Genomic DNA, 243,793 nt, shown 5'->3' with positions numbered 1-243,793 from the left:
CTCGAGTTAGGACGAGTAACTCGTCCTTTCTTAGAATGGGCTCAAGGCGTCCTAACATATTTGGATACAGAATTGAATCCGTTAGGATTAATCCTATCTCGAGTTAGGACGAGTAACTCGTCCTTTCTTAGAATGGGTTCAAAGCGTCCTAACATATTCGGATACAGAATTTAACTTGTCGTATGTCCTAAGACTAATCCTAAGTTAGGAGAGAGTTTGATAAAATCGACGGTTGGTCACATAAAGAGCAGGTACTTGTCTTTGACAATCACCAACAATGTACATGTGCCTTAAAGACTCACTAGGTTTTGAAGCATGAACAAATCTGTTAAAACAATCTAGCAGATGAGTGTGGCGATGTTTTTCATACCCAATTCATAAACAACTATTCCAATATTGGCTTTTAAAATGTTATAAAACTAAATAAAATCTCAAACTTATTAAACTTATATTATATTAAAAAAATGAAAGACGAACATTTTGGCAACTAAAAACACAACATGTTTCTTTACAAGAAAACACTGGGTTTTAGGGTGTCATTTTTCAAAGATTTGAAAAAAGACAGAACGAGTAAAACTAACAGAACGGTGACTACCTGAGATGAAAAAACAAAGATCTTTCATGATACAAAATAATGTTCAAAGTAATGAATCTTTACATTTCATATGGGGCTTCTGTCAACAAAGGATACTAACTTAAAGCTCAAATCCTCACCAACACCCTGTATTTGTTATTAGAGAAACTGTCTTTAATTTAATTTTTGTTTGCTTATTAATTTTAATTGTCACTTGAAAAAAATTAACAGGGACTTTGAAAACCCACCAGATGGATAACACTTAATTTAGAGCTAATAAAATTTTGGTAATAATTATGAACATGTCTATTTAAATTGTGTATTTTAGGTGAATGGAGCCTGTAGTTTTGAATACAAGCTGAATATGCACCATCAGTATGGGTGGTACTCGTACAATTGTAACAAATTAATAATTACCAGATTTCCTTGCAGTGGGTGAATTGGTCGGAGGGAACCTAATTTTCATACAAAGGAAAACAAATCACTTTTAATAAATGTCATTTTCTTATGACAACAAAAAAGAAAGTGGTTGAACAAAAGCAGGGGAATATATGTATCACCCAGGGATTGTAAAGATACAAGAAGTCCCCCAATAATCTTCTCTGTGAAGGTAGATAAAAATTTCAAGTTATTATCAAAACTAAGCAGGACTATTTGTTATCAGAACTAACCACGACCAACTGTTATCAGACCAAAGCACGACTAGTTCTTCTCAGAACTAAGCTAGAATAGTTCTTATCAGAAGTAAGTAGGACTAAGCAGGACAAGTTCTTATAAGAACTAAAGCTAGAATAGTTCTTATCAGAAGTAAGTATGACTAGTTCTTTCCAGAACCAGAACCAGTTCTTATCAGAGCTAAGCAGGACTAGTTCTTATTAAGCTAGAAAAGTTGTGATCAGAAATAAGTAGGACTAGTTCTTTGCAGAACTAGATCTTATCAGAAATAAGCAGGACTATTTCTCATCAGAACTAAGCACGACTAGTTCTTATCAGAAGTAAGTATGACTAGTTCTTTCCAGAACCAGAACCAGTTATTATAAGCTAGAATAGTTCTTATCAGAAGTAGGACTAGTTCTTTGCAGAAGTAATTCTTATCAGAACTAAGCAGGACTAGTTCTTATATAAGCTAGAATAGTTCTGATCAGAAATAAGTAGGACTAGTTCTTTGCAGAACTAGATCTTATCAGAACTAAGCAGGACTATCTTCAACAGACTTGAGCATCAGGACTAGTTCTTATCTGACCTATGTTAGACTAGTTCTTATCCAAACTGAATTCTACTAATAAAAGTTGATGAAACACATGTTACCACCACAAATCGAAAACCATATGAAAAAGAGCATGCAAAACGGCATTTTAAAACCTATTTGGATGTTAAATGTGTATGTGTATTTACCCTTCAAATTGAGCTAAGATTGCAAGACTGTTATAACGGTAATTCCCTGTGCATTATACTCACTAGGAGTCTGTACAATATTGTTAACACCAAGTCATGCGGGTAAACTCGCTAAAAAAATACTGAGGTATGAATCAAAAGGGATTAAAACTTACTAAAACAAATGCCCAATTGAAATAAATATTAAGGACTTGTAATAACTAGTCCAAGTCAAGTACATGTTATAACCTACACCCTCAAGTTTCCAGTTTTTGTTTATCTTTAGAAACACCTACCACCGACACCCATCTTGACAGATGATTTTAGAAAGTGCGCATAAATTACCTTGAATTAATAAATATTCATGACCCACAGAACATGAATATTTATACTCACCCTAATACAATAATAGCTACCCTGATATCATGCAGCGTCAACAAAGTCTCTTTTTTTTACTCGTCTAAATATCAATAATGCATCCACGCTAAAATGTAGTCCTGCTTAATCACATATCTAATACTTAAGGCCCGCATAGTAAAAACAACAACAACAACAATAATAATAAAAAAACATCTTCAATGCAAAAAATTGCAGCACATCTTAAAAAATAATTCCTACATGTATAACTAAGTTGTACTTATATTTAAAGTATAATAAAATATATACACAGACAATTTGTACATGGTTTTTGGAACTGAATTCATCTGCGTTTTGTCCCCATAATAAAAAGGACAGGTATGTACATGTACAATGTCGACTTACACCGGTGACAGTCTTTAATAAGTGCGTTTGAGCCAATGATAGCCATAATAATGTCATTGCGGTAAACATGTTAACACCAGTTATATTACAGCTAGTTACCAACTGTTACTAGTTGGTAACTCAGTAGCACTTAGTACATGTAGTTACCATGTAACTTCTAGCATTAACCATGTAACTCTAAGAAGTTACCAAGTAACATGGTAACACTAAATAGTTACCAAGTAACGTAGCAGTTACCAAGACACTAGAGGGTAACTATGTCACACCAATTTAGTTATGAAGTACATTGTAACACAAGTGGGTTACTACGTAACACCTTTAAGTAACTAATTAACACTTATTAGTTACCAAGTTACACTAGTGAGTAATGTAGCTAATTTAAAGTAAAACTAATCGGTTACCAAGTAAAACTAGACTCGTTAGCACAGTAGTAAATTGCAGGTTAGATTTGTGTGTAATATAAACTTATAGCACTACACAAGACGTTACTTGCTTTCATTATTCCACAACGAATAAACTGGCAATAGTTTATCATTCCTTTTTTTTTTACAGGCCACTCAATACTGTTATATTATGACAATGCTTTGCATGTTTTGTGTTGCTTAAAATTCCCCTATCCTCCCACAACACTTTATAAAACTTCACAGTACAACTAGTCCCTCCATATAACATTTAGAACCACCCTAAGCGGGTTACACTAGATTATTTCTGACCATCAAATACTCGTCAATACCATCTCTTCTATGGTAAATGTTAAGTCACACTGACTTTCGTCCACAGCCATTGCGCTTAACTGAAAGCGGTTCCGAAGCCAACATCTGAGATTTCTTTCACATCTTAAATATGAAAGATGGGACCTTTTGATTATTCTTCTTCGTAAATTTCAAAAGTTTTGTCTGCATTTGTGGACGACTCTCCTGCAATGAATCACATTAATCCTCATTGTTAATCCATGTCCTAATCCCCTAATCTCATCTATCCTGTTCTTCATCCGAGCTGGCTCTAAATCTGACCTCCGACCCCCTGGAGTCTTCTTTAATCTCTTTCAATTCTTCTTCTTCTACTTCCTCCTCTATCCGCTCATCGTCCTCCCCTTTATCGTCGGAATTCCTCTCCTCAGAGTCTTCTCTAATTGGTGCCATCCCGCCTTCATCCTTACCGTCCTTCTTGTCTTCCCGTCTCTTGGCGTCGTCCTCTTCCTTTAAGACTTTGATCCAGTGGTCGTGATTCTCCTTGAGATGCTTGGTCAAGATGCTGACCATCTTCCGCTGCTTGTTCTTACCACTCTTCAAGCGGAGCTTGGACTCCACTGCAAGAAATAAAACAAATAAAGAAATCACACAAATTAATAGACCCTTCCCCTGAAACGTGTAAAGTGCACATAGCGCATATTCACTAACATTTTGGTTGGCAACATTGCGCTGTTTTATATGTTGCTAATGGCGGCTTAGCACAGATGCCATTGTGCGTCTGCTTAGTGCACATCTCTATGGCATTTGCCAACCAACAAGGTCTGTATGCATGCGTGAATGTAATTAGCATATTTCATAAGAAAGGTCTATTAAACAGATGTAACATTTGCATAAGGAATAAAGAACATTTTATTTGGTTTAACCCATACATTGATCTTTGTTAAGCACTCAGTAATTTCCAGTTTCCTGTGAGTGAAACAAAATCCACAGGCATATTACTTGGATGGGATATGAACCCACGACCTTTGTTTCCAGAGCAGTTGTCTTACCACTAAACCAGCGAGATTGCCTGGTAGCTAGATGCAGTTCAAATCCTATATTCATGGGTTCCAATCCCAGCCTAGTAATATGATGGGATTTTTTCCAAAGGAATTTGACAAGTCCAAGTATAGAGCGCTTACATGTATCAGACATTTGTGTACGAGTTAAACCAAATAATATAAATGGGTTTGACATACATGTACTGGGCTAGGCTTTACCAATCACTTGCCCTCGCCCTCTGATATAAATAACAAACAGTCAAACACTTCTCTGATCGAGGATTCGAATCCCACTCGAGTAATATGGCTGTGATTTTTTTTTTCACAGAACTCGGGTAAGTCTTGTGTTTTCTTTCTTCTGTATAGTATTTTATGTTGTTTGTCTGTCCATAGGTTGAGGCACAAAAGCCTCTGCTTCACCCTAACCTAATTGTTGTCCTACTTCAAGCATGCTTTAAACTTCCTAATATATAACTATCTAAAAATCATTGTAAACTTTCATATTCTAAGATACTAAGTTAAGTAATACTGTAAACTTCTCATAATTTGAATATAATTATCAAACTTTGTAAAATGTGTAAGTGTACATGTAGGGCAGCAGAGAAACAAATGTGTGCAAATACAACACAATACAGGCAAACAGTGCTAACACACATCGGTGTATACATGTAGGTAAAAACCTAAATGAATATTCTTTATCCCCCGTGCAAATTTAACATCTTTACAATTTCTCTGATTCGTCAAACCATTGGTTGTTACTTTCCCAGCCCTCCAATTAACCCACTACGCCAACAATATAATGTCGTGGTGCCCTGTGCTTTCGCTGTGATGCAATTTGCAAAGATCGCAAACAAATTTACATTTTTCTCATAGAAGTGCCCCTTCAAGAGCAGAATTCAAGGCCTGCTTTTAGTATATATTCTCTTGGTTTTAAAAGCAGTGGACACTTTTGGTAATTACTCAAAATAATTGCTACATGTAGCATAAAAACTTACTTGGTAATGAGTAATGGGGAGCTGTTGATAGTATAGAACATTGTGAGAAACAGATCTCTCTGAAGTAATGTACATTACTTTTTCGAGAAAGAAGTATATTTTCCACGAATTTGATTTTGAGACATCAGAATATGATTTTGAGGTCTCGAAATCAAGCATCTAAAAGCACACAACTTTGTGTGATAAGGGTGTTTTTTCTTTCATTATTATCTTGCAACTCCGACGAACAATTGAGCTCAAATTGTTACAGAATTGTTATTTTGTGCATATGTTGGAGATACACCAAGTGAGAAGACGGGTCTTTGACAATTACCAATAGTGTCCAGTGTCTTTAACTTACTTGGTCCTCCCTCACTTGATGTATCCTCTTCTTCGATGTCATCTCCTTCCTCTTTAATCTCTTGATGGAGCAGTAGACCCAGGGGTGACGTCTCTTCCTTAGACTCTGCCTTCTCACCTGTCAATCAAAAACACAGTGAGTCACAGACCTTAGTAACGGTCCAATCAACCGGTAACCGCGAACAAGGAATTAAAGGTGTTATACAGGATCGGTAGAGCTGATGAAACAGTCCCAGACAGTGCTCATGTTTTTCGTCATCAACCATTTTGAACCATTTCACCTGACGTCATCATCAGAATAATCTTGGATGCACCATTTGGTGGGCAATGTCACTGTGCGTTATTTAGTTAAGTGCGCATTTAGGCGACACAGCGTTTACACGTAAACCTACATATATTGCCCACCGAAATGGTGAGCGTGTGCAAGGGGTCAATACATGAATAACAATCCAGTGAAAATTTGTCCTTAATCCCTGGTGTGAGTCTGGAGAAAAAGTGAAAACTATACATCATATTCAGATTGTAATTACATTGTCCTTAATTTTGGTTGTAACAACAAAATTCAGCTCAGAGAGGTTTGCTGTAACATCATGTGAAAATCTCTTTTGAGTTGTGTCGGTTCCGAAAAGAATCGGTAGTTGACATCTCTTTGAAAATCTCTTTTGATGAGTACATGTACATGTAGTATGTTGGATCTGAAACAGAGTGGGTTGTTGACAGTGGGTTGTTGACAGAACCAACACTACTCATCAAAAGAGGATATCACATGGTGTTACTGCAAACCTCTCTTACTTATACTTCAACCACGCAAAGTTTCAAATCTTACATAAAAAACAACTATTTTTTTTCTTCTATTTGTTTAGGCTTTCAGATACAGTTTTCCCCAATATGACATCATTTCAGAGGGAGATGTTTCACAGAAAAAAAAGTTCCACATCTACATTATGGACTTCATAATCAGTAAGCTTTCAGACTAACAAGGAGTAATGATTTGAATCCCTACCAATCCCATATATTACCTTTAAACATGCCGCAGGAGAGTAATACATGCTGGTTACTAAGTTCAGTTATAGGTGACCATGGATACAACAAAATTGGATAAATCAAAGGTGATTATTTAACCTTGTTCATTGAGTACATGGAATGGTTGCCATAGGAATGACCGATTTCTCCCAATGGAGATTTTACCGAGCACCAAATCAAAGAGCCTGCTGTATGTCAATTGAGCGTGTTTACATGGAGTGGCCTAGTTCCTGTTTTTCTAAGGGGAGGTGGGTAATCAAAATACGTTTTGTTCCACTTTGGCGTCGTTCTGGTGAAAAAATAGATCCTCATGCGTCTGCTCAAGAAGGAGACTCGAAAAAGAAGTAGGCATTAGCTTTAAAAGCTAAAAACTAACAGTGGCTAAAGTTGTTCACTCCATGGACTAAAATATGGTTTCCACCTTAAGTTCAGTTTGCAATTCTCAAAGTCAACTTTGTTCTTTTTTCTGAACGGCCTCAACTCAACTATTGAAAGTGTGACTTAATGGGTTTTGAAACCTTTTGTAGATCAAGTTTTTGGCCATGACATGAATCTGTACTCCTTGTGAATGAAGATGTATGTAATACAATTTACCTATGGCAGTTTCAGCTTCATTAGTAGCAATTTTTTTGAGAATAAAAAGTGAAAATCACACAGCAATGTTTTCAGGAGAGGTGCTTAGTCCCGTTGTACATGCTAAAATAGTTTTGAGCAATTTCCTGCTAAATAAAAAGGAGAAGGATACCAATTTTACAAATGGTACATTTGAAATGGTATTTGGCCAGTTACCTTTTTTTCTGCTGAACATAAAAAAGTAGCTAAGCACAACAAAATACGCCTACCAGAATAAGTTTACCAACCAAAATACTAACTAACATGTACTATCTGTTGCTGATAGCCTGCTTATTTTTGCTGAGCAGACTTTTTTTAACAGTTTTTTCTACTTAAGGCCAAGTCACACTGCAGCAAAACAATCACGATCACGACGCAAAGAGATTGCATTCTATTTTGGTTGAATTACTCTACGCAGAAGACGCACACGCTCATTCAACCAATAGAATGCATTCTCTTTGCGTCGAGATCGTTATTGTTTTTGTTATTGCTTCCATGTGACTCAGCCTTTAAGCAGCTCTTCGAAATCGAGCACTGGTGAGAGTTCATAATTACATGTACAGCCACAAGCCTGTTTCGATCATGAAGACAAAGCCCCTGCTCAATCAATCTACATTAAGCCCTGTTCATACGTCCTGCAAATGCGAAACGATTTTTTACACCAGAAGTTCGCAACGAATAGTTCCCATCAGTTGACTTGTGTCAACTCCCGCGAAACATTCGCTGTAAACAGCCATGTGACATCAAAATAATTTGTATCGCATTCACAGGAAGTATGATCCAGGCTTTTTACCTTCATTTTCATCTTCATCCACCCATCTTCCTGGGAGTAAACCGGCCGATCCGTAGGCGTTACAGAGAGGTCCAACAAGATGATTGATGAAACCTTCTTGGAGTTTAGCTAATTGAGGAGCACCTCGGTCCATGTAGGGTGAAACGGGAAGGCCAAGTTTTCTCTCGTCATCACCCTACAAGACAAACAAAAATCTCAAGTGATTACTTTCTACTTTGATAAAAGTCGGATCACTTAAAAAGACCTTATGCCAGTGACGTCATTTAAAAAGACACCCTCGCCTAGAGGTCAAAAGGCCAATTGTTCTTTGGTCAATCCCTTGCATGGCGCATACAAATATGTGCATTTCCATTGTTTCATCATCAGTTTATCTCCAAGATAGCAGTTGAATGATGTCAATGCATAAGGTGTTATGGTGAAATAGACCAACTGTGGGAAAGAGTAGATGGGGGAAATTAGCTAAGCCATTGGTTGATTTGTGGTACTTTCATCTAAGATAGAATAAGGAAACAGCTTAAAGGTTGGGTCACCGTTTGGTTTTGTCAACTACGTAATGTTGATTTATACGCAAGTTTCAGGGTTTCATTAACTCAGAGTCAACCTTTTGTGACTCATGACCACAATTTGAATTTCACCAAGCTCACTCTGGTCTTGGAATTAGACTTGACATCGAGAACACATCTCTGGAAACAGGGTAATCGTACTAATAATAACCATATTTATAACGCGCTTTTTGCCAAAGGATACAAAGCGCCAGGTATAATAACTGCAAGGAGTGGGACGAAGTTTGAGATTTAAGACCTAATCCTTAGCACCATGTAAGGATTTACAAGGTGCTGTGGCGCACTATGCTGCCAATCCAGCCAGGAACACTGGGTGAACCCCTTCCCTTTTCGATAAGTGTACTGGGTTCTTTTACATGCGTTTACACAACACATGGGACCAATTTTTTTACGTCGCATCCGAAGGACAAAGCAATGGTTAAGTGTTTTGCTTAAGGACACAAGTGTCACAGCTGGGAATTTGAACCCACACTCTGCCAATCAGAAACACCAGAGTTTGAATTCGGTGCTCTTAACCGCTCCGCCACGACACTTCCACAAGGTTACCCCTTTACAGTCAGTAATGATGTATGCATGGGTATCATCCACTAGGAGCCTGGCTGGTAGAGCAGAAAGTACTTCCATCCCAACTTTTTAAGAAGCAATTATGTTTAAGCGCCTTTCTCTGATCAAGGGCACAAGTGTCATGACCGAGATTCGAACCTACACACAGTCGCTTGTAACAACACTACAATTTGGGCCCAAACTATACCGCTCAGCTACAACACGGCACAACCCTACCCTTAAGCAGGGGACCTTGTACATTACCTGCTCATAAAATTCCTCAGAGATACCCATTGTCCAGCTAAAGTGAAGATCAAAGGTCTTGGTAGGGCCAGCAATGTCCGCGAGCTTGATGCACATTTGACTGACAAGAAGACGGTCTCCTTCTGATGCCCAGTTGATGCCCGATGCTTCTACATCATTTACCTTGAGATGAAAAATGACATTATCAGGTAAGTCCTCAATGTGTAGAAGAAACATATTGGTATAAGTTTGTTGGCTGGCTCAGGACTACGAGGTCGTTTGTGCACATTGCATAGATTTCATCAAATTGGTTTTGAACATATATTTTTTTGAGCTCCTGGGAAATAGAGTTCATTGATCAGGAGTGGTCTGCAAAGTAATTGTTTGGCGAAAACAAAAACATTCATTTGTGAAGTTGGATTAATTTTTGTAAAACTTATTATTATTTTTAATTAAACACTCTTTTGACTAATACAGCTAAGAAATTGCAACTAAGGAACTTATAGAACATGTAAAAAATGTTTTCCCATTCAGATCAAATTGACAAAACATTAGAACGCCCCAGATGGCACTTTCAATTTAGCATGGTAGGGCAAAACTTCCAAAATGTTTTCCCCCCATCTCCCTTGTTTCAAACAATCCTGTGGGAGGGGGGGGGAGCACTTGCTTATCCGATGAGTTAATTGCTAATTTTTCTGAGTGGCCATGTTGCAAACTAACTGAGACCTAATGTTACGCAAATTCTAGATCTGTGGCTTTTTTTCTGAAACTGAAACATCATCTCAGTTTTCTCTTCATTTGTTTCTCTCGATGGGATTTTTTGTTGATATGGATGTTGAGCGAGGCCCAATTAAGCTTGGGCGATATCGATTTATTTTATTCACGATATATCGCCGACATTATATCGCGATATAATCGTGATTAATTAAATTTGACATTATCAGTCTTCAAACTCCAAGTGAAAGTTGTAGAAGAGACAGTCATAGCATAAGAGAGGTGTTCTAATGACCTATTCTTCTGGTTTTACCATGTTTACTCCAAACCTATGGGGTGCAAGATGTCTCAGCTAGGAAAAACATTGTGATATTGCGATACTTAATTGAAATATCAATATATCGCGATATATCAATATTTCGATTAAAACCAAATCGATCCGATATCGAATTCATTTCCAAACTAATATCGCGATATTCGATAATATCGTGATATCGCCCAAGCTTAGGCCCAATTTCTGTCAGTGATATAACATCCTCCTTGAATAAAAGAGCTAGGGGACTCACTTTGACATTTGGAAGTTTACTCATTAGTTAAAAAGGGTCCAAGAAAGGTCAGAGATTCAAGTCCCACTTAAGTCAATGAATTTGTTTCCAATGTGAAAAGCTGCATGAAGCAATTAGGGTTTAACGAAACAGGGAAGCAACAACATGAGCATCCTTTGCTAAAATATTCCGCTGAATGACGCTAGAAATCAAATCGCTTGTGTATTTCATGGGGGAGTGAAACCTCAGTAGTGGGTGGTAATTGCTTGGTAAATAGCGCTGACTTTAAGAAAACATTTGATGAACTCGGGTTGAGCATTTCTTTGCATAAGTGCGTGAATATAGAAGCATATCATAGGTTGGTTGGTATGGGGGATGTGAATCTTTGCATTGAAATGAACTGGCTCTAGTTTTGCAGAAGCGCATAAAATGGCCAAAATACATAGCTCTTTTTTTTGTTTACTGCATTACACCCATCCTATATCAGAGAGTGGTCCCCCCTTGAACTACATGTATGTATATAGCTATTTCATCAACTCATACATGTACCACTAACTCAATAAGTTTATGGATAATCTAATAATTATGGAATACAATTTGAAGTGAATAAGTTAGGCAAAACACATAGCTCTTTTTATGCCGCATTACGCCCATACTACATGTATGTCAGAGAGTGGTTCCCCCTTTCAGTATAGCCCTTGTCAACTCAAACCACTGAATCAATAAGTTTATTAGTCTTATAATTATGGGATACGACTTGAATGGAAAAGATTTGATGGGATAGTAGTTGAGACCGTTGCACTGTTTTCTGATAATAGGCCGACATGCATGAACCTACAAGACCAGTACATGTACTTTTTAGTTGACATGCATCTGGAAAATGGGAGATTTTTGAGCACGCCGGTTGAACCTGATCTTTTTCACACACGGTACATTTGTAACACCAGTCGAGAGTGCCAGTCAAAAAATGGCAAGCGTGAAACATTAACACACGACTACTCGCACATAATGTTTCATCGTAAGACATTGGGTAGCCTAATATGGCCTCGGGGGGTAGCGGGTGTGCGCACAGTATGCCTCGCACTGCATCATTCAGGCCTTCACAATTGGATTATGGACCCAGTCGCATCGCAACATTTGACGCAATCCTGATTACCTTGGCATTAAATTCCACCAGAAAGTCAAAATGCCTCTTGAGATCGGTGGCTAGGATGAACTCGACGACGAGGAATCGGAAACGTCGGAACTCGGCATCCTCCAGACATGACAGGAAGTTGTACTCTGGCTTGGAGAGGAGGAGACTCCAGGAGGATGCAGCGTGGTGGTTCTCCAAGACGGAGCGGTCATTGTAGAGTATAGCCTGAGGAGATACATTGTACAACATGCATTAACGACCGTTACTTAAAGATCCTGGACACTATTTGGTAATTGTCAAAGACCAGTCTTCTCACTTGGTGTATCTCAACATATGCATGAAACCTGTGAAAATTTGAGCTCAATTGGTCAGCGAAGTTGCGAGATAATAATGAAAGAAAAAAACACCCTTGGCACACGAAGTTGTGTGCTTTCAGATGCTTGATTTCGAGACCTCAAATTCTAAATCCGAGGTCTTGAAATCAAATTCGCAGAAAACAGTTTCTTTCCCACTTCAGAGGGAGCCGTTTCTCACAGAGGGAGCCGTTTCTCACAATGTCTCGTGACCAAGTAAGGTTTTATGCTAATCAATATTTTGAGTAATTACCAATAGTGTCCACTGCCTTAAATTATTTCATGGGCGCTTAAAATATTGGCCAAACATCATCTAAAAAATGTGTTGCTTAGCAGAAATTAGCAGGAGTACCAGTCACAGATTTGCACATGTGACACTGTAACTTGGCTGGTATGTATATCCTTGTAAGCATAGTTTTGTACGGAGCGGTTGTAGAGCATATCTTGAGGAAATACAACCACGCAAATTTTACAAAGCACTCATGGTTAAGTGTCAAGACTGAGACTCGAACCCGCACTCTGCTGATCAGAAACACCGGAGCTTGAATCCGATGCCCTTAGACACGCCACAAATAATAAAAAATTAAAAAGTACATGTACTCAACCTACATTGACATTGTATGATCCAGCCGTAACGGTTATGGATGAAACATACACTTTATGATTGACCCTTTTATATAACGGAAGTAGTGGAAGTCTACGGGTTCTGCAGACGAACAGCTCTTTAGTAGAAAAGGTCAGCGTTTTCAAGTTTCATTGTCCTCCGTTTAGATTTCTATTGATGTTTGGATGGGGAAAGTGTAAACTAATCTGAACAATATTCAATAGAGATGAGAGGTGCAGTCAATATGGTGCATGTTCATGAATATATCTTGATGGCAGGCGAATATCCACATGACATTTTACTCATAAAAGTTCATGCCACACAGAGCTATAGTGAATGATAGCAGATGCAATATCATTGGTAAATACTGAATACATTCATATACTCTTTACGGAGGGAGCAATAGTGTCAGTTCAGAATAATAATATCTGGTCCCAATTTCATGGCTCCGCTTACTATAAGCAAAGAATTAGCGCTTACAAAAGCAAGGAATTATGCGCTTAAGTCAAGAGTTAGTAAGGTGCGTATGCTCCCAAGTTACGAAATGTTCTTTGCTTAAACAGCCAGCGCAGATAATTTATGCTTGCACAGTAAGCAAAGAATGGTGATGCCTAGCAACAAAAACTCTCAGCTAACCAATAAAGGTACATTATTTCCAGCTTCAGTAAGTGCGGATTCTTTGCTTATGGTAAGCAGAGCCATGAAACTGGGCCCATGTTTTTCGAATCTAACCTGAAAAACTACAATTCCCAAATAAATCACACAGCCTTTTGTATCAGATTCTCAGATTATATGTAAATGAATGAGAGGCTTGCGGTAACACCATGTAATGACTATCTCTAATGAGTTGGGGTGGTTCTGAAAAGAGCCGTTGCTTTCAACGCGACGTTTCAATCAGTATACTCTGATCATCTTCTGGAGAAAAGAAGACTCTGACTCATTAAAGATAGTCATTACATGGTGTTACCGCAAACCTTTCCATAGCGTATTCCCGCAAAGTTTCAAATCCTACTTAATCAGAGGTTTGCGCTGGTAACCTACCTGAGGCGCACTTGTTGCTACCAAGAATGCATTAGTCCTTCCAGGGTGGTCGTAGTCATGCATAGCCGATGCTGTGTACAACGCCATTAGTTCTAATGCCGGCAGGTTACCGGCTAAGATACCATAGCTTGAGTCATTGCAGATACTTGCACGTGGGGTTACCGTTGGGGTGTGATGAGATGAAAAACCATCACTATCGTCTGTAACGACAAAACAGTAAAATTCTTAGGTGCTATATAAATTTGGCCTTACAATTAACAAAAATCTAAAACCTGTCTTAGAATATTTCGGTCTGTTCAAGTACCTCCAACTATCTATTTATTATTCATTAACTGGATCAAGTTTTTCATTTGTACAAGTTTTTATACATGTACATGTATGCTTTCTGAACAGTATTATTACACTATGTATTGATTGATGTTGACATAAAATAAATGTATCTGAAATGAAATATCAGCAGATGTGCGCTTTATAAGACATATTAATATAATTATAACATCCTAGATTCAGAGGAAAACTGATTCACCTACGAGCTCTGTCAATCTGATAAAATGTGATAATTCGAGAGTTCTGGCCATCCGCAGCATTACTACGACAAGCGGTTGCACAGCTTGACCTACGAACTTTGACACACACCCTCCAACGTCATTCCTTATTTACTAATGGATGTGTCACCAACACAACCATGAGCTCTAACCTACTTCAGCCTTGAGAGGTCAAGCTTTTCCTTTTGGCCAAATCGGATCCTGAGCATAATCACCAACGTCTGCAGAGATGATTTTCTTTTGGGTAAGGGGGTCGGGGGGGGGGGGGGGGTTACCCAGGGTTCGACAGGAATTTGAGTAATGATGAGTAAATACCCCTACCCTAGGATTGCAGACTGGAAAAACCTGATATTTGTGGATAGAGCTGCATTAACAAATATATATTAAATCTGACAGCATAAGTTAGTGATTTAAAGAAGATTGCAAATGCCTGCAAGTATGAATTCCCTTCAAATAAGAACGACTAGTCAGAATAAATTTCAGCACATGGTGAACCAGTATTATTTTATTACTATTATCATTATTAACTGTCACTTATAGCGCTTTTCCCAAGGGTTGTAGGGCTTTACATTCAATTTGAAAATACACAAAAGAATGATATTAGTGATTGCATTCACTAATTACAATTAAAAATAGTTTCTTGATTAATGTATGACAAGTAGGTCATGTTTGTACAAGATAACCAATAAATTTGAAAAATATCTATGAACAGACTGTGCACCTCTCAAAGGGGATTTAATCTTCGGGAACCATATTAAGCTGTACATGTGCTAATTCTGTTTCTTCAAATAACTTTTAAAGACCCAGGACACTATTGGTAACTGTCAAAGACTAGTCTTCTCAGTTGGTGTATCTCAACGTATGCTTAAAATAACAAACCTGTGAAAATTAAATATTAATAAAAATAAAAAAACACCCTTGTCGCCCCATGGTCACGCAAAGTTGTGTGCTTTTAGATGCTTGATTTCCAGACCTCAAATTCTAAATCTTAGGTCTCAAAATCAAATTCAAGGAAAATTACTTCTTTCTCGAAAACTACATTACTTCAGAGGGAGCTGTTTCTCACAAAGTTTTATACTATCAACAGCTCCCCATTACTCGTAATCAAGAAAGGTTTTATGATAATAATTATTTTGAGTAATTACCAACAGTGTCCACTGCCTGTAACGTATAATGTAGCTTTTATGTGTGGACACTAAAACTGTGCGATAAAAGTATGAAAGTAAAAAAAAAAATTTAAATCAAAAAAGGACAAGACTTGAACACAGTTTCGGGTTATTTGTGTTTAATCAAGAATAAAAAAAACTGAAGGGAAAAATAAAAATAAAAACAATTTCTTGCAAAAATGCCCTGACATTTCAACGCTAGTGGAGATTTTTCTATTTATAGAATTTAAAATGAATTTTTGATTCAATAAAAAATTAGCCTTCGTTTGACTTGTTTTTCTCAATTTCCATATACACACAAAAATTGCACAGTCGATTGCATTACCAAATATAATTGTTTTCTCTCTCTCAACTTCCTTGTGTCTGTTCAGTACAGTGGAAAGTCTGCCATAAATGTTCATGGATTCCTGTGTACAGGTTATCATGGTGGTTTAGAGGATCAAATTCAAGTTCTAGTGGTTAAGTCATCGGAGTGTGGGTTCAAATCCCTTTCATGACACTTGTGTCCTTGAGAGCAAGATGCTTTACTATAATTGCTTCTCTTCACCCGGGGGTATAAATGGATACCTGTGAGGGTAGAGGTTGATATTGTGTATGAAAAAGCCTTCTGAGCACCATGGCAGCCCAAGGCTGTATACTCCACAGGGAGTTGAGTAAGATTACCAGATTATAGGAATGTTATTGGCCCCATGACCAGGGCTCAATTAAAAAGAGCTTACTATGCGATTTCCAATTCATAGCACTGCTAACCCTAAGTGCAGGAAAAGGTGTCCTAACCAGCCATTTCTCACTGTATAAAAATAAGGGAATCAATGAGTGGTGGAGAGGTTTTCAACTAGTGGTTTAATCCCAACGAGGCCTGGTTCTTGATAATTTTACCGAGACGAAGTCGAGGTAACTTATAAAGAACCAGGCCTCGGCGGGTTTAAACCACTAGTTGAAAACCGATTCAACACACTTTGATTCCCATTCATAAATACCTTTTCGGTCAAAAACATCATCACTTTTTGGTCAAAAAGTAAAATAAATGCAAAGTTATAATTGTTAAATGATTTCTTTCAACACAACACCCCTCCAGCTATGAAATGGTAAAGCCCTCCGCCGCCCTCGGGTAAACAACTCCTTATAAGGGAATGCTGTGCGTGTCACGCGTATCGCGTGATGTGGCACAACTGTTTCAGCCGTTGCTCTCGACCAATAGGAATGAAGAAACTGTCTTATAAGAACAGGTGCAAGGTCGCGTGTCACACCCATGAATTAACACTTTTTACCGGTCATGAACACAGATTTATACACACCCACGTGACGCGCTCTCCACCAATAGGAATAGCGAAACTGTCTGAGGTATTTATGAATGAATGATGAAAGAATGTAAAACCCCTGGTTAACACCGAAGCTGGCTGCCTGAGAACCTATAACGTGAGAAATATGATTACGCTTAGAAAAACATTTTCTTATAGTTAAGCAGCGCTGTGAAGGTGACCCCTTGGCAATAATGAAAAGTGTTTTGATAAGTTTTTGTATAATGCGCTATACAAGAACAAGAATTATTATGAGTCAGCGATATTTCTTGAAATCTTACCGCTTCCCTTCCTTGCATGGGGATCCAAGTCTTCAGGATTGACTTGTCTGAAGCCAGGAATCTGCTGTGTTGACATGTAGTAAACAGCATGAAGAACATCTGCTGCATGAATACGATTGTGGTCTGCAAAATGAAACAAACAAATTAATTTAACTCCTAGTTGTCATACAGTAGCAGCGAACGATTTGGTCCAGCTATTTCACATCTTCTATTTCACATGGCAAAATAGTTAGCCAGTGAACGTGTTTTGTGCACACTGAATGCTCATATTGGGTAGCAAATGGTGATTTTTTTAGTAGCAACGAATACTTTTTGAATAGCACTTTGCAAAACTTGAACCTCGCTATTGAAGGGGCACAGCGATGTCTCTTTGGTAAGTGAAGAAATGTAAGCTTGTACAGGAACCTTGCTTTGACTCTATGTAAGTGAATATGGCATTAACTTTGAGCATGCTTTGAGTGAGTATTTCCAGAGATGCCAAGTTCAGAGGCCAGCTATGCATGAGATTTGTCAAACTTTTTTTTTTTTTTTACACACGTGTGCAATATGGCAATGCATTGTCGTTATTTTTTATTTTTTCTCCGGTCTGGCCCCAATGCGTGAGAAAATGGTTGCGGCGCGTGAGAGCGTGAGGCAGACCCCTAATGCGTGAGTCTCACGCCTAATGCGTGAGACTTGGTAGGTCTGTATTTCTGACTGACTATGAGCGACTATGATTTTGACTCTGACCGACTCTGACCGAAAAAGTAAGCGAGTCACAACAGAAGCCATTGCAATTCTTTGGACAGCCTTATAATAACTCAAAAGGTAAGATATAATAAAAGAAATGGATGAAGTGTTGCAATTTTGTTCCTAGTCAGTGGCCCTAATGTATAATGGTAACAGGCATTTTCCAGTTGTGGTATTTCTCTGAGAGACATTTTGCAGTTGTGGTGTTTCCCTGACCACAGTTGAGAAGGTATTCCTTAGAGTTGAGTGATGGGTGTGTGTAAGTGGATCAAACGATTACGAGGTCATAATGCCCTTAAAGTACAGGAGTGGGTAGATACAAGAGCCCTGGCACAAAAGTGTTACCTTTAGTACACTTTGCACTCACAGTACAACCCAGCTTTATACACCTGTTGTGTAGTAGCCCAGTGAGAACAGATCAACATCCATGTAATAATCTATCTAGTAAATGGGGGCAAGATCCCAATATAAAACCTTTTCAAGGCATTATGGAGAGCTTCGATGTGAACCATTTTCTCAGCAGATGACAGGTTTGAGGAGAGATAATAATAACCGTATTTATAACACGCCAAAGGATACAAAGCGCCAGGTATTATTACTGCAAGGAGTGGTACGAAGTTTGAGATATACATGTAAGACCTAATCCTTCAGCACCATGTAATAGTTTACAAGGTGCTGTGGCGCAATATGCTGCAAATCCAGCCAGGAACACCGGGGCGAACCCCTTCTCTTTACGATAAGTGCACTGGGTTCTTTTACATGCGCTTACACAACACATGGGACCAACGGCTTTACGTCCCATCCGAAGGACGAAGCAATGGTTATGTGTCTTGCTTAAGGACACAAGTGTCACGGCTGGGGATTGGAACCCACACTCTGCTGATCAGAAACACCAGAGTTTGAATTCGGTGCTCTTTACCGCTCGGCCACGACACTTCCACGAGATGTAGTGTGACGAGTCTTCCATGCCACAGTTTTGGATTTCTGTGGGGACCATGCCTCCATAAACCAGGGCCAAATTTCATGGGACTGCTTACCGCGGAATTATGTGCTTACCACGGAATTATGTCCTGCCTATGGAAATACAGACTTTAAAGGGTCCTACAGTATCAGAGAATGTTATTTAAGCACTGCCATGACATTTGGACCTTGGGCACAATTTCATTTAGCCTGTAATCACAACAAAATGCTAAGCACAGAGAAGTATTGCTTAGCGGAAACACTGGTTAACAGCCAAAATTACAATAAGTTTGCAATGTTGTGTCCCATTCAATTTTTGCTTAGCAAAGAATTTTCTAAAGCAGTATGTTCTGCTAAACAGCTTTATGGATTTGGGCCCAGGTGTTGTCTTCAATTGCATGTTCGAATCACCCACTTTCCAAAGTGTCTGATTCTCTCATAAACATGTTTTCTTGTCTTTTTGAAGAATAAAGTTTCAGAATGAAGTTCCAAGCTGGTTAATAAAATACGAACACCGCCAAATAGACACAGACTCTATCTCCAAGATAAATCAGAGCAACTTCTTGCTTGGGACAAATAGGATCAAAGTATCTGATACAAAACGAGCAACTGCAAATCTCTCAAATTGAAGTCACAGGTCAATCAGGTCTGTTTCAGGTCTGTTTTCTGAACATTTCCTACGGGAAATCTGGTACAAATGCATTAATAATGAACCAATAGCTTTGGATAATCTATGCAATTACTACAAAGGGTACTGGTAATCAGAATTGCTGTCGAAGAAAAAAGGAAGAAACATGCGGCGAAAAAAAAATAGCCACCGGTGAACGAGAATTGTTTTTCCCTGAACTGTTTTAAATAATTAAGTTCTCCTGACGCAGGAGAATATACAGCAAGTTGAAGACTCACCACGGTGGAATTTTCAATGAATATTTACCTAAAGTGTTATCCCTTCTTCAGAAAACGAAGCGCGGTTATTGGTAACTTTAAATTAAGCCTTTTCGCACAAAGTGATGTAAAAAAGGCTGTTATACTGAAGCTTGAAGTGAAATTGTTCCTTGGGGTTTGGTTCACAATTATCGAGAATGTGTCAAAATAACAAGTCATAAAATTAAGCAACAGATTTGTGACAGAATTTGACAGCCAATAATTATTAAAAGTGGGTAAGATGCTCACAAAGTAAGTTTTCAGAAATGTCCGGGAAACTTAAAGATGTGTTTCCATCTGTTCGGATGTCTTCGTAGGAAACATTTCTTTTCAAAATTGCTAAGAAAAAGTAGTCAGGAGCAAGGGACATTGCAATCTTCTGGGCTAGGTTCAATGGCTGTGCTTACCACACTTACTGCTTAAAGTTAAGTGCTTTACAGGACAGGTGCCGTAAGCAAAGAACATTGTGGTGAAATTAGACCCTGGCTGATAAAGTGTACTAGGGACAAGAATTGACGAATGTGAAATGTTCTGAAAAATGAGTTGTGGTCCTTGGTTCCCCCTTATGCAAGACCCAGAACCTCTAGAAGTTACACTTCAGGAGGTTTACAGACTCTGTGTATCCCCTGAAATACAAAACTACAGGTTTGGACACAATGTGGCAAAACATTCTTTATCCTTTTGGAGACTGCTTTACCTCTTGTAAGAAAATATGAAGACCAACAAAGATTTTGAGAAAAAAACTAAAATCAGGACTTAGAGAACAAGCTCCTGTTCAATACAACATCAAATAAGGGTATCATGTTAAGCCATTTATGAAGCTTTTGAAGCTCTAAGAAATTCAACCCAAGGTTTTGAAATCTACAACCGCCAGATGTTCTTTTGTTTTGAATTCTGACGCTCTTTCTTGCATAAAAAGAAAACGTAATAACTTGAAAACTATTAGTAATCCAATAACCGATTGGCGCTAGACAGACTGGCTATTTGACTGGTGTGAGTCTACAATACATTGAACGGTGGGTAGGCCAGGGCATGGCCACTACGCCAAGAATCAATTGGAAGACAATTTTACGAATAATCAACTAATGGAACATCACGGGTGATTACTATCTCCAGAGACAGGACACTGCCACCAATTATAGCTCATTCAATATCAGGCTATTGCCATGGTAACAACAGAAGGAAAGCTCATTTAAACAAGACGAGGATGGGGTCTACAAATGGTAAAGGTCCCTGATAACAGGCACAAATCTGTTATGATCTGTCACTGGACGGAAGCCAATTTGAAAAACAGTCTTAAAGGCACCAGACTTATTTGGTAATTGTCAATGACCAACATTCTCATTTGGTGTTCCAATGCATAAAATAACAAACCTGTGAAAGTTTGGGCTCAATTGGTTGTCAAAGTTGTGAGATAATAATGAAAGAAAAAACACCCTTGTCGCATGTGGTCATCAAATTTGCCAAATAATAAAGAAGAAAAACACCCTTGATGCATTACTTTGTGTACGTTCAGATGCATAATAAAAGGCTTCAGCTGCTGGAGTCTTTTATTATTTGAATGAGGAATTAACTCTTTCTCACAAACTACGTTCCTTCAGAGGGAGCCATTTCTCACAGTGTTATAGGCTATCACTTATCCTTAATGCTTTAAAGCTATTTTGAGTAATTACCAAAAGTGTCCAGTGCCTTTAAAGGAAACAAGCTGGTGCATCTTTGAAAACCCTGCAATAACCCAAAGATCTTACATGTATACATTATGGCATTAGCCATATAAGCTGTTTCCATTGTTGGTTGTTTATTAATGAATTTGTCAAAGCTGTAACAGCCTTGTCACTGAATAGCCATGATTACCCATGCTGAAAATAAAAGTAACAGCTGGAAATACTGCCAGTTCATAGAGCTGCTTTAAAGGAACACGTTGCCTTGGATCGATCGAGCTGGTCTTTGAAAAGCGTTGTAACCGTTTTTTATTAAATGCATATGGGTAAAAATATGTTGTAAAAGTAGAATACAATGATCCACACAAACATGCCTCGAAATTGCGTGGTTTTCCTTTTACCTCGTCAACTAACACGTCGGCCATTTATGGGGGTCAAAATTTTGACTCCCATAAATGGCCGACCGTGTTAGTTCGCACAGTAGAAGGAAAACCACGCAATTTCGAGGCAAACTTGTGGGGATCACTGTATTCTACTTTTAAAACATCTTTCCAACCATATGCATTATATACAAAACGGTTACAAACGCTTTTGTTTTGACCAACTCGTCCGATCCAAGGCAACGTGCTCCTTTAAGCACCAAAAAACTTAGCGCAGCAACATTATGCTCACCAGATTATGGTTACCAGTCACATTACCATGTCACATGTCAAATTTGTGACTGGTATCCTGCTCAGTTCTGCTAAGCAGGATATAAATTGTTAACCAAAATTGTCTGCTCAAGCAGCACTATGAAATTCGACCCTGGTGTTGGTACTAAAGACAAGCAAAATACTGAAACTTTAAACTCATCAGCGCTTGGAAAAACACACTGAGTAATTCTCTGCGTAACACTCCCAGCCACGCCGCCAACAAAGAGACACATGAAACAGAATTCAAGATACTGTTAAAGTCGGGTGCGCAGAGGGTGTAAATTAAATGAAAAACGATAATGAGACATGACGACTGGGGGGGGGGGGCAGAAATGAATTTGTCAGAATATTGACTTTGATGGCGTGTGTTCGTACTCGTATGTCTGACACCTTGCACGCTGAACCTATTCTTAAAAGGTCACAGTGTGAATTGGGTGACAACTCACTATAGGAGTGTCACGCTTGGATTGTCAGAGGATATCATAACAGATATGATGAAGCTGGATGAGCAGAAACCCCGGAATTGAAGCAGCACAAATTCAACACGAGAATACAGATAATTGAGAAAGTCTCACTGTCACTGGTCAAAATAAGTCCACGTCATTCTTACTTTTGAGTATCTTTCAATACATCGGCAATCTTTTTGGATAGATGGAAAACTTAATGCTTTTATCAAATGGTGTTGGAAAAAAAATATTATGAAGTTTTATATATAAAGTGATAGATATGTTGTTTTTATGGAAGTCAAGCTCATAAAGTTCTTGGGTGACTGTTACGGACCTATTGATGTAAGTCACTTGGCAGCACAAATTTAAAACAATAATAGAGATGATTGAGAAGTATAACCGGTAAAAATAACTCCACGTCATTCTTACTTCTGAGTTTCTTGAAATACATAATCTGCAATTTTTGAACAGAATATGTCTTGTTTTTCTGTTAATTGTTCCGTTTAGTAGCGCCTACTCGTTAGGTATATATGTTGCACTTTACTAGTACATGTGTATCATATTATTATTAAAGGATAAATGGAACTCTTAATGCTTTTACCAATAGTTTTGAAAAGGTGTTTGGGGGAAAAATGGATGACAAAGTTTTATTTATGAAATGGTAGATATACATATATGTATGTTCCTGTGGAAGCAAAGCTCAAAAAGTTGTTTTGGACTATTATGGACGCATACATGAAGGTGTAAGTGGGCCACTCGCCAACATTCCATTTTATTGAAAAAAATAGATCTTGTAATTAATTAATTAATCACCTATAACTGACGTATCACTTCAAGTTAATTAATTGTTAACTAACTAATTTTGTATGTCTTTTGTCGCCATGTCTTTTGTATGTGCTCATTGATCGTGCAATCATTTGTTATATTTTGGTCATTGGTCAGTGTGAATACACTTTTAATTTGTATTATAATTTTGTTTTTGGACTTCTAAAGGTTTGTCTGAAATAAACAAAAATATGTATGTATTGATAAAAACTCTGTATTTTAAACACAATTTGCTGCAATGTTTGAATATTTTTAAAGACACTGGACACTATTGCTAACTGTCAAAGACAAGTCTTCTCACTTGGTGTATCTCAACATATGCATAAAATAACAAACCTGTGAAAATACCCTCTTTTTTTTTCAAGCTAAAATATTTTATGTCTTTAGAGACGAAATTTTGTGACTTGTTTTACTCTTTTTTCTGACCGTGCAATCATTAATTCCGACCGACCACAGTTTGACCTTAGGTCAAAGGTCATACTTACAGGGCAATATCCTGTAGCCATTCTCTAATGCTTGGAAATAGTTCATAAACTCCCGCAATGGAATCGGAAATGTTTCAAAGATGCCGGCTTCTGTGAAGACCTTGTAAGCGATCTGAAAAAAACACAGAAGAGCAATGAGGAAAAAAGTTCAACTTAATATAATTTCTACAAAGATGAAAGAAAGTAAAAAACTAATCAAGCATTTGGCTAGTATAACTTTTAAACACTAATTATTTACTTTCCAACTGATACAAAACACAATTGAAATGATAAAAATAATAATTTGAAAGAGGATTGAAATTAAATGCAAGGAAATGAAGAGAAAAAAAAGAAACATCACAAGAATAACAATTTTACAGTTTGGGGCATCGTATCTCGCTTAAAATATCCAGGAATAAACTATAACGGAAACTGATTTGTACATTTAACAACCAGAGTAACATGCCAGGGCTGGACCAACTAAGCGATCTTGCCCTAAAACTTGCAGTCTCCCTATCTAGCCAGGTTGTATTGTTAAAGGCAGTGGACACTATTGGTGTCCACTGCTCGAAAATTACTCGAAATAATTATAAGCATTAAACCTTATTTGGTAACAAGTAATGTGGAGAGGTTGATAGTATAAAACATTGTGAGAAACGGCTCCCTCTGAAGTAATGTGATTTTCGGGAAAGAAGTAATTTTCCACAAACTTGATTTCGTGACCTCAGAATTAGATTTTGAGGTCTCAAAATCAGGTATCTGAAAGCACACTTTCATTATTATCGTCGCAACTTTGACAACCAATTGAGCTCAAATTTTCACAGGTTTGAGATGCACCAAGTCAGAAGACTGGTCTTTGACAACTACCAATAGTGTCCAATGTGTTAATGTGGGTATGATCCCTGTATACATGTACATGGCAGTTTGGGGTTGAGTAGGTTCTGATTGGCAACCTCATCCAAGGATATTAATAACATAGGAAGACTGCAACATTAGGGCTTAGATGGCTCAGTTGGTAAAGTGCCAGTGTGCATGAAAATCTGGAGATTGTGTCCTTGATAAGAAATTAACATAAGCTGCGTCATGTCCCAATTGTTGGCTACAGAAAAAAGAGGGTGCTATCGGAAGAAGTTTGTAACAGAAAGCCAAACGAGGGACAGAATCTTGAAGGGGGACAGAATCTCCAGCCACACTGCCTGTCTATCCAGAGCTCACAGGTTTAAAACCCCGTTTTTTTTTTTGGGGGGGGGGGTCAACCTAAATTCAATATTCAGGATGTACACACAAAACCTACAGGAGCGAATTATCCAAATGTCTGTGAAAAAAAACAAACATTTTGTATTTCCGCTTTGTAGAGATACAACTTCAGTACAACATTTAGATTCACTGTTGCTTCCTACAGCCATCCATTACACCCTTACCTGGCTAAGGATTTGACCATGTGCTGCGTCTGAGAGCTCGAAGACAGCAAAGTCCCAGTCATCAACTCTCTGTAAATGCTCTCGACATTCCGGTAATGTTGGGTCCCAATCTTCTGAAGGGACGATGGCTGTGTCATCCTGTATGAGTACTTCAGCTGCTCATGAAACAGTTTAATAACAAGAAGAGAAAAAAAATACAAAAATTTCAATTTTTTACTAGAGTCCCGTGATCCCTGAGTTCTTGGCTACGGATCTGGCTGTTGCTAAGGATGTTGCCATGGGAATCCTTTACATCTACAAAGGTTCACACAATGACAAAGCTGCAGCCGCAGTTGCTAGTTTTTGTATAAATCTTCTATTTTGTTATGAGAGATTGCCTAACATCTCAAGAACAGGGCCCAATTTCATAGAGCTGCTAAGCACAAAAATTTGCTTAGCATGAAATTTCTTTCTTGATAAAAACAGGATTACCAACAAAATTTCTATTTGATGCATATTGCTTGTCACTAGTAATCAGCTGTTTGCTTGTCCTGAAAATCGCATGGAAATTTGGTTGGTAATCCTATTGTTACCAAGGAAGAAATTTTCATGCTAAGCAAATTTTCGTGCTTTAGCAGCTCTATGAAATTCGTCCCTGGCCACTTCAAGATGACGGCTGTACTTAACCGATTTGGGCCGTCGACCCAAACCAACTGTCACCAGGGGCAATTTGGTTACCCCCTTCACAGTCCGTAACGATGTAGGCTTGGGTATCATCCACTAGAAGCCTGGCTGGTAGAGCAGAATGTACTACTTTCCCCCAACCCAGTTACAAAAAGCACTTTTTGCGAAACAAAAACTTTTAACCATCTATTGATTTAAATTGAAAATTCCTTCAGTTGCAGATAATTTTACTATGTTGGTTACGAAGAAAGATTTAGCAAGTTTAAAAAGAAGACCTAAAATGTGGTATGTTATGCTTTGTATGCATGGATACAAACTTGTGGCAAGTCAGTTTTTACAGTTATAGTTCTTAATAATAATAATCAAAGTCTTGTATAGCGTCGATATCTGCCAATGCAGGTGCTCATAGCGCTTGCTCAAAAAATCTGCACCCTATAGTCAGCTTAGCTCCAGGTGCACTGCTCGTGATATCTTATAAAAAGTTATAATCATTATGCTTTGTATCAATCTTTGTTTAATCATGGATGGAAGAAAAAGTACTCCTACTGCACGTAGAAAATCAGCAATCTCACTAAAAACTGATATCAACATGAATAACCCTTCAGAAAGTTGATCATTGCCGAAGAGTTTCACTTTTTCCCCCAGACTTACCAAGACCTGGTCAGCTTCATTTGATCCGTTTTGCCCGTCATATTCCTCTGTGGCTATCAGATGCTCACCATCATCTTCAATCACAGTCACATGTTCACTTATTGTAACACTACCCCTCTTCTTAGCAGTTACTGGAGGAGTGCTCGTTCTTTTGCTTTCAGAGTCTGTAAATTGCTCCGAGGGAGAGAAATCTTGGGGGCTCGAGATTAGTTCCTCTGGGCTTTCAACGTCGGTATCTCGATCCGCTGTGTCTTGGTTTTGTTCTGATTCAGGAATGGTTAAAGAAACGAGAGACGTCGAGGAAGGATCTTGATACGATGAATCGTCATCACTCAGCTCCCCTTCCGAGCTCACCGCTAGGTTGCTGTCCAGTGCGTTTAACAAGTTTGCATTGCCATCGTCACCCTGGCCGGCCACACCGAGGGAATGCCGCGGCGCTAGGGACTTGGAGCGTGGCTTCTGTGCCGAGTCAAGAGATAACAGTGGACTCGGAGAGCGCCCTCTTGGGGTGATACCTCCTGTCCCGACTGAGTACGAGCGTCCCTTAGCAGAGCTTGCACTAGACTGCTGCACACTTGGTGATGGGCTACTGCATCTACTACCTGATGGACTGGGGGTAGCCGAGTTATTATTTTCCCTTGTGTGTCTAAATGAAGAGCTACGCGTCCTTAGCGGTTGTGGTTCTAGAGTTGGTAAACCTGAAAGAGATGGGAGGAGAACCAAAGTTAAGATAAACAACAGCATCTTCCAGCAAACTGGTTATGATATGCAGATTTCCGGAAGGTGCGCGTGACGACTGACAATCAAATCAAGAATCATAACATACAGGAGGATCGATCGTGCCGCTGTAAGATTATCTGATTGTACTCCAGAAGGAGCTGGAATCATTTGTAAGTGTCTTATCGGTCATTCGGTCAAGATAAATACCTCGCCTGTAACTCAACCCACATGCTCCTCCTCTCATCCACACCTCGCAGGCAAGACCTGATGTACTAATGGATCAAGTATTTCCGTAATGACTGTTAGCATCACGACTCTCCGTGACAATTGAGACATTTCCAGCAACAAAATCAGTCTGCCAACAAACATAAGTGGAGCAGAGTGCAAACCGTATAAAGACGCATACATTTTCAACTCATTGTAACGTAAGAAAAAGAAGAGAAAAAAAACACCTGCACCTGAAACTTTCAAGAAAGAAAATACCCAAGATTTGTTGCCACTGAATGCCTGGAGAGCATGCTGCACTTTTGGTGTCCGTCGGTTTTCTAGTTTAGGTTTTGTAATTTGGGTGAGTAACACCTGATTGCAGGTAAAGAATGAACCATCGCTTTGAGAGAGAGAGAGAGAGAGAGAGAGAGAGAGAGAGAGAGAGAGAGAGAGAGAGGAAGAGATATGCCCAGCAGCAAGGTAGCTCTATATCTAGACACAAGCGTATCGGTATCAATGCACTACACAGTGAGAATATCAAATGCAGTCCGACATTACACGTTTTTCTTCATTTTTGTTTGTCAACACCTAGCAGGAGGAAAAGTCTCGTTGAAATCTAGCTACTGGGATTTTGTTTTAAATGGCACTTGCATGGTAAACGCTGTAATTAGCCCCTCCCATAAAATATATACTAAGTACATTGTGAATGTCCCAGGTCAAAATTCTAGTTGAACCTAGTAAAACTGTGTTTAGCTGGAACTAGTTGAAAACCAGTTGATAAACTAGTTAAACACAGTTAAAACCAGATTGGTTTAACATGGAAAGTGGACAGACACCAACTGGTTTATAATTTAAACCTAGTTGAACATAGTTAAACCTAGTCCAAACCAGTTGGTTAAATATGGAAAATGGACGAGTTTGGTCACTATCCAGTTGAACCAGTTTGACCCCAGTTAACTGGGTTCAACTGCAAATTTGACCTGGGGTATGCGCACAGACACTGCAAACGCCGCACTAGGTGGGTACACAAATGCGTATGGTAGCAAGGTAGCTCTACAACGATATCTAGGGATGATGAGATGAACAATGGGCAAACACAAACATATCGGTATCAATGCACTGCATAGTGAGAATATCACATGTACAACCGACGATACACGTTTTTCTTCATATTTGTTTATCAACATCAGGCATGATATATGATTTGATTTTTGGGAACCCGGGATAAGCTACTTGTTCATTTGCTATTTCATGCTATTTAATCACAATATTTCTGAATATTCCTAGGGCAAACATCCCCCTCCCCATCCCCAAGATTTACCGTGGTGATTTACCGTGGTGTGAGTTTCAGTCGGCACATTAACTTCATTTTCATTAAAGATCGATTTTAATGTTTTAAATCACCTCTTATGCCAAACATGAATGTCATTTAAACGCCGACTGATCTGCCCCCACAAATATTGGCAAAATGCCAGAACTTGCGTAACTTTTTGCATAGTGTATTTCTAATGAAAGCTTTGGCTAGGGGTTGTTTTAAACTAAGTATCAATGCTTGTCATTCGGGTTTCTGAATAGGTGTTAGAGGGAGGGTATATCTTTGGTGGTACATAATGACCATTAAAACCTCTATGGAAAGAAGCACTCACAGCTGTTGATAATGTATAATATTTTGAGAAGAAAATCCCTTCAAAAGAATTCAAATTATAGATTATTCTTTCTGGATATATATAGCCACTCCAGATTTATGGCAACATCTCAAAAGCGTTACCAATGAAATGTTCACAGGTTAGATTAATTGTATTATTATATGTAAATTAATGTAGGATCAAAACAAACAAATGATTAAAAAATGGAGGTATACCTTGCCTTTAAAGACACTGGAAACTATTGGTAATTGTCAAAGACCAGTCTTCTCACTTAGTGGATCTCAACATATGCATAAAATAACAAACCTGTGAAAATTTGAGCTCAATTGGTTGTTGAAGTTGCGAGATGACAATGAAAGAAAAAACACCCTTGTTACACGGAGTCGTGTGCTTTCAGATGCTTGATTTCGAGACCTCAAATTCTAAATCTGAGGTCTCAAAATCAAATTCATGGAAAATTACTTCTTTCTCGAAAACTACGTCACTTTAGAGGGAGCCGTTTCTCACAATGTTTTATACTATCAACAGCTCTCCTTTACTTGTAACCAAGTTTCGTTTTTATGCTAAACAATATTTTGAGTTATTACCAATAGTGTCCACTGCCTTTAAATCATGTCTTGTCAAAATGACTTAATGTTGTGATTAATAGGAAATAAAACATTCATTTCACCTTGCATCAAGATTTGAAGTTTACCCTCTAAAATCTTGCCCATCCTGCCACGCACGTGCCAAAATGCTAAAATTCCAGGTGACTAATTCAGCTCCTTCTATGTGTCTGATTTCAGAAATCTTTGTCGCTAAAGCACATTCCAGTTTCCCCGAAAGTACTCAATTACTTCCGATTCCGAAGAAACACTTTTAATGTACAGTTCACTCTCATCCGCAGACAATAATCAAAATGGGGGAACATTCTTGGGTAATTTTTTTTTCTTTTCTGGGAAAATCTTTTTGCCCAATTCAAGAAGAGGGAAACAAATATGATAGTGTTGACAGACCTGTAGCTGAGGTAGTCGTTGTCCAAGTAGACGACATTCGTCGTATGAGGCTTGGGGGCAGGCTTCGTCGTAATCTCTGTCAGGGTAAAGAAAAATGTTCACTTGGATTTCTCTTACTACATGGTATCGTACAAACAATTTACTGTTCCATTGAACTTTGACCCTTATCCCATATTCAGAAATGAACAATGTTGATTAAAGGGAAGGTACACGTTTGGTAATTGTCAAAGACCAGTCTTCTCACTCTCACATAAAATAACAAACCTGTGAAAATTTGAGCTAAATTGGTCATCAAAGTTGCGAGAAAATGAGAAAAAACACCCTTGTTGCCGAATTTATGTGCTTTCAGATTGGAATAAAAGACTTCTGGCTAGAAGCCTTTTATTATTTTAGTGAGAAATAACTCTTTCTCAAAATCTATGCTACTTCAGAGGGAGCCGTTTCTCACAATGTTTTGTACTATCAACAGCTCTCCAATGCTCGTTACCAAGTCAGTTTTTAAGTTAATATTTGTTTTGAGTAATTACCAAATGTGTACCTTCCCTTAACTGTTCAATATGATTAACAGCATTTCTTCTTGATTATCAAAGGCTCATAGAAGGTACCTGAAAGGTTCCTTAAGATATCTCAAAGGTTTTTAAATGTTACTCAAAGTACCTCAAAGGTTTTCAAGGTATCTTAAAAGAACCAACAAGGTTTGTCAAGGCGTCTCAAAGCATTGAGAAAGGACCAGGGCTCAATATGTTCTTCAAGGTATCTCAAAGGTGCCGCAAGGGTTTCCTAAGGTGTCTCAAAGGTACCTAAAAGGTTCTTCAGGGTGTCTCAAAGGTACCTTATAGTTTCTTCAAGGTAACTGGAAGGTACCCGAAAGGTTTTTCAAGGTGTCTAAAAAGTTCCTCAAAGGTTCTTCAATGTGTCTCAAAGGTTCAAGGTATATGAAAGGTACCTCAGCTCAGAGCCTCTTCAAGGTTTTTCAAAAGTACCCAGAGGTTTTTCAGGATACCTCAAAAGTACCTCAAAGGTTCTCTCAATTATTCATCAAGGTATCTCAAAGGTATCTCATAGGTACCTCAAAGGATTCTTAAGGTTCCTTAACTATTTGTTAAGGGTGCTTCTCGTCTTTCCAAACCTTTTAAGACAGTTTGCTATTCATTTATACAATACATATTCTGATCCATTACTTCTTGGGAAGATGAGGTTTTATCAAAATCTCCATTGATCTTTTTCATAATATGGCCAAACTGTTCTCAATTAAACAACTCAAGAAAAAGTTTGCTCAGGTACCTTGGGTAATGATAGAGGCCGGTCTCCAACATACGGCGAATCATCAATATCCGATGCTCCGTAGTTACTCTCACTCAATGCCACCAGTGGACTGATCTTGGGCCGTTGCAGCGTGTTGTAGCTGGTTGGTGGACTGAGGAGAGAGCTGACCGTCTTCAAGCCGCTCACGACATTTGGGGGGAGGCTTGAATCCGCCATCATGTCCATAATCAGACCATGGGCCTCCTGCATTACCGCGATGTCTACCACAGAATTGCATACCTAAGAAACAAGGAAAACAATAACTTTGATTGAGTATTTTCATCTTAGTTTTACAACTTTGGGTTGAACAAAGAAAAACTGATTAGAGCGGGATTTGATCCATTGACCTCCAGTCTCCCCATTTTGTCATGTTATCTTTGTTAAGGGTGCCAGTCAGAAGCCATACAACCGTTAACTGCTGTGTAGCCAGAGATCACATCCAAGTTTTTGATACAACCTGGGAAGTAGCCTTGATCAAGGCGCTACAGCCAGCCAGCCGCGACCTGCAAAATCCCAGTCCCCCATCACTGAATTCTGCCAGCGCACCCCCATACATAACACAGTGCATATAATACGTGTACAGCGTATGTACACATACGTACTGTTGAGCCACGTGTAGGAGGTTGAAAGTACAAAGACACGACCGTACTCATGACTACGCTATACTGTTCTCGCTGTATAATGTACTGCACAAACAATGTATACGTTGTTCGTGTATACACTGCGTGCAGTTTTTGTTGCCGAATCGTGCCGCGGATCACCTTCGTTAACCAAAATTAAATGTTAGGTTAGATCTTGGCCAGCTATGGCGCAACTTACCAGTAAACCAAACATCCGTGCAATAAAAAAAAAAAACAACATTTCTATACCACCATCCTTTCTTCCAAGTTGGAAAACAGAAATGCATTGTCACTCATTTCTTTTAAACAGTAAAAGTATCATCGAACATTAGCAATGGAGTTGTACCAAATAGAGTTAAAGAATTGTTAACAAGACACAGAACATAGGCCTACACACAAAGTAGTTTCTGCATAAACAAAAAAAACAGAAGCAAGAGTTGTAACCCTCTGGTTTTATACCGCAACTTAAAAAGAAGATGAAATGAAGCATTTATTTGTACAAGTACTGCATCTCTCACTAGCTACTGTACCCTACAGTCCCCTACACAATGAAACCACCTGCTTCACCTTTAAAGGCAGTGGACACTATTGGTAATTACTCAAAATAGTTATTAGCATAAAACCTTTTTTGAGAACGAGTAATGGGGAGAGGTTGATGGTATAAAACATTGTGAGAAACGGCTCCCTCTGAAGTGCCATAGTTTTCGAGAAAGAAGTAATTTTTTCATGAACTTGATTTAGAGACCTCAGATTTAGAACTTGAGGTCTCGAAATCAACCATCTAAACGCACACAACTTCCTGTGACTAGGGTGGTTTTTTCTTTCATTATTATGTCGCAAGTTTCACAGGTTTGTTATTTTATGCATATATGTTGAGATACATCAACTGTGAGGGCTAGTTTTTGACAATTACCGATAGTGTCCACTGCCTTTAAGAGCCCATTTATACGAGCTCTGTATAATCATCACCATGCACCCAGACATTGATTATCTAATTGAAATTTCCAACTAAGCTTTTTTCAAGAAAAAATGTCAGGAAATATAAAAAGACACAGAAATATAAATGGTTTATTTAAGACCTGTACATGTATATTCTTTGTTAACATGGGAGACATTAGGAAAAGCATCAATACGGTAGTGGATACATAACCTTTTTATTGAACTCTTGCTCTTGTTCAAGCATAAGTAGGTCGTTAGTGGACGTTATGGGCATTTCGCTACAAGCAACTTGCAGTCGTTACGTTTTGTAAAGGGTAACACACAACGTACATGTGTACTTGTACACAGCTTATTCACTACGCTCAAACACTCATTACACCCATACACGCGTACATGTGTACGTAAACCCGCTGAACACTTGGAACACGTCTTTGTGTTTTCCTTGAGAGCTATTCCGGCAAAATGATTAAATGGATTCCAAACCGTTAGTCGCAAGTAAAAGAACGTTCTTATTCTGCACCTAGCGTTTGGTCATCATGATGGAGTACTTAAAGACCAACACTGCACATCATCACCACGGTGATATCACCGCGGTGATAGTGGATTACAATACAAATTGCTGCCCTTTTAAGGCACCAGACACCTTTGGTAATTGTCAAAGACCAGTTTTCTCACTTGGTGTATCCCAATATATGCATAAAATAACAAACCTGTTAAAATTTGGGCTCAATTGGTCATCGAAGTTGGAAGAAAATAATGAAAGAAAAAACACCCTTGTTGCATTACTTTGTGTGCTTCAGTAAGTGAGAAATTACCTATTTCTCAAAACCCAAGCTACTTCAGAGCGAGCTGTTTCACACAATGTTATTATACTTAAAACAGCTCTCCATTGCTCGTAACTGAAGTAAGTTTTTATGGTTACACCTATTTTGAGTAATTACCAATAGTGTCCAGTGCCTTTAATGTGACATTTTAAAAAGCCCCCTTTCTTGTTTGTGTTCACATGGAGATGCATGGCAGCATCTTGTCATGTGGAGCCTGAGATGGGGATGATGTAGGGCACTCTTGTATGTGAATTTGATGCAAAATAAGTCCATTCCCTCCACTTATCTTGATACATACGTGAAGATGTGCGAATACCTACAGGTTATTTAGGCACTTCTCTTCCTCTTTGCATATATGGTAGATGTTAACACAGTTTGAAAGTGAACCATTTTGTTGTTCTGTTCCTTCATTTAAAGGCGGTGGACACTTTTGGTAAATACTCAAAATAATAATTTGGGATAAAACCTTACTTCACAATGAGGAATGGGTAGAGGTTGATAGTAAAAAGCATTGTGAGAAACAGCTCCCTCTGAGGTAATGTAGTTTTCGAGAAAGAATAGTTTTCCAGGAATTTGATTTCAAGACCTCAGAATTAGAAACACACAAATGTATGACCTTCCCTTGGACTAGGAACAAATACCAGCATTCCTAATAATGGCAAACTTTATCTGCATCTGTCTTGACAACATGAAAACTATTCAACATACTTAATGCAGATTGGTTAAAGGCAGTGGACACTATTGGTAATTGTCAAAGACTAGCCTTCACAGTTGGTGTATCTCAACATATGCAGAAAATAACTAAACTGTGAAAATTTGAGCTCAATCGGTCATCGAAGTTGTGAGATAATAATGAAAGAAAAAACACCCTTGTCACACAAAGTTGTGTGCGTTTAGATGGTTGATTTCGAGACCTCAAGTTCTAAACTTGAGGTCTCGAAATCAAATTCGTGGAAAATTGGTCTTTCTCGAAAAACTATGGCATTTCAGAGGGAGCCGTTTCTCACTTTGTTTTCTACCATCAATCTCTCCCCATTACTCGTCACCAAGAAAGGTTTTATGCCAATAATTATTTTGAGTAATTACCAATAGTGTCCACTGCCTTTAATATCCAACAGTGCTACATGTATTACTATCTGCTGAAGACTATAGGCTCATTAGTGCCAATTGTATGGATTTCCTCAAATTGCTTTTGCATATTTTGAAGCTCTTGCTAATTGGAGTTTATTGATTAAGAGTTGGTCTTCAAAGCATTTGTTTTGCAAAGAGAAACATTCATTTACTAAAGTAAAACATTTATTTGTAGAATTCAAACTGATTTGCATTTTTCTTTTAGTGACCTTTTGATCAATATGAGTATGAATCTGCAATTTATGACCTTACTGAGTCGATGACACAAGGATCTCCCTTAAATTACAGTTTTTCATTTAGGTGTCAGTTCTAAACTCTACATCACTTTTTGTGTCTCTGCTGTCCATCTGCTGAGTTCACAAACTATTTGGAGTGTCATATATTTTCAACCTATTTGTCCGCAGAGTGAAACCTGAATCCATTTACACCATTTCAGATGAGATCCTTCTCAATTACCATCACAGACAACTCCCCAAACACCCTAGGATGCAATCCATTCGCACAACGGCGTAACCAAACCCTCTCGCATCCCTCAGCATAAACCGCAAACTGATCCCACGTCTACCCCTTGAAAAACCTCCCTCTTGGGTGCAGTGTCTTACTGGCCCACATCATTAAATGTAGCCCCGGCGCTGCTGCGATTCATGATGACACGAAAGTCCTACTTTTACGGTATTTTTCCAGCGCCGCGCAATCAGGAGCGTTGGCAATTTCCTGCGACTCTAGTAGCCGCTGTTTTCGGCCCGACAAGGAAATGGCGGTTAGGGTTTCAGCAGATTTGATGGCTCGTGATCTAATTGTGTATCCGGACCTTATGGTCTCCCAACTTCATTTTTTTAGGAGATGAAGTGGGTTACATTTCTCTGCTTGACTTACTCAAAGGTTTGGTTGCAAACACATAGGTTTTGTCGATCATGCCATTGACTGACAACTCCACCCCGACCCCCCCCCCCCCCCCACCACAATGGCAATGCTTATAATGGGTTATAATGTACCCATCAAACTGTTCCATTTGTCTACATTTTGACAGCAAAACTGATAGCAATTGCTTCGATTCCTTTATTAGCCAACAGTTTTCTTACAACTCAGGATCTTGTCAACTGGAAATGTCTAAACGACAGACATTCAGCGTGTGGACTTACGTACGCGACTGCCCTTACGCGTACGTCCGCGCTACGAAAACTGTAAGTTCGACTTCATTGATTTACTAAAAAAAAAGTATGTAGCCTTTTAAACATGACGCACATGACGCTCGCAGTTTATGTGCTCATCAGCAGATTGGTCGTTCACATTTGCTCCGTTTTTGGTTCGATGACACATAGAAAAGAACAAATGCACTATCATGCAAATAGCCGTACAATTGCCGTACAAAATTACAAGCTTTTGTATTGGTTTGTACATAAACATGGATGCCCCCACACGACTTCAAAACCTTAGTGCGTGTATAATGGGATGTTAGCGCTCTAGTCAATATATATAGCTCTATGGGTTCAGCAGTTCAGACCATTGCAGGAAAAGCAGCAACTGCTGGTGGTATATACAGATTTCTATGGAAAAACCTCACAAATATCCCTGAAGTATCGGTTTTATTTTGCATGTCTACAATTTCACATCAATCTGACAGCTAGGAGTCTATCGGGAAAGGCATTCAACAGAGAGCTCAGACTTTAATGCCACACTTGTCAATCCTGTACAATCCGCTTCGAGTTAAGATGTCTTGGAGATTTCTTGGATAAGAGAAGCAGTGCTACCCAGGGAACAGTACACCTCTACCTCTCACGAGACTTGGGTAAGGAGTGAACATGTACTCCAGTCAGGAGGGGTGGTGTGTGGGAGTGGGTGTGAGATGCTACATACTTACAAGCACTGGACACTATTGGTAATTGGCTAAGACCAATCTTCTCACTTGGTGTATTTCAACATATGCAAACAATAACAAACCTGTGGAAACTTAAGCTCAAACGGGCGTCAAAGTTGCGAGAGAATAACACCCTTGTCGCACAAGTTGTGTGCTTTCAGATGATTGATTTCGAAACCTCAAAATCTAATTCTTAGGTCTCTAAATTAAACTATAATACTTGAATGAGAAATGACTTCTTTTTCAAAAAATGCGTTCCTTCAGAGGGAGCCCTTTCTCACAATGTTTTATACTATCAACAGCTCTCTATTGATCGTTAACAACAATTATTTTGAGTGATTACCAATAGTGTTCACTGCCTTTAAGATTTTTTCAACAACTGAATTAACTTGTGACAAATTGCACAACCCACCTGAAATAGGAAACTCTTCAAGTAAAAGAGTTTTGTTTTTGTTTTTTCCCCCTTTTTCAGTTTGTTTTTATTGGGGGGGGGGGGTGACTCTTTGAATTCAGATCAACATTTGAAACTTGTAAAAACTGTTTGGTACAATTACACTAAAGTAAAAATTGTAACCATTTTAACATGGGTATACAATAAATTAAAAAAAAACTTAGTAGGAGCCTTGCGCAGAGCCTCAATACACTGTTACAAAATAGCCAAAGAAACAAGAGGGGACAAAACAATGAAGCAAACATATAAAAAACAGGATTTTGTTTATTTGAAGTATATATCGTTTTGGCTCAAATAACTTGTTGAGTGGATACTCTGAAGCCTGACCAAAATCTATCAGATTTCCATAACTCAAACACTCCTTTTTATTTTTTCACAGCAAGATTTTGTTCTACTTCCTTTCTGTTATACACCCTTGACTATAAGTACAACTGATACTGATTCTTGTTTTTTTTTGTAAAATGAAACGTCTGCTTTACTTTAACAGTTGGTTTGATTACAAAAGTGGATACTCAAGTTTTGATTCTTCAAACAAAGGTGAAGCAATCTTTCTTTCAGCCATTGGTAGGATTGCAATTTTGTGCGCACATTTTACATTGTACAAAAAAAGGTCATAAGACAAAACTTCCCTGCAAATATTTGTGAGAGTTGAATAAAACAGCAAAGACAGTTTAGATCTTGCAGGTCTAAAACCTGATGTTTCAAAATAGTGAAAGCTAATAAGAATTGTGTCCAACTTTTTTTTTCTGACTCCGATGAATGATTGAGTACAAAATTTTTCCGGTCACACAAAGTATGAGTACTGGTAATTGACAATAAAGGTGACAGGCTGTATACGGCAGTTGACCGATTATTTTCTTTAAAAATAATTCAGAATCATCTTCTACTACATGTATCTTTGCTTTACAGCCTTTCCGACGGTGTCGTAAAATTTTAATCAAAATTTATTCCCACAATAAATCATTCACGTTCCATTTCCTCCCTACTTCATTCGTTCCGATATTCAGGGATGTAATCATATTTTTTAATTACAACGGATTGTAAGTACATCATGCATACAATAGAGGGAGTATCATAACAGATTCACAGAACAATGGTCTCAAGGTATCAAAATAATTGCTTTTATCTGAATGATTTGAAGTAAAAACGAAACCCTTTACTAACAATTGTTGGGAAATAAGCTGGGGGGGTAGGATATTATCTACAGCTGCTCCCTGTTTGTCACATTCAACCATCCGTTGGCTCCATATGCATGGGTGAGAATCATTGCTGTCAAAAAAGTCTGAAACTTTGGTCGAGATTTTAGCAAGTACACACATGTACATAAATGATGGCATGTTTATAACCCCTGTTTTTCCCCCTGTTCAATTAAATTAAATTAAATTCAATTAAATTCAATAATCATTTATTGCATGATGGCAGTTACACAGACAGGTTAAGGTTATTAACAAGCATGTTATTATGCAGGTGTGAATAATTAATGTCACCAACATGTAATAGGGCCTAAACAACGCAAAAAAAAATCTTCAAAAAATATCAAGAAATCAGCGTTACACAATCATAGCCAACATGTAGGAAAAAAGTGAAGCAAACTAGCTGTATACATTTCAAACAGATTTTAGGAACGGTATCGCGAGAGACAGCAGTTATTGTTACCAGGCAAACTTTTAAAAGTCTGAATTCAGATAAAAGTCTGAATTTTCCCTGCATAAGTGCCTTTAAAAATTCAACTCAAAATGTCTAAGTCTGCACAAAACCGGGGTTTAATTAGCAACGGTTTGTAACCAATGAGATACAACAGGCACTGCAACATTAGCGGGGTTTTCTAAAGGCGAATTGTAATGTAAAGCTTTAAAGGCAGTGGACACTATTGGTAATTGTCAAAGACTAGCCTTCACAATTGGTGTATCTCAACATATGCATAAAATAACTAACCTGTGAAAATTTGAGCTAAATCGGTCATCGAATTTGCGAGATAATAATGAAAGAAAAAAACACCCTTGTCACACAAAGTTGTGTGCGTTTAGATGGTTGATTTCGAGACCTCAAGTTCTAAATGCACTTCAGAGGGAGCCGTTTCTCACAATGTTTTATACTGTCAACCTCTCCCCATTACTAGTCACCAAGAAAGGTTTTATGCTAACAATTATTTTGAGTAATTACCAATAGTGTCCACTGCCTTTAAGCACCCCACTAGGGAAGTCAAATAAAATTGATACTTCAATCAAAATTGATACTTGATCTCAGCGTAAGACATTTCAACTAAAAACAACAGGCGAAAGGGGGAAACATTTGTTTCTCAAGAAGAAACTTTTAACTATTCTGTGCGTTGTCTTGGCTATTCATACGTTGGCTGTTCATGTATGTTTGATGTTATTACTAGAAACAGCTATTGTCACCAGACACTTTCAGTTATTATTTGTTTGTCTCTATAAATTAATGAGAAAACAAAAAATGGAAATTGAAAAAATCTCAGCAACAATCGCTCATGACGGCCAGTGTCTCCACTAATGGATTCAACAATGTTGATGACCAGACCTTCATCACAACACAGTTCATTTCCCACAGAGAGCGGTATCTATTTACAGCCTCAAGAGAAATACACAAACGTGTACAATTCAATCTTGCGGCAGGGGAGTTACATGTAAAGGCACTGGACACGTTTGGTAATATTGTCAAAGACCAGTAAAATCTCACATAATGGTGTATCCCAACTAAATGCATATTACAAACCTGTAAAAAACTTGGGCTCAATTGGTCATCAAATTTGCGAGAATGAAATAATGAATAAACAATAACCTTTTGTTGCATTACTTTGTATGCTTTCAAATGCATAACAAAAGGCTTCAGCTGAGGTCTTTAAATATTTTTTGAGTGAGACTTAACTCTTTCTCAAAAACTAAATTACTTCAGAGGGAGCCCTTACTCACAATATTTTTTACTAGCTCTCATCATCTCCTCATTGCTCGTTACCAAGTAAGTTTTTTATGCTAACAGATATTTTGAGTAATTACAAATAGTGTCCAGTGCCTTAAACACAACACAGTAAATTTGTTCGCTCTTCTCGCTCTCTCTCTACGCAAGTCCCATTAGTTCCCACAGGGCACGCCCTTCGTGCGTTTGAGCTCGCCGCTTTCTATAGGTCGGTCCGACCGCGGTGGCAAAAGGAGTTCATAATTGAAATGTCATCTGTAGGGTGGGATTGAAACTAAACAATACTTCCTATACTTTATATTAAAGAAGACCCATTGTTGGGGTTTTGCCATGTGATGAAGATGACTGTCATCGCTTTTCAAATGAACTTTGAAGAATCTTGTCACTTGCTTAAATACCTTTTGCTGTTTTAACTTAAGTTTTTGCTTTTACTGTTTTACACTAGAAGCGCCTTGAGGTCCTCGCATGAGGTGCTCAATAAATATTTCATTATTATTATTATACTGAGATGTTCTCACACCATGCAGATAGATAAGATGGTACCCCTTCGAGAAAACTGTGAGGATTTCTTCAAGACAAATGATTTGATGACACACCATCGCGTCAGGCATGGAAACATCTCAAGTGATGCTGGAAAATAACCAAAGAGCATGATCCTTTTTCTTAAATTATGGTGAACAATTTCTTTTGATTTTTAAGCTGTTTTTTTTTTTAGGTAATTTTAAAATGTTGAATAAGAAAACCTGAATATTCTTTGCAGTATACGTCAATCACATGCTGTATCTAGGCTACTCAGTGCCTTCCCCTCCCCTCCTCAGTCCAGGCTTATTAACTGGTGGGATGAGAACCAAAAATTTTTGTTATTGTCCAGCACATGTCTCACCAATGAGCTTGCTTGGTTGCTAGAGGCATTTTGCATCCTATATTTAAGCAGTACATGTAGGTGCTGCAACATTTTACGTTAAAGAATCAGTACAACGTACACTGTACATGTACATGGGTATAACAAAACATATTCGTTATTCCGCTTAAAAACTAACATCCGTTAAAAAGAAAAGAAGAACTATGATGGAAGAAAAGGGGACCCTCAAAGTTGAGGAAACCCACACACTCGGTAAAACTTCAAAACTGTTAAAGTTGTGTGGTTTGTAGTAGATTTCCACATTAGATAACCTTTTTTTAAAACAAGGACACTGTGGACATACCAGGCAAGAGCTTTAGATTACACTTGTCAACTGTCCAGACCGCCAGACTTTCCAATTAATTTCCCCAACATTCTCTCACATCCAAACTCCCAAATATTATCAACATGTCCACGAACATTCACCATGGCAAACACACAAAGTGAAGTATTATTGAACATGAATGGTTTATTAAGAGGGTCACAGATGAATCTTTACTGGTGAGAAGGGAAGTGTTTATGATTAATGTGCATTGCTGAGAAAGTGTGTGTTCACTTGGTCTCCAGTAGAATGACGTCAAAACAAGCCGGTCGAGACTCTTGAGACTCCCGGAGTTGATGTTTACATCGGAACGTGCTGGTATTCAAGTAAGATGCATTCAGAGATGTACAAGCCTGAAAGCTAAAACTCTTGAATGTCTAACATTTATTTGTTTAGTATTGTAATACATGGTCAAGAGGGGGGTCTCTCGAAGTATAAATTAAACAAAAATGTTCTTGAGAATCAACTTTTAGTTTTTAGTTTGTTTGAAGCTTTCCTTCAGAGAAGTGATTTGAAGTTTTTAGAAGTTGGAAGAAGCTTGTTAAACTTCCACACTTTAAGAGCCCAATTCGTATGATAACAGATTTCAGTACCTTTGAGTCACACGCGGATCATGATCATACTTCCTGTCATATGCTTATGTTGGGCCTTAAACTTGACACCCACTCACAAACAGGGCCCAATTTCATGGCTCTGCCTACTGCCGAATTCTGTGCTTACGAACACGATTCCCCACTTACGTGCAAGCGCCAAATTTTTGCGCTAGCCTTGTTAGCGTAGAATGCCTTGTTACGTGGAGTACGCACGCGCAGAAGCCAAAGTTCGCCGCTAACCCGTGAAATAGGCTTGCCATAAGCACAGAATTCCCTGCTTCCGTAAGCGCCGATTCTGTGCTTATGGTAAGCAGAGCCATGAAATTGGGCCCTGTTTGCCTCAGTGCAACCATGGAGGTAGGCGCAATGACCGGGCTCAGAGTTCTTATAATATAGACCTTTATCATGGTGCAGCCAGATTAAATTTCTCTCATTGATTTCAATGTAACCAAATCGAGGCTGGAAGAACAAAATAGTCTGGTTCCTATTTGCAAAGTTATTATTAGCATTCATTATTGTTAGTTGACATGAGGAACATGACCAAGATGGAGGCAGCATGATGAAGGTCTATAGTGTGGCTACTCGAGCCTACACACAAACAGTGTACACATGTAGCATCGACTTGCCTCTTTACTATGCCACAAGGAAGCAGGCTTACAGGGCTCTGTATAGGAGCTACTAGAACCTACACAAACAGCGCCACTTTGCCTCTTTAGTCCAATTGGAACACTGTCACAAGGCTCACATGTTATTTAAAAACTAGCTACTGGTGGAACCTACCCACAAACACAGATCAATTTGCCTCTACATGAATGTCTTGGAACACCAGGGAATCAGGGTTCCTATAAAACTATAGCTTCTGGAGTAAAACGCAAACAGTGCCAATTTACCTCTATGGCACTGGAGAAGTGTAAGAAGTGTAAGAAGGGTGTTTTTTCTTTCATTATTCTCTTGCAACTTTGATGACCATTCAACAAAATGTTCACAGATTTGTTATTTGATTCATATTGGATACACCTACATGTAGTGAGAATACTGGTCTTTGACAATTATCAAAAGGCGTCCATAGTACTACATGTAACACAGTTCCAAAGGGAGAATATGTGTCTCTATGCCACATGGAAGACATGGGCTACATGGGCTTACAAGGTTCTTTAAACACTAGGTACTGGAACCAGGTTCAATGGTTCTTTCCATACTACTGTATAGCTAGTATACAATTAACCTCATACAATCTTAAATCACTAAAATTGTGATTGATATAAACAAATTGTTTTTAAACCTGAACAAAAAGCAGTTCCTCTGGTGTTAGTAACACCTTGCACCTAATCTACAACCCAAAGTTAACCCCATTTCCAACTGGACAACCTCTTCTAAATCGTGCTTTACATGTCAGCCTCGTAATCAAAGTTCCCTACAAATCTGTATTCTTCCTTTACAGTAGTCTTCAAGCAAGACATTCTCATGTGGTTACCATGTAGTACGCAGCACTACAACTCAAGTGCACCGGACTCGAGCTTCTGTGTTTCTAATCAGCAGAGTGTGGGTTCGAGTCCCAGGTGTCCTACAGCAAGACACTTAACCATTATTGCTTTGTCCTTCTGATGCGATGTACATGTAAGACTGTGTTTTGTATTGTGTAATGCGCGTTAAAAAAAACCCACAGTTTCACCTATCATACAGTAGGGGTTGCCCCGGTGTTTCTGGCAGTGGCTGCTGAGTGCAATGTAGCACCTTGTAGACCATGGTGTTACATAATTATGCCTCATAACCAATAAACTTCAACTGTTGCTGTTTTGTGAGCAGTTTGTAGGCAATTCAGGTTTATGGAACAGCGCCCTCTAGGGTTTGACTGTGACAGTTCAGTTCAGCCAACACAAAATAACGTCTTGGACCAAGAAAAGGTGTCGAGATTCTCTAACACGGTGACATGTGTGCTTCATTTGTGGTTTCTATAACATCATAGGAATTTACTTTTTCTTGATTTTAACAGAGCCCCATCCTTCCAGAGAGGTTAGAGATAATCACCAAAGCAACTGAAACCCTTTGTGGGAAGTTACCAAATTATCCTTCTGCCTCATGAACTCCGAGATCGGAATAAAATAAGGTTGTAAGGTGCCTGATTGGTGAGTATGGTCCCCAAATGACAAATCAAAGGTGCCAAAACACAGAAACATCCAATCAACAGAGATCTTTTCTATCAAAAGACATTTTGATTTACTTGGTAATAGAGTATCATCTGATCACCCACGATCGAAACAAAATATGGTAGTAAAGTACCTGGTTGGTGCTCAGTTGGTCCCTAAATGGCAAAATCAAAGGTCCCAAATACAGAAATATCAAATAAATGGAGAACTTCTTAAGACATCTCGAGTTGCTAGAGTGTCTCACCCATCAAACGAGAAAACTCCTTGACCAACAAGCAAAACACCAACTGAAAAGGCCTAACACTCCATAAGATCTTCTTTTAAGACATCTTGATTTGCTAGAATGTCTCACCCATCAGACGAGAAAACACCTTGACCAACAAGCAAAACATCAACTGAAAAGGCCTAACACTCCGTGACTGATTTTCCCAATAACATTTTACTCACGCAACGGCACGCCTCAGTCACAAATAACTTCAACTTAGTTTTTTTTTTATTAACACTGAAAGTCAAATGAAGATGGATGCACACAGTTGCTTGGTTTCACCGTACCGGGCTTGATGCGCAAGATTCGATAATGTCCGCCTCATCGTCAGTACCCACAGCGTGTGTACCGGGTAGATATAGCCCCGAGTCATAAATCTCACTTCACATAAACCAAATCATATGTGATAGGTCCTCCAAGCAGGTGAATTCAATTCTTTGTCATAAATACACCCAAACGACTCCAAACAAATTTACCGCTATATTGGCCGTAACTTAATCAAGGCGGGGGGAACGTGGTGTTTTTTTAACGACCGGGGCAGAAAATGTAAATGGTAATTGCTGATTAAATAATAATAAGAACCTCACTTGGTTGTTTTCTTTCTCAATTTATATACTTGAGAAGGAAAGTTTTGATATAATTATGTTTTTACTCTTACACCGGTGGGTGTTAAGTACTGTATACTCCCCTAGGAGTGCTTTCCCCTAGGTCTGAGAAAAGATCCACAGGCAAAAATCCACATGGGCGGGATTCAAACTAAAGTAGTTTTTTCTTTGGTGTCACAAACTCAAAGTTCAATCAATTATAATTGGTGTTTAAATTTGATTGTACAGTTCAGTTTAAATCTTAAGTCTTAAAAACTCTGGATTGGCTATAAAGGGAGATCAAATTCACAAGATTAAAGGTATTTATGTGAAAGTTAAATATAAAATTAGTTTTTTCGTTTTTTTTTCACATTACACCAAATCTTAGGTGATTTTTTAGTCCATGAGGGACCGATACTGAGATAATGAAACCATTGCCTAGGGAAAGATGCAATTGTAAGAATAAGCAGGTTAAAGAGTGCCTGCAGGCGATTTCACAAAACACTAGGAAAAGAGAAGGGGTTCACCCCGGTGTTCCTGGTTGTGGCTGCTTAATGCGCCGTAGCACCTTGTAAAACCCTTATAAGGTGCTAACTAATTGGGTCTCAAAATTCATCACTGCAATAACCTATCTTTCTGAAAGTTTGTATATACTCAGCGCTTTGAGTACCTTGTTTGGTAGATACGTGCGCTATATAAGACTTCAATATTATTGTTATTATTAATCATACCGCGAGTAAGGACGAGTAACTCGTCCTAACTTAGGATGGGTTCAATGCGTCATCGATGGGTTCAACGTTTATGAATACGGAACTTAGCTCATCCTAATTCCTAAGATAAATCCTAAGTTAGGAAGAGTTTTGTGAAATCGACGGCAGGTGTTGACTGAAAATTTTGAAGTCTATCTCATCTCCCTTCCCCCAAAATGTTTACTTCATGACACTAGTTTACTCACTCAATTATTACATGGATGTTTGTTTTTCCAAATTGAACTGTGACACAGTTATAGGATATAACAGTGCATGGATGGCTATGTATTTACATGTTGCACTTTCTTTTTCCACCACTTCTGTGAATTCTTTTAAAGATTCTTGATTCTGACAGTATGGTGGCAGCAAATATGCAAACATGCACTTAAAAGAAGCATTACCCCCAACTCACTTAATTTCTTTCAGAAAAAACCCCTGAACATCTACTTAAAATAAGATAAAAGAGAAGTTGGACAAGAAAAGACTGTGACAGTTAAAAATTGAGAACACGTAGCGGCCAATAAAAACAGATTCAGTATCACTCTCTGGACATTGCTCTTGAGAAAAGGTTAGCAGCCCTTCAAGTGCTTGGCAAACAGCTCCCCAATACCTTCCCCCTCACACTCAACGTGTACCACTTGCTGCTTACTAAATGCCTCTTTGTTAATCAGCTTGTGATTGACACACTCTTTTTGATCATTCAGGGTTTTTTTCTTTCTCGCTTCTCCCGCCTGATGAGGAGTGTCCTGGAGACGGTAGCAGAGAGAGAGAGAAAAAAAATGAAGGTTTCAGAAAAACACGGAGCGGGTGCAAGGCCCCAAGTGGCATGAGAGAGGTGGCGCAGCATGCTTTTGTAATGAGATGTGAAGTTAAGGGTACAGATGGCGCAAATGAAAAACTGATGAGGAAAGCTGTGGTCTGCCGCTCTACACGTAACAGGAGTTGACATTAAGATTGCAAGCGCCTGTCAGGACACACAAAAAATCCGTCCCAACGAGCACAAGATGTGATTGGAATTATATTAATAGTCTAATGATGAGAGTGACAAAAAATTTTGCCAGATGTGAGTTGTGAGTGTTGAGGCGGCTTGTGTAGTTGTCAGGCAAAGTGCCTGAGGCAACAGGGCAACATCTCGGAAATTCCTCAAATCAAATAGAAATACACATCATATGGACAGTCCAAATATTTGGCAAACAAGTGTACACAAGTGTGGATTTTTATTCTATTGGCTAGAAAACTCCTGCTGCGGGAAAAGGTCTGACAAGTTGACGTAGTGCCAACTAAATTGGTTCTTCCTTTTTTTCATATGAATATATTACGTATTATAAACAACTTAAAGTTGTTAAAGGTATTTTGTGCATGGATCTATCCTGGACAAAGTGGCGAATAAGTTGAATATTTTAATTACTCAGATAGTAGAAGAAACAAATAATACAAAAACTCATTCAAAGTTGTGTATGATTAAAGAAGTTAGCTTTATTATGGAAGTAACATTTAAAAAAAAGTTGTGAAGAAAAGAAAACAGTTGCAAGATAGTTCACTTTAAAGGCAGCGGACACTATTGGTAATTACTCAAAATACTTGTCATCACAAAACCTTTCTTTATTACTAGTAATGGGGAGAGGTTGATGGTAAAAAACATTGTGAGAAACAGCTCCCTCTGAAGTGACGTAGTTTTCCAGAAAGAAGTAATTTTCCACGAATTTGATTTCGAGACCTCAAGTTTAGAACTTGAGGTCTCGAAATCAAGCATCAGAAAGCACACAACTTCGTGTGACAAGGGTGTTTTTTCTTTCATTATTATCTCGCAACTTCGACGACCGATTGAGCTCAAATTTTCACAGTTTTTTAAATTTGTTGCATATGTTGAGATACACCAACTGTGAAGACCAGTCTTCGACAATTACCAAAAGTGTCCACTGTCTTCAAAATGATTTTCCATTCCCAGCAAAAGTAACTGCATGGTATTTTTGGTGGTACGCTATCTTTGTTAGCAAGAGTTTTCTGTGCTTTATAAAATTGGGCCCTATTGACTTTGTGCTAAGCAAATTTGGTTTACTAGCCAAGCAGTATACCAAAATCAATGAAAGTTAAAGTACAAATAACAAATTGGTAAATGTCTGCTCCCAGTTAAACTTTCCAGATCTATATTCCTCCCGTTTCCACAACTTGTTTGAATATCCAAGGGCAAGGAACGAAAAGTACACATTACTATTCCATTAAAAGATTTGGGTACTTTTTCAAAATGTCCACAGATTTACATTAAACCTACAGGGTTTGGAGATAATGATAGTAGAAAGCCTCCCTTCAAATATTACTAACTAAGGTTCTGTAGTTTTTGAGAAATGAGTAAAACAAGTTACAAAATAATTTTGTCTCAGTCATGTCAGTGAGACAAAAATTAAATTACCATAATCATAGCATTTACTGGTTAATACATTTTTACATGCTAAAACTGAGACGAAAATGATTTGTTTTATTAATTTCTCAAAAACTACAGCAGCCTCAGTAAGTATAACTTCAAGGAAGCTTTCTACTATCATTATCTTCAAACTGTGTAAGTTTAGTACAAATATGTGGACATTGTGTTTTGTGTTAGGAAAAAGTACATAGACTTTTTAATGTCGGCATCCATCCTACATCAATCCTACTATGATTAATTTCATATTTATTGCTACAGCTGATTGCTTTTCAGAAACCGTTTTTCTTTAAAATTTGAGATGAAAATAAATCAGAACAACCCGTACTGCCTAAAAATAAAAACTCTGATCCAATGTTTTGCATAAGTCATCAACCTGTATATAACACTGTCAAACACGCAGTCCACTCTTTATTATAATCAGGCAGAAGCAACGATAACTCGGAGATGCAAACGATAAATTTTGCTACAGTAATTTCCACGGGAGCGAAACAACAGTTTCGAATTACAGATAAAAACCTGCAAGAGGGATTATCTGTGTGCAATGCATGCGACTCCCATGTGATGGGAAGCTCTCAGTACAAATTTCCTCCACAATTCCCAATTGTAATTACTTCTATTTTAATAATCGCTCTGTTATTCAGTCTGAGCCAGTCTCTGGAACAACGAGACATGGACCTGGCTTTAGGAGAGATGGATAACATCTTATTTACAAGGGATGAGATTTGAAGAATATAACAAATCCTGAAAAACGGCTTAAAGGAACACGTTGCCTTGGATCGGACGAGTTGGTCAAAACAAAAGCGTTTGTAACCGTTTTTATAAAATGCATATGGTTGGAAAGATGTTTTAAAAGTAGAATACAATGATCCACACAAGTTTGCCTCGAAATTGCGTGGTTTTCCTTCTACTGTGCGAACTAACATGGTCGGCCATTTATGGGAGTCAAAATGTTGACCCCCATAAATGGCCGACGTGTTAGTCGACAAGGTAAAAGGAAAACCACGCAATTTCGAGGCATGTTTGTGTGGATCATTGTATTCTACTTTTACAACATCTTTCTACCCATATGCATTTTATAAAAAACGGTTACAAACGCTTTTCAAAAACCAACTCGACCGATCCAAGGCAACGTGTTCCTTTAAGGGACTGATGGGTTCCACTTTATGCTAGCTACAAAACCTCCTAGATGTTATAGACACTGGGCACTATTGGTAATTGTCAGAGACCAGTATTCTCACTTGGTCTATCCCTACATATGCATAAAATAACAAACCTGTGAAATTTTTGTCAAATGGTCATCAAAGATGCAAGAGAATAATGACAGAAAAAACACCCTTGTTGCACACATTTGTGTGGAGAGAGCCATTACTTTAGAGGGAGCCGTTTCTTACAATGTGTTCTACTATCAACAGTTCTCCATTACTCGTTAACAAAAAAAGGAGAGGAATATTATCAACAAGAAAACTGAAAGGCTCGATTCAAGGAGATTTTTAGAAAATCTTAAAATAAAGGAAAATCCTGAGAAAGCGCACACACCTGTTTTAAAGGCAGTGGACACTATTGGTAATTGTCAAAGACTAGCCTTCACAGTTGGTGTATCACAACATATGCATAAAATAACTAAACTGTGAAAATTTGAGCTCAATCGGTCATCGAACTTGCGAGATAATAATGAAAGATGAAAACACCCTTGTCACACGAAGTTGTGTGCGTTTAGATGGTGGATTTCGAGACCTCAAGTTCTAAATCTGAGGTCTCGAAATCAAATTTGTGGAAAATTACTTCTTTCTCAAAAACTATGGCACTTCAGAGGGAGCCGTTTCTCACCATCAACCTCTCCCCATTACTCTTCACCAAGAAAGGTTTTATGCTAATAATTACTTTGAGTAATTACCAATAGTGTCCACTGCCTTTAAGCTTGACAGAGTAGCCCAGTCATTTGGATGCAGTTACATGCCCATCCCCCTCATCCCCCTCCCTCCCCAAATGATGCTTGTTGACTTGACTTAAAGCGATTTAATTCCCCTGTTCCAGCGAGGTGTTAGCTGATGCCTTTTATTATTCAAGACAAACACAATCAGGAGGACTATATTTAAACAAGGGTATAAAGATCAGATTATGTGTTGCTCTTTTTTTATTTTGTTTGAGATGGTTTAAGCGCGGGTCTTAGGATTTTTGTCTGGCAAACAAAGAGTTAAAGAGAATGGGTTCAAAGTTTGAGGGTAAACATGCTTTATAAATAACGCCTTGAATGTGGATATGTGCCCATTACGAGTCTTATTATTATTGTTATTATTTTTATTAAAAGAGTCCCGCTCATATCAGTCAATGTTTACTTCCATTCTATTTCAATAATTTACTTCCAATACAATAAGGTCATATTTAAGGCCATTTATCCATTTAAGGATGAACAGTGCACTAACACATGCCTTCCTGTCAAAAGAACATGAGTTGACACCCACAACTACGGAAATATGAGATCAATTAATGTAGCAACTTAGAGGAAATTACAAGATTCTGTGGTGCATTCGGCAGCCTCTGCCAGAAACACCAGGCCAAGCCCCTTCTCTTTACCAATGAGTGTAACTGGGTCACAGTGCATGACCCAACACAAGACCTGCGGCTTTAGGTCCCATCTGAAGAAAGAAGCAATAATGGTTAAGTGTCTTACATACATGTAAACACAAAAGTGTCAAGACCAGGACTCGAACCTACACTCCACTGATCAGAAACACAACCGCTTGAGTTCAGTGCCCTCAACCGTTCGGCCACCACACGCCATGTGGTAGATGCACACTGTGCGGAGGTGCATTTTTATTTTTTATTAATTTTTATTTTTGTATATAAGTCGCCCAAAACAAGACTAAAAGCCAATCTAGGTTAAGGGCTACAAGGAAGAAAACATAGATATGCAGAAACTCAGTGGAGCTGAAGGTAGGAATTGACATTCCTCTTAAAAGATGGAAGATCATAGGATGAAGGGAAACATGCACCAGGCAAGAAGTTCCAAAGAGATGCAGTACGAGGGAAAAAACTACTGGAGTAGCTCTTTGTTCTACATCTCAGCACAGCCACAGTATAAGGATGAGAACAAGCAGAAAGCCTGGTCTCGCGCTCAAACACCCTGACAGGAGGAATGAGGTTGGATAGACTGGTGGAACATTTACCATGGAAATATCTGTAAAACACACAGAGGCTGGCTACAGACCTTCAGTGAGAAAGGGGTTGCAGTGTAGTTCCTAACTCTAATTCTGCGTCAAGCAAGGTGTCAACACAAGAGCTATAACCTCTCTTGCCCTGTATTTACTCAACAGATCTACAAATCACTATCTACGGAATTGACTGATATAGCTTGATAATTATAGTGAAGTATGTCTTTACTGTACAGCCTTTTCAGATGCTCAAATATTGAAAAACGAAAGTGATGTTTTTCTTGCCTTCGCCAAAACACTAGAAAAAATAAAGGCCTCGCCCATAAAAACTTGCGAGGAAACACAGGATGGGGAGCTTTAAGTAGACAAATTTACACTATGGAAAGCACAAGGTACATGTAGTTTGCAATGAGTACTTGCGGCCTGGTTCCCTCAACACTTCATCTTAATAAACCTTCTAGGGTGTGTACTTAGGTTTGACAGCATAGGGTTAGGTAACTCCATCAGAATCAATGAGGTTGCTGTAACTGCAGCAGATCAACGGATCCTACAGCAAATAAACTTAGAGCTATTTATGGAGGGACGAAAGCAGGGAAGCTGCACATAGTCCCTGGCAGGAATCTCGCTTGAAAATGTCAAGCTTCTACATATTACACTGCTCTTTTCTTTCTTCTTCTTGTGTTGTATTTATTTCTCGATCTATCAATTTATTTATGTATTTATATATTGTTTATCACTTATTGTTTAAAGATTACACTTAATTATCTATCTATTGATTCAATTGTATATTGATTGATTGATTGGTTGACTGATTGATTGATTGATTTATTAATTATTAAATTATATATTTATTTCTCAACTTCTTCATTTATTTATTTATTTAATTCTCAAATTCTATTTATTTATTAATTTACTTATTTAATAAATTATTTATTGGTTTCTTCATCTTTTTTCCTAATTATTTATTAATTAATTTCTTGATTGGTTGATTGATTTTTCCAGTTAGTGGTTGTTACAAATGCATCAGGGAAAAAGAATAATCTTTGAGCTTTGTGTGTTCAGGACTGTATAGGGCCTACTCATTACTTTCCCTGGGTGCTGCAAAATAAATCCATATGCTGCGACACATCTCGGGTGGGATTCAAACCCACAGTACGACCGTTGCCATGCTTGACCAGATGCCTCACCACTAGACCACCCTTGCCAGATAGCTAGGGGCAGTTTGAATCCTATTACAGCATTTCAAACTATCCAGTACATTGAAGAGAAAGCGGGAAAAAATGAAGTTATTCCCTCAGTTTGACAAAATATTGGTTTTAATGAAAAAGATGTTTTACTGTTTCACAAATTTTATTGAACACAGCACACACTGTATGTAAAACAAGAAAAAGTAGTTGTAGCACTTTCTTGTTTTATCTATCAGACTATAAATGTAGGTAGAATTCTAATGATAAGACTAACACAGCTATTTTTTAGAACCTTCTTGTAAATCATTCACACATACACGACTAATCTGTCTCAAGAATAGAACATGTTCCCACACCCTGGACACGTAATGGATCAAGCAGACGGATTTACCGCTCATAAATGTTCAAATTCTTTGTTCGTTCCCAGTCCCCCCAAAACGATTTAGCTCTCAGCTTGCATATTCCATTGAAATGCCGTTGGGGAATGGTTTAAGAGATGTTGAGATGTGATGAAGAGACACAGAAGGGAGCTTGTTGAGAGCTATAACTGTAATGGGTAATGCATGGGGTAAGGTGTGTGAGTCATCCGTCCCATACTGTCCAGGTTTAAGCAATCACCAGACGGGTATCTTGGAAATGTAAAATATTCAAATATGCAAGGTTCTACACCCCAAAAACAACAAGATTGAGTATAGTTCAGGCAAAGACTGCATTGGTAAGAAGACGGTCCAAGTGTACATTAACTGTGTAATTAGAAATGTAGAATATTCAAATATGCAAGATTCTACACCCTAAAACAACAACAAGATTGAGTAGTTCGGGCAAAGACTGCATTGGTAAGAAGACAAACAAAGAGTACATTAACTGTATCTCGGAAACGTAGAATAGTCAAATATGCAAGATTCTCAAATAGTCAAAACACAACAAGATTGAGGGATTGAGGGAGATTGACTAAGGGAGTTGTTCAGTCAAAGATTGCATTAGGAAGGAGATGAACCAAGTGTATATTAACTTTACATACAAACGTTATTAATCATATCCAATATAGCTAGGTCTAAACTTCTGACATGGTTAAATACACAAAGACATTCCAATTACGTTGGTTAAACAATTAAAGCTTGGTTCACATACTTCATGCATAGAGCAAGCCATCAAGCGAACTCTGAAAGGGAAGCAACTTTGCTGGCGTCAAGATTGGAAATTGGCGTGTACTGATTGTTTGTGCCACGCAAATTCACTTTAAATTCACTTTCGCATGAAGTATGAACCACCAGGCTTGTTAAAGGTGGGAGGGAGGGCCCACTTTGATGGCTTTGCCTCTCACATAATGTGCTATATACAGTCGATGGCATCAAATGGTTTTCAAGGTGAAGTAAGCACAGAGTTCTGTGGCAAGGATCAGCATGCGAGTGGGCTTTAAAGGGAAGGTACACGTTAAGTAATTAATCAAAACAAATATTAACTTAAAAACTGACTTTGTTACGAGCATTGGAGAGCTGTTGATAGTATAAAACATTGTGAAAAACGGCTCCCTCTGAAGTAGCATAGATTTTGAGAAAGTCTTTTATTCCTATCTGAAAGCACACACCCTCGTCCAACAAGGGTGTTTTTTTCTCTCATTATTTTCTCCCAACTTCGATGACCAATTGGGCTCAAATTTTCACAGGTTTGTTATTTTATGCTTACGTTGGGATAAACCAAGTGAGAATAACTGGTATTTGACAATTACATAACGTGTACCAATTCCCTTTAAGTCACAAATGATAAGCATCTCTAACACGACAATTACGTCAGAACAACATGTTATTTGTAATTACCTACTGGTGGCCGGTACCCAGTATGCTAAGAACTTGCCTAGTACATCATCTAAACAATGACCAATTTGTCCCTCACATTAAGCGATTGACGTAAGAAACCGCAATCTTGGAGATTAATTCCTCCTGTGCTTACATCAGCCACACAACGGTGATGTCAACTGGTCAATGGGAAAAGGCCAATGGTGAAATATACAGAGCTGGTCATATGCCAGCATTTCCAATTGAAAGGCAATAACAATGGAAATGAGCAGACAAGGGGCGACGCAACTCTCAGAATACTTTGCATAAATGCCTGGGGAGCAATTCTTCCCTCCACATATGAATACTTCAACAACCTGACAACGAGAAAGCCTCAAGTAAGGCTGCAGAAAAAAAGTACAAAATCTTAGGATTCCTTCGCCCCAAAATTAAAATTCTTAACTTGGATGAGACGGCTAAATAAAGAGCTCAGGATGCTGATTTGTAAGCGATATACAATTTAAAAACAAAATGAATGACTGGATGTTGGAAAACATTTAAAGCGACAGACCAAGTTGGATGAATATATTAATAAACATTGTCTTCTAGCTTCAACACTTGAATCGATAAACTCATCCTGTGTCGGTTGAATAAAAACATCGCAAACAGCGCATCACGACACTTGCCTTCTCCAAAAAAACATCTGCCAGCGAAAAACTCCTCTCCGTTTTTCCTCGCGGCAGTGCCCGCATGCCATTAAAAACAGACCACTTCAGATGGACAAAGTGGTGGCTAGGAATGACATGTGCTTCCATACTCGGAGGCAAGTCAGTCCTGAAGGCTTGGTTAGGTTTTCCTACCTTTAAAAAAAAAACATTTTTTTTTTTTACACAAATTTCCCCTCAGTAGAAATATATTGTTAGGATTTTGTCAGTGGTAGCTTTAATTGCTTGTAATGTGTTAATTGATTTTACATTTCATAAAATGTTTAGGGCACAAGAGTGCAGTGAGAGGATTAAAATGTTATATTTTGCATGTTGTTGCAAGTATTTTAATAATAATTGCATAATTTGGGGATTGTTCTTAAAGGAACATTACAGAATTGGTGAGAAACAAAAACCGTGAAGATCACAGATTTACATAAAACTTACACAGTCTAATGATGATGATAGTTAAAAACATCCCTTGAAATATTTCTGTCTGAAATGTCGTATTTGATGAGAAATAAATAATCTAACTTCGCGTTTGGAGTTTATCACTCAGTGAGCGTTTTCTTCATTTTTATTTTGGCATCGATGCAATGCATAAAATTTGTAATCGGTTTTTCACTATTCTCTCGTGACCCAGATGGCCGATCGATCTCAAACTTCTACAGATTTGTCAGTTTATGTATATGGTGAATTTCATAAAGTGCTTACACTGCCAGCAACTGTTTGGTTAGCAAAAACCAATTCTGTAATGTTCCTTTAAAGGAACACGTTGCCTTGGATCGGTCGAGTTGGTCTTTGAAAAGCGTTTGTAACCGTTTTTTATAAAATGCATATGGGTAGAAAGATGTTGTAAAAGTAGAATACAATGATCCACACAAACATGCCTCGAAATTGCGTGGTTTTCCTTTTACCTTGTCGACTAACACGTCGGCCATTTATGGGGGTCAAAATTTTGACTCCCATAAATGGCCGACCATGTTAGTTCGCACAGTAGAAGGAAAACCACGCAATTTCGAGGCAAACTTGTGTGGATCATTGTATTCTACTTTTAAAACATCTTTCCAACCATATGCTTTTTATAAAAAACGGTTACAAACGCTTTTGTTTTGACCAACTCGTCAGATCCAAGGCAACGTGTTCCTTTAATGATCGGTTTGGTGAATACTACAAGAATCATGAAAGAAATCAAGAAGGGACTGAAAACTCAATCCATATAGTGCCCCTGGTGTGATTCGAACCTCAGGGTCCTAGAGGTGGAAGGGGAGCAAAGATACCACGACATAATCCTACCACTTAAGCCTTAACGAAGGCGCTCCAGCCGGTCGCGACCGGCATAATCAGAGTCCCCATTGAATTCCGCCAGCGCACCCCTTACAGAACATAAAGCGTGCATCTCGTTCACTATGTACACGTATGTACATGTACCATCTGTACAGTGTACCTTATGTTGTATGTGAGTACTTTTTTCTAAGTGTAGTTGTTTGAGCCACGCGTATGAGGTTGAAAAACACGACCGTACTCACAACAATATAGAAAGGTTTGACTATCTCTATAAGTTGGTTTCAACTCGACGTTTCAATCAGTATGCTCTGGTCGTCTTCTGGAGAAAGCTTTCTCCAGAAGCCCACATGAGATTTCCCTGCGCATTTCACAAGACGATGGCAGTAATAAACTCGTTACAGCAGTTCAATACTCCCTGTCAGACATTCCATTATGAGATTATCCAAAAAATTTATCTCAAATGAAGCTGGATAATCCGTTGAAAATGGGTTAGAAATGACCCGTTCCTTGCCTCGGTATGATTGTATCTCAACGACTGGCAGGCCCAGGAAACTTAGGTGAAGCTATTCTACCTTTACTCTTCAGGATACGTGCAAAGAAAATCAATCTGTTGCCGTGGGAACACTTTGAATGATGTTTAATCGGAGCGGGAATGATTGAAAATTACACTAGTCATGACAGGGGGGGTACCCTTTACGTCGATACTGATGAGATTAAAATGGAGCCAGTTTGACTTTCGATTTTGGAGTCTAAGAAATGGGGGTAATTATAGTGAACAGTGAATTGAGGAAGAAATTTATTCCCAATCAAAGTCAGAAATCAAGGTCCTTTTGAAAGAGGAATCAAAGGTCTGATGAACTTGGTTTTTTAAACGGTCATATTGGGATCAAGATTGAGTCGTCTTTTTTGAAACATCGGTCTGCGGAAAAGGTTTCCTGTGTCAGTGCAAAAAACTTAAAATTTGACAGAAATGACACACATCGGTGTATGGGTAAAAACCAAAATAAATATTCTTTATCCCCGATGCAAATTTAACATCTATTATATCGTTGCGGTACCCGCTGCCAAAACATAGGATTCGAACTGCCTCTAGCTGCCGGGCAACCTCGGTAGTCTAGTTGGTAAGACACTGCTCTAGAATTGCAAGGGTCGTGGGTTCGAATCCCACCCGAGTAACATGCCTGTGATATTCCCCGACTAAGTTTACAAACTAAACGTCGCCGTTCAACTACCTTAAATGTGGAACATAGACATAGACTTGAAAAAATGGCAAATATCATAGGATGTACATGTAAGCCTGACACAAACTGTCCAAACAAGTCAAATGTCAATCCGATTTTGTAAAATAAAAGAACATGAAATACAACACTCGTAGAAACATTTCTTGAAAGTGAATGACAGCCTTAGAGCAGAAAGATAGAGAGACACAGAGGAGCCCCGGGTGTCAATTGTGCGTTTGGGATTTAACCATATCCGTTACAGTCCCCAGTCATTGTGAATTAATGGCAAATATCCTGTTTGTCTGTTCGAACATGATACGTCCTCAATGTCAGAATTCTTGCTTTAATTTTTCTCCTCAAAATACGAAATGGCATCCAAAACAAGCTATTGAAAGCGGTGTATATTTAATAGATGTACAACATTCTAGCCATTTCTTGGCATAAGTTTAGCATTTAAGTTAGTTGGTGACATTGAAGGATTGATTAAATGTAACTTTATTTGTTGACATATTGCAATAGACTAACTTAAAGTAGATCCTGCGCTCAGATTCTGTTTACATCAGGTTTGTAGGATTTGAAACTTTGCATGGTGGGAGTATAATTAGGTGAGGTCTGTGATAGCACCATGTGTTTTTCTTTTGAGTATAGTGTTATGGTTGATCATTTTAGAGAACATTTATATATATGCATAATCGTCACAAGTCCAGCAGCCGATTTCATAAAACCCAAGGATTAATCCTATCTCGAGTTATGAAGATCAGTAACCCCTCCTAACTTAGGATGGGTTCAATGCATCCTACATCTTTGGAACTGGAACTTTACTCGTCCTAAGTCCTAAGATTAATCCTAAGTTAGGGAGAGTTTAGTGAAATTGATGGCAGACTTTGGCTACTAATGTTGCTTTGTGTACTCTCTTTTTTCTCACTACAAATGTCCACAACAACAATACAAAACCTACAGCCTGTTTGATTTACAAACAATGTAAATAGTATATCAACACGGGAAATATTACAAAATGTCAATAGTGGACAAGACTTTCAATATAACCTGTTTGTTTGAATGAAAGAAGTTCAAATATTGTGGTCATTTGCAGACACTGTGGGCATTTTGGTGCAAGCTGCTTATGGCCACAATGGTCTCTAGAGAGTTAATATCAACAATGACTCCTTGGTCTTTTAAAACAGATTTGAGTATCAAGTGTTTGATACATGCATTATGTGAATGACTCCAGAAGTAATAACACTTCTCATGCTGGGAGGGTTAGTCACGTTTGAGTGCATTACCTTCCTCTGCCTTTACCCTACCTTCACCTAACATTAACTTTTCAAGATGAAATCTTTTTACAGTAGTTAATTTAGATGTTGGAATGAAATACACGAATAGGCATGGGAGAGTCAAGTAGTCCATTGAAAACAAGCTTAACCTTTGCTAATACTCAAATGAGTCGTTTTCAACGTTCGAGGTGTCCATATTTTCATGCTTAGGCCTTTATAAGTGAATACGAGTGTATTACCTCAGCTACGGGGGCATATGGTTCCCATGTGCTGTGTTCTTCAAACCAATCTTCCATGGTATCGCGATCCTCCTTCTGCTGGACCAGGATAACTGGACTGGAGTTGCTAGGAGGACATCTCCCGCCTGACCAGGTGTGTCGACCATTTCGGCGAAAAGCCCTGCGGGACCACTCGGATGGCATGTCTCAGATTGCGGTAACAGCAATGGGAACTGCTATTAAGGCAATGATGAATGAGACCCTGTTTAGCGCGCTGAATTCAGCAGAGGAAATGAGCCCTGTGCATTGGGCACGGGTTTGAAAAAAGTGTCCCTCAAACTGGGCTTTGAGTTAATGCGCGTATCCCTAAAAGGAAATCATCCACAAGTTTGACTTGATGTTACTGGATTTACTTACCCCCCTCCCCTTGCTAGAAAAAAAGATCCTGGATGGATTGTAGCATTAAAGGAAGAGGGGGGGAAGCCCAGTCATTGCGGAACTTTGTATTAAGTGAGGGGGCAGCGGGGATATAACAAAAACAAAAAAACCTTCAACGGGGTGTCAGGACTGTATGAGTGGCGTGCTGGATTGAAAGATGTAGGTTGGGTTTAGCCAAAGAGTTTTAGAGATTTTATCATCGAGTCAACTTCCTGTCCTTCAAGCAGGGAAGGAGGTTAAGATTGATTCTTACCTCATCTTGGCATCTAGGGACCAAGGGGAAAAGAAGAAAAAAGGTTTGCAGACTTTGTGTTACCTCAAAAATGTTGGTGAAGATGATTAATTGTGGTTTTATGCCAACAAATCATAATAGCTGATGATAAGAATTCAGGAGGCTAAACATCATTACTTGCAGCTGGTGAAGCTGAATTGCAAAAGGATGTGGCTTCAATAAGATCGTACCGCAGGCATGAAAGAATGCCTTAGGCAGCCAGCCACATTGACCTTTATGACCACAGAACACAGACAGGAATCAAAAGTGTATTTGATTTCTCTGAAAACCGGAGGGCCCAAAAGTAAGACCTTCATGATAGGAGAGAAAACGTTATGCCCTAGCCAGGAATCGAACCAGGGTCACAACGGTGAGAGGTTAGAATTTTCCACCCATGCGAAAAGGCTGACCACTATACGTACCACCCTCAAGGGAATGGTATGACAGAATGCGTCAATCAGACCCTACTCTCCATGTAGGAACCTTGGAGCATTACAAAACAGATTCAAGAAATGGTTACAAAACAAAAACTACAAGAAGACCTTGTAGAGGATGATTAACAGGAAAGATGGGGGCACCAATTCTAAAGAAACATTCACAGAACTGAGACGCAAGACAATTTCCTTTGGTGCCAATCAACTTTTGGACAACGGGGGACTCAAATTCCCCCTTGAAGATTGGGAGGCAATCTATCCATGCGGCACGCTGCTGCCTGGAGCTACGTGTACACATCCCACATGTCAGGCACACTAGCTACTCGACTGTCTCTTCAAGTAAAATGAATTACACGCACAAGAGAACTGTTGTTGGCAAAGCAACTACACACTTCCACCGATAAACTGGCAACATTAATGTATTACATGTAGTCACAGTGCAGAGAGGTTGGAAAGTGAAGGAAATTGCTACACACTTGAGTGGTTCCAAGCTTCTCCTTGAGCATGTAGTTCAAACTTGGTACTCGCTTGCAATGTGATTAAAGGCAAGTTAGGGAAGATGTACTCTGTAATGCACTTTTGTGATGTAAAGATAAAATAGCTGTTAAAAAGTATTTCAAAACTGGATGGGTTTGCTAGATGTTAAATATGCATCGGGTATAAAGAATATTAATTTGAATTTACCCTTACGTACACCCTGGTGTGTGTTAGCGCTGAATACCTAGTACTCAGTACTCAACACTCAATAACACACATCGGTGTAAGGGTAAGACCATAATTAATATTCTTTATCCCTGATGCAAATTGAACATCTAACATGAACCTTTTTGAGTTTCAAGTTTTGAAATACTTTTTAACAGCTGTTTATCTTGACATCACAAAGTACATCTATTATTTATTAAATTATTGCAGTGCCTGCTGCTCAAACACAGGATTTGAACTGCCTCTAGCTACCAGGCAATCTCTGTAGACTAGTTGGTAAGGCATTGCTCTAGAATTGCAAAGGTCGTTGGTTTGAATCCCACCTGAGTAATGCCTATGATTTCGTTTTCACAGAATTCAGGAACGTACTGAGTAGGCCTAAACAGTGCTAATGCACATCAGTGTAATGGTATACAGCACAAAAATAAATATGAATAGGTTTGCATTTTAACTTTTGAGTCCATCGTTGGGAAAAACAAAATCAAATTAAACAGCTACCTGAGCGGAATGTTTTCAACAGAAATTGTATTTTTACTTGTTTAAAATGCACTTGTTCACCATTTTAATGTAATTTTGATATGTGTACACTTCTGAACTTTTCGTAATTATCGATTAAAAAATCAGGCCCCTACCTAAAGGTTTTTTGAAAAACTAAAAACACTTCTGCCATTGAGAGCGGGCGTCAAAGGACAATGCCGCTGATGTCATTTGTGGGAGTTTGCCTTGTTATACATCCACGCTGCAACAAAGCGGCTTTATCTATGACGTTTTGAGAGTGATTACGTAAAGGGGCTTTTCGCAAATCTCGCAAAAAAAGCTCTGGACAAGGGCATACAAAATGATTGTTTTTTTACACAATTGAAACCTATTTATAATCATGTGACTCGATTTCCTTATTCATCGAAAACATTTTAAGTGGAATTCAGCAAAGTTCACGACTTGACATTTTCGTTCAAGCAGGTCTTTAAGATGGAGACAAAACATATTAGAAGGTAGTAAGGATAGTAGGGTGAATTAGGGGCAAGAGGAAGATAATATTGGATGATTCCAAGGAAGGACAGTGACTCAAGAAGAAGAAAAACCTACAGATGTAGACGGTAATGAACTGATACTGCGAGTTGCAAATTGGCAGCTTATATCGTCTCAATAGGGAGCTAAGATGTTTTTCCCGCTGCAGTTTGCAGACGATTCATTTTATCTTAGATTAATGGAAAGGTTTTTGAACTGTAAGGCCCTATGGAATCAATAAGAAATGACCTTATGACAAACACAAGCGACAATGATGAGTCAGGTGGAAAATACAAACCTGTCAAATGTCAGGGACGTAAAACATCTACAGGGATTTAAAAGCTCAAAAATCTGGCAAAGTGCATCACATTTTGAACATTTTGTGACAAAACAAGAACCTTATTGTGTAGGATAAAACATGTACCTTCAGGATAACATGTACTCTCTAAAAGTAAAAGAGTGAAACACACCACTCTTTACATTTCGAGTTGTCCCTCATATGGCTCTTTAAAAAGAGTGGTGATTATTTCACTCTTTTAGAAGGGTTTCAGTCCAGGACAGAATGAAAAATTACTCAAAAAGATGCAAACTTCAATCTAAAAGAGTGGAAGACCACTCAAAAAAACTGTTGTCCCTCATATAGCTCTCTTCAAAGAGTGCTATTTCACTCCTTTGCATTTAGAGAGTAGGGAGACCTACATGTGACAGCTAAAAAAATTACAACATAAGCTTTTGCTCATATTCTACAATTGTGACCCACTCTGTGAAAATGAGCTCAAATGTCGCCAAATGCAATACTAAGTTATGGACAGTTAAATGAGGGGAAAAAAAAAATAATAATAATCTTTTTAAGATCTTTAGTTGCATGGTTAACCTTTAGAACACTTACTTTTAGGCAATAAAGCTATGAATACAACAATTTTGTGATCATACTTATGTCTACTTTGTATCCTTTTGCACACAATGGTAGTTTAAAATATCATTTTACTTGTAATTCGTTTTTCAACAAAAATGGTGTAGTGGCTAATTTCAAACAGAGTAACTCAGCAACACGATACACCCCAAAACTTATACACATACCAAATTACTGCTGCTGATGTGTTCTTTCCAGCCATGCATATAACTCAATTCCTGGAATTGCCTACATCTGACTCATTTTCACAGAGCGGGTCACATTTGGTCTTTACGGCCCACCCTTAACACTACCAGCAATCTCCCTTAATACTCAAGTCTGCTTGCCAAATGCCAGTTAAAACACCAGTCACACTTCGCTTCAGCAGGTGTTGAAAAGCATCCCTATTTTATTTGAAATATGGACCAATGAAAAAGGTGATGAACTAGTGAAATGACCAAGTTACATAGTCAGCTTTTTCCCATTCGCCTGACGTCGTCATCACAACAACTTTGGTTGCGCCATTTAGGCAGTCAATAGACCGATCCAGTAGGCTCCGCCCACGACGCACGTGTGAGCAAGAACACGTGGGGCTCTCCAATGCCTTTCTGCACAACTCTTCCGCGCGTGCCAAGATACGCGCACGCATGTCGGACCTTAGTGTCGGACCTTCGTTGCGTTAATACGCATTGGGGCGGAGCTTAATATATCGGTCTATTCAATGCTCACCGTTTGTTACACAGTGCAGTGCGCATTTTATGCCACCCTGCGTTTACATGCTTACACGTATATACCTGTTGATTCCAATAATGGTGGCGTGATACAGTAAAACCGTGTGTCACGTACTTGCACAGGGTCAAGAGTAAATTACTAGACAGGCTGACATTTTTTAGTGCTACAATTTAATAGGAAAACCGACTGCCAAATCCCTCCTTTGCGTAATCATCCCTTACTTTATTCCCCCAAATTGATCTTTCCTTACAGGAAGAGATAATTCAGACAATTATTCCAGTAAAGTGCTAGAGATCCAGGGACATGTCAGATTTTATGACATCATCAAAAAATAGCGTCAGTCACTAGTGACTATCGTGGAGTCTGCCTTGGTTGGACTGGTCAATTGGTCAAAGTCAAAGGTATTACCGGTCATAAACCATGAGCTGTTCGATTCACTTCACCCTACCCTCCAGCCACCTGCGAAATCAGCAGGATTAATCCGCCGGAAATGACAAAAGTTTACTACTAAACTATGCAGCTTTTCATCTGTAATAGCTGAGAATTTAGGGCTTAAGTACATTGACCAGACCATATTAACGTCATGCAGCCGATGTCATGTATCCCGGAGAGGGGCAGAAATCACAGCAAAATATGAGCAAGCTACCAAATATTTCCTGACGTTTATTGGAAAAGACAAGCACTGTCGTCTATTGTCTAGGTTTGAACTTGACAAGTTCACTACCATGAAAATAACAATAGTGACCAAACTGACCATTGGTTATATGGCCCCTTTTACAATACCAAGTACAGTAGAGGGTGAATGCAGCCCTCGTGTATCCTGGAGAGCTCGGCAGAAATCACAGCAAAATATAAGCAAGCTACCAAATATTTCCTGATTTTATTGGAAAAGATATGCACTGTCTAGTCTTCATATCTCATTTACTTATTGTCACTCAAAGTAATCTGCGTTCCTGTTCCCACCACTTCACTTTTTCAGATTCAAAGAACTAAACACAGTTGGGGGGGATCGTGCCTTTTCATTCGCAGCAACAAGGATGTGGAATCATCTTCCTCAGAACATCAGGCAATCTACTTCATTAGCAAAATTTCAAAACTTTGCTTAAATCTCATCTTTTTTCAAAGGCCTACTGTATGGCTCTCTGAGCAACAACTGATTGATTGATTGATTGATTGATTGATTGATTGATTGATTGATTGATTATTGTCACTACTATTACAATGACTTCAGTGACCAAACTGACCATAGGTTATGACCCCTTTACAAAACCAAGTACATGAGAGGGTGAATTGCTGTCCATTATTCAGCAAATTGGATCAACCAGGTGGGGGGGGGAATCAGGATGTAAGATGGAGAGAAATTAAATATTCAATTCCAATTGTCGGAACTAAAGATGAGAACAGAATCGCCTTGAGCCACACACAGGCAATGAAGACTATCTGACAGAGCAGATTCGTCATTCTCGAAAGAAAGAAAAAAAACACGACAGCAGTTAAACTTTCAGGACAGTTCAACTTCCGCCATCGGACTACTTCTGTCCAATCATTTAGCAGTGGCTTTTGTCATTCAACTGTTCTACTTTATAGATTTCTTGTTTGGTACTGACGTCAAATATCGCTACTTTTCTGTGGTTTCATTTTGGAAGTCAAACACTGCACATAAAGTTATGGTGTACATCTTTCCTCGCACACATTGCCTAAAATCGGCACTACAATGCATATTGACTACAGAAATAACCCAGTCAAAAACTTTTTTGGAACCTCCTGGGAGCAGACACAAGCCTGGAATTACGGAGAGTCCACAGAGACCATGGCATGAACCCCTTTCTCAGGCATCTGAAAGCACACATTTTATGCAACGAGGGTGTATTTTCTCTCTTTTATTATTTTTTTTGCAAATTTGTTGACTAATTGAGCCCAAATTGTTCACAGGTTTAATGTTTTATGCATATTTTGGGATACACCAAGTGAGAGACTGTCGTTGACAATTAAAAAAAAATATGTCCCGCCTTTAAGGTAGTAAAGAAAAGGTTATGACCAGTAGATAAATGCTACACATTTTTTTGTGTTTCCTTTCATATTGAATGCACTTGAAACATAAATGTTACTGATAATATTAACTGGTCATAAATTTGTGAATTGCATTTTTCTCAATAAGGAATTAAAATGAAAGTGATGAGCACTTCAAATACGTACTAGCATTCACTTAAAATATGATCAGGGTAAATGAAATTTGGAGCACCACTAGCAATATGAAGAGCACATCAATTGTTCCCAGTTTAACATACAGTTGTATGCTTCACAAAAGTGAAAATTCAAAAAAAGTTAAATCTACTCATCTCTTATAAAAAAAGTCGATCGTTTTCATAGATTTTCAACAACCACATGAGACCAATGATCTGCCGACACCAGAGAGAGTTGGTGCCTTTGGATACCGCATTTAAGACTGGCCCCTAAGTCTACGATACGCCCCAGCAGGTCAAATAAATAAGCTTGTCAATCTAATTAGGTGTTCACGCCCGAGCGATCCGGGGCAAACATTACAGGCTGCCGATTCCAACGCCTTGAGAAATTGACTTGCTGATACCCAGTGACAGCAATGTAATGCGCTGGCCGGGGTTTAAACCGGGTGCTTTCTGACGGCCGTCGGAGCACGATTCTTCGTTCTAATTTCAACCCCCTTGTATTTGTTAGGTCTAAATAGAAAAGTCTACACCAGACAATTCATGACAGTTTGACAGGCGTCACACTCAAGCCTAAAGAAAAATTGCTGCCGCCAACAAAGAAAAGGGTGAAAGACACCAATAAAAACACAGACTCTTAAAGGGTGGATGTAATTTCTTGTATAAATATGAACTTAAGATACTTCTTATATACAAAATGTATGTTTTAGCCTCAAGCACTCCATACAATACACCCAACATGACACACAGTCCCTTTCATCTACATTTGTATTTTATTTGCACAAGAGTTCTAGCTTAGAAAAGGAATGTAATTGTGCTATCAATATTGGATATGGGGGGAGGCATAAAAAAGCAAGACTCTTAAAGTGTTGCTGTAATTTCTTGTTCAAATATGAGCTAAAGATACTTCTTATGTGTACTGCGGATATAATGTCTTACACCCACTTAAACACCAACGACAGTCACTTTCGTCTCTAAAACTGTATGTTATGTTCAAAACAGTTCAACGAAATGTAAAGAAATGTAAGCAAATGAGTCTGTATTGAAGTTAACAGTTAACACAAAGACCACTGAATGAAATACATCTGCAAATTTTACGACTTGTTCTCAAAATGCCTCGAAGATAAACTTTCAAATTTATTTCCTGGAAAACTTGCATTGGTCCAACAAAATACATTTTTGATTTTGAGATAAAAGTCCTTCATGGGGACTTGGTCGACAACTGAGCCCAAGACCATGTTCATCAGAAGAAGTCCTCGAGGGAAACGTCGTAGAAGTTGCGAGATAATAATGAAAGAAAAAACACTCTTGTCACACGAAGTTGTGTGCTATCAGATGATTTTCAAGACCTCAAATTCTAAATCTGAGGCCTCGAAATCAAACTCGTTGAAAATTACTTCTTTCTCGAAAACTATGTCACTTCAGAGGGAGCCGTTTCTCACAATGTTTTATACATCAACCTCTCCCTATGATCTCGTTACCAAGTAAGGTTTTATGCTAATAATTATTTTGAGTAATTACCAATAGTGTCCACTGCCTTTAAAGATGCTATGTCAGATTTTTTGCAGATTTGACACAAATTTTGATTTAAATTTCAATAGGTATTTTGAAGGGGGTCGAGAAAGTTACAAGCTTTCATTTGAGCCATTGCTCGAAAAAGTCCGCTAATTATTAGTAGCAGTGAAATAAAGTGCTCAAAATTAAATTGTTGTCATGGTCCCTGACCATTAAAAGTAAAAGTTAAAAAAAATTTGTTAGAGCGGGTGATACTCTTTGACATACCACTCACTCAAAAAAGTCTATTTTCTAAAGTTTGGGGCCAAAAATCTGACATAGCATCTTTCACAAAAAAAGGTACAATCCAAACACGGCTTAAGTCCCTGAGAAACACAGCAGAAGAGAGAGAGAAAGAGTTGAAGATCCCTGACTGCCTGTGAATCTGACACTAAACCTTGACCGATCCCTTCATCATGAGATGATAGCCTGAGTAAATATTGCATGATCCCTTTAATCCCACTAGGTGCATGTAAAGCTACAATGGCGTAGAGTGTCACGGTCCATGTAATTATCAATTTAGTTAATAGCTCATTAAAAGTCCTTGGGTCTTGTAATTCCCTAATTGTGTACCACTTAATCGTGTTCCATGTCTGGTTTACGTGTGTACGTTTTCCCCGGCAAACATGTACACTGTGTGCTTCAGCCCACGCACTATTTGCAGAAGATGTGTTAAAAAAAAAAATTGATACGTTGAAATGGTTTCGCCATGAAACTCAAATGGAAATGCAGAGTATTTGCTAAATCATCATCGATCAACACCTACACTTAATGGAATCTTCAGCAAAACATGCCATCCAGAGGGTACCCCCCCCCCCCTTCAAAATAAATGATGTGCAAAGCTATGTATACAAACCCAATACAAGAGACTTTACGGAATCTAAATCTTCCTTGGTTTAGTGACCACAATCATTTCAAGTTATAGACCATCTGTTGCAGCAATAATAACTTTAAAATTTGCATTTGAAAAGCTTACGTTATACAAATTGCATTCAACTGTAGATTAACCTCACACATAAGGAAATTTTGTCCAAAACTTTTGGCTGATTTTGCAGAAACAGAAATACGGGCATCATTTTGAAGTAAAAAGAAACATCCCTCAGTGTTGAAATAATGTAAACTCAGTGAATAAATTATTTAGTGAACCTTCAACAGACTGCGATGAAAAACAAAATTATAATACCATGATCAACTAAAATTCAGCAATTTTTTTTTAAAGGGGCACGTTTGGTAATCACTTAAAAAATTGGTGGGGGAAAAAACTAAGTAGTGCAGTCATATAAAAAATATATGAATTTTTATGCCCCAAAATTTGAATCTGAGAAGCATTAGGCCCACCGCAGTTACGCTTCTCTTATTGTTTTCTTATTAGGGATTATTCTTCCTGCATGGACATATTCGCTCTGGATTTTCAGTGACATCTCTAAAATGCAACCACCATTTGAAATGAAATTTTCACAGGTCAGTCTTGTTGTAGGCTACTTATCTATATTTATATAGGATTAAAACAATAAAACGGTTCCAGAAACCAAAGGGATACTCTGCCTTTAATGCATACCTTTGATTCAAAAGCATGATATAAGCATGGCAAAAAGTTTAGCATTCCGACCACTGGCTGTTTTCTTGAACATTCCAAGCTAATTTCCATTATGTTCTATATAGCCTGATTCACAGTTGGGACTACATCATTCTAACCACTCCATCGCAGCGTAAGCTGGCACCATTACAATCCTCATTCAAACTTCCCAGGTCTCTAAAATTGAATTAACTCCCTCTCAAACTGTGAGTCACTTCGATGCTCAGGGAGGACTATACGGAGACCACATACTAATTGATAGGCTAAGGAAATAAGGCATGCTGTACAAGTTGTGGACAGCGCCCTCTATGTTCATTGAAGTCGAAGAGCAGATGGTATCCAAAGTGTCTTTCTCTCTCTCATAGATTGGTTGTTTGTGCACAGGTATTGGTTTATGTATACACATGTGCAATGTAAATCATATTTAACTGCGAATCTCCAAAACCATGAAGCCTCCTGAACTGATTGTTATGCCACTATTTTTAACTCGCTCTCGCCACAGATAAGTTTTGCTTCATTGCTTTCGTTAGGGGGTCCATACCCGACAAGCTTTGCTTTTAATGGGCCCCCTCCAACTCCATCACCTTGTGCTCTGTATGTTTTTTTGCTTTGTTTTCCGTAATTTATATTTTGCTTTGCTTGTAAATGTAGTATTATAGTATTACTTCATGTATTATCATTATTCCATTTGCTTGTAAAACATAGTTCTTTATTCACTGCTAACTGTTTTGTTTATTTGTTTGGATTTGGAAATAAAGTAAATTGAATTGAATTGAAAAAAGGTGATGATTGAGGACATGGGCTCAAGGGCAGATCTCTGGCACAATTCACTCCTGACCTGATTGAGAACCATTCATATCCTCTTTGGGAGAAGATATTTTCAATCTGAATGAAAGTATACCACGATCAAGATGGTCAGAGATCAAAATTATACCTCTAAGGTGGAACACAACACTTAAGGTTTGAACTCAATTTAAATCTGAGTGAAAATATACCTCAATCGATGGTTGGGGATACAAATTACCTCAAAGGGACACACCACTTTATATTTTGAAATCAATAAAGAAATATTTTGATGAGGGCCTTTGACATCCTAAAGAATTTGGGTCCCCAGTCTTAATAAAATAATGTATCCTAATTGAGATAGTTTACACAGAAGATTATCTTAACGACACTGGACCCTATTGGCAATTGTCAAAAACCAGTCTTCTCACTTGGTGTATCTATGCATAAAATAACAAACCTGTAAAAATTTGAGCTCAATCGGTCATGGAAGTTGCGAGATAACGAAAGAAAAAACACCCCTGTCACACGACAATGTGTGCTTTCAGATGCTTGACTTCCAGACCTCAATTTCTAAATCTGAGGAAAATACTTCTTTCTCCCTTCAAAGGGAGCCATTTCTCACAATGTTTTATACTATCACCCTCTCCACATTACTAGTTACCAAGTAAGGTTTTATGCTAACAATTATTTTGAGTAATTACCAATAGTGTCCACTGCCTTTAATAATGGAGCCTAGAATATAATTGGGTTTTTACTCTTACCCTTGTCTAGCCTATGCAGGTTAACAGCACAGAGGACTGTCCTGGAGGCAAGCCAGTGGTTATGGAATAAACTTCCCACACCTGTTTTAATTTAAACTGGTCTCACTCCTTTTAAAAACAGGCCCTCAAGACTAATCTTTTCTCTGTTCTGGGTTTCTACTGTCTGCCTTCCCAGCCCACTTTTTCCTCTTAACCTTTTCCATTAATTTACATCCTGTGGTCTTTCATTTATTTTAAATATTTAAATCCAAGGATGGGCAGTTGTAGGCACTTGTGTTCTTTTGGAAGGACACTTAAAGGCACTGGACGTGTTTGGTAATTGTCAAAGACCAGTATTCTCAGTATCCTAACATAAATGCATAAAATAACAAACCTGTGAAAATTTGGGCTCAATTGGTTATTGAATTTGCAAGAAAATAATGAAAGAAAAAACACCCTTGATGCATTACTTTGTGTGCTTTCAGGTGCAAAATATAAGGCTTCAGCTGAAGTCTTGTATTATTTGAGTGCGTGAGAAATTACCTCTTTCTCAAAAACTACGTTACAAATTCAGAGGGAGCCTTTTCTTACAATGTTTTATACTATCAACAGCTTTCCGTTGCTCGTTACCAAGTAAATTTTTCTGCCAACAATTATTTTGAGTAATTACCAATAGTGTCCACTGCCTTTAAACATAATTATCTAGTCCTTTTCGGAGGAGTGTAATCAGCATTAAAGTGCATAAATAAAAGAACCTGAACATTAATTAGAAGTGGAAGAGCCTCTAAGGTTTCTGCTTCACAGAGCAACCACTTAACTTATTCCATCATGCCATCAAAACAAATTAACAAAACAGCAAAAATAAATAACTCAGTCGGTTGCTTGTACATACAAGCCAGATCAAATTTTACCCTGAGTATTATGCATTGGTAAAAATGATGAAATGAATCTAAATTATAAATATTATGGTAATTAGGAGAAGACCTTGTTCCCTGAGCAATATTTATGGTACATGTTAGGAGAACAAACACAGGAGATAATGTGGTACTTAAAGGAAAACATTGCCTTGGATCGAACGAGTATGTCTTTAAAGAGTGTTCGTAACCGTTTGCAATAAAATGCATATGGTTAGAAAGATGATTTTAAAGTAGAATACAACGATCCACACAAATTTGCTTCGAAACTGCGTGGTTTTCCTTTTACTTTGCGAACTAACACGGTCGGCCATTTATGAGAGTCAAAAATTTGACTCCCATGTCCCATGCCGACCGTGTTAGTCGACGAGGTAAAAGGAAAACCACGCAATTTTCGAGTGATACTCGTGTGGATCATTAAATTCTACTTTTAAAATATCTTTCTAATCATATATGCATTTTATAACAAACGGTTACAAACGCTTTTCAAAGAGCAACTCGACCCATCCAAGGCAATGTGTTCCTTTAATAGCACAACTTTGCTTGTTAAACTGTTTTAGACAAGCCTTTTATGTATTAAAAACCTGGCAGGGCATGTATGAATAACACAGGCATACCTGTGCAGGGCTAGAATTTTACAGTAGACCACAGGCCCGACCCCGAGGCCACTAGTTTTAGTGTTGGGCCAGCAAACTTAAGACTGGATAAGTCCTGCAGTCTTTTTTATTTTTTTATTTAATATTATTTAAGAATATTACCTCACTGTGTTATATTTTGAACAATAAACAGCAATGTACAAATTTTGACCCTTTTTGATGATTTTGATGAAATTCAATTCTACTAAGTAACGACATACTGAAAGAATACTCCCAAAAGACAAATGAAATCAATCGTTGCATGTCTCAAGCTTGTTGAAATAAAAACAGTTATCTCTAAATGCATGTTAAAATGGGTTATGATCTACAAAGCAAATTCTCTTACATTGTACATTGAGTCTCATCTAGAAAAATAAAAATAAATCTGGTCCAGTTAACACGCTGAACCACAAGCCCTGTGGTCTTGTGACCCCCCCCCCAAAAAAAAAAAAAATAAATAAATAAAATAATAGAAAGAAAGAAAGAAAGAAAGAAAGAAAGAAAGAAAGAAAGAAAGAAAGAAAGAAAAAAACAAAAGTTAACCCCCTGCAGTGTAGAAGGATCCACACATTTAATAATTGTTATTTGCCCCACAACTTCTCTCCCCATATCTGATGTACCAAGGGCATAGCAAATCCAAGGGGGGAAACCTATGATTATTATCATACCCCAGTCATTTGTCCCATGACACCCGACACATCCACGCAAACACTTCCTCTATGCCTTTGTATAATAGTGCGAAGCAAGTCTTCTCAGGTCAAATAAAGGGGTGAACTAAACTTTCTGAACCTTGTGAACCTGATGTAAAACCAATGGTCTAGTACTTTTCAGTGAGTATCAAGTACTGCGGAGTACTTGGTTGGTCAGTAGTACTCAGTACTCAGTAGTTGGTCAGTATGTAAAACCAACGGTCTAGTACTTTTCAGTGAGTATCAAGTACTGCGGAGTACTTGGCTGGTCAGTAGTACTCGAGTACATATACTCAGGTCAATGAGTACAGTGTCTGAATACTTTATTAAAAATATTGCAAAATAAGGTATACAAAAACAACAATTGAAATCCACCCCCCCCCTTCCCCCAACAATAGAAAACAAAACAAAAATGAAAAATTTGATGACAATGTGCTTGTTATGAATGAATACACCAAAGACAAACACTTTTCGTTATTATTCCCCAATTCCTTGCAATAAACTCACACATAGGAAAGCGGACAGGAAAATGATATTTTGACCATGGTGCTTAAAAATCAGAGTCCGAGTACATACCGTAGAGCACATGACTTCCAGTATCCAATATAGAGGTATATGGACCTTGGGTATGAGTATTTTGCTAGCTGGGTTTGAGAACAAGTATCATCTAAACGGTACACAAACAATGGCACTCGAGTACTACTCGAATACCGAGTACCCAGACAATGCAATTTCCTGGTGATCTTTTCAACACTCGGCTACAACACCAAACAATATCTTTATTGAAAGCCACAACCTACACTATTTGCTACATGAGAACATGATTCATAGTCAGGCTGAACTCAAACGGGCCAAACAGCGCCCTCTGTTAGAGCCATCTGACCATAACACGTCAGATCCCCCCGTCAGCTGATTATGAAGTAATACAGGAAGCTCATTGAGAGATGGAAAAACAGGAAAAGCAAAATTAGGTCCTCTTTCAAAAGATTGTCCGGTATTTAATTGGTTGATTCACTGGGAATCGCCGCTGCACGGGATAGCCCATGAGAAATGGGTGGAAAAGAACCCACTGTCAAGTGTTGCTGTAATTCAGGGACATTACCTCCCAAAAGTAGCACCTTATTGTTACCCTTTAGATCCGACCTACATGTATCAAACTCAAACACACGCACATCTCTGTTGCAGCTACTGTGCGGACATTCCTAAAAAAAAAAAAAATCCTATTCCTCAACACTGTAAATAACACTGTGTGGACATGTATAAGTCCACCAAGTGCTTCAAGTCCATACATTGTATGGACCTCTTTTGTTTTCAGGTCAACACTTTGTATGTACATGTGCATATAGCCTCACAGATCGCATCTTTTTAAAACTCCTAGCCTATTGCATGTTCCCCCATCTTATTATCTAATTTAAGCCATTGGACACTTTCGGTAAACAGTATTGTCCACGGCCCACACTTTGTGTATCACAATTTCTGTATAAAATAACAAACCTGTGAAAACTTAGGCTCAATTGGTCATCCGAGTCGGGAGAAAATAAACGGGGAAAACCCACCCTTGTTTCCACACATTTCACCGTGTCATGACATGTGTTTAAAATAAATCTGTATTTCTCGACAACGAGAATTGATAATTGTTTTAATGTTTTCTCGAAAAGTAAAGCATTTCATGGAATAATATTTCAAGAGAAGTCTTTCACTATTACCTTCTGTAAACCCTGTTAGTTATTTGTAAATCTGTGAACTTTTTTTCTTTTTTTTCTGTGCCAAAAGTGTATGATGGCTTTAAGAAGAATATCAATTCCTACTACCTATCAGCTCCCCTACAACATTTTAATTCCAAAGGTTTTCTACTTAATATTGCCCGCCAGTCCTGTGGATAAGTCACTAAATACTTGTCCCAGTAACGACCATCACCGTGACAAACTTGTCCATGAGTCTATTATACGACACCTTACCACGAGTGACTTATAGCTGTGTTAGAGGCGAACTTGCACACAAAAGAGAATTAAAAAATGTGGTATACCGGCTTTATTTTGATTAATAATATCTTAGTAAGGTGAGAATGTAAGTCGATACTTGCGTAATCTGTTATTCCATATCAGCCAGGGTGTTCAGTCCGTTATTTGAAACACGTCATGGCGTGGTAAGATACACACAAGCGGTGTGGTTCGAAAACAAGAAAAAGCAAAGATCAGTTTGGAGAATGCTGTGGGCGTTTTGATATGACTCAATTTTTCATACAATTTTGTGGGCGTCTAACAAAAAAAACTACAAAACGATTTAGTTTAGGATACGCAAACTTACAAGCGAGACCTTGTCTTAAATTTCAGGTTCACTATAAAAAATATGTCACTTAATTATGAGAGAAAAGTACAAGGCGACTGTGAAAAGGCAAACTTTGCTATTTCTTAAAGGCAGTGGACCCTATTGGTAATTACTCAAAATAATTATTAGCATAAAACCTTTCTTGGTGAAGAGTCACAGGGAGAGGTTGGTGGTATAAAACATTGTGAAAAAGGGCACCCTCTGAAGTTTATGACCAGTAAAAAGTGTTGAAACATGGGCGTGACACGTGAGCTTGCACCTGTGCTTATATGACAGTTTCTTCATTCCTATTGGTCGAGAGCAACGGCCGGGACAGTTGTGCTACATCACGCGATACCCGCGATGCGCACAGCATTCCCTTATAAGGAGTTGTTTACCCGAGGGGTGTTGTCTTGAAAGAAATCATTGAACAATTATAATTTTTTCATTTATTTTACTTTTCTAAATCTGAGGTATAGAAATCAAATTCGTGGAAAACTACTTCCTTCTTGAAAACTACATTACTTCAGAGGGAGCTGTTTCTCACAATGTTTTATACTATCAACAGCTCCCCATTACTTGTTATCAAGAAAGGTTTCATGATAATAATTATTTTGAGTAATTTTCAATCAATGCCTTTAAAAAATAAATATTACTGGTATATCTTCCTAACTTTCCATTTTGTCATTAGTCAATGACAATCAGATAGAAGAGGACATAAAATATGCATCTTCCTTTACTGTCAATTACAGAACTACTGGTACAATTTATCTAAAGATAAAGATGATTTATTGGACATTAACGAAAAGGCCAATCAATCATAAAATTATGACTTAGCTGGAGGATTCAATGACTGCGATACGTTGTCTTGGATCGGGTGAGTTGGTCTTTGAAAAGCGTTTGAAACCATTTGTTATAAAATGCATACATGTACATGGTTAGATAAATAATTTAAAAGTAGAATATAATGATCCACACAGATTACCTAAGTATTGCATGTTCTTTTGCACATCGAAAAACTAACACGATCAGCCGTCTTATGGAGTCAAAATTTTGACTCCATACATGTAAGACGCTATGATCATGTTTGTTGGCAACGTAAAGGGAAAACTATGCAAGTTCAAGGCATGTTTGTGTTGATCATTATATTCTACTTTTAAAATATCTATCTAACCATATGCATCTCATAACAAACGGTTTCACACGCTTTTCAAAGACCAAATCGACCAATCAAATGCAACGTGTTCCTTTAATAAATAGATCCAGAATGAACCCATGCATGTTTGATTGGGTTGGTGTACGTATCAGTGCGTACAGTATCTACGTAGGTTCAATCTACACACGCCCTACGCCCACGTGCTGAAAATCACTCAGTAATGTGCAAGCACTAAACAATGTTGAATTTGTCACCAGCCATTTGGAGTTTGACATGACAGCTACTATGTACTGCAATCTAGGATTATAAAGATGTACCACGCATTGTGCGCTGTTCTCTTCGGTTTCTAATGCTTTTCAAAGACCAACTTGACCAATCAAAGGCAACGTGTTCCATTAATAAATAGAACTAGAATGAACACATGCGGGTTTGATCGGTTGGTGTACGTGTCAGTATGTACAGCCTCTACAAAGGTTCAATCTACACACGCCCACGCCCACGTGCTGAAAATCACTCGGTAATGTGCAAGCACTAAACAATGTTGAATTTGTCACCAGCCATTTTGAGTTCGACATGACGGCTACTATGTATACTGCAATCTAGGATAAAGATGTACAAGGCATTGTGCGCTGTTCCCTTCGCATGGCGTCAGTACAGCCGAGTCTTTATCTATATAACGAACATAGCTGTAGGCTCCACTGGGGCTGGTTTCGTAGCATGAGTGCAGAAATTCTGACACAATGAATACTCCCTTGACTCTGTATTCCAGTATACCCAACTGGCCAAATATGACTGACGCCAGTCTAAAAAAACAAATCAGCCCTTTTCAAACATAGGCCTGGGCGACAGCAATTTCAACTGATTTCCAATTTGCTGGTAGTGACAAAATTAACGCCGATATGTGGAAAGTGGCAGTCTAGACCCTTGGTCCCAATTTCATTATTTTGAAAAATATATTTTAATAAGCTCACACTATTTGACATCTACAACCATGCAAAGGCATAATTTTGTCAAATTGAAGCATCAGACCTAGGCGTGGAGGCAATTGCCCGCTCTGTGAAAGATCAGGCCTGCAACAGTAGACCTACATTATACAGTTTTTCTTCTTCATCTTTACCAAGGCAGATCACACTTTATGACTTTTGTCCTGTAATCCCTGCGATACAGTTAGATTTATAGTTTTGACATTTACTATGGCTGCTCTCCCATGCAAGGTAATTATCTAGATCAATGGGTGTGACTTCACAATATGACTTCTGATTGCTCAAGGACTAGACATTAATTCCAAACTACTTTCAAAACCATTATTTCACTTTCACTTTCAGCAGCAGCTGTTATTCTATAACAGGCAATAGACCGTGTTAAGAACCTACACGCACCTGTATGACATTACAGCCTCTTTAAGACATGGAGATGCACTGTTAAGCAACGATTTAAGAAACAACGCACCAATAAGACCAAGGATACTTTTAATAATATTGTGGTTGCTTTTGTTCAGTTGAAAAGCTCCTCTCTAATTCAGTTAATTATTCTCTGCAAGTTCCTTATTATACTTCAAGCTAAAACACGCTGAGGGTTGTCGGCACATGATCTACAATGTAGTTTAAAAGGCACTGGACACCTTTGGTAATTGTTAAAGACGTATTCTCACTTAGTGTATCACAACATATGCATAAAATAACAAACCTGTGAAAATTTTGACTCATTTGGTCATCAAAGTTGCAAGAGAATAATGAAGGGGAAAAACCCACTATTGTTGCACAAATGTGTGTCCTTCAGATGCCTAAAAAAGGCTTCAGGCCTGAAGTCTTTTAATATTTTAGTGAGAAATTATCTCTTTCTCAAAAACTACGCTACCTCAGAAAGAGTCGTCTCTCACAATGTTTTATACTATCAACAGATCTCCATCGCTCGTTACCAAGTAAGCTTTTATATGCTTAAAATTATTTTGAGTAATTACCCATAGTGTCCTGTGCCTTTAACAACAGTATGCCTTCCATTGAAAGATAATTTGTTGCCCAAGTAGCAGGTAGCGACTGTCTCGTAAAATTTATGGTGCTACTAGCAGTAGGAGGAGATGCATGACAATTTAAAATGAGCAAATTCCCAGGATCAGAATGTTCAGTGGTCCGATATTACAGCAATCTTTTTAAGGCATCTGCCAGACATGAAATTGAAAAAGAAACATAATTACTTTTCCTTTGGCTACAACTTCAACTATTGAAAAGTATGGGTAAGCAATTGTAAGTAACCTAAACTAATGGAAAGCACATCCAAAGATTAAGTATGGTATCACTACTTCTTCCATATGAATGGTAAACACCAGTAGTGTGGACTTGACACTTTTTGGTTTTCTCCTTTTTCTCCCACTCAAGTTTGATGATAAAAACTAATTTGATAAGACGCATCCCAAGAGGGCAAGCTGCGATGCTGCACACTCAAAAGGCATGTTACTTTGTGGAAGCCACAGAGGGTATTGCCTCAACACCCCTGGTCATTGCCTTAGTGTCCCTCTTAGAGGTGCCCTTTACTAAGTTAAAACTGCATTGGCCTTACAAAAAGGAAGTACCAGGGCTCGATTTCACAAAGCAATCAAATTTATCGTAAGACAAATTGTTAGTAGTACCATGGTGATTTGTATTGTAACATCACACTTTGATTAGCAACAACGATTGATTTGCAGCGAAGATCCATCTTAGCTCTTTTTGAAATCAGCCCCAGGCCTGGTCAATGTTAACGATCCTCTCCCACCCTTCGATAACTTGTTGGTATTTCTTTCCGGACATAAAACGAGAGAGACTTGGGTCAATCTAACTCAAGTTTATCCTTAGAATAACAGCGTTAATTACAACAATGCCAATGGCAATAGGGTCGCTGGAATGGTTGTAATGTGGGGTATTTAAAGAACTTGAAGTTGGAGGCCATGTTTACACAATTCATATAGATGTAGGTAGCAACTTGGTGTTGTATTCCTCTTATTAAGTTTATATCCTTGGCCTGGCATAACATGGAGGCCACAAAGGTCATGACCTCTATTGCCCTGGTCTTGGCTTTGCTGCCCCTTTGAAACTTGCCCATAGACAAGTAAGATTTTCCATTGAAGCACCCTTTGCAAAATCAGAATGGCCTTGCCTCTTAAACATAAAAATCAAGGCCTGCAATCCTTCTCCTCACCCCCATGAAAGAGCTTACTTCGGAGCCTCTCTGTTTACCCCAAATATACATAAATTAAAGTCAAATTTTATGTGCAAAACAAAACCGTTTTTAAAACCTGAATGTTTTAACTTGGGCTGTCTCCGCATCACGACTAGAGCAAGCTATAGCCAAAGCGTTAAGAGTTCCTGTAACCAACACTTATTCGTGCCTGTAAGATTACCAATCGACCTATATCCCGAGCCCTCCAAATAATTGTGCACTGTAAAATAACACTGATATGAATCCTCCACCGTGAAAATCCCAAAAAATTTCCAAAGAAATAAAAATAATACATTGTCCCCCCAAAAATTGCAAAGAATAATTTACAATATTATTAATAACGAAGTCTTATATAGCGCACGTATCTACCAAACTAGGTACTCAAGGCGCTGAGTATATACAAACTTTCAGAAAGATAGGTTATTGCAGTGATGAACTTTGAGACCCAATTAGTTAGCACCTTATAATGAACAACTTAACCACTTCACCTTGGTCCATGTTATGTCTGTGCAGTAACATCTAAGGAAGTTCCTACATGTATGAAGTTGCCAGGAGTTTCCCTGGAAGTCCCAGAAAGTTCCCAGTAAATTGCACAGGAAGTTCCCAAGAGGTCCCTGGAAGTCCAAGGAAGTTCCTAAGAGATCCCTGGAAGTCCCAAGAAGTTCCCAGTAAGTTCATAGGAATGTTCCTGGAATTTCCTAGTAAATTCCCACAAATGTCCCAGGAAGTTCCCAGTAAGTTCCCACATAGACAAAAGAAAAAAAATTCTCATGGTTTGTTTAACAAACTAATATAAACTTCTTAAGTGTTAGTGAAACCAATGACCCTTTCAGAAACGCACTTCAAAATATTAGTTAAACAATCGGAGCTGAAGTGAAATGTATCCTTCACCGTATTCAACACAAACTTCACGGCAATCGTGATCAAGTTTAGACAAGAAAACAATTAGATTATTAATGACTTAAAATGTTACCAAAATCCACATGTCAGAAAAACAGGAAATCATAAAGTATAAAGATTAATTGTGAAAAAATTGTGTTAGTTTGATGAAGCCTTTGGATTTCAAAATGAACCAATGCAGTCCTCGCTTTATTAGTAATAACAGAAGCTTTATTGAGAATTAGAGCAAGGAAAACGAAGAAGACAAAAAACGGAAAAAGAAACGGCAAGGCATTTTGTTGGTTGGTGAGTGCAAAGTAGTGTAGAACCATGGAGGATGAAGGGTAGAACCTACCGCAATATTGTTGTTATCAATCAGACTGGATAAAATGTGGCTCATAGCATCATCAAAGTCACCATTCTAAACAACATGCAATGGGGGAAATAAACGAGTTACCGATCATGGAAACACACATTCTGATCATACAAAAATAAAAAAATGGCAACTATCGTGACTGGTCGGGGAAAAATCTTTGCTCCTTGAGAGACACTGCCTCCTTGGCGGATTCCGCACTTAATCCTATGAGGGAGATGTTGATGATAACATGCTGAAGTCAACACTTGAAGAGTCTTATTGTAAAACCCTGCAGTATCCTCAGCTTTATACTCTATGATCGAGTGATTGGCCGTGTCTAACTCCAAATCCCGAGCACGACTATTTTTTCCTCTATTAAGTTTTTTTATTTTCCTGCTGGGCTTGGATAAAAGACTGCATTCATTTAGATCTATCTTTTAATACTTTGTTGTTAAAGTTTCTGAATTGTTTCAGCTTATTTTCAACAACAACAAAAGATAAATAAAAAGTTAAACAATAATAAAAACTAGTGCTCATATAGCACATTTTACAATCCATATAAATGCGCTTTCCATTGCACTGTAGCCGATTTCACGAAACTCTAAGATTAATCCTAGCTATGGGCGCAATGTGTCCTATTATGGAACTTAACTCGTCCTAAGTCCTAAGATTAATCCTAAGTTAGAAAGAGTTTGGTGAAATCGACGGCTGGTCATAACATTCCTACAATCTTTCTGAGCTCACTTTGGGAGTATAAACAGCCCTGCGCTGGGCTGATGTGGCGCTTCAAACACAACATAAATCTCCACCCTTGCAGTTACTAGTACCCATTTACACCCCTGGGTGGTGGAGAGAAGTAATTATATATTAAAGCATCTTGCTCAAGGACACAAGTGTAATGACAGGGATTCGAACCCATAACCGATGATTCAACCACCAGAAATCTATTTACAGAAATGTTGTACACAGATCTCTTTACGCACAATCTTAATTCCTGTTTCAATGTGGAAACATCATCTTTGAAGGCCCTTTCTCCACAAAAGAAAGACTGTTAACAATATTGTATGTATAGCATCTTGAGTCCTACAGTAGGTGCTTTTTTTAATTAGTATCCTCAACGAAGTCTATCAACAATTTCCTCAAATAACTGTATTTTGTTTCACTTTTTAATTTCAAATTATATTTCATCAAAATAGTGGATAAAGGATGTTGCACTAATCAGATTTGATTTGAAGGCAACATTAGCCCTGGAGTAACATGGAGGCAACGAGGGCAATGGCCTCTGCTGCCCTGGTCTTGGCATTGGTGCCCTTTTAAAGCCATAATACACTTTCGGTACAATTTTTTTTTTTAAAGTTAACAGATTTACAAATAACTTACAGGGTTTACAGAAGGTAATGGTGAGAGACTTCTCTTGAAATATTATTCCATGAAATGCTTTACAATGGCTTTAAAAGTTTTCTATAGACTTTGAGATTTTTAAACAGAAGTGCCCTGTACAAAATGAATACGCTCTTGGCCCTCTCATAGATGAAATTTCGAACATGTTGCAATTCTTAAAGGGACGGTTAACGTTTGGTAATTACTCCAAACAAATATTAACTTAAAAACTGACTTGGTAACGAGCATTGGAGAGCCGCAAAACATTGTGGGAAACGACTCCCTCTGAAGTAACGTAGTTTTTGAGAAAGGGGTAATTTCTCACTAAAATAATAAAAGACTTCAAAGTTGCGAGAAAATTATGAAAGAAAAAACACCCTTGTTGGACAAATTTATGTGCTTTCAGATAAGACTTAGGTCTTTTATTCCTATCTGAAAGCATCTGGAAAGCACACAAATTTGTCCAACAAGGGTGTTTTTTCTTTCATAATTTTCTCGCAACTTTGAAGACCAACTGAGCACGAATTTTCACAGGTTTGTTTTTTATGCTAAATGATGAGATACACCAAGTGACAATTACCAAACGTGTACAGTGCCTTTAACTTTATCATTTCTCTCTTCAAATCTGATATAATCTTATCTAACCATTATTGTTTTAGGTGCACCACATGTTTGTACAATTATCAAAGTACACTTGTGCTCTTTGTATAGAGCTCTTCCAAAAAAACAACTCCTGCAGTTAAAAGCTTAAAATAATAAAAATTGTGAAAGTGTAAGAGTTAAAAATGAAATTAAAAACTGACAACCATAATAAAAAAGAAACAAATGGGTTTTCACCAAAAATAACCTACTCTCATATCTCTTTAAATACTTACTGAGCCAAACATATTAAAAGCTCCTGAAGAGAAGTGGGTCAAGCATTTGGAAGTTTCTTTTGTGAGTGCCACCTTGAAATAGTTTTTAGCTTTATCGAATTGTGTGTTTTATGTATTCTGAAAGCGCCATTATCGTACATGTGCGATCCTTTTTATGTACTCAAGAAGCATCAGAATCACTCATGTACACACCATAAAATACATGTCATCTCAAGAGGGCATTATCACTTAAAAAATACTATTGATTTTTGAATTCCAAGGCAAATACAGATCAGCAAGATACAATTTGTTAAGTGAAAAAGACTTGATTTTTTAGTCAGAATTTTAAAGAAGAAAAACAGAAAAAAAACGCTTACAAAAAGCGGGCAAAGACTTCATCACACAATGAGCATAGCCCCCAGTAGTGTAAGAAGAGATTATCTCACAAGCCTACATGTACTCTAGTGTATTTGAATTTAAGCCTCACCCCATGTTGAAACATCATTGACTGGACTTTCAGAGCCGACACTCACCCTAAGAGGTTTGTTTATACACATGGTTTATTTATTTTTATTTACTATATTTTATTTTAAATCTCCGGACATAATTCTTTATTGGCAGGGGCAGTCCAGGGTAAGGCAAAAGTTTTAAAAACTGTCATCAAAGCGATGTGCCCTCCCAGACCCCTCCAACAAAAAACATACATGTTTATTAAAAATACAGGAAAATAAAAGCATCAATTTTAAAAGTGTATTAATAACATATAAAAGTACAAACCCGCTACATTAAATTAAAATGGTTGTACCTACAAGTTTACTATTTATTTATAGTTTCTTCTTATTTCTTCACACCATGCAAAGCTTCAAACAATACTGACTTGGCTTTAGTTGTACAGAATACCACAAACTCTGGTAAAACCAAGTTCAGTTTTTGAAGAGCTTGTAATGTAAAGAGACTTCAAGTAGGTAAACACATTGCAACAACAACTTCATCAAGCCTCCCTGGATTGGTTAATGGTTGATTAAATTTTAAATTATCCACAGTGTTGTTTTATGAGTACGAACGCATCGCGATTTCACTCTCTCAGAAAACTACAGGGCAGAAATGAATCAGAACCCTTGAGAGGATAGCAAATTTAATGACAGCGCTTAAAAAATATCAAAATTGTCAAGACTGCAAATTGCCATGACAACCTCAGCACTCAAAAGGGTTTTACAAACTTACAGATCCTTCAGGAGGCTGTTGACAAAGTGTACTTTGCAAATATTATTTTCTGAGTTGGATAAACAGTCTTTGACAATGTGTACAATGCCAAAGTACACCTCTCATGTGCTATATAATTTCAAATTACATTGGAGCCATCAGAGAAACTAATTTGATTTAAAACGACGTCTGCCACAGGGTTCATTTCATCACTGGGAGCTCGGCTTTGGTTATGGGGTGGGGGAGGGGCGCTTTAATTTTTTTTTTTTCCTGTTACACGATCAGTCTCTCCAATCTAAAATGTCAAACCTAACACTCTCAAACAACAAATGGTGTCATTGAATGATGGCAACCAGAGGTCAGATCTATACTGGAATCTTTGAGGCCAACTTGTAGCAGCGGATTACCCTGAGTATCCATACCGGCTTACCCCGTAATACAGACCAGCGAGGATTCTTGCAGAGCTATCGGGTCTCTATCATTGGGTAGAATGCCAAGATGGGTTACTACCTGACGCTTATTCCTAATGAAAAACAGCGCACTTCAGTACCGGAAAATATGTACACTTCACACAATCTATACTACCTTTAAAAGGGTATGCATAACATTTTGGAAAAGAAACACATATCTACATGTTATACAGATTTGCACACACTAGTTCCGAAAAATCTATTCCACAGTAGTAGAATCTAAAGCATGACTAGTTCTCAGAAGAACATAATCTACCCAGCAATTAGAAACACACATGGTGTTACCGCAAATCGAATATACATTGATACCTCACCATCATACAATGCCTTAAAGGCAGTGGACACTAATGGTATTTACTTTAAAAAAATAATTATCAGCATAAAACCTCACTTGGTAACGAGTAATGGGGAGAGGTTGATAATATAAAACAGTGTGAGAAAGGGCTCCCTCTCAAAGAAGTGATTTTCCATGAATTTGATTTCGAGACCTCAGATTTAGAATTTGAGGGTCTCGAAATCAAGCATCTGAAAGCACACAACTTTCTGTGACATGGGTGTTTTTTCTTTCACTAATATCTCGTAACTCCGACAACCAATCAAGCTCAAATTTTCATAGGTTTGTTATTTTATGCATATGTTGAGATACTCCAAGTGAGAAGACTGGTCTTTGACAATTACCAATAGTGTCCAGTGTCTTTAAATCTTGCACGTATACATGTAGTTTGGTATACAAATTTTGGGTGGTCAAGTTGGTGTGGATGTATCTTTCCTCGTCTTCCACTTCTGGGACCCTGGTTCGAATCATGCCAGGGGGCACTATAGTGGATTGGATTTTCAGTCCCCACCTGACTATGTGGGTTTTCCCTAAAATAATTCTCTGAAGTTTTTCTCCTGCATCTAAAACTGAAACTTCCTGCCTTGACGTCTCTCCATGGGACACGTTTTATAGTGATTCAGTTACCTTTTCTGAGAACCCTTGACTTTACAACCAGAATAAATGAAATGAAATGATTATGGTGAAAAACTTCCATTGAAATATGTTTTCGATATCAATATAAACCACAAGGGAAACTGACTGGGTAAATTTTGAAATGATTTTTGGGGTTTTCAGGAAACATGTTTTCCTGAAATGCTTTGGCTTTGGTTTATTTTAGAAATGAGTTGAACAATTAGTTTTGATCTCACAAGACAAAAATTAAATGATCTAAAACAGGGAAAACATATAGGCCCAAGGGCTTTTTGCCACAATTTTCGTTCATGTCTTTGTGACTCTGATGACCGATTGAACCTAAAATTTACAGGTTTGTTATTTCATGCATGTTGGCATACAAAGTGCTGATCCTTTGACAACTGCCAATATTTTACATGAGTACATGGGTTTTTAAAACCAGCCAGGTAGTAAAAGAATTGTTTTTTTAAAGGTACTTTTTTTTTTAATGAATATCAAATTACATGAACAATCTATAATCAAACTAAAGGTTTTTGATAAAATCAAAGTTGAAGTTTTCAAACTGCTTATCAACCAAAAGGACTTATAAATGCACAAAATTTTTGGCTCGATAATTCAACCCGAGCATGGTCTTAATCGGGTTAAGGTTTTGCTTACAATTCTAATTGAACTTTCTCTTGAGAAGTAATATTTGCTAAATTTGGAATTTACCCTGACTTTGAAGCATTTTTTTTGAATTTTGAGTCTATTTAGTGATTAAATCAGGGCCAAATTTCAAAAGCTGTTCGGCAGAAAAGTGCTTTAAATCAACATTGCTTAGCAAAACATGAGTGGGGCACAAGTCACAACAATGTAAGCTTAATAATGGAACCAGCAGCCGATATCACGAACCTTTACACAACTGCGTAAGTCCACTTGCGCAACGTTTATGGAGCAACTTGCGCCATAAAGGTTACGCAAGTGGACTTACGCAGTTACGTAAAGTTTCATGAAATCAGCTGCTGGCTGGTAACCTGATGCTTTTAAGCAAGGGTTACCTGCGCTTAGCTAGTTTTTGGGCCTATCCCTACAGGCATTATAAAAATGGGTGTTAATCTTCACAGAGTGAACCAAACAAGCAATAACGTTCAAATAAATTGTAACAATATCTGTGTTTACTCGCCAACAGAGGGCACTGATTAAAACATGGCTTCTCCATAAACAGTTCTCTGCTATGAGTCTCTACTTAGACGTAACCCCAGCTAGGTCAAAGAAGAACCCTGATCTTTAAACATGGTGGCAGCGGTGGGATACGGGAGCAAACGTAAAAACACAATTCAAGTTGTCTTAAAACAACGTCAAACCAGTTGTCCGATTTGTCTCCTAACATTCCTCTTTACCATGTCTGCGCTGAATTGATTTATTCCCACAGATGTGTAAACTAACAAAAAATGCCAGCCGCGACACTTACTATTTGGAGAACCATCTCCTAATGTAATGCTCCATCACCATGGTAACCATTGGTAAACACTTTCAGGCGCTGCAATCAATAAGTTTGTCTGTGGATACTAAGGCCATTCTCTTTGAATTCCCCCCCTCTTCTACACCGAGCGACCTAAATGTATTCAGCGAGAGATCAATTGGGCACGTAATTCGATCCGGGTATCGCTTGATAAAACTGGGGCATATATTTTACGGCTGAATCGTAAATTATCAGAGTGTAAAGTGCCTTGACAAATAGTATAATGGACAGTTATTTGAGTTCTGTACTTGATGTATGGGACTATAGTCATACGTGTCTGAATACTGAGATCTACGTCATGATAATACCCTCATTGGGGGTTTAGGGTTTCGATCAGGATACAAATATGGAGCTATCTTGATCGGGGTAGTTTGAAAAGAAATACTTGTTTGAGCTTTAAGTTTCAGTCTGGGTTACTGAGTGGTGTTTGACAGGCCAGGTGTATGTGTCGCATGAAAGAACTTACTGGTAAACCATTCTAAGTTTCATGATCACCACGTTTTAAAAGTTCTAAGTATACAGCGAAGCAAACTTACAGAAGCGTGTATGTAGACATTCCTGCAACGTCTATTATGATAACATGACAACATGGACATTCCTGCTGAATCAACATTTCTTGCATCTCACAGGATTGTTTCTATTTAAAAAACCATACGTCCAGATTACAGATATTAAAGTAGAATTACATGTGTATAATAAATCTGGAATTCCATTTATTGCGAGATTTTACTTTCGGATTCCAAGACAACATGCCACAGTCTGCCAGAAACACATATGGGCAGATGTGAAATGAGTTTGGGAAAAATATGAACAAAATACGGGGTGTTTTTCTTTCATTATTATCTCGCAACTTCAACTACAAATTGAGCTCAAATTTTCACAGGTTGGTTCATGCATATGTTGAGATACACCAAGTTAGAAGACTGGTACCAATAGTGTCCAGTGTCTTTAAGGGAGCTAATTTTAAGGGAGCTACAAAGATTGTCCCATTCCAGGAGAAAACAAAATTCAAGAACAATCACATTTCATGACGTTTTATACAACTATACCTTACTTGCAGCTACCCTGCCCATCACATGAAGGTCAAATTACACTATAAGATAATGGCGAACTCAAGTAGCTGTAGCCTGGTATGCGTTCAGGAAATGTACTCCGTCAATGCCTACACGTACTACGTCAATTTCACTCCCGTCAAACATCACAGTGACACAGATACACATGTAGGTGATGACGTCTGTTACAATTGTATGGCCTTTACAAGATATTCAATACGCTATGTACAAGAGCTTGTAAACAGTGGACACGTTTGGTAATTTTCAAAGACCAGTATTCTCAATTGGTATATCCAAATGCAACAAAAATAACAAATTTGTGAATATTTGGACCCAACTGGTCATTGAAGTTGAAAGAGAATAACAAAAGAAAAACACCCTTGTTGCATAAATTCAGCTTTCAGATGCCTACAAAGGCTTCAGGCCTGAAGATTTTAACATTTGAGTGACAATTATTACCTCTTTCTCAAAAACTACATTACTTCAGAGGGAGCTGTTTCTCACAATATTTTATACTATCAACAGCTCTCCATTGCTCATTACCGAATAAGTTTTTATGCTATAACTATTTTGAGTAATTACCGGAAGTGTCCAGTGCCTTTAAACAGTCGACAACATAAATCTTAAATTTGCATCAGGAATAAAGAATGTTAATTGTGGGTTTTTACCCATACACCGATGTGTGTTCTAGCACTGTCTACTCAGTACTTCTCCCGGGTCCTGTGAAAAAAGACACTGCTCTAGAATTGCAAGGGTCGTGGGTTCGAATCCCACCCGAGTAATATGCGTGTGATATTTTTTCACAGGACTCGGGGAAGTACTGAGTATACAGTGCTAGAACACACATCGGTGTATGGGTAAAAACCCACAATTAATAGTCGACAACACATCGTTCAATATTTCAAAATAACCGCTTTACATTACTCATGTAATCGTTTCTCCAAAGTCTGACATCATTCTGAAAGAAAAAAAATGTTTGGGATTCAATAACAGTGGACTGGAAGCCCCTGTGACTCGCAACACGTAAGATAACATGGATTTGTTGTTACAGGACAGCATCGCTTGTAAAGTAACAACCCCTGTGGTCCCAAGTGGCAGTAAAGGCGCTAGCCTGGTAAATTAACCACTTGTCCCAAGTGAGGGGAAAAAGGACTTGCTGTTTTGATTCTATGGAGGTGGATGTACAGAGCAATCTATGGGAAGGGTAAGGACGGTAGAAGAGGGACGGGAACTGGTAAGAGGAGGGGGAAGAGCAGGTGAAAAGGGTAGTGAGAGGTGTTAACCTTTGGTTCTCCAAGGGGTGGACTTCACAGAGAGTTAGGACTAGTCTTATCTCGAGTTAGGACCAGTTACTCAACCTAACTTAAGACTATCCATGCAATTTGTATATCTCCTAGGACTAGTCCTAAGTTAGGACTAGTCCTAACTCTTTGTGAAATCGACCGCTGGACCCACTTGTGCATACATGTACCTACATGAATGCACACTGTATGTGTAGCAGACCTTGAATTACACCGAGGCCATGGGGGCTAAGACCTCCGATGCCCTGGGCCAATTTTCATAGAGTTGCTAAGCACAAAAAGATGCTTAGCATGAAAGTTTTACCTTGACAAAAACAGGAATACCAACCAAATTTCCACATGATTTTCAGGATAAGCAAACAACAGCTGAATACCAGTAACAAGCAATATGCAACAAATGGAAACTTGGTTGGTAATCCCGTTTTTGTCACAACTTGGCAGCTCTATGAAATTGGGCCCAGGTCTTGGCCTTGGTGCCCTGGTCTTGGTCCCGGTGCGCATTCAAAAGTTTTCCACAGACTTTAAGATCTTGCTATGGGAAAAGTGCCCTTTGCAAACCATGATGGCACTCATGATGTGGCAAGCTTCTTTTTGTTGATGTGTTTTACTAAAACAATGATCTGAAATGTCAAAATAAAGTCAAAGGTTTCTTCTCTCAGAAGCTTTATTTATGAACATGAGATCTTGTGATTGTGAAAGGAACAAAGTAATGTTAAAGCAGTGTTTGCACTTCTTCTTTTTTTTTTTTTTTGGGGGGGGGGGGGGATGTGTTGACCATTAAAGTCCAGTGTGAACATCCCAGATTAATTCCACATACATGTAGGTTGAACAGGCCACCTTCTGCCCAGGTAAACTAATTTAGCCATAAAGTCCAGTGCAGACGCATCGTGTCGGTAAAACCGGCCAGTAAAATACCACGTCTTGTTTGCTGCACAGGTTAATTACACAGACATGGGAAAGTGAATGATGACATATGCATAAATTAGAAATTACGTCCCTTAACTTGTGTTGCTTTTCTAATGTTATGTGCTGTGCTTCTCTCATATTATTTACAGGCTAGGTCATGTATTTTGCCACATCCGCCCAGAGGTCACTGGCATAGCGCCCTCATGTGTTTACATTCAGTCAGCCAGATTGTCTCACCATCATATTGGTTATTTTGTTTCACCCTGATCTTGGCTAGTTCATACCAACGTCAAATAATCAAAGTTCAAACATTGATTTACCATTTTGTAATTAATGTAATGTTTCCAATGGTCTTGGTCAGATGCTTAATCCAATGTGAAGGCAGCTTAAATCAGAGGAGTTTTTTCAGTGTCTATTTCTGATGGACATGTTATTGTAACAATGACTGTGAATACTTTAACACAATGTTAATGTGCCTTCCCTCCCCTAAGGTTGTTTTATATCAACATCTTGTGGTTCTGGATGATATCTCTAAGGATCTTCCACAAATGGTATCCAAAACCCCCTTTAAAGTTAGCACTTTAGCATCTTCAAAAGAATGAGCAATCTACACCCACATTTGACTTTTTGACTTTTTACAATTAAGGTTATCAGCATGGTATCCATCTATGAGGAGAGACGTAAGTAATTTAAAGACACTGGACACTATTGGTAATTGTTAAAGACCAGTCTTCTCACTTGGTGTATCTCAACAATATGCATAAAATAACAAACCTGTAAAAATTTGAGCTCAATTGGTCAACGAAGTTGCAAGATAGTAATGAAAGAAAAAAACAGCCTCGCAACACAAAGTTTTAGCTTTTAGATGCTTGATTTTGAGACCTCAAAATCTAATTCTGAGGTCTCGAAATCAAATTCGTGGAATAGAGGGAGCCATTTCTCACAATGTTTCATACTATCAACAGCTCCTCATTACTCAATACCAAGTAAGGTTTTATGCTAATAATTATTTTGAGTAATTACCAATAGTGTCCACTGCCTTTAACGTCTTTGTAAGAATTAAGTGTAAGGAAAGTATACTCTAGAACCTTCTAATAACCTTTCCAATTAGTAACCCATATCAAATACGCAGCTAATTTCAATTTGCATGGATGATGTGTCCTTAGACACGTGCGTAGTGGTAGTCAGATATGACGCTATGAAACATTCACTCGGATAATGCGTGGTCGAGGAATTGTAAATACCATGTGAGATCTGTTTCTTCAAGTTATGTGGTCAAACAAATCAGGAATGTCGCCTTGGCAGGGACTCGGCGGGCTTGAATTCCAACCACGCTGCATAGGTCTGTCACTAAAACGGCAGAGATGTGAGCTTCAATAGGGTTAGAGATGTTTTTTTTTTGCTTTGTACCACCAGCATGCGTCATCTGGCTTCACATACATGTGTTTTATCAATTTCCATGCCAGACCGAGAGAAGACAAGAAAACAAGGAAGTATGTTCACCTTTCCTGTTTTTGACCTTTTTTTTTTTTTTCAAAGACTCGGAAAAGTATACAGTGCTTTACACACATCGATGTACAAATGTATGGGTAAAACTAAAAGATATTTTATGCCTGATGCAAATCTAACATCTATTAAATAGATGTGGTACCTGTTGCTAAAATACAGGATTGAAACCCCCCCCCCCCCACATGGAGGAAGGAAGAGAAGGAGTTCGAATGAAGGGACTTCAAAAGTTGAACCCGTGGTGCCGCGGTCGTTTAACGACACCTCGTAATCACCCACATACCTTACACAAACAATGGGCGACCTGCCGTGTGTGAGTTTGCGCGCGGGCACTTGGTTCTTCACCAAACTATCGCGTCGTATGTCGCATGGATATAATAAAGGAAAAACTACTTTTTTTGAGACGCGATAACATTTTTGGATGCTACCGGACACCTAAACGATGAACACAATTGAATACAAACCACCCACGTGTGCTTATACCCAAATTTTGATCCACCGGTAGTGACCGGAAAGTTGCAAAAAATGTAAAGTACGCCTGTTTCAAGAACGGTACTAAAAGAGTACTGTCTTTAAAATTACCGACAGTGCCTAATCCAGAGCCAAAGCCAGAGCCTAAGTCATGGTATTGAAAACTGCCTATGGCTTCACCTACCAAGCAAGAGCAAGGCAAAAGACCCTTTGGTTCCCCACCCCTCTCTCTTATTAAACAGCGATAAAGTTTTCTATAGTGTCCCTAGTTCCAAGTGCACCTATTCCAGTTTCAAAATTACAGACAATGCCCAAGATAGAGCCTAGGCCATGGTTTTGAAAACAGTCTACATGTAGATGGCTACACCTATCTAGTTGAAACTAGCCCCTCTGGTTCCCAATTATCTTCCTTTTGAACCACATATAAAGTTTTTCTCTCGAGTCCGAAACACTCCTGTTTCAAATATTGTACAGTGAAGTTTCAAAATTACTGACAGTACCAAAGCCAAAGCCCAAGCCAGAGCCTAAGCCATGGTATTGAAAAATACCTATGGCTGCACCTATCAAGCAGGGCAATAGACCCTAGGTTCCACATCCATCTCCCTTATGGAACAGATATAACGGTTTCTCTAGCATCCCTAGTTTCAAGTACGCCTGTTTCAAGTACAGTACTGGAAGAGTACTTTAAAATTACTGACAGTGCCTAATCCAGAGCCAAAGCCAGAGCCTAAGTCATGGTATTGAAAACTGCCTATGGCTTCACCTACCAAGTAAGGCAAAAGACCCTTTGTTTACCCATCCGTCTCCCTTATAAAACAGAGATAAAGTTTTCTCTAGAGTCCCTAGTTTCAAGTGCACCCGTTTCAAGTATCGTACTGGAAGAGTACAATTTTCAAAGTTACCGACACTATCAAATCCAGAGCCCAAGCCAGATGAAAACAGTATAATGGCTGAACCTCTCCAACAGGGCAATAGACCCTTTGTTTCCCCGTCCATGATCTCCCTTATGAAACAGAGATGAAGTTTTCTCAAGAATGCCTCTTTTATGGTAGCCCCCACCCCCATTTTTATATGACATACCATATCCCCTTAGGATGGTAACCTTCCACGCTTGCTCTGGTGGATCTTAACTTGAGACAAAAGAGATAATAAGGCACCAGTCCAAAATCCTCCAATAAAGGAACAGGCTTTGTATCCTTCCATCTTAGATCCCCGCGGCTTCAATCTCGAATCTATCAGCCTTGAGGCTATCCCTATCAGCCCTGCATGGATGCACCCCAGCTGGCGTGAATTGCTCCTTAAATCCACTGAGCCCAGACATTGCCATGTAGCAATATTATTAAAAAGAATAAATCATGTGATGCCTGATTGTCACAGTGCCATCGGTGGTTCACTCAGTAGTCTCAAGCGGAGAAATAAAGTGGATGCATTTGAATTGACGTCAGTGGGGCAATAGATTGCAGGATAAAAAAAACGCAGTGTTGTGAGAGAAAGAGGAGATCAATTCCTTACATCTGAGTGGCCAATGAGGTTCTTTAAATGCATTTGCGTTCCGAAGTCTTAATGGCTAGCTGGTCAAATGATAGATAATTCACAAAGGAAACAAAATTGGTATGGCAACTTTTTAGTGGTTATTTACCGGAGAGAAAAAAAACCTAGAAGAGGTTGCAATATCCAACATTTTGTGCAGTAATGATAACCAGATAAAAAGCATCCCTCTGAAGAACACGTCAGCGATGAAAATCAAACCGCTGTTTGTTTCCTCGCACTTCTAATAATGATCCTGCGCTGTGATAACAGAGTAGACCCATCTAAGATGATGTCATAATTTTATTGCTCCCCATGCTTGAGTACTTGCATCCACAGATGCACACATGTCACTTTATTAGAACTGCACGCACATGTGCTACAAAATGCAACGTATTTTACATATGGGCATGGTTAATAACAAACGGCAGAGCTCCCATGTGACGCCAGTGATCAGGGAGAAGAGTTTTTTTCACGTGTTTCACATGAAATGCATCAAGTACAAATCTATAGGTACATGACCTCCTCCTCTTTTGAATGAGATACACATAGTACACAAATATTGACTGCTTCGAGTGCTAAAACTATGACTCCCGAGGTGATCCCCGGAGCGTTCTATTTTCACGAGGCGCAGCCAAAGGAAATTGGAACGAGTTATAGCAGTCAATATTTGTTTTATAACACCCCAACAGACTATTTATATCTTCGTACACGTAACATTCGTACGTGCGTTTCAGATACACAGATGCACAACTGATTGGGTTCGAGATGGGTAAAAAGACATCTGGGTACTGCACGCCGTGTGATAGTCGTCGGACTATCACACGGCAAACGATGCACTATCACACGGCAAACAATGCACCATCACACGGCCACCGTCTAGTAAAACTAAGACATATCATGTGATGCACTCTAAACCAGTGTAAAGGCAGAATATTTGTAAGGGGTGTTATAACATTCAAGACTAGGTTTTTGGCTTAAGCATGGTCACTCACTCAAATCCCTGTTAGTGTACAGTTGGTATACGCACAAAAATCACCCAACTTTGCAAGTTTCAGTCAAATTCATAGAAAAGACTTTCTGTAAGTCATTGCTCTATGGTCAGTCTTAGAAAAAATTCACACCTTTAAAACATCCCATCGGGCTGACTGCAGTTTTAAAACAAGGCAAACACTATATGCCCCTTAGGCTTCTTTCCTAGGCAGGGTATAATTTTTTTTGAAACGTTGTTTAGAGCCTGTACACAACTGAGCCCCAACACTTTCATTCACGTATTATCAAAATTACATGAATGAGACCACTATTATATGGTGATATAAGACAAGACAGGGCCCTCTGTATGATGTTGCAAAGTCTTGGTTATGCTGGCTTGACTGTCTAGTCACTGGAGGTTGTATGGAGTCTACCCATCTTAATTCTACGACTTCCAAAATGTGTAAGCCAATTACAAGGTTCGAATTATACCTGACCTTGTACATTGGATAATGTTAAGCGCGCACGGTACACGAAGTGAGTAGATGTGTTGTCACATACATGTATAGGCTGCTATCATGTTATGTTCAGTGCATGCTGTACTCAGAATACAATTGAGATCAATTTCCCTTTGCTTAAATTGTACAGGAAATAAAGAAAACAAATGTATGATAAACAGCAAAGGTGAAAGTGTTCAAACCATTCATATTTTCTTTCCTTCAAATTATACAGTTTGTCGACTTTAACCTGTTCACAAGGAAGATTACGTAATTATATACAAAGTATTGACCGAGAGAGTTTGAAAGAAAAAATCTACCTGGCATGTATAGAAACACACATGGTGTTACCGCAAACCAAATTTGAATCATTCACTCAAGTTTGTCCCCAACATAACCACAGCGTCTTTAAATTTCATTTGATCCATGTTATAAATTACTTCTTAATTTATAACAGCCATTATACTGTTATACCCAAGAGCAAGTTGGACCATGTTAACTAATGGAGGAGTTGTTGCTTTTAACTTTAATCATTAATGAGCAATCGACGCACTCAACCGACTCTACCCTGAACCATTAGCTAAAATGACTCCTGTAAGTAATCATTGCAACTGATACCGATGAAGGTTGGAGGGGAGGACCTGTGAAGTGTGATAACAGTTTACAGACTTCACAGAACTAATGGTTGTTTTAACTTGACAAAATTCATGTCAGTGAATGTGGCCTTCCTCTAGCCCTGGTAGGGCGCCAGTCTCAGTGGCACGTGGGGAGTGCAACATTGGCTCAATCCCAGTTATAATGCTTGGGCCGTGTGAAACTACAACATACCCTCCCGATCCCCCAATGATGTTGGCCCCACTCATGCCAGTAAGTGTGGCCTTCCTCTAGCCCCTGGTAGGACGCCAGTCTCCTTTGCACTTGAGGACAGCAACATGGGCTACAATGCCAGTCATAATGCTTGGGCCATGTGAAACTAAACATACCCTCCTGATCCCCCAATGATGTTGGCCCCACTCATGCCAGTGAATGTGGCCTTCCTCTAGCCCCTGGTAGGACGCCAGTCTCCTTTGCACTTGAGAACAGCAACATGGGCTACAATGCCAGTCATAATGCTTGGGCCATGTGAAACTAAACATACCCTCCTGATCCCCCACTTAGTGATGTGAACTTCAGCTGAAGCGGAGACCACACAATAAGAGCCAACATTGACTATGGTCCGAGGGCCCAACAAGATAGGGCAGGGATTGTCTGAAACTTTTGAGCAAAAAAAAAAAAAAAAATTATGATGATACATCATAAAAAAAAGAAGACTTTACAAAAAATTAAGAATGTGCAAACACAATGAACATTCATACCTTGCAGAGTGAGGGAATAAAATAAAAATTGAAAAATAAATGGAAAAAAAAAAGGTTTTTCGTCGGGTGCCCAACGAAAGATGGCTAGGATTGTAGCCTCACTCCAACTACAGTAAACGGTCTAACTTGCGCTGTGTGTTTGTAAATTCATTATACTGTGAGTTCCATTCCGAAACCATGGATTTTGATTAAGAACATACACGCTCCATGTAGAGAGTCCTCAAACAGACCGATTGACAGGAAATGCTCATAACACATACAAGTACTGAGGCAATATTGAGGCAATATTGGCGTTGGCATTCAAATCAGTTATTTTTTTTCAACTCTCTGTATGGCCTCGCTTTATTATTACTTTCCACACAACCACACACACACTCCAACCCAGCCCAGCCTGCAATTGTAAAAAAAGGAAAAAGGGAAAAAGATAGAGACTCATAATGCACAGAGCTTTTGACGATCAAATCCAATTAAGCAATCGGTCACATGACCTTATGTGACAGCAGCTTGCTAGTGGGCAATCACAGACACAGTGCTTTGTATTGTAAACTGCAATAAATCTAACTGGTTAAATGTACTGGAAAATGTTTGCAACTACCCTTTCAATTCTTTTATTAGCAGATAGCACACAGCTGTAAAACCTAGCTATCGGAACAAAACGAAATCAAATAACTGAGAGGACGAGACTAACAAGTGTTATTAAATTGTACAAATTGAAAATGAAACATTCAATATCAAAAGAGAATGTTAGGGCAATATATATGACACAATTGATCATGTACGATACATTGTACATTATGTGAGAGGTATTTTTAAAGGGATGGAAAAGGGCGGGGTCATTATTTGACTTCTTTTGGTCAACATTATGCTGATTTATAGGAATAAATTATCAAGACATTTTCAGCTGAATACACACTTGTTGAGAAGAGCGGTCTCACTATTTTCATCAGGAATGCAGAGTTCATCATTTAGCGAGGTGACAGTAAGTACCAACTCTATCTCTGGCTGTATGAGGGCAGCATTCAAAAATAAAATAAAATTGCATGCAAACGATCTTTGGAGATTCAAATTTGTTGATATAGTTTTATAGTTTTTTAATCAACGAGGCACTTCACACGAACAAATTTTGTAGCCAATACGATCTTTATAACAAAAGTAGGCTTTCAGAAAAAAAATTAACAATTTCTTTTGGGAGTCAGTACGGTAATGACCAAACTGTTAAACGCTAACGAATAATGTTAAAAACTGTATAAAATTTTCAAAAACATTTCAAAATTCAGTTGGGTTTTAACAATCTCAAGACAAGGAATTTTTTCATGTAAATTTCAATTATAAAGAATGGTCTCGATTGATAGAGTCAGAGACTGAACACCCATGTACTGTGAATCCATCCACAGTACGTATATAACTGAAAGATATGCAAGTCACTTCTAGAAACCACTTCTAGAAAGCCCGGTTCATACTTCCTGCGAATGCAAAAGTGATACGAGTTGTGACGTCACAAATTCACAACGCATAGGCCTAATTCAGAAGAGTTGAAATGTTCTGAACTCCTGCGAAACGTTCGCTGCAAAAACAGCCTTGAGAGTGTGACTTTAAAAAATTCGCATTCGCAGGAAGTATGAGCCGGGCTTTAGGCTTTCCTTGTTTCTAGTTGTACATATAAGCTACATGCACGAGTACAATCCCAAATACACACTGTTAGTATTGGCAGTGACAACGAGAGTAAACCTGCCACTGGCTTCATTTCCCAATCAAGGCCGCTATTCCATCCCGGGAAGCCTCCACAAACACAAATGTCCTGCTTTCATTGGAAGGTAACCGACTAAACCAATCTATCAATGTCTTGTTATGTTTGAGCGTGGAAACTCAGTTAGCATCTGGTGCTGAATACACTGGGTGTATACCTAACCTATATGGCGGCTGGCGCTAGTTGTACAACCAGGACCTGATTTCATCGAGCTGCTGAAAAGCACTGATGTCGATTTCACCAAACTTTTCCTAACTTAGGATCAATCTTAGGACGGGTTAAATTCGGTATCCAAAGACGTTAGGGAACATTGAAGCCATCCTAAGTGAGGACGGGTTACTCGTTTTAACTAGAGAAAGGATTAATCCTAGCGTTTCGTGAAATCGGCTGCTGGATATGTTTGATAAAATTTTTGCCAAAGACCAGTATTCTTACTTAATGCATGCAGAAAATAACAAATCTGTGAAAAATTGGGGTCATCAATTGGTCATCGAAAATTCAAGAAAATCTATGAAAGAAAACCACCCTTGTTGCGCAAATGTGTCTGCTTTCAGATGCCTGATGAAAGGCTTAAGGCCTGAAGTCTTTCTCAGAATCAAATGTTTTAGTGAGAAAATTACCCCTTTCTCACAAACTACTTTACTTCAGAGGGAGTGGTTTCGCACAACGTTTGTTGCTATCAACAGCTTTCCGTCGCAGTAATTTTTAATGCTAATACAAATTTTGAGTAATAATACATACAGGCCAGTGCAAAATGTTGCTTAAAGGCAGTGGACACTATTGGTAATTACTCAAAATAATTATCAGCATAAAACCTCATTTGGTAACGAGTAATGGGGAGAGGTTGATGGTATAAAACATTGTGAGAAACGGCTCCCTCTGAAGTGACGTAGTTTTCGAGAAAGAAGTGATTTTCCACGATTTTGATTTCAAGACCTCAAGTTTAGAATTTGAGGTCCCAAAATCAAGCATCTGAACGCACACAACTTGGTGTGACAAGGGTGTTTTTTTCTTTCATAGTTATCTCGCATCCCCGACGACCAATCGAGCTCAAATTTTCACAGGTTTGTTATTTTATGCATATATGTTGAGATACATTAAGTGAGAAGACTGGTCTTTGACAATTGCCAATAGTGTACACTGTCTTTAAAGCTGTTTTACTAAGCAAAAAAAAAGCAGAACACCAATCGCAGATGCGCATGTGAAATGGTAGATTTATGAAATTGGGCTGGTGGATGAGAGTTGATTGATGTCTGTGTAACTCCTTTAAAATTCCTTGCTACCCTGACATCCCGATTTCGGATGATTTGTGGTGGGGGGGGGGGGTTGAGTCTGTCTACAACCAAAGACACTAGGGGGTTATTCATCATCATTAAAAATGTATTTACTCTAATGCAAGACATTTCAAATAAGTAAGCAATTACTTGAAAGCTATCTAGATTCATTAAATACCTAGACCACTTGAGAAGCCTTATATGCATTTTCCTTTTTATGCAAAATTCATTAAAACAGCCACTCCATTTCTTCATGTCTACGCACAACGTCGCCAAAAGATTATCAGGGAATAAAGAATGATGATGTCATGTATGATGGACAGCACCTGCGATGGTTGGTGGGAACCAAAGCCTAAGGGGGCGATCGACAAACCTTTTAAAAACTCAAAGCCATTTTTGATTTTTTTTTTTCCTCCCCTCTTTCTCCCAGAAGTTAATTGGCAGCCTTTCCCTAAGACTCCTTAATCTATTGATGTAGGCAACACACAAACAGCCTCGGACCAAATGATGATTTTCAGCCCGAAATGGGTTGTTGACATTTATGGCTTTTAAAACACAAAATTTGAAAATGCCTTCTTTGACTTTGCATCCCTAAGTAGAATTCCTCCCCAGGTACCTTTTGAATGGGTTGAAAATCTCATTTACAGAAAAAGTGACATATGGAAGGAGACAAAAATATGAGATGTATTTACTTTGTCAACAAAATTACCATTACCGCTTTAATGTTTCTCATCATTTATATCATATTATTACATTTCCCTTAACCCTGTCAAAACCAGACAGCCAGCAGCTGATTTCCTTTGATTTATTGACAAAATGTGTCTTCCATTGGGATAGTTTGTAAGGATATTTTGCATAATCAGTGAAAAACCTCTGACAAACTTTTCAATCCAATGTTAAGATCAATTATGACGTATTGACAATTCTTAGTGAGTAATGCAGCACACACTCAAGTCTCTTACATTTTAAAAGCTTAACACTTCTAAACTTCAAAGAAAGTCCTGATTTGGAGGACTTGTCTTTCCGCTTGTTCTCACCCCAACCACAAACACTTTCACTTTGCTGAGATGTAGAACATCAAGCCATTCCAACAGCTTTTTTTTCCAGGAATTGCATCTCTTTAGAACTCCTTGTCTGGTGCATATTTCCCTCCATCCTACAATCTAGACGGTTTTTAATATAAATTCCTACCCTCAGCTCCCCAAGTTATTTTCATCTTATATGTTTTCTTATTTTTAGCCTCTTACCCAGAGTGGCTTTTAGTCTTGCATATAAACATTAAATAATGAATTGGGAATATAAGCTCCAAATAACACTTGCTTAAAAACATGTACTTGGGGCCAATTTCATAGAGCTGCTTAAAGAAACGTTACAGAATTGGTAAGAAACAAAAATCGTGAAGATCACAGATTTACATAAAACGTACATGGTCTAATGATGATGATAGTAGAAAACATCCCTTGAAATATTTCTGTCTGAAATTTCATATTTGATGAGAAATAAATAATCTAATTTTGTGTTGTGAGTTTATCGCTCAGTGAGCGTTTTATTCATTTTTGTTTTGGCATCGATGCAATGCAAAATTTGTAATCGGTTTTTCACTATTCTCTCAAGACTCAGATGGCCGATCCTTCTCAGGTTTGTCAGTTTATGTATAGTGTAGATTACATAGAGTGCTTACACTGCCAGCAACTTTTTTGCTAGCAAAACCAATTCTGTAATGTTCCTTTAAGCAAAACACTTGGTTAAGCACAAAAGAAGCTTGCTTATTTTACACATGTTACTGGCCAAAATTTCATGCCATATACATTTGCTTGTGACTGGTATTTGGCTGTTGTTCACTTAGCATAATATAACAGTTGAGTGGAGTCTTGGTCAGTCTCCAGATTTTACTAAGCATGGATTGTTTTGCTTAAGTAGATTGTTGTGCTTAAGCAGCTCTATGAAATTGGGCCCTTGCCTGTCAAAATAAAATACACAGGGGGGGGCAGGGGGGCATGAACTGGTACAAACTTCTAAACTAATATGCAATTACCTAAATGAGCAGGTCTGTAAAGGCATATTGATACCCAAGAGAAATTAAGTGCTTTTAAAATGTGGACCGTCTAGCAACGAATGCATTTTTCACCCTGGATCCATCAGTGACTTCATCATAGTATTCAACCGGTCCAGTCTTGCATATTTCTTGCCGGCCCTCATCCCCATCGTAAATATGTACCAGAGGAAGCGACATAGTGTAGTGTAGTGTAGTACTCGCACGAACTGTACACAGACATATGCAAATTACACGTACACATATTTCACAAGTGTCAAAAGTCAGCGATCTATCATACAGATACTAAAAGCTGGAGCTACACTTCCCCCAATCCAAGTCTCTTTAGACGAGCAAATATTTATCTTCAAAATCAGATGGCACTCGAATGCCATGCTGAACCAAGAGTATTCTCTCTGTTTTCCCTCCCCGTTGTAATTCCAAGTGTCAATAAGATTGACAGTGGAAAAAGAAAACAGGTGGAGTACATGAGTTTGATTAATGAAATGAAGGGGGGAGCTGGGGTGGAGGTTGTTGGTGCTTCGCTGTCGTTGTGGAATAAGGGAGCGTCTCAAAAGTCGGAACGGTAGGAACGTTCTTTTTGGATCGCAAGAGTATCCCCGCCGCTTTACTTGGACCGGTCCTTTGGACCGCCAGAGCGATCTTTTGGATCATTCCATATGCGTGACCGCGTCCAATCTCATGTTAGAACGTTCCTAATGTCATGATGTTGTGATCCTGCGGGCATATGCCCGCAGGAATGTCTTTTGCGCTAGGAACGTGCCCGACTTTTGAGACACTCCCTAACTGAAACCATCATCCAAAGAATATGAGATGTGGACAAATATCTGAGGTTTCTTGACTTCCAAAGATGTATACATGGAAACCGATACTAAGAAATAAAGACTGGTGGAGGACACACAAGTCTAGACATGCATCATTGGTGAAAATTACTTAAAGAGTTTAATCCTCACAGCGTTTTTTTCTCTCTTGGGGGAGGGTGATCACTTTGGCTCTATACTGGTGGGTTTTTGTTAGGCTTTTTTCAAAACCATGGCACAAACAGCACAGGCTTGGCTCTGGCTTAGAGTCACCAGGCATGTTTGGTACCTGTCAAATACCAGAATTTTCACTTGGTGTATCCTAACATAGGCACAAAATAACAAACCTGTAGAAGTTTTGGCTGAATTGGTCATCAAAGTTGCAAGAGAAAGAAAAAACACCCTTGTTGTGCTTTCAGATGCCTGATAAAAGGCCTCAGCTGAGTCTTTTATTATTTGAGTGAGAAATTACCTCTGTCTCAAAAACTACCTTACTTCAGAAGAAGCTGTTTCTCACAATGTTTTATGCTACCAACAGCTCTTCATTGTTCTTAAGTTAACCAAGTAAGTTTTTATGCTACAAAATTATTCGTTGAGTAATTACCAATCCGCCTGTTTGAAGCCCCCTACTGAAAAATGTCAAGCTACATATTTGTTTTTCAAAATTATTGAACTGTTTTCAAGATTGTTTTATCACGGTGCAGTAGACTAAAGATTAGTTTTTTGATCCACTCACTACCTGCTCCCAATCTGTTGTCAGAGGTGCCTTTGGTTTATATTGACCCCCCCAGAAAGCCCCCCCCCCCCCCCCTTTGGATTGATCTTCCCTACAACATCTGCTCTTCTGCCTCAGCTACTTCGAGTACATTCAACAAATTGCAGAGCTGTATTGATTGTATAACTCAAGTTCCATTTTCACAGGGCCTCGATCTAGCACCTAGGATTTGTGCGCTAATAAAAGAACCTACTATTTACTATTATTAGTGTAGAAGTATTAGTCCAAATCGAAGCCTGGGTCAAAGAGGCAGTGGTTTTCAAAATGTCTTAAAAAGAAACGTATTTATAGTTCAAGCAATAGATAACAGTCCTACACAAATGAATTGTGAACAAATCATCTCATAATAAAGTCATCCGATACAAAGCAGACATGACAGGCAGACATTTTAAAACTCATTTCACATTTTTTTAAAAGGCTTTTGACATCCACTCATGTGTTTGTCTAAAATCTATAACTGCCCATCTGGGGACAGCTCTGTTTCACTACCCTTGGGATGCTCCTGCCGAGGTACTTAGGATCTCCTAACCAAGACAGGTGAGCAAAAGAATTGTAAGTATGAGACCCTAAAATCAATGGGTTCTCAGAGGAGCTCCCTTCTAAAGCTCTATTTGCGATCTCCGGGGAAAAATTTCGAGGCATGATGGTTTTTTTGATGAATTGGTTGGGAGTTCAGTGGCCTGTGATGTTGGGAAGGTGGGTTGAAAAAGATCGAATGTTGAAGCAGGGGATAAGATTATAGCCAGTGTATTCAAGGACTTGTGATTCGGACTGGGACTAAAAAAAATGCAAGTCCGACTCGAGTACGATTTATTATTACTTGGATCAGGACTGGAGTCAAAAACTGAGACTTGAACACAACCTTGTGAACTTGGGGTTTAATGTTTGTGCCTTGGGTCTCAACAGCAAATTGTCAAACTTTTAAACATCAATTTATTGCAAAATAGTGGAAATAGTGAAATTTCACCTCGCAATCACTACTACTGCAAAGAGTCGCCACTTTCTTCAGGGTTTCTTACTGGTCTTCAGTAGAGGACTAAATAAATAAAATATCGATCAGCAAGACATTGTGTATTTCTGAAATATGTTTTGTTTTTATTAAGTTTTTTTTTTTCTCTATTAAACTTTGAACTTTGAGGTTTGGTAAAGCAAAATAGCTTCAAACATACATCAAGTTGAAAACATTCCCTATGCCTGGTTTGAATTTAGCATGCTTCGGGTAAAACATACAAAACTGTTGGTCCAGAAATGCAGCACAGATTTGAAAAACCCTAACCTGCTACATCCATATGGTAACTCAACATCCACACTGTTGAACTCTGATATTATGGCGGTACTGGTAAGCCTGATGTAAAAGCCTATCAGGTTACTTTAACAGTGCCGTTCGCTGTCGTCCAATAGAATCAAACAAAACAAAACTTGCAGTTGGATTTTTATGGCTTGGGGTAGTAAGAATCATGAGAGATAAATGTGCGCCAACACGAAATGCAACTTTAGATGACATGGGCACCTCTATCGAAGGTTGGTTTAACATTTGCATACAAATTTGATTCAGGCGATGTAGAATTTCTTTTTTTAGAAAGTTCTTTTAATTGTGGACTTGTACAGGTGATTTACATGTTAAAGGCAGTGGACACTATTGGTAATTGTCAAAGACTAGTCTTCACAGTTGGTGTATCTCAACATATGCATAAAATAACTAACCTGTGAAAATTTGAGCTCAATCGGTCATCCAAGTTGCGAGATAATAATGAAAGAAGAAAACATCCTTGTCACACGAAGTTGTGTGCGTTTAGATGGTTGATTTCGAGACCTCAAGTTCTAAACCTGAGGTCTCGAAATCAAATTCGTGGAAAATTACTTCTTTCTCGAAAACTTTGGCACTTCGGAGGGAGCTGTTTCTTACAATGTTTTATACCACTAACCTCTCCCCATTACTTGTCACCAAGAAAGGTTTTATGCTAATAACTATTTTGAGTAATTACCAATAGTGTCCACTGCCTTTAAATAAAAGATATTTATAAGAAAAATATGCAATGTTTAAAAAAATGACTATAAACTCCTCTGTTTATAGCATCTCAAAAGCTCAACAGTAAAACCAGATGATCAACCGACAGTAAAATTATTCCACGGGCTTTCAGCTGTGTATTCCCCCTTGGGTCTCAAAACGTGATTAGAAAACATTTATTTCATTCCAATCTCATTGAACATTCTAAACTTATTCATTTAACATGATGCAAGCATGAGGCATATACAACCGGGTATAGATGAGCTTCCAGCCTCAAAGCAATATGAGATTATCCGTCCAGAAACAAATAAGTAACCTGAATCCACAATCCCTGCGGCATGGAATCAAATTTGTAATAAAATTTTTATGCACAATCATTTTCCATCTTTGAATGTCACCACCCCCCCATGAAACATGGCTTTAATAAGCAGTTTACAACCATATTTTCAATAGACCTTGCAAGTTCCGCACATATGTTTGATTATTTGGGGATCACTTTGGTCCCATGTATATTGCTTTAAAGCCATTGGACCCTTTCGGTAAACACTATTGTCCAAGGCCCAGCCTTCGTGTATCATAACTTATATATAAAATAACAAACCTGTGAAAATTTAGGCTCAATCGGTCATCAGAGTCTGGAGAAAATAACGGGAAAACCCACCCGTGTATCCGCGCGTTTCACCGTGTCATGGCATGTGTTTAAAATAAATCCGTAATTCTCGCTAACGAGAAGTGATACTGTTTTACTGTTTTCTCAAAAAGTAAAGCATTTCATGGAATAATATTTCAAGGGAAGTCTTTCACCACTACCTTCTGTAAATCCTGTAAGTTATTTGTAATTCTGTGAACTTTTTTTTTTTTCTGTACCGAAAGGGTCCAATGGCTTTAAGGGGGGGGGGGTATACCATTGGCAAATTACTCCAAAAATGAATGACCATAACAACTTACTTGGTAAGAAGCACTGCAGCGTTTGGTAATGTAGGCCTATAATATAAGATTTTGAGAAACAATTCTCTTCAAACGAATGCAGTTTTAAAGGCAGTGGACACTATTGGTAATTACTCAAAAAGATTATTAGCATAAAACCTTTCTTGGTAATGAGTGACGGGGAGAGGTTGTGAGAAACGGCTCCCTCTGAAGTAACATAGTTTTTGAGAAAGAAGTATTTTCCCACGAATTTGATTTTGAGAACTCAGATTTAGAATTTGAGGTCTCGAAATCAAACATCTGAAAGCACACAACCTCGTGTGACAAGGGTGTTTTTTCTTTCATTAACATCTCGCAACTTCGATGACCAATTGAGTTAAAATTTTCACAGGTTTGTTATGTTGTGCATATGTTGAGATACACCAAGTGAGAAGACTGTTTTTTGACAATTACCAATAGTGTCCAGTGTCTTCAAGCCAGTACTTTCTTCCTGAGTCCATCCAAAAATCAACACTCAGCATCTTAAATCCATGAGCATGCAGCGTCCCCATCACGATCAACTATCAAGAGTATATTGTTACTGCCTTTCCTCCATAATTATACTACATATCCTTGGCTATAATAACTGCATAAACTGGATATTTTAACTTGATCAGAACCCATCAACCAATACCTTCACTCATTGGAATGGATACATCTCTTCTTCCTCCATGGATGTATATCTGCAGTGTTATACAGAATTACAGAATTTTGAGTTCAAGCTTCTTGCCTTTCACTCCAGTACTTGCAAAACACAAGTAACTAATCCAATCCGAGATGTAAGATCATCTCAACAGTCTTAGCTTACTACAACTACAAGACCTTTTTATAGCCGAAGATCATTTTCTTACGCTGCTCTATTTCTTTAGAATAGTCTTCTGTGACTAGTTCTTGACACTGTTTTAAGTCTCTGTTAAAAAAAATCATTTGTTTGAAGCTCCTTATTTATAATCTGCTTACTTGTCTTGTATCTTTTACTCATTTTATAATTAATTGTTCTCTTTAAATGCGCTTGGAGGCTTTTGCATTAGGCGCTTTTACAAATGTCTTCATTATTATGATTACTATAATGGTTAGATGCAAGGGGTAGGAATGTAGTCTAGATTAAATCAGAAGCAATACATGTAGATAAAAAGTTTGTTATGTGATTTCTAAACCAGCCATGAGCGCAATATAAATGTCCGTAATATTATTATTATCAGCAAAATAAATCTTGATAACTAATCCAATTTGATGCTATGTTAGATGCAAGAAGTAGACGTGTTGTAGCCTAGTTCCAATCTTGTTTCTTGTGTTTATCACGGAAGCCCTAGATACACAGTTTGTGATGTGATTTCCAAACCAGCCTTGACACTGTAAATGTAGGCCGGGTGTGGAGAAAGTGACTGTATACTATGACTTTATCTTTGCCTCTCACTCCTGAACCTATATATATTTGAGACCAACCAGACAACCGACATCGCGGCAGTACAGTTAATTATGATCCTATAAACTCCTCAACCCAACAACTGACTCCGCGGTAGTACAGTTAATTACCATCCTATATAAGCTAAAGTAGTAGTCCCAGCCTATTTCTATACCATCCGCCTAGGTAATAGTAAATAAGCAGGACAGTTCTTTTCAGAACTGAGAAGTCTCCCGAACACCCTAACAATCTACTCTGCAGTAGTACTAGTAGAATAAAGCAAGACCTCTAAGAACAACTCTACCTGGCAAGTAGATACACATATGGAGTTACCGCAAATCAAATATATTGATACCTCACCGTGCTGCCTCAAATCCTATACTCCTGTACCTGTTTTTTCCACAATTCTTGTAATGCGCAGTAGAGTATATTAGTATAGGTCACTGCGCAATATAAATGTCCGTATTACTATAATAATTATTATTATTATGTTTATCAGCAAATAAATCTTGATAACTAATCCAATTTGAGGCTATGTGAGATGCAAGAAGTAGGAATGTGTTGTAGCCTAGTTTTCAATCTTGTAGTATATGTGTTCATCACGGAAGCCATAGATACTAAGTTTGTGATGTGATTTCTAAACCAGACTTGACACTGTAAATATAGGCCGGGTGTAGACAAAGTGACTGTATACATGTACGACGACATCATCTGCATTACAGCAGTATCTAGAAGACATCTGCATTACAGCAGCATCTACAAGACATCCTACCAATGTATTGTAAGTAACCTGCGGCTCGTATCACCTCCTATCTGGAATGTAGGCCACGAGAACTGGGCCAGATATAAAGGAACCTTCATGTGCAAGAGAGCTCTGAATCCTCATGAAGAAAGCAGGGTTTAGAGCTGGAGGCAAACCCAGGACCCTTCTACCAAATGTAAATTGCTGGGATGAAACATCCCTGCCTATCCTAGTATACAATCCATGATCAATGTTCAACACCTATCAGGTTTAAGAAGCAAACACGAGCGGATTTCATGACCCAATTACTTCTGCAGCTAAACTTGAGGATTCGTCAGGACCAATAAGGCGGATTTACAAACCTATGTACTGCCTAAGAGTTTACACAATGATAGCCAATGGGATATTGATACTGAAAGGGCGTAATGTCCTTCATGTACATGGACCTCGCCAACGCAAACAGAACCTTCCCCTAGCCTCCTGGTCCAACAAAAAACTGCCAGTAAAGATACAAACACGCCATTTTATTTGTTCTAATTGTACCCCGAGTGCTTTTAAAAACAGAATACAAACCAAACTTTTTCTATCATACAGTATTATGCTCTAGGCTGCAATATAACAGCTCCCTCAACTAATAATGAGTTACACTTTAACAAGCAGGCATACATGTATAAGGCTACAGGAAACCGTAGCAGATGGTTTAGTCTTAGCGATAAGAAGACCGCTCTCGTCTAATGATTCAAACCAAACAGGAGAGCGAGGCGAAAGAGCCCCTCGCAATGTGCCGCCACCTCTGACTGAATCACATGTTTAGATTACTAACGCACAAAGAAATTAAAAAATAGGCGGGATAGGAGACTGGGGAATCTGATTTTCACCTGTCAAGGCGGGATTTTGGATTAAAGAGAAATTAGAGTAAGAGCCTGTTTCCGCACTAGTTCTTACAACAGAGAACCTGTTGTCAATTATTAATTCAATTCCAATGAAATTATTGACAAGGGCGATTCAATAATTCCTTTCTGTATAATACATATTTGTGCAATTAGGTATTGAAATTACCACTTGTAGATTAATTTTGAACAAAGAGCCGGGTAGATTTTAAGAGCTTGTCAAAGCTTAATACAAATTGTCAATTTCTCAAACATCAAGTCGAGTATAAAGATAATTTATAAGGATATGTTATGCAGGTCACAACTTGAACTGCCTCTAACGTCTAGCTATTGATGGGCATGTTAGTTGTCTAGTGGTAGGTAAAATATCTGCTCTAGAGTCTAGAATGGCAAAGGTCAGGGGTTCAAATCCCACCCGAGTAATATAACTGCAGATTAGTTTCACAAGACACCGGGAAAGTACTGAGTATACAATGCTGCTTAACACACATCCGTGTATGAGTAAACAATATTAAAGTACTTTAATACGAATTGATTTCATCCTTAAATGAGGTTTGGATTGTGTTACCAAATCAAAGACGGTAGATTTTTTGTTGTCAGGGAGTATTATAGGACTGGATTTCATCTTTAAGACGGCAAGGTACTGTCCTCTTGTAAAGGGCACTCCTACTGGATAAAATCTTAAAGTCTATGTTAATTTTTTGAGGGGGTACCAAGGCCTGGCTGGAGATCAGGACAACAGAAACTGTGGCTTCCTCAGACAGTGGCCTTCAATTCAACAGGAATGAGATGTTGAAAAATAAAAAATGACAAATGAAAAAAGGGAACATTAATAACAATTTCCTCTTGATGTGGAAATGAAGCTCGTTGAATGTACAGAATGTAGCCTAACATTTTAGAGGTTTGCAGACTCTCTACATCATTTCAAAATGATATCTGAGGTCTACTTGTATAACAATTAATGGCCAAGTCTTTCATCTCTGTGAAAGTTTGCCTCTTTTAAAAAAATCTGAAGGCACTGGGAAATCCATGAGAAAATCCTGACGAATCATTTGCCTGCTTCGTCTATATTATATCCATTCCTGGTTTAAAAAATACAGCATTTTGATAAAAGAATTCAACCGTTTTTATCTGATTTGTCACTTTGCACATGCTTATAGATACAGGAGATTGTGTATGTCAAAATGATGGATGGCGAGCACATTCTTAATCATTAAGATTCATCGACTGAACGAATTACCTTAGAAGTCTACTGATGATTGCCCGAAGACTGAAGACTAATTTCTTCAAAACGTAAAAGATAACAGAAAAAGGAAAAAAGCTCCCTCATCAATCATTTACAAGTTTGGAGTAAAATCACTGTTCAGAGTCAAACCACGCTTTTTGTCCGTTCCACTGCAAAAACAACAGCTCCGATTGCCTTTAATGAAATGTCTAATCTGAAAACGTGGCCTTTTATCCAATGTCCTGGACAGTTTTAGCTTAATGGAAGAACTATATGTTAAAGAGGCGCAGAATGTGGTTGTAGTAATTGGATGGGAGACCATTCCATGTATTGTCATGGTTGGTGGCTAGTCTGGGTCGTCATGAAATGGCTCCTTAACATTAAGCCTGCTCCTTTCTTTTGGGACGTAAAACTAATAGAAAAGGTCCTTTACGTTGTGTTACGCACATAAAACACCCAGGACAATTATCATGAAAGAGAAGGGGTTCACTCTTATGTTTCTGGATCAGCTTCATAATGCACCCTCTCTGAGCATGTTTTAAGTATAGTTTATGTACGTGCATTTTAACATATTGATATGGAATTTACGCAATCAATAAGAATACATTTAATACAAGCACCCAGAATACAAAAGAGAACAGGTTTGCTCTTGTGATTTTGCATGATGTGCCATTATGAGCATGTTTGGAGTATCCTTTTTGAGATGTGCATTTTAACGTTGACGGAATTCACGCAACATACATGAATACATTTAATAGCACCCAGGGCACTTGGAAGGGGCATGCTCTTGCGTTTCTGGATCGGATGCATAATGTGCCCTCCTGGAGCATGTTTGGAGTAGTTTGTTTGATGTGCATTTTAACATTTTGCTATGGAAATCGCACAATATAAATCTAAAACTTGGTAAGCAACTTCCACTCATCCAATGAGCATTTTGTGATCTTAGGTTTTTATGATTTTTATTAACAAACATCCAAATGGGTAAATGACAAGTCAGTCCAGGCATAATGCTTCATAGAGACAACAAAGGCAACAAATGCTCCGGTAATTTTTTTTATACAATTTTCTTATAGGGTGCCCTTTAACCAAGGAGAAAATGCCCTTTTAAAAACGAAGGTGTCACATTTGTCCGTAAATTTGAAAGAACTGTGATATTAGAGGACCAGATTTGTTTCTTGATAAAAGAACTGCTGACACATGTAGTGGACAAAAGGGCAAAGGAGACCAACACCTCTTCAATTTTCCCCCAGAAGGCTAGTGACGACTCTGTCCAAACCTGAGTAAACAATTATCAGCCACCCTGAAAAATTTGGCTGGAAAGCTTAAAAGTTTATCTGATAATCAATAATTTAACTGTGTCAAACTAGGCCTATATACCCATTTCTGTAACTCACAGACAATGAACAAAGTGTTGGATTTGAAGAATGAAGATTGTATTAAAGGGTCTGGGTACTTTTTGTAACAAAAACTACAGCACCTCAGCAAGTAATATCATAAGGGAAGCTTTCTACCATCATTATCAACAAACTGAGTAAGTTTAATGTAAATCTGTGGACATTGTGTTTTGTGTTACAAAAAATACCTAAGTCCTTTAAAGCCATTGGACCCTTTCGGTAAAAAAAAAAAAAAAAGTTCACAGGTTTACAAATAACTTACAGGGTTTACAGAAGGTAGTGGTGAAAGACTTCTCTTGAAATATTATTCCATGAAATGCTTTACTTTTTGAGAAAACAGTATATCAATTCTCGATAATGGGAATTACAGATTTATTTTAAACACATGTCATGACACGGCGAAACGTGCGGATACAAGGGTGGGTTTTCCCGTTATTTTCTCCCGACTCCGATGACCGATTGAGCCTAAATTTTCACAGGTTTGTTATTTGATATAGAAGTTGTGATACACAAAGTGTGGGCCTTGGACAATACTGTTTACCGAAAGGGTGCAATGGCTTTAAGTCTACCTTAATTCTTTGAAAGGCTTGAATTTGTTTTACACTAATACTCAGTTTGCTATGGTTAATGGTACATCTAAACTACATGAATTACTGCAAAGGGGAACTCTTGAAACACATCAAAAACAGAGGAGATTCTACTTACAATAATGATAATGCAATTTAAATACAGGGCAAAAAACAAGAAGACAGAACCCGATTTTGTAATATTAGAAACAGTCCATTTCAAAATTTAGAGTGAAAACAAAACCTGTTTAAAATGCATGGGTTTCCGTCCCCCCACTCTTACCAACTCTACATTATAAAAGCCATTGTGTGCAACTGCTCTGCCTTTCCACTTCGAATCGTTTCAATTAGTTCAAATTCCCATTTCGCTCTTTAAACCAAGGTCGGAGAATATTTATTTCCATCTCTTCACAAAACGCTTTTCTATCAAATTATCTCCGACCATTGTGCAAAATGTTGGAAAATTTGCAATAATGAATGAGTCAGTCACGCTGTTTAATATGCACTTCAGTTCACAATCATGAAGCGTATTCAGAAATGCTCTTTAACATCTTTTGGTGCAGTGTGAATTCTTCTAGTCTTTCACCCAAGGCTGTTCTTTGGCACTTATGTGCTTGAACCACTCAAAGTCTGACCCCACATTTTCTTGTAATGTGGTTTTTAAAATGAATAAATTTTACTCCTATGCACAGGAACTTTTAGAATTTTTGTTCTAATTCTATCGATGGAAAGTTTTCTTCCACATTCTGCATCTGAATCAAAATACGAATAAATAGAGCTTTGATAAACTCAGGCATGATATTTAGTCATTAGGAAAGAAGTATAAATATTGAATACAAGGCCTAACCTACATAAACATGGTGTATGCTCTAATAATAGACATTTTCAGGCTGTTTAAAGGAACACGTTGCCTTGGATCGGACGAGTTGGTCTATTAAAAGCGTTTGTAACCGTTTGTTATGAAATGCATCATGGTTAGAAAGATGTTTTAAAAGTAGAATATACTGATCTACACAAGTATCACTGAAAATTGCATGGTTTTTGCTTTTACGTCGCGAACTGTCACGGTCGGCCATTTATGGGAGTCAAAATTTTGACTCGGAACGTGTTAGTCGACAAGGTAAAAAGAAATCCACGCAATTTCGAGGCATATTTGTGTAGATCATTGTATTCTACTTTTACAATATCTTTCTAACCATATGCATTTTATAACAAACGGTTACAGAACGCTTTTCAAAGACCAACTCGACCAATCCAAGGCAACGTGTTCCTTTAATGACAATTTTCCAGATTTTTACGAGGGCGAAAAAAAATCAGTAACCAGACTATTAAAAGAAGAAAGAATATCATGCCTGTAAACTATAGTATAAAAGTGGATCTGTAAGAAATTTAAGACAGCATAGCAAATGTTGCTCCAGATATACATGTATTGGTACATTGATTTTTATTCTACGGATTGTTCTGTGAGGTCCTTGTATTTTCATTTGTTTGGATTGCTGTATATTTTCCTGTTGTAAAATTTTAATATTTTTTTATAATTATTTTGTTATGCGCTTGTGTACATTTTATGGAATGGGCGCAATATAAATTAGTAAATTATTATAATTACTATTGTTATTTATCCTGTTACATTAGCAAGTCTGGAATCTTATTCATGTATGAACAAGGCAAGGATGTTTTTTTTTCTTCTGAAGAAAGAACTTAAAATTTGTCAGTAAGCCCGGGGGAACTTTAAAAAGAGGGAATTAAGGCCACTGTTCAAACCAATGTATCAGCCTCATTTAGCAAATATTTTTGTGCAACCACTAAGCCTGGGCCTTTCAAAATTTCACTCAACGATCTGTCTGAGAGAATGTGTCAAAATCGTGGACAAGTTCTTATACACAAGGAGATCTGGCAGTTTCTTCCACGCCATTAATCAGTTTGACTAGATGCATGTATGGCGCCAGACATCACAGCTTTTTTTAAAGGGATGAGAATTTGAGTTTTGAGAAGGATTGTTCCTCTAGTCATCACGTCTTTGAGCAAACAGATGAAATTCCTCAATTTGTCTCACAAGGGGTGGTTGTGATTTTTGTTATTTTATCACTCTCAGCACACAAAAAGTGTTTTTCTTTCATTATTTTCCCCACAATTTGATTCTAAGTTTTAAAGCATTTGGGAAAAAGCGTGCGGCATCTGAAATCTGGATAGCATTCATTTTGCTCAATCATAGAAATGGAAATTCGGTCTGGCGACAAGTAGATCTCGACAAATAAATTGGAAAACACAAACCCTGTAGATTAGATTCTCAAAAACTCAAATTCCCAATTTACGATTGTTAACCTGCTGTGGATTACAATCCTCAATGCAATCAGCAGCTGAAGACTTATTAAGTTTTACATTTTGCACATGTTACATTGCACGCTTGAACAGTGTAACATGAGGAATAAGTCGGTCAAAAGCCAACTGGGAAATCAGAGTCTACACTCCTATCAGCGGTAAAGGTAAAAAATATCAATCATGTTTCAAATCATCAGGTCATTTACCGCAACGCTGGAGCTCTAGAAAATTTTATGTAGATACACATGTAGCCAAGGTTGTATCAGCAACAATCTTAAAGACACTTGACACCTTTGGTAATTGTCTAAGACCAGTCTTCTCACTTGGTGTATCTTAACATGCATAAAATAACAAACCTGTGAAAATTTGAACTCAATAGGTCGTCGAAGTTGCGAGAGAATAATGGAAGGAAAAAACACCCTTGTCGGACAAGTTGTGTGCTTTCAGAAGCTTGAATTTGAAAGCTCAGCTGATGAGGTATCAAATTCAATTCAAATACTTTAGTGACAAAAATTACTTATTTCTCAAAAGCTGCGTTACTTCAGAGGGAGCCTTTTCTCACAATGTTTTATACTATCAACAGCTCTCCATTGCTTGTTTCCAAGTAAGTTTTTATGCTAAAAAATTGTTTTGAGTAATTACCAATAAGATCCAGTGCCTTTAAAGGCAGTGGACACTATTGGTAATTACTCAAAATAATTATTGGCATAAAACCTTACTTGCTAACAAGTAATGGGGAGAGGTTGATGGTATAAAACATTGTGAGAAACAGCTCCCTCTGAAATGACCTAGTCTTGGAGAAAGAAGTAATTTTTCACGAATTTGATTTCAAGACCTCAAGTTGAGAACTTGAGGTCTCGAAATCAAGCATCTGAAAGCACACAACTTTGTGTGACAAGGGTGTTTTTTTCTTTCATAGTTATCTTGCAACTCGGACGACCGATCGAGCTCAAATTTGAACAGGTTTGTTATTTTATGCATATGTTGACATACACCAAGTGAGAAGACTGGTCTTTGACAATTACCAATAGTGTACACTGTCTTTAATGGGGACTATTAGCATCTGAAAAGACTTGCTCTATCTGTCATCATGTATACTCTAAGATGATTAAACATCCTCTGAAGCCATGTGTCCCTCGGTTATCATGGAAATGTACCGACCATTCATAGCAAACAGTCTCAGCCCGATTAGACTGATGAGCTGCAAAAAGTAAAGCTAACCACAAGAAAATGCTTACCAGAATAGAGTTACGAGCCAAAATACCACATCAAATAATAACCGCCTGTGCCTAGTATCCCGCTCAGTTTTGCTTAGCATAAAGTTGTCAAGCATTGTAGCCAAACTGAGGCTGGACGATCTAACAGTCTGGTGCCATGTGCAATGAATGTAAGCATTCATTGAGAAATGAATCATTACTAAGATGGTGACAGAGTGATAAAGGTCTATACAAAGGGTTGATCAAAATCAGTTCAGCTGCCATGCAAGATTTTACTTTTTCCTCATTTTAGCTGTATACAAAATTATTGGCCTGTCCCTGTAGGAAGTCCAGGGTCTGTGATTCCTTTGTAAACATGTGGTCACAGGTTACCTGGCCTATGCAAACATTACATCATTTTCTGAATGCAAGTTGACAATACGCTGAAGGATTGTTAGCGAAACATAAAGCACAGTAAATAGGGATGTGAACCACAGGAAGTCAGGACAAGAGATGTCCATTCTAACAACATGCATCAAGCAGGCATGCAACTGTAACTTCACCAAAAAGAGGAAACTACAAAATGTCAATGATTTTGTATAGGATTTTTCAATTTTGAATGGTAAAACTGAGACAAAAAAAGATAGGAAATCAGCTGATCCAAGGAAATGTTGCATGCCTGATCAAGCCTTCCCAACCAAGGCGAGAATCCCAAAACCATCGGTTATTTATGTGTACACTATTATTTGAAACGTTGACCGAGCGCCAAAAAAAGAAACCAGCCTCCATGATCAAACAAAAGGAACATCTTCCCCTTAAAGCTGAAGCCTTTAACTGTCCAAGGTTGTTTACTTGGGGTGCTTTTTGCCTCTAGGTAATGGCACCAGTAGTGATGATCAACTAATCCCTCTTCTGTTCCCAATTTAACAGGGAATGCCCAAGGTAAAGCGGTGACAATGCAATCAATAAAGTGAAGGGATGCACTAAAAGAGATTATTGAGTTTCACAGTCTGGACCCATCCTATTATTGTGTAATAGTCAAGGATGAGAAGGCTAACTGTAAGTCTTTCTCCTGCTTAAAGCATACTGTAAATGGTAGCTGCATATAACAGTCACTGGAGCCAAGACAGTTAGAATGCACATCTTGATTGAAGTACCACAACAACTTTGATGAATCAAAACTGCTCATTTTGGAGACCCTCATGTTGTGTTCGTTTGACAGATTTTACATTTTTCAGGCTGAAACCATTCCATTCCTACCACAAGTCATTTTTTCAGGCAGAAACCATTCCATTCCTACCACAAGTCTTTGAGACTGTATTTTCCAAGATGGGAAGGCTATGCTGCTGAAAGTGAACTGTAAATGTTGGCTGCAAATAACAGTCACCTAAGCGCAGACAGTTCAGGCACTTCGCTCCATTTACAGACTCTCATGTTTTCTTTGTTTGTCAGGTTTTACATTTTTTTAGGCCACATGTGAATCCAAATAATAAATTATCTTAAAGACACTGGACACCTTTATTTATTGTCAAAACCAGTCTTCTCACTTGGTGTATCTCAACATATGCACCAAAAACAAACCTGTGAAAATTTGAACTCAATTGATCGTCGAAGTTGCGAGGTGATAATGGAAGAAAAACCACCCTTGTCACACGAGGTTGTGTGCTTTCAGATGCTTGATTTTGAGAACTCACGCGTGAGGTCTTGAAGTTGATTCAAATACATATTACTGAGAAATTACTTCTTTACTTCAGAGGGAGCCGTCTCTCATAATGTTACTATCAACAGCTCTTGATTGCTCGTTACCAAGTAAGTTTTTATGCCAACAAATCTTTTGAGCAATTATCAATAGTGTCCAGTGCCTTTAAGGAAATTCAAGATAAAAACATCACTGGGTGAAAGAACTCTTACAATGTACAAGAAATATCTTGTCTCTAGTTGTCTTGATTAGCTTTCTTCTTTTTTCATCCTTCACCTTTTAGAGTTACTATGGTTTACCCTCTTGTTCCAACCTAGCTCATTAGGAAGCGTTTTCTTAAGATTGTTTCTCCTGTTTCGTCCTTGTGTGGTGAACATTCTGTCGTAACTGAAAGGCAGTGGACACTATTGGTAATTACTCAAAATAATTATTAACATAAAACCTTTCTTGGTGACGAGTAATGGGGAGAGGTTAATGGTATAAAACATTGTGAGAAACAGCTCCCTCTGAAGTAACGTAGTTTTTGAGAAAGAAGTAATTTTCCATGAATTTGATTTTGAGACCTCAGATTTAGAACTTGAGGTCTCGAAATCAACCATCTAAACGCACACAACTTTGTGTGACAAGGTTCTTTTTTTCTTTCATTATTATCACCTAACTTATACGACCCATTGAGCTAAATTTCTTTTTTTTTTAGCATCTTCAGGTTCGGTGTTTTTTTCTTTCATTATTAGCTCGCAAGTTCTATGACCGATTGAGCTCAAGTTTTCACAGGTTTGTTATTTTATGCATATGTTGAGATACACCAACTGTGAAGGCTAGTCTTTGACAATTACCAATAGTGTCCACTGCCTTTAATCTATTCTGAAGTCCAGTATTTTTGTTTAAGGCATTTCTTTCATAAGACTTTGTCTTTTAAAATAAATGCCTTCATAGTTGCCTCTTTTTTTCATTGTGTCTCCTTTAACTTTTATTCTAGCAGTTCTTTATAACCCCCTTGTTCAAAAGACAATCTTTATAATTACGTGTATGTTCATTTTGCAATAATATGAAAATAAATGTCAAGTTGAATTGAAATTGAAGATTGTTTACATCTGATGCGCCTTCATTGTTCATAATTCCATGTATAGCCACAAGCCTGTTTTATAATAACGACACAGCCTCTTTAAATATGGTTCAAATAAATTATATAAAAAAATAAAAATAAAAATTAAAGAACAGGCCTAGATACTTCACGAAGGCAGCAAAGGTGGTTGCCTCAATGTCCCCTGGTCATCACCTTGTAGCCCTTGAAATGCTCACATTTTACAATTTCCTCAAAGGGTCACCTTAAGCAAGGAGAAAACGCCTTGGTGCCCTTGCCCCTTTCAGAAACGAATCATACAGGCCTGATAAAGGGAGGGGAATAGTTTGCACCTTTAAATTCAAAGTGGTGATGTAAGTAGATCTTCCTTCAGGGATATATTATACGTAGCATATGTTTATGTACATTGTTAATGCAAACACAATTATTGATCTACTTGAACCAAGGACTTTGTCCACACAAAGGTCTAATTCTTCCTCGTCTTATAATGGCCTGTCATTATTTGGATGTTGTCTTGCCTTGAAGCTCTGGATTGTACATGTAATTACACCCAGAGGCTTCTTAAATACACCCACCAATGAATAGGGGTGTGAAATGTGACGTCATTAGACGCAACTATGGATCAGATTAGTTAAGGAGTGTTTGTATACGTGCTTTCTCTATGGTATAAGTAGGCAATGATTAATCAGCAATGAAGATGTACAATTACAACATTGCTCTAGATTCTAAAAAGGAATGGAATTAATTATAACAAAATTATCCCCAAAATGTTCACATTAATTTCATAAAAAGAACCATTGAGTTTTAACTTTCTTGTGTCAGAGCGATTAGTAATTGATGTGGACTTGACCTGTGTGTTTTTACTGTAAATTTCCTTTATTGTTTTGCTTGCTCAAAGAATACATTGCCTGATTTGCGAAAGGCAACACAAATTTAAAAAAAACTTTGCATGGGCAAAGCACAAAATATTATGCAACATGCCCACAGTTTTTAAATGGCTGTTGGACCAGAATTCAAGTTTGGATCAAGACAAAATCTCATTTTCACTTCTTTTATTATTTATTGAAAATAGCATTCATTCTCAGCAGTTTGTTCCTTCTTCAGACAGTACCTTAAATGAAAGCCCCTAACTTTCTAAAACTTGAAAAAAAAGTTGCTATTTTAAAACCTAATTTCCGATGTCTAACTGGTATAAATTTGACCTACATACATGTAGCTTCTCAAAGAGCCACATCAAATGGAATTTTCATCTTTTGCACTCTGCAAGGATTCCATTGTATTTAATGTCTACAAAATATTCATAACTCAGGTCTAAGGTTTCAGAAAGTAATTGCACAAAAACTAATTGCTACATTAATGTGTAAATATCACCCAAAAGCAATTACACTAAGATTACACGCCTTATTTTTTGCTTATTTTAAATCCACCAATAGTTTAGAAACAGTCAAGATTATAGAACTAATTTAAATGATTTCACTTGTGCTGGTACATTTTGTTCTCTAATGAATTCACTTCAACTGCATGATGTATGTTTTTTGTCCATCAATAACAAGCCCCAATAAATTCAATGTCGAAACAATAAATTCAAAAGTGTTCAAATTTATTGAATGGTCGGTAAGGTACTGGTACCTTATGTTTGCATTGGTTTGAGCTTATATCAAGGATATCATTTAATATGCTCTTATTTTCATTTCCTATTAAATTGATAATGGACTTAAAGATACTGGATACAATTGGTAATTGTTAAAGACCAGTTTTCTCACTTGGTGTATCTCAACATGCATAAAATAACAAATCTGTGAAAATTTGAGCTCAATTGGTCATCGATGTTGCAAGATAATAATGAAAGAAACAACACCCTTGTCACACAAAGTTGTGTGCTTTCAAATGCTTGATTTTGAGACCTCAAAATCTATTTCTGAGGTCTCAAAATCAAATTCGTGGAAAATTACTTCTATCTCGAAAACTACATTACTTCAGAGGGAGCCGTTTCTCATACTGTTTTATACTACCAACAGCTCCCCATGATTGTTACCAAGTTGGGTTTTTTGCTAATACTTATTTTGAGTAAGTACCAATAGTGTCCACTGCCTTAAAGAAGATATTTTCCAAAATGTCAAGACATTGAAGATGCTAGTTCTTAGTTTGAGATGGTTTGACCCAAACATTTAGATCGACAGGTAGAGTTCTTGAAAGTTGTAAGCTTTTATCGAAGGTGTTACAAAAAAAATAAAAAGTGATTGTCCGTTTAGAAAAAGAAATAAAAGAAGAATTATCGTCAGATCCAACATCATTATCTCACCACAGTCACTAAAAAAGTTAAGGGCAAGAGAAACTAAAAGGCAGGGTATTATTTTGGGTAATTGACACAAGATACAAATTATCATCATTTTGTGATATCCCAATTATATGCATAACTTACGGAAATTTGTGATATCCCAATTATATGCATAACTTACGGAAATTTGGGCTCAATTGATCATCAAAGTTGCATGAAAATTAGGAAAGAAAACCCATCCTAAGAATGCCTTAGAATTCCCTGAAGCCTTCTCAGATTAAAAGTTTTGGAGCAAAAATTACCTTTTCTAAACATGTTTTATAATAACCGCTGTCCAGTGCTCTTTACCACGTTAGTTTTTGATTGATCATTAATTTTTGTAGTAATTGTGAAAGGTTTACGCAACCTTTGTACAAGGATCGTTAATTACTTTAGAATGACGCATTGATCTCCAAGTCTTATCATACCAGGCAATCCCAGCTACAGTTGGGCCATCCCAACTGTCCTAAAATTGAGACGGAACAAATACATGATTGAAATGCACCTAAGCCGTGTTTGCACTGGACTAATATTTTGGGAAACTTAACCATGACGCTGGGTATTATTCCGACGGGTTAACTTTCCCACCGTCCGCACTTGGATTGATTTGACTCGGCTAAACTTACCGAGACCGTGGGTAAACTAACCGAGCTGGCCCCCTGCGTAACATTGCACACTTCAATAATCAGTGAAAATCTTATTCTTCCATGACAAAACATGTCAGCTTCTTCGGGTCACGGACGGATGGGAGATTTAACCGAGTCGTCGCGTACGCATTGGACTTTCTGGCTCTGTTAAACTGACCTGGTCAATCTTCCTGGGCACATTTGGCTCGGTTAATCTACCCATTCGGGTCGGGTAAGTTACCCGAGAGGAAAACTTCCTGGTTTTTTTGCATCGGACTTAAAATGGGTAAGTTACCCATTGGCTTGATTAGTTTACCCAAATTAAGTCCAATGCGAACAGGGCTTTAAAAGTACTCCTGCAACTCTCGCTCTTTCAGTTCTCTCTCTCTTGTCCACCGAGGTCGGAATCATGATGGGATTTGCTCATTCATGTATGAATGTGTGTATATCCCTCATTAAGTTAGGAAGATCAGTTGGAAGCACCTCAATGTCCCTAGCAACTACTGTATAGATGAGCTTTTGTCTTCCCCTACATTATATTTCACCATCCATGTTTTAGTGACCAGGTGACAAGCTGAGAGACTGGCTCTTTGATGGTTCTGTACATGTATGCAGTCCTGATACTTCACAGTCATCAAAGGCAGTTGCCTCCATGCCCCCTGGTCATTGCCTTGGTGCCCTTGAAATGCTTCAGTAGAAATCTACAAAAGGGTGCCTTTCGCGAGGAGAAAATGTCTTAGTGCGCCGAGCCCTTTAAAAAAAGAAGCATACAGGCCAGCTGTATAAGTGCTCTGCTATAGTCTCAGCCGACGCTGTTGTATTTTAATGGATAGTTTTAAGTTCATTGCCTTCTCATAATGTACATGTACCTGTACATAGGCCCTTTTCGAAACCACGGCTCTGGCTTTGGATTCGGCTTGAGGCTCCGTTCTCTCGTCTGAAGCCCAGAGTGTGTTAACCCAAAGCACGCGCAATTGTCAGAACAACCAGCAGGACCAAGCTAGCCTGAGCCGAATCCAAAGCCAAATCCAGTCGTTTCGAAAAGACACAGACAATCCTGGTAAAAGGGGTTTGTTTTAATTTGTTTCAGTTGGCTGCACAATGCACCATCATATAGGATGTAAATGTAGCATTCAATGTGTTTTGTATCAAGTAAAGTTGCAGAGACAGTTTCTTTTAAACTGCCTGGGCTATTTTCCTTGGACCAAACAAACAACTATTCTCCAGTGGGTCAAATTAAAGGGGTTTGTCCTAGTGTATTTGGTTGGCTGCACAATGCCCCATCATTTAGAGGGTAAAATTGAAGGGGTTTATATTAGTGTTTTTGGTTGGCTGAAAATGCACCATCATATAGCGTTCAATGTGTTTTGTATCAAGTAAAGTTGCAGAAACAGTTTCTTTTAAACTTCCTTGGCTATTTTCCTTGGATCAAACAACTATTCTCCGGAGGGTAAAATTGAAGGGGTTTGTCCTAGTGTCTTTGGTTGGCTGAAAATGCACCATCATTATAGGATGTAAATGTAGCATTCAATGTGTTTTGTATCAAGTAAAGTTGCAGAGACAGTTTCTTTTAAGCTTCCTTGGCTATTTTTCTTGGATCAAACAACTTCTCTGGTGGATCAAGCAATTTTCATCCCTAACCAGCTTCATTGTGTGTATCAACAAAGGCGCATCTTATAAATAGCCACGGGGCATTTCTTGAAGGTCATGTCTTACAGAGGAGAAAACTGCAATCATTCACACTCGCAGGTTCCTCGCTCTATCATAACACTAACTAAATAGTTGGAAACCCAACAGGGAGTGCCTCAAGGGAGGTATTTATTAAAGCGAAACTTTAAAAGGTATGTTACTATGGCAACCTTTAACCATGGATCATAAACTCTCTGATCTAATGCGCCATCACTAATTCTTTTCTCTTTTTTTTCTTCATTACTACAGGGGTCTGAGAGTGAAGACAACAACCAAGAAATCAACCAGGCATTTGATCCTTTTAAATGGCATGAAAATTTCTTTATTTATTATTCAAAAAGGTTGCCGTGAAAAGTCGCGGTAAATGTAATGTGGATATATTACCAGGCATGTACGCTTTGTTTTTGAAAGGGCAAAGGCACCAAGGCATTTTCTCCTTGGTAAAGGGCACCCTATGAGGAAATTGTAAATTTCTACTGGAGCATTTCAAGGGCACCAAGGCAATGACCAGGGGGCATGAAGGAAGTCGCCTTCGTTGCCTTCATGAAGTATCAGGCCTGTATTACACGTACCACAGAATGCTTATGACATGACAGTTTGTTGTGAAGTCAACCGCTGTGAAGATTAAATCATCCTCATTGTTCTCCTGCTGGGAGTTGGAATGGGTTTCAGAAACTCAAGCTTCATACATTAATTCAGTAGGGATATTATCCTTACTGAATTTTCAATGTTGAAGATTATATATATTTCAATGTGGTATAATATTCCTGAAGGAATTGAAGAAAGCAAGACTCTTAGATTTGAGAAACACCACATACTAATCATGTTTGTAGAGGGGTAAGTGTAAAGCCCATCTCATAGTTCCTGTGAATGCCATTGCAAAGCAAATTTTGGTGACACAATAATCAGTACGCCCTATTTTTTGACGCCAAAAATCCGCTTTGCACAAAGCATTCACAGGAATTATGAACCAGGCTTATTTAGTGACTACATGACTTCATGTCTTCCCTAAATCCCTCAAAATCAACCCACTGCTAATTTGCTTTTGTTGTTGGATAAAATAGTGTTACATAATGAAACTGGCCTCAGGCCCATGATATCTGGGCCCAAATTTGGGAAAGGTGATCATAAGCGCAAATTATGGCGGTAAGCAGAGCCATGAAAATGGGCCCAGATCGCCTGCTCAGAACTATGAGATCATTTTTTCCCATTTCATATATATACGTAAGTTAGTATGGTTTCCGATGATACCAAGTAAAAATCTCTTTAAGAGTTGGGGTGGCTCTGCTGATCAGATACACCTGAGCCCAATTTCATGGCTCTGCTTACCGTAAGCACAGAATCGGGGCTTATAGACACTCCCTGCTTTACTGAGATCTGTAGTCTACAACATAAAATGTCACACAATTGTTAAGAAGGTTTACAACTAGGAGGTTCTCTGTTTATAATGTATGCCTTGAGGTACTTTTAGATTGAAACCTAAAGGTTTAACGGAAACGCCTCGTCGATTCCAGTTTACGACCTATTCAAATGGTGCTGCACTATTTCTAAAGTCCTACTTTCCTAAATAAATGTTGTTTTCTAGTTCAGTTGCCATGAATGATCTTCAAATTTTACAGCTTCTGGCTGGATACACCTTGCAGATGATGTTTACATGGCCGTTCACTCAACCATATGAGATCAAAGTGATACAGTAGCATTTCAATCTCAGTGGTGTAGGTACATGTAAGGGGTATCATGACAAAGGGCATTGAAGTGAGTAGCAGTACTGTAGATGAGATAACACAAACTAGCTTTGAAGAACTGGTCACACCCTTTAAAGACGGTGGACACTATGAGTAATTGTCAAAGACCAGTCTTCCCACTTGGTGTATCACAACAAATACACAAAGTAACAAACCTGTGAAAATTTGAGCTCAATCGGTCTTCGAAGTTGCGAGATAATAATAAAAGAAAAAACACCCTTGTCACACGAAGTTGTGTGCGTTTAGATGGTTGATTTCGAGACCTCAAGTTAGAAATCTGAGGTCTCAAAATCAAATTCATGGAAAATTACTTCTTTCTCAAAAACTATGGCCCTTCAGAGGGAGCCGTTTTTCACAATGTTTTATACCATCAACCTCTCCCCATTACTCGTCACCAAGAAAGGTTTTATACTATAACTATTTTGAGTAATTACCAATAGTGTCCACTGCCTTTAAACAATTTGTTTATTAAATTCCATGCCTCTCACAGATCTCACCAAGATTTAACACAAAAATAAATCTTTCACTATGAGATCTAGGTATTATGAGCAAATCCTTTAGATTTGTCACTTACAGTAAAAGGTCCATTTTTCATCATTTTCATTTAACTAGTGAATCCTGTGACCAATTCCCAAAAATATCCCTGAAAATGGTGACGATCTGATGGCAAAATTAGGTTTGAGAAAATCTTTTTCAGATCATGTCAGAAACGTTAAATCTGCCTTTTACATGTCCATATCTTTTACATTGTCTTGTATTTGACGCAATCTGAACCATGTAATTACCTTGACAGCCCGCTGGCTGTCTTCAGTACTCCCACACACATTTCTCAGACATGTTGAACCAGTTTTGTATTTTTAACAGCATTTTACTTTTCTACATGTTTTTGTAAATTTTAAATTGTGTTGTGTTTGAGGCAATGGTTTCTCTATATTGTGTCTTTCACATTTAGGCCGGTAATTTCATTTTGTTATAGGGCAATGTAATTTTCATTTTGCGAAGGGCACTTCCAAATGAAAAATCTAAAGTTTTATGGAAAATGTTTAAATTAAAGAGGAAAGGCCTCGAGAATGTTGTCATTGCCAATGTGGACTTTTACCAGGCCAGCAGGCAATTTTTACGAAACTTTACGCAACTGCGTAAGTCCACTTGCACAAAGTTTATGGAGCAACTTGCGCCTTAATATTGCGCTTCGTGAAATCGGCTGCTGCACATTTCGATGAAGGTTTGATGCTTCTCTTAATATTTCAATTGTTGCCCACTTCCCTACATTTTTTTTCTATTTTATTGCATACATTGTTGAAAGTAATTTGCCGTCATCATTCCGTATTGGGTACATTGTACATGAATACGATTACGTATTATAGTTATACTACACTCTAAAAACTAAAGAGTTGAATCCAACACTTGCATGTGTTCGGTGAGTGACTACACTTTGACAATGTTGGATCCAGCATTTTGTTTTTTTAATTTTTGATCCAACGCAAAAAGGGTTAATTCAACAATATAAGTGTTATTCCAACATTTCTCAAAAATATTCCTTGGAATAGTTGAATCAGCTTTTTTAAAACGTTCAACTGGCACTTAAATTGTTGACTGAATACTTTAAAATGCTGGATTTAACATATACAATGCTGGATTCAACACTTTCAAAGTGTAGTCACTCACCGAACTCATGCAAGTGTTGGATTCAACTCTTTAGTTTTTAGAGTGTACGGACAATGGACAAATGGAGGAAACTATGTCATACTGCTGAAAGTGAAAGGTACCGGTTCCTCATAATTTCAAAACACAACTTGAAATCTGAGTCCATTATGCAGATCAGTCATTTTTTTTTATTCTGGCCTTGATTCAAATGATTACATAAAACTAAACTCAAAATTTATTTAAATCACAGGCCAATGTACACAACACAGTCATCTCTCCTGTCATTAGGCGCGCGTTCTAAACAAAACATTTACTGTGAAAATTGTACGTATGTCCAACTGCACATTTCTCTATCAGTGTCTATGGTGTACTTTCCATCAAACACACAAAACTCTGGTATCGTATTGAACCCTGAAGTCCACCAACACACCAACTGAACTTTTGAAGTGGTGTACTCAACGGAGATGTACTCTTGTTGGTAAACAAGGATGACAATGACAACAACCATGACACCTGTGTGTTTAACCACCCACACAAACACTATATAAAGTTGCAACATCATACAAGTTTGCGAAGTTCAAGTGCAGTGCAAATAGACAGTTCATAGTGTAGGTTTCATTCATGCACTTGTACACTTGATGTAATTCGACCTCCATGGTTCAAGCAATCATGGAATTGGAATTACACTCAGGTTAATTTGTTGAACCATTGGACTAAACATCGAAGGAATAGGCTCTAAAAGTGGAAATAGGGCACAGGCACAAAGGAAAATGTAACTGAGCAGTGTCCCTAAAACACATACAATTTCTAACTCTAAGCACCCAAACCCTTCAAAATTCAAGTTTTTCCTTGATTCTGTTGGATCGCGTAATTGCACTCATAAACTGATTTTGCTTCTCATGGGATCAGGCATAATGAGACAAAGTTTTTGGTGTTTTTACACACAGAATACCCTGATTTGAAAAGAATTTACAATTGGTTTTGGGCACAGAAGTTATCGCTTTATTTTCCAAAGCTTATTTGACTGCCATATAGAACGGCACTCCAACAAACAAATTCAAACAATAATTTATAATCACAAACTGAAAAAGATTTCTGGCAACAAAACTAGAGGTAGACTGCTCAACGGGCAATTTTGTTTTTCAGATAACGTGGTAGAAATATCAAATGTTAAAAAAATAACATTCCACATTTAATAAAAAGGCTTTCTTGGCTTTGAAGGACAGTCATCTTGAAATTTGTCTTCATGCCTGGCCGAAATAGGCCAACCGAACGACCGCTATAATGTACCACGCAAAATGCCATGGACCCTGCAGTGTTTGATATGGCAGTGTTCTACTGTATGTAGAACACACTTGTTTTTACAACCTATATTAATTGGGTTCAAATTCGGTAGGGAAGGTTGACAGCAAATTAACCCACGGTACCCACAGCAATTGCCACCGTGCCCTGTGCTTAATTGCTTTGGTGCCCTTTGCAAGGTCCCAATACTAATTAAAACAATTCTCATTAAGTGCCCCTTACCAGAGGAAAGTTGCTGTGCCCCTTTCTATGGCGAATTTTGAAGACTGAGCATGTGATAAATCATTATAAAATAATGGCTGTCTGTGTGTTTCCAAATTACCTTTGTGTTCAGCGTTTTAAATTACACCCCAATGATCTACTCCATGTATACATTGTGTAGCAGGCATGATACTTCAAGGAGACAATTAAGGTGATTGCCTTCATGCCCCCCTGAATATACAGTAAAAATTTACAATTTCCTCATTGGCGAGCCCTTTGGAGATAGTGCCTTGGTGCCCTTGCCCATGATTCAAAAACGAAGCAAACAGGCCTGATGTTATGTAACGCATATTATTATTCCAAACATGGGAACCAGACGCCAGTCATGGGCAAATTGTAGACTATAACAAACAGACATAATTGTTAATGAATTGGCTAGGCCTAGGTGTTGCAACCACGCAAGGCCTAGGTGTTACTACCATGCACACAGTAAATCTAGCTACATGTATCCATAATGTATGCTCTCAATGATGGAGACATGCATCCCAACAATGTCTGTGAGGGTGAGCCAGGTACCAAGTTGGGGTGATAAAAACAACAGCTGAAATAGCGTGTGCCACAAGATTGGGCATTCCAAAGACCTGCACATCCACTTTACATAGCATAGTACATGTATGTACATTGTAGGCCAACATCCCCAATGACAAAACAGTCTTATTTTTCCCTTTGGACTTTGAAGCAGGGTACGATAGTTTTTTGTTTTGTTAAGTAATAACCCACAAGGGAAACTGACTTGGTAGATTTATATAATTTTGGCTTGAAGATCTCTTCTGGTTTGTTTACATTGCATTAAAGATTTACAATTATTAACATTCCCTTTGTTTAAATAGTACCCGAAGTGCTACGCAATGTTGTTCGAACAATTTGAAGACGTTTTACAAACACAGCAAGCACTTAAACTTTTTAAGGATGAGCAAATTGCTCTCCTAGTACTACTGAACCTTAAGTTAAATTGTCTTTGTTGAATAAAAAATAACTGAAATATTTTCCAGTGCATACATTACTTCACATTTTTGCCCGAGTTGAGCCTGTAAGTTCAAACTTCCAACGAATGCGAATGCGATGCAGATTTGGACATCACAGGGATGTTTCTGCAGTGAATGTTTCATTTGCGACATTGAGACGTCAAAATTTGCATTCAAATATGAACTGGGCTTTCCCTGTCTTGCACTGTTCTTGGTTGTGACATATTTCTACCTCCATGGTTGTGAGCTACATGTACATGTAGCTGGCCAGCCTGTCAGCAGACCGGGCCCAATTTCATAGTGCTGCTTAGCACAAAAATTTGCTTAGCATGACGTTTCTTCCTTGATAAAAACAGGAATGCCAACCAAATTTCCAGTCCTTGCATGTTGCTTCTTACTGGTATTCAGCTGTTGTTTGCTAGTCCTGAAAATCACGTGGAAATTTGGTTGGCATTCCTGTTTTTATAAAGGGAGAAATTTCATGCTAAGCAAATTTTTGTGCTTAGCAGCGCTATGAAATTGGGCCCAGGCAGCTTTCTACCTCCATGCCCAAACCCACTGACCTCGTGTGTACAAAATCGTACATCACTTTATCATGTTGTGATCCTGATAAACAGTGATAATGAGGTGGTAAGGGATCACCATTCATCAAACCACAATGGAAATTAATCAAAAGCTGTCAAGGAGTTTCCAGTCTCCACTACCAGTAAACCACTCAAGGCAAACTCTTCTTTTGTCTGCCACACATTGCGGATGAAATGGCCACTTTGCTAATCCAGCCCCTGCTAAAAGCTTCTTGCAACACTGAGAAACCTTGCTATTATCATCCAAGTCTGAATGCTTGCCACCACAGTGGAAAAGCTCATTTACATATAGATGTCAGGGATAATTGTTACAAGTTGATAGCGTTTGTCAGTAAATTAGATTGGAATGGTGCCCCTATAATCGATGAGATGATTCTGTATTGGCTTTAGTAAAGTATGCCTCACTACAGCTGTGTAGTGTAGGCTTGCCACACAGGGCTCTAAATTGAAAAAGAAAAATCAAACAGACGCAAGGGCTTGTATATATGTAGCTCAACATTTTTAAAGCATGAAGACGAGCAGAGTATACTGCTCGAAACGTCAAGACCAAACCGGCTCTTCTCAAAGCCAACACTCACACAAAAGAGATTGATCATTGGTTGTACCCGCAAGTTTAATATTTATTTAGAATTTCTTTCTATTTGTCCACACCATGCAAAGCATCAAACAATACTTATTTTTAAAGCAACAGAATTCGTTTACAGGCCAGACTCAAAATGAGAAAAACATAATACAGTTTAAAAATACAATCAACGATTTCTACTTGAACAAGCAATGAGAGATGTCTTCGCCTTGTGGGTGCATAAATGTATGTGCATCAATACTCAAGAGAATTTAACAATTTTATCAGACTCAAAGTCAACATTTACACATCTTTTTTTCATAGATATTTTTTTTTTCTTCAAATGAAAAAAACAAGACTTTGACTGGTCCAGCCCTTAAATTCACTGACCTCGGGCCTGCAGTCCAATGTAAATTTTTAGCCCTTGCATGAAATTGGTTTAAAGGAACACGTTGCGTTGGATCGGACGAGTTGGTCTATAAAAAGCGTTTGAAACCGTTTGTTATGAAATGCATCATGGTTAGAAAGGTGTTTTTAGAGTAGAATATAATGATCCACACAAGTATCACTCAAAATTGCACGGTTTTCCTTTTACGTCGCGAACTAACATGGTCGGCCATTTATGGAAGTCCATAAATGGCCAACCGTGTTTGTCGACGAGGTAAAAAGAAAACCACGCAATTTCGAGGCATATTTGTGTAGATCATTGTATTCTACTTTTACAACATCTTTCTACCCACATGCATTTTATAACAAACAGTTACAGAATGCTTTTCAAAGACCAACTTGACCGATCCAAGGCAACGTGTTCCTTTAATAATAGGGATCCATCTAAGCCAGCCCCATTGCTTCATCAAACACTAAGCAAGGTCTGGTGACGGCGACAGCACGGTGAAGTAATATTCCTTCCACAATGCGCTATCTTCAAAATATTCAACCCTAATGCTCAATCCAGATTTATACTCCAGATTGTCTCTATTTACCCAACATACAGCTGTCAATAGTAGCTGATAAATAACTCTCTTTTCTAGAGAAATACATGTAAATTAAACGCTAGGCACTTGTACTGAGTCTCCACTGCCCAAACCACTGGCAACTATGCAAACACTTACACGTTCACCTTATTAATCAATCCAACTATTAAATGAGATATCATGTCAGTAGGCCCCTATAGGACAAAGAAATAGAAAAATCTTACTTGGCAGATTTTGTTTGTAGCAACATGAGTATGGACTATTATTATTATTTTATGACAGTTTGAGTTGTTTCTCTATTTGGCATCAGAGTGATCGACTACTAATGTAGTTCTTATTTAAAACTGCATGGCCCATTTTTTTGCCAAAAGATTTAAAAAACAAATTCTCTGAATGAAATCTGACAGATGGTTCAAAACTATTAACGCAAGAACTTTCCCATAAATGCTACGAACAATGCCCAAAATACAATTCAATGCAAAATTGGCACTGATTTGGCTGATTGGCATGTCGGATCTCGACAATAATTTATTTTTAGTCTTTCATTAACTACCACTTTTAAATCTGGATTTTCAAGTGCTTTACAGAAATCTTAATATTGTAAGTGCTTTACAGAGAGTCACATATTGTTGATTTTTTTTTTAAAATCTGCATGATTGACTACAAATTAAAAAATTGAATTGATTCCTGGTTTAAATCAGCCAAAAAATATAAAATTACAATGGAGCATAATTTTAAACAACTAACTTGTATGGATAATCATATGAGTGATGTGGAGATGAAGCAGACGACCTTCTGGTCTAGTCATAATAAACCAATGCTTTACATCCTGCTTATTTTCTCAAGAAAACGGATAAGATTGGTAATTACTCAAAATAATTAATAACATAAAACCTTACTTGGTAACGAGCCATGGAGAGCTGTTGATAGTATAAAACATTGTGAGAAACGGCTCCCTCTGAAGTAACATAGTTTTTGAGAAAGAAGTTATTTTAAACGAATTTGATATTTCGAGACCTCAGATTTAGAATTTGAGGTCTCGAAGTCAAGCATCTGAAAGCACACAACTTCGTGTGACAAGGTTTTTTTTTTCTTTCATTATTATCACCTAACTTGGACGGCCCATTGAGCTAAATTTCTTTTTTTTTTAGCATCTTCAGGTTCGGTGTATGGGTAAAAACCAAAAATTAATATTCTTTATCCCCGATGCAAATTTAACATCTATCATATCTTCAGGTTCATCAAGTGAGAAGACTGGTCTTTGACAATTACCAATAGTGTCCAGTGTCTTAAAAAAAGATCTGTCACAGTGTTTACTTGTTCATCTTTGTAAAAACAGATACATTCAGGATTGGACTGATATTTTTAGAAAATTTGAACCATGATGATTAACTTTTCCGTAGAACTTTTTCTTTCCCCCAAAACCATTATGAAAATTACTCGGCACCATTCGTACACACATGTAATCAAATTTAAAAAATTAGCCGGCAATTTAGAAACCTATTCACTTACAAAATTTGAATAATGTTTACAGCACATGTAGCTCAGTACAGGATGTCAATTAATCAATTTTTAGTTGCAGTTGATGCATTCATAAGTTTGGCAATTGTGCACACATGGCACTGGAATCAACATTGCACGAACACTTTGCAAAAGCAGCTGTCTGCTGCTGCCACTACACACGTTTACAGGCTGACAACCAAGGGATGACAACCCTCATAATATGCAGGTTTATTAAAGACACAAGACACCTTGGTAATTGTCAAAGACTAGTCTTCCCACTTAGTGTATCTCAAGCATAAAATAACAAACCTGTGAAAATTTGAGTACTGGTCGTCGAAGTTGCGAGATAATGAAAGTAAAAACACCCTTGTCACACCCTTGTCATGCTTTCAGATGCGTGATTTCGAGACCTCAAAATCTAACTCTGAGGTCTCGAAATAAAATTTGGGGAAAATTACTTCTTTTTCTAAATACGTTACTTGAGAGGGAGCCAGTTCTCACAATGTTTTACACTATCAACCTCTCCCAACTACTCGTTACCAAGTAAGGTTTTATGCTAATATCTATTTTGAGTATAAATTACCAATTTAGTGCCTTTAATATCAAAGAAGACTTTGACTCTAATTGAACTGTACAAGAGTCAGATAGAGCCTATGTGTGCAGTGCAAGCAATTCAGCGCATACAATGCTTTGTCCACGCAGGATGAAATTACCACAATCATTTCATTATGTATCAGTAATCCAGCGTTAATTGGACATCCTTAAGGTCATTATAATTCAATGGACAAAAATCATAATAAACTATCTGTATGGGAAATTAGAAGAGGTTATGTAGAATCGTTGTGCAGTGATGATGTCTTTCTTCTGGACATCTAAATTGATGACCATACGGTAGCCATCCTTAATACTGTCATACATGTAGCACACAAGCGAGCCTGGTATCCTCTAGTGTGGTGAATATCAGTATCTATTTGGGCATACAGTACTGGGGTTTTAACAACTAATAACCCTGGGTATAGCAGGGCTCGAAATTTAAACTTGACTGCACGCCCAATATTTTAGCATTGCGGCAGTCAATGGGTTTTGTGCTTTTCAATTCACTGTCAGACTGTGATCGGTCAATTTTGATTTTTGTAAGTTAGCTTTAAATATCTTTCAATTCCATTAAAGGGTGGCTGCAGTGTTTTTTTTTATTCATTTAAACGATTAAACATGACTTTTTAAACCTGAACTATTTTTTTATATTTTTTATTAAATGCGCAAGTATTTTAAAAATGGTTTTCAAGAGATTAGGGGAACCCACCCCGCCCCTAAAAGGGAGCCTTCATTTGCATAAACGTGACGTCGTGTCGGTAACCCGAGCCGTCGGGCCCCCTGGCTGTGTGCATATAGAGACGTGTGCACTGTGTGGCCTGGTACCTAGGCGCGTTAAGTTAGGGACCAGACTCTTTTTGCCGACGATATGTTTGAATTCCCGACGTGACATCGATGGTAGGGGGCGGTAACAATCCACAAAAGGGGGGGGCATGACTTATTCGCTAATTACGCAAGTCAGATATGTCGGGAATAAACAAAACACATTTTATTGATGTTCAATACATATATCAGAAATAAATGACAGCAAAATTAACTGTTTTATTTTAATTCACTGCAGCATCCCATTAAGAATCATGATTGTAGTCACGTAGGCCCTACCAACCAAGGTCTTCTCTCAGTGTTTGTTCAAATAAAAATAGTTTTACGTACTAACGTAATTTTATTATACGTATTTTGAGTGCATACATGTATAGTTTTCAATGTTTAATGAATAATTTGTGTCCCAGTAAATATTTTCAGCAGACAAGCCCTAGGTCTTCAATGGATTTTTCACCCAAATTTTACTTAGCCCTGCCTGTAAAGGGTGTGATAAGGATTTATCCGACCTTTTCAAATGATGGGTCAGATTTGTAGATAAGAAATCAAAGATTAACATTCAAAACAACTGTGTAGAATCGCTGACCGGAATGACATTTGGAGCTGAAGGATAAGGAACTAACCAAGACGAAAATAAAGGGTTCCAGTCAAGTAATAATAACACTATTACTGAGCAATGCATTTACATGCAAAGTGGCAAAATTTCTAACATTTATAGTGCTGTTCTGACGATAGAGCAAGATTCTGACATTAAAGGAACACGTTGCCTTGGATCGGATGAATTGGTCTTTAAAAAGCGTTTGAAACCGTTTGTTATGAAATGCATGGTTAGAAAGATGTTTTAAAAGTAGAGTACAAAGATCCACACAAGTATCACTCAAAATTGCACGGTTTTCATTTTACGTCGCAAACAACACAGTCGGCCATTTATGGGAGTAAAAAATTTGTTAGTCGACAAGGTAAAAAGAAAACCACACAATTTCAAGGCATATTTGTGTAGATCATTGTATTCTACTTTTACAACATCTTTCTAACCATATCGATTTTATAACAAACGGTTACAGAACGCTTTTCAAAGACCAACTCGACTGATCCAAGGCAATGTGTTCCTTTAAGTTAAAAGGGGAAAAAATTGCAATATTATGTGAAAACTCCCTTAACATTGGCTTGCTTGCATGTGTTTTGTTTTCTTGTAATCCACAGACCTGGGTTCCCTGGAACCGCCCATTCCCTAGAACCGCCCATATGTTACAATTCAGATGGTTTACACACACTTGTGAATCAACAGAAATTAGACAAAATAACCATCCAGTGTTACTTGTGAGTTACCCAGTCAGTTTCCTTACTGTTTTATTGAAAACTATAAAGTTTTGACACAATGTGTAGATTTCTTTCTCCAGTTGGTGATTGCTTTTCATTTTACAGATCATCTTTCGAGGAAATCTGAATGCTTGCCTTTATAATGTTTTTAAAAAAACAAACCAAAAACACCATTAAAACCCATTGTTCTGCTTTGGCATTTCTTACTTGCTGTAAAATGTTCGTAAAGTTGACCATAAATTTATCGTATGTAGAACCACGTCTGAACTAATGGGTTTGGCAGTGGCTTAGGCTCGAACACTCAAAGTGAAAGGTCCTACTCTTTAACGTTAGTATTACACCCATCCGCCACAGCCGTAGCCAAAGATGCCCAGATTGAACATGTAGCTTAAACTGAAATATGTACTCTGCATAGCAAAAAAAAAGGCCAGCTCTACGATTGTTTACCATCCGTTCCAATTCACTGAGAAATGGGTCTTTCATCAAATAATTTCATGGCATCTTCACACAGATCACTATCAAAGGTGAACCCGAACGTTTGTGATTCAAGGAATATCCGATTCCTAATCGTAGAGAAACTGACATACATATTGTGAACAGCAGGCCTACAAATGCCATCCACTTGTTAAACTTACGAAGCAGTGTACCAATGGCATTAAGTATGAATAAAAAGATTGTGTTCAATGATAGAGCTGTACAATAATCAGTCATGAAGCTCATACTTGCAAGCTTTCCTTATTTGATTTGAAGCCGATCCTATTAGACAGACAGTGCGCCACAATAGTGCCAGGAAAGTGCACAAATTGATCGGCTTTGTCCCCGCTGACAAGTTCATAACGCAAGCCATGATCCACATGAGAATTACAAATCCTGAAGTGTGCATTCGAAGTGAGTGTGTGCCACAAACCGATCAAGTACAGGGAACAACATGGGTTTAACAAATCTTGCAGCATATGTTCAGTTGTTGTGAAATGTCTTCATCACAGTGATGTTTAGCACTGTAGGTGTATGGCAGTAAACAACAGGCCTGGAATTAAGTGGCCTTGGTGCCCCTCCAACAGTTTCCTGTCAAGTTTTAGATGCCATGGAAGTGCCCTTTGCAAAAATAATAAAAAACAGCCTTGCCCTCTCAAATATGAAATTCCAGGCCTAGAATCAATAGCTTTTGACACTCTGTGTGACAACGTAAGGCCTTTTCGTAAACGATTCTAGATTATAATAAAAAGTTGTGACAGTGAATTGATTGTTCACACTGTGTAGCTATACTTTGTATATTGTGCAAATTTTGAAAGCATATTTTTGATGAGATTTGTTTCCTACAATTTTACATGTATTTTGTGGTCTATTATCAAATGGGATCTACAACTCGAGTGTTGTGAAATAAAAAAAACGTAGGCCTATATATTGAATGCATTTCGTTATAATACTGTAGGCCTACTATGTTAAAAAAATACATTGCACAGAACATAATCACTCAGTGAAAACTAGATTTTCCATTTTGAGCTTCGCCTTGTGAAATGGAGAGCAGTCCATGATATTCTGTAATGATGCACGGTCACATCAGGCCCTACCATCCAATACTTGTATGATACATGTATAGGTAAGGATAGAGGTTGCATACAATAGGCCCTACGCTACAGTGTTACAGTATGCAGTGTAGCCTATCTCAACTTCTCAAGTGTATACAATATTGTAACTGAACTTCCTCTACACGATTATTCTTAAAGAGTCATAACAAACTCATTGAATGAGAAAAACAGGCAACAGTAGTTAGCCACGCTATGGGTTTATCAAGTTGAAGGTTGAAGGTCACAGTGAATTGAAGCTGTGGGTCACAACTCTGTAGGGTTTCGATGACAGCTCAATGTAAACTATGCACTAAGATATGAAGAAACTGTAGTTTCTCTGATGTAGGCCTCTACATGTTGGCCATGAACTTTCATGCTAATTAGCATGAAGTACAACAGGAAACATCTCTACTAAAGATTTCTAATTTTTTTTTTTATTAAACAGTTCTAGACAGTTCTGAGGTGAATCCCAGCATATTAGGGTCTTAAAGTGATGATTTTCACAGAAAATAAAGTGTGTTTTAAAAACAATCGCACTAAACCGTAGCAGTTAACAAGTATCTTGTTTACTTACTATACAATCCGATTGATAAACATCATGATATAGCAAGATAGACCTTATTTAAAATATTACAGCTTGGTGAGAATGCAATGATTGCAATGAGTTTTAAACAAGCTTTTCGTCCAACAGAAACAACCAATTGTATTGTGAACCTACGTACGACCCTGGAGCCACAAAACATGTATTATGCATTTCAAAAAAATCAATACAAGGCAGGTATGTATGACCCTCTGTTGCCGTTACAGTAAGCGCTATACACATCTACCTCATTCCCGTTCCCTTCAGCCCCGCCCACAGATTATACCACATCTCTTCACAGCCTACACCTTGGGGCTGCTATGTCAGATAAACTTGTATCCATGCCAAGTTTTTGGCTTTAATGACTTTTTGGTTTACAATCCAACCTGTTTCTGTTTTACCACCCAGGGATTCTTCAGTCATATTTTTTAAGCCAAAGCATTGAAATTCCGGTCATAAATTAAACGTTGTGAACAGGCTTGTAATTATTTGACATTCAATTTATTGTGAGAATTTGTATGTTTTTAGTGGATATCCCCAACCGTTTTAGATCGATTTCATGTTCATAAATTCCCATGGGATACACATTTAAAATGAGACAAAAAGGCCTATTTGGAATGAAAATAGGCCTACTGCTATAAATGTCAATTATGCTATAACAGGTTTGTGTACTGTTTCCATATTGGCCAGCTACATACTTCTGTGCTATAAACCTCTACACTGGATACATCCTTTGTTTAAAAACACAGGTATTATAAATACTACTTGGGTGGGATTCAAACCCACAACCAGTTTGCCATTCTAGAGCAGATGTCTCGCACTAAACTACCAACAAGCTCAGTGCCAAGTAACTAGAGGCAATTTGAATCAGAATCAGATAACTAAATTTTAGCAGCGGTTACAATTATGTTTTATGCAAAATCAGGGATAAAGAATATCATTTGCTGTAGTGTGAGTGGACTAACTCTATAATAATTTCATGCAGAAGCGCACGTATACAATGGCTTTTTTCTTCCGTTGAAATTTATTTTCAGTTTCCTGAGTTCTACAAATCTGTAATTTAAGATTCACTCAACAACACACGATTGGGGGAAACACATTTAGTGTAGCAAGGAAACAAAAACCACAAAACTCAACTCTTATTGAACAGCATTAATGTTCAGTTCAGTTGATCAATGATCACTGTTCAATTCAGTTGATCAATGATCACTTAATTCAAGGAGCACTCATTTAATTTATATTAACTAAAATTGTCTAGATAAAAAGGAGATAGTGGAAACTACATCTATCAGTATTTAGTAACACTCTGCAGTAATTGGAGCAACTCGGCATAATGTATGACAAAGTGACAGGCCTAATGAAGCATGACTCTGTCTTTCTAAAACATCACACAAGACACTATCTGTAGTTGAAATAATTGTAACACTCTCTTTCGACCCAAGCTCGAGTCATCGACCCTCGCCGGAGCATTACAACTATTATAACTCACAAGGACACAAACTTTGCTAATTATGTTCACTGTACTTGAACCTAAATTTCAAGTTTATTTCATCTAAAATGTGCTATTTATTATTGTACTAATGTCGAGGTTAAAACATATTTTTCCAATAATAGAGCACAACTGGCATGACAGGGGGTATGTGAATAAGCAGCTAATTTTGTTTTTATAGGCCTAACACTTCTTTAAAAGTATACAACCAAATGTACTTCATTTTCCGTCCATGTCACACTAGGGGTAGTTTTGGATCTGACCCAAGGACAAGGTCAATACCCCCATCCAAACAGTAGGCTCCATTTGTCTCTTTCATTAGACACTAATTCATACTCTAGTGACCGGGAACTTGGCAGCTTAAAATAAAAGAGGAACAAGTTGAGTGTTCTTGATCAGGCCAGATCCTCGTCTCTCAGTAAGGTTGGTACGACGTACTACTACAAATACTCCTCTTGAATTATACCAGGCTAGTTCTACTATCGTTGAGTGTGGGTAGGCTAGTTACTAGGATCTTGAGAGCTTAATCTCAATGCTGAGGGTCTGATATTCTAATAAAATAAAGGAAGGTGGACTTAAGGGCCAAAAGCTATTACAGTTTCTGGCTGATTTTGTCTTCAGTAACAATATTTTATTTTATGGTGATACGGAAAATTAACACAACCATCAGTTTGGAAATGATAGACCTTGAAGCGTTGAACTTCCTTCGCGAACCTTGCGATTCAAATAAGGCATGAACCATGCAAATTACTGTGTGTCAGGTAGCATTTTCTCTTACTCTGTAGTGTTAAGCCGTGTTCGCCATTGGACTTTCTCTTCGCACTTGTGGATTAATTTGTGTCTGGTAATTTACCAGGGGCCTTTCTCAATCAAACCTCGGCTTGGGCTCCGGCTCAGGCTTGGTCTCTGCGCGCTGTGTACGCAGTGGAAACGCTATGCTTTTAACCTGAATTTTTGGAGCAGCGCGTATTGCGCGCGGTGGTTCGAACATCCCAGCAGACCTTTCATATGAGATATGTCCCAGTTAAGTTAAAATTGTGAAGTTACAGCAGCTCAAATCGGCCTGTTAAGTTAACAGCGCGTGGCAGTAACTTACCACCCCAGGTAAGTTACACTGGGCTGTTCGCGGATCGCACTTGGACTTAGGCCCTAATCTGCTTAAATCGGTAAATGCTTACCGCCATTTGTGACGGTAAGTTAACCATTTTAAGTCCAATGCGAACACGGCTTTATTAATATAAATTGATACAATTTACAACCTAATTATTTTACAAGAAATTTACCATCTCACTAGCAGTATCAAACCTAAACAAAATAAATTATGATGGGTTAAAAAATAAAACAAACAAGGATAAAACAAAATGACAATGACATCAAAACGGTGGAGGAAGAAGAATGTTTCGTAAACTCACTTGATTTTTCTGTGTGAGTGCTGGAAGAGACGTTCGCCGTGTTTTGTGGCTGAGGCTTGCTGTGCTGGACTGGCTTGAGGTCCGCCTCCTCCGAATCACTGGGATCTTTCCGTCAGGGGTAAGGGGTATCGAAACTGGAGTCTGTTTAAAGACGTGCGTCTCTGTGTACTTGGACAAAATGCATCCTAAAATCCCACAAAGATAGGCCAGGTAGGGTCTCAACCATGGCCTCAATCCATGGAGGGTTGAACCGCTCAAGAACCGGACAAAACTTAGGAAAGTAAGAAGAAGTGCCGAGCGAGAAGTCGGCAGGGTCGAGGTGAGACTCGCTACGCTGGCCGTGCCAAGGACACATCCCACGAGCCAGGCACGATAAATATTGTCTGCTCCAAAGAAAATTTGTCCGGCAACCTCTCCGAAGAAGCAGGCAACGAAGAAAACATAGACATTTGTTCCTGTCCAGGACTTCCGTAGGTACAGTGCAAGCCAGTAAAATGCACAGACGATGCTGAAAACAGGTGCGAATAAACCGCACAGTGTGTGGAGCAACGCAAGAAGGCTCTCCTGGAAAATATACATCGTGACGGCGAGGACCATCACCGCTCCCGCAGCAACTGTCCTCGGATTAATCCCGTACTTCTTCCATTCATTAATGCCGAGCCAAGCCCAGAAAGGGTTGTAGCCTTCCCGGTCCATGGGAGTTGCAGTCGTTCGAATATATCCGTTGTTTTCGCCAGCATCCAGTCCGAAATCGGTCCGATTCGGAGGGTAGCGAACACTGAATGATCGGCCGGTCGCCATTATACTACACATAAACCCATGCGTACATTGACGTACCCTGCAGCATCAGTCAGTGTAGAGCGGTAGCGTTGCTGGCCAGTGATCTGCATGATGAATGTTGGCGCTTTAATGTATGAACGATGGACGTACGCTCGGTCATTGTTTTCTCCTTAGTGTTTTGAATGGTGGCGCTATTATTGCCAGGCACGATGGGAATATAAACAGCTGGGTTTCCAAAGTGATTCAGATCACAAGAAATACAAAAGCTGTTTTTTCCCCACACCGCAACGAATTTTTTAATTTTTTTTTTAAATTTGACCGAATTTTAAAAGATGTGAACGTCAACACAAATCCTGATCGCGATGTGATAAAATGAGGCCATCAATTATTGTTTGCTACAATTTATTATGTCAGAGCTTTGTCCTCACAGCTGTATCAATAATAACATAATTTATTAGTACCAGTGTATATATTATGCAATATGTATTTTTATTTTTTTTCTGTAGAAATGAAACGGTACACTGGTTTTAACCATCAGGGGATGTGGAGTACCAATTAGTCATTCCTCTAATGACCAATTAAGCCATTTATCAAAAGTGTTATGACCTGGAAGGGGTCATACTCATTGATATCCTAACTTTGGCCATTACACATTCAAGGGGGGGGGGGGGGGGTGGCTGAACTCTCAGAGATGTTTTTTTTTTTAGGGACAGAAAATTCTCTAACTTTAGCATATCAATTTGTCAAAAAAAGAAGCTCTAACCCTCTGATAAGTAGAGCCAACTGTTAAATGTATGCAACAGGCTTATGGAATAGTGTAGTTTTCAACATACCCCATCCCTTATTCCATCAAACTGTGTGGGCTTACTTGGCAAAAGACATGTCACTCTTGTTTATCTAAGTTTAAGAGAAAGCAAGATGTATTTCAATTCCTGTTTGCTCCTTATTATGTTTTACTAATTAAAACAGTTATTTTAAAAACTAATTCATTAAACAAAGAAAAAAGTGTTAAAATAATCCTAGACATCAACTTGGCATGTAATGCACATTCAATTAGAAAATACAGACACTCATGGAATAACGAAAATTATTTAACATAATTAATTGTCATGTTACAATTAAAGATTTATTCAGATTTTGTGCTGTTACACAGTGAACACAAAAACATTGACAACAGAGGGGAAAAAACAGAGTTAAACACAGAAGGAACTGTAATGATGAGCAGTTGTCATTCTCTCTTATACAATGAATGTTTTACATTACAATAAACAGGTTCATTAGAGTAAACAAGATGAGGAAAGACTGTTTCAGCCTTCAGCTTTTATTTGTTTTATTTAAAATTTAAATGGAAGACAATTACATGTCTGTACCATAAATATCCCTTGCTCCAAAATTAGGGAGATGTTTGTGCCCCTTTTCCCGACCCACGCAAACACGCAACACATAGCTAGGTAAATGATTTGAACTTCATCTGAACGGCAGCATGAAACTTAAAGGAACAATTTTACTACCTTTACTACCTGTAGCTAACCTATCCAATATGCACCCGGTTGATTTTTACGTTTTTTACTTCCAGTTCTTTATTGGCGGACACTTCCAGTGGACACTATTGGTAACTGTCAAAGACCAGTCTTCTCACTTGGTGTATCTCAACATATGCATAAAATAACAAATCTGTGAAAATTTGAGCTTGATTGGTAGTTGGAGTTGCGAGATAACTATGAAAGAAAAAAAACACCCTTGTCACACGAAGGTGTGTGCATTTAGATGGTTGATTTCGAGACCTCAAGTTCTAAATCTGAGGTCTCAAAATCAAATTCGTGGAAAATTACTTCTTTCTAGATAACAATGGCACTTCAGAGGGTGCCGTTTCTCACAATGTTTTATACAATCAACCTCTCCCTATTACTCGTCACCAAGAAAGGTTTTATGCTAATAATTATTTTTAGTAATTACCAATAGTGTCCACTACCTTTAAATGGACGACAATTACATGTCTATACCATAAATACACCTTGCTCCAAAATTAGGGAGATGTTTGTGCCCCTCTTCCTGACACAGGCAAACACGCAACACATAACTAAATGTTTTGAACTTCATCTGACAACAGCATGAAACTTTAAGGACTAACTTTACTACCTTTACTGCCTGTAGCTAACCTATCCAATATGCAGTGGTTGATTTTTTACGTTTTACTTCCAGTTCTTTAAATCATAATGTAACCCATGTCTGCCTGATTGGTCACCAGCCGTTGATTTCACCAAACTCTTCCTAACTTAGGATTAATCTTGGGACTTAGGATGAGTTCAGTTCTGTATCTGAAGACGTTAGGACGCATTGAACCCATCGTAGGATGGGTAACTCGTCTTAACTCGAGATTAGTCCTAGGGTTTCGTGAAATCGGCTGCTGGTCACAGTATATTAAAGGAACACATTGCCTTGGATCGGTCGAGTTGGTCTTTGAAAAGCGTTTGTAACCGTTTTTTTTTATAAAATGCATATGGGCAGAAAGATGTTGTAAAAGTAGAATACAATGATCCACACAAACATGCCTCGAAATTGCGTGGTTTTCGTTTTACCTCGTCGACTAGCCATTTATGGGAGTCAGATTTTTGACTCCCATAAATGGCCGACCGTGTTAATTGGCACAGTAAAAGGAAAACCACGCAGTTTCGAGGCAAACTTGTGTGGATCATTGTATTCTACTTTTAAAACATCTTTCCAACCATGTGCATTTTATAAAAAACGGTTACAAACGCTTTTTATAGACCAACTCGTCCGATCCAAGGCAACGTGTTCCTTTAACACTGTGTCTGCCTTAGCCCATTACACTCGATGTTAATTAATTATTTACTGCCTTGCAACAAACATGTTCCAACTTTCTTCTATGGAAAGAAAACCTCATTCTCTTTTAGTAAGAATAAGAAATACGTTGATGCCTTGTTCATCTTCCAGTATGTCCCCTGATCCTTTATTCAAAGACAGTTAATGGTAACAACCCTCAGAAAACACCTTATACATTGTCTAATGAATAGTTCACTGGAATATAAAACTGAGGAAACTCAGAGAAAAGTGTCCACAAAATACAGAATGAGTTATCTATTGGAAGATCACACAGCTTTCCGATTGCAATTAATACCTCGCAATTAATGGGAAAAAAGGATTTATAATCTCAAAGCAAACTGGTTTGAAAGCAATCCGGAACAGCCTCCTCATAAATGTCTGAGAAACAACATAACTCTCTGTTGCCCGTTTCTTTCCCTCTTAAAAAGCATGGTTCATACTTGACATAAATTGTGAAAGCAAAGTAATGTTTCTTACGTCATAAATGGAAAACAAGTGCATACCCAACTATCTGTGTCAACAAATTTGCTTTTTGAAATAGGCTTTACTTACTCATAGTGACCAAACCACATTTCAATGCCCCAATCAAAGAAAATCTACCACTAATTTGACTACTTTCCAAGTCAGTCCTCATAAGAAACATGTCTGCTTCTAGCCATGGATCATGGACACTGCTGCTGGATTGTTGAGTTATGGTTAATTTATGTGAGCATTTTTTGCCAACCCCTAAAAAGTTCCCTCTTCTGTTCAAACCCTCTGCTTTCCTCTTAAAATAAACATAATACAAAACACTACTGCTGTTCTATGAATTGATAATCTCTCTTTCAAGGCTCCCTACTGCTGTTCCATGGGTGTTGGTTTGTCCTCCTCAGCGGCTGCTGTTGCTGGTGTACCCTCAGTGCCTTCTGTATCCATGGGTGCGGCAGCATCAGGTTGACCGGCTGGTTTGTCGTCCCCTGCTGCTGCAGCTGCTGCTGCTCGCTTGGCACGAGCTGAAGCTTCAATACCAGACAGCTATTACGCAATATAGTCAAGGAATCAACTTTCATTTTAAACTCAGTTCTTTTAAGGATATGTTTCAACAATGATAAGAAAATGGAAATGTAACTCATTTTAGAATACTATTTGATTTTACCCTTACACCGATGTGTGTTAGCACTGTTAAAATCATTTTACCCAGTTAATGTTGAAAGATTTGTATAAACACACAACTTTCATGAACCGGAAAATGGGTGACTGATTAAAATGATTTGAAATTATACATGACAGATTTCACAAGATGAATGTTTTTAAATGTGAGGGGTCAAAAGTAGTTGACCAGTTAATGCGCCCATTCCAATGCGAAGTGTGCAGAGGCATGCACCTACCATGCTACGCATAATTTGCCACATAAAAAAGAGGGTCACAGGGTAATGAAATTCATGATCGTATCCCTTTTTTTCATGAGACCCAAATTCCAGATCGGCTAGCTGCCAATCATTATATTCCACATGGGAGATAAGTCCAACATTTCAGCCTAACATGGCTAACGATCAGTCGTGGCTTATGGCCTTAAAGGCACTAGACACTATTGGAAATTACTAAAATTAATTGTTAGCATAAAAACTTAGTTGGTAATGAGCAATGAAGAGCTGTTGATAGTATAAAACAATGTGAGAAACGGCTCCCTCTGAAGTAATATAGTTTTCGAGAGAGAAGTAATTTTCCACTAAAATGTTTGAATTTGATTTTGAGACCTCAGAATTACATTTTGAGGTCTTGAATTTAAGCATCTGAAAGCACACAACTTGTGCGAGAAGGGTGATTTTTTCTTCCATTATTCTCTCACAACTTCAACGACCAATTGAGTTCAAATTTTCGCAGGTTTGTTATGTTATTTTATGCATATGATGAGATACACCAAGTGGGAAGACTGGTCTTTGACAATTACCAATAGTGTTCAGTGCGTTTAAGGATTCCAGTGATCCACAGTGAGCACAAACAACATTTTCTTGAAAGAGAAAAAGAAATTGTTGTGAATTTTATGAGTGGATCAGTTGTCTTTACTAGTTTAGGTCATGGTTTCAATGTGAAGATACAAAACTGTGGACATAAAAAAAAGATGTTAACAAACTGATAATTTTAGGGTTAGTCAATTATCTGCTCACTGACAGATAAACAGGATCCAGTGGTCATAATAAAGACTGTAATTTGATCAAAGGATACATAAGCTGCAACTTCATCATTTTCATACACAGTAAACTTCTGATTCTCACCAACAATCGCCACGGAGCAGTTCTGCAAAAACAAACATACAAACACTCACTAAGAGGAGATCAAGAGGGGTTTTGTGAGTCTACAAATCCACTTCAGCACAATGTATGTAAACAATTTGGTAGTAGTTGTTACAGGCCCGAATTATTGGAACATTTCGATCTATAGTTCTAAGGCATTCATAACAGTGCATCATTTTAAATACCCCAGCAACAAAGCTATACTCTACATTCCGAACATAACTAGAGCCTGACAAGGATAATTTAAAATTCGACCAAATCAAGGATGGGTTTTGGAAGATTTATAATTCTAAAGAAAGGTTTGAAAGTGTGGCATTAAAAAGAAGAGAATCTTTAAATTGTCTTTTCAACGATCCAATGACAAATGATGCACCATAATAATCATAGGTAGTTCTTACCTAGGGCTTTATCTATGGACATCTCAAAAGCTTTATGTTTTAAGACAGGTATGCTAAGATTTTGAATTATCAGAACATTTTACAAAAAATTAGATTTTTTAATAAAGCGATGCGCCATAATCTCCTGTCAACTATGCCAGATACTCCAATGCTGCCCCTTTCATACCAATAGATGTACAGGGTTCTTTTACACAATTTAAGGGACCTACGGCTTTACATCTCATCCGAAGGTAGACTGGTCCCCTGTCTTTATCCGCAAGGATAAAGACAGGTACTTTCTATTCAGATCCAGTGACTCCATTTAATACAATGATATCATTGGATAAAGGTGTTTTTTTCCATGAGTGCGTTTTGGCGACCCCAACCAAGCCCAACCGAGTCAACAAGTCGATGTCTGTTTGGTCTGGACAGCATCATCACCGCGCCTCAACCAAACACCCCAAAACGCTCAACTGATGACCAATGTTGCAAAAAACGCACCCCAGAGATGTGCTTTGATTGGTCGGGGTGATTTGGGTGCCGCTGACAAACCAAACAGTACACTCCTATCATGTCTGCCAAACCTCAAAAAGACTTGTACTTGCGTGTAATATCAGTGTAGAGTTTGACTACATACTATGTTAAATAAATGTAGGTGAAAGGTGAAGATACACGACGGCTTGAGGCCAGTCTCTGACGTCACACTTCGTAGGCTAATCTGAAGGCTGCCCAGTGTCAAGACTGGGACTGGAAACTATTGTACACTCTGCTGATCAACTCGTAAAGGTTGAGCCCAGAAGCCATCCAATTCTGGTTTATCTTTATTGATTGCATGGAACATTATTAGAACAATGTTCAAGCTAACGAGAGAACGCTTGGAATCATACCTTTGTGCTGAGCTCTGTCTCATTAGGCAGGGTATCTCTTAATGCTCTGAGTCCATGCTTCACTAACTCCTCCTGTGTACCTACAGTCATAGAGGATGGAGTAAAACAATATTTGCGTAAGGAATAAAGAATATAATTTGTTTTTAACTCTGGCTTAGCTTGGTGGTTTAGAGGTATGACATCTGCTCTAAAGCAGTACAAAGGTCAAGGGTTTGAATCCCACCAGAGTTATTTGAATGTGAAAGTTTTTCACAGACCTCAAGAAAATACTGTGTATACATAACATATTCCGGTAGGTATTTCGAGCCCTGAACTATACAATGTTTGTGTATACTTACAGTCAAGGAACTCATTCATATGTTTCTCCAGGTACGTCCTCGCAGATTGTGAGCGAGCACCGATGGCCATTGACTTGCACTCAAAGTAATTCGCTGATGGACACGTCTGGTAGATGTGTGGACCCTTCTCCTAATTACAAATAACAAAATACTTTAGTAGGAATGTGGAAATTTTTATCTGAAGGTTTTAATAAACCAAGCCTCCCTCCCCCCTTCCATGAGAGCAAGTAGCTCTAAAGGTTTTATGGGAAGAAAATGTAATATTTGTATTAAATTAATATTAATCGAAACATCAAGTTGAAACCAACAGTTCTTATCACAACCACCAAAACTCACTTAGAGATTATCCCTACATGGTGTTACTACAACCCTTACTTTATCAAATTAATACACAACTAAGCAACTCAACAACAACTCCTGAACTGCAACAATTTTGTGCCTGGGATGAATCTTAAATAATATATTAATTTATATTGCCCCAAGTCCAGAAGAAACATTCAAATATGCATACATGTGTAACATAAACTATATTCCAAACATGTTCAAAGAGTGCACATTACGTAGCCGATCCAATAACGTCGTGGGCAAACCCCCTTCTCTTTCACTCTACATGTAAGTGTCCCATGTTTTTAATGTGTGCTAATCAATGCGCATGACTTGCAATCTTAAGATGGCGACTTCATGTTAAGGAGCCTATCATGTCCAAGAGAAGATAAGTTACAAGGAGAATGCATTAAAAAGTCTCCCATTTAATTATTCACAGTCATCGATGCATAACTGAGCAATTTAAATAACCCCTCCAAGGACCCGAACGACCGTGACAAAGTGGAGAAAATTGAGCACCTTGGGAAGGATCTTAAAGGAACACGTTGCCTTGGATCGGTTGAGTTGGTCTTTGAAAAGCGTTCTGTAATCGTTTGTTATAAAATTGATATGGTTAGAAAGATGTTGTAAAAGTAGAATACAATGATCTACACAAATATGCCTCGAAATTGCGTGGTTTTCTTTTTACCTCGTTGACTAACACGGTCGGCCATTTATGGGAGTCAAATTTTTGACTCCCATAAATAGTCGACCGTGTTAGTTCGCAACGTAAAATGAAAACCGTGCAATTTTGAGTGATACTTGTGTGGATCATTATATTCTACTTTTAAAACCTCTTTCTAACCATATGCATTTCATAACAAACGGTTTCAAGCGCTTTTTATAGACAAACTTGTCCGATCCAAGGCAACATGTTCCTTTAACATTGGAGGAAACTTTGCGCCTGGGAAGGGATCATATTTAAATTTTGAAGACAGAAGTTAGTAATAAACTCACATCAAAGCCAGCAACAAGTAAACCAACTCCAAAAGGTCTTCTGCCATAGCGTTGTGTATTCACCTGAGATTCTGAGGAACAGCTGATAAGGAAGCAAGTGTCCATTTCATAACTTTGATTAAACTTTTTTTTTTTTTAAACCACAAATTTTTTGATTTACTTGTACAGGCTTAACAAATGCAAGGCCTCCAAAAAGCTTTTGGGGCTAGCTAACAGTCCCAAAGAAGATAATAGTCACCAAAAAAACACATACAGATATATTAGACAAACGTACACAGACGCTTCGAAATCTAAAAACTGAAAACCCTCTTTGTTCTTCCTCAGTTTGAATGCATCTAGCAGCCCACACAAAAAAAACCGAATGCCTGCAATCAAGGACCTCCTTTTGTCTCTTTTTTGTTTGTACTCTTTTTGGCAACAGCTCCCATTGGTTTTGTACACACTCTCCAACTGGGGACTTTCAACCAACTGGGAATCATTTTGTCCCTTTTTTGTAATAAAGTCCCCTGTTTGAATGTTTATACCTACCCGCACCGACAGATCTAACTGTTACACACTCTGTGGACATTCCTTTGTTCTGTGCAAATATTCTTCATCAGTGGTGAAAACACATAGTAATTCAAGTCCCTACATTGTGTGGACCTCTTTTGTTCTCAATTCCACACTTGGTATGTAACGCTTGCCCACATTTATCAACCAAGTAAAACCAGAACTTATCGTTGTTCCTCTGTTATTTTTGGAATTGGACTTTTTTTAGTGATGCCTTCACTGGTTTCATACATGAAAGCAAAGTAAGGCATCCTCACTGTCAAAAAATATTGATCCCTTTTGTCAAGGTCCTTGGATTCCCCAAACCAACATAGAAGATTTGTGAATAGAATACTGGGCAAATTGTTCAACCCTTTGGTGCACAGATTAATTAATTTAAAATAATAATAATAAAAATAAACATGTTCAACCGTGTTTTTCTCAAAATTATTCAATAGCACCCCCTTTTTAAACATTACACCAAACGAAAGCTCAACAATCACTCTAAACAACCGAATGAGGGCAGTATTAATGGGGTTTTAGTTTTTAAGTTGTGACGGATTCCAAAAGTCCAATTTGACGTGTTTTTGGTGGTCGCTAGCGACCGCTTGGTGCACCAATATAATTAATATTATGTAAGACACTTCTACACAAAGGATACTGTTTCCGATCATTCCCACCATTCTAGAGACAGGCAGTGGAGCATCGAAGGCGTAGCGTGAATTTAAACACTCTGTCCTCATGAATTTACTGCAGGAAATAAAAAGAAAGTCAAGACTTATAAAACATTTTGTAACAACTAAGTGCCACTGTAGTGACACTTATAACAAATTGAATTGTAATGCTAAATTTATTTGAATGAGAGTAAAACATTAGCATTTATTAACAATATGATGAAGCCATTTTGACTAAAACAATTTGTCAGTGGCGACACAGCCCAAACTCGTGGGTTCTTTTTCACTACGTTTGAATTATGAAACCTAATCCTGATAGCACCATGTAATGTGTCACAAGGTGCAATTTGCTGCCAATTGGACCAGGAACACCAGGGCGAACCCCTTCTCTTTTCGATAAGTGCACTGTGTTCTAACGTCCGTCGATATATCGAAAATACTCAAAAACTCGATATTTTTTTGACATCGAAATCGCCGATGTCACTTTTATAATCATATCGTAATATCGGATTTTCGATATATCGAAAAATTTCGATGTTTTGAAAAATTCGATGTTCCTAAATGATATCGAAAATACCAAAAGAGAGTCCGATTATTTAAAAGAAATCTGTGTTTGAGTATTAGAAAAGCCGTCGTCGTTATGTAGTTTCATCATTTCGAGTTGCTCTATTAAATAAAATACGTTTTACAACCAAGTATGTCTGCTTGTTCTTTGCGTTTTCGCCATTAGCCGCTGGCCCGTCGCAGAAGTTCACAACTCCGCGGCGAGCGCAAGGTAAAACCTCACAAGAAACCACCGCTGGTTTGCAAAAATACCCCGCAAAAACTTCCCCGAATCAACAAGACGTAACAAAACAAGAAAACAATCTTACGTTATACAGTAAAATAATCTTTCTATCAATCCAAGGTATCATAATGGCGTCATTTTGGTCAAATAAAGCCTACACGTTGTTGTTTTTGTAAACAAGCTTACACTTCCGAGGAACTATATGCTTCGCAGACCACGCTGTCGGCGGCTATTGCGTGCGTACCAGCGAAGACTTTGCTGTTGTACGGTTTAAGCGTGCACACCAGCGGGTGTGGTTATTGCAATTCGGGGGGAAAACCCGTTTGCCCAAGCATGCACAGACACGTGCAGTCTTTTTTCAAGGCGGTATCGCGTGATGCACTGCATTATTTCGACAATAGAGGGCTTTCTCGCATTCAATTTTAATGCCTTTACTATAGAATGCTAAGTGCTACAAGCCTTTATTGGAGACTATGTGACTGCATCATGCTGCTTGCGTTGTATATTGTGAGCGCGGAGTGGTAGGTCTGTGTTTTGCGGGACTTTCTCGTGATTTTTTTGGATGATTATCTCAACCATTTTCAACCGTAAAGGTAGTGTAACATACCAGCGGACATTTGTTATGTATCTAACAATATTGCCGTGAATTGTCGTTATTTTGAAGGGCATTAGACTCTCAAAAAGTTTAGTACCTAATTCATTTAGTGTTGACAAAGTTTGAAGCGCCGCGCTCCCCTAATACACTTCACTCTCCACAACAGCGGGCCTGTCGCACCAATTTTTTTTTCCACATCCTACCGAAGATCTCAACTCAAATCCGCCCGCCCGCGTGCCCGTCGGACAACTTGATTGACACTTCTACGTCAATGCATAGGCAACTGACACCTTAATGTCGGCGGGTCACGCAACTCACAAAGGCTCTGTGTCATTTTGAGACGGTCAATCATGGCCAATCACGAATCGAGAATTGTGGTGAGCGTTCACCGATTGGCCAAGCCAGCGGTAGCGGAGATCATACTTTGTTGTAAAACCAGAAAAAATCGGGGCGCGGGACTATGCAATTTGAGATTTTTCAACTACAAACATGAGTATACCAAGTGCTGTTTTTAGGCTTCATCTTGCGCGCGGGAAATACTCGATATATCGAGTATACTCGATATTTAATTTTCGATATATCGGTTATGGGAAAAAACCGATATCGACGGACGTTACTGTGTTCTTTTACATGCATTACAAAACACATGGAACAACAGCTTAACGTCCCATCCAAAGGACGAAGCAATATTTTAAACAAAATGTTTTAGAACCAAAAGCGGTGATGTTAAAATTGTGGCTTTGAGTCTGATAATCACCTTACAACTCTATTGAGTAATGAAGGAGGTATAGATCGTATTGAATATGTCGTCACTGTTCAAATATCTGCCCTACAAGATGGCGACTTTCATAGCAAAATAAAGGGTTATTCAATACGGTCTATACCAATAAAGACAAATTAAACCAATTTTCTTTCATATTGCATTAGTGCTTGTTTATATATGTACATATAAACAAGCAAGTATGTAAAACTTTTCTTGTATTGCTTAATACAATTCCTGGTCCGTTACCAGCGTTGTAGCTAGGACATTTTTAGTGGTGGGCGCAGCTGAATTTAAACTTGGTCAGAAATTGCGAGCAGTGCGCACGTACTTTGTTGTGAGGATTGTTTTTAGGGCTAAATATTAACATTCCAATCGTGCCAAATGCACATTATGTACGATTCAAGAATCACAATTTTTAAGTTTAATGACAATTGTTATTACAAAAATGTGTTAATACAAAATAATTGTGATGCATTTGTTGTGAACAGACTGTTTTTGAAATAGTTTCTGCTGTTTGCTTGTTGTAATCCCGCCGCGATGAAGTTGAACTTGAACTTTGAAGGTGGAGTAACTGTCTTGATTGTCTCAGGTACAGTTTCATTCTCAGCACTAACTGAAGCTGCACGAGATACTTTTTTATCATCTTCCAATCTTTTCCCGTTTTCGAAAAAAGTCGTCCAGCTTACCGTACGTTGCGAGGCCATCTTAAAATTTACACAGATCTCATTCAAGTTAAAAACCCAGCGCGCTGTCACACGTGTGGACGAAGCGAACATGTTTACATGCCTACATCCGGGACACGCGAACTCGTACACTAGACTTTACACAGCCCCCTTGTACTGTTGTGTGGCGATACTGTTTGTGTGTACATGGAATGCGTGAAATCCCCGCGAAAACCTCACGACTAGACTTGTACATGTTGTGCACTCTAGGGGCTACCACTAGCGCGCGCTGGTCTACACCACATGTACATACATACATCGTGTACATGTGCACGGTACCAGCACTGCTGTCAGCCTGTATAGACGGTACGCCTTCTACACTGTACTATAGTTCGTTCAATAAAAACGTCAGGGCACATTTCACGAAGAAAACTTCACAAGATGGCAAGAGGCAAAGTTACATGGGAAAACACGTTTGAGGTTTTAATTGCTCATAATTCTGGCTCAAACAAACTACAAACTGCATTTAAAATGACCAAACACGAAAAAACATGACATTTTAGTCTTGCAATGTGATCAATATCAGTAGAACTTTTAATTTTTTATTAATTTGGGGGGACATTTTGTGGTGGGCGGCAGTCTATTTTTCAGCTGAAGTGCCGGGCGGAAATTGTCAGTCCTGGGCGGGCCCGCCCACCGCCGCCCACCGTGGCTACAACGCTGTCCGTTACCATTTTGAGCAACAAGCTCTGTGGTCTTGTGATCGCCCTCTAAATTCGAGCCCTGGTCTGATCTCTGCCTCATCACAAACAGTCCAACCCTTTCAATACCACATTGTTTATTGCAAGCGCCCAACCATATACCACATTGTTGACAAAGGTCGCAATGCTGTGTATCGTATTTTTTTTCAGACGAAAAGCAATTAGCAGTGATATATACTTGTTTCATTCTTAATTTTCTGTGGGAAGACATAGTTTGTTTGAAAAACTTTGTGCATACAATTTGTAACATATGAAATGACCTTTCCTACGATGTCAACTTTGTGTATATTGTCTTATTTTTGCTTGCAAGATTTCTGGCTAAAAAAAAATACTTCTATTTTTATTCAGGATATTTGTCTCAAGAAAAATAAACAAGATTATCAACCTAATTTTCCTCATGAATTTTTTTTAGAAACTTATCAGACAATATAATCTGTTTGATTATAAGCTTTCAGTTCTATTTCCATTTGTACTTAACATCGGTGCCTATTTTGCCAAAAAATCTTATCTGTTTTGAAAGTGTTAAGCCACCATGGTCACTTCGACCAGCCATGCATGCCCAAGCTCACAGCGTTGAACGGGTGTCGTGCTCAGTCCAGCTAGCTACTGAATGGGTCTATAGTCCGATTTTGTCATCATCTGACTACATGTCTGACGACGAAATACCACGATTTGCTTCCAAATGTTCACTAGATTCTTCGTCAGAACTTTTTACGTCTTTTTATAAAGTCACTATAGGCAAACATTGGCCAAAACCTCCATGCAACAAACAGCTATGATGGTGATTTTTGTTGGAAAAAAACGGAGCGTGAAATCTTGAAGTGTACTTTTCTCGGAAAATCGTAATGGCTGTCCCCTATACACTACATACCATTGCAAAGCTTGGTAAATAAGCTACCGGTCTATATAGCACCTAACAACAGAGGGCGCCAAACAAAATAAATACAGACTCCCAAACGCAGAGTAAACTCGACAATGGTAAGGAGGCACTACACGACGCATGGTCGAGAAAATTTGACAATGGTACGGAAGTGTTTGCATTGCGCGGTCGAGTAAACTCGACAATTGTATTTAAAGGGTTAAAGGCAGTGGACACTATTGGTAATTACTCAAAATAATTATCATCACAAAACCTTTCTTGATTACGAGTAATGGGGAGAGGTTGGTGGTATAAAACATTGTGAGAAACAGCTCCCTCTGAAGTGACGTAGTTTTCGAGAAAGAAGTAATTTTCCACGAATTTGATTTCGAGACCTCAAGTTTAGAATTTGAGGTCTCAAAATCAAGCATCAGAAAGCACACAACTTCGTGTGACAAGGGTGCTTTTTCTTTCATTATTATCCCGCAAACTCGACGACCGATTGAGCTCAAATTTTCACAGGTTTGTTATTTTATGCATATGTTGAGATACACCAACTGTGAAGACTAGTTATTGACAGTTACCAATAGTGTCCACTGCCTTTAAATGATATGTCTACCTGAGAAGTCTGGCATCCGATGTAAGACCAGCAATAGAAATACCGATATGATCGTCAATAGGAATGATCTTCTTCTGATGTGCAGACAACTCGGAGGACGCCCTCTATTGAAGAAAAGAACAAAAATGACTCCAAATAATATAAATATTTTTAGGGTATTTCCAAGTTCAAAGTCTTAGACTCCAATCAACATTTACTTTTTTCAACAATTACTTAAACAATGACTCTTGAATCGTGCAGCTAAAAACCCCATGGAATAGAAAAAACTCCCGAAGCCTCCCCCAACATTCTCCACGGGGATAAGAACTACAGTGTGAAAAGGGCTGTAGAACTAAGGGAATCACTGTGTGGTGAAGAGGTTTTCAACTAGTGCTTTAAACCCAATGAGGCCTGGTTCTTGATAATGTTACCGAGACGAAGTCCAGGCCTCGGCGGGTTTAAACCACTAGTTGAAAACCGATTCAACACACTTTGATTCCCATTCATAAATACCTTTTCGGTCAAAAAGATCAATACTTTTTGGTCAAAAAGTGAAATAGATGCAAAAACTATAACTTTTCAATGATCTCTTTCAACACAACACACCTCCAGCTATGAAATGGTAAGGCCCATGAGTAAACAACTCTTTATAAGGGAATGCTGTGTGCGTCACGCATATCGCGTGATGTGGCACAACTGTCCCGGCCATTGCTCTCGACCAATAGGAATGAAGAAACTGTCTTACATGTATAAGCACAGGTGCAAGCTCGCGTGTCACGCCCATGTTTCAACACTTTTTACTGGTCATCAACAACGGTTTATACACACACTCGTGATGTGCTCTCCACCAATATGAATAGCAAAACTGTCTGAGGTATTTATGAATTGTGGTTTACCTTTAACGCCACGAGTACAGCATGTGTTTTTGATTTAAGGCCTACTGTAGCAGAGCCCTGTTTGACAGCTTCCATCGCGTACTCAATCTGATGGATACGCCCCTGGGGACTCCAAACTGTGACATCATTATCATACTGATTCCTGAACTGCAACAAATAAATCAAAGAATGGAAAAAGGATCAAAGTAATAATGATAGATTATTTTAGATTCAGTGACAGCTCATTTTGCATGGTAGGCAAAACATTAATGTGCCCAATCTTCTAAAGATTGCGCAAATCCGAAATAAAGATTGCGTTCTCTATGCAGATATTGCAGATATTGCAGACCATATTGAATTGATCCAAAATTGGGACGTAAAATCAAAGCTAGAACATAATAGATTATATAGACCCCATGGCAGCTCACTCTGGAGAGTGGGCAAATTGTGCTAAATCTGAGGATTGTACAAATCCGTAGAAGGCGCTCAAGTTTGTCCCGTACAAAAAATGACAGCTTTTGCGCAAATTTGAAAAAAGTCTGTCTTCATGCGTTTGATTTGAATCCAAGTTCCAATGGAACAAACATGACTGACAAAGATCTGAATGAAGATGAGATGTTGCCCAACACAGAAATAGACCAGCCAGGGAACAGGGCACAGACTTCTCTTATTTTTCCTAGCTAGAACTATTATTTCGGAACTTTCATTCCACTATCGTCTCACCATGCATGTTCACACACAGCGTCCCAGGAGAAGATAGCGGAACGTAACCGAAATAGTTCTAGGTAGTAGGAGTAGTATAGTAGGCACAGACTAGGGAAAAGTTTCCGTATGGCGCCGCCACGTTTTCATTCAATATGAAATCATATAGTATCTAATTTACCTCAATCAATGACTAAATGAGATATCCCTTTTTGAAAAAATTAGTGAAAAATAAAAAAGTGGTGGCGAGGAGAGGTGCGGAAAGTTATCCCAGACTAGACCCAGTAACTAGGGCGCTGTACTATTCCCCCCCCCCCCCAAATTTTGTAATTTTCAATATTATCGGCCGTCAAAATTTCGAAAAATCGAGTACAGGTACAGCGCACAGACACAGACAGGAGGCACACCGCTGCCGCACACTCATCACACAAACCATAGAGTATTAGGACACAAACAAGCACCGCACACCACAGTCACTGCGACAAAGGATAGGGGAAAGAAGAAAAAAAAACAAGGAAGGGGAACAGTTTTTCTCTAGTCTATGTATTCATGTTTATTAAACATACCATCACTGCTTCAAAAAAGACTCTTCGCTCGCGGGTAACTTCTTCAAGTTCAGAAGAACAGGTTATTATACACAAACGAATACACACAAGTACAACAACTCAGCAGAAAACATGAGTTGAACAAATCAAAATGGCGAACATTCAGGCTGGTCGGAAAAGGTTGTAAGCACTGGCCAGTGAACGTAGATATTATTACAGTTAAAGAACAAATAAATTTCATATAAACTTATAATACATGCTTTACATTAATTTAAACATTAAAATGATCTTTTAATTTTAAAATACTAATTAAAAATATTGCATAATGTTTTAACATTTTGTTGAAGGATGGGTTCTACCGACGGCTGTTTTATGTAGGCGGTCTTAAACTGATCTGGCAGAAGAGGGCGCTATGTTACTAAAATAATGTACGAAACAAAAATCTCCCCAAAGTAAAACTACATAATAGGTTGGGAACACTCATCTCCATTACTGAAGATCAATGATTGGGACATAGATTTACACTATTTCTACCTCCATGGTTATACTGCGCCAATAAGTATCTAAACAATAATTACAAATGGTCAGATTTATCGGAACCTGAATTAGAATGCAACAAAATAATCAGTTAATTCGATTCACAGTTATCTTCTGCGCATTTTGACACCTGTTGCGTTTCGCTACGATGTTGTTTCGGCGGATTTCACTTGGCTTCGGGTCGACTTTCAAAAGTTGCATAACCCCTAGAGTTGTTTCAAGTCCCGTTCTCGTGAAAAACAGATTGAACGTTTTGTGAAAATGTGTTTTCTACCTTTTCACTTTTCTGTTACCAGAAAAGCAGGTTTTACTTTATCTCCTAATGCTGGTGGACGAAAAGTGGCCATTAAGCAGATTTAACGTTTTGTAAAAATGCAATTTTCTTTTTTTCTGATTTCTGCCACCTGAAAAGCAGATTTTACTCAGGCAGCTGAAAAGTGGCAATTTGTTTTTCTCCTTTCAGATCACAGAAAATCAAATTTTACTTAAGCGGCCGAAAAGTGGCGATTTGCTTTTTTGCTTTCAAATGACCGCCAGTGAAAGTTTTGGTTTATTGAAAACGACCAAAATGTGAACAACAAGGGAAACTGACCGGTTTTTTTTGTAATGAGATAATCCTATTGGATGGTTTCCGCGATGGCGTGTTTCCTTTGAGGTGCTGCGCCGCCTGAGCTGCGAGTCGAGGTCTTCACAAAAGTGACTCTTCCAGTACCAACTGACCGACGTACAATAGTAGGCTTATGCGACTGGTTCCCCAACATAACACAACAAAGTTCGGCGCTCGTGCATTTTGCGCGTTTATGGTTCACGTTCACGGGCCGTTCTTTGGACGCAAAAAAGCAAATGGCCACTTTTCAGCCACAAAGATAACAAAAAACTATTGGTAGTCGTTGTTAAAGGCAGCGGACACTATTGGTATTGTCAAAGACCAGTCTCCTCGCTTGGTGTATCTAAACATATGCTTAAAATAACCTACCTGGTCGTCGAAGTTGCGAGATATGAATGAAATAAAAAAATGCCCTTGTCACACGAAGTTGTGTGCTTTCAATGCTTGATTTCGAGACCTCAAATAATTCTTAACTTGAGGTCTTGAAATCAAATTCATGGAATATTACTTCTTTCTCGAAAACTACGTCACTTCAGAGGGAGCCGTTTCTCACAATGTTTTATACTATCAACCTTTCCCAATTACTCGTTATTTTCGTTACTAAGCGAGGTTTTATGCTGATAATTATTTTGAGTAATTACCAATAGTGTCCACTGCCTTTAACTTGCAACTCATCTCAAGTGATGCGTACATTTGATAGGTTATTTAATAGGTTGTTTTGTTTAATGCTTGTAAAGGGAAACTCCACTTGATTTTTAAATTAGTGTTCTTATTAATATCGATCCAAATTCCCCCATGGAGACTCAAAACTGATGCAAGAATGGGTTCATCAAATAAAAATGATAATGACTGGTAGAAAATGGTGTCCCACTGCACAATACCTGCTTTGCAGCGACCATCCGATTTGCTGCATCCGATTTTCAAAGGTTTAGGGCAGCTCTCCAGACTTCTTGATACCGAAAATAACAAGTATGTGTGCTCCGAAACGATCTCAACAAGCCTAGCGCCTCCCTATAATTTTTTTTAATGGTAAATTTGTGCACAGAGCATCGGAGAGAAAATCAAAAGTTACAACGGGTCAAATCGACCCCACATCATTGCTCAATCTAAACAATTCTACCTCCATGATCTAAACAAGTTTGGCACCATTGGATGGAAATTTTCACGGCTTTCCACGCGTATACAACTTAGGGCTATGAGGATTTCCACAACGACGCCTGCGGCCAGGGAGTGGACCCGACACCCCCCAAAATTGGGGCATTTCATGCAATGTAATTGCGCCCCTAACACACGGCGCGTGGTGATGAATGAAAAAAAAAATATTCATTGAAAAAAAAGCCCCGACTTATAAAAACTTTCAGCCGAACTCTTCAATAATTTTTGAACTAAAACGCTAGAGAGACACAGTTTGTACCGCCGTTTCCCCCCAAACCCATTAAAAAAAATCCCATTGACATTTACTACAATCTGAGAGACCAATTCAGCCCAAATTTGGCTGAAAATATTTTAAGTTGGTATATGAATATATATATATTTGTATATTTCAAAATTGATTACGGGCGCCATTTTGCTTAAAAAATATGGAAAACAAATTTGAGGTAATTTTTAGGGCAAATTTGGTCAAAAGCAAAATGTGGAACCGAATATATATGGTGAAAATTCACAACGAATCTTTGAAAATGAAAATGTGCAGTTATACATTTTGATCATGAATCAAGACGGTATATTATAACATTTTGACCCAGCGAAAGTGCATTTTTGTGGTAAAAAAAGTGGCCGCTGTTTTCCCCCCAAAACCATTACAAAAACCCCCATTGATATTTACTACAATCTAAGAGTCCGATTCAACCCAAAGTTAGCTGAAAATATTTGAGGTTGGTATATATTTTACTTTTTAAATACTTCGAAATTCAATACGGCCGCCAATTTCGCATGGAAATAGGGGGAAACAATTGGGGGCAAGTTTTCAGGCAAACTACTTTTGTGAAAAACAAAACTAAGAATCTTGGTTAAAGAGAATACATTTAAAATGATTGGCAAAATTCAATATGGCCGCAATTTATAAATACGTATTTCCTTAAAGGTTGTGTTTAAGATGGTTTCCCCGCGCAATCCATAATGCAAACGGAATGGGACACTTTCAAGGAAAATGTAGCTGAACTGTTGATGTAAAGTGTCACGCATCAATATTAATATACATGTAATTAAGTAAATCCGATATGTTATGGTGAAAATTCACATCAATTATTTGTTCATGAAAAGGTGCGGTTATACACTTTGATCATGAATCAAGATGGTGTATCAAATTTTGACACGGCGAAATCCATTTTTGGTTCAAAAAAATTTAATGACCGCCGTTTTCCCCCAAAACCATTACAAAAACTCTCATTGATATTTACTACAATCTATGAGACTGATTCAGCCCAAAATTTGCTGAAAATAATTTAGGTTGGTACATTTCACTTTTTTTAATATTATTTCAAAATTCAATACGGCCTTCATTTTGCTTTAAAATGTAGAAAAGCAGATTTTTTACCCCTGAAACCGTACAAAAACCTCCCATTGACATAGCTACAAAGAATAAGCCGATTCTGCCCAAACTTTGCTAAAAAAATTAGGTTGGTACTTTTTTACATTTAAAATATTTCAAAACTCAATATGGCCGCCATTTTGCATAAAAATAGGGAAGGAAAATGTGGGCAAATTTTCAGGCAAATTAATTTGGTAAGAAACAAAACTAGGAATCTTGGTTACAGAGAATACGGGTGAAAAAAATCACGATCCAGCTGATAAAATGATATTCATTCAAAAAAAGGCCCGAATAAATAAATCTTTCAATCTTTTTCAATAAAAAACAATAATCCTGTATTCTTTCAATATTCTCACTACGGAACCTTAAAACAAATTGAAACAAAATTGTTTCTTTTCATTATCAAGGGCCCCTTTCGATCTTTAGAACTGGTTTTTGCTATCAAAATAGTTGCTGGCAGTGTAAGCACTTTATGTAATCCACCATATACATGAACTGACAAATCCGTAGAAGTTTCAAATTGATCGGCCATCTAGGTCACGAGAAATAGTAAAAAAACGATTACACATTTTGCATGACATTGTTGCAAACCAAAAATTAACAAAACGCTCACTGAGCGATAAACTCCAAACGCAAAGTTAAATTATTTATTTCTTATCAAATATGACATTTCAGACATAAATATTTCAAGGGATGTTTTCAACCATCATAATCATTCGACCGTGTAAGTTTTATGTAAATCTGTGATTTTCACGATTTTGTTTCTTACCAATTCTGTAACGTTCCTTTAAACAGTATACTATTCTAAACACACAAAAACACTGTTTAAAACAATTACCAGATACATACCAGTTATACCAGTATGCGTGATAAATAATAACAACAATAATAATATATAAAAATAAATATTATAGAGAAAATTTATTTTGTTTTTGACCCATACACCGATGTGTTAGCACTGTAAACTCAGGACACTTTCCCGAGTCCCGTGAACCAAAAATATCCCGTGAACAAAATATCATGTTCCTCGGGTGGGATTCGAACCAGGGACCCCTGAAGTTCAAGAGCAGTGTCTTGTCAACTAGGCTACCGATGTTGCCCAATACCTAGAGGAAGTTTGAGTCCTAATGTTTTGGCAGCGGGTAAGACAAAATGAACAATAAAGAAATTAGAGAATGCAAATTTAATCTGGTGGAAAAATATAAAAGGTTACGCTCCGGAAGTGTCAGGCATTCAGGCGCCGGTTCAGTTAATGGCACACACTGGCCCCTCCCCTTTGCCATATAGAACCCTTCAGGATTTGCATCCGACCCAGAGCACATCCCCCCCTGCCTCGAACCCTAGCCACCACGCGGGCCCTGTCCCTTTAGGGGAGAAAACAAGGCAGATCCCAATCACACTGTCCCATCAGGGGCAGCAAAAAGCCTTGAATCTATATTAGAGACAGACGGTATTCGAACCCGGACCGGATGATCCGAGTTGCTGAGACAGTCCCAGCACCGTTACGCACTGCGCTATTGTGTTGGTGCTTAAAAACTGGTGTTTTCATGGTCATAATCAATTGACCGATTGCGCTCCGTGCCTCACGTGAAATATAGTGGGTAAAACGTAAACAAACACGGCGTACTGCATATAAACGTGCTATAAGAAGACACAATTACTGTTGCAATTTCTGGCTCAATAAAGACTCAATTCGAAGAATATTCCGGATTATGTCATATGAGACCTTACGGATGGCTGAACAATGCCAGTAACAGGTAAAACCAACCGTCGCCCAACTAGGAAATTCCACGAGAATGTTCACACGATGTCTTGTGTTTATGCACGGAAAGTGTGGTTTCATTGTCTTCGTTGTAATGATTTTGCTGCTAATATTGTCAATACAAATCTCCTGAAGAAACTGCAAATTCACTTTATTTTCACCCTCAAGTTATTTTAAATTGGAAGGGGTAGCTAGAGTCGGACGCCTTAAAAATTGCGGTCTCGGCCATTGGTCCAGCCCGACTTCACGCCGTGCACAGCACAAAATCCACGGCGCGTGAGCTCGCTCTAACCTCAGTAATTTACGTAATCTTACCTGAAAGCTTCCCTGAAGTTATTACCTTATGAGGTGTTGTAGTTTTTGATAAATGAGTAAAACAATGTCATGAAAACAATTTTCAGTGATCATGAGACGAAAATTATTTTAGCATGTAAAAACGTAATTCCATGACATTGTTTTACTCACTCAAAAGCTACAGCGTCTCAGCAACTATTACCATTATCTTCGAACGGTGAAAGTTTAATGTAAATCTGTGGACACTGTGTTTTGTGTACAAAAAGTACCCAAACCCTTTAAAACCAGAAAATTTAGCAAGACATTAAAATGATTTTAGGTGTTTAGGAGCTTGGTGAGGTAGGGCAAGGGGTTATTTTGATATATGTTGGTTTTACAGCTAAACACAGCAAACTTGACTCTCTGGCGCAGTTGCAGGGACGAGTTGTTTTCAGACGCCGCAGTGAACCACCTCGAAATTTTCACAGAATCTCACATAATTGTGTGCTATGTGTAATAATTGATGAAGACATTTTAACTCGCACAACAAGTTTAAAATGTGACAATTGCCATGCCCTCACGTACAAAAACATAATGCCGTATTGCACTTGCACCCTTCAGCATCTGTGCGCCCCTACCCAGCATCTGCGCCCGTCCCAGCATCTATGGGTGAGACCAGGAAGCTTGAACCCAGCAAACTGTGTCCCTGGTGTGCCAAAGCAAGGGCTTGCTCTGTGTCCAAATGAACAGAGGAAACTTACCAAAGACAAAAAAATTGATCTAGTTGAATATTGAAATAAGGACTTCACATCATTCGGCCATCACAATCCTGTCCACTTGGGTTGCCTTTCTGACCGTGATGTTGTCTTTGTTTCCTCGTAACGCAAATGTACAGGTTTTACGAAGAATACCATCAAAAGTCAACCAACGGGCTGGTCCAGGGAGACTGCAAACAAACTAGTGTCGGCACTGAAGGTTTTGTCTTAAAGAACTGGGACGCTGACCTTAATACATACAGTGACTTCGATAGCATTCACCCACCTGAAGTACGGTTTAAGATGACCAAGTATTGTAGTAAATTAACTTCGCCATTCTTTGTATGACGAACCAAGAATGTTCTTTATTTAAGGTTGGCATACTGCACAGCCATTTGGTGTTTGAGATGTATGTATACCCCCCCAACACCCTCCTCATGTGTCTCCATTGTGTTCTGGAATCTCATGAATGAACTCCTTCGAGGATTTTTTTGAGGTTTGGTATTTTGTGTACAAATGGGAAATAGTGTGTATTAGAATTATAGGGTCACCATCTGTCACATACCAGCAGTGTTCAGCGTTTGGTTTCTTGCCAAAGTGGTGGCAATTCAATGGCATACGCCAGCACAAAATATTCATGAGTAGTGGGCTCCCTGTGAAAGCAATCGCAAGCCCCCTTTCTTCTTATTGTGTTTTCATTATGTTCTGTGTATGTCGATAATTAATTATTTCCATGAGTTTACAGGTTGTGAATAGATCTGTACAAGAGTAGATAGTATGTTAACTTATGAGGTCATTTGGGCACACCTCCTGCCAAATTTCGGCCCGTGCAAAGTGGCAGCATTTCGTGACAAACGCCACCACCAAATCATGAAACAGTTATGGTCGACTCATTGTAAAAGCAATAGCAATTACCCCCACCCCTTCAATGCAGAGCCATTCGTTGATCGAAATATGTGTTACCCCCCCCCCATATTTTGTCTTCGCTGTGTTCTGTGGAACTTAGAAATTAATTCTTTCGGGGATTTAAGAAGGGGATTGGGTAAATTTGTACATGAGAAAAATAGTGTGCTAAAGATTTTGAACATTGTGGACAAACCCCAAGGCACACCCCACCACTTAGGCATGTCGGGCAAAACTCAACTTGGTTTCGGTTGCTTGCCACAGTAGAAGCAGTTCGTGGAAAACGCCGACAATTTTTTTTAACGAAAGTGTTGAATCAGCACAGGCGCGGTTCTAATGGGGGAGGGGGCTATAGCCCCGCCCAAAAAAGTTTAAGGGTAAGGGGAATACGGGTAAAAAATAAAAAAATAAAATTCCAGCTGTTTAAAATATCTAGCAAAATTCAATATGGCCGCCATTTTAAGTCCTAAATACGTTTTTCCTTGAAGGTTGTGTTTAAGTCGGTTTCAATGCGAAAATGTACAGTTCACACGGAATGGGATACTTTCGTAGCTGAACTGTTGATGTAAAGTTTCACGCATAAATATTACCTATAGCAATTAGGTAAATGTTATGGAAAACACTCGAATATTGTCATTACCTGGATGCATGTCCCAACATTTGATGTATTCACTTTTGAATGCTTTTTTTTTTAATGAAGACGATAATAAAACTCAGACAGGGAAAATGAAATTCAACCTATCGCTCTTGCGAGTTGCTCAGAAACGATTTCAACAACCTCCACTATGATACCGAAAATTATAAGTAGGCGGCTGTGCTCCGAAACGAACTCAACAAGCCTCTCTATGGGATTTTTGTGCACAGAGAAAATCAGAAGTACAACGGGCCAATTTGACCAAAAATCATTGCTCAATCTAAACAAGTTTTGCACCATTGGATGGACAATTTCAAGGGCTTTCCTCTCGTACAAAAATTAGTGCTATGGAGATTTGGGATTTTCAAAGCGACGCTAGAGGCCAGGGAGTAGACCCGACACACCCCGAAACGATTTCAACAGCATCCACTATGGGAGTTTTGTGCACAGAGCTGTCGGAGAGAAAAACAAAATGTACAACGGGTAATTTCGATCCCAGTATCATGCTCAATCTTCAAAATTATACCACCACAGGATTGCCATGTTCAAGGGCTTTCCTCTTGTACAAAACATGCTCTGACGATTTTTAAGGCGGGGCCAGATACGACGGCGCGAGCAGGCACCCATTAGAAATTGACGTACACTGTGCGTGTATACAACGTATACAAAGACACGGCGCAGTCAGGATTCCAACCAACAATAAGGGGGGTCATTCAAAAAAAAGGCCCGGACAATTAAAAACTTTCAGCAACGCTCTGGAATAACTCTGGAACAAAAAATGCTAGGGAGATGCAGTTTGTACCTTAGTCATCCTGGCATGTTCCTGCGTCCATTTTAAAAAGGTTTAGGGCGACTTGCTCACTTCTTGATAGAAAAAAGCTCAAGTAGGCGTGGTTGCTCAGAAACGATTTCAACAGCCTCCACTATGGGAGTTTTGTGCACAGAGCTGTCGGAGAGAAAAACAAAATGTACAACGGGTAATTTCGATCCCAGTATCATGCTCAATCTTCAAAGTTTTACCACCACAGGATTGCCATGTTCAAGGGCTTTCCTCTCGTACAAAACTTAATGCTCTGACGATTTTTAAGTCGGGGCCAGATGCGACGGCGCGAGCAGGTACCCATTAGAAATTGACTTACACTCTGCGTGTATACAACGTATACAAATACACGGCGCAGTCAGGATTCCAACCAACAATAAGGGGGTCATTCAACAAATAGGCCCGGACAATTACAAACTTTCAGCAACGCTCTGGAATAACTCTGGAACAAAAAATGCTAGGGAGATGCAGTTTGTACCTTAGTCATGCTGGCATATTCCTGCGTCCATTTTTTAAAGTTTAGGGCGACTTGCAAACTTCTTGATAGAAAAAAGCTCAAGTAGGCGGGGTTGCTCAGAAACGATTTCAACAACCTCCACTATGGGAGTTTTGTGCACAGAGCTGTCGGAGAGAAAAACAAAATGTACAACGGGTAATTTCGATCCCAGTATCATGCTCAATCTTCAAAATTTTACCACCACAGGATTGCCATGTTCAAGGGCTTTCCTCTCGTACATAACATAATGCTCTGAATAACTTAATAACTTAAGGCGGGCCAGATGCCACGGCGCGAGCAGGCACCCATTAGAAATTGACGTACACTGTGCGTGTATACAACGTATACAAAGACACGGCGCAGTCAGGATTCCAACCAACAATAAGGGGGTCATTCAAAAAAAAGGACCGGACAATTAAAAACTTTCAGCACACGACTTGCACACTTCTTGATAGAAAAAAGCTTAAGAGTCAGTTCAGGTAAATAGTTGACATACTTGCTCCCGGTCAAAAAATGAATTTTTTTTATACTTTGTGGGTTGAAGGGCTTTGGGGTGCAAGTAAACAAAATTGCATTTTCAATTCTATATATAGCCCGTTGCCATGGTTACGGCTCATTTTATTTTTTGGCCATTTTAGGCCGATTTTGGGGTCTGAAAAACTGGTTTTTAGCTCATATTTACAACCCCACCCAACCAAAATGCAACATTATTTCAAAAAACCTTTTATATCACTACAAAGTATCATCCTTGGCCTTCTTTGAGAAAATTTGTTATTGCTTTAAATAACACCCTTGTGCTATTTTTGCATTATGCATTACAGTATGTTTTTAGAACTTGCAAAATCAACATTTTTACCCTATTTTTGGACCCCAAAATGTCAACTTGCCAGGGGTCTCAGAAAGTTTCCCTTTCGGCTGTGATTAGGGCCAACAGTGGTCTTTCAATATCTGGTGTCAAAAACTTGGGCAATTGTATCCTGTTGTGACAGTACTGCCTCAAAACTAGACTTTTTTCCCCAAAACATGAAAAATGCCTTCTAAAGGGTCTTTTCACATAATATCGAAATACGTGTCCACGGTAAAAAAAAAGAAGAATATTTTTCATTTTTTTGTGGATGGTAGGATGGTAGGGACTTGGGGTCCAAATAAACAACATTTACATTTCAAATCATAATATAACACGTTGCCATGGTAAAAGTTCATGTGTGTTTAGGCCACTTTGGGCCGATATTGGGGAATGAAAAACTGTTTTTTTTAGTTAATATTTACAACTCCACCCCACCAAAAAACAAAATTATTTCATAAAACCTTTTACATCACTACAAAGTATCATCCTTGGCTTTACTTGAGACAAAAAATATTGCTATAAATTTCACCCTTGTGCTATTTTAAGAACGTGCATTAGAGTATGTTTTTAGAACTTGCAAAATCAACATTTTTACCTTATTTTTTGCCCTCAAAATTTCATTTTTTTCAGGGGTCTCAGAATATTTTTCTTTCGGTTTTGATCAGGGCCAAAATTTGTCTTTTTTATTTCTGGTAAGAAAAACTTGGCAAGTGTATCCTGATGTTAACAGTACTGTCTCAAAAATAGACTTTTTTCCTCAAACAGAAAAATGCATTTTGAATTGTTTCTTCTTCATATTGAATTTCTAACATTAAAAAGTTATAATTCTATCAATCTTGCAGCTTTTCCTTAGCACTAGTGGATTACCCAACATTGATCAGGAACTGTTGATGACCTTAATTTTACAATTTGCCCGGCCCAGCCCCAATCATATTTCTTGACATTGCATAAAACAATGTTTTGTGAATAGCGCCTCTTTTTGTGAAAGTGTTCCCTTTCGGTTGTTATTGGTGTTTTCATGTCTTCTGGGTAGAAACACTGTGTTTATTGTATCCTGTTGTGACTGATCATGCCTTAAGTATAGTAATTTTTCCAAAAACAATGCATGCTTGTTAAAAATCTGGCACTGTTTCCATGCCCTTTGAGTAATGAATACAAAGTTTTTATTTAAACATAATGGTATCCAACCAAACCGAAACCAATGCTTTGCCACTGAGAGTTCTTGATTTGGCTACTTTACCTATTGTACAGGTATGATTCCCATTGCAAGTAGAGTGCGATGAGCATTCTTTACAAGTTGTCTTTAATACAGGGCCTACTCTCCTTGGTCCCTGCCTGCTACCAAATGTAAAACTTTTCTTAGAGATAGAGATCATAAACAATGTAGTTTCTGTGTTTGCGGCAGATGGTTTGGAGCATCCAATCATGTCCAACACAAACGTGGGAAATTAAAAAGCCCGCTTAAAAGTGTTGGAAAAGTTTGCCAAGATCTTATTAAAAACAATGATACTAACGATTTGCAAGATGAGCGTAAGAGATTATTTAAAAGGAACACGTTGCCTGGGATCGGTTAAGTTGGTCTTTGAAATGCGTTTGTAACGGTTTGTTTTAAAATGCATGGTTAGAAAGATGTTTTTGAGTGATACTTGTATGGATCATTATATTCTACTTTTAAAATATCTTTCTAATCATATGCATTTTTTAATAACGTTTACAAACGCTTTTGAAATACCAACTCGACCGATCCAAGGCAACGTGTTCCTTTAATGAAACAACATTGAAAGAAGTTGTAAAAACTTGCACCTGCTGAACATAAATAAGTAAGATGCATTTGCAGTGACAAAAGTCTATTCAGGCTAGTTTGATATTTTTTCCATTCACTATCTTACTAATTCATAATTATTATATATGTCTCTGAGAACGTTGAGTTGTTTATCACATTGAGTTGTTTATCACGTTAAATAAACCAACTCTTTTATTGTTTGCAACAGTACAATTGAAAGGAACCCCACCATAGATGGGGGAACTGCTTACAGAAGGCCAAAGCAGGTGAATGGCCATTTAGCCCTTTAGTCCCTGCACCGCCCGAGTTTGCTGAAATCCAATTTCTCAAGAGTCTTGCAGTAAATTACTGGAATCATAGTTCAAATTTTAAAAGATAGCCAAGGCTTAATGTGTATGCACAATTTGTTACCCTTTCGGTAATATTTGTATAAAAGTTCTCATGGGAACAATAAATGCCTCTCGTTAAACGGCTACGGTAATTTTTATGGCGAATACTTTTGTGCACGGATAAAATGAACACAATAGCTTTTCAAGGCTTTTGTCTGGCTCAATGCTCATACTGATTAAATGCGAAGGCGTTATTTTCGACAATATCATCATAAATGATGAACAGTTTCCTGTTTACTGATGAGCGTTTTATTTTTCGTAAGAGCTAAATTATTTCATCATCATTAGCTTTGACAAGTCAACTGTGAAGGGAGAATTAATAACGATCTATAACAACTAGATATATTAACAAATGCGTAGACCTACTAATGACTATCGAGTTTTCTTTTGATGTTCCTTTTTTTCTACAAACACAAGCTAGCGAGGTTTCCTCATACCGCATAAAGTGTATCGCTATAATGCGGCTGGGCGGTACAGCGGCTAAATGGTTAGATACTTTGGATACAGTACTTGCTCACTTTTAGAGCCTCTTTGTTCTGAATGGGATGAAAATGTTTAGTTCGGTAGCGGGCAGGGAACCAAGAAGACTGTTATAAGGCCATGTAAAGACAAGGACAGTAAAGATTGCTCACCGCACTACTTCTCTTCTTGCAATGTGAATCATACCTGTACAACTAGGTAAAGTAGTTATGACAAAACAAGAACTCAGTGGCTTAAAGAGCATGGAAACAGTGCCATATTCTTTTAACAAGCATGCTCGTTTTTGTTTTTTATCAATTCAAACTAAGGGATAACTTCAAAATGCATTTTTAATTGTTTTTGGAAAAATTACCATTTTTGAGGCAGAAGTGTCACAACAGGATACAATAAACCAAAGTGTTTCTCCCCAGTAAACATGCAAACCATAATGATAGCCCAATCAAAACAAAAAGGGAAATATTCCGAGAACCAACAAAACATTAAAGACAGTACAAACTTTCTTGATGTGCAAGGGGAATTAAAAAATGTGACTTTAAAAAAAAAAGGCGCTGTTCGCAAAACTGTTATTTTATTTTATGCAATGTCAAGAAATATGATTGGGCCAGGGCCGGGGTGGGGCAAATTATAAGATTTAGGTCATCAACAAGTCCTGATCAATGTTTGGTAATGCACTAAACCTACAAAGTGCTTATAAAAAGCTGCCAGATTGATGGAATTATAGCTAACTTTTTCATGTTATAAATTCAAAATGAAGCAAATATTTCAAAATGCATTTCTCTATGTTTTCGGGGAAAAGGGTCTATTTTTGAGACAGTTCTGTTACATCAGGATACAATTGCCCGAGTCTTTCTTACCAGAAATAAAAAGACAAATTATGGCCCTGATCAAAACCGAAAGGAAAATATTCTGAGACCCCTGAAAAAATGGAATTTTGAGGGCAAAAAATATGGTAAAAATGTTGATTTTGCAAGCTCTAAAAACATACTGTAATGCACGTTCTTAAAATAGCACAAGGGTGAAATTTATAGCAATATTTTTTGTCTCAAGTAAAGCCAAGGATGATACTTTGTAGTGATGTAAAAGGTTTTATGAAATATTTTTGTTTTTTGGTGGGGTGGAGTTGTAAATATTAACTTAAAAAAAACAGTTTTTCATTCCCCAATATCGGCCCAAAGTGGCCTAAACACAAATGGACTGTTACCATGGCAACGTGTTATATTATGATTTGAAATGTTAATGTTGTTTATTTGCACCCCAAGTCCCTACCATCCACAAAGTATAAAAAAAAAATATTCCTTTTCTTTTACCATGGACACGTATGTCGATATTATGTGGAAAGACCCTTAAAACGGCATTTTTCATGTTTTGGGGAAAAAAGTCTAGTTTTGAGGCAGTACTGGCCCAACAGGATACAATTGCCCAAGTTTTTGACACCAGATATGGAAAGACCAATGTTGGCCCTAATCACAGACGAAAGGAAAATTTTCTGAGACCCCTGGCAAGTTGACATTTTGGGGTCCAAAAATAGGGTAAAAATGTCGATTTTGCAAGTTCTAAAACATACTGTAATGTATGGTGCAAAAATAGCACAAGGGTGATCTTTAAAGCAATAATTTTTTTTCTCAAGGAAGGCCAAGGATGATACTTTGTAGTGATATAAAAGGTTTTTTGAATTAATATTGCATTTTGGTGGGGTGGAGTTGTAAATATGAGCTAAAAACCAGTTTTTCAGACCCCAAAATCGACCTAAAATGGCAAAAAAATAAAATGAGCCGTAACCATGGCAACGGGCTATATATAGAATTGAAAATGCAATTTTGTTTACTTGCACCCCAAGGCCCTTCCACCCACAAAGTATAAAAAAAATTCATTTTTTGACCGTGAGCAACTATGTCAACTATTTACCTGAACTGACTCTTAAGTAGGCGGGGTTGCTCGTAGCCTTGATCAAGGCGCTACAGCCAGCCGCGACCCGCAAAATCCCACTCCCAATCACTGAATTCCACCAGCGCACCCCCATACATAACACAGTGCATATAATACGTGTACAGCGTATGTACACACCTATACCTACTGTACATACACATTACTATCTATATGGTACACATACGGTACATGAGTATTTCTAAAGTAGCGCCTTGATGGTTCTGTAACTGCCAAAATTTAGGGCGGAGCTCATTATGCTAATGTTTACTAACAACCCGGTCTCATTGGTTGTTTGTTGACCTATAAACTCACGCTGCGATGTCAATCACAACCATCTGCAAGCACGCGCACGTGCTCTCCGACGTAAACAACAAGCCTTGTGGCTGCTGTGCAAAAAAATTGCAATGGCGGCGGGCGCGAGGGAGAAATCCCTACCCTAAAACAAAGTTGTGTACTGTATATCAATGGTACGGTGTATAATTTGCAACAGTTCATCGTTGCACAGCTGCAGAAGCTTTCAACAAAATAAAACAACCAGGTTTATGCACCAATCATGGATTTAGAAATAAGAAGGAAGAAAATTAGACCATACATTGTGTGAAATGTGTTTGAGAAAGGTTCAAAAAGTATCAAGGTGTCATGGGTTTCCGGCAATGGCTACTTGGTTAGAATTCTTAGATGTTGGGCATACCCATCCCCTTGAAGCACAAACACTTAATAACATTACTGTTTTCCCATTTCAGACCAGATGAGATAAGAAACCCAGCTGTTTATTTTGTCTAGACATATTATTCGTTACGCTTCTCGCGGTAAATCAAAGTTGAGGATCGAAAATAAATTATGTGTTGGTCGAAAACATACCAGACGGTAGAAGATGGTGTGTGGCTTAACAACAACTACAAGTAAAGATCAATTTCAGAAACTAACTCTTGCCATACTACTTCACTACAACGTTACACTTATAGTAAAGCAGCTTCCCATTCAGGGACAAATCTACCAGCTACATTGTACTTATGATGCTAGTCCTCGTGTTATAATGAAACACAAGACATTAAAACGGGGCCAAGGAACCCCTCCTCTCTTCGAAGTTGTTCGACACCGTACCGACCGAACGAGGCTTGTCCGGCTCACACCGGTGGCTGGCCCGTATACCGTCCGGAAGCGCATTCAGACCCATTATACATCATAGCGATTCCCACTCATGTCCATACAGCTAGCGTACAGCGTACACACACGCACACACAAGTCAATGGGAAACTACACAACCATACACAAGTCAATGGGAAACTACACAACCATACACATGTCAATGGGAAACTACACAACCATACACAAGTCAATGGGAAACTACACAACCATACACAAGTCAATGGGCACTTCACAACCATAAACAAGTCAATGGGAATTGACACAACCATACACCAGTCAATGGGAAACTACACAACCATACACAAGTCAATGGAAAACTACACAACCATACACATGTTAACGGGAAACTACACAACCACACACAAGTCAATGAAAAACTACACGACCATACACAAGTCAATGGGAAACTACACAACCATACACAAGTCAATGTGAAACTACACAACCATACACAAGTCAATGGGAAACTACACAACCATACACAAGTCACGGGGAAACTACACAACCATACACAAGTCAATGAGAAACTACAGAACCATACACAAGTCAATGGGAATCTACACAACCATACACAAGTCAATGGGAAACTACACAACCATACACAAGTCAATGGGAAACTACACAACCATACACAAGACAATGGGAAACTACACAACCATACACAAGTCAATGGGACACTTCACAACCTTACACAAGTCAATGGAAATTGACACAACCATACACCGGTCAATGGAAAACTATACAACCATACACAAGTCAATTGGAAACTACACAACCATACACAAGTCAATGAGAAACTACACAACCATACACAAGTCAATGGGAATCTACACAACCATACACAAGTCAAAGGGAAACTACACAACCATACACAAGTCAATGGGAAACTACACAACCATACACAAGTCAATTGGAAACTACACAACCATACACAAGTCAACGAGAAACTACACAACCATACACAAGTCAATGGGAATCTACACAACCATACACAAGTCAACGGGAAACTACACAACCATACACAAGTCAATGGGAAACTACACAACCATACACAAGTCAATGGGAAAGTACACAACCATACACAAGTCAATGGGAAACTACACAACCATACATAAGTCAATGGGAAACTACACAACCATACACAAGTTAATGGGAAACTACACAACCATACACAAGTCAATGAAAAACTACACAACCATACACAAGTCAATGGGAAACTACACAACAATACACCAGTCAATGGGAAACTACACAACCATACACAAGTCAAAGGGAAACTACACAACCATACACAAGTCAATGGGAAACTACACAACCATACACAAGTCAATGGGAAACTGCACAACCATACACAAGTCAATGGGAAACTACACAACCATACACAAGTCAATGGGAATTGAGACAACCATACGCCAGTCAATGGGAAACTATACAACCATACACAAGTCAATGGGAAACTACACAACCATACACCAGTGAATGGGGAACTACACAACCGGCCATGCACACGGACGTGGCATGATTGCTGGCAGTAATACGTCATTCTCAATCGCGCCTGTGATTGGCCAATGTTTAGAATGACATGCCCAGATCATGCACGCCCTTTTATCGGAATTCCGATAAAGCTGTTACAGACCCATCAAGGCTGTTGGTTGAGCCTTGTGTGCGAGGTTGAAAGTAGAAAGACACGACCGTACTCACGACTTCGCTATTATGTTCTCGATGTACAATTTACTGTACAATGTACTGTAAACATGTACGTTGTTCGTGTTGTACAGCGTGCAGACTGCCGAATTGTGCCGCGCCGGACCGGGCCGGGCCGGGGCACACTACGCCAACAGCCTTGAGTCAAGGCTAGGTTAATCAGAAACGATTTCAACAACCTCCACTATGGGAGTTTTGTGCACAGAGCTGTCGGAGAGAAAAACAAAATGTACAACGGGTAATTTCGAACCCAGTATCATGCTCAATCTTCAAAATTTCACCACCACAGGATTGCCATGTTCAAAGGCTTTCCTCTCGTACCAAACTTAAAGCTCTGACGATTTTCAAGGCGGGGCCAGATGCGACGGCGCGAGCAGGCCCCCACTAGAAATTGACGTACACTGTGCGTGTATACAGCGTATACAAAGACACGGATGCAGTCAGGGTTCCAACCGACAATAAGGGGGTCATTGAAAAAAGTAGGCCGGACAATTAAAAACTTTCAGCTACGCTCTGGAATAACTCTGCAACCAAAAATTGCTAGGGAGATGCAGTTTGTACCTTAGTCATGCTGGCATATTCCTGCGTCCATTTCTTAAAGGTTTAGGGCGACTTGCACACTTCTTGATAGGAAAAACCTCAAGTAGGCGGGGTTGCTCAGAAACGATTTCAACAGCCTCCACTATGGGAGTTTTGCGCACAGAGCTGTCGGAGAGAAAAAACAAAATGTACAACGGGTAATTTTGATCCCAGTATCCTGCTCAATTTTCAAAATTTTACCACCACAGGATTGCCATGTTCAAGGGCTTTCCTCTCGTACCAAACTTGAAGCTCTGACGATTGTTAAGGTGGGGCAAGATGCGACGGCGCGAGCAGGCACCCACTAGAAATGGACGAACACTGTGCGTGTATACAGCGTATACAAAGACACGGCGCAGTCAGGGTTCCAACCGACAATAAGGGGGTCATTGAAAAAAATAGGCCGGACAATTAAAAACTTTCAGCTACGCTCTGGAATAACTCTGCAACCAAAAATGCTAGGGAGATGCAGTTTGTACCTTAGTCATGCTGGCATATTCCTGCGTCAATTTCTTAAAAGTTTAGGGCGACTTGCACACTTCTTGATAGGAAAAACCTCAAGTAGGCGGGGTTGCTCAGAAACGATTTCAACAGCCTCCACTATGGGAGTTTTGCGCACAGAGCTGTCGGAGAGAAAAACAAAATGTACAACGGGTAATTTCGATTCCAGTATCCTGCTCAATCTTCAAAATTTTACCACCACAGGATTGCCATGTTCAAGGGCTTTCCTCTCGTACCAAACTTAAAGCTCTGACGATTTTTAAGGTGGGGCCAGATGCGACGGCGCGAGCAGGCACCCATTAGAAATTGACGTACACTGTGCGTGTATACAGCGTGTACAAAGACACGGGCAGTCAGGGTTCCAACCGACAATAAGGGGGTCATTGAAAAAAATAGGCCGGACAATTAACAACTTTCAGCTACGCTCTGGAATAACTCTGCAACCAAAAATGCTAGGGAGATGCAGTTTGTACCTTAGTCATGCTGGCATATTCCTGCGTCCATTTCTTAAAGGTTTAGGGCGACTTGCACACTTCTTGATAGGAAAAACCTCAAGTAGGCGGGGTTGCTCAGAAACGATTTCAACAGCCTCCAATATGGGAGTTTTGCGCCAAAGCTGTCGGAAGAAAAACAAAATGTACAACGGGTAATTTCGATCCCAGTATCCTGCTCAATCTTCAAAATTTTACCACCACAGGATTGCCATGTTCAAGGGCTTTCCTCTCGTACCAAACTAAAAGCTCTGACGATTTTTAAGGTGGGGCCAGATGCGACGGCGCGAGCAGGCACCCACTAGAAATTGACGTACACTGTGCGTGTATACAGCGTATACAAAGACACGGCGCAGTCAGGGTTCCAACCAACAATAAGGGGGTCATTGAAAAAAATAGGCCGGACAATTAAAAACTTTCAGCTACGCTCTGGAATAACTCTGCAACCAAAAATGCTAGGGAGATGCAGTTTGTACCTTAGTCATGCTGGCATATTCCTGCGTCCATTTCTTAAAGGTTTAGGGCGACTTGCACACTTCTTGATAGGAAAAACCTCAAGTAGGCGGGGTTGCTCAGAAACGATTTCAACAGCCTCCACTATGGGAGTTTTGCGCACAGAGCTGTCGGAGAGAAAAAAAAAATGTACAACGGGTAATTTTGATCCCAGTATCCTGCTCAATTTTCAAAATTTTACCACCACAGGATTGCCATGTTCAAGGGCTTTCCTCTCGTACCAAACTTGAAGCTCTGACGATTGTTAAGGTGGGGCAAGATGCGACGGCGCGAGCAGGCACCCACTAGAAATGGACGAACACTGTGCGTGTATACAGCGTATACAAAGACACGGCGCAGTCAGGGTTCCAACCGACAATAAGGGGGTCATTGAAAAAAAAAGGCCGGACAATTAAAAACTTTCAGCTACGCTCTGGAATAACTCTGCAACCAAAAATGCTAGGGACATGCAGTTTGTACCTTAGTCATGCTGGCATATTCCTGCGTCCATTTCTTAAAGGTTTAGGGCGACTTGCACACTTCTTGATAGGAAAAACCTCAAGTAGGCGGGGTTGCTCAGAAACGATTTCAACAGCCTCCACTATGGGAGTTTTGCGCACAGAGCTGTCGGAGAGAAAAACAAAATGTACAACGGGCAATTTCGATCCCAGTATCCTGCTCAATCTTCAAAATTTTACCACCACAGGATTGCCATGTGCAAGGGCTTTCCTCTCGTACTAAACTTAAAGCTCTGACGATTTTCAAGGCGGGGCCAGATGCGACGGTGCGAGCAGGCCCCCACTAGAAATTGACGTACACTGTGCGTGTATACAGCGTATACAAAGACACGGATGCAGTCAGGGTTCCAACCGACAATAAGGGGGTCATTGAAAAAAGTAGGCCGGACAATTAAAAACTTTCAGCTACGCTCTGGAATAACTCTGCAACCAAAAATGCTAGGGAGATGCAGTTTGTACCTTAGTCATGCTGGCATATTCCTGCGTCCATTTCTTAAAGGTTTAGGGCGACTTGCACACTTCTTGATAGGAAAAACCTCAAGTAGAAGGGGTTGCTCAGAAACGATTTCAACAGCCTCCACTATGGGAGTTTTGCGCACAGAGCTGTCGGAGAGAAAAACAAAATGTACAACGGGTAATTTCGATCCCAGTATCCTGCTCAATCTTCAAAATTTTACCACCACAGGATTGCCATGTTCAAGGGCTTTCCTCTCGTACCAAACTTAAAGCTCTGACGATTTTACAGGTGGGGCCAGATGCGACGGTGCGAGCAGGCACCCACTAGAAATTGACGTACACTGTGCGTGTATACAGCGTATACAAAGACACGGATGCAGTCAGGGTTCCAACCGACAATAAGGGGGTCATTGAAAAAAATAGGCTGGACAATTAAAAACTTTCAGCTACGCTCTGGAATAACTCTGCAACCAAAAATGCTAGGGAGATGCAGTTTGTACCTTAGTCATGCTGGCATATTCCTGCGTCCATTTCTTAAAGGTTTAGGGCGACTTGCACACTTCTTGATAGGAAAAACCTCAAGTAGGCGGGGTTGCTCAGAAACGATTTCAACAGCCTCCACTATGGGAGTTTTGCGCCAAAGCTGTCGGAGAGAAAAACAAAATGTACAACGGGTAATTTCGATCCCAGTATCCTGCTCAATCTTCAAATTTTACCACCGCAGGATTGCCATGTTCAAGGGCTTTCCTCTCGTACTAAACTTAAAGCTCTGACGATTTTACAGGTGGGGCCAGATGCGACGGTGCGAGCAGGCACCCACTAGAAATTGACGTACACTGTGCGTGTATACAGCGTATACAAAGACATGGCTCAGTCAGGGTTCCAACCGACAATAAGGGGGTCATTGAAAAAAATAGGCTGGACAATTAAAAACTTTCAGCTACGCTCTGGAATAACTCTGCAACCAAAAATGCTAGGGAGATGTAGTTTGTACCTTAGTCATGCTGGCATATTCCTGCGTCCATTTCTTAAAGGTTTAGGGCGACTTGCACACTTCTTGATAGGAAAAACCTCAAGTAGGCGGGGTTGCTCAGAAACGATTTCAACAGCCTCCACTATGGGAGTTTTGTGCACAGAGCTGTCGGAGAGAAAAACAAAATGTACAACGGGTAATTTCGAACCCAGTATCATGCTCAATCTTCAAAATTTCACCACCACAGGATTGCCATGTTCAAGGGCTTTCCTCTCGTACCAAACTTAAAGCTCTGACGATTTTCAAGGCGGGGCCAGATGCGACGGCGCGAGCAGGCCCCCACTAGAAATTGACGTACACTGTGCGTGTATACAGCGTATACAAAGACACGGATGCAGTCAGGGTTCCAACCGACAATAAGGGGGTCATTGAAAAAAGTAGGCCGGACAATTAAAAACTTTCAGCTACGCTCTGGAATAACTCTGCAACCAAAAATTGCTAGGGAGATGCAGTTTGTACCTTAGTCATGCTGGCATATTCCTGCGTCCATTTCTTAAAGGTTTAGGGCGACTTGCACACTTCTTGATAGGAAAAACCTCAAGTAGGCGGGGTTGCTCAGAAACGATTTCAACAGCCTCCACTATGGGAGTTTTGCGCACAGAGCTGTCGGAGAGAAAAAACAAAATGTACAACGGGTAATTTTGATCCCAGTATCCTGCTCAATTTTCAAAATTTTACCACCACAGGATTGCCATGTTCAAGGGCTTTCCTCTCGTACCAAACTTGAAGCTCTGACGATTTTTAAGGTGGGGCAAGATGCGACGGCGCGAGCAGGCACCCACTAGAAATGGACGAACACTGTGCGTGTATACAGCGTATACAAAGACACGGCGCAGTCAGGGTTCCAACCGACAATAAGGGGGTCATTGAAAAAAATAGGCCGGACAATTAAAAACTTTCAGCTACGCTCTGGAATAACTCTGCAACCAAAAATGCTAGGGAGATGCAGTTTGTACCTTAGTCATGCTGGCATATTCCTGCGTCAATTTCTTAAAAGTTTAGGGCGACTTGCACACTTCTTGATAGGAAAAACCTCAAGTAGGCGGGGTTGCTCAGAAACGATTTCAACAGCCTCCACTATGGGAGTTTTGCGCACAGAGCTGTCGGAGAGAAAAACAAAATGTACAACGGGTAATTTCGATTCCAGTATCCTGCTCAATCTTCAAAATTTTACCACCACAGGATTGCCATGTTCAAGGGCTTTCCTCTCGTACCAAACTTAAAGCTCTGACGATTTTTAAGGTGGGGCCAGATGCGACGGCGCGAGCAGGCACCCATTAGAAATTGACGTACACTGTGCGTGTATACAGCGTGTACAAAGACACGGGCAGTCAGGGTTCCAACCGACAATAAGGGGGTCATTGAAAAAAATAGGCCGGACAATTAAAAACTTTCAGCTACGCTCTGGAATAACTCTGCAACCAAAAATGCTAGGGAGATGCAGTTTGTACCTTAGTCATGCTGGCATATTCCTGCGTCCATTTCTTAAAGGTTCAGTGCGACTTGCACACTTCTTGATAGGAAAAACCTCAAGTAGGCGGGGTTGCTCAGAAACGATTTCAACAGCCTCCACTATGGGAGTTTTGCGCACAGAGCTGTCGGAGAGAAAAACAAAATGTACAACGGTTAATTTCGATCCAAGTATCCTGCTCAATCTTCAAAATTTTACCACCACAGGATTGCCATGTTCAAGGGCTTTCCTCTCGTACCAAACTTAAAGCTCTGACGATTTTTAAGGTGGGGCCAGATGCGACGGCGAGAGCAGGCACCCACTAGAAATTGACGTACACTGTGCGTGTATACAGCGTATACAAAGACACGGCGCAGTCAGGGTTCCAACCGACAATAAGGGGGTCATTGAAAAAAAAAAGGCCGGACAATTAAAAACTTTCAGCTACGCTCTGGAATAACTCTGCAACCAAAAATGCTAGGGAGATGCAGTTGTACCTTAGTCATGCTGGCATATTCCTGCGTCCATTTCTTAAAGGTTTAGGGCGACTTGCACACTTCTTGATAGGAAAAACCTCAAGTAGGCGGGGTTGCTCAGAAAGGATTTCAACAGCCTCCACTATGGGAGTTTTGCGCACAGAGCTGTCGGAGAGAAAAACAAAATGTACAACGGGTAATTTCGATCCCAGTATCCTGCTCAATCTTCAAAGTTTTACCACCACAGGATTGCCATGTTCAAGGGCTTTCCTCTCGTACCAAACTTAAAGCTCTGACGATTGTTAAGGTGGGGCCAGATGCGACGGCGCGAGCAGGCACCCACTAGAAATTGACGTACACTGTGCATGTATACTGCGTATACAAAGACACGGGCAGTCAGGGTTCCAACCGACAATAAGGGGGTCATTGAAAAAAAAAGGCCGGACAATTAAAAACTTTCAGCTACGCTCTGGAATAACTCTGCAACCAAAAATGCTAGGGAGATGCAGTTTGTACCTTAGTCATGCTGGCATATTCCTGCGTCCATTTCTTAAAGGTTCAGTGCGACTTGCACACTTCTTGATAGGAAAAACCTCAAGTAGGCGGGGTTGCTCAGAAACGATTTCAACAGCCTCCACTATGGGAGTTTTGCGCACAGAGCTGTCGGAGAGAAAAACAAAATGTACAACGGTTAATTTCGATCCAAGTATCCTGCTCAATCTTCAAAATTTTACCACCACAGGATTGCCATGTTCAAGGGCTTTCCTCTCGTACCAAACTTAAAGCTCTGACGATTTTAAAGGTGGGGCCAGATGCGACGGCGCGAGCAGGCACCCATTAGAAATTGACGTACACTGTGCGTGTATACAGCGTGTACAAAGACACGGGCAGTCAAGGTTCCAACCGACAATAAGGGGGTCATTGAAAAAAATAGGCCGGACAATTAACAACTTTAAGCTACGCTCTGGAATAACTCTGCAACCAAAAATGCTAGGGAGATGCAGTTTGTACCTTAGTCATGCTGGCATATTCCTGCGTCCATTTCTTAAAGGTTTAGGGCGACTTGCACACTTCTTGATAGTAAAAACCTCAAGTAGGCGGGGTTGCTCAGAAACGATTTCAACAGCCTCCAATATGGGAGTTTTGCGCCACAGCTGTCGGAGAGAAAAACAAAATGTACAACGGGTAATTTCGATCCCAGTATCCTGCTCAATCTTCAAAATTTTACCACCACAGGATTGCCATGTTCAAGGGCTTTCCTCTCGTACCAAACTAAAAGCTCTGACGATTTTTAAGGTGGGGCCAGATGCGACGGCGCGAGCAGGCACCCACTAGAAATTGACGTACACTGTGCGTGTATACAGCGTATACAAAGACACGGCGCAGTCAGGGTTCCAACCGACAATAAGGGGGTCATTGAAAAAAATAGGCCGGACAATTAAAAACTTTCAGCTACGCTCTGGAATAACTCTGCAACCAAAAATGCTAGGGAGATGCAGTTTGTACCTTAGTCATGCTGGCATATTCCTGCGTCAATTTCTTAAAAGTTTAGGGCGACTTGCACACTTCTTGATAGGAAAAACCTCAAGTAGGCGGGGTTGCTCAGAAACGATTTCAACAGCCTCCACTATGGGAGTTTTGCGCACAGAGCTGTCGGAGAGAAAAACAAAATGTACAACGGGTAATTTCGATTCCAGTATCCTGCTCAATCTTCAAAATTTTACCACCACAGGATTGCCATGTTCAAGGGCTTTCCTCTCGTACCAAACTTAAAGCTCTGACGATTTTTAAGGTGGGGCCAGATGCGACGGCGCGAGCAGGCACCCATTAGAAATTGACGTACACTGTGCGTGTATACAGCGTGTACAAAGACACGGGCAGTCAGGGTTCCAACCGACAATAAGGGGGTCATTGAAAAAAATAGGCCGGACAATTAACAACTTTCAGCTACGCTCTGGAATAACTCTGCAACCAAAAATGCTAGGGAGATGCAGTTTGTACCTTAGTCATGCTGGCATATTCCTGCGTCCATTTCTTAAAGGTTCAGGGCGACTTGCACACTTCTTGATAGGAAAAACCTCAAGTAGGCGGGGTTGCTCAGAAACGATTTCAACAGCCTCCAATATGGGAGTTTTGCGCCAAAGCTGTCGGAGAGAAAAACAAAATGTACAACGGGTAATTTCGATCCCAGTATCCTGCTCAATCTTCAAAATTTTACCACCACAGGATTGCCATGTTCAAGGGCTTTCCTCTCGTACCAAACTAAAAGCTCTGACGATTTTTAAGGTGGGGCCAGATGCGACGGCGCGAGCAGGCACCCACTAGAAATTGACGTACACTGTGCGTGTATACAGCGTATACAAAGACACGGCGCAGTCAGGGTTCCAACCAACAATAAGGGAGTCGTTGAAAAAAATAGGCCGGACAATTAAAAACTTTCAGCTACGCTCTGGAATAACTCTGCAACCAAAAATGCTAGGGAGATGCAGTTTGTACCTTAGTCATGCTGGCATATTCCTGCGTCCATTTCTTAAAGGTTTAGGGCGACTTGCACACTTCTTGATAGAAAAAACCTCTAGTAGGCGGGGTTGCTCAGAAACGATTTCAACAGCCTCCACTATGGGAGTTTTGCGCACAGAGCTGTCGGAGAGAAAAAACAAAATGTACAACGGGTAATTTCGATTCCAGTATCCTGCTCAATCTTCAAAATTTTACCACCACAGGATTGCCATGTTCAAGGGCTTTCCTCTCGTACCAAACTTAAAGCTCTGACGATTTTTAAGGTGGGGCCAGATGCGACGGCGCGAGCAGGCACCCACTAGAAATTGACGTACACTGTGCGTGTATACAGCGTATACAAAGACACGGCGCAGTCAGGGTTCCAACCAACAATAAGGGGGTCATTGAAAAAAATAGGCCGGACAATTAAAAACTTTCAGCTACGCTCTGGAATAACTCTGCAACCAAAAATGCTAGGGAGATGCAGTTTGTACCTTAGTCATGCTGGCATATTCCTGCGTCCATTTCTTAAAGGTTTAGGGCGACTTGCACACTTCTTGATAGGAAAAACCTCAAGTAGGCGGGGTTGCTCAGAAACGATTTCAACAGCCTCCACTATGGGAGTTTTGCGCACAGAGCTGTCGGAGAGAAAAACAAAATGTACAACGGGTAATTTCGATTCCAGTATCCTGCTCAATCTTCAAAATTTTACCACCACAGGATTGCCATGTTCAAGGGCTTTCCTCTCGTACCAAACTTAAAGCTCTGACGATTTTTAAGGTGGGGCCAGATGCGACGGCGCGAGCAGGCACCCATTAGAAATTGACGTACACTGTGCGTGTATACAGCGTGTACAAAGACACGGGCAGTCAGGGTTCCAACCGACAATAAGGGGGTCATTGAAAAAAAAAGGCCGGACAATTAAAAACTTTCAGCTACGCTCTGGAATAACTCTGCAACCAAAAATGCTAGGGAGATGCAGTTTGTACCTTAGTCATGCTGGCATATTCCTGCGTCCATTTCTTAAAGGTTTAGGGCGACTTGCACACTTCTTGATAGAAAAAACCTCTAGTAGGCGGGGTTGCTCAGAAACGATTTCAACAGCCTCCACTATGGGAGTTTTGCGCACAGAGCTGTCGGAGAGAAAAACAAAATGTACAACGGGTAATTTCGATTCCAGTATCCTGCTCAATCTTCAAAATTTTACCACCACAGGATTGCCATGTTCAAGGGCTTTCCTCTCGTACCAAACTTAAAGCTCTGACGATTTTTAAGGTGGGGCCAGATGCGACGGCGCGAGCAGGCACCCACTAGAAATTGACGTACACTGTGCGTGTATACAGCGTATACAAAGACACGGCGCAGTCAGGGTTCCAACCAACAATAAGGGGGTCATTGAAAAAAATAGGCCGGACAATTAAAAACTTTCAGCTACGCTCTGGAATAACTCTGCAACCAAAAATGCTAGGGAGATGCAGTTTGTACCTTAGTCATGCTGGCATATTCCTGCGTCCATTTCTTAAAGGTTTAGGGCGACTTGCACACTTCTTGATAGGAAAAACCTCAAGTAGGCGGGGTTGCTCAGAAACGATTTCAACAGCCTCCACTATGGGAGTTTTGCGCACAGAGCTGTCGGAGAGAAAAAACAAAATGTACAACGGGTAATTTTGATCCCAGTATCCTGCTCAATTTTCAAAATTTTACCACCACAGGATTGCCATGTTCAAGGGCTTTCCTCTCGTACCAAACTTGAAGCTCTGACGATTGTTAAGGTGGGGCAAGATGCGACGGCGCGAGCAGGCACCCACTAGAAATGGACGAACACTGTGCGTGTATACAGCGTATACAAAGACACGGCGCAGTCAGGGTTCCAACCGACAATAAGGGGGTCATTGTAAAAAATAGGCCGGACAATTAAAAACTTTCAGCTACGCTCTGGAATAACTCTGCAACCAAAAATGCTAGGGAGATGCAGTTTGTACCTTAGTCATGCTGGCATATTCCTGCGTCAATTTCTTAAAAGTTTAGGGCGACTTGCACACTTCTTGATAGGAAAAACCTCAAGTAGGCGGGGTTGCTCAGAAACGATTTCAACAACCTCCACTATGGGAGTTTTGCGCACAGAGCTGTCGGAGAGAAAAACAAAATGTACAACGGGTAATTTCGATTCCAGTATCCTGCTCAATCTTCAAAATTTTACCACCACAGGATTGCCATGTTCAAGGGCTTTCCTCTCGTACCAAACTAAAAGCTCTGACGATTTTTAAGGTGGGGCCAGATGCGACGGCGCGAGCAGGCACCCACTAGAAATTGACGTACACTGTGCGTGTATACAGCGTATACAAAGACACGGCGCAGTCAGGGTTCCAACCGACAATAAGGGGGTCATTGAAAAAAATAGGCCGGACAATTAAAAACTTTCAGCTACGCTCTGGAAGAACTCTGCAACCAAAAATGCTAGGGAGATGCAGTTTGTACCTTAGTCATGCTGGCATATTCCTGCGTCCATTTCTTAAAAGTTTAGGGCGACTTGCACACTTCTTGATAGGAAAAACCTCAAGTAGGCGGGGTTGCTCAGAAACGATTTCAACAGCCTCCACTATGGGAGTTTTGCGCACAGAGCTGTCGGAGAGAAAAACAAAATGTACAACGGGTAATTTTGATCCCAGTATCCTGCTCAATTTTCAAAATTTTACCACCACAGGATTGCCATGTTCAAGGGCTTTCCTCTCGTACCAAACTTAAAGCTCTGACGATTTTTAAGGTGGGGCCAGATGCGACGGCGCGAGCAGGCACCCACTAGAAATGGACGAACACTGTGCGTGTATACAGCGTATACAAAGACACGGCGCAGTCAGGGTTCCAACCGACAATAAGGGGGTCATTGAAAAAAAAAGGTCGGACAATTAAAAACTTTCAGCTACGCTCTGGAATAACTCTGCAACCAAAAATGCTAGGGAGATGCAGTTTGTACCTTAGTCATGCTGGCATATTCCTGCGTCCATTTCTTAAAGGTTTAGGGCGACTTGCACACTTCTTGATAGGAAAAACCTCAAGTAGGCGGGGTTGCTCAGAAACGATTTCAACAGCCTCCACTATGGGAGTTTTGCGCACAGAGCTGTCGGAGAGAAAAAACAAAATGTACAACGGGTAATTTTGATCCCAGTATCCTGCTCAATTTTCAAAATTTTACCACCACAGGATTGCCATGTTCAAGGGCTTTCCTCTCGTACCAAACTTGAAGCTCTGACGATTGTTAAGGTGGGGCAAGATGCGACGGCGCGAGCAGGCACCCACTAGAAATGGACGAACACTGTGCGTGTATACAGCGTATACAAAGACACGGCGCAGTCAGGGTTCCAACCGACAATAAGGGGGTCATTGAAAAAAATAGGCCGGACAATTAAAAACTTTCAGCTACGCTCTGGAATAACTCTGCAACCAAAAATGCTAGGGAGATGCAGTTTGTACCTTAGTCATGCTGGCATATTCCTGCGTCAATTTCTTAAAAGTTTAGGGCGACTTGCACACTTCTTGATAGGAAAAACCTCAAGTAGGCGGGGTTGCTCAGAAACGATTTCAACAGTCTCCACTATGGGAGTTTTGCGCACAGAGCTGTCGGAGAGAAAAACAAAATGTACAACGGGTAATTTCGATTCCAGTATCCTGCTCAATCTTCAAAATTTTACCACCACAGGATTGCCACGTTCAAGGGCTTTCCTCTCGTACCAAACCTAAAGCTCTGACGATTTTTAAGGTGGGGCCAGATGCGACGGCGCGAGCAGGCACCCACTAGAAATTGACGTACACTGTGCGTGTATACAGCGTATACAAAGACACGGCGCAGTCAGGGTTCCAACCGACAATAAGGGGGTCATTGAAAAAAATAGGCCGGACAATTAAAAACTTTCAGCTACGCTCTGGAATAACTCTGCAACCAAAAATGCTAGGGAGATGCAGTTTGTACCTTAGTCATGCTGGCATATTCCTGCGTCCATTTCTTAAAAGTTTAGGGCGACTTGCACACTTCTTGATAGGAAAAACCTCAAGTAGGCGGGGTTGCTCAGAAACGATTTCAACAGCCTCCACTATGGGAGTTTTGCGCACAGAGCTGTCGGAGAGAAAAAACAAAATGTACAACGGGTAATTTTGATCCCAGTATCCTGCTCAATTTTCAAAATTTTACCACCACAGGATTGCCATGTTCAAGGGCTTTCCTCTCGTACCAAACTTAAAGCTCTGACGATCGTTAAGGTGGGGCAAGATGCGACGGCGCGAGCAGGCACCCACTAGAAATGGACGAACACTGTGCGTGTATACAGCGTATACAAAGACACGGCGCAGTCAGGGTTCCAACCGACAATAAGGGGGTCATTGAAAAAAAAAGGTCGGACAATTAAAAACTTTCAGCTACGCTCTGGAATAACTCTGCAACCAAAAATGCTAGGGAGATGCAGTTTGTACCTTAGTCATGCTGGCATATTCCTGCGTCCATTTCTTAAAGGTTTAGGGCGACTTGCACACTTCTTGATAGGAAAAACCTCAAGTAGGCGGGGTTGCTCAGAAACGATTTCAACAGCCTCCACTATGGGAGTTTTGCGCACAGAGCTGTCGGAGAGAAAAAACAAAATGTACAACGGGTAATTTTGATCCCAGTATCCTGCTCAATTTTCAAAATTTTACCACCACAGGATTGCCATGTTCAAGGGCTTTCCTCTCGTACCAAACTAAAAGCTCTGACGATTTTTAAGGTGGGGCCAGATGCGACGGCGCGAGCAGGCACCCACTAGAAATTGACGTACACTGTGCGTGTATACAGCGTATACAAAGACACGGCGCAGTCAGGGTTCCAACCGACAATAAGGGGGTCATTGAAAAAAATAGGCCGGACAATTAAAAACTTTCAGCTACGCTCTGGAATAACTCTGCAACCAAAAATGCTAGGGAGATGCAGTTTGTACCTTAGTCATGCTGGCATATTCCTGCGTCAATTTCTTAAAAGTTTAGGGCGACTTGCACACTTCTTGATAGGAAAAACCTCAAGTAGGCGGGGTTGCTCAGAAACGATTTCAACAGCCTCCACTATGGGAGTTTTGCGCACAGAGCTGTCGGAGAGAAAAACAAAATGTACAACGGGTAATTTCGATTCCAGTATCCTGCTCAATCTTCAAAATTTTACCACCACAGGATTGCCATGTTCAAGGGCTTTCCTCTCGTACCAAACTTAAAGCTCTGACGATTTTTAAGGTGGGGCCAGATGCGACGGCGCGAGCAGGCACCCACTAGAAATTGACGTACACTGTGCGTGTATACAGCGTGTACAAAGACACGGGCAGTCAGGGTTCCAACCGACAATAAGGGGGTCATTGAAAAAAATAGGCCGGACAATTAACAACTTTCAGCTACGCTCTGGAATAACTCTGCAACCAAAAATGCTAGGGAGATGCAGTTTGTACCTTAGTCATGCTGGCATATTCCTGCGTCCATTTCTTAAAGGTTCAGGGCGACTTGCACACTTCTTGATAGGAAAAACCTCAAGTAGGCGGGGTTGCTCAGAAACGATTTCAACAGCCTCCAATATGGGAGTTTTGCGCCAAAGCTGTCGGAGAGAAAAACAAAATGTACAACGGGTAATTTCGATCCCAGTATCCTGCTCAATCTTCAAAATTTTACCACCACAGGATTGCCATGTTCAAGGGCTTTCCTCTCGTACCAAACTTAAAGCTCTGACGATTTTTAAGGTGGGGCCAGATGCGACGGCGCGAGCAGGCACCCACTAGAAATTGACGTACACTGTGCGTGTATACAGCGTATACAAAGACACGGCGCAGTCAGGGTTCCAACCAACAATAAGGGAGTCGTTGAAAAAAATAGGCCGGACAATTAAAAACTTTCAGCTACGCTCTGGAATAACTCTGCAACCAAAAATGCTAGGGAGATGCAGTTTGTACCTTAGTCATGCTGGCATATTCCTGCGTCCATTTCTTAAAGGTTTAGGGCGACTTGCACACTTCTTGATAGAAAAAACCTCTAGTAGGCGGGGTTGCTCAGAAACGATTTCAACAGCCTCCACTATGGGAGTTTTGCGCACAGAGCTGTCGGAGAGAAAAACAAAATGTACAACGGGTAATTTCGATTCCAGTATCCTGCTCAATCTTCAAAATTTTACCACCACAGGATTGCCATGTTCAAGGGCTTTCCTCTCGTACCAAACTTAAAGCTCTGACGATTTTTAAGGTGGGGCCAGATGCGACGGCGCGAGCAGGCACCCACTAGAAATTGACGTACACTGTGCGTGTATACAGCGTATACAAAGACACGGCGCAGTCAGGGTTCCAACCAACAATAAGGGGGTCATTGAAAAAAATAGGCCGGACAATTAAAAACTTTCAGCTACGCTCTGGAATAACTCTGCAACCAAAAATGCTAGGGAGATGCAGTTTGTACCTTAGTCATGCTGGCATATTCCTGCGTCCATTTCTTAAAGGTTTAGGGCGACTTGCACACTTCTTGATAGGAAAAACCTCAAGTAGGCGGGGTTGCTCAGAAACGATTTCAACAGCCTCCACTATGGGAGTTTTGCGCACAGAGCTGTCGGAGAGAAAAAACAAAATGTACAACGGGTAATTTTGATCCCAGTATCCTGCTCAATTTTCAAAATTTTACCACCACAGGATTGCCATGTTCAAGGGCTTTCCTCTCGTACCAAACTTGAAGCTCTGACGATCTTTAAGGTGGGGCAAGATGCGACGGCGCGAGCAGGCACCCACTAGAAATGGACGAACACTGTGCGTGTATACAGCGTATACAAAGACACGGCGCAGTCAGGGTTCCAACCGACAATAAGGGGGTCATTGTAAAAAATAGGCCGGACAATTAAAAACTTTCAGCTACGCTCTGGAATAACTCTGCAACCAAAAATGCTAGGGAGATGCAGTTTGTACCTTAGTCATGCTGGCATATTCCTGCGTCAATTTCTTAAAAGTTTAGGGCGACTTGCACACTTCTTGATAGGAAAAACCTCAAGTAGGCGGGGTTGCTCAGAAACGATTTCAACAACCTCCACTATGGGAGTTTTGCGCACAGAGCTGTCGGAGAGAAAAACAAAATGTACAACGGGTAATTTCGATTCCAGTATCCTGCTCAATCTTCAAAATTTTACCACCACAGGATTGCCATGTTCAAGGGCTTTCCTCTCGTACCAAACTAAAAGCTCTGACGATTTTTAAGGTGGGGCCAGATGCGACGGCGCGAGCAGGCACCCACTAGAAATTGACGTACACTGTGCGTGTATACAGCGTATACAAAGACACGGCGCAGTCAGGGTTCCAACCGACAATAAGGGGGTCATTGAAAAAAATAGGCCGGACAATTAAAAACTTTCAGCTACGCTCTGGAAGAACTCTGCAACCAAAAATGCTAGGGAGATGCAGTTTGTACCTTAGTCATGCTGGCATATTCCTGCGTCCATTTCTTAAAAGTTTAGGGCGACTTGCACACTTCTTGATAGGAAAAACCTCAAGTAGGCGGGGTTGCTCAGAAACGATTTCAACAGCCTCCACTATGGGAGTTTTGCGCACAGAGCTGTCGGAGAGAAAAACAAAATGTACAACGGGTAATTTTGATCCCAGTATCCTGCTCAATTTTCAAAATTTTACCACCACAGGATTGCCATGTTCAAGGGCTTTCCTCTCGTACCAAACTTAAAGCTCTGACGATTTTTAAGGTGGGGCCAGATGCGACGGCGCGAGCAGGCACCCACTAGAAATGGACGAACACTGTGCGTGTATACAGCGTATACAAAGACACGGCGCAGTCAGGGTTCCAACCGACAATAAGGGGGTCATTGAAAAAAAAAGGTCGGACAATTAAAAACTTTCAGCTACGCTCTGGAATAACTCTGCAACCAAAAATGCTAGGGAGATGCAGTTTGTACCTTAGTCATGCTGGCATATTCCTGCGTCCATTTCTTAAAGGTTTAGGGCGACTTGCACACTTCTTGATAGGAAAAACCTCAAGTAGGCGGGGTTGCTCAGAAACGATTTCAACAGCCTCCACTATGGGAGTTTTGCGCACAGAGCTGTCGGAGAGAAAAAACAAAATGTACAACGGGTAATTTTGATCCCAGTATCCTGCTCAATTTTCAAAATTTTACCACCACAGGATTGCCATGTTCAAGGGCTTTCCTCTCGTACCAAACTTGAAGCTCTGACGATTGTTAAGGTGGGGCAAGATGCGACGGCGCGAGCAGGCACCCACTAGAAATGGACGAACACTGTGCGTGTATACAGCGTATACAAAGACACGGCGCAGTCAGGGTTCCAACCGACAATAAGGGGGTCATTGAAAAAAATAGGCCGGACAATTAAAAACTTTCAGCTACGCTCTGGAATAACTCTGCAACCAAAAATGCTAGGGAGATGCAGTTTGTACCTTAGTCATGCTGGCATATTCCTGCGTCAATTTCTTAAAAGTTTAGGGCGACTTGCACACTTCTTGATAGGAAAAACCTCAAGTAGGCGGGGTTGCTCAGAAACGATTTCAACAGTCTCCACTATGGGAGTTTTGCGCACAGAGCTGTCGGAGAGAAAAACAAAATGTACAACGGGTAATTTCGATTCCAGTATCCTGCTCAATCTTCAAAATTTTACCACCACAGGATTGCCACGTTCAAGGGCTTTCCTCTCGTACCAAACCTAAAGCTCTGACGATTTTTAAGGTGGGGCCAGATGCGACGGCGCGAGCAGGCACCCACTAGAAATTGACGTACACTGTGCGTGTATACAGCGTATACAAAGACACGGCGCAGTCAGGGTTCCAACCGACAATAAGGGGGTCATTGAAAAAAATAGGCCGGACAATTAAAAACTTTCAGCTACGCTCTGGAATAACTCTGCAACCAAAAATGCTAGGGAGATGCAGTTTGTACCTTAGTCATGCTGGCATATTCCTGCGTCCATTTCTTAAAAGTTTAGGGCGACTTGCACACTTCTTGATAGGAAAAACCTCAAGTAGGCGGGGTTGCTCAGAAACGATTTCAACAGCCTCCACTATGGGAGTTTTGCGCACAGAGCTGTCGGAGAGAAAAAACAAAATGTACAACGGGTAATTTTGATCCCAGTATCCTGCTCAATTTTCAAAATTTTACCACCACAGGATTGCCATGTTCAAGGGCTTTCCTCTCGTACCAAACTTAAAGCTCTGACGATCGTTAAGGTGGGGCAAGATGCGACGGCGCGAGCAGGCACCCACTAGAAATGGACGAACACTGTGCGTGTATACAGCGTATACAAAGACACGGCGCAGTCAGGGTTCCAACCGACAATAAGGGGGTCATTGAAAAAAAAAGGTCGGACAATTAAAAACTTTCAGCTACGCTCTGGAATAACTCTGCAACCAAAAATGCTAGGGAGATGCAGTTTGTACCTTAGTCATGCTGGCATATTCCTGCGTCCATTTCTTAAAGGTTTAGGGCGACTTGCACACTTCTTGATAGGAAAAACCTCAAGTAGGCGGGGTTGCTCAGAAACGATTTCAACAGCCTCCACTATGGGAGTTTTGCGCACAGAGCTGTCGGAGAGAAAAAACAAAATGTACAACGGGTAATTTTGATCCCAGTATCCTGCTCAATTTTCAAAATTTTACCACCACAGGATTGCCATGTTCAAGGGCTTTCCTCTCGTACCAAACTTGAAGCTCTGACGATTGTTAAGGTGGGGCAAGATGCGACGGCGCGAGCAGGCACCCACTAGAAATGGACGAACACTGTGCGTGTATACAGCGTATACAAAGACACGGCGCAGTCAGGGTTCCAACCGACAATAAGGGGGTCATTGAAAAAAATAGGCCGGACAATTAAAAACTTTCAGCTACGCTCTGGAATAACTCTGCAACCAAAAATGCTAGGGAGATGCAGTTTGTACCTTAGTCATGCTGGCATATTCCTGCGTCAATTTCTTAAAAGTTTAGGGCGACTTGCACACTTCTTGATAGGAAAAACCTCAAGTAGGCGGGGTTGCTCAGAAACGATTTCAACAGCCTCCACTATGGGAGTTTTGCGCACAGAGCTGTCGGAGAGAAAAACAAAATGTACAACGGGTAATTTCAATTCCAGTATCCTGCTCAATCTTCAAAATTTTACCACCACAGGATTGCCATGTTCAAGGGCTTTCCTCTCGTACCAAACTAAAAGCTCTGACGATTTTTAAGGTGGGGCCAGATGCGACGGCGCGAGCAGGCACCCACTAGAAATTGACGTACACTGTGCGTGTATACAGCGTATACAAAGACACGGCGCAGTCAGGGTTCCAACCGACAATAAGGGGGTCATTGAAAAAAATAGGCCGGACAATTAAAAACTTTCAGCTACGCTCTGGAAGAACTCTGCAACCAAAAATGCTAGGGAGATGCAGTTTGTACCTTAGTCATGCTGGCATATTCCTGCGTCCATTTCTTAAAGGTTTAGGGCGACTTGCACACTTCTTGATAGGAAAAACCTCAAGTAGGCGGGGTTGCTCAGAAACGATTTCAACAGCCTCCACTATGGGAGTTTTGCGCACAGAGCTGTCGGAGAGAAAAACAAAATGTACAACGGGTAATTTTGATCCCAGTATCCTGCTCAATTTTCAAAATTTTACCACCACAGGATTGCCATGTTCAAGGGCTTTCCTCTCGTACCAAACTTAAAGCTCTGACGATTTTTAAGGTGGGGCCAGATGCGACGGCGCGAGCAGGCACCCACTAGAAATGGACGAACACTGTGCGTGTATACAGCGTATACAAAGACACGGCGCAGTCAGGGTTCCAACCGACAATAAGGGGGTCATTGAAAAAAATAGGCCGGACAATTAAAAACTTTCAGCTACGCTCTGGAATAACTCTGCAACCAAAAATGCTAGGGAGATGCAGTTTGTACCTTAGTCATGCTGGCATATTCCTGCGTCAATTTCTTAAAAGTTTAGGGCGACTTGCACACTTCTTGATAGGAAAAACCTCAAGTAGGCGGGGTTGCTCAGAAACGATTTCAACAGTCTCCACTATGGGAGTTTTGCGCACAGAGCTGTCGGAGAGAAAAACAAAATGTACAACGGGTAATTTCGATTCCAGTATCCTGCTCAATCTTCAAAATTTTACCACCACAGGATTGCCACGTTCAAGGGCTTTCCTCTCGTATCAAACCTAAAGCTCTGACGATTTTTAAGGTGGGGCCAGATGCGACGGCGCGAGCAGGCACCCACTAGAAATTGACGTACACTGTGCGTGTATACAGCGTATACAAAGACACGGCGCAGTCAGGGTTCCAACCGACAATAAGGGGGTCATTGAAAAAAATAGGCCGGACAATTAAAAACTTTCAGCTACGCTCTGGAATAACTCTGCAACCAAAAATGCTAGGGAGATGCAGTTTGTACCTTAGTCATGCTGGCATATTCCTGCGTCCATTTCTTAAAAGTTTAGGGCGACTTGCACACTTCTTGATAGGAAAAACCTCAAGTAGGCGGGGTTGCTCAGAAACGATTTCAACAGCCTCCACTACGGGAGTTTTGCGCACAGAGCTGTCGGAGAGAAAAACAAAATGTACAACGGGTAATTTCGATCCCAGTATCCTGCTCAATCTTCAAAATTTTACCACCACAGGATTGCCATGTTCAAGGGCTTTCCTCTCGTACCAAACTTAAAGCTCTGACGATTTTTAAGGTGGGGCCAGATGCGACGGCGCGAGCAGGCACCCATTTGAAATTGACGTACACTGTGCGTGTATACAGCGTATACAAAGACACGGCGCAGTCAGGGTTCCAACCGACAATAAGGGGGTCATTGAAAAAAATAGGCCGGACAATTAAAAACTTTCAGCTACGCTCTGGAATAACTCTGCAACCAAACATGCTAGGGAGATGCAGTTTGTACCTTAGTCATGCTGGCATATTCCTGCGTCCATTTCTGAAAAGTTTAGGGCGACTTGCACACTTCTTGATAGGAAAAACCTCAAGTAGGCGGGGTTGCTCAGAAACGATTTCAACAGCCTCCACTATGGGAGTTTTGCGCACAGAGCTGTCGGAGAGAAAAACAAAATGTACAACGGGTAATTTCGATCCCAGTATCCTGCTCAATCTTCAAAATTTTACCACCACAGGATTGCCATGTTCAAGGGCTTTCCTCTCGTACCAAACTTGAAGCTCTGACGATTGTTAAGGTGGGGCAAGATGCGACGGCGCGAGTAGGCACCCACTAGAAATGGACGAACACTGTGCGTGTATACAGCGTATACAAAGACACGGCGCAGTCAGGGTTCCAACCGACAATAAGGGGGTCATTGAAAAAAATAGGCCGGACAATTAAAAACTTTCAGCTACGCTCTGGAATAACTCTGCAACCAAAAATGCTAGGGAGATGCAGTTTGTACCTTAGTCATGCTGGCATATTCCTGCGTCCATTTCTTAAAAGTTTAGGGCGACTTGCACACTTCTTGATAGGAAAAACCTCAAGTAGGCGGGGTTGCTCAGAAACGATTTCAACAGCCTCCACTATGGGAGTTTTGCGCACAGAGCTGTCGGAGAGAAAAACAAAATGTACAACGGGTAATTTCGATCCCAGTATCCTGCTCAATCTTCAAAATTTTACCACCACAGGATTGCCATGTTCAAGGGCTTTCCTCTCGTACCAAACTTAAAGCTCTGACGATTTTTAAGGTGGGGCCAGATGCGACGGCGCGAGCAGGCACCCACTAGAAATTGACGTACACTGTGCGTGTATACAGCGTATACAAAGACACGGCGCAGTCAGGGTTCCAACCGACAATAAGGGGGTCATTGAAAAAAATAGGCCGGACAATTAAAAACTTTCAGCTACGCTCTGGAATAACTCTGCAACCAAAAATGCTAGGGAGATGCAGTTTGTACCTTAGTCATGCTGGCATATTCCTGCGTCAATTTCTTAAAAGTTTAGGGCGACTTGCACACTTCTTGATAGGAAAAACCTCAAGTAGGTGGGGTTGCTCAGAAACGATTTCAACAGTCTCCACTATGGGAGTTTTGCGCACAGAGCTGTCGGAGAGAAAAACAAAATGTACAACGGGTAATTTCGATTCCAGTATCCTGCTCAATCTTCAAAATTTTACCACCACAGGATTGCCACGTTCAAGGGCTTTCCTCTCGTATCAAACCTAAAGCTCTGACGATTTTTAAGGTGGGGCCAGATGCGACGGCGCGAGCAGGCACCCACTAGAAATTGACGTACACTGTGCGTGTATACAGCGTATACAAAGACACGGCGCAGTCAGGGTTCCAACCGACAATAAGGGGGTCATTGAAAAAAATAGGCCGGACAATTAAAAACTTTCAGCTACGCTCTGGAATAACTCTGCAACCAAAAATGCTAGGGAGATGCAGTTTGTACCTTAGTCATGCTGGCATATTCCTGCGTCCATTTCTTAAAAGTTTAGGGCGACTTGCACACTTCTTGATAGGAAAAACCTCAAGTAGGCGGGGTTGCTCAGAAACGATTTCAACAGCCTCCACTATGGGAGTTTTGCGCACAGAGCTGTCGGAGAGAAAAAACAAAATGTACAACGGGTAATTTTGATCCCAGTATCCTGCTCAATTTTCAAAATTTTACCACCACAGGATTGCCATGTTCAAGGGCTTTCCTCTCGTACCAAACTTAAAGCTCTGACGATCGTTAAGGTGGGGCAAGATGCGACGGCGCGAGCAGGCACCCACTAGAAATGGACGAACACTGTGCGTGTATACAGCGTATACAAAGACACGGCGCAGTCAGGGTTCCAACCGACAATAAGGGGTCATTGAAAAAAAAAGGTCGGACAATTAAAAACTTTCAGCTACGCTCTGGAATAACTCTGCAACCAAAAATGCTAGGGAGATGCAGTTTGTACCTTAGTCATGCTGGCATATTCCTGCGTCCATTTCTTAAAGGTTTAGGGCGACTTGCACACTTCTTGATAGGAAAAACCTCAAGTAGGCGGGGTTGCTCAGAAACGATTTTAACAGCCTCCACTATGGGAGTTTTGCGCACAGAGCTGTCGGAGAGAAAAAACAAAATGTACAACGGGTAATTTTGATCCCAGTATCCTGCTCAATTTTCAAAATTTTACCACCACAGGATTGCCATGTTCAAGGGCTTTTCTCTCGTACCAAACTTGAAGCTCTGACGATTGTTAAGGTGGGGCAAGATGCGACGGCGCGACTAGGCACCCACTAGAAATGGACGAACACTGTGCGTGTATACAGCGTATACAAAGACACGGCGCAGTCAGGGTTCCAACCGACAATAAGGGGGTCATTGAAAAAAATAGGCCGGACAATTAAAAACTTTCAGCTACGCTCTGGAATAACTCTGCAACCAAAAATGCTAGGGAGATGCAGTTTGTACCTTAGTCATGCTGGCATATTCCTGCGTCAATTTCTTAAAAGTTTAGGGCGACTTGCACACTTCTTGATAGGAAAAACCTCAAGTAGGCGGGGTTGCTCAGAAACGATTTCAACAGCCTCCACTATGGGAGTTTTGCGCACAGAGCTGTCGGAGAGAAAAACAAAATGTACAACGGGTAATTTCGATTCCAGTATCCTGCTCAATCTTCAAAATTTTACCACCACAGGATTGCCATGTTCAAGGGCTTTCCTCTCGTACCAAACTTAAAGCTCTGACGATTTTTAAGGTGGGGCCAGATGCGACGGCGCGAGCAGGCACCCACTAGAAATTGACGTACACTGTGCGTGTATACAGCGTATACAAAGACACGGCGCAGTCAGGGTTCCAACCGACAATAAGGGGGTCATTGAAAAAAATAGGCCGGACAATTAAAAACTTTCAGCTACGCTCTGGAAGAACTCTGCAACCAAAAATGCTAGGGAGATGCAGTTTGTACCTTAGTCATGCTGGCATATTCCTGCGTCCATTTCTTAAAAGTTTAGGGCGACTTGCACACTTCTTGATAGGAAAAACCTCAAGTAGGCGGGGTTGCTCAGAAACGATTTCAACAGCCTCCACTACGGGAGTTTTGCGCACAGAGCTGTCGGAGAGAAAAACAAAATGTACAACGGGTAATTTCGATCCCAGTATCCTGCTCAATCTTCAAAATTTTACCACCACAGGATTGCCATGTTCAAGGGCTTTCCTCTCGTACCAAACTTAAAGCTCTGACGATTTTTAAGGTGGGGCCAGATGCGACGGCGCGAGCAGGCACCCATTTGAAATTGACGTACACTGTGCGTGTATACAGCGTATACAAAGACACGGCGCAGTCAGGGTTCCAACCGACAATAAGGGGGTCATTGAAAAAAATAGGCCGGACAATTAAAAACTTTCAGCTACGCTCTGGAATAACTCTGCAACCAAACATGCTAGGGAGATGCAGTTTGTACCTTAGTCATGCTGGCATATTCCTGCGTCCATTTCTGAAAAGTTTAGGGCGACTTGCACACTTCTTGATAGGAAAAACCTCAAGTAGGCGGGGTTGCTCAGAAACGATTTCAACAGCCTCCACTATGGGAGTTTTGCGCACAGAGCTGTCGGAGAGAAAAACAAAATGTACAACGGGTAATTTCGATCCCAGTATCCTGCTCAATCTTCAAAATTTTACCACCACAGGATTGCCATGTTCAAGGGCTTTCCTCTCGTACCAAACTTGAAGCTCTGACGATTGTTAAGGTGGGGCAAGATGCGACGGCGCGAGTAGGCACCCACTAGAAATGGACGAACACTGTGCGTGTATACAGCGTATACAAAGACACGGCGCAGTCAGGGTTCCAACCGACAATAAGGGGGTCATTGAAAAAAATAGGCCGGACAATTAAAAACTTTCAGCTACGCTCTGGAATAACTCTGCAACCAAAAATGCTAGGGAGATGCAGTTTGTACCTTAGTCATGCTGGCATATTCCTGCGTCCATTTCTTAAAAGTTTAGGGCGACTTGCACACTTCTTGATAGGAAAAACCTCAAGTAGGCGGGGTTGCTCAGAAACGATTTCAACAGCCTCCACTATGGGAGTTTTGCGCACAGAGCTGTCGGAGAGAAAAACAAAATGTACAACGGGTAATTTCGATCCCAGTATCCTGCTCAATCTTCAAAATTTTACCACCACAGGATTGCCATGTTCAAGGGCTTTCCTCTCGTACCAAACTTAAAGCTCTGACGATTTTTAAGGTGGGGCCAGATGCGACGGCGCGAGCAGGCACCCACTAGAAATTGACGTACACTGTGCGTGTATACAGCGTATACAAAGACACGGCGCAGTCAGGGTTCCAACCGACAATAAGGGGGTCATTGAAAAAAATAGGCCGGACAATTAAAAACTTTCAGCTACGCTCTGGAATAACTCTGCAACCAAAAATGCTAGGGAGATGCAGTTTGTACCTTAGTCATGCTGGCATATTCCTGCGTCAATTTCTTAAAAGTTTAGGGCGACTTGCACACTTCTTGATAGGAAAAACCTCAAGTAGGCGGGGTTGCTCAGAAACGATTTCAACAGCCTCCACTATGGGAGTTTTGCGCACAGAGCTGTCGGAGAGAAAAACAAAATGTACAACGGGTAATTTCGATTCCAGTATCCTGCTCAATCTTCAAAATTTTACCACCACTGGATTGCCATGTTCAAGGGCTTTCCTCTCGTACCAAACTTAAAGTTCTGACGATTTTTAAGGTGGGGCCAGATGCGACGGCGCGAGCAGGCACCCATTTGAAATTGACGTACACTGTGCGTGTATACAGCGTATACAAAGACACGGCGCAGTCAGGGTTCCAACCGACAATAAGGGGGTCATTGAAAAAAATAGGCCGGACAATTAAAAACTTTCAGCTACGCTCTGGAAGAACTCTGCAACCAAACATGCTAGGGAGATGCAGTTTGTACCTTAGTCATGCTGGCATATTCCTGCGTCCATTTCTTAAAGGTTTAGGGCGACTTGCACACTTCTTGATAGGAAAAACCTCAAGTAGGCGGGGTTGCTCAGAAACGATTTCAACAGCCTCCACTATGGGAGTTTAGCGCACAGAGCTGTCGGAGAGAAAAACAAAATGTACAACGGGTAATTTCGATCCCAGTATCCTGCTCAATCTTCAAAATTTTACCACCACAGGATTGCCATGTTCAAGGGCTTTCCTCTCGTACCAAACTTAAAGCTCTGACGATTTTTAAGGTGGGGCCAGATGCGACGGCGCGAGCAGGCACCCATTTGAAATTGACGTACACTGTGCGTGTATACAGCGTATACAAAGACACGGCGCAGTCAGGGTTCCAACCGACAATAAGGGGGTCATTGAAAAAAATAGGCCGGACAATTAAAAACTTTCAGCTACGCTCTGGAATAACTCTGCAACCAAACATGCTAGGGAGATGCAGTTTGTACCTTAGTCATGCTGGCATATTCCTGCGTCCATTTCTTAAAGGTTTAGGGCGACTTGCACACTTCTTGATAGGAAAAACCTCAAGTAGGCGGGGTTGCTCAGAAACGATTTCAACAGCCTCCACTATGGGAGTTTAGCGCACAGAGCTGTCGGAGAGAAAAACAAAATGTACAACGGGTAATTTCGATCCCAGTATCCTGCTCAATCTTCAAAATTTTACCACCACAGGATTGCCATGTTCAAGGGCTTTCCTCTCGTACCAAACTTAAAGCTCTGACGATTTTTAAGGTGGGGCCAGATGCGACGGCGCGAGCAGGCACCCATTAGAAATTGACGTACACTGTGCGTGTATACAGCGTATACAAAGACACGGCGCAGTCAGGGTTCCAACCGACAATAAGGGGGGTCATTAAAAAAAATAGGCCGGACAATTAAAAACTTTCAGCTACGCTCTGGAATAACTATGCAACCAACAATGCTAGGGAGATGCAGTTTGTACCTTAGTCATGCTGGCATATTCCTGCGTCCATTTCTTAAAGGTTTAGGGCGACTTGCACACTTCTTGATAGGAAAAAACCTCAAGTAGGCGGGGTTGCTCAGAAACGATTTCAACAGCCTCCACTATGGGAGTTTTGCTCACAGAGCTGTCGGAGAGAAAAACAAAATGTACAACGGGTAATTTCGATCCCAGTATCTTGCTCAATCTTCAAAATTTTACCACCACAGGATTGCCATGTTCAAGGGCTTTCCTCTCGTACCAAACTTAAAGCTCTGACGATTTTTAAGGTGGGGCCAGATGCGACGGCGCGAGCAGAAACCCACTAGAAATTGACGTACACTGTGCGTGTATACAGCGTATACAAAGACACGGCGCAGTCAGGGTTCCAACCGACAATAAGGGGGTCATTGAAAAAAATAGGCCGGACAATTAAAAACTTTCAGCTACGCTCTGGAATAACTCTGCAACCAAAAATGCTAGGGAGATGCAGTTTGTACCTTAGTCATGCTGGCATATTCCTGCGTCAATTTCTTAAAAGTTTAGGGCGACTTGCACACTTCTTGATAGGAAAAACCTCAAGTAGGCGGGGTTGCTCTGAAACGATTTCAACAGCCTCCACTATGGGAGTTTTGCGCACAGAGCTGTCGGAGAGAAAAACAAAATGTACAACGGGTAATTTCGATTCCAGTATCCTGCTCAATCTTCAAAATTTTACCACCACAGGATTGCCATGTTCAAGGGCTTTCCTCTCGTACCAAACTTAAAGCTCTGACGACTTTTAAGGTGGGGCCAGATGCGACGGCGCGAGCAGGCACCCACTAGAAATTGACGTACACTGTGCGTGTATACAGCGTATACAAAGACACGGCGCAGTCAGGGTTCCAACCGACAATAAGGGGGTCATTGAAAAAAATAGGCCGGACAATTAAAAACTTTCAGCTACGCTCTGGAATAACTCTGCAACCAAACATGCTAGGGAGATGCAGTTTGTACCTTAGTCATGCTGGCATATTCCTGCGTCCATTTCTTAAAGGTTTAGGGCGACTTGCACACTTCTTGATAGGAAAAACCTCAAGTAGGCGGGGTTGCTCAGAAACGATTTCAACAGCCTCCACTATGGGAGTTTAGCGCACAGAGCTGTCGGAGAGAAAAACAAAATGTACAACGGGTAATTTCGATCCCAGTATCCTGCTCAATCTTCAAAATTTTACCACCACAGGATTGCCATGTTCAAGGGCTTTCCTCTCGTACCAAACTTAAAGCTCTGACGATTTTTAAGGTGGGGCCAGATGCGACGGCGCGAGCAGGCACCCATTTGAAATTGACGTACACTGTGCGTGTATACAGCGTATACAAAGACACGGCGCAGTCAGGGTTCCAACCGACAATAAGGGGGTCATTGAAAAAAATAGGCCGGACAATTAAAAACTTTCAGCTACGCTCTGGAATAACTCTGCAACCAAACATGCTAGGGAGATGCAGTTTGTACCTTAGTCATGCTGGCATATTCCTGCGTCCATTTCTTAAAGGTTTAGGGCGACTTGCACACTTCTTGATAGGAAAAACCTCAAGTAGGCGGGGTTGCTCAGAAACGATTTCAACAGCCTCCACTATGGGAGTTTAGCGCACAGAGCTGTCGGAGAGAAAAACAAAATGTACAACGGGTAATTTCGATCCCAGTATCCTGCTCAATCTTCAAAATTTTACCACCACAGGATTGCCATGTTCAAGGGCTTTCCTCTCGTACCAAACTTAAAGCTCTGACGATTTTTAAGGTGGGGCCAGATGCGACGGCGCGAGCAGGCACCCATTAGAAATTGACGTACACTGTGCGTGTATACAGCGTATACAAAGACACGGCGCAGTCAGGGTTCCAACCGACAATAAGGGGGGTCATTAAAAAAAATAGGCCGGACAATTAAAAACTTTCAGCTACGCTCTGGAAGAACTCTGCAACCAAAAATGCAAGGGAGATGCAGTTTGTACCTTAGTCATGCTGGCATATTCCTGCGTCCATTTCTTAAAAGTTTAGGGCGACTTGCACACTTCTTGATAGGAAAAACCTCAAGTAGGCGGGGTTGCTCAGAAACGATTTCAACAGCCTCCACTACGGGAGTTTTGCGCACAGAGCTGTCGGAGAGAAAAACAAAATGTACAACGGGTAATTTCGATCCCAGTATCCTGCTCAATCTTCAAAATTTTACCACCACAGGATTGCCATGTTCAAGGGCTTTCCTCTCGTACCAAACTTAAAGCTCTGACGATTTTTAAGGTGGGGCCAGATGCGACGGCGCGAGCAGGCACCCATTTGAAATTGACGTACACTGTGCGTGTATACAGCGTATACAAAGACACGGCGCAGTCAGGGTTCCAACCGACAATAAGGGGGTCATTGAAAAAAATAGGCCGGACAATTAAAAACTTTCAGCTACGCTCTGGAATAACTCTGCAACCAAACATGCTAGGGAGATGCAGTTTGTACCTTAGTCATGCTGGCATATTCCTGCGTCCATTTCTGAAAAGTTTAGGGCGACTTGCACACTTCTTGATAGGAAAAACCTCAAGTAGGCGGGGTTGCTCAGAAACGATTTCAACAGCCTCCACTATGGGAGTTTTGCGCACAGAGCTGTCGGAGAGAAAAACAAAATGTACAACGGGTAATTTCGATCCCAGTATCCTGCTCAATCTTCAAAATTTTACCACCACAGGATTGCCATGTTCAAGGGCTTTCCTCTCGTACCAAACTTGAAGCTCTGACGATTGTTAAGGTGGGGCAAGATGCGACGGCGCGAGTAGGCACCCACTAGAAATGGACGAACACTGTGCGTGTATACAGCGTATACAAAGACACGGCGCAGTCAGGGTTCCAACCGACAATAAGGGGGTCATTGAAAAAAATAGGCCGGACAATTAAAAACTTTCAGCTACGCTCTGGAATAACTCTGCAACCAAAAATGCTAGGGAGATGCAGTTTGTACCTTAGTCATGCTGGCATATTCCTGCGTCCATTTCTTAAAAGTTTAGGGCGACTTGCACACTTCTTGATAGGAAAAACCTCAAGTAGGCGGGGTTGCTCAGAAACGATTTCAACAGCCTCCACTACGGGAGTTTTGCGCACAGAGCTGTCGGAGAGAAAAACAAAATGTACAACGGGTAATTTCGATCCCAGTATCCTGCTCAATCTTCAAAATTTTACCACCACAGGATTGCCATGTTCAAGGGCTTTCCTCTCGTACCAAACTTAAAGCTCTGACGATTTTTAAGGTGGGGCCAGATGCGACGGCGCGAGCAGGCACCCATTTGAAATTGACGTACACTGTGCGTGTATACAGCGTATACAAAGACACGGCGCAGTCAGGGTTCCAACCGACAATAAGGGGGTCATTGAAAAAAATAGGCCGGACAATTAAAAACTTTCAGCTACGCTCTGGAATAACTCTGCAACCAAACATGCTAGGGAGATGCAGTTTGTACCTTAGTCATGCTGGCATATTCCTGCGTCCATTTCTGAAAAGTTTAGGGCGACTTGCACACTTCTTGATAGGAAAAACCTCAAGTAGGCGGGGTTGCTCAGAAACGATTTCAACAGCCTCCACTATGGGAGTTTTGCGCACAGAGCTGTCGGAGAGAAAAACAAAATGTACAACGGGTAATTTCGATCCCAGTATCCTGCTCAATCTTCAAAATTTTACCACCACAGGATTGCCATGTTCAAGGGCTTTCCTCTCGTACCAAACTTGAAGCTCTGACGATTGTTAAGGTGGGGCAAGATGCGACGGCGCGAGTAGGCACCCACTAGAAATGGACGAACACTGTGCGTGTATACAGCGTATACAAAGACACGGCGCAGTCAGGGTTCCAACCGACAATAAGGGGGTCATTGAAAAAAATAGGCCGGACAATTAAAAACTTTCAGCTACGCTCTGGAATAACTCTGCAACCAAAAATGCTAGGGAGATGCAGTTTGTACCTTAGTCATGCTGGCATATTCCTGCGTCCATTTCTTAAAAGTTTAGGGCGACTTGCACACTTCTTGATAGGAAAAACCTCAAGTAGGCGGGGTTGCTCAGAAACGATTTCAACAGCCTCCACTATGGGAGTTTAGCGCACAGAGCTGTCGGAGAGAAAAACAAAATGTACAACGGGTAATTTCGATCCCAGTATCCTGCTCAATCTTCAAAATTTTACCACCACAGGATTGTCATGTTTAAGGGCTTTCCTCTCGTACCAAACTTAAAGTTCTGACGATTTTTAAGGTGGGGCCAGATGCGACGGCGCGAGCAGGCACCCATTTGAAATTGACGTACACTGTGCGTGTATACAGCGTATACAAAGACACGGCGCAGTCAGGGTTCCAACCGACAATAAGGGGGTCATTGAAAAAAATAGGCCGGACAATTAAAAACTTTCAGCTACGCTCTGGAATAACTCTGCAACCAAAAATGCTAGGGAGATGCAGTTTGTACCTTAGTCATGCTGGCATATTCCTGCGTCAATTTCTTAAAAGTTTAGGGCGACTTGCACACTTCTTGATAGGAAAAACCTCAAGTAGGCGGGGTTGCTCAGAAACGATTTCAACAGCCTCCACTATGGGAGTTTTGCGCACAGAGCTGTCGGAGAGAAAAACAAAATGTACAACGGGTAATTTCGATTCCAGTATCCTGCTCAATCTTCAAAATTTTACCACCACTGGATTGCCATGTTCAAGGGCTTTCCTCTCGTACCAAACTTAAAGTTCTGACGATTTTTAAGGTGGGGCCAGATGCGACGGCGCGAGCAGGCACCCATTTGAAATTGACGTACACTGTGCGTGTATACAGCGTATACAAAGACACGGCGCAGTCAGGGTTCCAACCGACAATAAGGGGGTCATTGAAAAAAATAGGCCGGACAATTAAAAACTTTCAGCTACGCTCTGGAATAACTCTGCAACCAAACATGCTAGGGAGATGCAGTTTGTACCTTAGTCATGCTGGCATATTCCTGCGTCCATTTCTTAAAGGTTTAGGGCGACTTGCACACTTCTTGATAGGAAAAACCTCAAGTAGGCGGGGTTGCTCAGAAACGATTTCAACAGCCTCCACTATGGGAGTTTAGCGCACAGAGCTGTCGGAGAGAAAAACAAAATGTACAACGGGTAATTTCGATCCCAGTATCCTGCTCAATCTTCAAAATTTTACCACCACAGGATTGCCATGTTCAAGGGCTTTCCTCTCGTACCAAACTTAAAGCTCTGACGATTTTTAAGGTGGGGCCAGATGCGACGGCGCGAGCAGAAACCCACTAGAAATTGACGTACACTGTGCGTGTATACAGCGTATACAAAGACACGGCGCAGTCAGGGTTCCAACCGACAATAAGGGGGTCATTGAAAAAAATAGGCCGGACAATTAAAAACTTTCAGCTACGCTCTGGAATAACTCTGCAACCAAAAATGCTAGGGAGATGCAGTTTGTACCTTAGTCATGCTGGCATATTCCTGCGTCAATTTCTTAAAAGTTTAGGGCGACTTGCACACTTCTTGATAGGAAAAACCTCAAGTAGGCGGGGTTGCTCTGAAACGATTTCAACAGCCTCCACTATGGGAGTTTTGCGCACAGAGCTGTCGGAGAGAAAAACAAAATGTACAACGGGTAATTTCGATTCCAGTATCCTGCTCAATCTTCAAAATTTTACCACCACAGGATTGCCATGTTCAAGGGCTTTCCTCTCGTACCAAACTTAAAGCTCTGACGACTTTTAAGGTGGGGCCAGATGCGACGGCGCGAGCAGGCACCCACTAGAAATTGACGTACACTGTGCGTGTATACAGCGTATACAAAGACACGGCGCAGTCAGGGTTCCAACCGACAATAAGGGGGTCATTGAAAAAAATAGGCCGGACAATTAAAAACTTTCAGCTACGCTCTGGAATAACTCTGCAACCAAACATGCTAGGGAGATGCAGTTTGTACCTTAGTCATGCTGGCATATTCCTGCGTCCATTTCTTAAAGGTTTAGGGCGACTTGCACACTTCTTGATAGGAAAAACCTCAAGTAGGCGGGGTTGCTCAGAAACGATTTCAACAGCCTCCACTATGGGAGTTTAGCGCACAGAGCTGTCGGAGAGAAAAACAAAATGTACAACGGGTAATTTCGATCCCAGTATCCTGCTCAATCTTCAAAATTTTACCACCACAGGATTGCCATGTTCAAGGGCTTTCCTCTCGTACCAAACTTAAAGCTCTGACGATTTTTAAGGTGGGGCCAGATGCGACGGCGCGAGCAGGCACCCATTTGAAATTGACGTACACTGTGCGTGTATACAGCGTATACAAAGACACGGCGCAGTCAGGGTTCCAACCGACAATAAGGGGGTCATTGAAAAAAATAGGCCGGACAATTAAAAACTTTCAGCTACGCTCTGGAATAACTCTGCAACCAAACATGCTAGGGAGATGCAGTTTGTACCTTAGTCATGCTGGCATATTCCTGCGTCCATTTCTTAAAGGTTTAGGGCGACTTGCACACTTCTTGATAGGAAAAACCTCAAGTAGGCGGGGTTGCTCAGAAACGATTTCAACAGCCTCCACTATGGGAGTTTAGCGCACAGAGCTGTCGGAGAGAAAAACAAAATGTACAACGGGTAATTTCGATCCCAGTATCCTGCTCAATCTTCAAAATTTTACCACCACAGGATTGCCATGTTCAAGGGCTTTCCTCTCGTACCAAACTTAAAGCTCTGACGATTTTTAAGGTGGGGCCAGATGCGACGGCGCGAGCAGGCACCCATTAGAAATTGACGTACACTGTGCGTGTATACAGCGTATACAAAGACACGGCGCAGTCAGGGTTCCAACCGACAATAAGGGGGGTCATTAAAAAAAATAGGCCGGACAATTAAAAACTTTCAGCTACGCTCTGGAAGAACTCTGCAACCAAAAATGCAAGGGAGATGCAGTTTGTACCTTAGTCATGCTGGCATATTCCTGCGTCCATTTCTTAAAAGTTTAGGGCGACTTGCACACTTCTTGATAGGAAAAACCTCAAGTAGGCGGGGTTGCTCAGAAACGATTTCAACAGCCTCCACTACGGGAGTTTTGCGCACAGAGCTGTCGGAGAGAAAAACAAAATGTACAACGGGTAATTTCGATCCCAGTATCCTGCTCAATCTTCAAAATTTTACCACCACAGGATTGCCATGTTCAAGGGCTTTCCTCTCGTACCAAACTTAAAGCTCTGACGATTTTTAAGGTGGGGCCAGATGCGACGGCGCGAGCAGGCACCCATTTGAAATTGACGTACACTGTGCGTGTATACAGCGTATACAAAGACACGGCGCAGTCAGGGTTCCAACCGACAATAAGGGGGTCATTGAAAAAAATAGGCCGGACAATTAAAAACTTTCAGCTACGCTCTGGAATAACTCTGCAACCAAACATGCTAGGGAGATGCAGTTTGTACCTTAGTCATGCTGGCATATTCCTGCGTCCATTTCTGAAAAGTTTAGGGCGACTTGCACACTTCTTGATAGGAAAAACCTCAAGTAGGCGGGGTTGCTCAGAAACGATTTCAACAGCCTCCACTATGGGAGTTTTGCGCACAGAGCTGTCGGAGAGAAAAACAAAATGTACAACGGGTAATTTCGATCCCAGTATCCTGCTCAATCTTCAAAATTTTACCACCACAGGATTGCCATGTTCAAGGGCTTTCCTCTCGTACCAAACTTGAAGCTCTGACGATTGTTAAGGTGGGGCAAGATGCGACGGCGCGAGTAGGCACCCACTAGAAATGGACGAACACTGTGCGTGTATACAGCGTATACAAAGACACGGCGCAGTCAGGGTTCCAACCGACAATAAGGGGGTCATTGAAAAAAATAGGCCGGACAATTAAAAACTTTCAGCTACGCTCTGGAATAACTCTGCAACCAAAAATGCTAGGGAGATGCAGTTTGTACCTTAGTCATGCTGGCATATTCCTGCGTCCATTTCTTAAAAGTTTAGGGCGACTTGCACACTTCTTGATAGGAAAAACCTCAAGTAGGCGGGGTTGCTCAGAAACGATTTCAACAGCCTCCACTACGGGAGTTTTGCGCACAGAGCTGTCGGAGAGAAAAACAAAATGTACAACGGGTAATTTCGATCCCAGTATCCTGCTCAATCTTCAAAATTTTACCACCACAGGATTGCCATGTTCAAGGGCTTTCCTCTCGTACCAAACTTAAAGCTCTGACGATTTTTAAGGTGGGGCCAGATGCGACGGCGCGAGCAGGCACCCATTTGAAATTGACGTACACTGTGCGTGTATACAGCGTATACAAAGACACGGCGCAGTCAGGGTTCCAACCGACAATAAGGGGGTCATTGAAAAAAATAGGCCGGACAATTAAAAACTTTCAGCTACGCTCTGGAATAACTCTGCAACCAAACATGCTAGGGAGATGCAGTTTGTACCTTAGTCATGCTGGCATATTCCTGCGTCCATTTCTGAAAAGTTTAGGGCGACTTGCACACTTCTTGATAGGAAAAACCTCAAGTAGGCGGGGTTGCTCAGAAACGATTTCAACAGCCTCCACTATGGGAGTTTTGCGCACAGAGCTGTCGGAGAGAAAAACAAAATGTACAACGGGTAATTTCGATCCCAGTATCCTGCTCAATCTTCAAAATTTTACCACCACAGGATTGCCATGTTCAAGGGCTTTCCTCTCGTACCAAACTTGAAGCTCTGACGATTGTTAAGGTGGGGCAAGATGCGACGGCGCGAGTAGGCACCCACTAGAAATGGACGAACACTGTGCGTGTATACAGCGTATACAAAGACACGGCGCAGTCAGGGTTCCAACCGACAATAAGGGGGTCATTGAAAAAAATAGGCCGGACAATTAAAAACTTTCAGCTACGCTCTGGAATAACTCTGCAACCAAAAATGCTAGGGAGATGCAGTTTGTACCTTAGTCATGCTGGCATATTCCTGCGTCCATTTCTTAAAAGTTTAGGGCGACTTGCACACTTCTTGATAGGAAAAACCTCAAGTAGGCGGGGTTGCTCAGAAACGATTTCAACAGCCTCCACTATGGGAGTTTAGCGCACAGAGCTGTCGGAGAGAAAAACAAAATGTACAACGGGTAATTTCGATCCCAGTATCCTGCTCAATCTTCAAAATTTTACCACCACAGGATTGTCATGTTTAAGGGCTTTCCTCTCGTACCAAACTTAAAGTTCTGACGATTTTTAAGGTGGGGCCAGATGCGACGGCGCGAGCAGGCACCCATTTGAAATTGACGTACACTGTGCGTGTATACAGCGTATACAAAGACACGGCGCAGTCAGGGTTCCAACCGACAATAAGGGGGTCATTGAAAAAAATAGGCCGGACAATTAAAAACTTTCAGCTACGCTCTGGAATAACTCTGCAACCAAAAATGCTAGGGAGATGCAGTTTGTACCTTAGTCATGCTGGCATATTCCTGCGTCAATTTCTTAAAAGTTTAGGGCGACTTGCACACTTCTTGATAGGAAAAACCTCAAGTAGGCGGGGTTGCTCAGAAACGATTTCAACAGCCTCCACTATGGGAGTTTTGCGCACAGAGCTGTCGGAGAGAAAAACAAAATGTACAACGGGTAATTTCGATTCCAGTATCCTGCTCAATCTTCAAAATTTTACCACCACTGGATTGCCATGTTCAAGGGCTTTCCTCTCGTACCAAACTTAAAGTTCTGACGATTTTTAAGGTGGGGCCAGATGCGACGGCGCGAGCAGGCACCCATTTGAAATTGACGTACACTGTGCGTGTATACAGCGTATACAAAGACACGGCGCAGTCAGGGTTCCAACCGACAATAAGGGGGTCATTGAAAAAAATAGGCCGGACAATTAAAAACTTTCAGCTACGCTCTGGAATAACTCTGCAACCAAACATGCTAGGGAGATGCAGTTTGTACCTTAGTCATGCTGGCATATTCCTGCGTCCATTTCTTAAAGGTTTAGGGCGACTTGCACACTTCTTGATAGGAAAAACCTCAAGTAGGCGGGGTTGCTCAGAAACGATTTCAACAGCCTCCACTATGGGAGTTTAGCGCACAGAGCTGTCGGAGAGAAAAACAAAATGTACAACGGGTAATTTCGATCCCAGTATCCTGCTCAATCTTCAAAATTTTACCACCACAGGATTGCCATGTTCAAGGGCTTTCCTCTCGTACCAAACTTAAAGCTCTGACGATTTTTAAGGTGGGGTCAGATGCGACGGCGCGAGCAGGCACCCATTTGAAATTGACGTACACTGTGCGTGTATACAGCGTATACAAAGACACGGCGCAGTCAGGGTTCCAACCGACAATAAGGGGGTCATTGAAAAAAATAGGCCGGACAATTAAAAACTTTCAGCTACGCTCTGGAATAACTCTGCAACCAAACATGCTAGGGAGATGCAGTTTGTACCTTAGTCATGCTGGCATATTCCTGCGTCCATTTCTTAAAGGTTTAGGGCGACTTGCACACTTCTTGATAGGAAAAACCTCAAGTAGGCGGGGTTGCTCAGAAACGATTTCAACAGCCTCCACTATGGGAGTTTTGCGCACAGAGCTGTCGGAGAGAAAAACAAAATGTACAACGGGTAATTTCGATCCCAGTATCCTGCTCAATCTTCAAAATTTTACCACCACAGGATTGCCATGTTCAAGGGCTTTCCTCTCGTACCAAACTTAAAGCTCTGACGATTTTTAAGGTGGGGCCAGATGCGACGGCGCGAGCAGGCACCCACTAGAAATTGACGTACACTGTGCGTGTATACAGCGTATACAAAGACACGGCGCAGTCAGGGTTCCAACCGACAATAAGGGGGTCATTGAAAAAAATAGGCCGGACAATTAAAAACTTTCAGCTACGCTCTGGAATAACTCTGCAACCAAAAATGCTAGGGAGATGCAGTTTGTACCTTAGTCATGCTGGCATATTCCTGCGTCAATTTCTTAAAAGTTTAGGGCGACTTGCACACTTCTTGATAGGAAAAACCTCAAGTAGGCGGGGTTGCTCAGAAACGATTTCAACAGCCTCCACTCTGGGAGTTTTGCGCACAGAGCTGTCGGAGAGAAAAACAAAATGTACAACGGGTAATTTCGATTCCAGTATCCTGCTCAATCTTCAAAATTTTACCACCACTGGATTGCCATGTTCAAGGGCTTTCCTCTCGTACCAAACTTAAAGTTCTGACGATTTTTAAGGTGGGGCCAGATGCGACGGCGCGAGCAGGCACCCATTTGAAATTGACGTACACTGTGCGTGTATACAGCGTATACAAAGACACGGCGCAGTCAGGGTTCCAACCGACAATAAGGGGGTCATTGAAAAAAATAGGCCGGACAATTAAAAACTTTCAGCTACGCTCTGGAATAACTCTGCAACCAAAAATGCTAGGGAGATGCAGTTTGTACCTTAGTCATGCTGGCATATTCCTGCGTCAATTTCTTAAAAGTTTAGGGCGACTTGCACACTTCTTGATAGGAAAAACCTCAAGTAGGCGGGGTTGCTCTGAAACGATTTCAACAGCCTCCACTATGGGAGTTTTGCGCACAGAGCTGTCGGAGAGAAAAACAAAATGTACAACGGGTAATTTCGATTCCAGTATCCTGCTCAATCTTCAAAATTTTACCACCACAGGATTGCCATGTTCAAGGGCTTTCCTCTCGTACCAAACTTAAAGCTCTGACGATTTTTAAGGTGGGGCCAGATGCGACGGCGCGAGCAGGCACCCACTAGAAATTGACGTACACTGTGCGTGTATACAGCGTATACAAAGACACGGCGCAGTCAGGGTTCCAACCGACAATAAGGGGGTCATTGAAAAAAATAGGCCGGACAATTAAAAACTTTCAGCTACGCTCTGGAATAACTCTGCAACCAAACATGCTAGGGAGATGCAGTTTGTACCTTAGTCATGCTGGCATATTCCTGCGTCCATTTCTTAAAGGTTTAGGGCGACTTGCACACTTCTTGATAGGAAAAACCTCAAGTAGGCGGGGTTGCTCAGAAACGATTTCAACAGCCTCCACTATGGGAGTTTAGCGCACAGAGCTGTCGGAGAGAAAAACAAAATGTACAACGGGTAATTTCGATCCCAGTATCCTGCTCAATCTTCAAAATTTTACCACCACAGGATTGCCATGTTCAAGGGCTTTCCTCTCGTACCAAACTTAAAGCTCTGACGATTTTTAAGGTGGGGCCAGATGCGACGGCGCGAGCAGGCACCCATTTGAAATTGACGTACACTGTGCGTGTATACAGCGTATACAAAGACACGGCGCAGTCAGGGTTCCAACCGACAATAAGGGGGTCATTGAAAAAAATAGGCCGGACAATTAAAAACTTTCAGCTACGCTCTGGAATAACTCTGCAACCAAACATGCTAGGGAGATGCAGTTTGTACCTTAGTCATGCTGGCATATTCCTGCGTCCATTTCTTAAAGGTTTAGGGCGACTTGCACACTTCTTGATAGGAAAAACCTCAAGTAGGCGGGGTTGCTCAGAAACGATTTCAACAGCCTCCACTATGGGAGTTTAGCGCACAGAGCTGTCGGAGAGAAAAACAAAATGTACAACGGGTAATTTCGATCCCAGTATCCTGCTCAATCTTCAAAATTTTACCACCACAGGATTGCCATGTTCAAGGGCTTTCCTCTCGTACCAAACTTAAAGCTCTGACGATTTTTAAGGTGGGGCCAGATGCGACGGCGCGAGCAGGCACCCATTAGAAATTGACGTACACTGTGCGTGTATACAGCGTATACAAAGACACGGCGCAGTCAGGGTTCCAACCGACAATAAGGGGGGTCATTAAAAAAAATAGGCCGGACAATTAAAAACTTTCAGCTACGCTCTGGAATAACTATGCAACCAACAATGCTAGGGAGATGCAGTTTGTACCTTAGTCATGCTGGCATATTCCTGCGTCCATTTCTTAAAGGTTTAGGGCGACTTGCACACTTCTTGATAGGAAAAAACCTCAAGTAGGCGGGGTTGCTCAGAAACGATTTCAACAGCCTCCACTATGGGAGTTTTGCTCACAGAGCTGTCGGAGAGAAAAACAAAATGTACAACGGGTAATTTCGATCCCAGTATCTTGCTCAATCTTCAAAATTTTACCACCACAGGATTGCCATGTTCAAGGGCTTTCCTCTCGTACCAAACTTAAAGCTCTGACGATTTTTAAGGTGGGGCCAGATGCGACGGCGCGAGCAGGCACCCACTAGAAATTGACGTACACTGTGCGTGTATACAGCGTATACAAAGACACGGCGCAGTCAGGGTTCCAACCGACAATAAGGGGGTCATTGAAAAAAATAGGCCGGACAATTAAAAACTTTCAGCTACGCTCTGGAATAACTCTGCAACCAAAAATGCTAGGGAGATGCAGTTTGTACCTTAGTCATGCTGGCATATTCCTGCGTCAATTTCTTAAAAGTTTAGGGCGACTTGCACACTTCTTGATAGGAAAAACCTCAAGTAGGCGGGGTTGCTCAGAAACGATTTCAACAGCCTCCACTATGGGAGTTTAGCGCACAGAGCTGTCGGAGAGAAAAACAAAATGTACAACGGGTAATTTCGATCCCAGTATCCTGCTCAATCTTCAAAATTTTACCACCACAGGATTGCCATGTTCAAGGGCTTTCCTCTCGTACCAAACTTAAAGCTCTGACGATTTTTAAGGTGGGGCCAGATGCGACGGCGCGAGCAGGCACCCATTTGAAATTGACGTACACTGTGCGTGTATACAGCGTATACAAAGACACGGCGCAGTCAGGGTTCCAACCGACAATAAGGGGGTCATTGAAAAAAATAGGCCGGACAATTAAAAACTTTCAGCTACGCTCTGGAATAACTCTGCAACCAAACATGCTAGGGAGATGCAGTTTGTACCTTAGTCATGCTGGCATATTCCTGCGTCCATTTCTTAAAGGTTTAGGGCGACTTGCACACTTCTTGATAGGAAAAACCTCAAGTAGGCGGGGTTGCTCAGAAACGATTTCAACAGCCTCCACTATGGGAGTTTAGCGCACAGAGCTGTCGGAGAGAAAAACAAAATGTACAACGGGTAATTTCGATCCCAGTATCCTGCTCAATCTTCAAAATTTTACCACCACAGGATTGCCATGTTCAAGGGCTTTCCTCTCGTACCAAACTTAAAGCTCTGACGATTTTTAAGGTGGGGCCAGATGCGACGGCGCGAGCAGGCACCCATTAGAAATTGACGTACACTGTGCGTGTATACAGCGTATACAAAGACACGGCGCAGTCAGGGTTCCAACCGACAATAAGGGGGGTCATTAAAAAAAATAGGCCGGACAATTAAAAACTTTCAGCTACGCTCTGGAATAACTATGCAACCAACAATGCTAGGGAGATGCAGTTTGTACCTTAGTCATGCTGGCATATTCCTGCGTCCATTTCTTAAAGGTTTAGGGCGACTTGCACACTTCTTGATAGGAAAAAACCTCAAGTAGGCGGGGTTGCTCAGAAACGATTTCAACAGCCTCCACTATGGGAGTTTTGCTCACAGAGCTGTCGGAGAGAAAAACAAAATGTACAACGGGTAATTTCGATCCCAGTATCTTGCTCAATCTTCAAAATTTTACCACCACAGGATTGCCATGTTCAAGGGCTTTCCTCTCGTACCAAACTTAAAGCTCTGACGATTTTTAAGGTGGGGCCAGATGCGACGGCGCGAGCAGGCACCCACTAGAAATTGACGTACACTGTGCGTGTATACAGCGTATACAAAGACACGGCGCAGTCAGGGTTCCAACCGACAATAAGGGGGTCATTGAAAAAAATAGGCCGGACAATTAAAAACTTTCAGCTACGCTCTGGAATAACTCTGCAACCAAAAATGCTAGGGAGATGCAGTTTGTACCTTAGTCATGCTGGCATATTCCTGCGTCAATTTCTTAAAAGTTTAGGGCGACTTGCACACTTCTTGATAGGAAAAACCTCAAGTAGGCGGGGTTGCTCAGAAACGATTTCAACAGCCTCCACTATGGGAGTTTTGCGCACAGAGCTGTCGGAGAGAAAAACAAAATGTACAACGGGTAATTTCGATCCCAGTATCCTGCTCAATCTTCAAAATTTTACCACCACAGGATTGCCATGTTCAAGGGCTTTCCTCTCGTACCAAACTTAAAGCTCTGACGATTTTTAAGGTGGGGCCAGATGCGACGGCGCGAGCAGGCACCCACTAGAAATTGACGTACACTGTGCGTGTATACAGCGTATACAAAGACACGGCGCAGTCAGGGTTCCAACCGACAATAAGGGGGGTCATTAAATAAAATAGGCCGGACAATTAAAAACTTTCAGCTACGCTCTGGAATAACTCTGCAACCAAACATGCTAGGGAGATGCAGTTTGTACCTTAGTCATGCTGGCATATTCCTGCGTCCATTTCTTAAAGGTTTAGGGCGACTTGCACACTTCTTGATAGGAAAAACCTCAAGTAGGCGGGGTTGCTCAGAAAGGATTTCAACAGCCTCCACTATGGGAGTTTTGCGCACAGAGCTCTCGGAGAGAAAAACAAAATGTACAACGGGTAATTTCGATTCCAGTATCCTGCTCAATCTTCAAAATTTTACCACCACAGGATTGCCATGTTCAAGGGCATTCCTCTCGTACCCAACTTAAAGCTCTGACGATTGTTAAGGTGGGGCCAGATGCGACGGCGCGAGCAGGCACCCACTAGAAATTGACGTACACTGTGCGTGTATACAGCGTATACAAAGACACGGCGCAGTCAGGGTTCCAACCGACAATAAGGGGGTCATTGAAAAAAATAGGCCGGACAATTAAAAACTTTCAGCTACGCTCTGGAATAACTCTGCAACCAAAAATGCTAGGGAGATGCAGTTTGTACCTTAGTCATGCTGGCATATTCCTGCGTCAATTTCTTAAAAGTTTAGGGCGACTTGCACACTTCTTGATAGGAAAAACCTCAAGTAGGCGGGGTTGCTCAGAAACGATTTCAACAGCCTCCACTATGGGAGTTTTGCGCACAGAGCTGTCGGAGAGAAAAACAAAATGTACAACGGGTAATTTCGATTCCATTGTCCTGCTCAATCTTCAAAATTTTACCACCACAGGATTGCCATGTTCAAGGGCTTTCCTCTCGTACCAAACTTAAAGCTCTGACGATTGTTAAGGTGGGCCAGATGCGACGGCGCGAGCAGGCACCCACTAGAAATTGACGAACACTGTGCGTGTATACAGCGTATACAAAGACACGGCGCAGTCAGGGTTCCAACCGACAATAAGGGGGTCATTGAAAAAAATAGGCCGGACAATTAAAAACTTTCAGCTACGCTCTGGAATAACTCTGCAACCAAAAATGCTAGGGAGATGCAGTTTGTACCTTAGTCATGCTGGCATATTCCTGCGTCCATTTCTGAAAAGTTTAGGGCGACTTGCACACTTCTTGATAGGAAAAACCTCAAGTAGGCGGGGTTGCTCAGAAACGATTTCAACAGCCTCCACTATGGGAGTTTTGCGCACAGAGCTGTCGGAGAGAAAAACAAAATGTACAACGGGTAATTTCGATCCCAGTATCCTGCTCAATCTTCAAAATTTTACCACCACAGGATTGCCATGTTCAAGGGCTTTCCTCTCGTACCAAACTTAAAGCTCTGACGATTTTTAAGGTGGGGCCAGATGCGACGGCGCGAGCAGGCACCCACTAGAAATTGACGTACACTGTGCGTGTATACAGCGTATACAAAGACACGGCGCAGTCAGGGTTCCAACCGACAATAAGGGGGTCATTGAAAAAAATAGGCCGGACAATTAAAAACTTTCAGCTACGCTCTGGAATAACTCTGCAACCAAAAATGCTAGGGACATGCAGTTTGTACCTTAGTCATGCTGGCATATTCCTGCGTCCATTTCTTAAAGGTTTAGGGTGACTTGCACACTTCTTGATAGGAAAAACCTCAAGTAGGCGGGGTTGCTCAGAAACGATTTCAACAGCCTCCACTATGGGAGTTTTGCGCACAGAGCTGTCGGAGAGAAAAACAAAATGTACAACGGGTAATTTCGATCCCAGTATCCTGCTCAATCTTCAAATTTTTACCACCACAGGATTGCCATGTTCAAGGGCTTTCCTCTCGTACCAAACTTAAAGCTCTGACGATCGTTAAGGTGGGGCCAGATGCGAAGGCGCGAGCAGGCACCCACTAGAAATTGACGTACACTGTGCGTGTATACAGCGTATACAAAGACACGGCGCAGTCAGGGTTCCAACCGACAATAAGGGGGTCATTGAAAAAAATAGGCCGTACAATTAAAAACTTTCAGCTACGCTCTGGAATAACTCTGCAACCAAAAATGCTAGGGAGATGCAGTTTGTACCTTAGTCATGCTGGCATATTCCTGCGTCCATTTCTGAAAAGTTTAGGGCGACTTGCACACTTCTTGATAGGAAAAACCTCAAGTAGGCGGGGTTGCTCAGAAAGGATTTCAACAGCCTCCACTATGGGAGTTTTGCGCACAGAGCTGTCGGAGAGAAAAACAAAATGTACAACGGGTAATTTCGATTCCAGTATCCTGCTCAATCTTCAAAATTTTACCACCACAGGATTGCCATGTTCAAGGGCTTTCCTCTCGTACCCAACTTAAAGCTCTGACGATTGTTAAGGTGGGGCCAGATGCGACGGCGCGAGCAGGCACCCACTAGAAATTGACGTACACTGTGCGTGTATACAGCGTATACAAAGACACGGCGCAGTCAGGGTTCCAACCGACAATAAGGGGGTCATTGAAAAAAATAGGCCGGACAATTAAAAACTTTCAGCTACGCTCTGGAATAACTCTGCAACCAAAAATGCTAGGGAGATGCAGTTTGTACCTTAGTCATGCTGGCATATTCCTGCGTCAATTTCTTAAAAGTTTAGGGCGACTTGCACACTTCTTGATAGGAAAAACCTCAAGTAGGCGGGGTTGCTCAGAAAGGATTTCAACAGCCTCCACTATGGGAGTTTTGCGCACAGAGCTGTCGGAGAGAAAAACAAAATGTACAACGGGTAATTTCGATTCCATTGTCCTGCTCAATCTTCAAAATTTTACCACCACAGGATTGCCATGTTCAAGGGCTTTCCTCTCGTACCAAACTTAAAGCTCTGACGATTTTTAAGGTGGGGCCAGATGCGACGGCGCGAGCAGGCACCCACTAGAAATTGACGTACACTGTGCGTGTATACAGCGTATACAAAGACACGGCGCAGTCAGGGTTCCAACCGACAATAAGGGGGTCATTGAAAAAAATAGGCCGGACAATTAAAAACTTTCAGCTACGCTCTGGAATAACTCTGCAACCAAAAATGCTAGGGACATGCAGTTTGTACCTTAGTCATGCTGGCATATTCCTGCGTCCATTTCTTAAAGGTTTAGGGTGACTTGCACACTTCTTGATAGGAAAAACCTCAAGTAGGCGGGGTTGCTCAGAAACGATTTCAACAGCCTCCACTATGGGAGTTTTGCGCACAGAGCTGTCGGAGAGAAAAACAAAATGTACAACGGGTAATTTCGATCCCAGTATCCTGCTCAATCTTCAAATTTTTACCACCACAGGATTGCCATGTTCAAGGGCTTTCCTCTCGTACCAAACTTAAAGCTCTGACGATCGTTAAGGTGGGGCCAGATGCGAAGGCGCGAGCAGGCACCCACTAGAAATTGACGTACACTGTGCGTGTATACAGCGTATACAAAGACACGGCGCAGTCAGGGTTCCAACCGACAATAAGGGGGTCATTGAAAAAAATAGGCCGTACAATTAAAAACTTTCAGCTACGCTCTGGAATAACTCTGCAACCAAAAATGCTAGGGAGATGCAGTTTGTACCTTAGTCATGCTGGCATATTCTTGCGTCCATTTCTGAAAAGTTTAGGGCGACTTGCACACTTCTTGATAGGAAAAACCTCAAGTAGGCGGGGTTGCTCAGAAAGGATTTCAACAGCCTCCACTATGGGAGTTTTGCGCACAGAGCTGTCGGAGAGAAAAACAAAATGTACAACGGGTAATTTCGATTCCAGTATCCTGCTCAATCTTCAAAATTTTACCACCACAGGATTGCCATGTTCAAGGGCTTTCCTCTCGTACCCAACTTAAAGCTCTGACGATTGTTAAGGTGGGGCCAGATGCGACGGCGCGAGCAGGCACCCACTAGAAATTGACGTACACTGTGCGTGTATACAGCGTATACAAAGACACGGCGCAGTCAGGGTTCCAACCGACAATAAGGGGGTCATTGAAAAAAATAGGCCGGACAATTAAAAACTTTCAGCTACGCTCTGGAATAACTCTGCAACCAAAAATGCTAGGGAGATGCAGTTTGTACCTTAGTCATGCTGGCATATTCCTGCGTCAATTTCTTAAAAGTTTAGGGCGACTTGCACACTTCTTGATAGGAAAAACCTCAAGTAGGCGGGGTTGCTCAGAAACGATTTCAACAGCCTCCACTATGGGAGTTTTGCGCACAGAGCTGTCGGAGAGAAAAACAAAATGTACAACGGGTAATTTCGATTCCATTGTCCTGCTCAATCTTCAAAATTTTACCACCACAGGATTGCCATGTTCAAGGGCTTTCCTCTCGTACCAAACTTAAAGCTCTGACGATTTTTAAGGTGGGGCCAGATGCGACGGCGCGAGCAGGCACCCACTAGAAATTGACGTACACTGTGCGTGTATACAGCGTATACAAAGACACGGCGCAGTCAGGGTTCCAACCGACAATAAGGGGGTCATTGAAAAAAATAGGCCGGACAATTAAAAACTTTCAGCTACGCTCTGGAATAACTCTGCAACCAAAAATGCTAGGGACATGCAGTTTGTACCTTAGTCATGCTGGCATATTCCTGCGTCCATTTCTTAAAGGTTTAGGGTGACTTGCACACTTCTTGATAGGAAAAACCTCAAGTAGGCGGGGTTGCTCAGAAACGATTTCAACAGCCTCCACTATGGGAGTTTTGCGCACAGAGCTGTCGGAGAGAAAAACAAAATGTACAACGGGTAATTTCGATCCCAGTATCCTGCTCAATCTTCAAATTTTTACCACCACAGGATTGCCATGTTCAAGGGCTTTCCTCTCGTACCAAACTTAAAGCTCTGACGATCGTTAAGGTGGGGCCAGATGCGAAGGCGCGAGCAGGCACCCACTAGAAATTGACGTACACTGTGCGTGTATACAGCGTATACAAAGACACGGCGCAGTCAGGGTTCCAACCGACAATAAGGGGGTCATTGAAAAAAATAGGCCGTACAATTAAAAACTTTCAGCTACGCTCTGGAATAACTCTGCAACCAAAAATGCTAGGGAGATGCAGTTTGTACCTTAGTCATGCTGGCATATTCTTGCGTCCATTTCTGAAAAGTTTAGGGCGACTTGCACACTTCTTGATAGGAAAAACCTCAAGTAGGCGGGGTTGCTCAGAAAGGATTTCAACAGCCTCCACTATGGGAGTTTTGCGCACAGAGCTGTCGGAGAGAAAAACAAAATGTACAACGGGTAATTTCGATTCCAGTATCCTGCTCAATCTTCAAAATTTTACCACCACAGGATTGCCATGTTCAAGGGCTTTCCTCTCGTACCCAACTTAAAGCTCTGACGATTGTTAAGGTGGGGCCAGATGCGACGGCGCGAGCAGGCACCCACTAGAAATTGACGTACACTGTGCGTGTATACAGCGTATACAAAGACACGGCGCAGTCAGGGTTCCAACCGACAATAAGGGGGTCATTGAAAAAAATAGGCCGGACAATTAAAAACTTTCAGCTACGCTCTGGAATAACTCTGCAACCAAAAATGCTAGGGAGATGCAGTTTGTACCTTAGTCATGCTGGCATATTCCTGCGTCAATTTCTTAAAAGTTTAGGGCGACTTGCACACTTCTTGATAGGAAAAACCTCAAGTAGGCGGGGTTGCTCAGAAACGATTTCAACAGCCTCCACTATGGGAGTTTTGCGCACAGAGCTGTCGGAGAGAAAAACAAAATGTACAACGGGTAATTTCGATTCCATTGTCCTGCTCAATCTTCAAAATTTTACCACCACAGGATTGCCATGTTCAAGGGCTTTCCTCTCGTACCAAACGTAAAGCTCTGACGATTGTTAAGGTGGGCCAGATGCGACGGCGCGAGCAGGCACCCACTAGAAATTGACGAACACTGTGCGTGTATACAGCGTATACAAAGACACGGCGCAGTCAGGGTTCCAACCGACAATAAGGGGGTCATTGAAAAAAATAGGCCGGACAATTAAAAACTTTCAGCTACGCTCTGGAATAACTCTGCAACCAAAAATGCTAGGGAGATGCAGTTTGTACCTTAGTCATGCTGGCATATTCCTGCGTCCATTTCTGAAAAGTTTAGGGCGACTTGCACACTTCTTGATAGGAAAAACCTCAAGTAGGCGGGGTTGCTCAGAAACGATTTCAACAGCCTCCATTATGGGAGTTTTGCGCACAGAGCTGTCGGAGAGAAAAAACAAAATGTACAACGGGTAATTTCGATTCCAGTATCCTGCTCAATCTTCAAAATTTTACCACCACAGGATTGCCATGTTCAAGGGCTTTCCTCTCGTTCCAAACTTAAAGCTCTGACGATTTTTAAGGTGGGGCCAGATGCGACGCGCGAGCAGGCACCCACTAGAAATTGACGTACACTGTGCGTGTATACAGCGTATACAAAGACACGGCGCAGTCAGGGTTCCAACCGACAATAAGGGGGTCCTTGAAAAAAATAGGCCGGACAATTAAAAACTTTCAGCTACGCTCTGGAATAACTCTGCAACCAAAAATGCTAGGGAGATGCAGTTTGTACCTTAGTCATGCTGGCATATTCCTGCGTCCATTTCGTAAAAGTTTAGGGCGACTTGCACACTTCTTGATAGGAAAAACCTCAAGTAGGCGGGGTTGCTCAGAAACGATTTCAACAGCCTCCACTATGGGATTTTGCGCACAGAGCTGTCGGAAAGAAAAACAAAATGTACAACGGGTAATTTCGATTCCAGTATCCTGCTCAATCTTCAAAATTTTACCACCACAGGATTGCCATGTTCAAGGGCTTTCCTCTCGTACCAAACTTAAAGCTCTGACGATTTTTAAGGTGGGGCCAGATGCGACGGCGCGAGCAGGCACCCACTAGAAATTGACGTACACTGTGCGTGTATACAGCGTATACAAAGACACGGCGCAGTCAGGGTGCCAACCGACAATAAGGGGGTCATTGAAAAAAATAGGCCGGACAATTAAAAACTTTCAGCTACGCTCTGGAATAACTCTGCAACCAAAAATGCTAGGGACATGCAGTTTGTACCTTAGTCATGCTGGCATATTCCTGCGTCCATTTCTTAAAGGTTTAGGGCGACTTGCACACTTCTTGATAGGAAAAACCTCAAGTAGGCGGGGTTGCTCAGAAACGATTTCAACAGCCTCCACTATGGGAGTTTTGCGCACAGAGCTGTCGGAGAGAAAAAACAAAATGTACAACGGGTAATTTCGATTCCATTATCCGGCTCAATCTTCAAAATATTACCACCACAGGATTGCCATGTTCAAGGGCTTTCCTCTCGTACCAAACTTGAAGCTCTGACGATTGTTAAGGTGGGGCAAGATGCGACGGCGCGAGCAGGCACCCACTAGAAGTTGACGAACACTGTGCGTGTATACAGCGTATACAAAGACACGGCGCAGTCAGGGTTCCAACCGACAATAAGGGGGTCATTGAAAAAAATAGGCCGTACAATTAAAAACTTTCAGCTACGCTCTGGAATAACTCTGCAACCAAAAATGCTAGGGACATGCAGTTTGTACCTTAGTCATGCTGGCATATTCCTGCGTCCATTTCGTAAAAGTTTAGGGCGACTTGCACACTTCTTGATAGGAAAAACCTCAAGTAGGCGGGGTTGCTCAGAAACGATTTCAACAGCCTCCACTATGGGATTTTGCGCACAGAGCTGTCGGAAAGAAAAACAAAATGTACAACGGGTAATTTCGATTCCAGTATCCTGCTCAATCTTCAAAATTTTACCACCACAGGATTGCCATGTTCAAGGGCTTTCCTCTCGTACCAAACTTAAAGCTCTGACGATTTTTAAGGTGGGGCCAGATGCGACGGCGCGAGCAGGCACCCACTAGAAATTGACGTACACTGTGCGTGTATACAGCGTATACAAAGACACGGCGCAGTCAGGGTGCCAACCGACAATAAGGGGGTCATTGAAAAAAATAGGCCGGACAATTAAAAACTTTCAGCTACGCTCTGGAATAACTCTGCAACCAAAAATGCTAGGGAGATGCAGTTTGTACCTTAGTCATGCTGGCATATTCCTGCGTCAATTTCTTAAAAGTTTAGGGCGACTTGCACACTTCTTGATAGGAAAAACCTCAAGTAGGCGGGGTTGCTCAGAAACGATTTCAACAGCCTCCACTATGGGAGTTTTGCGCACAGAGCTGTCGGAGAGAAAAACAAAATGTACAACGGGTAATTTCGATTCCATTGTCCTGCTCAATCTTCAAAATTTTACCACCACAGGATTGCCATGTTCAAGGGCTTTCCTCTCGTACCAAACTTAAAGCTCTGACGATTTTTAAGGTGGGGCCAGATGCGACGGCGCGAGCAGGCACCCACTAGAAATTGACGTACACTGTGCGTGTATACAGCGTATACAAAGACACGGCGCAGTCAGGGTTCCAACCGACAATAAGGGGGTCATTGAAAAAAATAGGCCGGACAATTAAAAACTTTCAGCTACGCTCTGGAATAACTCTGCAACCAAAAATGCTAGGGACATGCAGTTTGTACCTTAGTCATGCTGGCATATTCCTGCGTCCATTTCTTAAAGGTTTAGGGTGACTTGCACACTTCTTGATAGGAAAAACCTCAAGTAGGCGGGGTTGCTCAGAAACGATTTCAACAGCCTCCACTATGGGAGTTTTGCGCACAGAGCTGTCGGAGAGAAAAACAAAATGTACAACGGGTAATTTCGATCCCAGTATCCTGCTCAATCTTCAAATTTTTACCACCACAGGATTGCCATGTTCAAGGGCTTTCCTCTCGTACCAAACTTAAAGCTCTGACGATCGTTAAGGTGGGGCCAGATGCGAAGGCGCGAGCAGGCACCCACTAGAAATTGACGTACACTGTGCGTGTATACAGCGTATACAAAGACACGGCGCAGTCAGGGTTCCAACCGACAATAAGGGGGTCATTGAAAAAAATAGGCCGTACAATTAAAAACTTTCAGCTACGCTCTGGAATAACTCTGCAACCAAAAATGCTAGGGAGATGCAGTTTGTACCTTAGTCATGCTGGCATATTCTTGCGTCCATTTCTGAAAAGTTTAGGGCGACTTGCACACTTCTTGATAGGAAAAACCTCAAGTAGGCGGGGTTGCTCAGAAAGGATTTCAACAGCCTCCACTATGGGAGTTTTGCGCACAGAGCTGTCGGAGAGAAAAACAAAATGTACAACGGGTAATTTCGATTCCAGTATCCTGCTCAATCTTCAAAATTTTACCACCACAGGATTGCCATGTTCAAGGGCTTTCCTCTCGTACCAAACTTAAAGCTCTGACGATTGTTAAGGTGGGGCCAGATGCGAAGGCGCGAGCAGGCACCCACTAGAAATTGACGTACACTGTGCGTGTATACAGCGTATACAAAGACACGGCGCAGTCAGGGTTCCAACCGACAATAAGGGGGTCATTGAAAAAAATAGGCCGTACAATTAAAAACTTTCAGCTACGCTCTGGAATAACTCTGCAACCAAAAATGCTAGGGAGATGCAGTTTGTACCTTAGTCATGCTGGCATATTCTTGCGTCCATTTCTGAAAAGTTTAGGGCGACTTGCACACTTCTTGATAGGAAAAACCTCAAGTAGGCGGGGTTGCTCAGAAAGGATTTCAACAGCCTCCACTATGGGAGTTTTGCGCACAGAGCTGTCGGAGAGAAAAACAAAATGTACAACGGGTAATTTCGATTCCAGTATCCTGCTCAATCTTCAAAATTTTACCACCACAGGATTGCCATGTTCAAGGGCTTTCCTCTCGTACCCAACTTAAAGCTCTGACGATTGTTAAGGTGGGGCCAGATGCGACGGCGCGAGCAGGCACCCACTAGAAATTGACGTACACTGTGCGTGTATACAGCGTATACAAAGACACGGCGCAGTCAGGGTTCCAACCGACAATAAGGGGGTCATTGAAAAAAATAGGCCGGACAATTAAAAACTTTCAGCTACGCTCTGGAATAACTCTGCAACCAAAAATGCTAGGGAGATGCAGTTTGTACCTTAGTCATGCTGGCATATTCCTGCGTCAATTTCTTAAAAGTTTAGGGCGACTTGCACACTTCTTGATAGGAAAAACCTCAAGTAGGCGGGGTTGCTCAGAAAGGATTTCAACAGCCTCCACTATGGGAGTTTTGCGCACAGAGCTGTCGGAGAGAAAAACAAAATGTACAACGGGTAATTTCGATTCCATTGTCCTGCTCAATCTTCAAAATTTTACCACCACAGGATTGCCATGTTCAAGGGCTTTCCTCTCGTACCAAACTTAAAGCTCTGACGATTGTTAAGGTGGGCCAGATGCGACGGCGCGAGCAGGCACCCACTAGAAATTGACGAACACTGTGCGTGTATACAGCGTATACAAAGACACGGCGCAGTCAGGGTTCCAACCGACAATAAGGGGGTCATTGAAAAAAATAGGCCGGACAATTAAAAACTTTCAGCTACGCTCTGGAATAACTCTGCAACCAAAAATGCTAGGGAGATGCAGTTTGTACCTTAGTCATGCTGGCATATTCCTGCGTCCATTTCTGAAAAGTTTAGGGCGACTTGCACACTTCTTGATAGGAAAAACCTCAAGTAGGCGGGGTTGCTCAGAAACGATTTCAACAGCCTCCATTATGGGAGTTTTGCGCACAGAGCTGTCGGAGAGAAAAAACAAAATGTACAACGGGTAATTTCGATTCCAGTATCCTGCTCAATCTTCAAAATTTTACCACCACAGGATTGCCATGTTCAAGGGCTTTCCTCTCGTTCCAAACTTAAAGCTCTGACGATTTTTAAGGTGGGGCCAGATGCGACGCGCGAGCAGGCACCCACTAGAAATTGACGTACACTGTGCGTGTATACAGCGTATACAAAGACACGGCGCAGTCAGGGTTCCAACCGACAATAAGGGGGTCCTTGAAAAAAATAGGCCGGACAATTAAAAACTTTCAGCTACGCTCTGGAATAACTCTGCAACCAAAAATGCTAGGGAGATGCAGTTTGTACCTTAGTCATGCTGGCATATTCCTGCGTCCATTTCGTAAAAGTTTAGGGCGACTTGCACACTTCTTGATAGGAAAAACCTCAAGTAGGCGGGGTTGCTCAGAAACGATTTCAACAGCCTCCACTATGGGATTTTGCGCACAGAGCTGTCGGAAAGAAAAACAAAATGTACAACGGGTAATTTCGATTCCAGTATCCTGCTCAATCTTCAAAATTTTACCACCACAGGATTGCCATGTTCAAGGGCTTTCCTCTCGTACCAAACTTAAAGCTCTGACGATTTTTAAGGTGGGGCCAGATGCGACGGCGCGAGCAGGCACCCACTAGAAATTGACGTACACTGTGCGTGTATACAGCGTATACAAAGACACGGCGCAGTCAGGGTGCCAACCGACAATAAGGGGGTCATTGAAAAAAATAGGCCGGACAATTAAAAACTTTCAGCTACGCTCTGGAATAACTCTGCAACCAAAAATGCTAGGGACATGCAGTTTGTACCTTAGTCATGCTGGCATATTCCTGCGTCCATTTCTTAAAGGTTTAGGGCGACTTGCACACTTCTTGATAGGAAAAACCTCAAGTAGGCGGGGTTGCTCAGAAACGATTTCAACAGCCTCCACTATGGGAGTTTTGCGCACAGAGCTGTCGGAGAGAAAAAACAAAATGTACAACGGGTAATTTCGATTCCATTATCCGGCTCAATCTTCAAAATATTACCACCACAGGATTGCCATGTTCAAGGGCTTTCCTCTCGTACCAAACTTGAAGCTCTGACGATTGTTAAGGTGGGGCAAGATGCGACGGCGCGAGCAGGCACCCACTAGAAATTGACGAACACTGTGCGTGTATACAGCGTATACAAAGACACGGCGCAGTCAGGGTTCCAACCGACAATAAGGGGGTCATTGAAAAAAATAGGCCGTACAATTAAAAACTTTCAGCTACGCTCTGGAATAACTCTGCAACCAAAAATGCTAGGGACATGCAGTTTGTACCTTAGTCATGCTGGCATATTCCTGCGTCCATTTCGTAAAAGTTTAGGGCGACTTGCACACTTCTTGATAGGAAAAACCTCAAGTAGGCGGGGTTGCTCAGAAACGATTTCAACAGCCTCCACTATGGGATTTTGCGCACAGAGCTGTCGGAAAGAAAAACAAAATGTACAACGGGTAATTTCGATTCCAGTATCCTGCTCAATCTTCAAAATTTTACCACCACAGGATTGCCATGTTCAAGGGCTTTCCTCTCGTACCAAACTTAAAGCTCTGACGATTTTTAAGGTGGGGCCAGATGCGACGGCGCGAGCAGGCACCCACTAGAAATTGACGTACACTGTGCGTGTATACAGCGTATACAAAGACACGGCGCAGTCAGGGTGCCAACCGACAATAAGGGGGTCATTGAAAAAAATAGGCCGGACAATTAAAAACTTTCAGCTACGCTCTGGAATAACTCTGCAACCAAAAATGCTAGGGACATGCAGTTTGTACCTTAGTCATGCTGGCATATTCCTGCGTCCATTTCTTAAAGGTTTAGGGCGACTTGCACACTTCTTGATAGGAAAAACCTCAAGTAGGCGGGGTTGCTCAGAAACGATTTCAACAGCCTCCACTATGGGAGTTTTGCGCACAGAGCTGTCGGAGAGAAAAACAAAATGTACAACGGGTAATTTCGATTCCATTATCCTGCTCAATCTTCAAAATTTTACCACCACAGGATTGCCATGTTCAAGGGCTTTCCTCTCGTACCAAACTTAAAGCTCTGACGATTGTTAAGGTGGGGCCAGATGCGACGGCGCGAGCAGGCACCCACTAGAAATTGACGTACACTGTGCGTGTATACAGCGTATACAAAGACACGGCGCAGTCAGGGTTCCAACCGACAATAAGGGGGTCATTGAAAAAAATAGGCCGGACAATTAAAAACTTTCAGCTACGCTCTGGAATAACTCTGCAACCAAAAATGCTAGGGAGATGCAGTTTGTACCTTAGTCATGCTGGCATATTCCTGCGTCCATTTCTGAAAAGTTTAGGGCGACTTGCACACTTCTTGATAGGAAAAACCTCAAGTAGGCGGGGTTGCTCAGAAACGATTTCAACAGCCTCCACTATGGGAGTTTTGCGCACAGAGCTGTCGGAGAGAAAAACAAAATGTACAACGGGTAATTTCGATTCCAGTATCCTGCTCAATCTTCAAAATTTTACCACCACAGGATTGCCATGTTCAAGGGCTTTCCTCTCGTACCAAACTTAAAGCTCTGACGATTGTTAAGGTGGGGCCAGATGCGACGGCGCGAGCAGGCACCCACTAGAAATTGACGTACACTGTGCGTGTATACAGCGTATACAAAGACACGGCGCAGTCAGGGTTCCAACCGACAATAAAGGGGTCATTGAAAAAAATAGGCCGGACAATTAAAAACTTTCAGCTACGCTCTAGGAATAACTCTGCAACCAAAAATGCTAGGGAGATGCAGTTTGTACCTTAGTCATGCTGGCATATTCCTGCGTCCATTTCTTAAAGGTTTAGGGTGACTTGCACACTTCTTGATAGGAAAAACCTCAAGTAGGCGGGGTTGATCAGAAACGATTTCAACAGCCTCCACTATGGGAGTTTTGCGCACAGAGCTGTCGGAGAGAAAAACAAAATGTACAACGGGTAATTTCGATCCCAGTATCCTGCTCAATCTTCAAAATTTTACCACCACAGGATTGCCATGTTCAAGGGCTTTCCTCTCGTACCAAACTTAAAGCTCTGACGATCGTTAAGGTGGGGCCAGATGCGACGGCGCGAGCAGGCACCCACTAGAAATTGACGTACACTGTGCGTGTATACAGCGTATACAAAGACACGGCGCAGTCAGGGTTCCAACCGACAATAAGGGGGTCATTGAAAAAAATAGGCCGTACAATTAAAAACTTTCAGCTACGCTCTGGAATAACTCTGCAACCAAAAATGCTAGGGACATGCAGTTTGTACCTTAGTCATGCTGGCATATTCCTGCGTCCATTTCGTAAAAGTTGAGGGCGACTTGCACACTTCTTGATAGGAAAAACCTCAAGTTGGCGGGGTTGCTCAGAAACGATTTCAACAGCCTCCACTATGGGAGTTTTGCGCACAGAGCTGTCGGAGAGAAAAACAAAATGTACAACGGGTAATTTCGATTCCAGTATCCTGCTCAATCTTCAAAATTTTACCACCACAGGATTGCCACGTTCAAGGGCTTTCCTCTCGTACCAAACCTAAAGCTCTGACGATTGTTAAGGTGGGGCAAGATGCGACGGCGCGAGCAGGCACCCACTAGAAATGGACGAACACTGTGCGTGTATACAGCGTATACAAAGACACGGCGCAGTCAGGGTTCCAACCGACAATAAGGGGGTCATTGAAAAAAATAGGCCGGACAATTAAAAACTTTCAGCTACGCTCTGGAATAACTCAGCAACCAAAAATGCTAGGGACATGCAGTTTGTACCTCAGTCATGCTGGCATATTCCTGCGTCCATTTCTTAAAGGTTTAGGGCGACTTGCACACTTCTTGATAGGAAAAACCTCAAGTAGGCGGGGTTGCTCAGAAACGATTTCAACAGCCTCCACTATGGGAGTTTTGCGCACAGAGCTGTCGGAGAGAAAAACAAAATGTACAACGGGTAATTTCGATTCCAGTATCCTGCTCAATCTTCATAATTTTACCACCACAGGATTGCCATGTTCAAGGGCTTTCCTCTCGTACCAAACTTAAAGCTCTGACGATTTTTAAGGTGGGGCCAGATGCGACGGCGCGAGCAGGCACCCACTAGAAATTGACATACACTGTGCGTGTATACAGCGTATACAAAGACACGGCGCAGTCAGGGTTCCAACCGACAATAAGGGGGTCATTGAAAAAAATAGGCCGGACAATTAAAAACTTTCAGCTACGCTCTGGAATAACTCTGCAACCAAAAATGCTAGGGAGATGCAGTTTGTACCTTAGTCATGCTGGCATATTCCTGCGTCCATTTCTGAAAAGTTTAGGGCGACTTGCACACTTCTTGATAGGAAAAACCTCAAGTAGGCGGGGTTGCTCAGAAACGATTTCAACAGCCTCCACTATGGGAGTTTTGCGCACAGAGCTGTCGGAGAGAAAAACAAAATGTACAACGGGTAATTTCGATTCCAGTATCCTGCTCAATCTTCAAAATTTTACCACCACAGGATTGCCATGTTCAAGGGCTTTCCTCTCGTACCAAACTTAAAGCTCTGACGATTTTTAAGATGGGGCAGATGCGACGGCGCGAGCAGGCACCCACTAGAAATTGACGAACACTGTGCGTGTATACAGCGTATACAAAGACACGGCGCAGTCAGGGTTCCAACCGACAATAAGGGGGTCATTGAAAAAAATAGGCCGGACAATTAAAAACTTTCAGCTACGCTCTGGAATAACTCTGCAACCAAAAATGCTAGGGAGATGCAGTTTGTACCTTAGTCATGCTGGCATATTCCTGCGTCCATTTCTTAAAGGTTTAGGGTGACTTGCACACTTCTTGATAGGAAAAACCTCAAGTAGGCGGGGTTGCTCAGAAACGATTTCAACAGCCTCCACTATGGGAGTTTTGCGCACAGAGCTGTCGGAGAGAAAAACAAAATGTACAACGGGTAATTTCGATCCCAGTATCCTGCTCAATCTTCAAAATTTTACCACCACAGGATTGCCATGTTCAAGGGCTTTCCTCTCGTACCAAACTTAAAGCTCTGACGATCGTTAAGGTGGGGCCAGATGCGACGGCGCGAGCAGGCACCCACTAGAAATTGACGTACACTGTGCGTGTATACAGCGTATACAAAGACACGGCGCAGTCAGGGTTCCAACCGACAATAAGGGGGTCATTGAAAAAAATAGGCCGTACAATTAAAAACTTTCAGCTACGCTCTGGAATAACTCTGCAACCAAAAATGCTAGGGAGATGCGGTTTGTACCTTAGTCATGCTGGCATATTCCTGCGTCCATTTCTGAAAAGTTTAGGGCGACTTGCACACTTCTTGATAGGAAAAACCTCAAGTAGGCGGGGTTGCTCAGAAACGATTTCAACAGCCTCCACTATGGGAGTTTTGCGCACAGAGCTGTCGGAGAGAAAAACAAAATGTACAACGGGTAATTTCGATTCCAGTATCCTGCTCAATCTTCAAAATTTTACCACCACAGGATTGCCATGTTCAAGGGCTTTCCTCTCGTACCAAACTTAAAGCTCTGACGATTGTTAAGGTGGGGCCAGATGCGACGGCGCGAGCAGGCACCCACTCGAAATTGACGTACACTGTGCGTGTATACAGCGTATACAAAGACACGGCGCAGTCAGGGTTCCAACCGACAATAAGGGGGTCATTGAAAAAAATAGGCCGGACAATTAAAAACTTTCATCTACGCTCTGGAAGAACTCTGCAACCAAAGATGCTAGGGAGATGCAGTTTGTACCTTAGTCATGCTGGCATATTCCTGCGTCCATTTCTGAAAAGTTTAGGGCGACTTGCACACTTCTTGATAGGAAAAACCTCAAGTAGGCGGGGTTGCTCAGAAACGATTTGAACAGCCTCCACTATGGGAGTTTTGCGCACAGAGCTGTCGGAGAGAAAAAACAAAATGTACAACGGGTAATTTCGATCCCAGTATCCTGCTCAATTTTCAAAATTTTACCACCACAGGATTGCCATGTTCAAGGGCTTTCCTCTCGTACCAAACTTGAAGCTCTGACGATTGTTAAGGTGGGGCAAGATGCGACGGCGCGAGCAGGCACCCACTAGAAATTGACGAACACTGTGCGTGTATACAGCGTATACAAAGACACGGCGCAGTCAGGGTTCCAACCGACAATAAGGGGGTCATTGAAAAAAATAGGCCGGACAATTAAAAACTTTCAGCTACGCTCTGGAATAACTCTGCAACCAAAAATACTAGGGACATGCAGTTTGTACCTTAGTCATGCTGGCATATTCCTGCGTCCATTTCTTAAAGGTTTAGGGCGACTTGCACACTTCTTGATAGGAAAAACCTCAAGTAGGCGGGGTTGCTCAGAAACGATTTCAACAGCCTCCACTATGGGAGTTTTGCGCACAGAGCTGTCGGAGAGAAAAACAAAATGTACAACGGGTAATTTCGATTCCAGTATCCTGCTCAATCTTCAAAATTTTACCACCACAGGATTGCCATGTTCAAGGGCTTTCCTCTCGTACCAAACTTAAAGCTCTGACGATTGTTAAGGTGGGGCCAGATGCGACGGCGCGAGCAGGCACCCACTAGAAATTGACGTACACTGTGCGTGTATACAGCGTATACAAAGACACGGCGCAGTCAGGGTTCCAACCGACAAAAAGGGGTCATTGAAAAAAATAGGCCGGACAATTAAAAACTTTCAGCTACGCTCTGGAATAACTCTGCAACCAAAAATGCTAGGGAGATGCAGTTTGTACCTTAGTCATGCTGGCATATTCCTGCGTCCATTTTTGAAAAGTTTAGGGCGACTTGCACAATTCTTGATAGGAAAAACCTCAAGTAGGCGGGGTTGCTCAGAAACGATTTCAACAGCCTCCACTATGGGAGTTTTGCGCACAGAGCTGTCGGAGAGAAAAACAAAATGTACAACGGGTAATTTCGATTCCAGTATCCTGCTCAATCTTCAAAATTTTACCACCACAGGATTGCCATGTTCAAGGGCTTTCCTCTCGTACCAAACTTAAAGCTCTGACGATTGTTAAGGTGGGGCCAGATGCGACGGCGCGAGCAGGCACCCACTAGAAATTGACGTACACTGTGCGTGTATACAGCGTATACAAAGACACGGCGCAGTCAGGGTTCCAACCGACAATAAGGGGGTCATTGAAAAAAATAGGCCGGACAATTAAAAACTTTCAGCTACGCTCTGGAATAACTCTGCAACCAAAAATGCTAGGGAGATGCAGTTTGTACCTTAGTCATGCTGGCATATTCCTGCGTCCATTTCTTAAAGGTTTAGGGCGACTTGCACACTTCTTGATAGGAAAAACCTCAAGTAGGCGGGGTTGCTCAGAAACGATTTCAACAGCCTCCACTATGGGAGTTTTGCGCACAGAGCTGTCGGAGAGAAAAAACAAAATGTACAACGGGTAATTTCGATCCCAGTATCCTGCTCAATCTTCAAATTTTTACCACCACAGGATTGCCATGTTCAAGGGCTTTCCTCTCGTACTAAACTTGAAGCTCTGACGATTGTTAAGGTGGGGCAAGATGCGACGGCGCGAGCAGGCACCCACTAGAAATTGACGAACACTGTGCGTGTATACAGCGTATACAAAGACACGGCGCAGTCAGGGTTCCAACCGACAATAAGGGGGTCATTGAAAAAAATAGGCCGGACAATTAAAAACTTTCAGCTACGCTCTGGAATAACTCTGCAACCAAAAATGCTAGGGACATGCAGTTTGTACCTTAGTCATGCTGGCATATTCCTGCGTCCATTTCTGAAAAGTTTAGGGCGACTTGCACACTTCTTGATAGGAAAAACCTCAAGTAGGCGGGGTTGCTCAGAAACGATTTCAACAGCCTCCACTATGGGAGTTTTGCGCACGGAGCTGTCGGAGAGAAAAACAAAATGTACAACGGGTAATTTCGATTCCAGTATCCTGCTCAATCTTCAAAATTTTACCACCACAGGATTGCCATGTTCAAGGGCTTTCCTCTCGTACCAAACTTAAAGCTCTGACGATTTTTAAGGTGGGGCCAGATGCGACGGCGCGAGCAGGCACCCACTAGAAATTGACGTACACTGTGCGTGTATACAGCGTATACAAAGACACGGCGCAGTCAGGGTGCCAACCGACAATAAGGGGGTCATTGAAAAAAATAGGCCGGACAATTAAAAACTTTCAGCTACGCTCTGGAATAACTCTGCAACCAAAAATGCTAGGGAGATGCAGTTTGTACCTTAGTCATGCTGGCATATTCCTGCGTCCATTTCTTAAAGGTTTAGGGCGACTTGCACACTTCTTGATAGGAAAAACCTCAAGTAGGCGGGGTTGCTCAGAAACGATTTCAACAGCCTCCACTATGGGAGTTTTGCGCACAGAGCTGTCGGAGAGAAAAAACAAAATGTACAACGGGTAATTTCGATCCCAGTATCCTGCTCAATTTTCAAAATTTTACCACCACAGGATTGCCATGTTCAAGGGCTTTCCTCTCGTACCAAACTTGAAGCTCTGACGATTGTTAAGGTTGGGCCAGATGCAACGGCGCGAGCAGGCACCCACTAGAAATTGACGTACACTGTGCGTGTATACAGCGTATACAAAGACACGGCGCAGTCAGGGTGCCAACCGACAATAAGGGGGTCATTGAAAAAAATAGGCCGGACAATTAAAAACTTTCAGCTACGCTCTGGAATAACTCTGCAACCAAAAATGCTAGGGAGATGCAGTTTGTACCTTAGTCATGCTGGCATATTCCTGCGTCCATTTCTTAAAGGTTTAGGGCGACTTGCACACTTCTTGATAGGAAAAACCTCAAGTAGGCGGGGTTGCTCAGAAACGATTTCAACAGCCTCCACTATGGGAGTTTTGCGCACAGAGCTGTCGGAGAGAAAAAACAAAATGTACAACGGGTAATTTCGATCCCAGTATCCTGCTCAATTTTCAAAATTTTACCACCACAGGATTGCCATGTTCAAGGGCTTTCCTCTCGTACCAAACTTGAAGCTCTGACGATTGTTAAGGTTGGGCCAGATGCAACGGCGCGAGCAGGCACCCACTAGAAATTGACGTACACTGTGCGTGTATACAGCGTATACAAAGACACGGCGCAGTCAGGGTGCCAACCGACAATAAGGGGGTCATTGAAAAAAATAGGCCGGACAATTAAAAACTTTCAGCTACGCTCTGGAATAACTCTGCAACCAAAAATGCTAGGGAGATGCAGTTTGTACCTTAGTCATGCTGGCATATTCCTGCGTCCATTTCTTAAAGGTTTAGGGCGACTTGCACACTTCTTGATAGGAAAAACCTCAAGTAGGCGGGGTTGCTCAGAAACGATTTCAACAGCCTCCACTATGGGAGTTTTGCGCACAGAGCTGTCGGAGAGAAAAAACAAAATGTACAACGGGTAATTTCGATCCCAGTATCCTGCTCAATTTTCAAAATTTTACCACCACAGGATTGCCATGTTCAAGGGCTTTCCTCTCGTACCAAACTTGAAGCTCTGACGATTGTTAAGGTTGGGCAAGATGCAACGGCGCGAGCAGGCACCCACTAGAAATTGACGTACACTGTGCGTGTATACAGCGTATACAAAGACACGGCACAGTCAGGGTTCCAACCGACAATAAGGGGGTCATTGAAAAAAATAGGCCGGACAATTAAAAACTTTCAGCTACGCTCTGGAATAACTCTGCAACCAAAAATGCTAGGGACATGCAGTTTGTACCTTAGTCATGCTGGCATATTCCTGCGTCCATTTCTTAAAGGTTTAGGGCGACTTGCACACTTCTTGATAGGAAAAACCTCAAGTAGGCGGGGTTGCTCAGAAACGATTTCAACAGCCTCCACTATGGCAGTTTTGCGCACAGAGCTGTCGGAGAGAAAAACAAAATGTACAACGGGTAATTTCGATTCCAGTATCCTGCTCAATCTTCAAAATTTTACCACCACAGGATTGCCATGTTCAAGGATTTTCCTCTCGTATCAAACTTAAAGCTCTGACGATTGTTAAGGTGGGGCCAGATGCAACGGCGCGAGCAGGCACCCACTAGAAATTGACGTACACTGTGCGTGTATATAGCGTATACAAAGACACGGCACAGTCAGGGTTCCAACCGACAATAAGGGGGTCATTGAAAAAAATAGGCCGGACAATTAAAAACTTTCAGCTACGCTCTGGAATAACTCTGCAACCAAAAATGCTAGGGAGATGCAGTTTGTACCTTAGTCATGCTGGCATATTCCTGCGTCCATTTCTGAAAAGTTTAGGGCGACTTGCACACTTCTTGATAGGAAAAACCTCAAGTAGGCGGGGTTGCTCAGAAACGATTTCAACAGCCTCCACTATGGGAGTTTTGCGCACAGAGCTGTCGGAGAGAAAAACAAAATGTACAACGGGTAATTTCGATTCCAGTATCCTGCTCAATCTTCAAAATTTTACCACCACAGGATTGCCATGTTCAAGGATTTTCCTCTCGTACCAAACTTAAAGCTCTGACGATTTTTAAGGTGGGGCCAGATGCGACGGCGCGAGCAGGCACCCACTAGAAATTGACGTACACTGTGCGTGTATACAGCGTATACAAAGACACGGCGCAGTCAGGGTTCCAACCGACAATAAGGGGTCATTGAAAAAAATAGGCCGGACAATTAACAACTTTCAGCTACGCTCTGGAATAACTCTGCAACCAAAAATGCTAGAGAGATGCAATTTGTACCTTAGTCATGCTGGCATATTCCTGCGTCCATTTCTTAAAGGTTTAGGGCGACTTGCACACTTCTTGATAGGAAAAACCTCAAGTAGGCGGGGTTGCTCAGAAACGATTTCAACAGCCTCCACTATGGGAGTTTTGCGCACAGAGCTGTCGGAGAGAAAGACAAAATGTACAACGGGTAATTTCGATCCCAGTATCCTGCTCAATCTTCAAAATTTTACCACCACAGGATTGCCATGTTCAAGGGCTTTCCTCTCGTACCAAACTTAAAGCTCTGACGATTTTTCAGGTGGGGCCAGATGCGACGGCGCGAGCAGGCACCCACTAGAAATTGACGTACACTGTGCGTGTATACAGCGTATACAAAGACACGGCGCAGTCAGGGTTCCTACCGACAATAAGGGGGTCATTGAAAAAGTTAGGCCGGACAATTTAAAACTTTCAGCTACGCTCTGGAATAACTCTGCAACCAAAAATGCTAGGGACATGCAGTTTGTACCTTAGTCATGCTGGCATAATCCTGCGTCCATTTCGTAAAAGTTTAGGGCGACTTGCACACTTCTTGATAGAAAAAACCTCAAGTAGGCGGAGTTGCTCAGAAACGATTTCAACAACCTCCACTATGGGATTTTTGCGCACAGAGCTGTCGGAGAGAAAAACAAAATGTACAACGGGTAATTTCGATCCCAGTATCCTGCTCAATCTTCAAAATTTTACCACCACAGGATTGCCATGTTCAAGGGCTTTCCTCTCGTACCAAACTTAAAGCTCTGACGATTTTTCAGGTGGGGCCAGATGCGACGGCGCGAGCAGGCACCCACTAGAAATTGACGTACACTGTGCGTGTATACAGCGTATACAAAGACACGGCGCAGTCAGGGTTCCAACCGACAATAAGGGGGTCATTGAAAAAAATAGGCCGGACAATTAAAAACTTTCAGCTACGCTCTGGAATAACTCTGCAACCAAAAATGCTAGGGAGATGCAGTTTGTACCTTAGTCATGCTGGCATACTCCTGCGTCCATTTCTTAAAGGTTTAGGGCGACTTGCACACTTCTTGATAGGAAAAACCTCAAGTAGGCGGGGTTGCTCAGAAACGATTTCAACAGCCTCCACTATGGGAGTTTTGCGCACAGAGCTGTCGGAAAGAAAAACAAAATGTACAACGGGTAGTTTCGATCCCAGTATCCTGCTCACTCTTCAAAATTTTACCACCACAGGATTGCCATGTTCAAGGGCTTTCCTCTCGTACCAAACTTAAAGCTCTGACGATTTTTAAGGTGGGGCCAGATGCGACGGCGCGAGAAGGCACCCACTAGAAATTGACGTACACTGTGCGTGTATACAGCGTATACAAAGACACGGCGCAGTCAGGGTTCCAACCGACAATAAGGGGGTCATTGAAAAAAATAGGCCGGACAATTAACAACTTTCAGCTACGCTCTGGAATAACTCTGCAACCAAAAATGCTAGAGAGATGCAATTTGTACCTTAGTCATGCTGGCATATTCCTGCGTCCATTTCTTAAAGGTTTAGGGCGACTTGCACACTTCTTGATAGGAAAAACCTGAAGTAGGCGGGGTTGCTCAGAAACGATTTCAACAGCCTCCACTATGGGAGTTTTGCGCACAGAGCTGTCGGAGAGAAAAACAAAATGTACAACGGGTAATTTCGATCCCAGTATCCTGCTCAATCTTGAAAATTTTACCACCACAGGATTGCCATGTTCAAGGGCTTTCCTCTCGTACCAAACTTAAAGCTCTGACGATTTTTCAGGTGGGGCCAGATGCGACGGCGCGAGCAGGCACCCACTAGAAATTGACGTACACTGTGCGTGTATACAGCGTATACAAAGACACGGCGCAGTCAGGGTTCCAACCGACAATAAGGGGGTCATTGAAAAAAATAGGCCGGACAATTAAAAACTTTCAGCTACGCTCTGGAATAACTCTGCAACCAAAAATGCTAGGGACATGCAGTTTGTACCTTAGTCATGCTGGCATATTCCTGCGGCCATTTCTTAAAGGTTTAGGGCGACTTGCACACTTCTTGATAGGAAAAACCTCAAGTAGGCGGGGTTGCTCAGAAACGATTTCAGCAGCCTCCACTATGGGAGTTTTGCGCACAGAGCTGTCGGAGAGAAAAACAAAATGTACAACGGGTAATTTCGATCCCAGTATCCTGCTCAATCTTCAAAATTTTACCACCACAGGATTGCCATGTTCAAGGGCTTTCCTCTCGAACTGAACTTAAAGCTCTGACGATTTTTAAGGTGGGGCCAGATGCGACGGCGCGAGCAGGCACCCAGTAGAAATTGACGTACACTGTGCGTGTATACAGCGTATACAAAGACACGGCGCAGTCAGGGTTCCAACCGACAATAAGGGGGTCATTGAAAAAAAAAAGGCCGGACAATTAAAAACTTTCAGCTACGCTCTGGAATAACTCTGCAACCAAAAATGCTAGGGAGATGCAGTTTGTACCTTAGTCATGCTGGCACATTCCTGCGTCCATTTCTCAAAAGTTTAGGGCGACTTGCACACTTCTTGATAGGAAAAACCTCAAGTAGGCGGGGTTGCTCAGAAACGATTTCAACAACCTCCACTATGGGATTTTTGCGCACAGAGCTGTCGGAGAGAAAAACAAAATGTACAACGGGTAATTTCGATCCCAGTATCCTGCTCAATCTTCAAAATTTTACCACCACAGGATTGCCATGTTCAAGGGCTTTCCTCTCGTACCAAACTTGAAACTCTGACGATTTTTAAGGTGGGGCCACATGCGACGGCGCGAGCAGGCACCCACTAGAAATTGACGTACACTGTGCGTGTATACAGCGTATACAAAGACAAGGCGCAGTCAGGGTTCCAACCGACAATAAGGGGGTCATTGAAAAAAATAGGCCGGACAATTAAAAACTTTCAGCTACGCTCTGGAATAACTCTGCAACCAAAAATGCTAGGGAGATGCAGTTTGTACCTTAGTCATGCTGACATATTCCTGCGTCCATTTCTTAAAGGTTTAGGGCGACTTGCGCACTTCTTGATAGGAAAAACCTCAAGTAGGCGGGGATGCTCAGAAACGTTTTCAACAGCCTCAACTATGGGAGTTTTGCGCACAGAGCTGTCGGAGAGAAAAACAAAATGTACAACGGGTAATTTCGATCCCAGTATCCTGCTCAATCTTCAAAATTTTACCACCACAGTATTGCCATGTTCAAGGGCTTTCCTCTCGTACCAAACTTAAAGCTCTGACGATTTTTAAGGTGGGGCCAGATGCGACGGCGCGAGCAGGCACCCATTAGAAATTGACGTACACTGTGCGTGTATACAGCGTATACAAAGACACGGCGCAGTCAGGGTTCCAACCGACAATAAGGGGGTCCTTGAAAAAAATAGGCCGGACAATTAAAAACTTTCAGCTACGCTCTGGAATAACTCTGCAACCAAAAATGCTAGGGAGATGCAGTTTGTACCTTAGTCATGCTGGCATATTCCTGCGTCCATTTCTTAAAGGTTTAGGACGACTTGCACACTTCTTGATAGGAAAAACCTCAAGTAGGCGGGGTTGCTCAGAAACGATTTCAACAACCTCCACTATGGGATTTTTGCGCACAGAGCTGTCGGAGAGAAAAACAAAATGTACAACGGGTAATTTCGATCCCAGTATCCTGCTCAATCTTCAAAATTTTACAACCACAGGATTGCCATGTTCAAGGGCTTTCCTCTCGTACCAAACTTAAAGCTCTGACGATTTTTAAGGTGGGGCCAGATGCGACGGCGCGAGCAGGCACCCATTAGAAATTGACGTACACTGTGCGTGTATACAGCGTATACAAAGACAAGGCGCAGTCAGGGTTCCAACCGACAATAAGGGGGTCATTGAAAAAAATAGGCCGGACAATTAAAAACTTTCAGCTACGCTCTGGAATAACTCTGCAACCAAAAATGCTAGGGACATGCAGTTTGTACCTTAGTCATGCTGGCATATTCCTGCGTCCATTTCTTAAAGGTTTCAGGGGACTTGCACACTTCTTGATAGGAACAACCTCAAGTAGGCGGGGTTGCTCAGAAACGATTTCAGCAGCCTCCACTATGGGAGTTTTGCGCACAGAGCTGTCGGAGAGAAAAACAAAATGTACAACGGCTAATTTCGATCCCAGTATCCTGCTCAATCTTCAAAATTTTACCACCACAGGATTGCCATGTTCAAGGGCTTTCCTCTCGTACCAAACTTAAAGCTCTGACGATTTTTAAGGTGGGGCCAGATGCGACGGCGCGAGCAGGCACCCACTAGAAATTGACGTACACTGTGCGTGTATACAGCGTATACAAAGACACGGCGCAGTCAGGGTTCCAACCGACAATAAGGGGGTCATTGAAAAAAATAGGCCGGACAATTAAAAACTTTCAGCTACGCTCTGGAATAACTCTGCAACCAAAAATGCTAGGGAGATGCAGTTTGTACCTTAGTCATGCTGGCATATTCCTGCGTCCATTTCTGAAAAGTTTAGGGCGACTTGCACACTTCTTGATAGGAAAAACCTCAAGTAGGCGGGGTTGCTCAGAAACGATTTCAACAGCCTCCACTATGGGAGTTTTGCGCACAGAGCTGTCGGAGAGAAAAACAAAATGTACAACGGGTAATTTCGATCCCAGTATCCTGCTCAATCTTCAAAATTTTACCACCACAGGATTGCCATGTTCAAGGGCTTTCCTCTCGTACCAAACTTGAAGCTCTGACGATTTTTCAGGTGGGGCCAGATGCGACGGCGCGAGCAGGCACCCACTAGAAATTGACGTACACTGTGCGTGTATACAGCGTATACAAAGACACGGCGCAGTCAGGGTTCCTACCGACAATAAGGGGGTCATTGAAAAAAATAGGCCGTACAATTAAAAACTTTCAGCTACGCTCTGGAATAACTCTGCAACCAAAAATGCTAGGGACATGCAGTTTGTACCTTAGTCATGCTGGCATATTCCTGCGTCAATTTCTGAAAAGTTTAGGGCGACTTGCACACTTCTTGATAGGAAAAACCTCAAGTAGGCGGGGTTGCTCAGAAACGATTTCAACAGCCTCCACTATGGGAGTTTTGCGCACAGAGCTGTCGGAGAGAAAAACAAAATGTACAACGGGTAATTTCGATTCCAGTATCCTGCTCAATCTTCAAAATTTTACCACCACAGGATTGCCACGTTCAAGGGCTTTCCTCTCGTACCAAACCTAAAGCTCTGACGATTGTTAAAGTGGGGCAAGATGCGACGGCGCGAGCAGGCACCCACTAGAAATGGACGAACACTGTGCGTGTATACAGCGTATACAAAGACACGGCGCAGTCAGGGTTCCAACCGACAATAAGGGGGTCA

General features: G+C 40.4%; 2 protein-coding genes across 2 annotated transcripts; both read right to left on the bottom strand.

The window, feature by feature from the left end:
* Nucleotides 1-541: 541 nt before the first annotated feature.
* Nucleotides 542-141,470, bottom strand: LOC139939746 (cGMP-inhibited 3',5'-cyclic phosphodiesterase 3A-like). The gene is made up of 14 exons (XM_071935844.1): nt 140,598-141,470; nt 80,551-80,616; nt 31,527-31,787; nt 30,243-30,318; nt 26,671-27,372; nt 25,361-25,515; nt 23,961-24,072; nt 17,239-17,361; nt 13,946-14,145; nt 11,969-12,172; nt 9,575-9,736; nt 8,205-8,379; nt 5,778-5,894; nt 542-4,019 (listed from the first exon to the last, which is right to left on the bottom strand). Exons 1-14 carry the CDS (start codon nt 141,408-141,410, stop codon nt 3,682-3,684), a joined length of 3,504 nt encoding a protein of 1,167 aa, XP_071791945.1. The 5' UTR covers nt 141,411-141,470; the 3' UTR covers nt 542-3,681.
* Nucleotides 141,471-142,464: 994 nt separating this feature from the next.
* On the bottom strand, nt 142,465-157,932 carry LOC139939848 (proteasome subunit alpha type-1-like). Its single transcript, XM_071935993.1, has 9 exons — nt 157,787-157,932; nt 156,540-156,686; nt 155,665-155,768; nt 150,606-150,694; nt 149,417-149,487; nt 148,097-148,226; nt 147,759-147,838; nt 146,427-146,498; nt 142,465-145,235 (listed from the first exon to the last, which is right to left on the bottom strand). The coding sequence occupies exons 1-9, from the start codon at nt 157,787-157,789 to the stop codon at nt 145,056-145,058; spliced, it is 876 nt and encodes a 291-aa protein (XP_071792094.1). The 5' UTR covers nt 157,790-157,932; the 3' UTR covers nt 142,465-145,055.
* Between the last annotated feature and the right edge of the window lie 85,861 nt (nt 157,933-243,793).

This window comes from Asterias amurensis, chromosome 7, assembly GCF_032118995.1.
Source record: "Asterias amurensis chromosome 7, ASM3211899v1".
NCBI lineage: Eukaryota > Metazoa > Echinodermata > Asteroidea > Forcipulatida > Asteriidae > Asterias > Asterias amurensis.
The sequence above is the reverse complement of the archived record's forward strand: the minus strand, read 5'-3'. Positions and strand labels throughout refer to the sequence as shown.

Coding starts and splice junctions, on each gene's coding strand:
- LOC139939746 (XM_071935844.1), bottom strand. CDS start 141,410: ATGTGTAGTATAATGGCGACCGGCCGATCATTCAGTGTTCGCTACCCT. Junction 30,319..31,526: donor GGCCTCTATCATTACCCAAG/GTACCTGAGCAA, acceptor TTACCCTGACAG/AGATTACGACGAAGCCTGCC. Junction 17,362..23,960: donor TGGCTACAGGATATTGCCCT/GTAAGTATGACC, acceptor TTCATTTTGCAG/ACCACAATCGTATTCATGCA.
- LOC139939848 (XM_071935993.1), bottom strand. Junction 155,769..156,539: donor CTGTACTCGTGGCGTTAAAG/GTAAACCACAAT, acceptor TTTCTTCAATAG/AGGGCGTCCTCCGAGTTGTC. Junction 147,839..148,096: donor TATGAATGAGTTCCTTGACT/GTAAGTATACAC, acceptor CTATGACTGTAG/GTACACAGGAGGAGTTAGTG.